The sequence below is a fragment of the Chironomus tepperi genome, unplaced genomic scaffold (assembly GCF_022539635.2).
Source record: "Chironomus tepperi strain 1889 unplaced genomic scaffold, CSIRO-AGI_Ctep_v1 contig_335, whole genome shotgun sequence".
NCBI classification, from domain to species: domain Eukaryota; kingdom Metazoa; phylum Arthropoda; class Insecta; order Diptera; family Chironomidae; genus Chironomus; species Chironomus tepperi.
This window is the reverse complement of record NW_027226457.1, coordinates 2,925,022-3,157,236: the sequence shown is the minus strand read 5'-3', so window position 1 is coordinate 3,157,236 and position 232,215 is coordinate 2,925,022. Positions and strand designations below refer to the sequence as shown.

At 31.7% G+C, this 232,215-nt stretch overlaps 23 protein-coding genes and 4 long non-coding RNA genes across 33 annotated transcripts; 11 read left to right on the top strand and 16 right to left on the bottom strand.

Annotated features, from left to right (window-relative positions):
* Nucleotides 1-595: 595 nt before the first annotated feature.
* On the bottom strand, nt 596-24,722 carry LOC139093507 (uncharacterized). Of its 4 annotated transcripts, XM_070644246.1 has the most exons (10): nt 24,521-24,722; nt 11,834-12,337; nt 11,329-11,632; nt 6,655-6,880; nt 6,297-6,441; nt 3,498-3,688; nt 2,724-2,888; nt 2,569-2,644; nt 2,098-2,307; nt 596-2,033 (listed from the first exon to the last, which is right to left on the bottom strand). In XM_070644246.1, the coding sequence occupies exons 1-10, from the start codon at nt 24,537-24,539 to the stop codon at nt 1,678-1,680; spliced, it is 2,196 nt and encodes a 731-aa protein (XP_070500347.1). In that variant the 5' UTR covers nt 24,540-24,722; the 3' UTR covers nt 596-1,677. The 4 variants fall into 4 exon arrangements, with proteins under 4 accessions (XP_070500347.1, XP_070500345.1, XP_070500346.1 ...); XM_070644244.1 differs by lacking the exon at nt 24,521-24,722 and having other exon boundaries at nt 11,834-13,695; XM_070644245.1 differs by lacking the exon at nt 24,521-24,722 and having other exon boundaries at nt 3,507-3,688; nt 11,834-13,694.
* LOC139093509 (uncharacterized) lies at nt 24,282-28,041 on the top strand. The gene is made up of 2 exons (XR_011544702.1): nt 24,282-24,861; nt 27,059-28,041. It is a non-coding gene; the product is annotated as an uncharacterized lncRNA (long non-coding RNA).
* LOC139093508 (zinc finger protein OZF-like) lies at nt 27,273-29,275 on the bottom strand. The gene is made up of 6 exons (XM_070644249.1): nt 29,079-29,275; nt 28,535-29,010; nt 28,386-28,475; nt 28,069-28,320; nt 27,907-27,984; nt 27,273-27,680 (listed from the first exon to the last, which is right to left on the bottom strand). Exons 1-6 carry the CDS (start codon nt 29,206-29,208, stop codon nt 27,420-27,422), a joined length of 1,287 nt encoding a protein of 428 aa, XP_070500350.1. The 5' UTR covers nt 29,209-29,275; the 3' UTR covers nt 27,273-27,419.
* A 464-nt stretch (nt 29,276-29,739) lies between these two features.
* On the top strand, nt 29,740-31,510 carry LOC139093277 (zinc finger protein OZF-like). The gene is made up of 4 exons (XM_070643957.1): nt 29,740-29,922; nt 29,984-30,750; nt 30,817-30,907; nt 31,184-31,510. The coding sequence occupies exons 1-4, from the start codon at nt 29,805-29,807 to the stop codon at nt 31,438-31,440; spliced, it is 1,233 nt and encodes a 410-aa protein (XP_070500058.1). The 5' UTR covers nt 29,740-29,804; the 3' UTR covers nt 31,441-31,510.
* A 6-nt stretch (nt 31,511-31,516) lies between these two features.
* LOC139093278 (zinc finger protein 12-like) lies at nt 31,517-33,109 on the top strand. Its single transcript, XM_070643958.1, has 2 exons — nt 31,517-31,814; nt 31,870-33,109. The coding sequence occupies exons 1-2, from the start codon at nt 31,691-31,693 to the stop codon at nt 32,673-32,675; spliced, it is 930 nt and encodes a 309-aa protein (XP_070500059.1). The 5' UTR covers nt 31,517-31,690; the 3' UTR covers nt 32,676-33,109.
* Nucleotides 33,110-33,421: 312 nt separating this feature from the next.
* Rcc1 (Regulator of chromosome condensation 1) lies at nt 33,422-35,663 on the bottom strand. Of its 2 annotated transcripts, none has more exons than XM_070643901.1 (2): nt 35,531-35,663; nt 33,422-35,449 (listed from the first exon to the last, which is right to left on the bottom strand). In XM_070643901.1, exon 2 carries the CDS (start codon nt 35,430-35,432, stop codon nt 33,873-33,875), a length of 1,560 nt encoding a protein of 519 aa, XP_070500002.1. In that variant the 5' UTR covers nt 35,433-35,449; nt 35,531-35,663; the 3' UTR covers nt 33,422-33,872. The 2 variants fall into 2 exon arrangements, with proteins under 2 accessions (XP_070500002.1, XP_070500003.1); XM_070643902.1 differs by having other exon boundaries at nt 35,527-35,655.
* Nucleotides 35,664-35,874: 211 nt separating this feature from the next.
* RNF220 (ring finger protein 220) lies at nt 35,875-37,423 on the top strand. Its single transcript, XM_070643965.1, has 2 exons — nt 35,875-36,252; nt 36,325-37,423. The coding sequence occupies exons 1-2, from the start codon at nt 35,935-35,937 to the stop codon at nt 37,108-37,110; spliced, it is 1,104 nt and encodes a 367-aa protein (XP_070500066.1). The 5' UTR covers nt 35,875-35,934; the 3' UTR covers nt 37,111-37,423.
* fs(1)Ya (female sterile (1) Young arrest) lies at nt 37,345-39,287 on the bottom strand. The gene is made up of 2 exons (XM_070643964.1): nt 39,206-39,287; nt 37,345-39,142 (listed from the first exon to the last, which is right to left on the bottom strand). The coding sequence occupies exons 1-2, from the start codon at nt 39,224-39,226 to the stop codon at nt 37,472-37,474; spliced, it is 1,692 nt and encodes a 563-aa protein (XP_070500065.1). The 5' UTR covers nt 39,227-39,287; the 3' UTR covers nt 37,345-37,471.
* A 95-nt stretch (nt 39,288-39,382) lies between these two features.
* Nucleotides 39,383-44,925, bottom strand: mute (muscle wasted). The gene is made up of 4 exons (XM_070643784.1): nt 44,218-44,925; nt 42,128-44,155; nt 40,861-41,808; nt 39,383-40,795 (listed from the first exon to the last, which is right to left on the bottom strand). The coding sequence occupies exons 1-4, from the start codon at nt 44,842-44,844 to the stop codon at nt 39,476-39,478; spliced, it is 4,923 nt and encodes a 1,640-aa protein (XP_070499885.1). The 5' UTR covers nt 44,845-44,925; the 3' UTR covers nt 39,383-39,475.
* An 81-nt stretch (nt 44,926-45,006) lies between these two features.
* LOC139093176 (esterase B1-like) lies at nt 45,007-47,329 on the bottom strand. The gene is made up of 9 exons (XM_070643785.1): nt 47,158-47,329; nt 46,895-47,096; nt 46,720-46,744; nt 46,633-46,661; nt 46,113-46,573; nt 46,013-46,058; nt 45,646-45,941; nt 45,324-45,587; nt 45,007-45,267 (listed from the first exon to the last, which is right to left on the bottom strand). Exons 1-9 carry the CDS (start codon nt 47,314-47,316, stop codon nt 45,019-45,021), a joined length of 1,731 nt encoding a protein of 576 aa, XP_070499886.1. The 5' UTR covers nt 47,317-47,329; the 3' UTR covers nt 45,007-45,018.
* Nucleotides 47,330-53,442: 6,113 nt separating this feature from the next.
* Gbeta13F (guanine nucleotide-binding protein subunit beta-1) lies at nt 53,443-60,037 on the bottom strand. Its single transcript, XM_070644206.1, has 7 exons — nt 59,778-60,037; nt 57,555-57,617; nt 57,156-57,365; nt 56,259-56,459; nt 55,951-56,181; nt 55,671-55,887; nt 53,443-55,609 (listed from the first exon to the last, which is right to left on the bottom strand). Exons 1-7 carry the CDS (start codon nt 59,802-59,804, stop codon nt 55,503-55,505), a joined length of 1,056 nt encoding a protein of 351 aa, XP_070500307.1. The 5' UTR covers nt 59,805-60,037; the 3' UTR covers nt 53,443-55,502.
* Nucleotides 60,038-64,098: 4,061 nt separating this feature from the next.
* On the bottom strand, nt 64,099-65,730 carry Dolk (Dolichol kinase). The gene is made up of 2 exons (XM_070643872.1): nt 65,600-65,730; nt 64,099-65,533 (listed from the first exon to the last, which is right to left on the bottom strand). The coding sequence occupies exons 1-2, from the start codon at nt 65,668-65,670 to the stop codon at nt 64,177-64,179; spliced, it is 1,428 nt and encodes a 475-aa protein (XP_070499973.1). The 5' UTR covers nt 65,671-65,730; the 3' UTR covers nt 64,099-64,176.
* Nucleotides 64,113-67,269, top strand: LOC139093225 (uncharacterized). Its single transcript, XR_011544671.1, has 2 exons — nt 64,113-66,121; nt 66,181-67,269. It is a non-coding gene; the product is annotated as an uncharacterized lncRNA (long non-coding RNA).
* Atg8a (Autophagy-related 8a) lies at nt 66,802-69,642 on the bottom strand. The gene is made up of 2 exons (XM_070643874.1): nt 69,422-69,642; nt 66,802-67,807 (listed from the first exon to the last, which is right to left on the bottom strand). Exons 1-2 carry the CDS (start codon nt 69,509-69,511, stop codon nt 67,544-67,546), a joined length of 354 nt encoding a protein of 117 aa, XP_070499975.1. The 5' UTR covers nt 69,512-69,642; the 3' UTR covers nt 66,802-67,543.
* A 12,806-nt stretch (nt 69,643-82,448) lies between these two features.
* Nucleotides 82,449-92,330, top strand: dimm (basic helix-loop-helix family member dimmed). Of its 2 annotated transcripts, none has more exons than XM_070644152.1 (4): nt 82,449-82,853; nt 88,724-88,961; nt 89,375-89,599; nt 91,661-92,330. In XM_070644152.1, exons 2-4 carry the CDS (start codon nt 88,761-88,763, stop codon nt 92,066-92,068), a joined length of 834 nt encoding a protein of 277 aa, XP_070500253.1. In that variant the 5' UTR covers nt 82,449-82,853; nt 88,724-88,760; the 3' UTR covers nt 92,069-92,330. The 2 variants fall into 2 exon arrangements, with proteins under 2 accessions (XP_070500253.1, XP_070500252.1); XM_070644151.1 differs by lacking the exon at nt 82,449-82,853 and adding an exon at nt 83,517-84,579.
* A 3,189-nt stretch (nt 92,331-95,519) lies between these two features.
* LOC139093379 (uncharacterized) lies at nt 95,520-98,525 on the bottom strand. Its single transcript, XR_011544680.1, has 10 exons — nt 98,319-98,525; nt 98,051-98,141; nt 97,789-97,849; nt 97,521-97,578; nt 97,282-97,331; nt 96,851-96,901; nt 96,467-96,530; nt 96,198-96,258; nt 95,940-95,994; nt 95,520-95,708 (listed from the first exon to the last, which is right to left on the bottom strand). It is a non-coding gene; the product is annotated as an uncharacterized lncRNA (long non-coding RNA).
* A 148-nt stretch (nt 98,526-98,673) lies between these two features.
* LOC139093449 (E3 SUMO-protein ligase NSE2-like) lies at nt 98,674-99,563 on the bottom strand. The gene is made up of 2 exons (XM_070644174.1): nt 99,447-99,563; nt 98,674-99,381 (listed from the first exon to the last, which is right to left on the bottom strand). Exons 1-2 carry the CDS (start codon nt 99,529-99,531, stop codon nt 98,813-98,815), a joined length of 654 nt encoding a protein of 217 aa, XP_070500275.1. The 5' UTR covers nt 99,532-99,563; the 3' UTR covers nt 98,674-98,812.
* Nucleotides 99,564-99,693: 130 nt separating this feature from the next.
* Nucleotides 99,694-100,078, top strand: Polr3K (RNA polymerase III subunit K). The gene is made up of 2 exons (XM_070644012.1): nt 99,694-99,775; nt 99,834-100,078. Exons 1-2 carry the CDS (start codon nt 99,694-99,696, stop codon nt 100,076-100,078), a joined length of 327 nt encoding a protein of 108 aa, XP_070500113.1.
* Nucleotides 100,076-100,907, top strand: Tcs1 (Threonyl-carbamoyl synthesis 1). Its single transcript, XM_070643870.1, has one exon. The coding sequence runs from the start codon at nt 100,079-100,081 to the stop codon at nt 100,781-100,783; it is 705 nt and encodes a 234-aa protein (XP_070499971.1). The 5' UTR covers nt 100,076-100,078; the 3' UTR covers nt 100,784-100,907.
* LOC139093222 (mitochondrial inner membrane protease subunit 2) lies at nt 100,811-102,143 on the bottom strand. Its single transcript, XM_070643871.1, has 2 exons — nt 102,005-102,143; nt 100,811-101,816 (listed from the first exon to the last, which is right to left on the bottom strand). Exons 1-2 carry the CDS (start codon nt 102,100-102,102, stop codon nt 101,411-101,413), a joined length of 504 nt encoding a protein of 167 aa, XP_070499972.1. The 5' UTR covers nt 102,103-102,143; the 3' UTR covers nt 100,811-101,410.
* Nucleotides 102,144-102,490: 347 nt separating this feature from the next.
* On the top strand, nt 102,491-105,388 carry ERp60 (disulfide-isomerase A3). The gene is made up of 7 exons (XM_070644157.1): nt 102,491-102,817; nt 103,550-103,562; nt 103,629-103,819; nt 103,878-104,106; nt 104,174-104,581; nt 104,758-104,952; nt 105,014-105,388. Exons 1-7 carry the CDS (start codon nt 102,667-102,669, stop codon nt 105,285-105,287), a joined length of 1,461 nt encoding a protein of 486 aa, XP_070500258.1. The 5' UTR covers nt 102,491-102,666; the 3' UTR covers nt 105,288-105,388.
* Nucleotides 105,389-119,307: 13,919 nt separating this feature from the next.
* On the bottom strand, nt 119,308-121,481 carry LOC139093420 (uncharacterized). The gene is made up of 2 exons (XR_011544686.1): nt 120,473-121,481; nt 119,308-120,369 (listed from the first exon to the last, which is right to left on the bottom strand). It is a non-coding gene; the product is annotated as an uncharacterized lncRNA (long non-coding RNA).
* A 2,029-nt stretch (nt 121,482-123,510) lies between these two features.
* On the top strand, nt 123,511-159,756 carry tx (Helix-loop-helix protein delilah taxi). Of its 2 annotated transcripts, XM_070643951.1 has the most exons (3): nt 123,511-123,849; nt 124,044-124,640; nt 157,775-159,756. In XM_070643951.1, the coding sequence occupies exon 3, from the start codon at nt 157,942-157,944 to the stop codon at nt 159,379-159,381; it is 1,440 nt and encodes a 479-aa protein (XP_070500052.1). In that variant the 5' UTR covers nt 123,511-123,849; nt 124,044-124,640; nt 157,775-157,941; the 3' UTR covers nt 159,382-159,756. The 2 variants fall into 2 exon arrangements, with proteins under 2 accessions (XP_070500052.1, XP_070500053.1); XM_070643952.1 differs by lacking the exons at nt 123,511-123,849; nt 124,044-124,640 and adding an exon at nt 138,997-139,127.
* Nucleotides 159,757-189,023: 29,267 nt separating this feature from the next.
* Nucleotides 189,024-190,752, top strand: LOC139093383 (snake venom serine protease KN13-like). Its single transcript, XM_070644088.1, has 3 exons — nt 189,024-189,362; nt 189,460-189,548; nt 190,097-190,752. Exons 1-3 carry the CDS (start codon nt 189,065-189,067, stop codon nt 190,592-190,594), a joined length of 885 nt encoding a protein of 294 aa, XP_070500189.1. The 5' UTR covers nt 189,024-189,064; the 3' UTR covers nt 190,595-190,752.
* An 899-nt stretch (nt 190,753-191,651) lies between these two features.
* On the bottom strand, nt 191,652-194,003 carry LOC139093382 (nose resistant to fluoxetine protein 6-like). The gene is made up of 4 exons (XM_070644087.1): nt 193,648-194,003; nt 193,405-193,593; nt 192,956-193,342; nt 191,652-192,826 (listed from the first exon to the last, which is right to left on the bottom strand). Exons 1-4 carry the CDS (start codon nt 193,989-193,991, stop codon nt 191,788-191,790), a joined length of 1,959 nt encoding a protein of 652 aa, XP_070500188.1. The 5' UTR covers nt 193,992-194,003; the 3' UTR covers nt 191,652-191,787.
* A 586-nt stretch (nt 194,004-194,589) lies between these two features.
* Nucleotides 194,590-196,042, bottom strand: LOC139093329 (O-acyltransferase like protein-like). The gene is made up of 2 exons (XM_070644011.1): nt 195,786-196,042; nt 194,590-195,445 (listed from the first exon to the last, which is right to left on the bottom strand). Exons 1-2 carry the CDS (start codon nt 196,040-196,042, stop codon nt 194,590-194,592), a joined length of 1,113 nt encoding a protein of 370 aa, XP_070500112.1.
* Nucleotides 196,043-211,410: 15,368 nt separating this feature from the next.
* LOC139093171 (sodium-dependent phosphate transporter 2-like) lies at nt 211,411-213,642 on the bottom strand. The gene is made up of 4 exons (XM_070643778.1): nt 213,497-213,642; nt 212,532-213,179; nt 211,941-212,466; nt 211,411-211,877 (listed from the first exon to the last, which is right to left on the bottom strand). Exons 2-4 carry the CDS (start codon nt 213,151-213,153, stop codon nt 211,613-211,615), a joined length of 1,413 nt encoding a protein of 470 aa, XP_070499879.1. The 5' UTR covers nt 213,154-213,179; nt 213,497-213,642; the 3' UTR covers nt 211,411-211,612.
* Nucleotides 213,643-232,215: the final 18,573 nt, after the last annotated feature.

The following is a 232,215-nucleotide window of genomic DNA, read 5'->3' as shown; positions in this document are numbered from 1 at the left end:
AGTTTATGGGATTTAGAGTTGACTCCTTTCTAAATTTACTTCTTAATACTCATTTATTTATGCGATTGGACCTTATATTGTTTATTTGCTTTATGGTACAACAGATCAAAGACCGCAGTGCCTTTTCGTCATCGACGAACCCTAATCTTATTATTAAACTTACTTTCCATAACAAGCAATTAATGTTCACATGGTACCATGATCACATTTTGGTACTACTTTGACATACCCGAGAGATACACCATGACATTTGCATTGTGAAATCATTCATCACTATATCTGGACAAATGTGGTCAAATGAACGTTTTATGAGAGCTTTTGAGAATATAATAGTAATTGGCTAAGAATGAATGCTTTTACAATGTTATAGACTTGATGTGTTGCTCGGGATGCTCTTTCTGTTATTCAGAATTATAGTTTTTCTGTCAGATCACCAGAAGCACTTGAAATGCGGTTTGATAAAAACTTCAAGAATTCCATAAACAGAATCAAAAATTTAATTAAAAATTCAAAAGTTTTAAATTTCAAAAAAATTCATAACTAATTTTATTCATTAACGAGATTACAATTTTTCTTTAAATTTGAGTTACAAAAAGATAATAAAAATATAAAAAAATGCCAATAATATCAATTTTTTTAAACAAGAAACTTCGCGCTACAGCACAAAACAAAAAGTCAATCTTTTTCAAGCCTTATAATTAATTATTTAGGAAAATTTAAATTCCAAATCTACAAAATTTGAGCCTAATTCATTTATACAATTCCGATAATTCATGACTGAGGAAATGTCTGCAATTCTTATGTACAAAAGTTTTCATGCTTAAGATCATTTCCCCATAGCCAATTATTGCAAAAATTAAATTAAAATTAATTTAGAGCCGCTGCGCCAACATCAAAAATTTTCATATTTACAATCTTGTCTCTCACTTTTGAGCGAACTTCCCGAGTTCCAGAAAGTTCCTTTTTTTTGTTCAACTTAATCAACTAATATTCGAATGTTTGGAAGTACTTTGTGATTCTTGCTGTAAGAAATTTTATGTACAATAATTTTTTTTTGGATTTTTTTCTCAAAACAAAATTTACAAACTTGACTAACTTAGTAATCTACACACGAGTATGATAAAGTAAGCTTAATATTGTTAACGTCACTTAATAAGAGAGCACTTAATTACAATTGGATGTGCTGGATTGGGATTGAGATTCTCAAGATTGGTGAGACTTTTTGTGATGAGATTTAAGAGATTTCAGAGCTGGAAGTCGGACTTGAATTTCAAATGAAATTTTCCATACAAAATCCAAGTCGACTGCGATCTCTGAATTTAAGAATTTTGGTTAGGATTCGAACTTTGGTCTTAAAACTTAAATTTAAATTTGTCCAAATTTACTATTTTAACTAAAACTTAAATGCTGGTTCAAATCCTATAACAAGCTATTAGTCTAATCCAAAGGTGGGCAACCTTTTGTTTTTCATGGCACACTTAGATGCAATCAACTTAAACCGCACACAGCATACGGATCATGAAATTATTGGCACCAATCTCGTGTGCCAGGTTACCCACCATTAGTCTAACTCCCCCCTCCACCAACCCCACCTCAATCTCCCCCACATCAATTTAATAGAGATAAAAAAAAATCAATTCCTTAAAACTAAGAACAAAATATCAAAAAAAAAGAAGTTTATCGAGATTCAATGTTCAACAAATTGTTACGATGCTTCAACTCTAAATCCATAGCCTTGGCTGCATTTGATTCCAATTCATTGCTTAATGCATTTGATAAGTTTGTAATTGAACCACTTTCCGTCTTAATTAAATGATTTAAAGTATTAAAATGTGAAAAATTTGATTGATTAATGTCGGAGTTTGGACTCATGAGTGATGGTGAATTGAACAAGTGGCTGCTGATTTGCGAGAGTGGTGTTAACGTTGGATATTGATTATTTTGATGCATTGACATGTTCGTTGGAGATGTAATTACGCTTGATGTTGTGTTTAATTGATTCATTAATGACGTTACTGGACGTAATGTTGGCACTAAAATAAATCAATTCAAAATTAGTTCCAAAAAATCAAGTTTTGAGTATTTTCAACAACTTACTGGTCTGTGGTGGATGTGATGATAGTGGAGATGATAGATTTGGTGAATGATTCGAGTGTGGTGATGAATTTGATGAGGAATTTGTGGATGATGATCCATTTGATGATGAGCTGCTTTGTGTATGTTCAATTGTACTTGGTGTCTTTAATGTCAAACTTCCTTTGCTATTCTTGCCCTTACGGACGAGCATGTTGCAACCGAGTTGATTTTCTGTGGAATAGATAAGGTACAGTTGTGGATTAGAATGCTTGGTTTGTGGCTAGGAATGGATTTTGATGCTAAATTGCTGGAATACAGCTCAATTCCCACTAAATGGTCTTTAATAGGATTTGAACCAGCAACTTTGTGCATTCAACAGCATTCATGTGGCGCGGAGCTAACATAAGATACTGGGATGTCCAACAAGAATGAACAAATTGTCCATTTGTGAATAAATGAATCTAAATAAAGTAAATGTCAAGTCAGACTTACCAGTTGAATTTACAGCTTTTGTTTTCTTTGTTGATCCATCTGAATTCTTCATGCCTTTAGGTTTACGCTTTCTTGTCTAAAATTGAAAAAAGGAAGTAATTTAGCATTTGCCATATGACGCACAGAACTCTTGGTTCCAATTCTCAAATTCTCACCTGAATCTGTTCCTTTTTCATCGTAATCGGTCGATTGACATTATGCAATTTATAGTAAAGTCCACATGCATTACATACAGGCTCGCCTTGAGCATTTCGTCTCCAAAGTGATGTATTGACTGTATTACAGTTTGAGCATTTTAGTCCAGTACGACGTGCAGCAGGCTGAATAGAAAATTGAAAAATTGAAAAGCATTGCACAAAGAAAGCTTCGATTTTAGTCGAGACACAATTTTTTTACACAAATACAAGTAAAGATAGTAAATACACATGAACGTATGTATGCGATCAAGTCTGTGTATTTGTGTATGTGTGTGTGTGGAAGGGGAAATAAGTGCCTCAAAAATATTTTTCTCAAAATAAATCAAAAAGCAATGAAAAAAAAAAACTTGCAACTACTACAAAATATGTAAAAATTTGAATTAAAACCTACCATGCGTCGCGATTTGTTCTCTTCCCTCTGAGTCGCCGGTATTGGCGAATAATGCAATGGCTGTTTATAAAGATCAGGTGTTGCAGCCACTGCAAAAAGGTATTGTTGTTAATTCACAATTGTCACAAAATAAATTAAATTATAAAAAAAATATATGCAAAAATAGTTAAAGAATGAGAAAGCCGCGTGGAAGTCATTTGTCGGTTTAAAAAAGGAAACAAATCGCACGAACGAGTGGTTGAGTTCCAAGTTTTTTTTTTATCGTCGTATTGTTTTTCGATTCTATTTTGAGAAGCTTAAAATTCTAAAAATTTTAAATTAAAAAATTAAGTTTTGTCTACTTTGCTTACTAATCTTCTGGGCTGCTTAACAAGGGGACGATTCATGCCATTCATTTTGTGATAAAGTCCACAAGCATTGCACAAATAGTGACCTGTTCCATCTCGTCGCCATAAAGGTGTACTTATTGCACCACAATTAACGCACTCGCGTCCAATATCACACGAATCATCGTAGATAAATGTCTGCGGTACTAAAGAAAAATTGAGGAATCCAAGAATATAATCACAGAATTTTTTTTGTTGTTTAGCAGAGCCCCTTTAAAAAGATTCTTAATATACTTAAGGCAATTAGCAAAAAAATCACAAAAAAATGTTAAAAATTGACAGGATATTTTACACGGAAGATATCATAAAAGTATGGATATATATTTTAACTTAAAATAATAAAATAACATAAACTGAAACATAAACCACCCGTCTCGTTCTTTCTGTTCTTTCCTCCTTTTTTGTTTTTGTTTCTTCTTCATTTCTTTTCCTTCCTATTTTTTTTATTTTATTTCTCATTCTCTCAGTGAGGAAAACAATAAAATTAAAGCGTTTAAAACAAAAAAAATGCAACTACAATTATAACTACAATTATAACTTCCATTATGGCAACAAGAAAATAAAGCAAGTAAATCATGAGTGGAATGTCTTTGAGTATAATATGATTTATTGTGGATTGAGTGGGATTTTTATTTTCTTTTTGTTTATTTTGACAAGAAGGGCTCGTCTGGTGCGTGAAATTCTGTCTGGAAAGTACTTTCGTACTCAAGAGTTTGGGAAATTGTGAAACACTTCCACTTTAGAGATTTAAAAGTTCATAAAAAGAAAAAATTTTAAAAAACTAAATTTTTGAATTTTCAGCATTGATATTTTGAAAACTGTTGAAAATTTGAATTTTTGAAAACCGTTAAGAATTCGAATTTTTAAAAACCGTTAAGAATTTGAAAATCGTAGAAATTGTCAAGAAATTTGAATTTCTGGAATCTGTTGAAAATTTGAATTTTTGAAATCCGTTAAAAATGCGAATTTTCGAAAATCTTTGATAATTTGAATTTTTGAAAACCGTTAACAATTTGAAAATTGACCAAAAATTTAAATTTTTGACAACCGTTGAAATTTTGAATCTAAGAAATCCGTTAAAAATGTTAATTTTCGAAAATCGTGGACAATTTGAATTGTTTGATAATCATTAAAATTTTGAATGTTTTGAAAACTATTGAAAATTTGAATTTTTGAAAACCGTTAAAATTGTCGAAAAATTCATTTGAATCTTAAAACATCTTAAAAATTCAAATCCTCAAAATCCGTTATAATTGAAATCTTCAAAATTTCCACATTTTCGAATCTTAAGCCCATCACCAGCAGTCATGCTTCCATTAACTTCCATATCTCTCACTCTCCCATACTTTCTCCCTTACAAGGAGCCTTTACTAGAAATTAAATTAATTCCGTTTAACATTATTGTCATACATAAGATATGCTCACATAATATTCATAAGCCGGATGTGGCCTGTAAATATTTGCTGAACTAAAAGAATGAAGAAGAAGAAGGACGGTCTGAATGCATGTAATTCTATTGTACAATATGCGCATATTATAAATATCGTCCATTGTGTTCAGTATGGAATGAAAAATATGCTTTAATTGTCTTTATGATGACAATAATTAGTGTCGAGCAATTAAATGCTGGCAAATTTATGAGCAACTCTTTTTTTGATAATGGAGGTTCGTTGGAAAGTTGAAGGAACTGCTGGATTTTGACGTTGATGCATAAAATGTAACTTATCAAAAAGCTAATTTGAAATATGAAGCCATAAATCACTTTGATTAGGATTAAGTCAGTTTGTTTTTTTAGGAATTGGAAAGTCCAGAGTGATTTGGCACATGCTGATCATTTCCTACTGGATATATTTGATAACATAAGTTACTGGATGGAATTAGCTTTAAAAAATTCCAAAATTATGTTTGGCATTAAAATCACATTTTATGATGTTTTGATAAAGCATGTAGCACTAGCTAATCATCTACATGTGGCATATGATAAATGGGCGGTTAACTAATGTTATAGATGAATTCCTTGCGAACTGCAAGTGTGTTTTGAGATGCTGCATAATTTACCCCATTTGTGTATCTATGGATATACCCGAACATCCAGCCAATGCACTCAATTGCCATAAACCCATCACCAAAATTGCTTCCTTTTTCCGTCAAAAAAAATCAAAAAATTTAAGGAATTCCAACTCATTCTCTGTTGACATCTGTGGATCATATTTTTAATAACTTTATAGCACACTTGTGTCTCACAGACACAGACTTTATTTGTATTATTGGAGATTCCAATTTCAATGAATGAGATTTTCTTGATATGGTGAAATTTCCACAATGTCGAGTGCTGCTCATAGCTTCATATTCTACATAATTATGGAAAAATATATCTCCAAGTTCTCTTATCAACATGACAGCAAGTTATGGTAGAGAAATTTATTGTAACAAGACATACATACACAAGCCGAGTAAGTGAGTGAGATGGAGAGAGAAGTGAGGTCAAGCGAAATTGCTCCATGACTTTCAAGTCTGTTTTTGGAAATAATAAATGAGATAACCACAATCGACATTATTCATCATGATTTGTTGCCTTTTTTTTCTTGTCTTACTCTTTTTCCTTTTTTGGATCACTGATATAAAGCATGTTCTAATAGATGATGATAATACAGAGCATCGAGCATCTTTATCATCATCATCATCACTGCCACCGTCATCGTTAAAATTATTCGGTTCACAAAAATATTAAAAAAGTTTGTTTTTTGTACTTACTGGCTGATAACGATTGTGCCGTGGTCATTTGATGATTACTAGGTCGTCCTCTTGTTGTCGGCGTGACCACTGGAAGTTGAATTGTTTGCTTGGTTTCGTAGCCATTTGGTGTTGAGGGTGATACGGAAAAGTATGATAACTCGTTCTGGAAGGACAGTTGTTGCTGTTAATTTAGGTATTGTAGGATATTTTGGGAATTTTTGGGGATTGTTTGTAAATAGAGGAATTAACCCAGACATAAGTGATCGGGATTAACCAAACACATAAAGTAGACTACCCAGAGTGACAATCTGGTCAATAGCTCCTCAGACCAACGACAATCTACCTCAATCCCCATCCATACCCAAATATCACTCACCTGTGGATAACTATTCGTATTATATTGAGTATTTGTCGGTTGTGGTGAGAAAGTTGCAAACTTTTTGAATCCCGGAAGCTTTCCATTTCGATTAGATCCAAGAAAGTCATCATGTTGTGATCCGCCGGACCACATAATTTGCTGCTCAATCGGTGGACTAATGCAGGTAGAGTATGGCGCCATCGGTGACTGCGTATTGACTGGTGAGAAGTTTCTCGTGTATAAGCTGTGAAATGATTCCAAAAAAAAGTTTTTATTTAGTTAGAGTGTCAAGTTGTAAGACCAAATAAACAGCAATTGAGTGCTGAATATGAGATCCGTAAAATAAACGATATGGATGTGATGCAATGTCCCAAAAATTTATTTTAAATTCAAGAAGTCAACAAAAAAATTGTGTTTTAAAATTCCAAGAAATTCTCTGTTGTCAGTTCCTCTCCCAAAAATTCACAAGAATTAATAAATGATAGTAGAACATGATCGTATTTTATAAATATGATCGCTTGCAGATGCCCACACACAAACATAAGATGAACATTACCTCTTAAACATCGTTGATATCAGAGATTGTGATCCGCTATAGACTAATATCAGACACTGACTGAACTACGCGAGAAATGAATTTTTTTACGTTCCGTTATCGCATCGAGTTGATTACAAATGCTCTCATCACGATGTGAAATCGAATGCGGGTGGATTTAACACAAAATGTATGTACGAGCAGCAGCGATAACAGATAATTAAAAAACTGTCTATATAAAACTTCTTTTTTTCACATTATATGAAAAAAAGAAATTTAATTACATTAACTTGATAGCAATATTTATGTATACATCAACAACAACAAATAAGTCTCTGGCTATTTTATTATCAATCGACGCAATGAGCAGATAAAGAAGAAATTCTTTTTTTTTCCTTTTTTTGAACTTTCACGATCGAGGAAAGTCAAGTAACTGAAACTGAAATATGATTTAATCTAAAACTGATGTGATTTTCAACTTTATTTATTGTTGTGATCTCAACATTTATATTTATGAGCTCAATCAACTTACTAAATTGTTACTTTTTTGAGTACGATGGATTTTTTTGGAGTATTTTGGGGTTTAATGCGCATTTTTTGGGAGGTTAGTTTATTTTGACTTAAGGCAGTAAGTGACCGAATTATTAGAATTCGATAACTATTATTTTAGTTGTGGGTTCGAATCCTACCTTAGTATAATTGTGGTATACTAATGACTCCAAAGTTCAAAATTGAAGTCTCGGACTCGGAATCAGTCCCGGTTTCGGAACCAGTTCCGGTGTTGGAATCAGTTCCGATGTCAAAAACATTCCCGGTGTCGGAATCAGTCTCGGACTCGGAATCAGTCCCGGTGTCGGAATCAGTCCCGCTGTCGGAATCAGTCCCGGTGTCGGAACCAGTTCCGGTGTCGGAATCAGTCCCGGTGTTAGTCTCGGTCATAATATCGTTCTTGATCCCGGTTCCTCGAACCCTGTCTAAATCCCGATGTCAATTTCGATCTTGGTGTCAATGCAGATGTCGGTCACAGTCCCGATCTCGATCCCGGTTATAATTTCAGTCTAGATCTCAGTCTTGATTACGGTCTCGGTCTCAAAAATTCATCAAAACCTAGACTTCATTATGTCCTAAATCATACTGACTTTAATCTCTTTAATCCCACGACATACCCAGCCACCCAGTCAAAATAACCTTACAATACCCATCTGCTCCATAAAATCAGCACCAAAAAATATTCAAGCAACACAAACTGCATCTAAACGTTCCGTGATGTTTACTAAATTGTAGCTCATTTGCGAATTAATATACACAACTTTTTGTATTTTCTAATTTTATGCATTCTTAAGTGTCACATTGAGAAATATTTTAGCGTGTTTTGGAATTCTCTAGTGGCTGAATTATTTACGTCATAATGGATTTTTTTTTGTAAGTGTAGAAAATGAGGAAGTTAATGTAGATTGAATCGATTGAGACATATTGAAATGACATCGATGTGTAGCGTACGGACGATCAATTCATGATAAATTCATGGCACACTCTGATGGTAAACTATGTTATTGGTACGCGACACTAATGTACCGCAGCACACAGGTTGTCCATCACTGACATAAAGTCCTTGAACTTTTTAATGAAAATTGTATGTAAACTTTTATGATCAACAAAAGATGCGGAACGATAAAAATTGCAGTCTCGAATTACACAAACAATTTCTGCATATGCAGCATAATAAATAAAGCATCGAATGACTTCAGAATGTGACTTTCGTATATTACTTTCCAAAATGAGCCTCAATTTTCTATTGTTATGGATGTTGCTCTTAGGAACCAAAATGTATTGTTGGTCATCAATCATCCTCAATATAAAATTAGTTCCTGCCACTTTCCAAAACCAAAACATTTCACTTCCTTCATTTCCATGCATACATCACACCAACTTCTAATGTCATGCAGGTTTGACATAGATATGACAAAATTTTGCATAATTTTTTTTTCCCTAGCCACAACTAGAACAGCATGAATTTTATGCTTGCATCACACACGTATGTATAGCCATATACCGCGAACCATCTGTAACTTTCTTTTTGTTCTCACTTTTTATTTATTTTATTTAAATTGTGCCTTAGAATAAATTGCAATAAACATGTGAGTTCTGTTGAATAAAGGCTGGTGAAGGAATCAACAGATGAGAAGTTTATTTTTATTATGGTTTGAATTTCAGATGTGGAGTTTTAGGTTACTGGAGAGGATGAACGAGACAATTGAGAGTTTTAGGAAATTAGACTGTATGTTGAGGAATTGGTCTTGTTGCTACAGTTTTGAGTATGAAATTTTTGGGTACTGATCATAAGCCCGAGCAGCACAGAGTTTTTGCTATGACACCGCTAAGTGATCCCATCAACGGTAAGATCCAAAGTTGCCATAACGACAAAAAATTCAGTTCCCGCCTTTTGTAGCTTTGGAATCTAACTTCTATGGAGAGCAACTAATTGTTCTGTTATGGACATTACTGAAGCTTATAATTATTCCCAAATTTACAGAGATTTGAAACCCCCAGCATAATATCAAATAGGAAAACCCACAAAAACCACAAGTGTCATTAATATTCAGCAATTATAATTTAAATATGCGTCTTACGTCACATTTGAGTACTATATGATGCATAATTTCACTACATGCGTCAAGTTACAAATGCTGAGCAAGCTTATTATTTCAATTTCAGATGGAATAAGCATGTGATCTGGTTAAAAATGAAAATTAGATGTGATTCATCTAGTCATTTGATTTTTGGATATAATACTTTATGGACAAGAGTAGCAGCATGTCAGCATTTGACAAGGTCACAATTGAAGAATTGCAAAAAATTAAGTATGAAATTTTTAAGTGCAGGAGTCACGGTGGCTAGTCCAGGGGAACTTCCGACTAGCCTAAAAAGCAGTATATCCTATCTAGAAGCACATCCTTTTTCAGGTAATGAACAATTATTTCCTCCTTTAAGTGCTTTTTACGCTCATAATGGAATTAAGGAGCCAACCTGACCTTGAAATTATCTTTTCATGCAAAATTGTAAAGGATATGGAAGTAAATAAATCAATGCAATGTCAATATTAATTGCTCAATTCAGGATGTCTGTGTAAATTTACAATTCCCCAAAAAAATCATTTAAAACTTAAAGAAATACAAAATATAAATATTTAATGTACTTGATAAGGCTTCATATTCATCTATTATTCATCACATCACCTAAAACCTCTCATGACATTGTTTCAAAAATAGATGAAGGAAAAAAAATCAGTTCTCGTCTCGTGTCTCAAAACGAGAGTAACGAAAAAGTAAATAACAAAGTTTAGCTTTCTCAGCTGGAAGCGGAAAAAAATGATTCGGAATAATTCAACTGAGAATCTTAATCAAAACTGACTGATTTGTATAAACAAAATTTTTTGGATGATGATCTTTACTGGATTTTTTTTTACACGTCCTGACGAGCTTATCAGCATTTAAAACATTTTATTTTATTTCAGCTAGTCATCCATCCATTATATGACCTTTCCAAACAGCTTCATTATTTTCTTTCTTCTTAAGCATTTATGTTTTACGTAAAAAACGTTTATATTTTAATGAAGCACGCTTTAATCGAATGTTTAATACGGTAATAAAGTAAGTCAACAAGTGGCGTAGGAAATTTGAGGAATTATTTAAGGTTTGATCACAAAGAATTTATGATTTTTTTCAGTGTTTTGTGAATGTTCAATGAATACTATGATTATTTTATGCATTTTTGTTGTAATTTTTACCGGTTATGTAACATTCAAAATTTACCGGTTTTCTAAGATTTGAATTTTAAAAGATGAAATTTTCTCCACTTCAAAAAGTATTTTTTGAAATTTTTCACTTTAAAGTGACAATTTAAGTGATTTTATGAAACAAACTGCTCAAAAAAGTGGCAAAAGCCAACTACAAACACTTGTTGCTAGATTCTCACAGTTTTAAAACAAAAATTCAAAATTTGGAAACAATTCCATTGAAAATTCACAAAATTTCTATTTTCCACTGATTACTATGATCTCTAACTGAATTTGCACTTCTGTTTATCACTAAACACTCAATATTTTCCATTACATTGCATCACATTAATCACAAAGAATATAAAAACATTTGACTCACCTATTTGGTGTTAAAGTATGCGCCGTTGGATCATAATTTGAAAGCATATTATCGCCAACATTAACGGGTGATGATGCATAAAGTCCATTTGGTCGTGTTGTGAGGCTCGTAAGTTGAGTAAAATTTTGTATGCTATTATCATAGTCATCTGTTGCAGTATAGCCATCGGGACTTCTCGAATCGCCACCGCTTGATGTTGAATGCTGATGTGCATAGCTTCTTGGTATGTCATGAAGATACATATCGAACGATGGTGTATTTGTTGTGGCATTAGTTAGGGTTGTGTAGTGGTTAACATCTTCCGCTATTGAATAATTTTCATCTTTTAATATTTCACAAAAATCATCAAGATAGCTTTGAGCATGAATCGCATATTCGTTAATATTAATGAATGATGATGAATTGTTATTGTCATTTCCATAGTAATATGACGGAGAGTCAGATGATGAAGATGATGATGAGGGTGGCGACAATGCATCATATTGTGTTAATGTCATCAAATTACCTTTCATGGCGGTATTGTAAAATGCACCGTAGTGATGATTGCGGAAATTTGAATTAATTGAATTATAATTTTGTTGATCACTTCTTAATGATGATATTGGATAGTCAAGTGATGTCCTTGATAAATCGTATGCCCAATTATTATCGCCGGTATGATTAAAATCATAAATTTTATTATTTGCACTTAAATTATTTGTTGGTATAACATTCACAAATCCATCTACAATCGGCAAAGTGTTGGAATAAATTGAACTGTCAAATTCTAAACAATTTTTACTATCAGTATTAACATTTATCGATGATATTGGAGATGGTGTTAATATTTCACGTGTTATTTTCGTCTCTTCACTCTCTAAATTATTATTATCTTCACTTGAATGCCGTTCCTTATCACTTGACGTGTTCTGAACAACTGAAGATGTTGTACGATCGATCGTCGTTGAAGAATTTGTGCTGTTGCTGTTGGTGTTATTATTACTATTACCATATGATGATGTTGTCGTCTCTACATATATATACATATAGATCGGAATTTGTGAATGTATTGTTCTATATACTTTCATGTAAAATATGCTATACTTGTATGTGTGCGTGAATATGAGGGAGTCAAAATGTATATATGTGTGTGTAAAAAATGCGAACGAGTGGAATGAAGAAGGAAAGAAGATACATTTGTATTGCCTTATTTACTTTAGTTCCAAAAAAGAGAATAGAGAACAATAGAAAGCAGTGAATCATAAGTAACTGATCATCTTCATTTATGTATTGATTATCTCAATATACTTTTTTTATTTTATTTATTCTTGTTCTGCTTTTGCCTCATCTTTTCAAAAATGGTGGACTGTATATTGCCGCGCGCGCGCAACTTTCTTACGTGTCATGTCATGTTCCATCCATCTCTAGACAAATTGAAAAAATATTAAAGCTGTTGAAAACTCCTCCCAATTATTAATTAAGTGATGTGCTTCAATTGAGAGATTAAGTCACGCCTTTTTAATTCCCATACGTAAAGCTTAATTTAGGACAGCTTTTTTTATATCCGCACGTGATTAAACAATACACAATAGACAAGAGGCAATGACATTTTTTCAACATATATGCGATAATGCACAATCACAAATCGTAATCAGTATGAGGAACACATTAAATAATATTTAAATAAAAAAAAAGGAATTTGTCTCATTATCAAAGCATGCGAGATAGCATTTTTAGCGCCACACTTCACACTTTTGATAAGGTGCCATTCATTCAATATTATTATGTTTTATCAGTTTACAGTAACAAACTAAAATATTATTCATTTTTTTTTTAATTTGATAACGGGGTTCCCAACCGATAGATAGAGAGACTGAGGAATTCCCTTACGTCTTTTTTTTTTTTTTTTTTGTCGAGTGTGATAAGGAAAGTGCGATTTCTCATGCACGACTCTTTTTTACTATGTCGTTTACTTCTAAGTGCTACTATCATATTACAATATATGTATATATGACTTGCGAGATGTAACAAGTTCACGAGATAGGAGATTAGATTTTTTGAGATATTATGTAACATCTATAACAAGTTTGATATTGCTGTATTGAGGATTTTTGTTTATTTTGACGCATTTGAGTAAGTCAAGTTGCAATTTTGGAATTATATTCAGTATAACTCTTGATTTCATACATCTATTAAATTGAACATTCAGCTTTTCTGCAACTTTTGAGTTTTATATTAGAATTTGCCACCTTTTGAGCATGATTAACGTTCCCTAGTGGAACAGGCTGCGCTTAGTCGACCGATGTCTAAGATTTAATTTGACATTTTGTGACAACTTTGACAAATGTCATGAAACAAATGTTCAAGCTGTGAAATAACATCAGTAGCCTAAATGGTAGAGCCTTGGGCTTACGTGCCAAAGGATCTGGATTCAATCCCATGTCATGGCAAATTTTTGAGACTCTTTTACAATTCACCATTTTAGTTACGAAACTCGGTTCATGTATTAAGAGCACCTTTAAGGTCTTTGACACATAATATGTATCACTATTGCTAATTGTACATGGATATAGCATCTGAATAATTTTCCTTGCAAATTCTTGCGTACACGAATTGTAACTAGGTACATACCAGATCACATCAGGTCTAATGAAGCACTCCCGTACTTTCAAGATGCACTGAGCATGAAAGTGATTCATACCCACTATAAACTGTTGGACTATGGTGTATACCGAATCACAACTCATGACTAGCTTTAACTTTTAATTTAGAATTATAGAAAAATGGCTTGAACTTTGCAGCTACGACTAAATTTCATCATAAATTCCAACAAAATCATAGTATCCAAAACAGCAATATTCTAGACATTCCTAACAACATCACCATACATCTTTTTAAATTCCAATGCTAACCACAATCCATTTAAATTCTCAAGAACACACGAAAATCATGTACAGCTCTAAATCAAATCCGTTATCTACAAAAATTACCCCAAAAATTTCTCTATCTGGTTAACCAGATAAACTTTTATTTTTTGGTGACCATAGCTGGAACTTTCTCACGTCATAAAAATCAATCATGTGTGGTGCCTCAGTGAAATTTTTCTTATGGATGGACTCTAAGAAAAATTTTTATTGCACACATTAAATCTGTCATTTCCCGTTGTTATTTAGATACATACTTGGATGATGATGATGATGATGTAAATAGACCTTTTTCAATGTTTGCTTTGCAATCATTTCTCAATATATTCCTTTTAAAAAAATGTTACTTTTGGACTATAAAATCCAAATATTTACCGTGCATGGGATCGAGAGATTTGTTATTCTTTGTTTTTCAACATTCTCAAATTACAAATATTTTGGCACTTGTGAAAAGGTCCCTTTCTTTCTCTTTTTTTTAAGGATCCTTAACAGAACTGAATTTTGCAAAATAGAATGTATTGAGGAAAGCAGTTTGAACGAGACATGTTTGATGGCTGATTGAGTGATCTAGTTCTAATCTTGATTTATTTATTGATTTTATTACTGCTTGTCGACATTGTATTGATGTTTATGATTGGAATATGATGTGAAGTTAGAGACATGCTTACTGTGCAAGCTTATTTAATTGATCTGAGCAGGGTTTCAAGCTGGAAGTAGGCTGTTTTGTGAAAATAAGCTTGACATGAATTGAGCATTAACTAAAGTGGCTCAACAGACACTGGAAGGGCACCGATACATAGCTGTAGAGATGACAACGCATCTTAATGACGTTAAAGTGCCTTCAAATAGTTTAGAATTTATTGTGGTCATTTTTCGTGTGGCACAATGCGACAAACCGCCAAAAGCATTTTTCGGACCAATATCTGACGTCACGAAGCCGTCAGGTGGCAGCTTACCTTTAATATGGCCACTCAATGATGCCTTAATGAACATTGTGTACTGTTCGGATATTTAATACTAGATTTAATGCCATTAAATGTGAGACAGCTCTGTAGGGCTCGGCTTAGGATTGCAAGTCTGAATATCCTGCGTTTTAGATGCCTAGGCCTTGAGTTTTGGGATGTACCTTATAGTTTTTTAATGCTGTAGACCTGCAATTTCGAGCAAACTCTTCAAATCTGAATTCATACCCATATAATCACCAAATGCGCTCTATACCCTCATCTACTCAACAGATTTCCAACAAATTTGCCAAAAATTTCTCACCAAACACTCTCCATGTCCATATTAAGAGCTATTTGAGGCGAAAATTAATTTTTCAACATTAGTCAAAATCTTGTTACATGCTTTTACACATCTTGCTTATCCTTTAGCTACGCAACATCATGTATTCATTTTCTCCGTGTTGACCTCTTCAGAGAAAATGAAAATTTATTGCATCGACCTTTCTCTGATCTCATCGTAAATAGCTCATAATGTAGATTGAATGCATGGAAAGTGATCGAATGGAAAATATGGACGTAATTTTGTACGGTTCATGAGAAGAAAATATATGTATTGCTGTACAGTATATTTAAATCTTGAGTTCTTATGAAAATTCTGTTGTATATTTTGAAATATTCATTCCTACATAAGAGAGAGACCTTTTGGGGTCAATTTTATTATTGGACTTAAAGATTCTTTTTCTTATTTTATAAAATTGTATATTCGTTTAATTATAAAGACACAAATATGAATAAATATATAATTTTTTTTGTTCTACGTAATTAACATCTCATAAAATGTCAAGTGTCAGAAGATGCTTCATACTTATTAACAACTTATTCACGTTTAAATGCTTGAAATAAGGCTTAAATTGTCAGTTTTGAGTCTCATTAATGATTTAATGAATTTTGGCAAATGTCTGTTGAATTGTAGATTAATTTGAGTTGATTAAGGGATGTCTTGGTTGACTAGGTACTTAGTAAGGATCTATCCTCAGAATTCCTAACTCGATTCCTTAACAAACCTCTAAACAACAGCTCAGATTGAAGATAATTGCTCAAAAGAGCAAGATACTCAAATACTCGAAAGAACCCGACATCATAGTCCGAGTGGGACTCGAACCTATGTCCTAATATTTCCAACCACATGCTCCTACCCCTGATCTATCTTGGAATATTTGAAAACGTGACACAAAGCACACTTAAACCTTCTTATTCTACTCACTGATCATTGCATAACTCTTATAGATGTATCGTACCACAGCACAGATCCAACAAAACTGCATCTTTAAAAATGAATTTATCAAAAGTAAAAAATTCAAACAAATTCTAATAACTCGGCTCCATTTGACACTAAAATAACAAAAAACTATCGCCAATGAACAAGTCATAAATGCATTCAATTTCAAAAGCAAATCAATCAACGGGTCAGATTCTCAAATATCAGTATTCATTCTGTTGACATCTGATCACGAGAAGAAATTTGAGGTTTTAAATGACCAGACATGGGTAAGTTTTGCTGGAATGTTGTGAAAATTCGAGGAGAAATTCTAATTTTAGAAATGAGAAATTATTTCAGAAGCGCGAATGTGAATGGATGTTTGAGATGCTTCTGATGGAGTTTAGAGAAGTTGCTATAGATAGCTATGGACTTGTAACATTCAGTTACTTTGTTATTCTTTGGAATTAAGAAGAAATTCAAGTTTTAAATACATTTTATGCTTGATAACTACTGATCTAGTCAATGAACTTAATGTTTCTAAGCACTAGATTGAATTATGATACATACTAAGTACCTGCTGCTTGAATAACTATCCAAAATCTTCAAAAACTTTCCCACTTTTCATGAAACTTTATACAATGGAAAAATTCATAAAAATCTCAATGTTGACTATGATTAGAAAGTATTCAAACATTTAATAGCAAAAACATTGTCAGCATATCATTAAAACACAATTTTTCAAGGCTCAATTCCTTTAAAATTCAATTCCACATCAAAAATTCCATTTAATTAAAATAATAAAATAAACATTGTCGAAGTATTAAACAGCATATTGAGTCTATGTATTCAAACAGCAACAACAACAACAAACAAAAAATCTCCATCTGGGTTAGCAATGAGCCGAGTGTATGTACACGAGGAAATAAAAATAATTGCAGCACCAATAGATTATATTTTATTTAAAAATGTGTATAATAAGTCATAAAAATCTGACAATTTTGTATGCAAAATAAACAAAAAAAAATTGATGATCTTTGAGTTTTTAGACTATAAAATCGCAAGGAATTAGCATTGAACTTCAAAGAGAATCTTGGCACGGCTTATTGGGAGGATTTGGTCGGTTTGGTCAAGAACCGCAGTTCTGCAGTTTGCGGCTCTAACTTTTAGTTCATCAAAAGCAGCAAACCTGCACTTTTGGACCAATGCTACCTATTAGTGATTGTCAAACTATTTAATTCTCAGAAGATCTTCTGATAAGAAACTCAATTTACTTTTTGCAAAGTTCATCAAGCAATTATCTTCATCGTACGTGACTCACAATGAGAATTTTAGGACCACAAGTTGATTATTGTTTATTTTGTTGCTTATTACCTTCTCAAGACTCTTTAAAAATGGAACAAGTTATCTCATGTGATTCATATTCCAAATTTCTTTTGTTATTCCTTTTTACATCATTATTCTATAAGTTCAAAGTTCAGCATGAACAATAAGTAAAGCAATAAAAAGTAAGCCGAACTGATGACTGTTGAATGTCACTTGAGAGGACTTGTTTGCAAAGGATAATAAAAAAAAGATGCAGTTTTAAGCTGAGTCAGAAGACTGCACACTATGAGGAAAGGAATCTCCTGACTGTACGCAACCAAACTTTTGAGGACAATAAAAAATGCAAATTTTTAAGAATCCGGTCATAAAAAATAATTTTTTTATTTTATTCTCCTTTCCTTTCTGCTTTCGTCATGGTAAATGAACTCCTGAACGATCGTAAAAATGTACATGAATATTCAAGCATAGAAAGTATCATGCTGGTCGATGATTTGTAAAATTAGAAATGTTTTTTAAACATAATTTTTATGGGCGTATTAATCACTAAAAAATATGACATGCGTCTGGATATTTTGATCGGATATCTGTTTTACATCTGCATAGAAAATATTTGTCCATGATACAGACGCAAAAAAACGCCCACATATCAATGGAAATTGTGGAAAAGAATTAAGCGCCTCATTTTTTTTGATAAACATTTGGCTACAAAAAGTTTTTTAAAAAAGAATTCTTGCTGTCGAAAAAGAAAGGAAGAAAGAGAAATACAAAAAATATGTAAGAGATTTATACTTTTTGACTTTCTGATAAAGAATTAAAAAATGCGGTTGAAGGGACATGGAGATTTATTTGTATTTACGCTTTTGAGGCAATTGTTTCTGAATTTGTTTGGTATTTACTTTTCAGATTAGACTTTTGGCATAGATTAATATGGTAATTCTTGTTTGCTCCGATCTCAATAGCAATTTTGTGTTTTTTATTAGCAGATTTGTTGATTAGATTAAGAGAAATTCATTGACAAAAGTTCGAGATGAGCAATTCATGAGAAAAATCAATTTGATCCAAAGTCAATCATAAAAAATTTGATAAATTCGCTTATTTTGTCATTAAAATTTGTAAAAAGCTTCTTTTTAGTCAGATTGTTTCTTCATATTCTATCTAAAGTATTGTTAATGGTTTTCTTATGATTAGGCTTAAAGAAAGCTAAGCAAATTCCAATAAACAAACAAATTTTCCTGAGTAGGCTTAGGAAAAGTATCAAAAAATACAGTTTTTTGTCATAGTAGGCTTAGAAAAAATCAAATAAAAATGCAGTTTTATTGATTCATTCTAGTCAAATAAGCTCCTAGTGTCTACGAATTTGTTGCTGATCTGTAGATCAATTGAAGTAAGTAGCTAAGACAACTTCATTGAGTCTCTCAATCATCTAGCAAGAACGTCATTCATTCCATATCATTCCATCAAGACTGTTTCCTCAAAAGCTAACATTTCTCTGATACAAAATACTTATTGTACTCAGAAACTTAATTCTATACATTATTTGAAGTCACAGTGACTATGACTACTGCATACTGTACGAAATGGACATTCGTATATGTATAAAAATACAGTTTTTAAGCCCTGATTCAACAACAATTTCAATTTTTTTTTCTCTGCCTCGAACTCTTATCAGCCTCAATTCTGCTCACTCGTATTTATTTCAAACAACACAAAAAAAAATTGTTATTCCGTCATTCTCTTGGACATAATAAATAAATACATGTGTATGTACATACAGAAAGCAAACTGAATGTCTCACATTATGGAATTATAAAAAAAAAATTATGGAATTTATGTCTATTTTTAAGTTGAAAGAATAAAAGCAAATAAAACAGGATATGAACAATAGTGGCTGTCGTGGACGTCAAGCATGCCTCAAATGAAGTCAACAGGAAATTGCTAAAGGAATTCAATTTCGATAATGAAACAATTGGACATCACATAAGTCACACAAAGTGCTTTCAACTTTCTACAGGCAATTAAATTTATGGTAATTTTTACATCGTAGCTTCATTGTCAGTATATACTTAATTAGACTTATTAAACCGTATTATTCAAGTCTGTACAATCGTGGCAACAATCGAGTTCAAGGAATGACAATGAACACGTACAAAATTCTGAATGAAAGTTGGACAATCCACAGGTATCCAAAAAAGGATACAAAAGGACACAACACACACGTGTTAATGTTTGCTGAATCTCATTGATGACAGTATATCCTTATATGTTGTCACTGTAAACAGTCTCATGAGTTATTCGATACTTTATTCCAAACCTTTTCTTCTTCTTCCTCAAAAACAATAAAACGTTTATTTAAATTGAGAGAGGAGTGATCAAATTCAACACGTGGCTTATTATGTCTTAATTCTTGTTTGGAATATTCATTTTTATGAGGCTATAAAAAATTTTTATAATGAGTTAATGGATTTTTATTTTATTTATTATTGTTTCGGTTTACTGTTTCAGGACTTTAGTTTCAATAATTCGCAAGTGTGATGTAATAGATAACAGACATTTATGGATGTGGTCTGAAGGAATTTTGGAATTTGAATTAGTTTTGAGTCTGAAGGTTACAACTGCGAACAGGATGAAATGTCAAGTAATTAACTAATTCTAATGATTTGCCCGTCAGGACACATTTACGTCTTGCCGTCAATGCGCCGATGTATGTAGGAACGCTTTAGCGACTACATTGATTAATGAAAATTCAAGCTAATTTTAAAAAAGCCTTAAAAACAGATCAAATCCTAAACATCAAGGAATTATTCAAAAATAACGACCAGATTTCAAAGTCGACTGTGATTTTATACGGAATCAAGTCGACATGAGTCAACTTCTCCATACAAAATCAGAGTTGAATTCGATCTTAAATATTAGGGACGGAGAAGGTTTGAAGAGTTTCTATTCTCTTTAATAAGACATCACTTATGAATGACATCACTTATGAACAATCCCAACAAACTACAGAACTTTGATCCTTTGAATTTCGAATGATCTCATCGATTGACGCCACCGGGACGAAACTAATGATTTGTAAACAAATCAATAATTGTTGAATAAATTCCTTTTCTAGTGACCAGATCAGAGTAGCCTTGTATATTTTTGCTGTCATTGGCGACATACTGTCCGAACAATATTTTGAAATAATTCTTTTCCGAATCAAAATATTGAGTATGTAATTTGTTTTTTTTCTTTTCTAGGAATCTAGGAATTGTTTTGTTCAGAACTACATATTTGCTTTAGAGATTCTGCTTAATTCTACTATCTATTTATGAGTTTTTGAAAAATATATCTTAGCCCCTATGCTAGAGGTTTTTTTGATGATAGATATAGAAAGGATTAATAACTTCTTATCTAAAGATAGATAGCAGCCAAATATTCTAATGGTCAACAGATGGAATCTCATGCATTAAATAACAGCTTTCCGTGAACATTCCCGAATAGCTCAACTCGATTATTCGATCAAAAATCCGGCACCAGGCTGGATTTGACTGGCTTTAACGATTCAAATTTTCAATTTGTGCTTTTTGGGATATTAAGAATTGATTCATGTTGAAACATTTGATGATCAACTAATCCAGAACTCTAAGACTACTTGAATTAACGCCTGTTTGCTAAAATCTAATTCAAAATCGGCATAGAATTGTTTTCTGCTTGCTCTTGTGAAGCATAAAATTTCATACAAATTTCAAAAATGACTTCGATCTCTAAGCTTTCCAATTTAATGATTCCAATTCATGGTAGTCGGTTACATAGCATCAAAATCCACTGTCATGCAGATACCAGCCACTTGACTGTCATGAATAATTTAAGTCGATCCAAAACGAGAATCCAATAAAAATCCGTTAAATTTTCCCGATGTGTTTAACTCAACTCTAGTATTTTTCAGCTACATATTTTAAAAGTGATAACTGTGCAAATGGTCCGAAAAAAATTGCGATGCCTCATTTATATTAAAATCTATAGGCACATCATATAATAAAAGTTCAAAGTACTTAATGTTCAATGTCACAATTGAAATGAAAAATTTTTTGATTAAAATCATTTTTTTGGAAACACTTCAAAGCTGTCTAAGCATTTAAATTCTATACTCTAAATTCCTTGAATGAGATTCAGCATAAAAGTTACGCCAATCAACATTTAGACGCAAAAAGTTAAAGCATTATTAAATGGATTATTGCATAAGAAGCTTGATGTAATACAGAATAAAGTAAAAATTCATAAAAACTCAAAAACAGCACTTAAACAAACTCATTGAATGTTTCTATTTACTTCCAACAGAATTATTTATTTTCACGTTTTTTTTAAGGCAGTTGAATCACAATTCGTTTCAGAAATTTTGTAATATGCCAATAAAACAGTTCACATATATGAATTGTGTATTTAAGGCATAAAAAATTAGAAAACCTGAATATGAACTCGAAACTATTGGGAAATCATATTTTAGTGGTTAAGGATTAGACTCTTGATGTGAATTGGAAGGACTTATTAAGAACATCGGAATTCTATTAATGACCTTAAGAGGACAATAGATCGTAGATTGCTATGACTCTTTGTCAATTTTTTGTCTTTGACGGATCCTCAGCTTGGGTTAATTGGGAAGAAGAAGATTGGACAGGTTATGTTATTAAAGTTAAGTTCTTGGAATGAGAAGGTACATAGTCTTTGTGATCCGAGTCTACCAGGTTCGCAATACTAGCTACAATTGCCCAAACAGCACAAGTCAAATAATCAATCCGAAATCCGATCCTAGGCCATCTTAATCTTGGCATGGTACCGGATTTAATCCGAATTCGGCACCAAGTTAGAATCACGCCGACATAGTTTCGGATTTATGATCCAATAACCGATTTTACCTATTCGGCTTAAGTATATAAAGAGGTTCCTATTCCATTGATATACATTGTTTCCGGGCGCTAAAAGCTTTGGCTTGGCCACTGTGTGATGCTTCTGTGTAGATGGGGAATTCAACCTACTACGCTTATTGTTATAATTTAGAGAAGCCTTTACACAGCCTCCCTTTCCTTGAATGTAGAACATTTTGTAAATGAGCACACAATTCATACTAAAAAATTGGGAAATTCCCAGAAAAAAACTCTAACAAACTTATTACATTTTTAACTCATAAGTCACAGCCTTGTCACTTAACCGCACTCATTTAATTGTTTTCTTTATTTCTCCTACAAAGAAGACGAAGAAAAGTCAACATATTCGCATAGCACTTTACTGGCACATATACAGTACAAGCTTTTATTTCATATTTCGAGAGATGATTTTAAGTACCATTTTCAGGTGACTGCTTTATATATGCTCGCTATTTATTACTTTCCGTCACGTCACATAGCACAAAAAAACAAACTTTCTTCTTTTTCTATTGTTACACTTATTGGTATGCCTTAACTCGTCTATGAACTTGGACGAATTTGCATAAGAATTGGCGATCAATTTCAATTCGTGATGGTGCAATATTAGGTCACTTATTAGCATGATTTTAACTCTTATTTTCTATTACGCGATCACACTTTACGGATGTTATGAAAAATATTTTAACCGATTTCAAATCCGTCGCATTTTCAAATTAAATTATTCAAATTTTTCCTTGTTATCCGCTCGATTTTTAAAGTTGAACTAAGTCTTGAAATGAAAATTTACTTAGTGAATTTCCTTATCAAAAAAATTATATTATTTTTTTTTTTATTTCCAAACTTTATCAGGAGTTTGAAAATAGAAAAATGCATGCGAGGAATTCCCGCCGCGGTTTATCGCAATCGTGACTTATCTTATCAACTATATTTATTATTTATTTGTTTATTTACATTTTCTGTAACTATTTTAATTATCCGGAAGGAAGAAAGTAATAGAAATGAGGAAATTTAATTAAGATTTCTGACTGACGGTTGTAAGATCTGCTGGATTTCATTATTTTAAAACTGACAAAGCTGTGAATCATGCGAAAAACATTGCATAAAGCAGTTGATGATAAGATTTTGTTAAAGTAAGAACATTGAAATTTCTAACGGAAAAATCAATTTCAAAATCATAGTAATCAAAGGAGAAAAACTACGTTTTTGAGATTTCAAAACAATCAAATTCAGAGATCGTGAAATTAGCAATAAAAGGATTAATTAAGCGTTTTTAAGTGCTTCTAAGTATTGAAATCAACTAACCATAGCTTCCAATCATATGAGAAATTGAAATAATAGTAAGTATATCAAGAATTCCACATAAAAATTGTATTTTTCTAATTTCAGTTTCAAGCACACTAAATATTTACGTTCACCAAGCTGATCAGAGTGATCATTGAAGATTGTTCAACCTTACAACAAACTTTAAGAACAGATTGACATTCATCTTCTATGCAAAATCACAGCATTGCGATAAAGTAACATCAGTTATCGATAACGTCACAAAAAGTCCATTGTGATAATGACAAATTTCTCTGTGAAACAGCACGACACATACAAGTAGCTCGACGAGTCTAGTAAATCTAAGCACCATAAGTGTAAGTAACATTTGAAATTATCAAGTAATATTATTATAGGTTTTTATCAATGAACTTTTTTTTTTATATTTTATCACTTTTTGTTCACAACCACCGAGAGAGCATGAATGTATATTTTTTGTTTTAATTTTTTTTTTAGCGATAAAGCCATCATACGAGAATTTCAATTTTGTTTTAAAGTTGAATTAGTACTTAGTACCTTACAGTCGTAACAACAACTCACCGTCATTTATTGAAGACATTTTTCTCTCTGCCGTAGATTAGTCGAGGATCTCAAAAGTTAGTGATGAACACAAAAAAAAAATTATAAAATTACACTAAATAGTCATAAGTGGATATATGAAGTTAAAACACAATAATCATTCGCGAACAACGGAAATATAGAACGAGAACTTTCTTAGAGTATAAATTCTGAACTAAATGTTTTATGGAAATTTTCATATAAAAAATATTAAATATAAAAAATGTGAGAATATTTTTTTCTTCTTGCAAACACACCAGAAAGCTTACAGCTGAATATAATAAGTATAATAAAAAAAAATAAAATCCCAGTGAGCGCCTACAGTAAGTTCCAATACAAAATGGCTGACGAAATGAAATAAATATTATAATTTTCATGTGAGTGTGTTGTTGAGTATATTTACTGAATTGCTGTACATATATGCACAGTACAAAAAGTATAACAACTTATTGTTCAATTGGATGTTTAAGCACATTGTATATGCTATGTGATGATGATCTACGCGACTCTACATATTCGACAGTTTGTCTTGCAATGCTTCGCATTCCCTCCAACATACACCCTCAAGTCATAGCAGGCATTGCTTGATGACGACAAGATTTTCATTGTATTCATAATAAATTTTCGGTTGTAAAACTGTAAATGAGTAAGCTTTGATTATCATTGAAAATTAAAACGTGAGGAATAAAATGATGCCGGCGATTGACCAAAACGACATAAATGGTGCTTCAGAGTAGTTCTGTTGTACATAGCGACACAATTGGTGAGGCTAGAGCATAAGTACTTCTGAGTAATTTTGTTCAACAAATCGACATAATTGGTAGTAGATTAACTTTACAACAATTTTGGCATGACTTACGTTGTTGGAATATGGCAATAGTAGCCGATTTCTAGGTCATACCTTGATATACACAAAAGTGCTCGAATTTAAAAAAGATTCGATTTTTACTTTGAGTTCTAATAGACACCCAAACAGCACTATGTAGTCGTTAGGGCACCTTTAAGTCACACTGTTAACGACAAGACGTGATTGTAACTTGACGGCTACGAGAAATCGCGATCGTGTAGAAATCTGATCACCTTAGTCAAAAATAGGGTTTTCAACCCCAAGATAGAAATGTATGTAGTCCCTGATTCAGCCGAGGATTGAAAACCCAAGCCATAGAGACAACCTTGCATCAAAAAAGGAAAATTAAGATCACTAAAGCAATCAAGGATAATGTCATCGTGACTTGACTTTCAAAAATCATTAGCCATAAACAATCAGTCACGAATGCTCAGAATAAGCCACTGATTATATAATAGTATGTTGTGAACAATAGTTCTATTGTTTTTGAAAAATAAGAAAATATTGTGAAAAATTCTAAAAATACTTTGAGTCATGCTGCTCTACATAAAAATTAGGTTTTTGTAATTTAAGTGAATAATAATGCAATTAGATTTGTGTATAGGGGGTACTGTAGACAATGTGGTTTAAGTCACGAAGCTTCTTTTATGATCAACCATGAAAAGTTCAAAGAAATGACATAAAAGTTTACTTTTGAATTTTTGAATGCTTTTTAATGGTTTGGAATGTCCTTAACGAAGTCAACAAATTTTCGAATGTGGCAGGTCAGGTTTCAGACTGAAGCTATATTTCTCCTAGGTTGGCTTAACAATCCTCAACAAGTGTTCAGAGGTGGTAGAAGTCGACTTGAGTTTGTTTTGGAATTGATTGAAATTTGGATGGACTTTTTTTCTGCTGGCACTTGTGAAGTATAACATTTCATATAAATTTCAATTTGATTTTGAACTCTTCGTAATATTATTGTTCATTTCCAATAGAACTTGGATTTTGAAACTATGCAATCCAATTATTCTCCTAAGTAGCCAAACCGTTCTAACTAAATTCATAATGACTTCGGATGGCTTGATGAAAATTAATTTTTTGAACGCCTTAATTTGCTAGGAATTGAACATTTAGCTGAAAATAGTAAATTTGTTAAATGAATGAACCGAGTAGGATTCGAACTCGCAATCTTTATGATTTCCGATCACTAAGCTATTGAAGTCAAGCTTAAAGATTGGTAGAATTTCAATCAAAATTACTTTAAAATCATTCCTGACTATTCAAAGATATCGAGTCTAATGGAACCATTTAGTAAATTAATAACTCACACAGATCATGATGATTTTATGACCATTCTTAGACTGGGTTCAAAAGTACTTGACTCATTTTTGATTCTAAAGGGTTCTAGGGATTCTAAGGGTTCTAACCCTAAAACCCTTTAGAATTAAAAGTGAGTCAATTTGCACTTGAACCTAGTCTAGGAACTGTCATAAAATTCATCATGACCAGTGACAATAATTAATTTCCCAAATGGTGCCTCAAATATATTGAATGTCATAAAGGATTGACCCCCAAACTGATAATGTGCTACATCACTATGTACCAAAAAACAAATCATTCCGAACTATCTCTGATAACTTATGCATATCTATGTGTCATGTCCAATAAAGAAAATTTATTGCATTTTATAGAATTTTGTGTCCCATTTCTCATGATGACATGACATGTTGAGGCACACAGATAATACAAACATGAGAGTGAAATTGGTTGAGAAAAAGTTCCACTGACCTTTCACCAAACCTTTCAGCTATTTGTTGTACAACATTTGTTTCTTCTAAATAAAATAATAAAAAAAAATCTCTTTTTTTTTTTCAATGCCAGACTTTTTCAAACTGACTGACTGATAAGCAGATTAAATAAAATTTTACACTAACTGTGAGCAAATATTTGTGGATGAACATTTTGAATTTCTTTTTCGTCTGCTTATTCTCCTTTTATTCTTTACTTAACAAACAACATATTTTTTTTTGACATAATAAAATTTATTTCAATTTATGATTCTACAAGCTCTTCCATCTCAATATGCTCGCCATCCTCCTCTAAAATTTCACATTCATCAATTATTTCTGTCTCAATCATTTGATGCTCAACTTGAAGGTGCTCGCGTAGTTTCCAAATTTTTTGAAATTTTTTATTACAGAAGCTGCATGTCCTTGATGATTCATCGACTTTTCTCTTCTCCTTCCAATGTACATGTCTAATGTGAGCACTTACATTGTATGAATAAAGGAATCTTTTGTGGCATATTCCGCACTGTGTGGATACAAGAATATTAGTTAGTTATTAATGAGTATGACTAAATTTATGTAGCATAACCGAGTGGACAAAAATAGTTAATAACTAGTTCTAACGACTTTAGTCCACTTCCATATTTCAACGGTTTTTAAAATTTTGAAATTTTCCCGCACTTATCCAACATAAATTTCAAAATATTTTTATCCGTTATTCACAAACATATCCAAAATATACAGTAACAAACCTCATAATCTCGAACACCACTGTGTGATTTCATATGTCTTTGTAGCTTAGCTCGTGTATGGAATGAATAACCGCAAACCTGTGAATCATTTTAATGAGAAAATTGGATAAAATGATTAATTTTAAGCACAAAACATATAAATTTGACAAAAATATCCCGTACCTCACATGAAATTCCTCTAAACTGCTGATGAGTCAAATAATGAGCCTTCAAATGTCCTTTACATCCAAATGAGGCATTGCAAATTTCACAGTGATAATCACGTCTATTAAAATGTACAAAATTGATGTGCTTAATTAGTTCTGGCTTTTGAGTGTACAGCTTGCCACAGTAATCACACTCAATTGTGACTGGATTATGGACTCGTCTGTGCGACCGAAGACATGCTTGTGTTTTGAATGCCTTATTGCAAGTCTATAATAAAGAAATTTAGAAAAATTAATTGATAACCTTTTTATTGGATATACCAATTTACTTACAGGACAGAAGAAGTTCCTTTCAGTCGTATGAATTTGCCGATGTGACTTTAGTTTGGATTTTTCTTTGAATGTTCGCTCACATGTCTCGCACTGGATCATAAGAAATGTTAGCAAATCAATTATGAAATTACTTACAGCATGCAACATACCTGAAATAGCTTAGCATTATTGTCCAACTGCACAACAATAACGGAATCATCTCCTTCACATTTAATAAATTTTGATTTAATAACTTTATGCTTGTCTTCAGGACTTTGAAATTCTCTAGGTAATTTTGTATTGTCAAGAAAGTCAACTTCCACTAGATCTACTTCCACAGGCTGGTCATGATTTGCAGTTTCTATAGCTTCCGCTAAAAGTAATTCAGTCGCTTTGACATCCTCAATATTATCATAAATTATGGCATCCTCGTCAATCAATTCCGATTTGACATCATGATCATTTGATTCGAGTTGCTGATCATCAGGCTCATCAACATTTGAGTCAAATAGGTTGATGATTTCCTCCTTTATTTTCAATGCCAAACTTTGATATTGATCAAATTCGTAAAATTTCTCTAGACATCTATCACATACACCTCCTTCATTGACAATATCCTCGGAAAAATATGTGTTTGTAAATTCCTCTGCAAAAAGTCAAATGTTAGCAATCAGGCACAAAGATCCAGTAACTTTTTGTTATTAACAAACTCACCAATAAGTTGGAAAATCGGCTTTTGAGAGAAACTAGTTGCTATTGTAAGTTCATTTTTAGTGTCATTAGTCATCGTTATACCACAGACCATACAATTATCGACGGAAACTAACTTTTCAAGCTTCTCCATTTCAATTAATTAAATTAATACAATTTTGTATGCAGCAGCAGATTTTGGCTTGTTTACTATAAACTCGTATAAAATATCAGCTGAATTGCTTTTGAATTTCTTTTGACCGTTATTTTTGCATACAATTCTTTTTGAAAGAAATGATGTTTTACTCAATTGACAATATGATCTGTTTAGTTTAAATAAACTATTGCGAATGAAAACGTGAGATTTAGGTAGGTAGATTGAAAAGTTCCTTTTATTTAGATTAATAATTTCCAAAAAAGTTTTTGTTTTGCTGAATTTTAGACGATTTTTTCAACAGACTTTTATACGATTTCAACAGGTAAAAAGATTGTGCCAAAAACGCATGTTGGTCAACGCACATGTTGTTAACAGAAATGCAACTAGTCACTGTAACAACATGTTTACACTTCAAGTATTCATCTTAATAATAGCAACATGTTTAAATTTTCAAAATAGGCGATTTTCGTTATGGACAGACAGACAAAAAAATATTCGACAGCACCCACATTTTCTCTTCCAAAAAATGCGCTAAAACTGTAAACATTGTGGAAATTTTAATTGAAAATCTTAAAATTTAAAGGTTTTTAGCCATGGAAAAGCTAGTTTATTCAGATAATTGCTTTATATGCAATGAACTAATGGGATATTTCAAATCGGAATTAACAGTAGTAACAAGTTACTCAGAAAAACCAATTTATCAGCTAATTGGTATGAAATTTCACGAAAATCTGTAATTCACACCATAATTAATATCGAATTTTCTTTACAGAACAATTTGCGGAAATAGAATTAGGTGAAGAACTCATCTATGGAACTGGAATTTGTCAAAATTGTCTTGTTAAATTTAACGAGTATGATGAATTCATTACAAAGGCTGAAAAGATCCAGTTGGACATAGTTGGACTTATAGAGAACAAAGTTATGCTTTTAGAAATGTCAGATAATGAGGAAAAGCAAATTAAGCAAGAGAGTATCGAGGATGATCCAATTGAATATGAACCGGATGATGAAATTTATTACGAATCAGAGAGTGATGAGCAGCAACTTGTCTCAAGTCATGAAGAGTATGAGGAACAAATCATTGATCCATCGGATATTATACAAGAAGATTATCAACTGGAAGTGGTTGTTGATGATACCAAAGAGAATATAATTGATTCCATTCGATACAGGCCAATTAAGTCAGAATATAGTTATAGTCCACAGACCAAAAGCATCAAAATGGAAGAAGGTGGATATAAAATGATACATCTCGATAACAACACTAGAGCCTTCCAATGCGACATCTGTGACAAAATATTCAAAGACAAGACGAAACTCAAACTCCATCGAGAAATCCACACCGATCAGCGAAATGTCATCTGCCAGCAATGTGGTAAAGGATTCAAGACAATGAACTGCTTAAGGAACCACAAACGTACTCACCTTGCAGAGAGAATCTTGTACGGATGTGATCAGTGTGAGAAGAAATATACACAAAAAGTGCAACTCAAGAAGCATATAGAAATTGTGCATATGAACAGACGAGATTTTAATGTAAGAATCTGCATTTATGCTTGAAATTCAAGGTTTATTGATCTTATTTTGTCTTAATTATTGTAGTGCACAATCTGTGGAGCATCATTTGGTACAAAGAGTGTCCTCAAAATGCACATGTTATCTCATAGCGATGTAAGAAATGAGGAATGTGGAAGTAAGTGAAAACATTCAATTTAACGGATTTTTCAAATTTGAAAATTCTAATGTTCGTTAAAACCTTACAAAAGTTTCTGAAACATTTATATTGTTTTGAATTCAAATTTACGATGTAACGGAAATTTCAAATATTTTTGAGACGTTATTTACATAAAAATTGAAATCAATCATACAGCTTCCAAATGTCAATTAATTCAAGCCTTTGTGTCGTTTTGATACTCAATTAATATTCATTAAGACAATAAATTAATGATTCCTTCCAATTTATTTCCAGTTTGCGGTTTCCGAGTGCACACAAAAGCCAAACTTAGAAGACACATGAAATCGCATACAGGAATCAGAGACTATGAGTGCGGTATATGCGGAAAGAAATTCTTGTACAGCTACAACGTCATTGCACATGTTCGAAATGTCCATGAAAAGAAGCGATCATTCCAACATGAAGAAATTGAGGGACAATTTGATTATAAATATGAAGTTAAGGAAGAGTACGAGAACGATAGTGAGAATGTGAAGGAAATTACAGAATAAATTTTGTTGCGATAATTAATTTTTAGGGATTATAAAAAAGTTATTTTCAATAAATATGTCTAAAAAAATAGTTTAACAATTGCGCAGAATTTAAAAATTTGCACATGAAAGGGGTTGCGAAAATATGTAGGGATAAAGGAAGAAGGAATAAGAAGAAGAAAATAATACAATTCAAGTACATACCTTCCATTTCCAATTATTTCAGTTTTTTTAGTATTTAGTTTCACATTTTTATTCTTTCTCATTCAAAATGAATGAATTTTCTGTGCTTAATTGTGGACGTGAGCAGTGCTTCATCTGCAAGGAACTGATTATATCCACTGGGAATTCAAATTTTACTAGTTTTTCTGGAAAATCTATTTATGAAATAATTAGTAAGAATTTTCAGACACAAATCATGCAGCATAATTACCTTTCAATATATTTCAGGTTCAATATTCAGTCACAGCTTGTTTGATGAAAACTTTTTCATGACAAAAATCTGTGCTGAATGTCAAGAAAGGATTAAAATGTTTGATGAATTGCAGACAAAAGCAAATAGCATTAAAGACGAGCTTATAGGATTACATGAATCTAGTGAGCATTTCAATGAGATTGAGAAAATGGAACTAGAGAATGTCGACTTCTCATTCAAGCCAATTGAATTGGAAATAATTACTGAATGTGCCAATATTGAAGAGTCAAAGACTGATCAAACTGAAGACTTGTCTGATGATTTTAAGAAAATAATTGAGGAAAAAGGAATCAAATATGATTATTCTGTATTTCAGAGGGTTTTTGGTGCTGACGAGGATGGTGACATTGAAGGCCAAAAGCAACGACGGAAATTTTATTGCGACGAGTGTAAAATTGAAATTAAAAATTTTAATAATTTTCTAATCCACAAAGCTGATCATGAGAAGCAAAATTATCAAATAGTCAGTCCAAATGATGAAAATCAGCCTGACGAAAAGTTCAATTGCTTCTGTGGGAAAATATTTTTATACAAACTTTCCTACACGCAGCATCTTAAAATTCACAACAATATCCGAGAATACCATTGCAATTATGAATTGTGTGATTTTAAGGCATTCAATTCGACACATCTGCAACGGCATATTCGTGCAAGACATACGAAAGAAAAGAAACACACGTGTATCTATTGTGGACGAAAATTTGGGGAGAAATATAACATGAATTCACATATCAGAAAACAACATATGACTAACAAATACAATGTTGAGGCTATTTACTGAGGAACAGCTGTTTAAAGTAAATTTATTTATCTATAAGTGTTGGAATTTGGATCTGGCTATTTAAATGGGGACGTTTGAATATTACGTGAAGTTAGGAAATTTTTTCACGAGTGTTCAGTCCTTAGAATTGCAATGTCTGGTCCTTGCTTCAATACAGAGCTTGAAGTCGAGTAGCATGTTGTATAGACAAATTAGGAAGACTTCGAGCTCTGTTTTCATGGTCTGTGTTCAAAGACATTTGCCATAGCTTCAATTGCAGCACTCATATCTTGTAGAAACGAACGAAACTGGTTAACATAGTAGCTAATGATCACTAATCTCTCTTAACGGAAATTAACGGTATTTTTGAAAATTTTGAATTTGTATGGTTTTCAAAGAATTTGTAAGGTTTTGTTGATTTTCACACATCAACCACTGAAATCCATACAAATGTTTTAAAATGTCGTTATTTTCAAATTTTAGAACCATACAAATTCAAATTTCTAACGGAAAATTTTCAAATTTTTAACGGACATTTTCATAATTTTTAAACATTTATTAAATAGAAATTAAGGAAATTTTAGCTCCAAGCATCTCCAAAGAACCAAAAAGAACCCCAATTAAAGCCTTTAGCTGAAATTTTTAAAATGTTAATCATAACAAAAAATTAGAATATTCTAGAGAACAAGTTCGAAAAAGCCAAAAAACAAACATTTTTATTCAAACATAATAGTTTCTTTTCTTCTTGGAAATGTAACAAACCAATTGAACTATCTTCAAAGTAATGAAAAAAGAAAATATAAATCATAATAATAGTGAGTAATTTTTTTTAAATGCAATAACGAAGAACCTAACAAAACCTTATCTTATGTGTCATTCAATTATGGCACTTCCAAACAAATTTAACAAATTCTGATTTACATCCAATTAGCTTTTCTTCGTTATAAACAAAACAAACGTTTAATGAAACTGACGAATTTAGTAATTTTAAGTAAATGTGTATCCTTTGTAAAGGATTTTTTTTAGGCATGACTTTTTTTTATGTAGAAAAATAGCAGAAAATAGAATTATTAAAAAAAATTTATAAAGTATGTATGATGCGTTTTTTTTCGTTTCGTTTCCTTAACTTTTAATGGTTAATGTCTAAAAACTATGAATCGTTTTTGAAAAGTATACTTGAATTAAGCTAAGTAAAAAGAATGATTATTTTCTATTTTTTTAAGCTTTACGTTTACGACCACGTTTTGCTGTCTTCTCATCAGCATTTGAGGCTGTTTCAGTCTTTTCGTCTTTATCCTTTTCGGAATTTCCATTGACATCAGTTGGTGATTTCTCAGCTACAACTTCCATCTCGGACGGTCCATTTGTATCCTTTGGAGTCTCATCTTCCGGTTCCTTTGAGTCTTCCTTCTTATTTTTTGCTGTTTCCTTTTTGTTATTTTTTGTAGCTTTGACTGGTTCTTTCTTGGCTGTTTCTTCTGTTTCTGTTGATGGAACTTCAACGAGGAATAAGGAATGTTGTCCACCACCGCTCATTGTCAAAATATTCTTTTCCTTAACTTGTGCGCTAACGAGTATTTTCGGTGTTACAACATCATCTTCATCTCCTGTACCAAGAGCTGAATTTGTGCCACTTCCCCAAACATATACTTTTCCGTCACTTGAAAGTCCGAAGTTATTTTCAGCTCCACAAGAAATTGAAATAATTTTCTTATCATTTAATGACTCAATTTTTGACAATTCAGTTACATCATCAGCTACTTCACCCAATCCTAATCGACCATATTCTTTACGTCCAATTGAAAAGACTTGATGATCATTTGTGAGAACAATTGTGTGATGTTGTCCGCCAGCAATTTGTTTTACATTTTGGATCTTTGTTAGGACTGGATAGTGCTCAAATTCATTCTTTCCCTTCTTTACACAAATTTGATTGTAATTATTGAGACCGAATCCATAAACATCATTTGTGAATGCATCACGTAAGAATGTACAATATGGCGTTGCCCAAATTTCATTTGCAACGACATTCTTAGCTTTCTTTGTAATAATACCAGGTGTCAATAAAGTTTTTGTTCCACGACGTGATTCGCCTGATAAAGTTCTGATTGATGCTCGTCCTAATTGGCCTTGCTCACCACAACCAATTGTATAGACATGTCCATTTGTGGCAAGAACTACAAAATGATCACTTCCTGATGCAATATTAACACCCTTAATTTCTGGCAATACTTGAATTGGTAACTGCTTCTTTCCTTCAGTCGTTAGACCCATTGAACCGTGAGCATCGCGAAAAGATCCCCAGGCAAATATACTTCCATCTTCCAAGAGACAAGCTGAATGTGAATCTCCACAAGAGATGCGTACAGCTTTCTTTGGTAGGTCAATTTTAGCTGGCTTCATTTCTGAGCCTTCTTCTGATGTATCACGACCTAATGCACCTTCATCATTACATCCGAATGACCAAATTTCACCACTTTTTGTGAGGCATAAACTATGCATTCCACCAGCTTGAACATCAACGATATCCTTAATATCAGCAACGAGAGCAGGGCGAGCTTTTTCGGGAACATCATCAGGATTGAATCCGAGTTGTCCGACATCATTTTGACCGCAACTTAAGATATTGCCGCTCTTTTTTGGCAATTCTGGAATTGGAAGTGAAATAACTTTCGATTGGCGTGCTTTTTTTGCAGGTGGTGCGTCAGAATCAACAGCTACATCCTTCTTTTCAACAGCTATAGCTTCCTTGTTGCTTTTTGGTCTGCCTTTTGCCATTTTATTTATTTTTTTAGCTGTTTGGAAAATTATTTTGGAGGTTAAACGAAAAATTCAATTTTTCTACTATTTCTCGATATAAATTGATACTAACTTACTTATATTACAGTAAAGTGATAATTAATGCTTCAATTTATGTCCACTTGTAAACGATATGATGCGTAAATCTTAATTAAATTGACTTTGTTATTTTTAAGGTTTTTTTCTTTGAAATAACGAATTTTTAATCCGGATTCTAGAAGGTTTACTTTTGAAATGTAACTGTCCGTTAAAAAATTACCTGATTTTATACACAATTTAATCAGGTATTAATTGTTTTTCAGTATTTAGGAAAGTTAATAATAGTTTAAATAATAGTAATCTAGGTAAATAGCAATGCAATCTGAGATTTTATGCAAATTATTTGTGCAATTTTAACGGTCGAAAAGTTTTTGTATTTCAAACAACAAACAATAACAAAAAAAATCTGTCAAAATTAAAATTTAAGTTTTTTAATTAAACTATGGACAATTTTGTGGAGGAAAAGAGATTGAGGAAGAAAACGACATTTGATTCACCAGTTTGTCCTATTTGTGGCATAACAATAAGAGAGAATGAGCTAGAATCACATTACCGAAATGAATTGGAAAAGTTGGGGAAAATTAAGAAAATAATTAACAAAAACACAAGTCCACAAGCTAGTCCATCGACATCCACAAAACAAAAAGAGGCTCCTAAAGAGGAAGAGGTCAGTGGATGTTCCAGTAAAAATGACAACGGCGAGAATTGTTGGGGAACTTTTCAAAAAATCAAGGAAAATCGAGTACGACGAACGTCCAAAGTAAGTTAATTTACTACATATCCACAGCTAAGTCAGTCAACTGGAACTAAATTTTCTACCTTTATCTTACAGTTAAAAAATAGAAAAAGGAAAGTAGAAGATAGAGCATGTCCAATATGCTTCAAAATAATCCTCAACGAAGACTTACAGAATCATGTAGATTCATGTCTACGGAAGCAAGACAATCGATCGAATTCGGATGAATCTGACAGTGATGAAATTGATGTAGGAGAGACATACAATTGGTGTGGACAAACACGAGTTCGTGCCACAACATTAATAGAAGGAAGCTTATCGGCATCTGGTATTGGAACTTGCATAAGTAGATCTAATGAGAATGAGGATGAACTTGTCAATATAGACGAAGATGACCAAACGTACGGACCAAGCCAGTATACTGAAAAGGATATAATATTATTAAATAGAGAGGATGAAAGACTTCGAGACTTAGTGGCATCAGACATTCCATCAACATCCTTTTCAAATGAACAACGAGAGGAAAACAACCAAAATGTAGCAAATAGCGTGTCAACTTCATCATCTCCAATAAGTTTCATTGATAAAATGGATATAGACTTAAAATCACCAAATTGTTTAGAATCTCTGACTGATTCCTCAAATCAGCAAATAATAATTGAAAGTTTAAAAGCCAAAATTCGAGAATATGAAAATGCCATAAGAAATCGACCTAAATGTCTCATTTGTTTAAGTCCTGACTTTGAAATTCCAGTTGTATCTGTTATGTGCTGGCATGTATATTGTGAGAAATGTTGGCTTCATACATTAGGTGCAAAAAAGCTATGTCCACAATGTAATATGATTACAGCAGCGACAGATTTACGGAGAATATATTTGTAAATTTCATGCTATGCATACTGAAACAGGAGCTTAATTAAGTTAAAATTAAGACTACTTGATTTTTTAACGGAAAAATGTTTGAAAACTGTACAAATGTTTCCGAAAACCATACAAATTACAAAACATTTTGAATTTGTAAAAGTCGTTAAAATTTCTTTGAATTTGGGTTTTCAAACATTTTGAACTCAGATGACATTTTACGTTTCTGACAATAAATAACAGACTTACATTAAGTTAAGTTATCCATAAGTAAGTTTTATTAAAATATATTCATTTACACTCCATGAAGTACATATTTAATTATAAGTTGAAAAATGTCTGAGCATTGATTTTTCTATTAGAAATAAAAAACAAAAAATAATTAAAACACTTGGCGCATCCTATCAATTGGCTTACGTCCTTGAATCTTCCGACGCTTGTTGATCGGTGACTTAACGGAAGCTGCATTCTCAATAGCTTCAGTCGGACTTGTAACTAAATTTCGCGGACGTTTGTGTGACTGAACTTCCTCCTCCTCCTCCTCTTCGTCTTCAATTTCTAAGTCACTTTTATCATATGACTCAGTATGCTTAGTAAAATAATTAGCAGCAGCTTTTAGAGGCATTTCAAAGTTAAATCCCCACGTCTTTTTACTGTTTTCAGGACTTGCTGAAGAGGATGGTTCCTTTTTTGTACCAGTTACTAAACTTCCCATAACTGATGTCACAAAACTCCAAATGTTGCTTGAAGGATTTGCTGTCTTGAGAGGTTTAAGGTCATTTGAATCGAGCGATCTAAAGCGACGTATTGGCGTTGACCGCGGAGTGTAAAAGATTTCACTATCATCATGATCGTCATTATTAAAGGATGTTGGAACTAAATATCCAGGAGATTTTTCAACATGTCCAGGATTTTCAAATGAAATTGTCTTCTTCAAAATGTTGTTTGATGAGCCTTTTGGAGTTCCATTATCAGAATAGCATGACTTGAAGCTTGTCAATGACGAAGATTCACTTTCACTTCGTCTCAAAATTACTTGAATTTCCTCATATTCTACATGACTTATTTTTTCAGACTTAATTTCTCGCGTATGTTCATTAATATTTTCTTTATAGCGTCGTATTGCTGGAGATATTCGTAAATCAAGTGGCTGTGCACTAATATCTTGTTCCTCAGATTCACCTTGTAATTTCATCAAACTCATTGTCGGTTCATTGCTGCTTGATGATGAATCAAATGACATTTTTCGTTGCTGTAAATGAACATGCTTATAATGCCCATGAGTAGCCATAGCTCGTTGAATACTTTTAGTCATAACTTGACGCAATGGAGTATTTTGTACCGAGAACTTTGGACGACTCTTGCTTAGCGGCGAATTGCTTTTCTTCTTGCTTTTTGGTGACAAAATGACAATTGATGGAGGTTTTTGTAGGATTAATGGTGGCGACATGTCAGTTTCGCTTGAGGAACTAACGCAATTAATGCTTGAAAATTGCATAGATGAAAGAGAATCAAATGTATGTTGCAATGGAGTTGATGTTTGGCGTTTTATTTGAGTTTGAGGAGTTGGATCTTCATTTTTAATGTGACTGTCATCGCTTTTGTGAAGAAACTCCTTACTCTTGCGTCTCCAACGTAAATTAATCTTGCTTAAAGGCGTCAAAGGCTTTATATCTGAATTCTCAAGTTTATGCTTTTCACCATCAACATATTCGCCCATATTTTCACTTATAGCTTCCAGCAAAGGACTGTCTTCCAAAGACTTTACAGAACAGCACTTTCCAATCAATTGAAAGTCATTGATATTGTCAAAAACACTCGAACACTTGTCGCACTTCAACGGAAAGTGTTCTTCGCTTATATGCTGAATTAATTCCGATGAAAGCATCTCATTCACTTTTATTGGAAATTGTTCACCGCGACAAATAAAGCACATATTCTTCAAGTATTCTTCTCGGATCTTGGCATTTATTTCCGTCTGATGGACATTCTTTTCGTGTTTTACTCGACATTTCAAGCAACAAAATGTTCTGGCACAAAAATTGCATCTTACCTATTGAAAAATGATTAAACTTCATAATAAATTGCTTTATAATGGCTATTTAGTGTTACTTACGTTTAATGGAACGATTATCATGGTTAATTATAGTACAAAATCAATTAATCGAAAATTTTGTAAATTGTCAAACAAGGTTATGTCAAACTGACTGAATTTGAATTTTGAAAAGCCGTTACAAATTTAAATTCTGAAAATCCGTTAGAAATCTGAATTTTAAAAAGCTTTAGAAACGCCTAAATTTCAATAAATCAAAGTTTTATTACCTTTAGAATATAAATAAATTGCTAAATATCATAATGTGTAACAGAATTAATACTTCTTTGCGACTTAACTACTTGTTAAATTAGTTACAAAATTCAATAAAAATTCAAAGCGTTCACGTATCTGAAAATCACTGCGGCTATCCAGCTTCTCACATAAAATTTTAATTAAATCATCAGCATTTGAAAATCCATTCTTAATTTCCTCAAGAATCAGTTTGTCTTCCTCTCTCGTCCATGCCAACATTTCAACATCCGAAGACTTTTTGCTGTCTTCTTCCAGTGACTTTGATGATGTCGGTGTCATAATCTCGTCCTCATCCATTCCATTGGATGAATGAAGCTTCTCGCTGTCACTAGATGAGTCCATAATTTTCACCTTCTTTACATTTTGCTCATCCTCGCTGTCAGTAGTGAATGCCTTAAGTTTTCTACTAATTTGGAGTGTTTTTGACGGCGACGGTGATGAAAAGCTCATTGAGACATCAGATGACGATGATGATGGAGATTTGAGGATCTTTTTAGGAGAATTTCCATTTCTTTTAGCACTTTTGCATAACTGCTTTCTTGGAGATTCATTACTTCCATTTTTACAGCTTGATTCTAATACATTCATTACGTCTGACAATTTTTCGCCATTTTGTGCATGAATTTGATTAAGTCTAATTGCGTGAGCATGTAATATTTGTGTTTCACAGACTTTAAACTTCTTTTTACTAATTTTCTTCTTTTTTGCCTTCTCATCTTGATCATTACAAGGCTTCTTACTATCATTATATTGAATGTGCTTTCTTATCTCGTGTACACAAAATGATGATGATAAGTCATCATAATTGTTCTTTTCATCCATAATCATGTCATTAGCTAGGAATGAAATTTTAGCCGGAAGTAATGCTTTACATCGATACATAATCTTTCCATTAATGTACTTAACGCCACATGATGAAAAAGTACAATTTTCATTTTCTATCAAGTCTTGTGATTGTATTTCCTCATAGCCATCGTCAGTCACTTCACTATCATTAAGTGACTTCTTAAGATGTAATGTCTCATACTCATCTAATCCACTTTCCGTTGGATGATCAAATAGTTCCATGAACCAATCAATCAACACTTGATTTCCTTTTAAAAGTGGCAATATTTTTGATTTTAGGCGCTCCAAAGTGAGATCCTGCTCATTTGACAGCTCATTAATACAGGCATAAACTTTCTTGAGATGTGGTTGCTTTTGAAAGAAAAGATTGAGTTTCTCGACCAAATCTGTCATATTTGTCAGCATGAAATGTTCACAGAATTTTCCAATCTCTGCTGCATGTTCAGGTAGTAGAAATGTTAAAAATAAATCGAGTAAATCTGAGTAGTTGGGCATCAATAAAGTTTCCATTTTCTGAAATAATTAAGAATATGTAATGAGAATTTGACGGTTAAAGGCATGGATATTGTGTGACTTACATAGTATAATTCAGGTACTGATTCCGTTTCAGGATTAAATGCTGTTAACATTTTCATAAATTGACTATATAACTCATCATCGCCGTTCTCAAGCAATGTTTTTCGTACTTTTTGTAAATAATTGTAAGCATATGAGCAATCTTTTTCAACTGTATCATAATCCTTAGCATTTTGCATAATTAACGCACGATTATCTGCCAATTTACGATTAATCTTTTTGGAATATTCTTCACTGCTAATTTGCTTCTTGGTTTTTGAATTATTTTCAGATGAGGTAGTTCCATTTTCAGTTTTGTTATTATTATTCTTTTTTGATAGCATAATGTTACAGCTTACAATTTGCCAATAAATATCAAACGATCTCGTTCGGATGAATAGTTTACGTATTAACGGATGAAATTCATTTTTTTGTGTTGTTTTGGTTACATGTGATGAATATTTCGAGAAGAATTCCTTAATAATGTGATGAAATTTTTTCTTTGCACTAAATGACGCCTTAATTTTATCACTGAATTTTATGGATTTAATTTCATTAGGTTGGTCTTTTGGTAGTAAAAAGTTTACAGACTTCTTTTTAGTTGGACTCTTTTCAATGTTGTTTGTGACTTTCTTTAATATAGACGTTAAGTTTTGTTGCTTCTGTTCGTTCGTTTTTTGCCAGCTTTTTAATGATGGACTCCGCTTTTGAGTGTTTTCCAATAAATTTATTTTTTTCACTTCCTCTTCTAATTTGTTATCCTCTTGCGGTAATATAGTTATATTAATTTTAGGCTCTATATCATCAGTTATTTCCAGTTGGATAGAATCATTTAAAATTACTTTTTGTGGTGTTAATAAATTTTCAGTTACTTCTTGATGTGTTGAATTGATTTTGTCAATATTTTGTACTTCTGATGTATTCACTTCAACATGACTACTTTCTTCATTATTATTAGATGTAAAAACCAACTGTTTGAGGAAAGAAAAATTAAATTTGCAGAATTATTTACGTGAAAAAAAAAAGTTTTCGATTTATACAAAAATAGATGTAAACAAGAACAAAGGGAAAGTGAGTCAGAAATGAAAATACATGTGACAAAGGGTAGGTCATAAAGGAATTTGTGAAACTTTAAGTTGTTGATGTTTTCTTCTTAACGGATTTTAAAGTTTTTGAAATTCATTTGTCTGAAACCGTACAAATGTTTAAAGCATTTGTATGGTTTTCACCAAATTTTTCAAATTATTTATGACCGTTATATTTTTAAAAAATTCAAACATTTAAACTCACCTTATAAACTGAAAATTTATAGTCTTCCCAAATTTTTGGCAATGCTCCACGTCTCAATTCTAACGGCGGACGAATATTCTCGATATCTACATCTTCAATTTTGTGATTAACAGCTGGAGCTCTTTTATGAATGTAATAATATTTAATTGGATTCATCAATTGATGCTGCTTGTATTTTTCAATTATTTTAAGTAGTCCATTTTCAGATCTAAAGCTTCCAAACATTCTTAAAATTGTATTTACAATACTCATGATTTTCGGTTCTCTCAGTCTTCTTGGATTTAAGGAATTTAGTTCCTTATAAATTTTCTCATATGCATGCTCGATGCCTAATGCTATCATAGATAGTTCCGACGGAATTGGAGGAACTTTTGTAAATTTCACAGCACGGAATGGAGTCTTTGGTAATAATGTTGGATAAATTATAGCCTTACTTCTAAGCATAATTTCAAATAGTCGATTATGGATAATTCCTTTAAAATGCTTCTTTTCCTGAAAGCATTTTTCATCCAGTTCAATTTCTTCATGCAGAAATTTCATGTATTTCTTATTTCTCTCATTATTCTCAGCCAGTTCATCCTCCCAGTCTTGACATAACTTCAAACAATTTTCTATATGATTCTCAATACTTTTTGGACACACTTTCTTTAATTCTATGAGATTCCCTTTCAATGGTTCAGCTGAATTCCACCAATTTGGATGTGCATAAACTTGAAGATAATTTTGACTTAATAGTTGTGCATGCATGCGAAATTGCTGCTCAAAAATTATTCTTTGGTCAGTCGTAAATCCTTTTAGGTTTGGATCTATTGAGATTTCCTTTGGTTCCTCTGCTTTCAAGCATTCAAAGACATTTAGTCTACTTTCTCGTTTCATCTTATTTTTCACATCATCAGTCAGATTATCAGCCTCAATGTTGTTTTTAGAATCATCGAAACTAATATTAAATGAGCTATTGAAGCTTGTCGACAGATTTAATCCATTTTGTAATATGTCGATTGTTGGAACTTGCACAACAACTGATTGAAATTGAGGTAAAGTATAGATTCCATTATAATAAAATCCTTGACTTATAATGCTACTTGAATTAAAGCCTCCACTTGAATCTGCTAATGGTCTTACTTCCAATTGATTCTGATTTACTACCAATATTGATGGTAAGGGCTTCATCGGACTACAGTCAATTAAAGCTATCGGTGGCGTTTGCTGAATTGGTACAATTGGCTGCTGGATAGGTGCAATTACAGGTGGTGGAATCACAGGTCCAGTTTGTGGTTGAATCAAAGCAGCAGCTACAGGAGTTGATTGTATTGAACTTTGAGGAGCAAAGCTGTAAGGCAGTTTTGCTGATAATGGTAAAATTGGTGACTGACTTGATGTTGGAGTAACAAAACCAGTCGGTGGAGGTCTTTGGGGTGTCTGCATATTCACATTTGTTGGTGAATAATAGTATTGATTTTTTGAGACTTGAATTGGAGTATTTTGAACATTGTCTATGGATTTACTTTCAACTGGGTCTTCTATATGTGGTGGAGTATTGAGATCATTAATTATTTCTGCTTTAGTGCTTACTTTTGAAGATTGACATCTTTTTAATGGAGTTTTTGACAGTTTTCTACTATTTTTGGATGTTGACGGTTGATCATAAGTTTTCTTTGGCAATAAACTTTCAATTGAGTCCACTGTCGCATTACATGAATCCTCTATCAGTTCCGAAATTAATTGATTTAATTCCTTTTTTGACACACGTCCTAGTTTTTTTTCTTCCTTATCGTCAGGAACAGCCTCAGTCGCAACATATTCAGGATCAGCATCATCATCAACTTCTTCTGACTGTTTTGGAAGTGGCAACATAAATTCATTTAAAAATTCCTTCCATTCGCAATCATCTTCATTTTCGTACATCTCAAAGTCATACATGTCTAAATCAATGTCTGGTGGAACAAAAGTCTGTTCAATTGTTTCAATGGATGTAGTTTGAAGACATAACTTTGATCTGGTTCTCCTTGCAATGTTTTCTTGCTCCTCCTGTTTTTAATGACATTATTGGTAAGTTAAAGGAATTAATTAAACAAATCATCAATACTTACAGCAGATAAAGGCACTTTCGGAACTTTAAATTCGCTGTTTTTCGATGGACTATCATCGTTATTAACTAAAGCACTTCCTGGAGTGCTCGGCTGTGAATCGATGTCCGAGAATGTTGTATTTGTTATTTCCCCGTCAGATTCAGGCCGATATTCATCATCTTCTTCAGATTCGTCAGACTTCAGGTCTTCTTTAATTAATTTAATGACTTCTTCGTTTGGTTCAATCGTATTTAAAGATCCAGGAATCGGAAGTTGTTTATTTAACTCTTTAGCTTTTGATCTAGTTAACTTTGGAGTTAATTCAGGTTCATTTTCTGACTTTTTATCGTCTTCACTGGAACTTTCGTTCGAAAAGTTTTCTTTTTCTCGTTCATTTTCTTCTTCTGCTTTTAGCAACGATAATGCCAACACATGATCATTCTTTACTAGCTTGAAAAGTACTTTTTTAGCTGATTCGCTGGTTAAATTTTTACATTTTGCAATGGTATCTTCAATTGTTTTATCTAATTTATCAAAATCTAAAGACATTTGCTGCCTAGCCTTTCTTTTACGCTTCTTTTTGGGACTCTCGGCAATCCGGAGCTGCATTTCTTCAGACGAGCTGTCATTTGATTCAGATTCTTCCATTATTAATTATATTTTCACGATTTTTATTTTAGAGCAATTTAGCACTGATTTCTTTTGTTTACATTTTTTCGTATAAAACTTTTCGTCTAAAAATTGTTTTCAAAATATTCGTTAATTATACGATTTTCAAAAATTCAAATTTACAAAAACCGTTACGCTTTATTACAAAACTATTTAATTAAAAATTGAAATAACTATTGAAATTAAGATTAAAATTATATTAACTGAAATGATGTAAGAGCTGTTACTGTACATATCCCTCCAAACTTTCATTCTAGACATTTCAGGTAGTACATTGTAAGTTGACAGCAAAAAATTCTCACGAATGTTGTATCCATAAAGGGATGATTGCAGACTAGTCGATGCATTCCAAGCATACTCCTGTGGATTTCCAGTTGATGCAAAACTTGAGAAAATTGATGTCTGGAAATGGTTTTAAAGGATTATCGTATGAAATATAGTGGAGTTGCTATACGAACCATATGATCGATAAGAAGCAGCGAATGATTTCCTAACAAGGAAGTATCCACAAAACTAGGTCTAAACAAGTAACAGAGATCATCCATATGTATCGCCCGAAGATGTCCATGCCATCTAGGATCTACTCTCTGTCTAGCACGGAAGCAGTTATTTGCATCATCCATATCAAAGCGGTAAACAAAGTTTCGTCCATTTCCACCTGAATTGATTCTTTGTTGAACTACTCGATCGATGACATGCCAAAATGCAAAGTCATTGGTAAGCTGTTTCAAATAAATTAATATTAGAATCATAAAATTTAAAAGGCTATATGCTGTTTACAATAATCGTTGGATCGAAATTGGTCGGTGACGGGCCCATCAATCCATAATACACTTCCTTAAGTCTATCGCCATAATTTTGACGTTCATTTATTGACAAATCCAAATGATAAGGAACATAGCTTGTAAAATTTGAGGTAGCTTCGATCATAAATGGCATTTGTAAGAAGAGATTAACAAGCTGACCATTTTCAAAGGAAGTGCCACCAATCATAATGTCAATGTCATTTCCCCAGCTATTTTGAGCCAATATTTCAGGATGACTAAGCATGAAGGCATTTCCATTATCGTACGGTTCTGTTTAAGTGGAATAAATTTATTTAAGTGGTTATGGATTGTGTCACTTGTGACGTCACGAAGCTACATACCAATAACCGGACCAAAAGCATTCAAAAGTAATTCCACGTTTCGTTCCTATAAAAAGGCATTATTTAAAAATCAATACAGTATACTTGACATTGAACTTACATATGGGGTCATAATTTCATTGACAGCATTAAAAATGTCGCTTGGCTCAGCTTCTTCTAAGAATTCAAGAATTTCCTTTTCATTCTCAGAAATTGAGTCATTGATGTGCTTGGCTAGACGATATGCCCAATTTCGTCTTGGAATTGCTGCGTACATAGGATTAAAAGCAGCACCAGACATGATAATTGATCTTTGGAATAGATCCTTTGATGATGGTGACAGGATATGATAGTGAGAACATCCACCGCCGCTACTTTGACCGAAAATTGTAATGTTATTGGAATCGCCACCAAAATTCTCAATATTCTGTTTTATCCATTTCAATGCAAGCACTTGATCCTTAAGGCCTGCATTTCCTGGAATATTAAGTTCCGGATCGTCCAAACTCAAGAATCCAAAGGCATAAAGTCGATAATTGAATGTCACCAAAATCACATTTTTTTCCATAAAATAATCGGGACCTAGTCACAACAAATCAATTGTTATCTTATCGTTAATAGTATTATATCAATTATATCACCATATACATCAGTCAGGCCTGATCCAGTCCTATTAATTGAATGAAATTTATCTTATCAATTTCTTTTCAATTCCATTAAACAATTACCTGAATCCTCCACCGTGGATAAAAACTGCAAAGAGAGATTAGATTTGATTCTAAGTACTAGATTGATACTGTTTAGACTTAGACCTTTTGTGAATGACTTTTGTGTGAAAGGCACATGAGAATAACAATAGCTTCCTCTTATATTCACAACAATTCCAAGGCTATACTCACTTACCCATTACAGGATACTTTTGCGTTGGATTCAAATTATTCGTGTAGACATTAATATGCATTGAGTCTAAGTCACCAGAAAATGGAGCATTTGGAGGCTCAAATGTGAAATCAATTTGAGGGAACCGCGGTCCTTGCTGTGTACAGTCTAAAGGCTCTGTCCAATTGTTAGGGATCTCTGCATCACGAAATCTAAGCTTTCCTACCTGAATTATATTAGTGAATATCCACTTCCAGTGAGTCACTCAAAAGTCTGGATGTACTTACAGGTGGTTTCATGTACGGAATCCTTTGAAAACTAAAGTAAGGTCTACCTAATCCTGACATCAGATGTGCACCTCTAATTGGTCCATATTGAGTATCCACAATCAGCTGTGACTTACAAAGCACAGCCAAACTTAATCCAATCAGTATTTTTAGCAACATTTCTCTTCAAAAGTTCCTCGAAGACTGCAACAAAATAAGTTTTGGCGATAAGATATCTAAGAATATGGAAGCACGTGAAATTGAATTTTAATCTTTGAGTATGATAAGGCTGAATATCATTTATGTGCGTATAGAAACTTAAAAACTTAAGATAAAATTTCAAATCAATTGCTTGGTTCCTTCCTATCCTGAAAATTCAACGACTTGCTTCCGCATGATAAACATATTGAAAATTGAAGCATTTTATAGGCAATACTCCTTAATAAGTGTGTCCTTGCTGGAAAATTGCGAGTTATAAATCACTTTGATAGGCTATTTAGATTAACAAGGAAATCTCAATTTTCTCATGCTTAATGCTTTATTTGCGAAGTTCTTCAAGGTTTTTCAATTTAGATTAATTTATGAATGGTCAAATATTGACTTGGTGGAAAGGATGTGGCAGTGAATAATTGCAACATTGGACGTTTAATTTGATGGTCAATATATAAATAGCATGAGTTAGTTCTTGAACTTGTTTTAATATTAAATGTCTTAATAGCGTTGAAATTAGCATGGTAGGGGGGAAGGACCGAGAAAACCAGGTTCAGACGTCATACAATTGATCTAAAGTGCCAGCGAAATAAGTCAGCATAAATTAACGGAAAGTTTCAGTTTAAATTTCCTTAAAACCTTATAAATGTTTTTCGTTTAAATTAGAAATTGTACGGTTTTAATTGAAAATTTCAAATTAAATTCTCTCAATTTTCTACTTTTTGTGTCCAATCGATGAGATTTCAATGTTTAATGGTGATTCCAGTTGATTCCTTTTCTTGTTGTCTATACTTAGGTAAATGCAGATGAAGATCCCGCCAATAGAAAACTCTTTTAAATTCTCAAAATTTGTGTTATTCTCTGAAGTCTCAAGTTTCTTTCATGTTAAAATTGTTTAATTAGACTTTTTTAGCAGTAAATACTTTGAATTGTCCTGTATGGTCCCTAGACCGACAAATTCCATTTTGTGATAACATTAACAAATCTTGTTCCTGAAATTTCTTTTAATTTTTGTCAAATTTCTAAACACTTGATTGAGTTATCCGTTTAAAATGCTAAATTTGACAATGAAAATCTGTTTAAATTACAACATCAAAATTCAGAAATAAGTAAACATCAACTTAAAGCATCTGAAAATGAAAAGAAATCGAAGTCGATAAGAAGAAAATAATTTTCCTGAAAAATCAATTAAAGAACACGAAAGTCGATAGATTGTGAAAATGAGCTGAAAAGGAGAAAAAAGATCCCGTCGACGATAAATAAAAGACTATTAATCTTTTGTTTTCTTTATTTTTATTCATTTTTCAAATCAAATTTTTAAATCATCATTCATTTGATTTGTATTTATTTTTTTAAATGTCTAGGAATTTCTTGATGTTTCTATAATAATTTTTTTTTTGTGGTAGATTTCTTTGTTTTGAAAAATTAATGATTTAAAAATAAGATTTCATGTGTGATTTTTCTTCATTTCTGTCATATTATTAGTTTTTTTTTTTATAATTATTTTAAACACAGAAAACAATTTACATATTCTTATGTATTAAATTTAATCATTATTTCATCAATATTTTTTTTTATTCACTGATGGATAGCTTACTGGTTTTTTTTTCTTATTACCAAAATGCTAGCAATTTCGATATGAGATTTATAAATTAATTCCAATGAGTCGTCACTTTTATTACACGATGGATGGATGAAGGATCATTCTATTCATGATGGTTTGATATCTATGCGTGGCTTATTGCCCGCGAATTTGAACTTTATCATTTATATACTTTTATTTGATGTTGATAAGATAATAAAATGACAAAGTGACAAGTCATTAAATTAATTTAGAAAAAAATCATATCAAGATAGCTGCATCCATTCGCATAGAAGGTTCTTTAAAGTTTTTCCTTTTTTCTTTTATGATTTTTTTTTTTTTGGTTTTCGTTTTGAATTTATTTTTATAAATATAGTAAAAAAGCATTATTATAAATATATTTTATGTATATTTTGTGTTAATTCTGATTTTTTTCCTTCCGACGACGACGACATAAATGCAATGAATCATTATATACCTCATCATGTACTCCTCTCACTAAAAAGTTTCTACGATTTTTTTTTATTATTTTTATATTATTTTGCCAATGTTTTTAAATTTTTTTTTAAATTCATTACTAGCTCGCATGTGCACACATAACTGGAAAAATATTCCTATTTTTTCAAATTGATATTTATGATGAATTTTTGTGGAAATCAAGCCATCATCATCAATTGTGTATGGATGTTGAGCAATTTCAACCTAAATTGATTATTCATATCAACTGAAATTAGCAATTTCCCCTTTTTTTCATACGCGATGTTTCACAATTTCACCTTGAATGCTTTTGACTACATTGATTTTATTCTCATTTTATATTTCATCAGCATGAAGACATTTGAACTTTTTTAACGGAAATTAATTTTTTGAATTTTCTAAAACCTTACAACAGCAATTTGTGGCAGAAGAATTTATAAAATTCTAAATGAAAAACGTCTAAAACCTCACAAATTCAATCTTTTACAAGTGGAATTGTATGGTTCTAAAATAATTTTCAAAAATTAAAAAACCGTTAAAAATGACTCAATGTTCTTCGAAATTCTATGTAAATGTGTTTGTATGTGTGTGTCAAATGAAATAATTCAACATTTAATTGGATGTCACTTCCATTTCCCATATTCAAATCGTTTACTATATTTATTCTCAATGTCATGTCTGTCTATGGATGTTTAACTACATAATTTTGTGTCTCCCATTTCATAAAAAAAGTGTTCTGGAATTTTAGATTTTTCTGAGAATCATCCAATTCTTATTACAAAATGCAGGGTGAGGAAATTTCACAAAGCAGATTTTTTTCACTGACGAAAGCGTATAATTAATTTATCCAATTACGGCATTTTGGGATTTCTTTATATTTTCATTTTTGTAATGTCAAATTATGTATCCATCATTCATCATTGTGTTTATTATATATAGATTTTTCTTTATTAAGGTATTAATTCATTCATTTTTTTTTTCTTTCATCTTTTCATGTTTATGTAATAATTTTTATGTAATATATACATTTAAATATCCCTTAACTGCTAAACTTCCAAAGAAAAAATGATAAACTTTTCTAGAATTTTCATTTTTTGTTTTGTTTTGCTTTCTTTTTTATTTTTTAAAGTTTTTAAACCATCAGTATTTTTCCTTCATTTTTCATTTTAGATTCCTTATTATTATAAATTTTTATCCTTAAAGACATTTTTCTTATTATTTTTTTTTAACTCAGAATTGCACATCGTTTGCATAATTTTCATTCTTTCATGACCTGCGATTGATAAAATGTTGCAGCACCAGTACATCATGTTGTGCATATTCATGTTGAAATTCTTGTGCATTTTTTGCACAGTTTTTTGATTCAATTTGTTTAATTTTCTAATTTTTTTTAAAGAACATCAAAGACATCACGATTTGTTTTCATATAAAAAACGATGTTTTACGCGTTTTTATAATTTTTTGGAATTACAGCATGAATATAAGTGTAATGCATTGGATGTACTGCAACATCATATCCCACAAACAAACTCATCGTCTTCTTTTCAATATGAATATTAATTTTAATTAAAAATTTGATGTATTTATGACAATTTGAGTGAATTATCGAAAGGAGCTGGATGTAAAAACGATTATGAATTATGAATGGTGTGTAATTCATGATGTTGACGTATGTTTAAAAGCCGAAACCAAAGCACGATCCAATTATTTCTTGAGCCCAATTAATTCGATCGAATAATGATTGACGAATATCTAGCTAATTAAGGTGTTGTTATCTAAATATATTATTATTACTTTTTGGATGTTGTGTTAATTTTTTGTATTTTAACGATGGTCAAAAATGTGGAATCTAAGCACGATCCAGAGTTAAAATGGGATCATGCCTAGAATTCAGTAAAATACAAAGAATATTGAATGATCGAATTAAAGAAATAATTGCGTTAAATGGTTTCATGCGCATTGAACATTTGCACATATCACAAAATATTTTTTTAAAATTCTTCTTAAGCTTAAGCTTTCGATCATTCTTACTTCTCCTTAACTTTTGCATTCTAAAATTCAAATTGAAAAGAAAACTTTTAATTTGCTTTTTTGTTGCTAAAATTTTGAAAAATTAAACTTTTCAAAAATTTTAAACGTCCTTTTTTTGAAATTTTGATTTGTAAAAAATGTAAAAATGCGCAATTCGAAAAGCGGTACGTGTATTTTTTTTTTCTTTTGTGTAGTGATAATTTTTATTTAACTGGCGACGAAAAAAAAGTTTTTCTTTTTCCTTATTTTATCTGATGGAAATGAAAGGAATAGAATTTATTTGTTTTTAATTTAAAGAATGAATAATGTTTTTATGATGTTAAGTCACGGGGATTTAAAGATTTTGAGAGCTTTTAACGGAAATTATTTGAATTTTATTTTAGAACCCTACAAATGTTTTCAAACTTTTGAATGGTTTTTGTTCAAATTTATCCGTTAGAAATTCAAACATTTGTATGGTTTCAGATGAAAATTTTGAAATTTTTCCGTTATAAATTCAAATTATTTCCATTTAAAGTCCACAAAAATCACAGCTAATCCCCGCTCAAGCATAAATGAAAAATAATTCTTTTACAACTAAGAAGTCAATGAGTAGAGGTGTTATTCTCCTTAATAAATTTTGATACAGCTTACATTACTTTTTCATGTTTATGAGAACTTTCTAATTTTCTTATATGAACGACAATTTTTTTTTTCTTGTGAATATAAAAAGCTTTATTCCTCTACCCATTTTCACGCAATTTATTCAATATATTTTTTATATGAACATGGTTTCGTTCCTTTTTAATAAATTCAAATAGGACATTTCCATAATCATATGAAGTAAAAATGAGAAATGTTTCAAGTTTGTAAGCTGTTTGTGGAAATGAATAAAAGTTAAAAATAGTCACAGAGGAACTTAAATACGACACTTTTCTGATAATTAGCTGCATTTCTTAATTTTTTTTTTATTTAACTTGTGCAATGCATTGTTGCTCAATTTTCCTTACCTTAAATGTTTTTTTTTACTTATTTTTTTGAATGCATATAATAATCGCGATTTTTCTCTTATTTATTCATTCGCATAAGTGCAAAAAATTAATTTTTTTTTAATGAAATATGTATGTAATGCTTCATTTATAGACTATAGTGATTCTCTCATATCTAAACATGATGAAAGGTGTGTGAAAATTAAAGCGACAAAAATTATGGCTGTGTATGTGTTTTTTCCACTTTTTTTTTTCCTTACTTTGTATGTGTGTTTATGTTCTTTTCGAGCGACTGGACATGAAATCCTCAACTGCGACCATTATAGAACAACTCACATTTGAGTACAAAGAGTTGCAATTATCTGAGTTGCGAGTCAATTATGACAATTTGTTGACAAAATGTGAGTCAGACAAGCCTGCAATTGAAGAATTGACGTCCCATGCCCCAAATTAGACTTTTTTTTTTTTTCATCATTAAAGTTTTATAATTTTCTAAACTTCATTTTTTTATAACTAAATGCTCAATCTACTAAGATTTTTTTTTTTTTTGCTTCTTCTATGACATCATTTAACATTAATCAGAGATTTTTATGTTCATTTTAAGTAGAAAATTATAAAAAATCATCATATTTGGTCTCGTTTTCTCATTTTTTTTTCATCTTCTAAAAACTTATCAACTTTTTATTCATTTTCATTATAATTCTTCATGTTGTATGTATTTTTTATTTAATTTTTTTTTTCACTTTCACTTAATAAATTTATCCTTTTTCAACTATAAAGTGGGTTGGTTTTTGGATGTAGAAGTTGTGTGTAATTAGAATATTTTTTTTTTCCACATATATTGCATTTTCATTTTCTTCAAGAAAAAACAAAAAGATTTTCCCATTTTAACGTGTATTTTCTGATGGAATATTTACTATTATAGTATATATTTAAACTCAATCTTCGATTGAAAGAATGTTTTAATAAATAAAGGGGGACGTAAAAATAAATGATGATAAAAAGAGAATAAAAACAATAAACAAAAATAAAATCATATTGATTGTGTGTGTACGATTTATTTATCTCAATTTTTTCCAGCATCGGTCAGATGCAATTCTTTTTTTTTTAATGCATAAAATAATTTGCACATTGGTTTTATTATGACAGTTCACTTTAAAATTAGTAAATGTATTTATGCGTGTTTTGTGTGTATATATGATTAAATTTTATGATTTTTTTTTACCTTTTACGTGTAAATGTAAATTGTGTTAGACCTAAAAACAGTTTTTTTTTATTTTTTTCATTTTGAAAGAATCGCTCAGTGCTTCTAATTTTTTTTCTCGTATTTTTAATAGGAAATAAAGAACTATCATGTTTCCTTGTGATTAAATTCCTATACATCGTGACCTGGAAATGATTTAATCTCTTTTAAATTGCATTCATTCATGTCAATTGCTTGAAAACATTTCAAATGCCTTCAGAAACTAATGAGGTGTTCAAAGAATTTGTAGGGTTTTCAAACATTCAATATGAATTTATACGGTTTTGAAAGATCTTTTACAATCCTTGAAACCTTACAAATGTTTCAAAAAGTGAATTTTCAAAACATTTGTATAGATTTTAAAGGAATGTAAATTTATAGTCAATTTCCAGTTCACAACTTACAAAAATTACATTCGTTCTTACATAATAATGACTAAAAATTAATTAAATTAACCAAAAATAGTTTCTATAAACATAAACAAGAAAGAGATTTAAACAAAATACTTTTTTTCACTTTAAAAAATATGTTATGCTCTTCCTTCTTCTCTCAGACATTCACTTTTTTTTTGTGTTTTGAGTTTATTTTTCGATTATTTTTTTTTTTTTGATTGGTCTCCGTAAAAATAAATAAATTTAAATAACATCATTTTGCGCATGGATTGTGCATTATAATCTTTCATTTATAGGGCTAAAAATTTCCATTTTTTTTCTGCTGGTTAGCAATAAGCTTAAATAATTAAATATTCATCAAGTCTAAATTTATTATTAAATGATTTTTAACACATTTATGATTTCATTTAGAAGAAAAAGAGAAGCTATAAATGTATTGACATAATATAGTAGAAAAAATTAGAATTTTTCTCTCTTTTTTGTAGTTTTTTTTCATACTTTTTTTTTGTACGCGACCGATCGCGAGGAAAATGACTTGATCTGATTAAAGCGATATTTTGTATGTAGTTTTCAATAAGTGAGCGGACGTCTAATGGTTTCAGTTATAGTTTGTTTTTCTTCTTCAATGGCATTTTTGTTTTGAATGAAACATAAAGTAATTAGAAAAATAATGTGATGGATAAAACTTATCTCTGTTTGTTGTTGTCCAACTAAGGGAATTTCCCGAATGAAACTTTGTTCTCCCGAAAGATGACTTAATCTCTAATTTCGTCAGAAATAAATAACTGACTAATTTTATAGAATAAACTCTTCGCAATTGCAATGTTTCACTCAAAATCTTCACACAATCTACTAGAAATGTTACTTTTATACACTTTTAAACTGCTTTAAACTTCTACGGAAGTTAATATGGACACTTTTAAAAAACCTCTTTGTCGTCATTGTTTTCGGTTAAAAAACAAATAAACAATTGTTAATTTATTACGATTCATTATGGCATGATGGGTAAGTTATGTAAAGAGCATTACATTTTGTTCTTGTTATTCTTCACTATGTTAAAAACAGTTTTTTTTTCCTATGTTTAAGGTAGAATTTGTAACTTTTTTAAAGAGGAAATAAATCATTAAAAGTTGTGGGTCTTGTAATATGTTCTGTTTTTTTTTTTTTTTGTAGATTCGGATAAGTAAGTAGTAGATTGGCATTGCCTTTTCAGCCATCATTCTCAAAAAATGACAGCATTTCTCGCTCTAATCGCATTTCTTTCATTTAAATAGGATTTTTTTTTTTCCTCATTTTAACATGTTTTTTGATATCTTTGTTACTTATTTTTTGTGTGTGTTTGTGTGATTTTCTTTTAGCATCCTTATCAGATTAATAAGGAAAATAAAAAGGTAGATAATTTTGAGAGTTACGGGCGCGAGATAAAGAAGATGATTTTTTTCATATTTGTTTTTGTAATTAAATTAGTTCCATACACGTAAAAAGGAATCCCACGAGCCTGTCGCTACAGCCATGCCGTTCTCAGTAACGCCTAGACATGATACGCGATTATCGTGACCAGCCAAGATACCTATAATCAAACATTATTTGTATTACATCCATCAACATACAGCAATAATTTAGAATCTTACCAGCCCGTTCGGCTTTCATTGTATCCCATACATTGCAATTGAAATCATCATAGCCTGCTAACAAGAGACGTCCTGATTTTGAAAATGCAACTGATGTGATACCGCAAATGATGTTATCATGTGAATACATAGCCAATTCTTGATCAGCACGGATATCAAAGAGACGGCAAGTGGCGTCATCAGAGCCAGTTGCGAATGCATAGCCATTGGGAAAGAACTGAACAAATATAATAAACAGTTAATAATGCAAAGTAATAAAACAAGAGTTTGAGTGACTTACTGTAACTGCATTAATATCACTTTCATGACCTGGAAAGGTTTGCTTGCATTGACCTTCTCGGATATCCCATAATTTGGCTGAAGCATCGCATGCTCCGGAAACGAATGCTCTACAATGCGGTGACAGTGACAATGCCATTACATCACCAGTATGACCCAAAAATGATGTGCATTGTTGGCCTGTTTCGATATCCCATAAACCGCATGACATATCTCCAGAACTTGTTACTATCTGTTGAATCCAACACAAAAAAATTATGTTTGAGTAAATCAGTTATATATAATTATGAGGAGATAGCAAAATCTTACCTGATTATCATCCAAGAATCGACAACAAGATAAGTAGCCGGTGTGGCCAGGCAGTTCACGTGATACACGCACATTTCCTTCTCTAGTCTTTAAGCTATATATTGAACAGATATTATCCAAACCGCCACATGCAACGAAACTGCCTGATGGAGCGTACGCGCATGTCATGACCCAAGAACTACGTAAAGGTATTGCGTGTACCTACAAAGTTGTATCGAATTCGTGTTTTACATCAGTATTAGAAAGACAGTCTATACACTTTCTTGTTACTCATTTATGTATGTGATAAATTAAGTTGCGGTTAATATACAAATTGTTGTTAAATATGAAGGCAGAGAAAAAATATACGAGATGAGATTTTCATTCTTCTGGTGGAAAACTAGCTTGGAAAACTGGCATTTTCTGGACTTTTTGCTAATTTTGCAGATTTTTGATATTTAAAAATGTAACGAATTTATAGAATTTAAATATTTTTAAACTTGAAAAAAGACATTTAGAAAGAATTTTGGAATTCCATTAAACTCATCGTTCATACATCCAAAATGTAATATCACGAGGAGAAAACATGTCTATATTATTGCCGTCCGCCTTTATTGCTGTAAACAATTAAGTTATTTTAAATCGATGATTTTATATTGGCAATAGCCGAGAATTTCCCTTTCTATATAAGCCGCAAAAAATTAGTCAATTGATTGAGTGAGTGAATAGCAAGCAGTTCAAGGGAAAAGAAGAACACTCATGAACAATGTACAAATGTATATGGGGAAAAAATATGTAGTTGCATTACTTCATTCGATCACGTACAAAATCATTGAGTAACAAGTATGTGACTTCCAATCAATTAACATTACTTAAATTAAATGTAAATCAAAACAAATAAACACGTATGGCACATACCTTGTTTGTTGTGTGTGAATCCCAAACAATCAATTTACCATCTTGAGATGCTGACACTAAATTTCTTGAATCACTGCCCCAGTGCATCGCATAAATTTTGGCTAAGTGACCACGCAATGTGCGTCTTGTACGCATCTGAATGCGGCCGATTGGTTCCAAATTATTCGTTGCCTGCACCAGACTGGTGTCGCACGCTGCTTTTCGTGCATCCTGTTGTCATTATCATTCACATAATTGGAACAGAAAAAAAAAAACGGAATTCGAAAGTCGAAGAAGACATAAACAAAAAAAAAAGGAATGGAAGAGAAAGAAATTATGAATAGTCAATTAATGAATAGGACAGGTGTTGTATTTATTATTTACAAGTGTTGCGATAATAAAATGATAATATTCACTTACACGAATAGCATTTTTTAATGTTTCAGCTTCTTGTCTTAAGGCGTCCAATTCATTCATTTTCACCTATATAACATAGGGGGATGCGATGGATATATGAAATAAAATAGAGGGAAAAACATCAGATTTCATTAGTCATCTTTCAAAATAAATAAATGTATCAGTCATGTATAGATAAATAAAAGATGTATGTAAATGGCTGGGATGTATTCAGAGGGTTCTAGACTGAGAATTTTGAATAATTCAATTCTGTAGAAACCGTTAAGTTTTAAATAATTTAAAAAAAATATTGAGAACTACCACTTGCTGAATACATCCCTGACTCAACGTATGTATATTATTTCTCGTCGTCATTAATAATTAAATGCCGCTCAGTGCTTCTCCCATGAGAAGAAAGGCAATAGAAAAACATGTAAATGACAACACATTGCATGACGTCAATCATTAGATGCTCCCAGTTGATTTTAAGATATTAGACACTCATGTTTGCACATTCAATTCAACATTTTTATTTTCATTCTTTTATTTCGTATTCATTCACATATGAAGACATAGTACTGAATATAATGTACAGCAGGAAGCGTTTAATATAGCTCATAGTGTAATAAAATCGCACAAAAATAATATTCATTAAAAACATTGGAGGAAAATAAAAAAAAAAGTTCGAAGCGATGAAAGCACATAAAAAACATTTCGCATTAATATTACTTTCTTGTTATCTACATTAACAATTTATTGATGGGGTCATCGTGTATAGATTTCGTTATTAGAAGCGCTTTCACCAGACAAAATTCAAATTTTTTGTTCCTTTTTCGCAAAGCTTTTTTTGTTTTTTGATGGGATTTAGTCTACGGAATCAGATCGCATACAGTCATACAGACGAAAAAGATCAAAAGTTCAGCATACATTTTATGTGTGTTATTAAATTGTGCTTGCGTTTGAACTGATCAACCTAATAATTTGCAATTCATATTCTATTTTGGAGCAGTAAAATATTTTATCGATTATCTGTTGAGTTACTGATCAATATTACTGTGAATTTTAGACACGAGTTTATATTTTTAGGGAAATAGTTCAGTGTTGATATTTAGTATTGACCTCCTTTGCACATCTGCTGACTTATTGAGATCTAATTTGTCTCAAATCTTTATCGTATCTATTCAGGTCTAGCGATCTTTAAGGACATGTTAATCAATGCAGTAGTTTACTATGTCTAAATATATTTTGATATTTTCGGAAGTTTAGGATTTAGATTTGATGTCATTTGACATTGAATTTTGCTTTAATTACGAGCTAATTCTGTATTCATACGGGTTCCGCGAATCGAATAGAAGATTAAGATTTTATGGAAAATTGTCTAGTAATTAAAGCATTGTGAATGTCATATTGAACTACAATGTACGCATGTTTTAATGATTCCAGTGTAAGTCTATACTTAGGTATCTATAACTCCTCTGAACAGTACAACTTGTTAGCTAAAACATTCCTAAGTCGCCAAAATATCGCAACGAACGCTAAAAAACTTTGACGGCGCTTATCAAGTGATTTTGACCGATTTAATTTGTGACAAAAATTGTCTCACTGCAGTTTCAGGAAGACAACAATGTCTTTTACAACCAATAAATTCCAACCAGCAGAATCAAAATTCAAATATTTGTAGAATTTCAGACAAGGTCATTTCCTCCACAAGTGACCAATTAATCCACATTTTCATTATTTTGTGTCACACAAAATCAAAAGGAATTCCATGAAGGATAAATTACTAAAACTTTTCATTATTTTACCATCACGATCGATAAAAAATTTCCATAAATTTTCCTTCAACGCGAGTAGTTTTCCCTTGAATTTTCACATTATTTTTAAAAGAATCAACTGTGCTTTGATTCAATGAAAATGTGCAGAAATGAAAAATCCTCTCCCTTTTGTGTGATTAATAATTAATTCACAAATCATTTTGATTCCAGTACCGTATTTTATGTACGTACGGACGAACGTATGTGTGTGTGTGTGTGAGTTTTCGGCGCCGAAAATAATTTTAATAAGTTCATGCACTTGTACACGCTTATATGATATTAGCATTCAGGAGAAATTTTTTGCCTATATGGGACATAAAAATAAGAATTTCATATATCGAATAATATTTTTTTACTACTGTGCGTGACGTCACCAAAATAAGGCATGAATATATATTGTCGCATGATAACTGCAATTATTTCCGATAAAAACCTGATTTTTTTGCCGATTATTCCACATTTTGTCAATACATAAAGTAAGTGAGTAAATAAATCGGCTGAGCAATCACTTTGAGCGCAATTTTCACTTAAATTATAAGCACTGGTGATTAATTGTCAACAACTATTTAGTCTGAATCAGATTTACATCCACTTTTTTGAGTCATATTGACGTCAAGCTTTAAACATTTGTCAATTTTAAGTGATATTATTGAAATTTTCATGAATGACAACTTTATTAAGTCAAAAATCTCATTGTTCCCGTAAATAAATCACAATTCTGGCAGTAAATCAAAACACTTCTTATAACATCACTTTTACGACTTGAATACAACCGATATCTGATAAATATGCTAATTATTTAAGGCAAAAATCAAGCAAACAAGGCAGGTCTCATCATAATACTGTGTTAATTGAATGCGAAATTCTACAGAATTGCTTAATCGTGTTTTTGGTGAATTTATAGACACAAGAAAAATTTATGTCTGGTTATTTATATCTGAAGTATTTACATGTTTTTATAGTAATTTTAAAGTATGTAAGTCATGCTGGTAAGACCTGGATATTGTCTAAATTAAAAATTAGAGTTATTTCTGGTTTGTACCCTCTTAATTTGAGTTCTGGATGAATAATTAAGAATCATATTATAGGAATTGTGTTGTCAAATTCTTCAAGCTGAACTTCACTTTTAAAATAATCCAGGAAACTGCCGGCACATAGTTTTACAGAAAGTATTACAATTTTAGACAGCATTACTAATCCAATAATAATATGACAACCAGAAAATAAATTGAAAGCTTCAAATTAGTGCTGTATTCATGCCCTGAGAATCTTATTATTCAGCAGTAAACAACACCACATCATAGAAATAAGAAGAAAAATCTTGCACACTTCTCACAAATATAAAAAAGCTTAAAAATGATAATATTTTGGACATTTGTAGTATCTCATGACAGAATACAATCAAAACAAGTGAGCTTGTAGAGGAAGAAGGCAATTTCTTAATCAAAGCTTGCAAACTTATTAGCCTAATCTACACTCTAGATCTAGTGAGAATTTGTAGCAGCATAGAAAACTTTCTAATTGCATTGTATCCAGTATTCACAAACTAATTAAATATAAACAATAGTCATGTTTTGTTATTTTTTTGTACACTTGTTAATGGAAGTGAATTTTTCCAGACATAAGAGTCTCAATTATTAAACGAACTTGGATATCGGATAGGACAGAATTATAATACAAACATTAATATGTATATTTTTTTTCGCAAAAAACCGTTCAAAAGTCTAATAATAGAAATCCCATTGAATATTCTTATTTAAGGCAGAAACTTGAAATTTTATCAAATATTAGGTATCAGAGGAAAGAATCTGATACTTGAGCATGAATGATGAATGACTATTTACTTAAAAATTTGTGTGTGCCTTAATGCAAGCAAGTAAAACAATATCTATACATATTTATTTCATTTTTTTCCTGTGAAAATCGAATCTCATCCATGCTCCTTCATATACATCATATGTTTACATGTGATGGCCTTTAAAGTGATGGCAAATATACAGAAATAAAAGCATCACGTAGTGAAAAATCTCGTTATTCACATTAGTGCGTTCGTTCGGATTGTATGGAGCTAAGTAGTAATGAAATATGGAGAAAAAAAACTCCAATTGTATGGATCATGCGCATTAATGCTTCACTTTTTTCCGAAACTATATATTCGCTTCGTACTCATACAATTTTTTTTTCTTCTCCTCACACACACACACACAATTTATTTTATCTCATCTGAAGAATTTTTTTTTGTATGACGACGCCCTATCTAATGAAAATTTTCTTCTTTCTCACGGAAAATTTTTTTTTCCATGCATTGAAAATTAATTTTCACAAAAATTTGTCGATTCGTGACACTATGGACAATTGTTCACAAGCATTTTAAGGCACTTAATTAAGCCGCTAATCAGCATCCATAGACATGAGATGATTAATTTGATATAAAATATAATAATGAATGATGAAATTTTATACTAACCGAAAATTTTTAATAGTTTTTTGTGTGTGAATTTAATATTTATAATATTCCTTGAGATGCAAGATTGATTGATTGTAATTCTTAATTAACGTATGAGTTTATTCAGGTTTATATACTTTTTTTTTTTGATGGACAATGGCCTAATCAATTTAGAATTTAAATTTTTTTTCTATGTCTATATTGTGATTTTGGTAAGTGATCCTTTAGTAATTCTGTCTCTATATAGTTAATACCGATTTCTCTGCTTTTTTTGCAAAAAAAATGAGAAGTTTTTTTAATCTGTAGTAAAAAATCTTTCAATTGCCGTGTTTCTTTTGCTGGAGAAATCAATATTTTTCAACAAAAAGTTTTTGCACTTGTTTTATATTTCACATAAAATTTCCTAGTGATTTTAATCCTTTGCGGTAACATGAAAAAAGTCCTTTTTTTTTGTTCTCTTAACTTGGGTTTGGCTGAGCTTTGATTGATTAAAAATGTAACTAACTTTATACGACAATCACTTGATTTGTAAGTTGAGGATTCCTCTTTAATTAATTTTAAACTTTTTTATGTTTTCTTGGTTTTAAATTTTTTAATTTAATATTGAACACAATTTTTTCTCTTTTTTCCCGTTTTTCTTTTAATCTATTTCGGATCTTTTCACTAAAATTTTTCTTTTCGTCTTTCGAATCATGAACTTGACTTTTCACACATCAATTTTTTGGCTACATTGAGTCTCTTAGCGTTTAAATTTAATTTAAACTTAATTATGGCTATCTTAATTACAACTTTATCAAACTTTGAATGAGGCTAATGCAAATTATTTCACAATATTTCACACTTTTCTTATGATGTTAACATTGTCCATCTACACCAGCCATTTTGAATTTTTTTTCACTTGACGATGAGCCTCTGCGACGTTGCCATGTTAATGATGTTTTATGCTTTATATCTTTCGTCTTATGCTTCTCATCTATTTTACCCTTTTAATACCATTTTTAATCATAATTCTTATTTTAATAATGGTAAACCGCTTAATTTATGGCCTAAAACTTGAGCTAGACTAGAAATTTAGTTCAAGTAATGTTAAAAGCTCGTCGATTGATTCAAGTTTAGTACTTTTTTTTATGGATCAGATCTGGAAAAAGGCAAACTTTTTGGAGCATAACGAGCTTTTTTCTTTTAAATTGATGAAAATTATTTTTCACATTTTCCTCATTTCACCATTTTCATATGAAAAATCATGTACATGGCAGATTATTTAGTTAAACTACTACACTTTTATATTTCTGATTTATGACTTTTTGATTGTAAATTCTGATCACAGAGTAACTCAATTTTAAATGTTTTGAAAGGAAACACTTGTTCCTTGAACTAAGTATGACTGTATATATAGTTAATTATAGTAGATAAATTGACGAATAAATAGAAATGTTGAATCGACTGAAGCTAACGTATATCGCATACTAGTAATTAACATGATTATCATTTAGCGTGATAATGAATATTTTTCTACTATTTGCTAGTGCAAAATTAAACATTATATAGAACCTCCTTCTTCTTATTCTTATTTCACTTATTAAGTGCCATTTAAAAAATTTTTTTTTACATACATTTTTCTACAAATTTCGTGCACTGTTTCACGATTTTCAATATAACTCACCTGTCCAAAATGAATTGGTAATCCTAATTTGATAACTTCTAATGGTTAAATCCTTTAAAAAGTGCTTAAAATAATCAAGCTGGATTTTTGAAAATTTTTTCGGCTTTTTTTCTTCACACTCCCAAATTTTTCTTCAATTGAATTTTTCGGCAATATTTGATCAATTTTCTCACTTTTACGATTATTTTAGCACTTTACACACCTTTTTGTCGCTTTTCTTTATAGTTTTATCATATCTGAGTTAGTTTAATTAATTTTTTTAACTTTTCTATTTGTTAAACGCTGATTTTTTCGCGATTCTCTCAGTTCTTGCCCTTTAAAACTATTCAAATATTTTCCAACCGTTACACTCCTCTGTTCTAAAATTACTGTTCTAAAGGCAATCTGCAATTCCTCACTTATTTGCAATATTTAAAGTTAATAAAATAATGATAATGAATCGACAGGTACAATAAGTTCATCAATATGCTGGAAAAGATGGAAAATGTTTGAGAACCTTTCAATTCCTTGAAACTGTTGTATAGCTTTCAAAAGCTGTTGAAGAGATTTGAATTCAAAATAACCGTTGGATGAAAGCTCATCGAAGCAATCTCGTTCAAGATAACGATAAATAGAAAGCAAAGGTGTCTTTGAGAAAAACAAGTGTTATCAAGGTTCAACAAGTATTTTTTTTATTATCACGTATTTAAAAAAATAACAACGATTCTCTTTATCATATTTAAATTACTTATACATCAAAATAATATACGTCAGTATGGGAAGTATTAAATTATCTACTTGATTAATGAACGTTTCAATAAGTGCATTTGAGATCACAGCAATGCCGCACAATGCAGCTAGTTTTAAATCTAATTGTAAAAATTCGATCGTGTAAAGGCCGTATATGAAAATTCCTTGAGCAACGATGCTTGCGATAGTTCCTTCAATCGATTTTATTGACTTGTTACTCCATTTATGTCTACCGATTTTACTTCCGATAACACTAGCAAACGTATCTCCAATGCCAACTGATAGAATACCCGAAATCAATGGAAGAAACTCGAATGATGTTGATCCAATCAAGTCACATGGTGAATTATGTATCCAAAGTGGCAATGAACAACCAATTAGTAAGTACAACGGAGTTAATGCAATATTTCCCGCATCTTGTTCATCAATAAATGATTGAACGCTAATTTCTAGTGCTTCATAAACTGGCCATAATTTAATGACTCGAGCGATCTCTAGAACAATGAGTACAGCCAAAATGACAACAGAAGCAATGTATAGAAAATGACATTGATATACAAGTCCAGGAATATATACTAGAACAATGAGTATGTGAAAAATTTTGCGCACTGCCGTTGTACTCTTTCGGTTCTTTTTAATTTGCCATGATACTGCAACACCGGCCGTAATCAAAAGCAACACATAGACTCCGACGATAATAATTCTTTCGATATCGTTAAATACGAAATTCCATAGAATTGTTATTGCATATTTTCCATCCAATGTCGTTATACATAATGTAAATGCGACGAAAAGTAAAAGCGGATAGAATAAATACCATGAACGAAATATTGGTATAAAGTGAGTCATGAATATTAGAAAAAGTACTCCAATTAAGCCTAATTGCAGAATCATGTTAAGTTGATCGTTCATTGTTTTGGCATCATCGATAAATGGCAGGATTAAGAAGCAGTTGTAGATGAAAATTACGAGTCCTTGGACGACAATTGTTGCTTCCCCAAATGTAAAGCATCTGGGCATTGCTTTTAATATGTACATAAGAGTCAAATAGTACACAATCATTATTACAGCTCCAGTGATGAAACTAAATATTAGATTTTGTCCCAATATTTGATTAATTAATATTGACGTTGTACATACTGGAACTACCTTTAATAGCAGTTTAGTCCAAAATGGTATTTGTTCGATGAATGAAAAGCTTATGAAAATCTCTATAGATTGCAACATCAGTCCGAATAATAAAGCCGTTGATAGCTCATAGTTAAATTGTATAGTCTTTGGATTTCTTATTATTGTCTGAAGATAAGCCAGGAACAACAGTGAACTCAACCATATTCCATGCGATGAATTTCTATGTGAATTAAGAATATTCGCAATTAAATTGTGAAATCATGGATGATTTTCATGTCCTTCATACCTCAGAATTATGTTTCGGTTTCTGCAGTTCAAATCCACTTTCTTCCACACTGACTGCACCTCCTCAGCCATATTTTTCCTTAATTAAATTGAATTAAATTCTTGTCAACATTAAGTTTTGTACTAAAATCAACATCACTGACTTTGAATTTATTAACTTTATCATTTTGTCTTAATTTGCAGCTATTTGCAACAATTAGTATATCATATTATTAGCAAATCATTCTTATGACAGGTATGAACTAGAAACATGAGTTCATTGAGACGATAAAATGAGAAAATTTGCTTTCAATTTTCATTCTTGTTCTAATTTTCCCACGGAAACATCCAGTAAACAACAAAAATTGGGCGCCGTTATGAACTTCAATCTTCCAGATTATGTGAACTTTTACAAATTTCTATTGATTGAGGAGATAGTTTTGGCTGACAATCCAGCAACAGTTCACTATGGGAGATGCAATGTCATTGGATATTTAGCTAGTCCGAACTGTATTCAATCAATTACGATTCCGAATATTGACAGGTAACAAATGAAATTCATGCATAAAAAAAAATTAAATCATTAAATAAAGTCTTTTGTAGAGAATATCAATTACCTGATGGAGCAATTAGTCTTAAAATACATGCAGAATTTCATCCCAAAGAGTATTTACATTCAACAGTCCAGCTTTATGGCGAAGTCAGACTTATTGAAAAGAACAGAGAAATGGCAGTTGAGAATTTTGAGTCATCGTATATTCTAATCCACAGACTACGCGAGCTACAAAGAAGTCTCGAGCTTGAAGAAGGAAAGGATAGAGAACCGAGTGGGACAAATGACAAAAGTATGAGTCTTCCTGTGCGAGTACGATTAGAGAAAGAACTTAATGCATTTGAAGATAGATATGAGCCTGTAATTTATGTTGATAGCATAAGACGTCTACCTACGGCACGAGAAGTTATGTTAGAGAATCTTAACTATAGATTGATAAGAGAAAAGGTCGATTCCGTTTTAAAAATGCGAAGTTGACATTTACTCTTATCAGCCTGGCTAATTCCTTCGAGACAGATGTGATTGACTCATAGGATATAAAGGCATAGCTTAATATTAATATTTATTGTTACCTAAGTCGTAAATAAATTGTGATGAGTACGTGTAAGTTAGACAATGCAAAAAGAAGGCTGATAAAGGCTGAAACAAAGTATTAGAATGCAACACAAAAGTAGTTTATTGGCTCATAATGAACCTCCTTTATTCGTAAATATACTACATTCATCATTAAAACAAATATAATAATAATAATTTTTCATTTGACATTATACTCATACTTAACTACCACAAAATGTGCAGTTATTCAAAAGAGAAGAAATTCCACTCACCAAAAAGTATTTATCTTGCAATTCATTCTTATTCAGGTTCATTAATTAATTTTTTTTTTATTTATTTTTAAGATTTTAAAATTTGTTAATTTTTTTTACTTTTTTTGTTGAAACGATTAAGAGCTTTTACTATTGAGAAAAATCAGAACTTGGAAAAAAGCATTCGAAATTGTCGTTAAAATGCATTCATATTATCTCATCAATCGTTTCCAATCACATTTTTTTTAATTAACATAATTAATTCTAAGGATTTTTTTTCACAAAAAAATTAAAATTGAAATAAAAAGTTGTGTGGGAAAAAAGCTAATCTTATTTACACTAAAGAAGAGTCTTGAACGTGGACATGTTCTATTAACTTTAATTTTTCTTTAGCATTAATAGATTAATTTAAGACAGACGTAGAATAATATAGAGAAATGATAATAATGATTATGGTATCATCGTTTGTTTTTTTTAATTACTAGTAATGATTCTTCACACATATAAGTTAATTATATTAAATATATATCTTTTTAATCATGTGGTTTACAGACTCCATTGAATCATCTCACAAAATATTTACTTGTTTTTGTGTGTCAAAGTCAAGTTAGTTACCATAAACATTTTCATCGGAGTAGGCAATGTACAAGAAGAAATCTTCTTCATGGTGCTCTTGATATAGACTTCCCATAGTTGCACTAGTTGGAGGAATCACATTATTAACGAAAAAGAATAATGCATCTTCTGGACGTAGATGAATGCGCTTGCGGATGAGGAAGTAGAATTGGCCGACAGTCAAGTCAGATGGAACTAAGTATTTTTTCTTGTCAAGATCTCCAATACGTGCTTTTGGTGCCTTTTCGACAATCACCTAAAAATAGACGAAAAGAAAAAAACAATATAAATTTTTTTGGTGAAAACAAGAACATCTTCGTAATTATATGCATTGCAGGCATGTATGTACATCAAGAAAACCAGAAATTTTTATTTGTCATTCACCAATGACATCAATCGAAATTTTTTCGCCTTTTATGTGTGGCTTAAAGCTTTAAACCTTTTTTTACTCTGACTATTGGACGTCATAAGTGAACAACCCCATAAATAAACACAGAAGATAGTCAGTTTTTGGGTAAGACAGTTCATAGACGCATATTACTTCATTCGAATGACATTGTTCTCTATGAACCTTATTATTCACCTTGAGACGCTATAATTACTGCGAATATAAAAGCTTTGACAATGAATTTAGTATCTTTAATTCCGTAAAGCTTCAAGTAAGTTCTAGGTGATTTTTATCAACAAATAATTGTGATAAATACGTTAAATGCGAATTAAAATTTAACGTATTTTTAACTTTTGAATATCAAAACTAGTCTAAAATTGAAAACCTTACAATTTCCAAGAACAATTGTACAGGTTTCAGAATAATTCAAAATTAAAAAGTTCGTTATGAATCAATTTGAACTAAATCCACTCAATCAAGCGATCAAAGTAGTCAACAATGCAAATTGAAATTTGAAACGACATGACAGTTGTCAACAACAATTAATAATGATGATCGTGAAAAAGTGAGAACAAGTTTAGCAAGAAAAATAGTTTAGAAAGATTTTTTTGGCATCAAATATGTTCGTCACTTATTAATTTTGCTATCTGCTCACGTTACGAGCACTTTTACGAAATAATAAATTTTTATTCATGCTCACTCGCTCGTGCTTATATCGTGTTGTTTATTTTTATTTATTGAAGAATCAGCAGGCAGAGAAACTTGTTTTCAAACAACACAAAGAGAAAAGTGTATTTGTAAAAATCATATGATTGCTACTTGAAGTAACTTTTTTTTTTGTATTGAACGGCAATTTTTTTACTTTTATGGAACGGCTGTATGACTCAATTTTTAAGGCATCATTGATAACTCCTGTACTGATAATTCAGCTGTGAATATATCGGTCAAAGAATTCCTTTTTGTAGATTATTATTTTTCCTATAAATTGCGTCGTCGTCTCTGATAATGAAATGACTATTTGTGTATTTGTTTACTACTTCTGTGTACGTCTTAATTTAACCCGAATAGAAATCAGGAATGAGAAGCTTAATTCCTTGGAAATGCAAAAGTTATGAACCATTTCGAATTAGATACATATGAAGAGGTATTGTACATGTATAGCTTATTATTATTATATTTGTACAGGCAGTTGTCTATGTATGATTTTTCTTTGATGCCAAACAACAAAGTTTTTGTTTTAATTAAACAAAGAGACTAAAGTTCTTTTTTGACCTTGATAGAGTTAGAGAATACTTGAAAATCAAGTTAATTATGCTAAATTTTGATCTAATTACGTCGTTTAATAATATTGTAATCGTTCCTTGAATGACTCATATGCGAATTTCGTAATAATAGTTAAGATTGATTTTTTCTTTTTTTGTCGACATTTTTCTTTTTTTGCAAAAAATTTCTGGTTATTGATTCCAATTTTATAACACTTACAGGCACTCTATCTGGATACTTCTTTCTAATTTTATCTCCTTCTGCTCTACGTTTTTCGAATGGATGTTCTTCTTTATATTGGAACTTCATTTTGCACTATTAATTTGTTTAAAATCTTTTTATACACTGAATATTTCAGAAAATTGCGTCTTTGTTTTCTATTATTCGTGACGGTCCACAAAATATGGGAATATCCACTTGCTAGCACTTTGTTATTATTGTCTTAATATAATGTGCCTACTGCGATTTTGTCATGGATTGATTTAGTTTACTTAAATTTTATGTCTTCTTCTTGACGATCAATTCTAGACTAATGGATGAGTTAGTTAAAGTTACAAAGAATATTTATAAAAAGGCCTTTGTTTATTGTTCTGAAACTTAAATTGGAAGTTCCTTTATTTTCTACAAACTTTTAAAATTTAAGTTGGCAGGTAAAAGTAGAAATAATTCAAAATGTCATTAAAATCTAATTTAATCGAGAAAGTGGGTCGTTCTAACTATTTCTGAAACTTTAAAGCAATTAAAGTCCTGCAACTTACCATCCAGGTACTCAAATATTGAGTTTTTCAATAAAAATTTCCATAATCATGTAAAAGCTCTTAACTGTCAAATTAAATTTGAATTTTTTAAACCGATTCGATGAAAAAAACTCCAACCACGTGAAATTTGAATTTAACGGTTTTTGGAAAATCATTCAAATTCTTAATATTAAGTTGAAGTCATTGAATTTACTGATCCAATTGATACATTCTAAGAACCTGAACTTCATTCTTAATAAAAATTCAATTTTTCACTTCGAATTACTAAAGAACTTTAAATATAGAACAAGAAGGAGTATTAAATGTTGAAATATGAGAATGAAATTGAATTGGCATTGACGGCATCAAATATTTTATGTAAAACTTATCATTAAATAGCCATAGAACATTGTTCAATTGCATTTATCCGATTATTGCCTCTTCTGCATTCCATTCAAATTCTCATCATTTTATTTTAATAAAGATCCATTGTTCCTATATATATTTAAAGGTTGGGAAATAAAGCCTTACGATGCTGAAAAATCAACAAAAAAAAGAATCTGTCACAAAATCCCAAACAATTCCATTTTCTGTATTTTCTCTTAAATCTCATTTACAATAATCGACAAGGAAAAATACATCACGTACGCTTCACACAGGCAAGCAAGGTGAGAGTGAATGAAAGATTAAAATGTTGACAAGTAAAAATGGTTCACCGGAGGCTTGATAATGAAAATAATAACAAGTAAATAAAATAAAAATATGCGATTGAAATTGGTAATTCTGTGGAAAAAGATTATCTCTTTACAGATACCTCTGTTGAATGTTCAAGTATGTATTCCGTGATTAATATTTATAGATCATGATCCTTTGTGATTTTACATGTCATTTCAACGGAATTTTAGAATTTGAATTTTTTGGGATGATCCAAGGTCAGTTGAACTTGAAATTTCAAATTTATTTTTATAAATTTTGCCCTAATTAAGCATTGTTCTCTAAGTTTTATAAAACTAAAAAATGAATTATAAAATTCTAAACATGAAAATCTATTCAGATCCTCCAGATCAAAGCTAATTAGCTTAAAAACCAATTTTCTAAAATCTCATGTCTGCGAAAAAACGACAAAAAATTCAAAATTTGAAAATACGTTAAAATGTAATGATTAATGAAAGCTCAATGAAGCTTTGTGGATCCAAAAATAGCAACATTGAAATCATGTTTATTTGCTAGACAACATGAAAAATGATTCAAAAAATGTCATCAGGCGATTTACCTGTAAGCATGACGTTAATTGAATTTCCGAAGAGTGGGAAATGAGAGAGAGTAATAAAATAGCATCATTTTCCACTGAGTCGTGGAGATTTCTTTTTTATTCCAATGTTGTAAATTGAGATATATAAGAATGCTTTATTTTAAATAATTCCATGTACGAGAAATCTAAATGGATATAAATAAACAAGATGAAAATGTTTTCACAGTCTTAAATTGTATAAATAATGGATCAACACGTGGTTGTTGCAAACTTTTTCCTTTCCCTTTTACTTCTTATTCCCCCCGCTTGCTTTGCTTTGCCTTGCTTTGCCTCCATCTGAATGTAGAATATTTGGCAATGACTCAAAAGAATCTTCTAATTCAGACTTGACTGACTTGACTAATGAATTTTATTCTATTTTTAATGTCATTCATTAAAATTGTTTTCCTCTCTTTCTATTTGTATATCTGACTGTTGCTCCTTCATATTAAGTGATTGTAAAAAAAAACTTTTGTTTTCGTAAAATTTATTTTTATTCAATCTTTGACTTTGCAACTTGTCGTAGAAGTTATTCCTTAAATAGAACCTTTTTACGTACATATATTGTCTATTACAGAAGTGTCGATTAATATATTTAGAATTCTATTTACTTTATTAATAATTCATGGCAAATAGCAATTATTTTTATGGGATTTATAGCCATAATTAAGAGATTTCTTCTGTTTCTTAAGAACTTTTCTTGAAGTTCGGCGACTTTTTGCGTAGTTTTGTTGCTCATTTAGTTTTATGCTTCTCTCAAATGTTTTCTACTCTTTAAATTCTAAGCTCTTACTATTTAATGTTGACTATTTTTTGAGATAAACATGATGAATGTGTGACATGATTTGCTTTTTTGTCTGTTTTTGTTAGGATTTATGGGATTTTTTCAGGATTTTCTATGATTTTTCAGTTTGCCGGTACTCAATTCAAGCTACATACTCTGATTTTATGTTTATATGGTCATCAGCATTGATTTTAGTGCAATGCAAAGCAAAATATCAAAATGAAATTTTTAACGAATTTTTTAAATTTCAAATCAAAATTCGTATAAAACCTTACAAATTCCAAATCATTTGTAAAGTTTTAACTCTCATTCAAATTCAAAATAGTCGTTATGAGTCAATTTTTCTTAGAATTTCGTGGAAATTTGGCAAATAATTCAATTAATCACCTTGAATAATAGAATTGACAATGAGGTGAAAGGGAAGTTAATTAATCTATTTTTGGTGCTTATCGAAAAGCGCTTAATCATTTACATAAAACAATATTCGTCAACTGCCAAACTTTTTAATACAATATGTGAGAAAATTGAGAGTAATAATTTCTTTTCTTTTCTTCTTCTATAATTAAAAAAGGGTTTAAAAATAGTACTTAGCAAATTTTTCTTTATTTTATTTTGACATTTCGCTTTAAAATGCATATATAAAAAGTCCAATTGTCTCAGTCTCACTCCAACAAGTAACGAGTAAACAGCTCAACTGAAAAGGAAATTAATTTGAGAATAAATTAACTTAATCAATAAATCAATAATTGTAAGTTGTAATAACAAGTGAGAAAAATCAACAACAAGTTAGTGAGAATCTCAACCACGATGAGGTTCACAAGATGTGACATGTTGTAAAATTTATTTAAAGTCTGAAATATTTATGAGACTTCTTTCTCGCATACATAAGAAAAATACTAGATGCGAAGAGATTTACACCTCAAAAATAGAGAATTTATTTGGGGGTCCTCGGTTTGAAAAATATCAAGTTTTGATTATTCACTGAAAACTGTTGAATGGTTTTGAATTTAAAATTGCAAAATTCATCCAAAAATAGAATTATTCAAACAGAAGACCCCCTAAAATAACTGACAAAACTCAATTTTCTTCTAGCAAGATGCCTTCAACAATGTTCCGTGACTACCTTGAAATGGTTGTTGGATTCAACGAACCAATTGAGAAGAAAGCCAAGTTCCTCAACTCATACTTGGGCGGATTATCAGGAAAGATTGACATCAGAGCCCAAGAGAAGACACCAGGAAATTACACACTTGCATGCCGAGGACCAGTTGCTGAACGCATTAGAGACTCAAACTACCATTACACTCCACTCTCAAAGAACATTTATGGTCTCACACCAAGAAGAATTACTGCTAAGATGCAAAGAGAACAAGAATAAATGAAATTATAATTTGAAATCAAAACATCTCAATCATGATTATCATGGCATGATTTAAAGATAAATTATAACTTTATTATTTATTTATTCTTTATTCTCGACAATTCTTATTGTTTTTTTAGTGTCTAACAAGTCTTCGATTTTTGGATCTATTCACATAAAGCACATGTCTTAACCCAAAAATTAATTGCATTCATCTGAAGCATTAAAGCCTCAAAAAAAGACAACATCTTCATCTTATGAATCTCATTTAAGATTCTTTCAACAAAATTTTTAATTTTACATTTCCTACATGTCAACTTGTATATGTTGTTATGCAAGCAGCTACATCTATTCTTATCAGATAATATCTTTTCTATATCGATTAATAGCTAAACAGCGCATTGAATGAACCACCAACATCATGACATTATCATCGCAATCGTGGAACTAGAAGCAAAATACATCTCTCATATATATATAAAGGAATAAACATTCAATCTCAGGCTTCTGTCAAAATCACGAAATATCAAACTCAAAGTTACATAAAAAATCACAGCCATATCACACAACATATTTTCGTCATGAAAAAAACGTGAACACGTGAAATCATGAATATCTACATCACGAATATGTTAAATTTTATTTTATTTTTTAATTAGAAATCTTCTTCCTTATTTTCCATCCACCAAGACCTTTAACTTTAAGGATGAAGAACTAAGATAAACATGAGGAGTCTAATTTATTTTAAGGATTTTAAAATTTGTTGAATAGAAAATTATATTTCATTCATAAGATAAGGAAATAAATAAATCTTTAATGTTACTATACAAACGAATTATTTTTGGGATCATTTAATTATATTAAATTATTATAGCCTGAATACAATTTTTCAGGAACACATCGAGTTCGAGGAAATGGAAAAGTCATGAAATTTGACTGATTTATCAGCAAAAGCCATGAAAAAAGCTTAAAATTATCATTTAATTTAAAGAAAATCAAGTTTTGAATTTTTAAATTTATAACGGTCAAAAAAAATTCAAAATTTGTCGTCTTCGAAATTTTTCGAACATTCTTAAACAAATTTGAAATTATTTTGACCGTTATTGCTGTCAGATTCAAAATTTTGAAAATTCAAAGCAATAATTCAAATCTTACAAAACCGTTAAATTTCAAATAATTGCTAGCCGTTAAAATTGAATTTTTTCTATTTTTCAATCCTTCAGAATTTTCAATCCTGAACTCAAAGTTGACTCAAATTGTATATTCTATATGAAGTCAAGCCAACTTGCCGAGTTGAGTCGAAATCATGAATCACTTAAATCAAACACGATCAAAATTGACAGCAATATTCATCCTAGTTACACAATAATCGATTTAAACCTGAATCATTTTAAATACAAAGTTGCAAAAAGAGAGAAAATTTTCAAAATATTTGATTCAAACTAGTCGTTTCAATGACAATCAACTCAAAAAATGTAAAAAGTGAATCAAATTTACAATCATTTAATTTATTTTCCAATTTGTAGTCATTGAATCGTTAAGCATGAGCACCTGATGCTGTTTCGAGAATTTAAATTCAAACTCATTTGATAACGAAAGAATTAACGTCACAGCATCTGCTGCTTGCTTGCTTTGCTTCTCAATGATATTCTCTATCACTATGTAACGCCCATTTTTTTTCGTATGGCGACAAAATTCTGCTAGACCTCTTATTATTCTTATCACTTCATTGCCACCCAACAGTAATAAATTAATATACATTGTAGTAATTAACTGTCGCAAGTTTAACTTTTTTTATCCGAAAAAAATGTAAAATTAGAAGACGAGAAAAGTATATGAGTGATGTAATATGAAATTTTATAATAATTGTGTCGCCAAAATGTCAATAAAAGGCATGAGTAAATCATGGGTGATGTACCAATTCAATGATTGTAATGATTGCCGTTTCTAGGGGTTCTGGATGGAGATTCTTGGACCGAATCAATTGTTTCATGCCTTATTGGTATGAATGTTTTCAATTTCATGCTCTTATGCAGCTCCTATGCATAATTTAAATAAATTGACTTCAATTTTGTAAAAACCGTTAAAAATTTGAATCTTGAAACATTTGTATGGTTTTAGAACTCAATTTATGACAATTGTATTGTTTTCAAAATTGAAATTTCAACCGAGAATTAAGAACATTCACAGAATTGTTTACAAACAGTAGCCAGCACATAAAGGATGCAGACAAGAACCCTTAAAATCTGTACTTTACAGTGTAAAAATTCCTAGATAATTATATTCTATGTACATAAAGAAATTAATGTAATGTAGTGGAAATAAGTCGGACGAGTGTCGGATAGTCAGTAGTGCTTAAAATAATTAAATTAAAACAGTATGCATTTAAAAATTAATGTTTCATCTCATGGAAATGGTTAAGGCGAAAATGGATTTACACGACATCTCATTCTCTCTCTCTTTCTTTATTTTCATTTCGTATCCCATTTAAAGTTGTAATTCTTAAGTAAGTCGGTAACTAAATAATAATAATCATCTACAATGTGCTCTTAGCATCAAAACAATACACATATTAGGATAAAAATAAATTGAGTTATATCCCGTTGCGATTCTAAGGAATGAAGTAATATAAAAAACAAGTTAAAGCAGTACACGACCACGCCATGACAACAACAGCAGGAAGAAGAAAAAGCTGCTTTTTACGTAGAAAATGTACAAAAATTTCATTTCACTCAACTAGCACTGAAGTTCATATGGATGTAATTATTTAAGCATGACATTCACTTAGAATCTAATTTATGTCACAGTTTATTTTCTTCTAGCACTATACAATGTGCTATTTTGAGTCAGGGATGTAATATAGCAATCTACTGTCAATGTTTTCAATTGTGATGGAATGAATGCAATTAGATGTTTTTAATCCAATCTTTATGGACCAACAGTATTAATATAAGTTGAATAGTGTTATTTGATGACAATCATCAGAATCTCATGTCCTGCAGATGTCTTAATCTTATGTTTTAATCTATTTCTAAATTAGTAACTAAAAAACCGTTAGAAATTTGAATTTCAAAACATTTGTATAGTTTTAGACCAAAATACTGACAATTATACGGTTTTAAAATTCAAATTTTAACCGTTAAATCCAAAATTGAGTTTGTAGCAAATTTCTGTACGATATCAAACTCCTGCAACTTGGCATATCCTTAACAATGTCTAAAACGATCAAAAAGAAATGCCACATAAGAAGAACAACATTTTAAAGTGGAAAAAGACTCTTTAAAGGAGCTTAGTTTGTTGCATACTTAAATTAAAAATTTGATATTTTGTTCCTTATTTAAATTGAGTTTTCTTTTTTCCTCCGTCGAAGGCACCGAAAAAAAAATCTTCAAATTAAATTTGTGTTTAGAAAAAAGGGAAAATGAAAGAAGCAAGCAGCACAACAAGGAGTGAAGGCAAAATTTTTTCTAAATAATAAAATCATATAAATTTATTCACAAAAAAAAATGAAGAAGGTTGTGAGTAATGCAATTGTGAAGGGAACATTTCCCGAAGACTGAAATATCTAAAGCACGCTGAGGGCGTTTCTTGTACCCAACAATAGATATAACGTACAGTCAGAAGTCAGTAAAAATATTTTGCTAACTTGTTAAGAAGCAAGTCAGGAAGTCTTTGTGTGTTTGTGGATGAAGAGCTTACTGTGTCTTGATGGTCAGTTTGAATGGTTTATGGCTTCATTCCTTAATATGAAGCCTTTGTTTACAAACATTTCAAATTGAGAATTTCGATTTTTCTGAAATTTTCTCATCAAATGAGCTCTAGGCTTGACATATTTGTGATCTTTCTATGCTATAACTGTTGAAGTTTCAGAATCGATAGATCCAAGGCTGTTTAAATGGATATTAAACATTAAATTTCAATATTTTATGATTTTTGAAATATTTCTGTACTAAAATAATTTGTACTAAATTCAAAATTTTAAAAACCGTTAAATTTTGATTAAATTTCAATACTATGAAAATCTATTATCATGCAATGTCCATCAAATGTGACAAAATGAACAGAACGACAGATTTACTCAATATTATGCCAAAATATTATGAAATTACAATATGATCGACATTTACTCAATTTATTCTTAAATCTGCATGTTCATAACTTTTTTTTTATTATGTTCCAGTTTGTGTCAAATCACTCTTCGAGGAACCGAAAAAATTTATTCCAAATGTAATTATTTTTTGGCGAGAATATAAATGAGAAAAACTCGTTGTCTATTTTGTGTTTGAAATCTCTTGTCAAATCGCATTTATATTATTTATCATGGATCTACTTGCTTCTGCTTCTTGATAGAAAAGTTTGTGGGCATGCAAATTTCTCTCTTTTTCTATGGCTGAATACATTTTCTTGTAACATTCTTACTCCTCAATTTCCTTCTAGCGCGCATGCATTGACATATTATATATCTTACGCATTTCAAATTGCTTTTGACTTAAAGGAGTAATGTGAAATTGAGTTTGTGGAACTGTTTTAATATCCTTTTAAAGAAACTTTAAAGTAAGTAAAGTTCAATTAAAGTTTTACATGTGCATTTTTATCCACGGTGCATTTTTTATTCATATTTGATGATGTATCTCCATTTGATAGGAAAAATAAACTTTAATTAGATTTCTTTTATTTATTCATAAATTTTCTTTAGCTTATAATTTCAGGAGTGTGTGGAACTTTACCTTTGGTACAGGTTTCTTTACCTTAACAACACTCACCAAGTCGGTTAAGATTCTAAATTGAAATTTCAGTTGATTTTAATCCTTAAAATTGACTGTTGTGCGGTTTTGAACTTGTAAAATTTCGACTGTTGAATGGTTTCCAAGATATATCAATTTTTCCTATTAAAATTGACATCTTAACGGATTCAGAATATTTGAAATTAAAACTGTTGTAGGGTTTCAATTATATTTTACAATTTTCGCAGAATTAGCAATTGCCTGAAGATTCCATTATAGCTTAAATGTCATATACACAATGTCACATGAATAATGCTTAAACTCATTCAACAGATTCACAATCAATTAAAATTATAAATCAGTAAGTGTTTCACAACCATACAAATGTTTACTATAAATCCAAACTGTTGTATGGTTTCAATTTTAAACAAAACTGATTGCAATTATTCAAATCAATGAACTTCAATCTTTATTCCTAGAATCACAAATCTTGTTAGATTCTTAATTAACAACATAACCATTAAATTCACAGAATATTTATTCAAATCTCACGCAAGACCCCCTCCTCATAATGCGTCTTAATTAATTCACAGAATCCCTTTTCTTAATTACTTGTGCCTCTCTCTCTTGAATCTTCAAAGAAATAAAAAGAAGTGGATGGGAAATTTTTTAAAGGCGTAAAAAGCTTATTAAAAAAGAATATAATAAGTATGCATAAAGGATAATATTAATAATTCATCGTATGTCATCGACGTCTCATATTTTCATGTTTCTTTTGAGATCTCATTAAAATGAAACCTCTCTTAACTTCTATTAACTTTCTCTATCGGGGATATAGAAGCAAAAAAAAAAAAATTAAATTGACTCCTATTATGAGCGGACGGCAAGAAAAAGTCAGCTCTATATATATATTGGCAACGAAAAATAATCATTGTCACATGGGAGTTGACACAAGCTAGCTAACGAAACAAAAATTGATTTCTGCATCGCAATTTTGATTCAATATCCGAGGTCCGTAGTTAATAATGTTTAATATTACAACGCAATGAGGGTGGTGGTGGATGGGAGTGGAAAATCTGGTCAAGTCACTTGGTAAATAACAACCATAAATAATAAATTTAATAATTTTTTTTTCCTTTACACTGATTCTTACTCGTATTTCATACGAGCCACTTTCCATCGTCAACATTAGCTCGATGCTCTATGCATGAAAAAAGAGCAGAAAGAATCAAATCAAGTGGGAAAGAAAAATATTTTTTTACAACATAAAAATTGCTATAAAATTCTTGAGTTTTCAGCATATTTTCAGTCATCTATTGTTTTCGTTCTGCTGACAGTTTGGATACTGTCATATTAAATGAATTACTCTGGATTTTAAATTGACTGGATGTTTTGAAATTGAAAAATTGACAAGAATCATGAAAAACTCCTCTAAAGTCAATAAAAACTCAGCTGGAAGTTGATAAGAGTGTAAATATTTACTTTATGTATGTTTTAAAGTACATCCAGTTGGAAAATTCTTTAAATTGATGATAAATTTGACAAAAATTACTTTTCCGAAGAATTGTTCTAAAAATTTGCTATAAAATTCAAAATTAATTAAACCGTTACAAAATTTTTCATCAAATCGAATTCCAATGAAGCAGAAAAATGCTTGTTTGTCACCAACATCCTAAAAATCATTTCACACATGCGTTCACTATTGATTACTTCTTGCCATCGTCGCGTGTGTTCAAGCTAGCTTCTTAAAAAGAAGAATTTTTCGCACTCCAATTGTTCCCAAAGATGTCGATGATCATCATCTTTATGTCTGTAGCACATAAGCAAAAAGTCTATATTATATGGTATTTCTGGAAATAAAAAGATAAGGTTATTATGTAGACGACTTTTCGCCACCCTTCTGTTTTCCTTCAAAACGAGTCAAAATTTATTGAGGAAAATTTTTCACAATTTTTCCTTCCTTTTGTGCCACAAAATATTATTAATAATAATTTTAAAGGATGCATTCTAATAAAATTAAGTGTGTTCTTATGCTGTGTTTATAAAGGGATTTTATAAAGAGAAATTTTCATTCTTGTAGAAAATAAGCATGTAGCAATTCCATGATAAAATATATTTAGATGAATGAATGGGTGAGGAAAATCGAGAAAAATTGTCAAAATGACGCCTGTTGAATGGCGTCAGAAGTTGTTCATTTAGTCTCATTTTGTACTAAATTATATAACATTAACATCAAGCTATGATGCTTGCTGTTCATTATTGTAACTTTAACATCTCCTAAAGTAATCAAATGCCAACATAGAAAGTGGTGGTGATGATGATGATGACGGAGAGCGAACGATGATTTTGAGTAAGCATACACAACATATATATTTGATCCGTTGATTTCTAGACGAATAAATGTCCAATACATGTGAGAAATGAAAATATATATAACTTTTGCCAGTAATGTGTTGTTTACAGAGTCCTTATTACAACTTTATTTTTACAATTTTTTCACTTTATATGGTTTCAAGTGTATTATAAAAATATATGCAGGGGTTGATGTTTATTGAGATAATTTAGCATAAACACATCGATTTCATTGCCCTGCTCTCATTTTCCTTTTCGCATCACGCGGTTATTGACTTTGAATTTTGTTACCACTTTTAAAGTTGAATTTTTTGTTTTATGGAAGGCTTAAAGTCATTTAAAGAATTCAACTTGAATTCAACAGTCAATTTAAATTCGAATTTTAAAACCATACAATTGTTTTGATCTCACCAAACATTTATAAGGCTCTAGAGTTGTTCAAAAATTGATCCACGTTGTAAGAATTTCAACTGTTATTTCAAATTTAAATTCAAGAACCTTACAATTTCCCTAATTCTCACCAAACATTTGTATGGTTTTAATCAGCTTTAAGTGAATAATTCAATTTTAGACCAAAATCATGTGCCTAATTTAAAACAATTTAATTGGATAATGAATCGCAATCAATATCAAGCCCTGAGGTAATAACATGAAGGGACATAAAAATGTGTGGCATGTCACATTATTGGTTATTGAGTAAAAAAAAGTGTATATATGTGTAAAACACACATATAAATCAATTGGCATCAATAATCATATCATCGCAACATAACCCGAATGTAATAGAGCTCAATTAGAGCTACGATTTCGATAATTAAAGATTAATTATTGCCTTTCAATTAAATTTAAGCGTTCTGTGAATCTCGCAATAAACTGTATGTACGCATTCTGACAAGGGTTTGTGCTTTTTAGAATTGAATGCTAATTTTCATTCAACTTACTTCCAATTTAAGTCATCAACATTGAATAGTATTTATTCATTTCGCAATTTAATTGAAAAGAAATTAAATATTTACATACGATGTGAGGATGAGATTGGAATGTAGAAGGAGGGAGGTTCTGTTATTTTCATCAGATTGATTTGAGGAAATTTGTTCTTGTGGAGTCGTTTTTAAGTGGTGTCTAGTCAGGAAAATTGGAGTTTTTGGATCTAATCTTTAACAAAATTCTTCGGTATAGATTGCCACTATAGCTTGTTCTACTTAACTGAACTAGTTAGGGATGTTCGTCAGCGTGCTGTCAGCTTACTCTACTTCTTCAGACCGTGCTCTTTGCCTTCAAAGGAAAGTTCCAGATCCGAATAGTTTGACGTCATTAACAACCAACAAAACTGCCAATAGACTTTAAAACAAACTTTTTGACGCACTTTAAAGGAGAAATCAACTAGAAAACTTTCCTTCCGCTGCTTCCCGTCTTTGAATAAAAGAGAAATTCAGTGAAAGGTGAAAAAAAAAAGTTTTGATTAAATTAGCCTTATTTGCATTTATTTCAATTTTTTACACCAAAAAAATATCAGGGAGCTATAAAAATGTATTGAAATCCGATTTTATTCTTCACAAAACATTCATTACATTAAACGAAAGATCTCAATGGTATAAATAGGAGGAAAATTGATTTTTACCTTTATGCAATTTATTTGAAATGTTTTTTCGTAGTTTTCTCCTCGTATATTTTCCTGTTGTTTGTTTAACATGTTCAATAGTTTGGGATGCACGCGTGAATGGAATAAGAAGAACAACATAAATTTTTACTATGCTCTTCACAAGTTTCTTTGCACTTACATATTAAAATTCAATTTATTTTCGCCCCCGAACTTTGTTTTTAACTTTTTCCACCTCCGTACTCTTTACTTTTAGTTTAAAATTTGTTCTATTTACACTAATTAAAGTTCAATGTTTTGAGGTCATGTAACGGTTTTTGAAACATTTGAAATTTCAACGGTTTCTGAGATTTTGAAATTTATGTTGAAAAATTTTTGTCGTGAAAAATTCTTTAAAAATGGAAAATTATCGAAAACTTAGTTAATTACAGTGCAAATCAGTTCAAATTAGTGTTAAATATGTAGTGAAGCAGCCAATGCATAATAATAGAATGAAGTGCAGGAGAAAGAATTACAATAAATCTAGAAAAAAGTGAAATTAACATAAAATGTGAAAAATGACCAAAAAAAGTAAACAAGAGATTCAGCATAAAATTTGACACTTCTAGATGATTAGCTTTCATGATTATTGGAAAGTTCATTAAATTTCTCGCATAATTACAATTTTATGCTGAATTATCAAAAAGAAAAAAAGGAAAAACTTTATAAAAAGGGAGCATAAACTTGGCATTGACATGAAAAATATTATTAATGTTAATATTAATAAATTGAACCACGAAAGAGGGGACAAAAACAGTAGGTAGGTATGTAAGCACGCAAACTTTTATGAATGAATGAATTTCAATTGAAAGTTATTTTTCTATTTTTTTTTCTTCATGCGAAGGAGGGAAGTAGAAGATAGTCAATGAAAAGTGAAAATGTCATTTCATCGATGATCCTAAAAGAAAGGAAAAAAAAAAATAATGCGCGCATACTAGCATAAACGAAATATACACAAAACAATCTGTTGCTCTCCATCATTGACTTTATATCATATAGATATGTGTATAAGAAGTATTTGAGGAAAAAAAGGAAGAAAAAAAAGGCAGCAACAGATTCTTGTTTTCACAGCCGAACAAAAACGAATAATGGCATGGTAATGTTATTATATCTCGTTACGGCGATAACCGTATTACTTTTCAACAGACTCTTCCTTTGATAGAATAAAAGAAAAGAGAAAAAGAGAGGAAAATTGTTAATATAAACCCAAGCGAACGTTTGCTTGCTTCCTTCGACATTAATCTCTCGGCTTTTCCATCTGCTTTTAGTGAATTTTCCGCTCAGAGTGACGTAGATATTTTCTATCATTGTATGTGTGTTCGGTCGTTTTTCTGAGTCGAGTACACGATACACATGATATTACTAAGCATATTTTTTTTTATCAGAAAAACAACAGGTTCTCATTCAAAGTCGAGGCTCTACAGGAATAAGACGACTTTTTTTTTAGATAATACTATTAGACTCTCATAAAAAATAGATTTTGACTCGTGCTACATAATATTTTTAAGAAATATTGAGTCCAAGTATATATATATTTAGACAGTGTGAACAATATACGTAAATCAGCATAAAGTGCATTTTAATGACATTTAGTTTTAAGTTCCCTTTTTATCCAACAATCTCTCTCACTCGCTGTCTCGATTCAAACCCCGATAACGTGAATAACCCGTCGTATAAATAAAAATATGATAAATTTTGCTTTAACACTTCTATTTGCATAACTAAAAAACAAAATTTCCAATAAAAGAGATAACGTGTCACACAACTAATGACTGATATGTTTACCACATACAATAAGGGAGGCAGGCAATGTGGAAAATTAAACTAAAAGTGATAACAATTTCCATTAATGACGCATTCTCATTAACCGTGTTCGAAACAAGAAACAAAAAACTTTTATGTTGATATCAATATTAGTGAATATTATGGTTTATAGATAAGTGTAATTACGTAAAAAAAATAAAAGAGATATCTATAAACATTCTATACATCAGCCGGTATAAAAGAAGTGAATAAGAGGATATAAATACCATGGACAGATTAAATCTCAAACGTTTAAATTAAATATGAGAAATAAAAGTTTTTTTTTATGTGTGCAGGAACGTGTTTATCATGAGGAAGTTTAAAAACACTTGTTGAATCTATACAGTCACTGTTGCACTAATATAAACTAGTTTTTGTGGGGAAGGAGGAAGGAAGAAAAATAACATAGAAAGGATTTGACCTCATTTCTTCCATTCCCAAAGTGGTTTTGTTATATTTAAAAGAAAAACACAGCACAAAAGACGAACTTTCTTATTATTGTCTTAAGACGAATGCAGTGGAAACCTATCAAGTTATTGTCTCTGTCTCAAAAATAGATAAAACAAAAAAGATAGTTAAATCAGTCATCAAGTATCAGTCATCTAACCCTCGTTATCACATCACACACATATATACAGCAATTCAATAATAACAGAATTAAAAGGAATTCATCAATCAACATAAAAGGTACAGTGACATATTGTGATTGATATAAGGCTATGGATGTGTGAAATTAAAAAAAAATGTTAAACTATTAGACATGAGCGAGAGTCTGCATACAAGTTCATGTAATTTCCTTTACACAATCCCCCTTGCACATTATTATGACAAAAATATGAAAATTAACGAAGAAAAACTTTTTTTTATGGAAGTAAAACTTTGTATTTTTGTGAGACTTGTTTGCAACTCCAAGGATAAGCACTTTGTGTGTCCGTCTGTTTGATTCATACCTATTCTAATCTGATGAGGGTATGAAACAAAAAAAAAAAGTTAGAATAACTGCGGTGCTTCTTGTGTAGAATTTATACTTCTAGACCGTTCAAGATATTTTGAATATAAGCCATAATGCATTATATTGTTTGAAGTTTGAGTATTAAAATGATTTATTTGAAAGGCAAGTTGTTCTTGAAAAGAGTTATGGCAATGCTATGGAAGAGAAGTGAAAGTTTAGAGGATAGAATTTCTGGAAGTTGGTTTTAAATTGAGGTTTTATTGGGTTTGGTGGGTCATTTCTTAGAGTAAACTAGCTTAATTTTTTAATAACAACATATTTAAATCATAGTTAGCCAAAAGAATCAATTACATGATTTAATATGACGGGATTTCCAACAAAATCCTAATTGTTCTTAAACTCAACGAGAATAGGACAAATCATTTAAATTACATCTTCTAATTCTATTCTGCTGTCTAATGAAGTGCCGTTTCAGCTTCCTAAGTGGACAAAATTACGTATAATTAAGTTTAGTCAGTTTAATGACTAGTTCTTTTGAATTTTTGCTTATTTGAACTTAGTACGACTAACTTTTCCATTTAAATTGAAATAATCGAGAATTCTTGCTAAAACCTTATTTTGCTATGCAGGAAGCATTATATTAAATATAATAGTTTAATAATTTGCACCAGAGTTCGACAAAGAACTGCAGATCTGTATTTTAGATGCGCTGGTCTGCAGTTTTCAACTGTATATTATAATTCGACCAAGACCCCAGGTCTATACTTATTAAATTTAAACTGTATGCAACTATCAATCACTTAAAATCATAGATTCATCATCGATTCTAATTGAAATTTGCTTAAAATTTGACACAATATCAACTTAAATTATTAATTAATTCCGAAAGAATCAAAATTTCAAAACTATTCATGATCCAGTTCCATCTAACATAAAGTGTAACTCATATTTGATTATCTGAACTGATCAGTTCTTACATAACACAAACAAAGTATTCTTCATTCACAACAACCAACGTAATTTCCCTCATTTCCATTTAATAATTAAGAATGCGCGTTCAAATCACCCAACAACCCACACAAAGTTCTCAACTTTCTTACAATATTCCTTCCACAACTTCTATTGTTGTCATCAAGAATTTTACTCTATTTGTTTTCTAAAAAATGAAATGAAATGAAGGGAAAAAAGTGTGAAAAACAACAAAAAGAAGTGAAATAAATTTAAATTTACAGTAGTACATTTTAAATGGAGTTAAAAATACAATAACACTGACGTTAAGTTTGCCCTTTATGCTGCGAAAGCTCTTTTTGCTTCCTTCATTCAGTGAAGAAAATAAAAAAGGTTCCCCGCACTCGGATTAGATGTGTTCTTGTGTTACAAATAAGATGAATGTTTTTGGGGTTCCTGAGTTCTGTTTTACATATAAATCATTAAAATAGGTCTACTTATAACCATATTGCATTACATTTGTTATAATATGATTATTCTATCTTCTTCATTTCACACTCGCTGTTGTCACTAAAAATCAGGTTTTACGTTTATATCTCTCCTTCATGCTCCAATGACTCGACGGAATGTTGATGAAAAGGCATGCAATTCTTTTGACTTTAAATAATCATTCTCATTTCAATATTTTATTCCTATTTAATATATCAATTTTGACATTTGATGAAAATCATTTGAAATTTTCTCATTTTCTAGCTTTTATTTATTTATTTATTGAGTGATTAATTACATTTTCTACGTTACTCACACTGCTTTTATTGATCTTCACAGTTTTAAAGTTAAATATACACATATATTTATTTAAAATGAAATAGGGGAGAAGTTAAATGAGTTTTTCGGGATGTTCTATTGTTTGAGAAACGCACTTTTATAGTTTTATGGTACTTTCGTGTGCTGTATTTAAAGTATTTTGGGATTTTGAATTTTATTATGCTTTAAAATAGTTTAATTTGAGGTTAGAATTGTACAATTGTCAATTTTATAGTATTAAAACCTCTCAACAGTTTGAAGAATTGTCGAAAACCATATAAATTCTAAATTTTTCACTCGAACTGCTTTGAAAAAGTCAAATTCTTGGATAAATGCTTGAAAACCTTTCAAATGTTTAAAGCCATTCAACAGCAATTCTTTAACTTTTTTGACTTGACTAGAAATTGACCAGAATTTCACATACTTTAAGTACCCAAATCTACAAACTCATTCAAATCATAAATTGCAACTGGATACATCCTATTCAGTCGACGTCCAGAAAGTTCAAATTAAAGCAGTTTTTACCCCAAAAATCTGCGAATTTTTTACGAGTTTTCAGAACAAACTTTTGATTTCTAAGAACTTTATCAGGACTCTTAAATCCCGAACATAAAAGTTTACGGAAATACAGGGAATTTTCCCATAAAATAAAATTTTAATATCGTGCAAGCATCTTTAATGTTCCTTTTTCAGTTTCTTCCAAGAACTTACTATAAAAATTTTTCGTTGAACTTTAAATTCATTTTTAGCTTTAAATTCTCAAAAAACTTGTCGAAATGTGAAATAATGCGTGACATTCAATGCTCAATTTATGCTAAGATGAAAAGAAGTTGAATAAAAAAAATTTCATTAATGATTTAAAATTAGCACCAAGACGCTCATTGAGGATTGATGTTGAACATCATCGTAAATTATTAGGAAGCAATCAGAAAAAGGAATTTATCAATTCATTAAATAATTAATTAATTGGTGCTATTAATTTGATTAATATGATTTACACTTTGTAACCTTTATCACCTGAATAAGTGCTACTCGTGTTTTAGCTCGTCTTTAATGTCATTTGGTGATTTTATGGGGAGTGGTTTGGATGTTGTGTAGCTCATATTTTGACATGATGGTCATTTACAACTAGAAAAGTTAATTTACTTGTTAAAAAAACTGATCTAAAAATAACGGTCAAAAAATATTTGAAAAATAACGGTCATTCAAAATTCAAATTGAATAATTTTGAAAATTTCAAAAAAAATAACGGTCAAAAGTATAAGTATACATGATTCTCATTCTTAAAAGCATGCTATAATACATAACTGTCCCCTTCATGACATTTTCCCCCATTCTTAGGCATGGAAAAGACGCTAATTAATAAAAATTTGATTTGATAATTTGAAGAAAAAGTGGAAGTGAGAAAATGTTTTTTGATTCTGAGGCTCATTCATTAAGCTTCTTGATTTTTGAATCCATAACGCTTTATTTAACATAATTCCCCATAAACCTAGTCGCATTACAGGCAGCAATAGATTACACCTTATAGTCTCATATAAATTATATTCCTTCTTGTTGTGTAAATTTTACAAGATTTCATGCTCGCGGAATCTATGGAAGGAAGGACTTTTACGGCTTTCTCCATGCTGCTTGATTAATGCTCTGCATTTTTGGTTATAATCATCGGTTACATTTTCATAAATAATTATGCCAACATAAATTAGATAATTTCATGTTTTATGCCTCGCGTCTTACAAAAGTTGTGCATTAATGGAAAACACGAAAAAAAATGTTTGAAGCGCCAATATTTATTAATAATGGAAATAGATTTATGGAATAAAATAAGGAAGATAAAAAGGTCATATAGGTGTGATAATAAAAGGTCAGAAACAATAGATGCAGCATGAAAAGCGAGGCTAATTTTCCCAACTAATATGAAAATCTTTATAAATGTTTACGGGATTAAACGGAAATTTTTCCTTATTCAGAAAAAATGAAGGCGTGTAAGAAGTGCGGTTGATGTTTTTGACTGTGAAGGAATCGTGATTTGTATTCAGCATCATTAACTTTCAACACAGATTTTCGACGCCTATATTTTTATTTACGTGCAATAATTATTATATTTATGCTCTATATTTACAGTTGGTGGAACAAGCATCAAGTCAATTCTGTCAAGAACATGAAGTCAAATGCAAATGATGATAAAAATGAATTACAAAATATCAATGAATTTGGTGAATCGTCAGAGGACACAACAAGTGGCTTCTTTGAATCATCTAGCACTTTAAATAATGAAGCATCTTATAAAAGCAGTACACCTGAGCAATTTGTAGCAGAAAATACCAACGGTAGACTGAGATCAAGGAAAATGCAGCAACAAGTAAGCTTTTATCCGAGCTGTGCACTTTTAGATGCTTGACTATCATTTTGCTGCTGTTTGTGGATGGGATTTTGAGAATATTTTCATTCCTTAGTTCCTTTGTAGTTTTGAATGCTCTTTCATGTCACTAAGAACATTCTAGACTAGAATCTGCTGTACAGCATAGAATACAATAGTTTAGAGAACTGAACAGCACAACTCGGTGTGAAAATGAAAGAAAGGAACAATAAGAATGAGAAATATGCTCAAAAGCACAAAATAAATTTTACTTTTCCTCTACATTTACTTTTGAAATAAATTTTATAAGAATTTTTCATTTTGTGCTTATTTCCTTTTTATCAAAATTAAAAAATTTCACTGTGCATTGTATTTACTTTACTTTATTGTATTTCTTTAAACTATCTTACCCATAGCAAACGTCACAAACAAATATTGATCCTTCTGATATGACAGATTCAAGTTCACAAAGTGACGATTATGGAAATTGTCGGGGACGTCGGAAAGCAACATATTTGACATTAACGTCAAACGCAAGAAGGAAAAAAGGAACGTTAAATGCTAAAGAAAGAAACCTTCGACGACTAGAATCTAATGAGAGAGAGCGCATGAGGATGCATAGTTTAAATGATGCTTTTCAAGTGAGTAACATGTTGACTTTATTAATGGATGTCATGTGCATTTTAAAGAGATGAACAGATGATTTAGATTTTTATTGGAATTTATAGCAATTATTGTGTTAATTATTGGATCTAAAATGCTTTTGAGAACTATAAATTCCAGAAATAAATCATTTTTAAAACCCTACAAATGATTTTGAAAATAAAAACAATTCAAATGTTTCTGAAATCGTCAAATCTTCGAATTCGTCGAATATTCTTGAACCATACAATTCCAACTTCGTGCTTTTTCATTGAAAACCATTCAAATGTTTCTGAATTCGCTTTAAACTTTGAATTCACCGAATGTTGTAGAACCATACAATTCCAAATTCACGATTTTCAAATAAACCAAATACCGTTTAGAATGTCAATGAAATTCCAGCTTAAAAATATGATTAATCGCAGTGTAATACAGAGAACCTTTTGAATAAATACTGTCACATTAGAGAAAGCATGTTGAATTTATTGACATAAATAATATGATAAAAATTCATCAGTGAAAATATTTTTCACGTATATATGCATGCAGCCACCCTCCCCTACCCGTAAAAAAATGAGAATTTGGAAGAAAAATGTATGAAAATTTTTCACATCAGTATTGATAAAGTGTCACAGATTAACATTTTAACCATATAGAATACAAAATACATTCATAATATAATGAATAGCATGGTTTTATTTTTATTTCTTGTTTTATAAAAAATATATATATCTGCTCATTAACATTTTTCATTTAAATTCTAATCGCGTCAACAATTTATGTACAAACGACGGTGCCCGTACCACAACATGAAAAAAAAATAAATAAATAAAATACTAAATATTTCTTTTCTGTATATCGAATATGCAAAAACAACACATTTTTCTTGGCGCTCTAATAAAATGTCCATCATTTTTTCATTCCCTCTTTTTTTTTTTGAACATAATTTTCCACAACATGAGGTACACTAGTCACATTTTTAGTTCCTTTCAATTTGATGATGCTTAATTTTGCAACTCACTATCGACTGTCTTAACAGTTTGTATCATTGACATCGTATTTAATGATTTGTATCCATCTAAAGATTCTTATTGAACTATGACAGTGCAATAGTGATGTCATCATATAATTATGGATGTTAAATGTCTTGTATGACGTCATATCATTTTATATGACGTAATTATCATCAATTTAGCTAATAATCTGTAATATTGATGTTGCTGAATGACTTGTCATTTCTTAAAATTCTCAAAATTGGATGTTTCATTCAAATTACATTACAATGACGTAATTTGAGCTTTTTAAAACATTTGTATGGTTTTGAGCTTTTCAAAACATTTGTATGGTTTTGAAAGTTTCATGACATTTGTATGATTCTGAAATTTGAATTTCAAAAAACCGTTAAACAAAAATCACAACAATCTGAAACAGTTCTCAAAGTTAGAGATCCTTAATAGCCATAAATCAGCATGACATTTATGAAACAAAAGCGCTAAAGTTAATTCCAGTGTACACAAAAGTTTCCAACTTATTCAAATGCGGAGGCGATTTTTTTCCTCGTCTCTTTATTTTATATTTTTCCTTTTATATTCCTAGAGCTCATTGGGCTCCTCTTAATGGTTTACGTAAAGGACAAAATAAAAGGAGGAGATGAATATGCTTATGAACATGTACACACAATCTATATTATCTCCTGTTAAATCTTTCTTGAACATTTTTTTTTTGTTAAGAGTCGGGGATGGATGCTAATTAAAACTTTGTCAAATGATGTGATTATCCTGAGAAATATTTCAATCACTTTTATTCTACACATTGTGCTTGACAATCACGTAATAATTTAATACTCTTCACGTATCAGTCATAGATATATATTATTATCAGGCTCATAAGTCTTAAGCTCGTATGAACTTTTAATTATTGACACGAATCAATAATAATGTATTGTTCTTGTTCTTTATAATCCATCCATCCATCCATCGAATATATCTTAACAATAATCATAATAATGATACATACATAATACGTGTGTTGCTGATAATTTCATTAAAATTTATTTACAGTCACTGAGAGAAGTCATACCCCATGTAAAGAAGGAACGTAGATTATCAAAGATTGAGACGTTAACACTTGCAAAGAATTATATAACAGCATTGACAGAAGTTGTTGTCACAAATAGCAATGGAGGGCTTCAACAGCAACCAAATAACTGCAGTAATGAAATTGCTAATCTAATTTCAATAAACAATGCAGTCATTATCAATCCTAATCAAAATCAAGATGTCAATAATAATACAAATAATAATAATAATGTTATTAATAATAGCAGGAGTAATAATCATGAGCATTCAATAAGAGCGACACATCGAAATAACAATGGAAGTGCTAATGATCGTGGTGATGTTGATTTGGGTGGTATTGAGCCGACTTTCTTTGGTAATGACGATGAGGATCCATTTAGTATTATTTAAATCAATTAATTCGATTTGATATGAAGGAAGCATTAAAATTATTCGTAAAAAAGAGTCATGAATTGAGTAAGCAGTTGTATGTCGTCGTCGTAATTTTGCAATTTTGGGTGGCTTATAAATATGGGAAATTTTAAAGAAAAAAATATGTTATTTTTATTAGTAGATAATGAATTATGAAATTTAAGGACATGATGCATATACATAAAAAAATATACTAAGAACTTAGCATAAATAGACATTACATTAAAGTAAACAAGTCAAATTCGTCCAAAATATGAGAAAAAAATTGAATTAAATTAAATTAAATTAATTTTATGCATTTAAATAACTTAAGTCTTCAATCTATATCATAAGTCATTAGCATAATGGAAAAAACTAGTTTTAAAAAGGACATACTGTAAATGAATTACTTTTAAAGAATAATATATCAATTTTATGCTTCGACACTAATCTAGTCAGTTCTTTATGGTGAAAAAAATTCTAAAAATGCAGCATAAATTCCTAATCTTCTTATGTTCTGTACGTTTATTTAGAAGGAATATAAATAGCAATTATATCTCGATTATAGAGGTTCCAAATAAGCAATATGATTTATGTTCTGTCTCTTTTGTGTCTTAGGGATGAGCTTGAAGTCAAGCTGTATTTGGAGCTACTTCAAGTGTTCTAACTAAGATAATAGCCTGACTAATACGAAAAACCCTAGCAATTTGACCTTCAAACCTTCCCTGAAGACATCCTGCTACCTATAAAGCCAGCTAGACAGCATATTAAATGCTACACATCTTAAATATTTGCTCTTGAGAATCGCAATAAACTGAGAATATTCCTAGAACTCGCAATATGCACAAAATGAGACAATTTACTAATTTCAAATGGCTATTCATTGTTAGACATGATTGATGCCTTCGAGTAACTAAGCCTTTGATTAAAACTTAACTCTTCTCTGTGGATTCAATAGAATTTCCAAAAAATTTGATGCTTTTGACTGAAATACATTCTCAGAATAGAAAGATTGCGGAAAGCTTATTAAGCATCTAATTAATCATCTATACCAAAATACATTCCGTACTTAAATTCAAGACGAAAATTAAATTTCTGACAAAATCTTTGTTGCTGTAAATTCTCAATCACGCAAAATACACAGAAAAGACATCAAAATTCTCAAAATCTACACATGCACAAAGAGCTATGGTTACGCACTGATGTCATGTTGCGTTTCAAAGGAATCACAATTGAATTAATGTGTAAAAAAAGAGACTCAAATTCCATGTCCAGTTGCCTAATTTTTTACGATTCTAACTGCGATAGATCTTTGGAACCTCTATAGAGACTTTTTTTTTTACTGATATGATTTTCATTATGTAGGTTAAAGCAACAGGAGAATAATTTCATTTTTTCATTCATTCCTTGCTTTATTTGAACAATCTAACGATTTTGCTCGTTTCGTCACCTTAGAATGTATCTATGAATTAATTCCCCTGTACATCAAATGTTCTCTCTCGTCGTCGTCTTCTTTCCATCTCATTGTTCATTATATCCAACAATAAATGCAATTTTTATGTTTTCATCTCCATTCCCTACTTTGCGTTTGACGAAAAAAATGAATTCTTTTTGACTACCATGAACATATTTTTTTTGGAAGAAGTTCTGTATGTGAGGATGTGGGGGGACATACAGAACACGAAATTCTTATCACTCACATAGAGAGATAAATCCTACATAAGTGTATGTTTCATGTGCTTTATTCATGAAAAAAAAGAAGAAAAAATTTTAGCTCAATTTAACTTAGTTAATTAAAAGTCTCACATAGAACATACATATAATGTGAATAGCTATTCTTGTTCATCAAAAGAGCATTATTATTAGTAGAATTATGTGCAGAATAAAGTAAAAAATTGTCGTAAAATTGTAAGGTACATTTCATAAAATGAATTACGTCTTGTTCTATAATATAGACTTAACAAAAACAAAAAATTTTTAGCTATATCTAAAAGTATATAATTGAATATCTATTCTACAAATTTTATCTCTATATTTAGGATATCATCAAACTACTTCTATGCTGCATTTAACTGTAAATGTATTTATAAGCTTCCTCTATTTGCTAGAATTGGAATTCTCTTGTGAATTGTTTTTACTCGAAATTTATTTAATAATTCATGAATTACAATTGATAAGCGTGCATCAAGCACGTGCACGTGGATGTAATATCGTTTAACATGATGACCGTTAAGTAACGGTTTTCTTAGATTTGAATTTTTGAAAATGTCTGAACCGATAAAAATTGGTAGATTTGTAACGGTTTTCTCAGATTTAAATTATTGAAATCGTCTAAAAAGTAGTCGTTTTTCAACGACTTTTTAGATTTGAATACAAAATTTCTGAAAATTTAAAATTGAGAAATCCGTTAAAACATTGAAATTATGTAAAATAACAACAGAGTAAATGAGTCACAAGAGATTCCACTTCTAACTACCTGGTATTATCTCTGACATAAATTTTGAAAAAATGCTTTTGACAAAAACCAAAAATATTGTGAAAATGATAATAATGTTAATAAGGTTAATGAGTAAAGCATCAAAAAAAAGAAAGAAAAATGTTGTTGCATATGCTAAAAACAAGAGAGAATGTACAATATCAAGTAGATTATTTGAGATATTCTATATATTTATGAGAAATAAAAGCTATAAAAGCAGTGTAACTACATGAGATTTGCATTGTTTTGTTCTTACTATCTATGTCTTATCGTATATATTCATAACTCCTTTTTTTGCCAGTGACATTCCTTTACAGATGTACATATTTGCATTCTCAACAACCCATTAAAATGTCTGTCCTGAAATATTCATGAGATGTCTATATATAAAACAGTAAACGACTTTATCCACCATCAAGGAGTAGCAACAAAATGCTTATCATATTTTTTTTAGGGAATATTAAATTTACGAACGGATGAAAAATCACACGAAAATGTTGTGAATGGTGTGGTACCGCATTGTTATCATTTAAGACTCATCGTTCATGCTTTTTTTGATTATCATAATTTGCAAGTGTGAAAATGTGAATAATGGCTGCAACCTGTTGATTCCCTCAGTCTTCATTGAGTGAATTAGTTGTGCTTGTTTGTGGTGTGGTATTTCCGCTTATTATTTTGATTGCAGTATCAATTTAAAATTCAGGATGTGACAATCTGCTCTATTTGAAAACATTTGTACGGTTTTCAAACACGAAAGCTGTTTAAAACCATACAATCACCGAAAATACAAACATTTAAGATATTTTTGAATTAAAATTTCAGAACCCCTCAAATGTTTTGAATGTTAATTTGTACAGTTCTAAAATTTAAATTTCCGTTAAAAATCATATGAAGCTTAATTGTCCTGAAATAAACATTTTCAAATTTTAAGTTATAGCTGTAAATTTCAAAAGTAGTAAAGAACACAAAAGGGAATACTTTTTTTTTTGTCAAGAATTATGTTTTTATTATCATAAATGCTTTTAAGCTTATGAATATTAATTTATTAGCATCAATTTATTCATGAAGACTGAGTACAAGCCACACACAGTACAAGAAAACGTAGACTTCAAAGATTGTTTCCTTTAACCCTTTCTTGTTCTCTCTCATCTGCTGTATTGTGCTCTGTGAAAAAAATAAAACATTTCGAATTAAAATTTGCTAATTAAATTAGAATTTCATTATGAAATGGTGAGAATTTAATCAGTGAGGGCAAGTAAAGCAACATCATTAACAATTCTTTTGTTAATTTCAATTAAACGAATAATTGTTGCGGTATTCGGTTCAATTTCTCATCATCCAATATTTGTGACTCAATAACATGAAAAAAATGTTCAATCACATTATAATAATTACCTTTTCACCAGTCCCTCATTCGTGAATAATTTTTCATTATTGATTTAATGGATTTCTGTTTAAATAAAATTAATAAAAATAAACATTTTAAATGATTAAATTATTGCATTTAGTTTACTATGTATGGCAATTTATTTATATCAGTTATTGCATTTTTTTTCATATTCCTTTTTGGAATCAATGTATGTTAAAATATATTCCCATCATAGCTTTAATTTATAATACATATCTAAGTTATATATAGATAGTTTAACTCACCTTAAACTTGACGAAGTTCCTCAATAAATTGTTAAGTGTTTCATTTATGTTGGAATTGAGGCTGTAAAGAGAAACGGAAGAAATATTTAATAGACTTTTACTCCTTCATTCCATGCAAAATTCTTAAAATTGGATTTTATAATAAAAATTTAATCAGAAAATATTGATGATTGAGTCATATTCTCTCTTTTCGAGTGAATCTTAGCGTATGTTAAATATAAAACATCATGAATCAAGTTAAGTTGATCAAAAATCATGTTAAAATTTACCATTATCTATGATTGTGTTTGATGTTCTCCATCCTTCCTTTATAGATCCCCGAGTAAATTCATTCTGTAAAGAGACAAAATTTAATAAGATTAGTTCCTTTTGTCTATGCTTGGGATATATGTTGACATATATATTAAGGCATGATAGTCAGATTAGATAGTCCACATGGTTTTATAATTAACCACAATTGTTCAGACAGGGATAACTGATAATAGTCAAAATTGGTTCATCACGGTAATTCTTTCTAGCTTTTAAAGATTATAACCTGATGAAAACCATCCAAATGTATCAACATTTGAGACGTTCTCTTAATCAACAGATTATAATCGTTAAAAACTAGAATTATGCTTTAATAAAATAATTTAAAAATAACTCATTCTCACCTTATTAACAGGAACTGGTATGATTTGAAACTTAATCGATGGACTGGATGTCTGTGAAATAGAAAGAAACGATTCGTTAGGAAATCCAATACTCAAATTCATTCATGTTAAATATTAGTACAAAATATAGAATTGTCAGTAAGAACCAGTCTTCATAGAATTTATCTCAGACTGGGGCGGTAGAACTCATCATGATAAATAATAAAATTTTTGGGTTATGTTGGCTACACTTATTTCAAATCTTTAAAAATTGCAATTTCTATGAAACCATGTTCATAAAATCGCATGGTTTCAGGATTCAAATTTTAAATATCCGTTAAAATCAATCCACTTTTTGTGATTTTCTCTACTTTACGTTATGAACTTAATCGTTAAAATGTGTAGTTTGTATAAATATAGTTTGAAGCAAATTTTGTATAATATATTCTTACCTTTTTAATAGGAATTGACATGATTAGAAACATGATCGAAAGATTGATATCTGTGAGATAGAAAGAAACAACTTGTTAGGAAATCTAATACTCAAAGACTTTCATATCGAATATTAATATAATGTAGAATTGTCAGTAAGAACCAGTCTTCATAGATTTTTATCTCAGACTGGGGCGGTAGAGCTCATCATTATAATAATATTGAATGATCAAATTTCTTATTTTATTTTTATTCTTACCTTCTTCTTTTGTTTCCATTCAGTTGAATCATTCTAGTTGCTTCCTATCCAGATTGATCTATGAATGAACAATTTAAAAATAGTATTATTAAGGGGGTCCACATACATAAAAGCATTTTAATGCTATTTTTAGGTTTGAATTATTTTTGTTAAAGCAATTATCAGAAGCAGAACTGAACATCAGTTTAAATCAGATGAGATGAACCATTTTGTAGTTAATTATCATCATTCTAATTGCTTTAACTTAATTAATTTCAGTTTTTATTACCTTTTTCTATTTCCATGCTGTTTTGTCATTTCAGCATTCTTAAGCTTTGATCCAGATTGATCTATGAATAAAAAAATATAAAATTGACATTACTAAAAGCTCAAAATTTGATTTAAAATATTTTGTATATTTTAATTAAAGCAATTATCAGAAGCAGAACTGAACATCAGTTTATATCAGATGAGATGAACCATTTGTATATAATTATCATCCTTTGAATTGCTTTAATCTAGTAAATATAACATAATTAAAAAATGTTTACCTTTGAAGCATGCTCAAAAGTGTGGTTAAGATGCAGCATGCCGGCTTTTTATACATGCTCGAAACATCCAGAAGATCCAGTAAACTCGTTTCTGCAAAGATAAATTTTTGGGTTATTAAATAAATTAGCTTAAAAATGCTAGAAATTAACTTGATTTTATAATCAGGAAGACCAATCATAGATTCTTCAACGGAATTCTGATTATAAAAGCGATTAATCATCATAAAGACATTTAATTATACTGTTAAAATTTAAGAAAAATGCTTACCCAACGTGCTTGTTGAAAATCTCAAGTTTTCCAATTATATTCCATAATTTTTCCAGAATTTAGCTTCACAGCTTGTAGATATTGTTAACTTGTATCCATTTTGGTAGGTTAAAAATACTAACACGTTTTAACTTAATTATTTTAAGAGTTTTTAAGGAGTTGTGTACTCCTCGAAGTATTGAATTGAAAAGACCGATTTTGGAAAAGGCCTGCTAGATCAGGGCATTAAAATAAGAAAATTGTGAAAATTTCAAAAATATTTTGGCCGTTAATTTCTCTAAGTCTGTCTCAATTAAAAAGTCTAAAATTTCCTTAAAAAATCATTTATTGTTCATTGTTTTTTATTCTCTAGTACTTAATTAATGTCATGATCGATTTGGCTTGCATAAACTGGTATAATTATTTAAATGGAATGAAAAGATTCAACAAGAAAATTCGAGCGCAAAAAATGAGCTCAAAAAGGGGAAATCAAGTATTTTAAAAGTTTTTGACCGTTAATCATCATCATCTTCATCCATTTCATTTTGTCTTTGGGTGATTAACTTAGCTAATTTGGCTTTCAATTGATAATCTTCAACGAGATGTTCTGCAGCTACATGTTGTCTATTACTACATCCCATATATGCACAACGCATTCGTTTGTTCATCTTGATAGCCTCTAAAATAGTCTTTTTCTCATAAATATGTCCACAAATGGTATTTTTGACTGGATCTTGAATCTTTTGCTTGCTAATTGGATCTATATAAAGTTGTGTCTCTTCAACCATCATGTCAGCATCAATCATCGTTACATTTGAAGCAACTTGATCTTCAGGGGCATCTACAACCACAATTTTATCGATGTCCTCAACAAATTTCTTGTATTTAGCAAGTTCTTCTGGATTTATTGCCTTCTTTTTTAGTTCCGAAAGTTCCTTTTTGAATTCATTATCAAAATTATCAACTGAATTGCACTGGAAGTTTCTTATCATGGCAATTTCTTCATTAGCAGACTGTTCAATCTCACATAGCTTAAGGAACTGAGCCTTAAACTCGTCCTTCTTTGCTGGATCATTGAATGTTTCTGGATGTTTGAATGAAAATGTCAATTTTTTGTGAAATTCCAATAAAATTGTATAAGACATTTACCTATATTTCCATCACTAGCACCTAATTTGAATGCATTCAGGTATGACTTCTCAAGTTTCTGGATTGCATGAATAAATGAATACATTTTGTAAAGTTTGCTTTGATCAACAGAAAATATTCAAATTGTAAACAAAATTTCGTAGTTTTTTGTCCCTTTTTTTAACCTCACAAACTATTTCGTTTATTTACATCAGAAAGTATGAAAAATTAATTCAGTTTGTTAATTGAAGCAAAACAAGACAAAGGTATGCTTTTGTTCTGTCCTATGTGCTCTAATTTACTATTAGTTGAATATTCATCAACTTGCTTACGTTTGTCATGCTCTACGTGTAAGTAAAATTACAATTTCATAATTTACATAAATCATAAACTTTAATTCATGTTTAGGTCCATACATTTCGAGGATTAAGAAGAGAATTTCAGAAAGAGTATATCCAAAATTAAAGGAAGTTGATCATGTTATGGGCGGTGCTGAAGCCTGGAAGAACGTAGATTCAACTGATGCTGTTTGTCCTGCCTGTAATCATAATCGAGCATATTTCATGCAAATGCAAATTAGAAGTGCTGATGAACCTATGACAACTTTCTATAAGTGCTGTAATCAAACTTGTGGACATAACTGGAGAGACTAAATGCGACTTACAAGAAGTTTATTAAATTTAACAAGAATGAAGACTAAAAAGATTAAGAATGTATACGATGCTGCACTTCCAGCAAGTGTAGTGACAGCATCAAAGTTATTAACAGATGGCAAAGTAATTGGAATCCCAACAGATACAATTTACGGTCTTGCCTGTTCAGCAAATAATCGAGAAGCTATTAAGAAATTATATGACATAAAAGGAAGGAACGAGGAAAAGCCAGTGGCAATATGTGTCAGTGACTTTTCAGAATTAAAACGCTATGGAAATGCAAATCACTTATGTGATGAATTATTAGAAAAATTATTACCTGGACCAGTAACGATTGTGCTTAACAAAAGTGAGCACTTGACTAATCCATACTTAAATCCAGGCACAGTAAAAATAGGAATTCGAATACCAGACTTTAACTTCATTAGGGATGTGTGTAGAGAGTTTTCTCAACCAATTGCCTTAACTTCAGCCAATAAGAGCAGTGAAAGGAGTTCCTTAAATATTGAGGAATTTAATCATCTATGGAATAGTTTAGGAGGAGTTTTTAATGGCGGAAGTTTAAGCAATTCTGAAGAGAATAGAAAAGGTTCAACAGTAATTGATCTATCGGTACCAAATGAGTATCGAGTCATACGACAGGGAATCGGATATGAGGATACAATAAAGTCAATTGAGGAATATGGATTTAGAGAAGTTTTATAACATAAATTTTCTTTTATTCATTTCTCATATATCACTAGACCTATATTTTTAAGGAGAATTTTCATAATTTTAATAATATTGTTAATTTTATTTAATGAATTAAATATTGTTCGTGGACAGAATATCCAATAATGCTTGAGTTGTTTTCATTTTACTTCACTTTTTTTTCAGTCTACACAATTAACATGTCGATTCTCAATTTATTAAAACTATTAATTAAACTATCTACCACCTAGGAAGAACCGAAATTTTGATCCTAAAAACGTCAATCATTTTAACGGACATTTCGAATTTGAATTCTAACGAACATTTTAAATTTGAATTTTTAGAACAAATTTCACACAATTCAAATAATGAATGACCGTTAAATAACCGACATACTGTTAGTAATTTACTCAGCTTACTTAAGTACCCAAATTAAATAAATTATAAACGTGATTAAAATTTTAAGCGAGTCAATGACCTTTAAAAATTGTAAATAAACAAGTTTTGTGAAGAAGAATGAAACGTATTTTGTTACATTACTGGATGGACTTTGTCATTCTGTCGACATTTTTTTAAGAAAATAAACTTTTTAGCCTTCTCATAATCAATCCATAAGAAGAATCAGGTAGCAAAAAAATTTGTTCAACTACTAAGGGACTCATTTTTGCCAAATTTAATGGGCTGTCTTACAGGCTCGGAACTTAACATTCTCCATCTTGATGGTGGCCATACTATGCATGTAGCTTTGCTTGTTAATAATCCTAAAGGAACCGGTCCAAACGTATTACTATCTAATGAATTGTCGACATGATCACCCTCAATCCAGAAATGCCCTTTTGGAACTTTGACATACTTTTCCTTATAGCCTATTGTGTGAATTGTATCTCCTTCACGACCAATCACTCGTTTGATAATCCTTTGTTGTGCATCTTTTGGTGATATGAGACATACAATTTCTCCTCTTGATACTGTATAATCTTTTGCACTTAGCTTATTTAAGAACACATAATCCATCTCCTCCGGCAAGGGATTTAAGGTCGGCTGCATACTAAAAAATTGATAAGTTAATTAATTTAAACTGAATTTAATATTTTTAAGGTCACTGGATGTTGTCTATACTCCTACATCCTAAAAAGTATGTCTTCTTCTTAGGCTGGATATATTTTTGGGATTTAATTTTAATATTGAATAAATTGAGCTTATTTTAAAACTATTTTATTGTATTCTATAACTTACCTTTGACCTTCCACTCGTGCTATATATCCTACATAATCAATAAATGTGATACCAACAGCTCCACTATAAAAAATTGTCTTTAATAGATTTCTAAACATTTTTTTTATTTAAAGATTCATATAACTTTTGTTTTCAAAGGGGAAATACGATCAAGTGAAACATTTTCGGTCTTTACACGTGCAAGTAGTGTTTAACGGATTTTGATGAATTTGAAATTTACTTGATCAAATTACTTGCAAGTTGACAATATTGATCAAGTTGGAAACTAAATTCGATAAATGTTGAAGGAACAGATTCTGTGAAATAGAAATAAAGCAACAATTTAGATCATAGTAAACTCATTCAAAATTTCACATTAATTAAAGCAACCATTGCAATTAAATTCGACCAAAAATAAAATTCAATTATATTAACGGAACTTTTCACATTCAAACGATTCATAGACACCGAGAGCACCCTCTGTCGATTTGATTGCACAATTACAGACGGACCAATCAGCACGAACCAACACAATCTTCTGTAATTTCGATCCGGCGAAACAAGTATTTTTTTGTTTAATTTATTTTATAAGTGATATAAGTACTAAAGGGACAGATCAATTACTTTTGTTTGTCAGTTTTAAATTAGATTTCAAGTATAGACTATATAGGATAGCTGCAAAGATGAAATTTTACATATTATTAGCATTTTTATTTATTGCTGAGTTGGCCATTGCAGCCGAAAGTGATGTACTCGATTTGACTGATGCTGATTTTGATGCAACTATTAAACAATATCCAACTGTGTTGGCTATGTTCTATGCCCCATGGTGCGGTAAGTGATTTATTGATTTTTAATTGATGTTTTATGTCTGATTTTTATCATTCTTATCTAACCTTCAAAAAGGTGAATGATTCTTATGGGAATTCTTGCTATTATTATGTTTACGGGAAATATGACGTCGATTTAAGACGTGGAATTCCTAATTTTGGGGTAATTTCATTCATAGTTTGGCACTTTTTATGATACCACGTCAAATTCCAAGAATTTGCGTTTTCCTTCTCGAATACTCCAATTTTGGCTACATATACAGCTAATTTGATGTTCCTTTGTGTTCTTCTGTATATTAAAAGAGTCATTTCTGTGCCTTAAAGTGATTTTAAAAAATTGTCTGGATCTTGGTTATAAAAACTTCCAGAAACATTTTTTTATCTCATTTCCATAACTTGTAGCGTTAAAACATCTATGAAATATCGTAGAACTACTACCTTATACTGCCTAAAATTGTAATAAGCATTCATACGTTATGAAATTGATAGAAATGTTCGAGAAAAGAAAAGATCCAAATGATCAAAAATCCAACAAAAAATTCACACTTAATTCCCACAACACTTCTATTAACATGTCGTATACATCAATAGAAACTCATTTGTCTAATTACAGTCATTACTTGTAATACAAAAAGTGATTAAACTTTGCCTTATTTATATCGAGTCACCCTTTAAACCATTTCTTCTTCTTTTCTTTCATTCCATGATATTCTTATCTTGTTGTACAACCACACAGGTCACTGTAAAAAGTAAGTATACACTGATTTTAACATGTATGCATTCTTATTAAATTCATAATTTTTTTATTAAATCAGATTGAAGCCAGAATATGCTAAAGCCGCTGAATTGATGCGCACTGATGATCCACCAGTTGTTTTCGCAAAGGTCGATTGTACAGAAGGTGGAAAGGAAACATGTAGCAAATTCTCAGTTTCTGGATATCCAACACTCAAAATCTTCCGTGATGGTGAAGCTTCTCAGGAATATCAAGGTCCACGTGAAGCAGGTAATGTTTTATACTCATTAAAATCTTGAATCGTACTTAACATTCATGTTTTATACAGTTGGTATTGCTAAATACATGAGAGCTCAAGTTGGACCATCATCAAAGGATATCTTAACTGTTGAGGCTTTCGATGCATTCCTTAAAGTTCAAGAACCAGCAATTTTCGGTTTCTTCGAAAAGGAGTCAGAATTGAAGACAGTTTTCTTGAAATATGCTGACAAGCAACGCGAGAAGTTACGTTTTGGACACTCAAGCGATCCAGCAGTTTTGAAGAAAGTCGGCGAAACGTAAGTTTGCATGCACACGTAATTTATTGATCTATATCATTAATTCATTTACATTTGCTATTCACAGAGATTCCATCTACCTTTATCGTGCACCACAATTGGCCAACAAAATCGAAGCAGCTTCACTCGAATTCTCAGGAAAGGATGCTGGAGAACTTACTGAATTTGTCAAGAAGAATCTTCATGGTTTGGTCGGTCTTCGTAACAAAGACACAATTGGTGACTTCAAGAATCCATTAGTTGTTGCTTACTATGCTGTTGATTATGTTAAGAATCCAAAGGGTACAAACTACTGGCGTAATCGTATTCTTAAGGTTGCTAAGGAATGGGAAGGCAAAGTTAATTTCGCTATCTCAGCCAAGGATGAATTCCAACATGAATTGAACGAATATGGATATGACTATGTTGGTGATAAGCCATTAGTATTGGCACGCGACGCACGTAATCAGAAATTCATCATGAAAGACGATTTCTCGTAAGTTTTATCTTGATTTATTTTTTATCGGGTGTCATTTGGATGTTGCGTGACATTTTTAACGCATTTTTGATTTTCAAATTTCTTAACCAAATCTTTTCTAACCGTTAATTTTTGAATATTTTTTGACCGTTATTTTACTAATAAAAATTCTTGTTTCTTCCATAAATTTACAGAGTTGAGAACCTCCAAGCATTCGTTAATGATCTCGATGAAGGAAACTTGGAACCATATGTCAAGTCAGAACCAATTCCAGAAAGTAATGACGGTGGCGTTAAAGTCGCTGTTGCCAAGAACTTTGATGATGTTGTCCAAAAAGATAAGGATGTCTTGATTGAATTCTATGCTCCATGGTGTGGACATTGCAAGAAGTAAGTCATTAATTGTATTATTTTAGACTTAATTTATTAAATTATATTTTCTTCTGATTAGATTGACTCCAGTCTTCGAAGAATTAGGTGAAAAGATGAAGGATGAAGATGTCTTAATTGTCAAGATGGACGCAACAGCAAATGACGTTAATCCATCATTCGACGTCCGTGGCTTCCCAACACTCTTCTGGTTGCCAAAGAACAAACACGACTCTCCAGTTAGATACGACGGTGGACGCGAGGTCGATGACTTCGTTAAATATATTAGCAAGCATGCAACATCAGAATTGAAGGGATGGGATCGTTCAGGCAAAGAGAAGAAGACAGAATTGTAATCTCATAATTTTCTATTTTTCCATCATACATAGTAGAAAGTTCTCCATCGATTTTTAAGCATTAGAATTTTCAATTAAACTATTAAATTAAGTAAAACTAAGTAATGAAGTTTTTTTTAAAAAAAATTTGTCTAATTCAGAACGTAAATAAGTATGTCATGAAATTTGTGATTTAAAATACATTTCCTCCATTGAGAAATTCTTTCATTTGATTGTGTCACAGAACTGTTATTTAAATAATTTCATGTTTTTTATCAGTTTTTTTTTATTCCCAAAAGTACACTTAATTCCACAAAAAAATAAGTAAAATAAAAACTGATACAACTAATATTTTTAATGTCGTGTATTTAATAATGTTGAGCTACTTGTGTGCAGTTGATAAGCATGTACGGTGTGAAATTTGATGGCAAGTTGGGAAGGCTTTGAAGCATTGAGAGAAACGACTGATTTGTCCGAATCGGATCCGCATTTTACGCCATCGTCAAAATCAGCCGTCACGGTGCCATTAGTGAACACGTTCGAGGTTTATATTAAATTCGATCACTAGAACAAGCTACTACGTCTACAAATTTGATAATTTCAAAATTAAAATTCAATTTAACCTAAAACAAACAAGTTCAACGTACATTGAATTTCCAGTGTAATTTCCTGCACGATTATGACCATTGTGTATTACACAACATGTAGAATATAATCAGCATTAAAATTTGACATTGAATAGCTTAATGATTGAAAGTGTGGACAGTTTTACAACTTATTTCACACTAATAATGAGTCAGATGATCAGAATGACTAAAACAGATGCATATTTACAGATTAATATTAGCTTGCTGGGTTTTAAAAACATTTGAGTCAATAAGCTACAACTTTTCATTGACAAATTATATCCAAGTAAACATTCTGTTTTAAATTGACATATAAGGACACATATATCCACTCCAGATCTATTTGTGTATCTCACGTGACTTAATGCACGAGAACTGTTATTTAAAAATTATCAGTCAAGTCTTTTATCAGCTATTGTCATGCCACCATTCATAATTCATTTCCTGTAATACATCAAGGGAAATGGATGTGTCGGTAATGCAGGAATAGAAATTGATATTGTTGGTATTTGAGATCCCCTTAAGTTATGCAACCTCAAATCCATACAAATATATCAGAAAGCAGCACTTTAACTGATCATGTTTGAAGGAAATTTCATATATTCATTTGTGAGGTCGTCAGGCCTACGCTGATTTAATTTGATTTGAAAATTGACATTATGTTAAACATTATTATCCAGCTTGCTAAACTCAGTATGAGACAAAAGCATCTAAAACACAAGAAGTGATATAAAATTGTTAACATAAAACAACATGCTGTATCTTGTGGTGATTGAATGCTACTATGACCATTGATAATTTTGATGTTATTAGGTGAGTTTTGTTTTTATTTTATGGAGACAGCTAGAGGAAGTGCTCAACAAATCATAAGAATTCAATGAATCCTGCGATGAATCTAAACTTCTGAAAATTACCAGGAGATAATGAGATTCGGACCCGGAGGCCCAAATTCAGGATCAATTTTGCAATTATGGTAAATGTAGTTTAATTAAAACGACTTCCTTACGGAGTTATAATTTGACAATGTTTATTCTTTGGAGTTCAAATACAGACTAAATATTTGTATGAAAAGGGGGTTTCAACTATGTTATTAATTAATACAATTCAAATCTCAAACGACCGTTAGAACAATCAATTATCGTGATCGGACTTGCTTTCTGATCAATTTAAGTTTGAAATGCAATTGGCAATTGAAATCAACATATCAGGTAGGATTGATCTCATAACATACAATCTCAACATCCATGACTATCTGCTAACTATTTTGTAAAGCAAAATGCATTAATTAAGAATGAAAAATAAGATCCAGTAAATCACTCAAGAAATCACATCCCAAAGCAAATTTCTGAACAAAATTCACAACAAGAACTCCATAATAACGCAAAAAGGCATGACAATTGTAATTTCCATATAACTTATTACTTTTTATTTCCATACCAGTAAGAGAAGTACAAAATTCTAGTCAAACCTGATGGGTCACACTTTTCCAATAAATTTCAACTCAAATTCATTTCCATTTTTATATTATATCTCATGTCGCATGCCTCATAGATTTATAACGCTTTTTCATGTTAACACAAATTACGAGAACGAAAAGTTTTTCTTAATTTACATAAAAAGCAACTTGTGATTTATTGCTACAATTTTAATATTAACTTTTTTTTCTTTATTTTATTTTCTTTTCATAACAATGAGACAACGATTTTGAATATTGTGCCTAAAAGGAAGGCGGTAAATATGAATTTCATATGAATTGAGTATGAGTGAATGTAGGGCTTAATATAGATTCAAATTTCACCAAGTTATTACAAATCTCATTTCTGGAATAAGAGAAACAATTGTAAATTGTAATTTGAATCTATATTTCTGATTAGATGAGCTTAAGAATGATCGGTTTGGTTACTTCTGAGCTATAAAGTTATAACGGTCCAAAATTATTTGAATTCTTAGCAATCAAAAGTTATTTGAATTTTTAACGGTTATTTTTGATTTGAAAACGCAAAAATGTCTAAATTTTAGACGAGTTCAGGGGAAAATCAGCTATTTTTGACGAATCAAATTCAAATTTTTGAAAACCGTTAAATTTTGAATTAAACTTTTTGTAACTTAAATGAAACTTTCAGTCAATTTAGATCACAATCTTTAATAAATTGCGCCTAAATTCACAAAATTTCATCAAAATTCCCCTACTTTACCATTGTTGTGTCAGTCACAATTGTTTGCAACATTTTAAAAAACCTTATGCCTTCCTTTGCTCCCTTTACACAATGTAAAGTTGAGATCATAATTTCAAAAATATATAATTCACTCACTCATTCATTCATTTAAATTTCTACGTTTTTTCATCATTCATTCATTCATTCATAAAAAAAAGCGTAGCATAAATAGTAAACAGTATTGAAAATTGTGTATTTGTTTCATTATTCATTCCATCAAGAAATTCACATCAGCCACACGCCTACGCCAATAAATCACGTAATGTTCAACATCAACAACAGCATTATTTGATATTTTTCTTCATTGTTGTTGTTTCTTAAAACACTAACACTTGTATGCTGACTATTTCATTCATAAAACTCACTTATTTCTTTATATTTTTTGAATAATCATTCATACGTCGCCGTCATAGATACCTTCATTCATCGATTTCATTCATTCATTCATTCATACTCTCAAGATTGTTGCTTTTTTTCATTAATGAAATTAATGCGATATAGTAGTAGCGTAGGCAGTCGTTCAAAAATACTAAAAAAACTTGAAATTGAGATAAAAAATCTATCAACATTTGAATTTTTTTGATTATTCACTCAATTTTCGCGGTAATCGATTAGTCTGATGGACTAACTGATGGTTCCTTTAAATGTGGGTAAGGTACATCATTATCCATAAGTTAATTAACACGCAGATTAGATACAAATTAACTCTTTAAATGGATTTAAAATGTTTGAGTGATAATCATTCATAATTAACCATTTTTCATGGAATTTGGGAGTAATTTCTGGTAATCGGATGTATTGGGAAGTGGGAGGTGTTGAGTAAGTTTATGATTAATCAATCATTTACTATTATTCAATCGTGACTGGATCTTATTTTTGAACCACGGAAGATAATAAACATTTTGAATTAATTCAAGATCAATCGGAAGCTTTAAGTAGATTAAGATGCTAATGGACTTTAAGATTGTATTAAGCTGGATCTTTTGTTGAATAAGAACTTGATATTGATATGTAGATAGGGATGATTCACATGATCATTTTCGAAAATATCCTCTCAGAAATCAAGTGATTTAGCTTCGAAAAAGCAAGTTTTCTTAGAAATTGCGCCTTACTCAACGTCTTAATAGTCCAAGCCTACTCGATTCGACTGATCGATATGAAAAATCTATAAAATTTATTGTCACAAATCCACTAACAGTTTTGAGAAATTGGTTCAATTTTATAGTTTATTAATGTGAAAAATTCATATCCAGCTGCACCTGTATCGGAAATACAAGCAATAAATTAAAATATATGCCAGCAATATTCTGTTCCTTTGTTCAACACAACACCAGCTATTTTCGCCTTTACACAAATAAATGTTGATATTGCAACCAATAAATCACATGGACTCCCGGTAGCAAACATGCTTAAACATTTCTTTGTCAACATAAGCTTTGACGTTGACTTTTATTTATGGAAATTTTTCTCGCAAAAAACTTATCATCAGGTGCTGGTGGTTATGTAGTTTTACAGAATTTAAAAGTAAAGTGGAATGTTGAGTTAAAGAGCTTGGAGATCCTGCTTGGTTTTGAAAATGTAAAGTAGAATATTTCAACGGTTATAATATTTTTAAATATTTTCTGAAAACTAGTTGCAACCCCTTTTGTTGTTGATTTTATTTTAATTTTCGAAATCATTTAGTAATCTTTGAAAATACCTTAATTTAATTATTAGAACTTGATTGCTACTTCTTCTATCAGGTAAGAAACTCAATTTTGTCCATAAACTCACAAATTCCATGTTTCTTTGACTGGAAGTTGGAATATTCAAGTCAATCAGTCAAAACAGCATTTATTCACTCATTTAATAGCCCAAAAAAGCTCAGACAGCATGTTAAACATGTTAAATCTTGCTTCTGCCCATAGTCAAGCACAATAACCTTGAAATAATTCTTAATTTACCACGTAATTACATTTTGTGAGACAATAATTGATCTTGATCTGATTATGATTTGTTTCTCTCGAGTCAAGTATTAAATTATCTACTATCCCACACACATAGCATGCCATTCCTATCCTTTTTATAATTATATCGAATCAAGTCACTATTATCACCTACATTTCAATTCATCTAATTGGTGCTTAAATCGTTTCTCAAATTGAATGTTGATTGAAAAGATGCCGAACGACTTAAAAGGCTAGACGTCAAGATGATATTTTAGTTACCAGAAGTTTCATAACAAGATGAACGTGTGATTGCAATTAATTAGCATTTTTTCCATCTACTCATTTGGTATCATATTATCGTCATCATCATCATCGTCCCATTAATCGTAATCATTGTGGAGTAAAACATCACCTGAAGACATTAACTTTGTGATTTAATAATTGTGTGATGTGCTTCTCAGTTTTTTATAGTTGTTACATCGAGGATCTTCATATCATATAAATTTATTAATTTATATTCATTACTGTAAATGTCTATTAAACATGACACATCCCAGAAATGAGATATTACAGCTACAGCTACTGATATTTTAGTTCAAATTAAAACTTGTATATGAACTAATTAATTAACATGTAATCCACACATATACATACACATGCTTAAACATAGTCAAATGCAATTTAGATATACCTTGTAATTCGTTTAATGATGAAACTGAATTGAACGCTGCCAGGTACTTTATGTCACATAATTTTATCTGCATTATTTTGCATATCCAGCTTACTTATTTTTATTCCGTTCGCATGTGTAGTAAAAAAATGATAGCGAGACGCAATTAGTAATTACCTGTTATATTGCGCCTATTCCAAAACTCCTGCAAGGCATTTTTTATGAATGAAATTTAATGAATTGAAATGACTTGAGAAAAAAAAATGTTAATTAAATGCACACAACGTAATTGAGTGCGGGTTGATTAAGAAGGTTGTTTAGAAAAATGATGCTTTAAAAAGCACTCCAGGCTGTCGTCTGTAACGCATTTATGGTTAACGGTGAGATGAAGACGATTTTTAATGAGAATATTTAACGGTTGATTTGAATTTGAATATTTTTATGAGTAGTTGAACACCCCTTTTGTTTTCTTTTTAGATTTTTGGATAAGATTACTTTAATTTAATTATTAGACTAGCTATTAAGCTGTTAATCAAGTTCAGATTTGAGAATTTGGATCATTTTTGTGTTTAGGCATGATTCAAATCAAAGATCAAAGATCCAGCACCATTTTAAACAGCAAAAATCAATATTAAATTGAATCAGCAGGAATCAGCCACCAAAAATGATCAACAATTCCTTCAAACTCAACTAAACTAAGCTAATAACCACTTCAAGCACTAATAAATAAAGAAAAACTTTATTTTTCATTGTCATTTGGAATTTTACTCATTTATATTAACTATCTCAAACGTATTTGGGAGGAATTGCATATAGACAAAAGAAGAAAACCGCCTGAATCAATCAATCAATTATTTATTGCACAATTGTCTTTGCTAAAATATTTAAAATTGTGGGATTGGAATTTCCTCAATGTCTTAACAGGGAAATTAATTAAAATTCATTTATGCTGATTTTTCATCCAAATATACATCCATGCTGAGTATCAAAATAATGTTATTCCATTCTGTTAATAGACTATTTAATGTTTACTATTAACGTCTTAAGTACCCATATATTTATCCATGATAATTATTATGTTTAAATTGAACACCACATATAGTCTGACTCTATAATCATTCATCGTTGTAATGTGTGCCTAACTTATAAACTTGCTATTAGAAATCTTTAAATTTGAAATTGAACTTTATGTGAAATGTTATAAAAAAAGTAAATGGGATTTAGATCCTTAAATGGAATCGAATTATGAGATGAAGTTGTAACTATATTTTGTAATACTGACTGGATTAAGAGCGTAGCTAAAGGTGGTTGGCAAATTAAAGCATAACAAATGATCTTTAGTCTGAAATTGCTTAAAAGTATTTAATCAAAAATTGGTAAGGCTTCAAAGGCTTTTTGTTAAGGGTAACCGATGCCAAGATAGAAACCGAGACTACCTGGGGTAGACTTCCTGGGGTAGACTTCCTGGGGTAGACTCCTCGGAGTAGACTTCCTGGGGTAGACTACTCGGAGTAGAGTTCCCAGGGTAGAATTCCTGGGGTAGACTTCCCGGGGTAGACCTCCGAGGGTAGACTTCCTAGGGTAGACCTCCCGGGGTAGACTTCCCGGGGTAAACTACCCGCCGTAGACTTCCTGGGATAGGTCTCAGTCTCTGGAATTCGTCAACTTCCCAAGTAGTTTCAGTCTCGATCTCGGTCTAGAGAATTGGTCCGAGACTGAGACTTCAGGAATCCTTACTTCATGTTACTGTAAAGCAGCATGAGAAGAGTTTATCGACTCTGTACCTGATTATATCTCAAAAAAATGACATCAGAAAAGAAAGAGAAAATGTTGTAAAGTCATCTAAGCTTGTTTTCTAGAACAAATTTAAATAATCTACGTGAGAAATAAATAACAAGCACATTCATCAGCTAAAAATGATCACAATGTCACATAGATCGAAATTCCCGATTCCCAGCCCATATATATTCTTACGTCATGTTAGCCTTGTGTCACCACAAAAAAAAAACATCTTATGTCATGTATTTTTCTTGGTAAGAATTAATGATCCGTAAAAAATTATCATGTACTTCCTGGCTTATCAACATACTGATTTTCACTTCTTCCCATACGTTCATTGATAATTTTATGTAATTAAAAATACTTTTTAATTTACGCACGGTGCGTGTGGAACTAATGCATGGCATAAATTAACTAATCGAGTAGTAGCCAAACCTGTTTCATTCATAAAAGTAAACTAGCTGAATGAGTTAATCAAATAACAAATTTATGAATGAAGCTGGCCTCTACAAACGTAACACAAAGTCTTGCTACATGCTTACCTTTAGGTCTATCTATCTCAAAATTGAATTAATAATATTCATTCATAAAATGAGTTGCAATATGTGAATAAAAAGCTGTATGTGGGCGGCAGATCAAGCAAATTATAGTGAAATATTAATTTGTTGTTGTGGCTTGATCCATTCACTCAATGAATGCATGAACCTGTATACAGGTTCGCACATGCACTCACAAAAATTATTATTTAATCGGAAATTCATCATTATGAAGGGGTACGGTCATATATTATTATGTCTGTGTGTTTGTGTCACATTGTGTACCTCTTTAATCCCTTCCTTTTCAATTCGCAATTTAATTTCAATCGGCGCTAAATGAGAGAGCGCATTGGATATAAAAATCAATTGAACACCACAAAATTACGGTAATTGAACATAATAATGATTTTTTCATTGGAAGGGGCCGGTCGTAATTGATGTCCAGCTGTGAATATTTGAGTCAAGCTTATCTGTTGTGAGAGAACTCGTGGTAGACCGAAGAACTCCTGGAAGGTAGCTGTCGATAGAGACAGCATTGCATTTGGTATTGGCAATTGGCAGGTGGAAGCCGGCGATAGAACCAGTTATAGGCGACATCTGAGGGAGGCCATGGATCACAGTTGATCTGTACGGCCAGTGAAGTAAGTAAGTAAGTTATCTGTTGTGTTTACGGAAACGGGTGGAATCTGAGGTATTGAGTCATATCAATGTTAATCTTTCAATGTGAGAGGGAAGGGTACCTAGTCGTTTTGTTAGAGAACTGATCGAAAATGTGACAATCTTATCTGTTGAAACTCAAGTTCGATTCCTCCCAGATGCCGGTCTCTCTCAATCATTATAGCATAGATCAGTGGTGGACCAACTGTGTCCCTCGTCATCTAGTGTGTCATGAATGATATTCCGTAAGTGATTTCGATCAAGCCTTGACACTCAGGTTGCTCACCACTGACATAGATTTCTGTCAATGTGACAAAGCAAGACTTTGGCCACTTTCGCCCCCATCCATAAATTATTGGACATCACTCACAATCAACCCTATCCGCGATTCTGAACAAACTCAAGAGGAGAGTTAAGAAAAAATTTTAATTTTCAAGTGTCTCTACGTAAATGCAATCGAGTAGGCGGAAAAGTCTATTAAAAAACACTTTGTGGTCATGTATTCTGTATCATTTCATTATGCATTACTTGAATTTGCAATGAAAAATTTCTGTTATGTGAAGTGTGAGCATTTCATACGAAAAAGAAGTGTTTAATGTGGTTCAGCAATAAATAAACATATCGAGACTGACTGTGAGAACTTTATTGTGGGACTTCATATTCTCATAAATTGCAAAGATTCATGTTGATGGACAGTCTTAATATTTTGTAGGAGTTCTGAATTTACGATTGTCGTAAACTTTTATTAAATGGTCAACAGCAGATAGATTTGATGATGGAATTGGATTTGGCGCTATTTAATGCATAAATGAATTTTTTTTTGAAAATTTTGTAGCTTAAAAGGAAGTTTTTGATACTTTTAATAAGCTGCAGTAAGTGGAGGAGTTAAAGCTACTTGATGTGAATTATTAATGCAGGAAGTGAGATCAGAGTCACACTGACGCTGTTGTTATTATTGCTTAAATTATGACTGAATGAGAACTGGGACACAGTAAGTAGAGAATTGAGATCTGGGTTGTATTTTGAAGTATTGTTCCATGTTATTGGAATTAGGAGTAGGATTAGAACTCATATCCACTACTTGGATTAATGTATTTGTTATTTGATGATACGCCTCGATTCTCAAAGATCCAATGCAACAATAAGAGCTGTGGAATGAGGACTGAATAGAGATAAAGAAGGTTTAAGTGTGCTTTATGCCACGCTTTCTAATAACCCTTTGGTAGCTCATTGGTAGAAGTACAGGGTACAAAATCGTAGGACATGGGTTCGAGTCCCAGTCGGGCTTTGTTGTGGAGAAGTGTAATTTCTTCTCTAGAACCTTAGAAGTAGTAAGATTTCGAACACTATTAATCTTCCTTAAAAGTGAATCTAAGTCTGTAACTTAGGTGACGAAGACTAATTCGTAAGAATCTATTCCGAACAGCTCATGGTGATAACAGGTGACATCAGGGCAACTTGGTGTCGTACCGTTAATACATCAACTTATCAGTGCTTTAGCGAGCATGCTATGCTGTTCGGATATCGTTTCAAATTCCTCCTGAACATAAATTAAACATAAAACATCAAAAAACAGCATAAAGAAGCAGCTACTTATCTTAAATTTGAATACCAAACATGAATCAGGTGTTCAGAGCTCCTGCTGTTTAAAAAATGATGCATGAGATCTCCCAGTCCTCCTCATGCATGCAAACGACAAGCATTCTTAAAATTCCAATAAAACAACATTCAAGTTTCCATCACCACCTATATGGCGTTCTTATTTTCATTAATTTTACTTTCAATATATCTCTCAAAATATTATTATTTTATTACGTATACATACCCGACGACGACATCGACATGCTTAAGAAACTCGTGAAAATTGAAAGTAAAATTCGTGGGCTTTTTTTTATTATGGATACGAAATAGAAATTCAGAAATGTGCAAAAAAATATCGATTCGGTGCCATTTGAGTTCGCAATAATTTATATCTCAAGTGTGTCTTTCTAACTCTGCCTATCCACTTAAGAGACCGAGCAACTACCTACTTGTTGTTCTGCTAACACACAAACTGTAACACCTCTCAATAATAAATAATTTGAATAAATTTCAATATAAAAACTGAGGAAAATACGAGAATATATAAATTTTTATTGAGACACAGCACATAGGAATGATCGCGATGTAAGAATAAAATGATTAAATAATAATTCTATAAAAAATTAGGTGGGCTCAAAGTCATCTTGACATCTCGCCATATAGAATATTCTTCACTATTCAACACATCTTGTCACATACAATAAAAATATTCTGTATATCCACGACCATGCGCAGGTAAATGAGATGCCATGGAGAGTGAAAGACAAGGTCATCTCGTTTCAAATGGCTCGCTGGCACCAGATGACTATCGTTAAGTGGCTTCAAGAAGTCAAGAACCCAACCTCCGCCCAACTATAAAAATGACTTTCAATGTTCTCTTTCACTCGTGCCTGTTTATTCCGATTGTTATTCCCATTTTAATATTAAATTTTACTTCAATTAATCGAAAGAATTTTTATTAAAGTTCAATGAAATCTGTTCATCTTATTCATTAATGAAATTTCTTTGGATATGGGATGAGATTTTTCTTCTGTCGCTAAGAATTATCTCTTCGAGACTCTAAGTTTCGTGTGTGAGTGTTGGTTTTTTTGATACTTTTTATTTCAACTTATTTTTTGTTTTTGGTAGACGAGAAATTTTTACTTTTTGGATGTAAGATACTGGGAAATAATGAGATATCCAATGTTTTTCACTTTGGGTTGACCATGTCTTATTCAGATTCTCATCTCTGTTTTCATCCTTCTTATGTTGAGCAAAATTCTGTAAGTTTGAAATCACAACAGATCATGTTGGATATTTGCGGAATCTATCTTTATGTGGGATAATCTACATAATCTAATTGATAACACTATATGGTTGGTAGGTTAGCTTTTTAAACCATTTAATTGTAGGGACGTGGGTTCGATTCTCAACAGAGATTACTTGCGCATTAAAAAAGGACATGTCGCTATAATTTGCTAAGGTAACACCTCGAATAGCTCACAAATCGGTTAGTTGATCAAAAATCCGAATCCAGGACGATGTGACTCTGACTTGATGATGTCAGTTTCGGTTTGAATCCGACACCATGCTAAAGTCGCGCAGGAATCGATTATCCGACTTGTGCTATTCGAGTAATTTATATTAGAGCAATATGTAATAATGAAAGTATCCTTTCAATGATGTTCATTAGCTTTAACCTTTTCACACTTTCTTCTCATGGTGGATAATGTCCTAACATTCTGAATGTTATACAGGTCTGGACTTCGACTGACTGTTTGGAAGTGGTCCAGAGATAGGGTCAGTTTCAGGTGGCATCTGAGGGAGACCATGGCTCACAATTGACTTGTACGACTAACAACGTAAGTAAGTAAGTATGTTTAGTTCGAAGGACGACTTATGTCTACATTATATGATTTATCGTTCTGACAAGCAATGCTCGAAGTAGACTCGAGTTTTGTATCACTAAGTCAACTAAACTCAGGCTCTGCTTAGAACTATTAGTCAAATAAACACCTTATCACTTTGGATAGTAACCTCCAAGTGCCTTTAAAGTTCCTTTGTTTCCTTGAAACTCCCTTATTATAATTAACAAAATGCGTTTCCATCATCCACGTGCCTGAAACTTAAACCAATTTTTTTTGCTGTTAAAAATAAACGAAATAAATAATAAAGTAAGAGATGTGATGCCCACATAAAGTTTTGATTCATTTAATACATTTTTTTTTGTTTCTGTCTTTTCACACATATAAAGTTAAAAAAGTAAAGAGCAAAATCTGAGGCATCCCACGTGTAATCATGACGTCATAATTATATTTTATTTACAGGAAAAAAAAAATCATTCTTTTGCGTCTATCCAAACGTGTTTTCTGACATTCAATCTTAGTAAATATAATACTTTTTAAGTGGAACATTTTCATGTGAACACAATGTGCTTGCGACTCTCTTCCTCTGATGCATTATTTATCGCATGTATATGATTTCTTATAAAGATGTTTATAATTTGACTTGATGGAGAGAATAATATATGAATTGGAAATTGAAATTTGAGATTTTACTCACAACTGGATGTCTTTATTCTTAAAATGATGAGTAAATGAATTCAATTTGTTAATGGATCTTGATATGGTCAGCGGGCATGCAACAATTTGTGTAAAATGTATGGATTGATGTTATTGATAAGCATTTATTGATTGACTTGATGGCAATTGCTTGAAGACTTTATAAATTTTGCTAAAAAAGGGGTATGCAAGTACGAATAAAATCTTCATAACAGCAGGCCATGATATTTGAGTAATGAAAATACGTTAAAAACCACTAAAAGGGTGTGAAAATACGAAAATAAATTTCATAATAGCAGGCCGTGATGTGAAATATTAAAATTATGTTAAAAATCACTTTAACATAACTTTAACAGTTTAAAATCCAATAAGTCCACAAAACTTCACCAGAACTACCCATAAATCATGTTCAACTGTAATCAGGAAGTTCTTGTTAATTAATTTCTTAACAAAAAGTCATTTCATGCACAACAAATCACTGATATGAGTAAAATTTACATAAGTTTTTCAATTACTCCACAAGCTAACATGCAAATCTACATTCAACCAGCACTAGACACCACGCAAATTCTTTACAAAACACAACATAATTCCATGAACTAATTATTTCTTTCATTAACATTTAAAAATCTATTAAATGTGAGTATTTTTTTCATTAAAGAAAATAAATTTACATCAACAATTATCTGAATGTATCTAGGTGTCTATCTAATGTCTGTCTAAAGTGTAGGCACACATGTGCATGACACTTTTCACAAAAAAAAAAAGACACACAAAAGAGATAAACAGTAAAGCCCTTTTTTATTTGAAACATTAAAAGAGGGAGTCGTTCTGAAATGATGTCCTAAATTTTTATGTTTCTTGGGTATGGTAGGCTGAATAGCTTTATGGATCTTCCAGTAAGGTTAGAGTAGTGGGCAAACTTTCATGTGTCATGAGAGGTTTGCTCAATAGGTTACCTACCAGGATGCTCATCACCAGGTTGCTTACCAGGTTGCGCATTAGATTACGCACTAGGTTGCGCATCAGGTTGCGTACCAGGTTGCTCATTAGGTTGCTCATCAGGTTTCGCACCAGGTAGCTCATTAGGTTGCTCATCAGGTTTCGCACCAGGTCGCGCACCAGATCGCGCACCAGTTTGCGCACTAGTTTGCCTTTCAGGTTGTCATACAGTTTGCTCACCACTGCTCTAGATTGTCTAGATTTTGACAGCTTCTCCATATCAATGCAATTTCGTAATATCTCGATCCGATCTCGTCAATACTTAGTTCTACATCATTGACGAACACTCCCCAAAAGAAGTCATTCACTATGTTGAAAAAGTGCAATTAGAAAACATTCATTCATTTCATTTCATTCATTTATTCTCTGCCTTTATTTTTCTTCTTCTTACATTCAACATGGATCGCATGCTATTATGATTTGATTACACTGTATAGTGGGTTAAAGTGTATATGAAAGGTACATGATATGAAATAACAATAGCAATATGGCATGGTGCGAGTTAATTGTGATATTTGTTGACATTTTTACAACTTTATGTGATATTTTTCATTTATTTCATTTATGACTTAAATACTATAATTAATGAATGACTCGTGGCAGCCTATAAATAATAAAATTTACTCTCTCTATAAAGCACAACAGCTGGACATCACTTTATGTTAAATGTTCGTTTTTGTCTACATATCCATTCATTGAAATCTCTCTTCTTTCTTCACTTTTATTTCCAATTGTCGCTATTCTGATTTGTCAATTGTGCATGCATGAATATGTTCTCTTATGCCTCAAGCCTGCGCACTTCATTTTTCTGTCATTTTTGTCTTCCACCTTCAATATTATTTATGCTCATTAATGTAGAATTTATACATATGTACAATATACGACATAATCCTAACTGATGATGATGAGAAGATGAATTTTATAATTATTTCCACATTTTACAACTTTGAGTGCTCTAGAAATGGAGGGGTGATAACTTATAGGAAGGTTTGTTGGCTATAGCATTGATATTGTACTTACTAAGCGTACTAAAGACTAGATTAGCATGGAATTGATTGTTAGGGAACATATAAATGCCAAATCATTAAGGAAACCATCCCAATACTATTCGTGGCTTGTCCAAATGCATTGTTTACATTTTGAATTTTGAGGTTAGAATTCATTTTTTCGTCATAAATCGTCAGGTTTTGAAGCTTATTTGCTGAAATTTGGACAGTTTGTTCTCTGAAGGACTCAATGCAAATTGAACATTTCTTAGCTTAGTCCAGTGGTGCGCAACCTTTCATTTTTCATGGCGGTAAGCTTAGACCGAAACCGCACATGACATGTAGTTCACGACATTTCGATACATTTTTGGTGGCACACTTCTGTGTCGCGGAACACAGATTGCCCAGCACTGCCCTATGGCGACATTTGAAGTCTCCATCCCTTGGATTTACTCATGCAAATGCCAATTGTAACAAGCCATTTATTCTTAACTTCTTCTTTCACAAAATGATGTGATGATGAGTTCATTCTCATTTATACTTCTTTCTCTCTTAGTCATGCCATCTTACTTATTATTATTACTATGGATGGTACGTTAATAGTAGAAAAAAAGTGAAAAAAATTAAAAAATTGCATTTAAATGTGAAAAAAATATGAAAATATATAAAAAAATATTTCGTATACTTCTTTGGCATCAACATCATCATCATCATCATCCCACATGTCTAGTTGTGAGACTGTTTTCGCTCGCTCGCTGTTAGACTACGACAACGATTGGCACCATCCATTGGCAACAATTTAGTTCTTTTTTTATTTTTGTGTTCATCTCACATGCTAAATTAAATTAATTCTTTTGTATTGAAAATGAGCAGTGTGAAATGAGGTGGTGATCTTTTACAAAATTTATTTCAATTCTCCAGAGGCAAGTTTCGTTGTACCTCGTTGAGAAAATGTGATGATTATACACGCGAATAAGGAATTAATGGGAAAATTTAATTGATGATTGGAGTTAGATCAATAAATTTGATATTTTTCGTAATTGTTTCTGTTAAATGGGTTTTCAACACCTTAGGGGACATCCTTGGATCCAATGTTATGGAGATTTTGATGTGGTTTTGGATTTTAGATACAAAAATCTACTGAATCTCTTAACTCAGTGTTGGACAACCTTATTATCGCGACACACTAGTCGAAATATTTTGGAAATACCATGAACCGCATGCCGTGGGCAGTTTCTATCCTGAATTACCACAAAGGTATGCCATGGTACAAACATTTGTCTGTATTTAGTCGAATTTTTAGAAAGTAAAGCCGCAGAGGTCATTTTAATAGAAGAATTGAAAAACCTCTCAGTAGCCGACTGGCTAAAGGCACTAAACATTAAGTTTGGCGCTGATTATCGATCATGGTTCGAATCTCATCGAAAATTAACTCATTCATAATTCAAGACTGTCCTGCGTACCCCGAATCAGCTCTTTGGATTCCGTATCTGCTTTCTGAACCCCGCATCTGCCCCAAGGACCCTGAATTTGTACTCTAGAATCCAGGTCTGCTCTTTAAACCGAGAATCTACCCCTTGGACACCAAATCTACCCTCCGTATCTGCTTTACCAATCCCGCATCTACCCCACGGACCCTAAATCTGCCCCTCGTACTCCGAATCTTATCTTAGGACTCCCTATCTGCTTCCTGAATCTCGAATCCACTCCTTAGATCCCTTATCTGCCCCATAGACCCCAAATCAGTTTCCTTGACTCCCTAACTACCCCAGTCAATGACAAAAAAGCTAAATAAGATAGGAAACAGTAGCAACTCAACTTATTCCATATGTAGGTGTAGTCAATGAAAAAATCAGTAGAACTTGTTGCAACGAAATCGATTCATTTAATTCTCAGCTACTTGACTAACTCCTTAATTCTTAAAATTTCCAATTTATACTCTAATAACATCCAAATACTACGGAATGTGATTTTATATTCGACACAATGTTAAGCCACAAAAAAACTAACGTAATTGAAAAAGATTCCTCGAAATTTATAAATAAACAATTCACCGGCACTGCTGATTCATCATAATATTAATCCATACTATTTTTAACAAAAACATCTCCTTGAGCACTTCAAACGAAACTTTCATAATAACAATTTTTAATAAGATATTAAAATCCGCGACTTAATAAATTTCCCATAAATAAATTTTTGTGGTATTTTCGTACTTAATCACCATTTTCGTGCTGTTTGTCTTTTGACACATTTTAATTCCAATATTTTTTCACATGTTGTTCACAACTAAATCAAATCAATAAATGGTCAATGCAACTTATAAGATCCTCATTGAGAGCAAAATCTGCAACAGAATTAAAATAAATAAAAAGCACTGCCAGTTTCACCTTTACTGTCGCCGCCATCAATTGTCGTTTCATCTTCAGTCTAATCCGCTACCAATGATTATGACAATCTCTCAATTCCTCATAATTTTATTTAAATAAATAAAGATGTGAATGTGTATTATTATTATTATTTTAATATATTTGTGCTTACTTCCGTCTACAATAAATCTTGTGGATTTACGAAGACAAAATTGTATAGAAATGTAGTAATGAATGAATTGAAATGAATGAATGAATTGAGTGGTCGGATGCAAATGTGCAGTGAATATTGAAGCATTTCATTAGCGTAAAAATAGAAGAAAAAAAAGTTTCTTAAAAAACTTCAATAACAGTAAATTTCAACTTCTTGAAAATAAATTGAAGGCAAAAAGAGCCGAGAAGTGAGAAAAGAAGAAGAAAGACTTAATGTGGTTAATAAGATTCGGGAAAGTACAGCTTGAAAGCGCATATTCAAATTTAAAAAATTGTTAAAATTTTAAACAAAATTTCAAAATTCAAAATTTTTTAAATCTCAAATTTCAAATTTTACAAAATCTAAAAATTCAAAATTTTCAAAAATCTCAAAAATTCAATTTTACAAAATCTTAAAATTTCAAAAAAAATTCAAAATTTAAAAATTCTCAAAATTCAAATTTTTTAAAATTTAAAAATTCAAATTTTACAAAGTCGTTAAAAATTCAAATTTTACAAAATCAAATCTTAAAAATTCAAATTTTACAAAATCTAAAATTCAAATTTTACAAAATCTTAAAATTCAAATTTTCAAAATCTAAAAATTCAAACTTTACAAAAATCTTAAAAATTCAAATTTTATGAAAATCTAAAAATTCTAATTTTACAAAATCTCAAAATTCAAATTTTAAAAAATCTAAAAATTCAAATTTTACAAAATCAAAAAATTCAAAATTTACGAAATCTAAAAATTCAAATTGTACGAAATCTTACAAATTTAAATTTAATAAAATCAAAAAATTCAAAATTTACGAAATCTAAAAAATTCAAATTTTGCAAAATCTAAAAATTCAAACTTTACAAAATAAAAATTCAAATTCTACATAAATTGAACAAAATTTCAAATTCTACAAATCCGTAAAAATTTTAAAATTGATCAATTTTAAGAAACTTCAGCTAGACAAACTTAAAAAAATCGAAACTCACTACGATCTTTCCATTCCAAAACTCAATCTGCAAAAAAAAGTAAAAAAAATAAATTAAAGTCAAAGAAGGAAAAGAATACGAAGAAGATCTTCTCATGCGCCCACTAAAAATTTCCTTAAATAAAAAAGTAAAAAATGAATTAAAATGTGAGCGTGTCTTTAAATGAAACTGTGATTCCATTGAAATGTGAGTCGATTTCATCTTCAATTCTCATTTAGTCATCCACTGTGGCGTTTAGATTTCAACTTTATTTATTACTAAAGAGTTAAAGAAGATTTAATGAGATCGGTCGCTGTGTGCTCGCGTGCTTACTCTCTGGAAATATCAAATATTGAGAGAAGTTTGATGCTTGGTTCCCCACTCCAAAATCATCACCCTTCCACATCTCATTCCACTTCCACATTTTCTCTCTCTCTGCTGTTCCCCACCTTGATCTCTTCTCGCTCGGCGTCGGCTTAGCATGATATTAAACGGAAAGCGATCGGAAGAGAAGAAATGCTTTGTCGATACTACGGTAAAACTGCACACACAGAGCAAAGCAGCACAAGAGTTGAATCTTGAACAAAAAAAATCTGAGCGGAGAAACAACAAAAATATCCAAAAAGTTACAAGTTTTTCTGTCCCGTTTCGTGTTCAATTTCGTTTCGATCGTCGACCACGCAGATTTTTTTTCTTAAGTTGTTTAACTCGCTATATTTGTGTCTTTAGTCTAAGCGCGTTGGTCGAGTTGCTAAGACGTATTTGGAAATAAAAGAAGAATTTTTTTTTTCTGAATGGAAAGAACACAAAAAAAATAAAAATATTGAGCAATAAAAAGGTTCTTAGCGCAAAAAAGGAAAGAATTCTCATTTGACCATTTTTGTGCATCATGTGCTTTATTTATCCAAAAAAATATAAAATAAATATATAGAAACAAAACAAAAAATAAACGTCAAACTAAGAATTTAATTTTTGTGAAAAAAAAAAGAGTTAAAGTGAATTAAAAATTTCGGACGAAAGGAACTGACAAAAAAATAAATAAGATAAAAACATTTAAGTTAAAGAGATTTCGTGTTGTGAATCAATTTTTGGGATAATTTCAAAAAGTTTCAAGTGTCTTATGGAATATTGAAGAGACGTCTCGTGATCGCAGCAACCAAGAAAAAAAAATATAAAAAAAATTAAATTTTCATTGTGCAACAATTTAAAGGGATTAAAAGATTATTTTAAAGGAATAACGAAAAAGTGAGAACAGTTTTTTTTATGGACAGACACAACAAGTCAAGTTCCTGACTTTGCAGTATATTTTACACATTTGGACAAGTGGTTAGTGCATTTATTTTTATTTTATTCTTTTTTACTTTTTTTAATCTCATTCTTAATATTTCGATTATCTGTTTTATGTTTTTTGTGTGTTTATTATGTGCATGCTTAAATTGCTGCTTGATATTTGCCAATTTTTAATACTGTTGGCTTAGTTATTGTGTCAAAAAAAAAGTTGATCAGGTTTTATGAGATTAAATTTTAATTTGAATTGCAATAAAATTTTGTAACTTTTTTTGGAATTTGAATTTGATTTTTGAGGCAAATTTTGTGATGTTTTGCAATGAATGAAGCTTGTCTTGTCACTAAGCATTGCTAGAGTTCACTTTCATTTGATAAAACTATTTCGAATTTGAATTTGAAATTTCAAATTTGAATTGAAATTTTAAAAAGATTTTCAAAAGTTTTAGAAGATTTTCAAAAGTTTTAAAAGATTCTGAATCTAAATTTGAATTTATGTCGCAAATTAAGACTTATTACTGATCAATATTGTGACAAATTTGTTTCGAATTAATTCAAAACAATTCACAAAAAACTCAAATTGCAGCATTTCCATACAATTTCATTACTGCTACCCGCCTAAAAAATCAAACTTCAATTTTTAAAAAAATGACTCCAATCCCAAATTTATTCTATTAAGATTGACTCAATCTTAGACAAAATTTATGAAGTTGAATTAAAAAAATGAATAATTTATGAAAATTAGCTGAAAAAAAAATCATCAGCGATTGTTTTCGATTATCATAACATTTTAGTATGATCAGTGATTGATTTATTTGTAAATCGTGTCATGAATTTAAATATTTTAATTCATATATTGAGATATTTATTTTCATAACAAAGTAATTAAGATGAATTTATTATTTTGAATAATTTTTCATTAAGCTTTGTAATTAGTTTTTTGTAGAAATTGAAAGTGTTTTAATTGAATTGATTTAGTTGAGAAGATCATGAGTTTAGTTGGGTGGAGATTTTAAATTGATTTTACAATATTAATTGAATTTTAAACGTGAATTATTTTAATATTTTAAGATTTTAAATCAGTTTTTAACTTAATTCAAAGATTTCTAAAATTTATAATTTTGTTTTTCAAAATTTGAAATCTTATTTGAGTTTCAATTAATTTTTAAAACAAGATTTTTAAAAATTTTTAAATTTTGAAGATTTTTAAGTTGTAAAAAATGCAATTTTTTAAGACAATTTTTGACTTTCAAAGTTGAATTTGAGCAAAGTTTACTTTGATTACTTACTTTTTAAATTTGAAAAAATTCAAATTCAAATCTTAAAATTCTTTAAAATCCTTAAAAATTCAAAGTTAAACTTTTTTAAATTCCCCCAAAAAAATGCCTACTCAGGTCAATCTTCATGCCATTCGATTCCCGTCCATCTCAATTACATTTCACTTCACTTTTTAAAGTTCATTTATTTTTGTTTTCTAAAAAAAACTTTAAATTCAATTCTGTCTGCATCCCATTTCAATTTCATTCCTTCTTCTTGCCTGATTCTTCCTACATTTTTTTATTTTTGTTGTTAAAAAAATCACCAAAGATGCAAAAAAATTATTTAGCTACGGAGGATTAAAGACAAGAAATGAGAAGATTAAGAAGAAATTAAGCAAAGAAATTCAGGCGAGACCAATAAATATTTAAATTTCTGAACGAAATATGGACAAACAAATCAAATTGCGAATTATTAAGATTAATCGTTTTGTTTTTGCATGCGCTACAGCTATTTGCCTACATAAATATTTCTTTAGTGCCTTTTTGGTGGCGATTAAGTGAAAGATTTTTTTTATATTTTTATTTTCTATCGCACTCGCATCTCGAATGATATTGTCAATTTATAAGAGAAAAGTTATGTCTTGGTATGGCAAAAAAAAAGAGGAATAACTTCTTGTTCTTCACTTGGTCGCCTTCGATAATTTTTTTTATTTCAAACGGTTTTCGTGTATGAAAATTAATAAATCATATGAGAAATAAATGTATGCAGTAAAATCATATGAAAAGTAAGGCGATAGATATTAAGATCACGGCGGAGGGTATTAATAGGATTTTTATAGCCTTTAATTTCTGTTAATCCGAATGAATCCAAAGAAGCACCAATAACAAAGATTGAATTTATTATTATTTTTTATTTTTGGGATATAATTTGCGATTAGTGTCTGACTGATTTTTTTTTTTTTGTGGTATTGTGAATTATTTTTGGTTAAGCTTTTTTTTTAGGATTTGAAAATTGAAAAAAAAAATCATTTTAAATTTCATAATATTCAAAATTTAATCTGAAAGACTTAAAGTTGAATTAAAAAGAGTAAAAAGATTTCAAATTTGAGTTAAAAAATTTCAAAACTTGGAATGAAAAAAAGCTCAAAATTTAAATTTTAAAATCTTTAAATTTAAATTGAAAAATTAAATTTAAATAAAAAATCTAAACTCCTATTTAAAAAATAAAAAGTTTTAAAGTTTGAATTTAAATTTTTAAAGATTCGTTCTTAGATTTTTGATAAGAAAGTTTGAAATTTAGGAAATTAAAAAAAGGAAACTAAATTTTAATTCAATGTTAATTTGAAATCTTATGTTAATTTAAATTAATTATTTTCTTAAAATTTTTTAAAGTTATAATTTTTTTAAAAATCAAGCTTTTCTTAAATTCATTAAAAAAGGTTTAAATGTCATCGACAGATATCAATACATCATGAATAATTGAGATTAGAGTTAAGTTTCATTTTAACGTATTTTCGAAATTCAAATTTTAACGGTTTTCTGAAATTTAAATTAGATTTGAACTTAGTTTCTTATTTGTGTGTGTGTGAAAAGTCGTGAAAATAATTTAATTTATTTATTTAGTGAATTTAAGCCTTTTTAATTAGTGACAACTAGATTAAATGTATGGTATAGAAACAGAAATTCAAAATGAGCCGAAAAATTAATGAGAAAATTATTATTTTAGTGAGAAAGTTGAGAAATTGATAGATTTAAAATTGAATATTGAGTTTGTTGACAAAAGTTTGGCGCAAAGTGAAGATAATAATTTATACCTGGTACGAATTCCTTTTAAACTGTTAAAGTGAGATTGTAATTTGATTAATTCATATTATGTATTTTAATTATAGTTTTCGTGATCAATTTGTAATTAGAGATTAGTTTATGTCACTGTAGTCCTTGACGGCTAAACTGTTCGTAAGTGACAATTTGTTTATAATTAAGACAAAATTTATATTTTATATCCTCCATAGGAAATTTTATTCCCTTCAACATTATTGTCAATAAATGTACTGTCGTTGTTAAGTCTGAATCGCAGTTTTTATTGGGGAATCAAAATACAGCTCAAGCCGCCGTGACATAAGATAAAATTTCGAACAATTTTAACAACTAGAAGTGAGGAAATTGCTGTAATTGGAATTTAAGATCTAGTGACACATTCAGACAAGAAAATGAGCACCAGCAGGAAGAATAAAGTGTGTTCTCAATGTCAAAGCATCGATGTTAGCATAGTTTGTGCAATAGCTGAGTGTAAAAGAGAATTTTGTCATGATTGTGCTGGAATCGACACGAAGGGGTCAAAATTAGACAGCTGGATATGCCAACGTTGTTCAGGATTTTTGAAATCTGAGAGGACGTTAAGAAGTGCTGCCAAGAATAGACCAGAACAAGCACTTGCGCCGCGTCAATTGAAATTTGACAATCCAAAGGTATCGAAGAAGGAACACACACGACTTCAACACCGTGAAGATGATGAAAATAAGAAATTGAAAGAGGAAATTGAAGAGATCAAAAGACAACTGGAACTGATGCAACAACAACTCAAGGTTTTAAAGCATGATGTGCAGTTCCATGATATTGATGAAAGAATTCCGGAAACACCAAAACGATCGACAGCACAGTTAAATGCCAATTCTAGACAGTTTGTTATGGAACAAACTGAAGATGTAACATTTATCGAGCCAACGGAGAATGATCCAGCGGCAAATATTGTCAAGCATCTGGCTAATGCAATTCGAATGTTGCAACCGAATGTACCTGTTAGTATGGTGCATAATGGATATGATCCTGACGAGCAGTTAAAGTTAACAATGATACGTGCTTCGCTGCCCGACTTACCGACGTTCAGTGGTGTATTTGAAGAATGGCCATTATTTGAGCGAGTTTATAAAACCACAACCGAGATTGGAAAGTATACAGAAGAACTGAATCAATTGAGACTGTTTAAATGTTTGGATGGTGAAGCGAAAGTCGAATGTCGACTACTATTGAATGGAATGGCAGGTGGAACTGCTATTATGAATCACCTTAAGTCTGTGTACGGCGATCCGGAGAGGATATTGTCCCGCCAAGTCAAAAGGTTGTTGAAGATGAGAGCACCGAAGGATTTAGAGAAATATCAACTGAAGGAGTTTGTGAGTGAACTGGAATCATTTGTCATCAACGCTGAAAGTTTGGAAAGAGTTGATTTTTTATGTCAACCGACGATAATAGATCAATTAGTTTTCAAACTGCGTGATAGACATCGTGATGCTTGGGGTGCAATGAAACTCGCCAGTCAGAACGTAAATCTAAAAGATTTGTGGAAATATTTGGCGGAGAGATTGAAGGATGCTTCAGCACAGCCACCGACTGAATCTTATGAATATCGAGCAGGAGATTCAAGAAGAATGCACACACATCGTGAAGAACGATTTGAATGTTTGAAATGCAAGAGTTCATCGCACGACTTGCAACATTGTGGTGATTTCAAGAATCTGATGTTGGCTGACAAGAAGAATTTTTGCGTTCGAGAGGATTATGCAATTGTTGTTTGAAGCAAGGGCATCGTTGGAAGGATTGTAAGACAAAGAGGATGTGCAATATCGATGATTGTAGAGAATTTCATCATCGAGTATTGCATTTGAAATCACAATCCAGTGATGTTAATTGTGAAGCTGAGAGAGAATTCAAGCATTCAGAGCCGGTAATTCGAGCTGGATCTTCATCACAGTCAAATCCAGCAGAATCAGAGAGATCGAATTATCACAAGTCGAGTTCAGTGATGTATAAGATCTTGCCTGTAGTATTGCACGGCAACAATGGAGAGCTAATTGAGACATATGCCTTCTTAGACGATGGATCTTCAGTCACGTTGCTTGATAAAGAGCTTTATGATAAATTAAACGTGAACGGCATTAATAGACCATTGAATTTAAGATGGACAAGCGGCATATGCAGAGAAGAGAGCGACTCATTCACTTTTGATTGTCAGGTATCCAGAGGAAAACGAGGAAAGAAATTTCCATTGCATGGAGTGAGAACAGTTGATCAACTAGACTTAGCATCGCAAACTGTAGTGGCAAGTGAGTTACAAGAACGATTTAAGCACTTGAGAGGAGTTCCATTGCCAAGTTTTGAGAATGCACAACCAAAGTTGCTGATTGGATTGAAGAATGTTTCATTTTTAACAAGTATGTCATGCATTAATGGTGCTGATGATGAACCTGTTGCGATCAAGACGAAATTAGGCTGGACTGTATTTGGCACTACAAACGACGCATTAGACAATTGCGCTGGTCGTAAATTATTTGATGATGAACGATTGATGTCAATTAGATGGGATGAGACTTATGTTGAAACAACAAAGCACGAACCAATGCCTGTTTATGATTTAAAGGTAATGCAAGTGATTCAGAATGAATCAGAGAAATTTGACAAGCTGAAGGCTAAAGGCAATGGGAGAAATATGAAGGAACGAATTTTTGGATTGACTCAAAACCAATTGAACAAGATGACATATTGGTAGCTTGCGGATGAAATGATTGAGACACAAGCTGATCATTATTTAGATGTATTGGACTTTAAGAACTAGAAGGTTTTCTTCAGCAGAGCAGAACAAAACGGAAGGGAGCATGTCATCGACAGATATCAATACATCATGAATAATTGAGATTAGAGTTAAGTTTCATTTTAACGTATTTTCGAAATTCAAATTTTAACGGTTTTCTGAAATTTAAATTAGATTTGAACTTAGTTTCTTATTTGTGTGTGTGTGAAAAGTCGTGAAAATAATTTAATTTATTTATTTAGTGAATTTAAGCCTTTTTAATTAGTGACAACTAGATTAAATGTATGGTATAGAAACAGAAATTCAAAATGAGCCGAAAAATTAATGAGAAAATTATTATTTTAGTGAGAAAGTTGAGAAATTGATAGATTTAAAATTGAATATTGAGTTTGTTGACAAAAGTTTGGCGCAAAGTGAAGATAATAATTTATACCTGGTACGAATTCCTTTTAAACTGTTAAAGTGAGATTGTAATTTGATTAATTCATATTATGTATTTTAATTATAGTTTTCGTGATCAATTTGTAATTAGAGATTAGTTTATGTCACTGTAGTCCTTGACGGCTAAACTGTTCGTAAGTGACAATTTGTTTATAATTAAGACAAAATTTATATTTTATATCCTCCATAGGAAATTTTATTCCCTTCAACATTATTGTCAATAAATGTACTGTCGTTGTTAAGTCTGAATCGCAGTTTTTATTGGCGAATAATAATAAATTTTAAACTTTTGTAAATTTTTTCAGCAATTTATTTTAAAAAACTGTAAAAATTTGAAAATTAAAGTTCAAAAAATTTAAAAATTTTAAAGATTCAATTTTTTGAAAAATTATAAAATTTAATTTTGAATTCTTAAAAAAATTATTACTCTTAATTTTAAATAAATTTAAACCAAAATTTTCAATTCTAATTTAAATTTCATGTTAAAATCGAATTAAAAACCTTTAAAAAAATCAATTTTAATTCTCTAAAATCCATTCACTGCCAATCTCAACGAGCCAGATCTCCAATAAGTATTTTCTCATATTCTTGCTAAAAAAAAAGAATCATAATCGCACATTTTATTTCTATAACATTTTAACAAAAGAATAAAAATATTTCGGCAATAAATTCAAAATATGTATATCTATATGTGTATATACAGCTGAGAAAAAAAGAAGTCTCAGTGAATAAAAACAAAAAAAAACAAGAGATATGAGAGGCATGTCATTGTGTTCTTTTGTAAATTTACTTTCGTTTATTCATTTAAATAATATTCGTCCATATGTAGCGCCTTAATTTTAATATTCAATCTCTCATGGCGCGACGTTCATCAAACAACAAAAAATTACCACTTTTCAAACGATTGCAGTCCATTAAAGTCTCACTCGTTCTTTGTTGCTGACTGCTCTCTTGACTCTGAATGACGAGCCATTGTCAATCATTAGTGCAGCAGTAGATGATGATGAAGAAGACATGGATGTATTAAGAACATCAAGGGAGATTCTCGTGAAATTTTAAATGACCCAAAACCGAGTCATCATCGATGCACTCGCGAGCTCTTAAATTTTAATTAAAATGCAAAGGCAACAACGAGAAGAAGCAGGCAGTAATTTAAAATTGACGTCGGGGTTTGAAATGATGAGGGCAAAAATAAAAAAAAAAAATACATCTCATCAAGTTCTGTAAATTCATTAATTCTCACTCATTCGAAATAGTAAGAAGAAGAAGCAAAAATGCTATAATTTCTCGGGAAGTTAGAAGCTGTGCCAAATGGTCGAACATTTATTTACTGTTTTTATTCTTTCGCTTTGCATACTCAAAATATGTCTGTACGAAAAAAAATTATTATTATGTGTATAAATGGAATGGGGGTCGTTTGGAATTAATGGCTGCATATGGCTACATATGTGGAATAGAGTGCTGCTTTGGGTGCTGTTGGGGCTGAATTAAGAGAGCTATGCTTGTGGCCCTTGTGCTGGTATTGCAAACTGTAGCTTTTGTTGTCCGTTTGGTTACTTACAATTCAGTCATGATGTATGCATGAGGGGTAGGGGGTAGTCAGGGGGGGGGGGGATTCCAACCTTATTCTTTCCTTGTATGAAATTCTTCAATTTTCTAGAGTTTTTCGAGACAAAAATTCCACAAAACCTCTGAAAATAATTTTAAACTTGACCTCCTTCCTCTCCGTTAGAAGAATTTGGGTCAGTAGTCAGTCTATGCCTGATAAGCCACTATTTGACCCTCTGACACATCCAAAATTGAAGACAACTCTTTGTTCCCAAGATCTCTATAACAATCTCCAGATGAAGCACCCATAAGTTACCATGAGTGTCCAAAAGACCTCAAAACAGTCCAATTCCCATCACTTCCCCACAAACCCCATCAAAAGTGAAGAAATGTGGAGTGAGAAAAGTCATAAAAAATTATCGTAAAAAAAATTATTTCCAGCCAGAAAAAGAATCGCTGCAGTTTTTTTGTAATTTATTGCATGTCGTATTGTTGGAATTAAAAATTTCTTTTATTGTGAATTTAAATGTCGAAAGGAATTTACAGTCATGATCCGTTAGATTCACTTTGATACTCGAAAATTTATTAATTATTAATTTGCAAACTCCTGTTGACACTTGCTGGATCTATAAAAATTTTAGATCAAATCGTAAAAAAAGATTTTCGATTAAAACAAGAGCGAGAAATATTTATGGATATATTTTATATGCTGTAGATTTTCAATATTCAGCATGCGGCTGTGAATTTGCAATAAAATTTTGTAAATTATTTGTTGATAGCCATGGGAGAATGTCTAGTTTTTGTTTATATTTGAAAAAAAATTTCTCTTGTGTCAGCTCTTAAAGTCATATCCAAGCTCATTTCCAGAGGCTGTTATGATTGTGGATATACTTAAGAGACTTCATTTAGATTACGAGGATACTAAAAATCGTTAAGATTATGACGAGATGGAGCTACCATCAAAAAAGTCATTCATTTTTTTATTTCAATCAATAGACCCGAGTAGCTGATGCTCATTGGTCATTTCATAGGTTGTGGGTGATATTGAGGATCTTAGTATTAAGGCCATGCTCATAAAAAGTCCCCCTTTTCATCAATATACTTCAAATTTATTTGGGTCAGTCCATAAGTTTGAAAATAATCTAGTATAATCCTAGTGGACATAAACTGGTAACAACCAATTTTAGACACCCCAAGGGGATCACTGCTAATCAGGATGTTCCACTAAAAATTAGGATTCGAACCACTACAATGACTCATTCTGCCCTTAAACTAACAATAATTTGTGACTGTCTCTATTCATTCCTAAGAACTTTGACTCAAAATGGAGAATTGTAAATTTCTATGAGATTCGAACCTAAGATAGGAATTGAAAAGTATAGGAATTTTCAATTATCGAAGTTCTAAGCCTTCATGCTACCAAGCCAGTTCACCTTAATTTGATTATTTAGCTTAGGTACTACTATGTAGTTACTTAGTTCCTAGGCGAAGGTACACGAGGGCCCTGTATATACTTGCTAATTTATTATGCCAAATTTGAATTTTTCTGTACTTTACTTAATTACTTCGCTGGTCATACATAGATAAATTGTAGCCCATGACTTCCCTCAGATGACGTCTAAAGCTGACTTTATAGTTGGCTTCCATTTGCTAACTTCCAACACAAAGTAATGGATTACTAGATGTGCTGGATTGCTACAAGATACTGCCTCTATCTTTTTTTTCCACAAACCGAGTTGGTGTGACTAGAACAGCAAAAAAGCATCCGAATCCAACTAGACTTTCCCTGGGATTGAACCCGGGTCGTTAGAACGGTAGTCCGACGCTCCAACCACTTGACCATTGCCGCTTTTTCGGTGCTATACTGCCTCTATCGACAGCTTCCTTAAAAGTGTTCTTAAGGTCGCCCACAAGCCATCTTTAGTGTACCACTCGGGATATTAAGAAGATTCCAACAAACATTCATAAAGAAGCATAAAAAAATATTTTTTTTTTTTACAAGCCAGCATTTCCAGTATGAATTGAGTAAAAATCATTCTCGATCTCATTAACATTTTTCATTTAATAAAAGCAACAAGAAGTATAAAAAGTGCTTCACAACATGCAAGATAAAAGAAACATTTAAATAAATAATAAAAACAGAGAAAAGAGAGTTCCGACAGCGAAGCATTTTACTCGATGCAACTATCTTCATTCATTACTTAATATGCCTAAGAAAAAATATTATTTAAATATGAAGGCACAGGTCTGAATGAAATGAATGATAATTATCGACGATATCGGTTCTTTCCATTTTCATTAATTCTCACTTTATGCGAGCATCATCAACAATTTTTTTTTTTAGTTAGTTCTGAAGAGGAATTAAATCATCGTTCACTTATCGCGGCACCTTTTAATCTTGTACACAACATTTACTTGAAAATTGAGTCTCAACAATGATGATCTTAGCAAGTTCCTTGTTGTTGTTGCTGTTCATGAAACATAAGACATAACAACATCGATTATCACAATTAAAAATGACGCCTTTTAGTGAAGACTTTAAAGTACCTTTATATTTTTGTGCCTCGTTTAATTTCGTGTGTACGCTGATATCTTGAGTAGTAACATTAAGTAGTAACATTTATTAAATGAAAAGATTGAGAGATAATTAATGCAATTCACCTGCGAAAAGCTTGTTGAGGATGTCCATGATGGTGTGGGATGACGACGCATTTGTCCTTATATGTTCAAGTTGAAAAAATTTAACGGTCAAAAAAGATTTGAAAAATAACGGTCATAAATTATTTGAAAAATGTTTGAATTTTTGAAAAAACCGTTACAGAAATGGCAACTTCAACCATAATAGACAGTCAAAGCATGAGTCAACTTAACCTTAGTTCCAATAAAAGTGAATTCCTTCTGACACACATATTCAGCTACAAAGAAGACGTAACAACTTTTCGCGATAAATTTAAACAAGTGAGAAAAATTTGTTTGGCACAAAATATGCCGAGCACCTTGCTGTGTGTGAAATTTTTCGCATCTCACTTGTGTGTGCTCCTTATTTTTACTTTTTGTGTCTTATAATCTCTCACTTCAATTGTTCAATCTTATTGCCTTGTTTGCTCCGATAAAAAATGAACGATCAAAGGCAATTGCTATCGACTGTGAGGGTTAATGTGAAGAAAAAAAATCAGCTTCGATCATTAATTTATCGACTTGTTTCGTTTCACATATTTTTTTTTATATCTACACAGCATTTTAAGTACGTATAGAAATGAAATGTTGAATGTTACATATAAATAAAAAGTACTTTTTAGTGATTATTTATTGATCTGATTTCTCCTTCTTATTTTTTTGCACTTTACACGGCTTTTTCCTTCATCATCAAGTCTCTCTCTCTTCTTACATTAAAGCTCTTCTGGGCATTTTGGTCTTTAATCTTTTGATTGCAAAGATTCATTGCTGAAATATTTCATTTGGGAAAATTAAGTTGGAAGATCTTTAAATTTCATCGGTTGAATTGGTCGGGGATGTATTTAGGAGGGTCAAGCATCCAACTGCTTACTTAAAATGCAATCAAATTGCTTACTAGTCTATCTAGTCATTTTAATCAATCTGAGAAAAATATTCAAAAAATAACGGTCAAATTAAATTTGAAAAATAACGATCAAAAAATATTTGAAAAATGTATGAAAAACTCAAAGTTTTGAAAAAATGCTACAATTTGTCTGTCTGTCCTTCAATACTTATCAATTTACATCAAAACAACCTTACTTCAACTCTGGATCCAGTGACTTAAATACATTAACTAAGATTACATTAGACACAGCTACAAAATATTATTCACTTCACCTCATTAATGCTTAAAAAGAAAAATTAATTACGAATGAAAAGAAGACCTGAATATTATTACGCATTAACATAGATGCTCATTACACTATTTACTTTTTTTTTGACTTATTATATATTTGTTTCTGTCAATCTCATGCTTATAATCATCATCAGTCATAAACTGAGATCTCCTTCATCCTATCATCTATTGTGAAATGTCTAAATACTAAAATGCGATAAGCATCATGAGATGAGGCTTTAAGACTGAATAGTGGATATTATAGAAATTTTGTTTGTTTTTTAATAAGTTTGACTGCCTTTGGGGTTAGTTGAGCGCATTTTTGACTCAGCACTTGGAAGTTATTTGGGTCATGCATCCTTTTGATCAATCAAGGTTTGGGAATTCTTTGAATTCGAAGCGGATCTGCTAATTTACACTATATTGGCATTTTAGTATCGACTGCATGTGATCTACCTCCCATAAAAATCATCATTTTATTCCTGATCAGCTTGATAGCTTCACTACGGGATTCTGATGAGTTTTTTGTGTAATTTTGGATATCCAGGGACTTTGATTACTGTTAACTGAATCTTCAGCTTCCTCTTATGCCAAATAGTAAAGATCCAGGCACAGTCTTTCCAGCAAATCCAGCTAAATGTTGGAAATCGCTTAAATTGAAATGGCAAATGGTCAGTGCTTTCTTTTATCTCTATTTTGATTCCTCTTAATGCCACTAAGAGTGATGATCATCTCATTTGGCGCAGACTAGTACTTGGAATCTTCAATATAGAGAATGAACAAATGATAAATGTGATATTAATCCATGCGATTAACAACACAATAGTGTAAAATAATATTTGAAATGAGATATGTGCCTAATCGATGATTGTTTACTCATTTTCAACTTGTCTGTCTTATTGTTTGCCATGAATCTTGACTACTTTGATTGAAATTTATTTTAAAAATTATCGCCATAAAGTTTTAGCACCTTTGTGATTGACATTCTCGATAATTTTTCATTTTACTGTGTCTCTAAAACTGCAAAAAAACTTTTGTTGACCAATTTAAAATAATACATGCATTGCGTATGTCAGAAGTTGAATTCCTTTCTGTTTGTTCATTATTATAGTCTGGCTAAAGGCTTTATACGTATAAATAATGAGAATTCATGCGAAAAACTTTTATTTTCTCATGCCTATTAGCTTCAACTTGTGGATGATAATTTGTGAAATTTTTTAGTCAAGTCATCATCTATTCAAATTAATGATTTTTTTTCTACTGCTGGCCAGCTCTAATGCTAATAACATTTCAATTAATTGATTCATTAATTTATAACAATATTATACGATTTGATTGTCAAAACATCTTCTCGTCTTAGCTGTAAATTAGGAGATGCTGTTGTTTTGATTTTGTCTGTCTGTCTGACACATAAATGCTTCAATTGAAATTTTATTTGACCGTTACTTTTTAAAAAAATTTTCTACTAATTTTTAGCTCAAAATATGAAAACATTATTGTTCTAATTTTGTCTGTCTGTCTGACACATAATTCAAATATTATTTGACCGTTAATTTTCAAATATTTTCTGACCGTTAAAAATTATTTCAATTACTCAAACAAAAAATGCGTCGACGTCGATCATTCCTGATAACTGTCATACCAACATCTTTTGTGAATGTATACACGAACATCACTTTTGAGGATTTTTTTGCTTCATAACATCTAAATCGATTACCGCGTGCCATAATAAACTTTCAATTTCATTTACTAAATATATACATTAAATCAAATTGAAGAGTAGAAGAATGAAGGAATGAGAAAGATTTACCCTAAATTTATTGACTTTTTTTGTGTGTACACGTCTTCTGTGTACACAAAAAAAAAAGTCATCGCAGGTGCCACATACAGCATATCTTTTTTTTCCATATGATTAAGCGTAATCACGAACAGTTTAAAGTAAAAGGCCATGCTTGATTAATTCAGGTCCCTGTTTCAGTCTTTATATTTCTTTTCATTTTTTCAACGGCCTTCACGTCTGCACAGACGTTTGATATTTTTTTACTCTATAGTCAGTGCCAGTGGTACAAATCACAATGCATAACCCATCATCAAGTGAAAGAAAGATGTTCAACAAACAAAAGATTCACATTAAGCGACACCATGAAAGAAAAAAAAAGCACAAAAAAGATACGAATTGCGATAAAAACAAAATGCTGACTGTCCATCCATCTATTTTGATAATGGTTTTTATGAACAGCACTGTTTTCTTCTTGTATGCTGAAATTATGGGATGAAGAAATGAAAAGAAAAGAGGCACTTAATCGACAGTAACACAAGAGGAGTGAAGAAAGAAAACAAAAGCGAAAATGCGATCAAAATCGATGATTTTTTGTGGATTTATTGGTCTAGTGTGCAGTTTTGTGTGATTTCTTTTCAATAATTTGGTCTAGGATCTTTTAAAATTGAAGATTTAGTTGAAATTTGAGCAATTTAAAGTCAAAATCTAAAATTTCAATGAATTTCGCAATAACGGTCATTTAAAATTCAAATTTTATCACAATTCAACATAGTTGCAAACCCTTCCATACAAAATTTTCAGTCTTCCATTAAATTTCAAAGAGTAAACATCGCATTTTTGTTTTGATTAATTAATCATTGAAAACACAGTTATGTTCAATATTTCTGTGATCTACAGACAATCTGGACACTCATTAAACATACAAAAAGCAAAAACATTCAAAAAGATCAAGCAAAACAAGAAAAGAAACCAAAAAATTATCAAAGAACTCAAAGCAACCTGCAAAAACTCAAATTTAAATATTTTTACTATCAATAGCTGATCATTTTCGCAATAATCCGTCCGATTAATCTATTGAAATGTAAATAGAAAAAAATGAATATGTTTTCGAAATAACATAATTAAAAATTCATATTTAAAGCAAGTGGTGACAAACGAGTCGAGCCTTTACATTTAATTTGGCTAATAAAATATCAGAAATCATTTTAACATGAAAAATTGTTCAACGAAATTCACAGAATCTTTCAATTTTCATCTTCTTCTTTCAACTCAGTCTCAACTCGATTTATTTATTTCATTTCATATATGAACAAGAATTTCTTATGAAAAGCGAAAGCGAGATGAAAAATTTATTGGGAATTTTATTTTAATTCTTATTTACAAACTGACTGGAGAAGCAAAAGAGAAAAGAAGGAGAATTCCAATCGATTTTTGATTCATTTGATAAACATTATAAATCTCAAATTATCAAAAAAAGGCTTGTATGCTTGTATACAATAGCGAGAAATTGGGAGCACAAGAGAGATTTCTTAGAAAAATTTGCAATACCGAAGTCTGAAATTTCACGAGTATGTTTGTGAAGTAGAAGTTGAGGATTATTTGCAATAACATGAAGTGGACATGCTTGAAAGTGCAGTATAAGATGGAAACCAATAATTCAACCTTTTGATTAAAGGGTATTCAACTATTTCTGATTGTCAATTCAAAAATATTTTTAACGGATAAAATTAAAATTCAAAAATTTGAATGTAAAATGACCGTTATTTGACAAAATTTGAATAATTTGCGAAAATTGCTACAAAACTTCAAATTCCCATAGTAGTCTATGAAAAAATCGTACTTAAGACATCATTAAGCATCTGCCAACTCACCTACTTCCCATCAATCCACAGTTGATGAGCATAAAATCCTCCTCAATACGCGATTCATTAGTTCCCAACCCCCCATTCGACAAAACACTTTAAATTGTTACTTGCTATTCATCGTTTTACTCTTAAATGACGATGAAAAATAAAATATAATAAAAAAGCCATACACAACAATCATTCACTTCACTTTATTTAATTTATTATTTGCTCAAATTTCAATACTTCTTTTTTTCTTATTCCTTACTTACTCATTTCTTACCCATTCATGTAGCAATTTTCTTTTCGTTAAATGTATCCATAAATTTTTTCTCACTCGTAGACTATGTCTCGCGAAAGTGCTACAAAATGAGTAATTAAAGGCAACAGCAACAGGAATTATGCTAAGTGGAAGCTAATAAAGTAAAACTGTAAAATTATTAATTTCTTAAGAAAAATATTTCATTTTGACATTTTTTTGTATATTGCTGCTGTGAAGGACGTCCAAAAATACTCTTTTTAGCAAGTGAATGGCTCATCCGCTGATCTCAATAAAAATGCCGCATGTAGTTACAGAAAATAATTTTATTGACGTTTCCTATCGCCAAAAAAAATCATTATTGTGTAAATTTAAGATAGTCATGCAAGTCATGGGGGTGGTCCATCAGTGACGTCCATCAAAATTTGCAATTTTGACACATTTTTGATGGATTTTTGTGATTTTTTGGAATTTTTCATTGATTATTGGACATCACTGGTTGATGCTCCCCTAAGGCTTTCAGCACATAGTAATGTAATGGATATTTATTTGATATAAACACAGCGAGATGAAAGAATTGATCAAAAAAGAAGTGTAGAAATTGAAATAAAGTATTGTGTTACAATAAGAGGCTTTCAACAGGAAATCTATGATGAAATTTCCACATGGCATACAGTACGGCATTAATTTTATGTTGATTTTTTTGTGATATCTTATGAAATTAGGTAGAAAAGTATGTTATTGAGTAACTTAAGCTTATTTGTGCAAATAACTTGAACTCAATTATTGGGAATTTTTACTGAGATTTATATTGATAAGGTCCACGTATGAGGCATATTATGGTTATGAATGTTTCCCTTAATAAATATCAACATTTATGAATGCTTTTATAAGACATATATTGTTTCACTAAATATTGTTTTTCTTAATGGGCAGTGTAGTGACTTTTTTGGGTCAGATCGGCCTTAAAAGAGATTTCAATTGCTATGCATAAAATTGTAGTATTGAGTTTTTTGGTGGATTTATCAGATATTTGTAGGTAAATTGGATGATTTTACTGAATTATTAATTTTCGAAATTCTTTTATTTTCGAATATTTGTATTTCGAATTTCGAAATTCGAAAATTTTAGAATGTTTTAAATTTTTGAATTTTGAAATATTTTGATTTTCAAATTTCGAAAATATTTTGAATTTTCGAAATTTCAAAATATTTTGAATTTAGATTTTCGAAAATTTGAATTTTGATTTTCGAAACATTTTAATTTTCGAATTTCGGATAATTTGAAATAAATATTTAAATTTCACCCTAGTTAGATACATTAGAACCTTCCAATATATTTTAATAGAAAGTTTATAGCTGTTTACAGCAGTAGCAAGCATTTAATTTGTACAAATAATGTTATTTAGGATTAAAACAAAGAAATTAGTCATTTGTTTACAAATTTTAGGTTGATCATCCCCTAATATCTCAGGGTAACATTAGAATATTCAATTAATCACTCTATCATTGATAAATTTAGCATTTAAGCACCTGTTAATTCAATATTCCTTATTTAACATCCATATAAAGCTCAAGTAGCAATACCATCGACAATCCATACCTATATACTCTCTTCGATTCCCATTAGCAATTCATGCAACTCCCCAATCATCCACAAGAGAGTTCCCCCTTCAATTAATTCAATCTAATTATTCAGTCCTTTAATTTTATTAAAAAAAAGAAACATTAGAGACCAAAGCTAGTCGCCAGAGATAAATCGAGCACATACGTATGTAGCAGACTATGGCGATTAAAAAGCAATATTTGATTTATTAATACAGTGCTCGAACCACTTATTTAAATGCATTAAAAGTAGCTGTTATATGATCATGCCCAACGGCGAAAGTTGCTACTAAGCAAAAAAGACTCTTTTCGTACGTGTGTTCATTTGATTTTGCCTATCTATCTATCTCAGTTACTACACTTCTTTTTCTGCCTTCACATTTTTTTTTCTTCCTTCTTCTATTATGTTATTAGTAAATTGAATGTTCCAGCAAAACCTGCGAAATGAAAATTCCATTATTCAATTAATTGTCCCATTTGACATTTTGTGTATGCCTTCATTGATACATTTGCTCGTCATTCAACATGTTGAATCCATTCCAGCTACTCGTGTTTGTCTGACTTTTTAATACATTTCTATTTACTGTAAACTACCAACTCGTTATAATCTATTTTCTTTCAATCATTTCATTTTGTAGACATAGTGAAAGAAATTTAGACATGCCACAGACAAAAGGCTTAATGCAAGAAGCAAAAAAAAATATTCAAATTAAAAAATGATTACTAGGATGTGGTTGGTTTTGAGTGTTTAGAGCGCATTTTTAGAAATTACTTGAAAAACTAACGGCCAAAAAATATTTGAAAATAACGGTGATTTAAAATTTGAAAAATAACGAACTTTAAAAATTTGAAAAATAACGGTCAGAAAAAATTTGAAAATTAAACGGTTAAAAAAATAATTGAAAAATCGCAAAGCACACTTTGATCAAATTGAACAAAGCTCAGCATTCAGATTGAATGACAGACAGACAAAGCATACTCAATTCCCTAAAACTTCTCATTAGGATAATTCCACTAAAAAAAATATATGTGTCAGGCAAATATCTTGAAGATTAATAATAATCATGTGGAGCAGCAGGTTGAAAGTAGCATTATGAAGATCATTTTTGACTGTGCCAAAATAACCAGCAGCAAAATGAGATTGCCTTCTATTGCCAAAAAAAACTAAATCATCATACTTGTTTGTTGTGGTCCTTCTTTCAAGTCACGGATTTGTCTAATATTTCTTCATTAAGATAACAAACAAAAAATTAAAAAAAATACTCAGCTGAGCTTTTATGTCCACCGTGTAAAATAGAGATTAAAATTGGAGCAAAAATGACGAGACGTTGTGTGTGTCCTACATTTAGATTCTGGAACTTAAAATGGGATTAAAATAATTTTTTTGTCATTAATTTATGCAAAGACTCCTTTGGACGCATTCATTCATTCATGGATTTATAAACTGTTTAAGTTATCATTATAAGACACAGAAGCTCATCAATTTTTGGAAATTATTAAGGATTAAGAGACAAGGGGGGACGGTCACTTAGTGGGTAATGCTCTTATGGGTTGAGATGTTGGAGGGCACCTACCCATCATAACCTCTAAACCATGAAAACGAAGGAGGGGGGGGTCACCTTAAAAATGACTTTTGCTACCCCAAGGCAGGGGGTCCAAGAAGAGATTCCTCCCACGATACCTAACAAATGAACAGACCCCAACCTTAGGATTATTGAAAAAAAGTCGTGAAAATGTGATTTGATACCGAAACAAAAAAATGTCAAGTAATTACGAGATGATCAAAATCCCATTAAAAATCGAGAATCAAGACAGAAAGAGAAACACACAAAAAAAAGACTTAAGCCTCAAATCTCGATTTTTATGTGCGTTTCTGATGATGTTATTCATAATTAATAAAGTCGAGTCACAATTTTTCGTATGTCCATATCATATTTCTACAGCTCATTTCATTTATTATTTATATTGACCATAGAATGTGATCTCGTTTCGATTGTGTCTATGGCTCCGTGTCAGCATCTAAATAAGTCATTAATATTTTGAAGAGAGAAAAAATCATAAAATTATAAAACAAAAATCGTAAAAAAAAGAAGAAAAATTTTTTAATTACTTTTTAACGATTCGTCTCTTTTGCATTTTAATAGTTTTTCATTTAGATATGGACACACATTTCCGAATTTTTTTTTTTATCTTTAAATATTGGCCGGGGAGCTTGATGATATGGAGTAGGGGTTTGGAACACTTGTGGGATGATGATATTGTAATTAAGATGAAAATTGGATGTGTTGAGAGGTTTGAATCTCAAATTCTGGAAATTTAAATTGAATTAATTAACTAATTAAATAGGAAACTTAAGATTTGGACTAGGATTCGAACCCAGGATAGTCAATTAGAATCTCAAAATCGACTATTCTGTCCAAAATCTGAATTGACTAGAATTGACTTAGAAATCTCGAATTTTCCTGAAAAAGCACAAATTTGGAAATGATAGTGTGGTAGAGGATTTTAACTGACGATCTATGAATTATTCATACTTATTTTGAACCATGTACCCTACCGATTACTGTACAGAGCCACTTAACTGCTTCAGTATTTTGATGACAAGTGACTATAGTTACTATAACTTTAGCTTAAATTAGGGTTTAGCTAAGAACACCAGATCTGAATTTCCTACACTTTAGATCCAGTGTTAGATACAGGCTTGCAGTTTTGGGGTTTATCTTATAGTTAGGCTTAGGCTGCAATTTTGGACGAGCCAAAAGTCCAAAAGTCATAAAGCGCAGAGCAAGAATTGCGTAAAGCTCGGTTTTTGAGATCGAATTCCACAGTAGAGCCACGCTGATCTGTTGATGCTATTTTCGTCATCTTCACATCGTGTGGCTTTCGGATAGGATCTATCTAAGCTAGAATGGTCGATCACTTATTACATTCGCTCTTTAGCGGAAGGAGGGGATTCTTTATGGTCATTTTGTAACAATGGAGATGGGGGCGGCTTAATAAGCCTGTAATTCATGAACAGCCTCTTAAGCAATTCAGTATAATGAAGATTAAGACATCCTTCTAGTAGTTCAATCACAGTCTAAAATCACAATATGCACATCCACAGTTCCAACCCCTCTAATGAAACTCATATTTTTTTTTTAATATCAAAGAAAATAATTTTAATGCTCTCAATTAAAAAGTGATGGTAGATAAATAAAGTTATGCAAATATTTTCTGTTGGTGTTTGTCGTCGCACACATGAGAGATAAAAAGTCATGCTTTTATTTTTTAAGAAATTAATTTTGACACTTTTATGACTCATCACCATCATGTCATAAAAGATAATATCAGATAGTTTAAGTGTAAATCATAAAAAGTCGCATTCCAAAAATATTTTGTTGATGCTGCTTATGTGATTTATTCCATCAATCTCAAATATTGCGAAGCTGGATCTTTAATTCTTTCATTATTGATTTTAAGCTTACATGCGTGAATGAAATAAAGGTTTTAATGAGATTAATTGTGGAGATTGAAGAGTGAATTACATCGAGCTTACTTGAGATGGCTTGCCTGCCTGCCTTGCTACTTCATGTGGAAAAATGGAAATATTATAATCAATAAATTTAAAATTAAAATCACTTTGTGTAAAGCTTACTGAATGATTCAATGATATTTCTCAATTTGCACGGGAGAATAAGCAGCAACAAAAAAAAAATGTGAAAGTAAAGTTGATCACTTGATTATCTTAAGCCGGTTTAGCAATAACTTCTGGGATTATTTAAATGAATTAAAAAAAGGTTGAGATTTTCAGCAAGTAATGAAGCTTCTAGAAATTCTATTAAAAAGGCTTAATAAATCTTAGGATCAAGTTATTCCTGATTTTAATATTCAATCTCAACCAAAAAATTTTGACTTTCACAAACTGCTTTTGTTCATACACACGTAGCCAGCCTCATTAATCATGCAAAATAATTACCTTCAATTTCACTGTTAAAATCAGTATAAACAACAAGGCAGCATAATTATGTAAAATATTTTTGCATATAATAAGCTAATAGATCATATTTTTCAGCTTCAATGTCCTTCAGGTTTCATCATCTTTTGTCCTATTAAGTGCTTTACTTAGTTTTGTGTGCTGAATTTTCGAACAATGGATTAAAATTTGTAACGGTTTTCAAGATTTTGAAAATTGAACGAATTTTTAGGATTCAAAAATTTTGTCATAGATTTCTAAGATTCAAAAATTTATCTGATGCAAAAAAATTGCAACGGATTTCGAGAATTCAAAATTATAACGGTTTTCAAAAATTGAAAATTTGACCGGTTTTCAAAAATTCAAATTTTTAACGAACTTCAAAAATTCAAACTTGCAACGGTTTTCAAAAATTCAAATTTGTAACGTATTTCAAAAATTCAACGGTTTTCAAAAATTTAAAATTTTGATGAATTTCAACACACTCAACAAATCGGTTCCAAAACATCTCAATAATCATTCCAGCATCATTCACAATAGTTTCTTTCTCCAATTCATACTTTAAAAATCAAAACATTTCGCGAACGTGCTTTATAAATGAATGATTTTTTTCGTTCAATTTCCTTCTTCTTCACTGCTGTGTAACGCGCTGACTAACGCGAAAAACGAGCAATAATTTGAATGAAGGAAATAATGTAGTTGAGTTAATAGGTCTTTCAATTTGTTAAAAGCCTATTGACTGTGTGTGAGATGCTGGTTGAGGTGATTGATTTAAAGGACGGTCCATTACTCTCTGACTTATATAGTTCTCATGATCGTGCTTTCAACACAATTGGCGCCTTAAAAAAATGAAATTATCTACTATGTAAAGTAAATGTAGATGTCATGGACCTCAGTGAGGGAGCTAAGCACGATATGCATTGAAATTCAATATTTTAATCGTCGTGCTGTTAATTTTTATGTTTTTTTGTTGCTTTTCATTTCATCCACTCGTTCCTTCAAATCTCTCATTTTACATTGGAATTAAAAAGATAAGTATGGTAATTCACCCAGCAGTTTAAGTGTAAATATCTTTATGTAGGGATCACAAAAAATGTCTATGAGCTGATCCGATTCTTTATTCCACTTATTTCATGCTTATCTTCTTAAAAATGTTTTTAATTCTCCTAAAAAAAATATTAATAATCAATTGGAAATCCATTTAGAGTTTGAGTTTTATTGCCTGTGGTATTTAAAAAGAAATTTAAAGCGAATAAAAAATTTATCTTCCATCCATAAAGAAGATGAATTTGTTGTGTGAGATAATGGTGGGATTAAGGCATATTGTCAATTTTTTAATGACTTTTTGAAGCCATAAAATTAATTAATTTTTTGGTCAGTCGATACCGACTGAAAGGTGACGTTGACTATTTGCAGTTAGATATTAATTTAATTTGCAGTGTCAGACCACAATCGAAGGAGCATAAAACATTTGAATTGCAAATAGAGGAAAGAGATATGCATAAATGTGATTTTCTAAGAGAATTTGAGGTTATCAGTCATCGGGTTTGTGAACTTTCTGGGATATACTGACTCATATGGTTAGATTGCTTGGTTTTTATGTTATATTTTGCAATTTTTGTTTTATTTTCTAATTTTCGAAAATTTGAATTTCGAAAATTCTCACCTCAGCATTTTAGACATCGATTCTGACTTAAATTGACATTTATTTTGCAATTTAATGCTGTAGAAGTGTTTAAAAAGAGTGAGCAAAGCAGTTTTTACTAAAATTGTCAAGTAACAAGCTTCAAATCACTCAAAATTTGCAAATTTTCAAATTCGACAATCAAAATTAATTGCAAAACAAAAGTGCGGGAAAATTCAAACCTCAAAAATAACGATTATTTTATAAATCACGAAAAATTACTTAAATTCCAAGTAAAACCATAATAAACTTGTTCGCAAAAAGCATTAATTCACCTTCATAAAGCATATATGCTTTCAGAAAAGAAATAATTCCACTTGAACCCCAAACAATAAATTCATAAGTCACTCCACGCATTAATAACTTCCACATAAATTCATTATTTGTAGCTTAAATAATAATTATTATGACTTTCTTAACTTAATTAATGTCTCGTGTGTGGTGTGGCAAGACCACAAGAAATAATGTATAAAAATAGCAAATTTATCTTCGTGACTTTATCTGCGTTGACAAAGAGAGAATTTGAGTACAGCCGCGTGCAAGCATTACCATTGCGCGTATCTTGTCAACCTTTGACTACCCTTTTTCGGATAAATCATTTTACTTTTGCAAGCAGCAGTTTGAAACTATATAAAGAGTCTGAGATATTCGATACCTCGATACTTGAAAGTAAAGTAATTTCTATAGTAAGAAAGCTATGTGATATATGGAACGTGAGATACTGGCAAGATAAAGATAAACTGAGTAGTGGAATACAGTAAGTAAAAACTATAAGATTTGAGGGAAATAAAGAGACGCCGTGTGACGCCTCCGCCATAGATAAAATGTTGACTGCTCTGTGTGTCTCTAAACGTGCAGCATTCAATAAGACATGATTGTGCGTTTTTTTTGCATGGAAACAAATTGCAACAGACTGACTATTCGCATAACTCGAGGCAGCAAAATTATTTGGCACATTAATCACTAATTAGTATTAGAAATCTAGTCTAATGCCATACTATACTAATGTCTATAATCTTACTTTTCGGAATCTAACGATGAAATTGAAAGTAAGCAAGAGATGTGGAAAGAAAAGAAGCACTAAATGAGCATGAACTTCATGATCGATCATCAATTTATGTGCAAATTATTAATTTTCATAGTCTTACCTACCCACTTACTCGCTTATTTACTTATTATTAATTTGGAATCTTGATTTGATTCCGAAAATGTATTGAGTAATTTATTGCCGATTTTTATTTTGCAATCCAACGAGTAATGAAGAATGATTGAGGAGTATTAAAATGCTAGCTTGATATTTGTTCGCTTCTTTCATTTCTAATTTTTTCTATTTAACATGAAATTGAAAGGAATTTTGGTACTTTTTTTTCTGCAAGGTAATAAGCAAAGTGATTTATGGTGTTTAAAATTTTTGCGTACAAGTACTGTATTTAATCTAGATTATGAGGCACAATATTGAATGTATAGATGCCATAAGTTCGATGAACATAAGGTGAAAGATTATTGGTGAAAATAACACAGATTTGAATGGAATAATTGCGACTTTAAAACTTGTTGTTTGGCAGGCAGATCAATTTTGTGATTATTTTTTGAAATATTCGTACATAACCTATTAAGAAGCTTGATTGATCTTAACTTTAAGATTTTTGAAAATTTCGAAATTGATTTTCGAAAAATTCGAAATTGATTTACGAAAAATTTTAAAATTCTAAACTGTAGAGAAATTTGAAGTAGACTTTAGAACATTACAAATCGATTTCCGAATAAGTCAAAATGATTTTCGAAAATTCGAAATTGATTTTCGAAAAATTCGAAATTGATTTTCGAAAAAGTTCGAAATTGATTTTTGAACACTTCAATTTGTTCCCAAAAAAATTAATTTCTCTTGCATAACTTCCAATTTCAAAATAATCTTAAATAGACATCTTCTACCATCCAAAAGTGAAATTAATCTCTAGCAACAGAAATTTATCCAGTAGCATTCGTAGTAAGAAGTGTTTACAAAATTTATCACACAACAAAATCTCTTTGTGCTGTACAAATTGCGTATGTGTATGCTCATATGTCATGTCGCCATTATAAAGCATGCGCAAAGTGTCATTTTAAATTAAAAATAATTCATAAATGTATGTAATTGTGATGGCATTAAGTATCCAAGATTTATTGTTAAAAATTTTAATTAATAACCCTTAAAGTATCCAGACACCATGAAAATATACTGAAAGTATAGAAAGTCTGTAATAAATATTCTCATGTGACAAATGACAAATATTGAAAGACTGTCCATGATCTTTCTCTTACATGATAATTTCCCTCCGCTATTAACGAAGACAAAAAAAAGTTTTAATGCTCATCGTCATTGTCACAATTTTTGTTTTTTGACTTTCTGCATTTCACTCAATTATACGCAGAACAAGACAAGAAATTTTAAATTTATGGTGCAATTTAGTAAAAGAAATAAATTTATTTCCAATTAATTGATGTGTTGTGCAATTTAATTTAATACTTTTTAACTTTTTGTGCTCGTCCGTTTAGTATTAAATTGACATGGCCAGGGATGTAGTCAGGAAGACTAAATTCCTGTAGGCTTATTATCATTTTGACCATCGACTATTATTTTCAATTTTGAATTTCTTCATATTTTCGAAAATTCGAAATCGAAATTAATTCCGAAAAATTCGAATTCGAAATTAATTCCGAAAAATTCGAATTCGAAATTAATTCCGAAAAATTCGAACTCGAAATTAATTATGAAAAATTCGAATTCGAAGTTAATTTCGAAAAATTCGAACATAAATGTCGATGATCCACAGCAAAATCTGCATTTTCTGACAAAATTCCATTTAAAATTCCCAAAATACCCCTAAATACCCCCATGTCCACACTCATCATCGTCATTTTATTGTTAAATTGGCCACTTCGAATAGCTTTATGCTTATATAAAAACAAAATTAATTTGATTGTAAATGGATGTATAAAATTTGATAGGGGAGAGGAGAATTGATGACAAACTTAATCGCCTACGTACGAAAAAAACTGTTTCTTCAACTTGCCTGACTTGTTGATTGCGGAGCAGCCTATATACATATTAGCACATGTTATAGTTTGTATGTTGAAACAATAGCCAACGCAATACCTTGATAATCATCATACAATGACGATGATGATGACAGGTTCAATCGATTAAAATACGAGAAGTCATTTTTTTCTGTAGTTCCGATTCTGTTGATGATTATTCTGTGATCTGATAAGAATCTGGTTAAATTATATCTATTAACATTTGTCGGTGAATAGATAGAACACTCCTATGGGGGAGATTGGAAGTGATGTCCATGAAAATTACGATTTTTGGACTTTATGTGTCTATAGTAGTCATTATGGACTCTAATAAGCAAAGAGCATGGCTTAGTACAGGACTCTTTTGGGAATAGCCAGATAGTCAGGCATACTGGAACATTAGACATCATACACGACAGACCCGCTCACAGCTCTACTCATCTCTCTAATGAATTGTCTTTTTGTTTTACAAACAGAGATATTCTAAATACACAGTCTGTTATATGCAAATATCACAGTACTATCTATAATGAAATGTATTTTTTATTTAATAGAAAGAGGAATCGTCTTCAATACAATTTTTATTGCTTCATTCCACGGTCGAATGTGTATTTTTCTGTTTGCCTTATCTTAATAAGAAATCTATTAAATTATCTCATTGATCAATTTCTACTTTGCGTCATTTTATGAACGGTTATACCCAGATAGTGCATTGACGCTCTTTGTTGTTGTCAGGCATAGTTCAATCCTCGCGACGCAAGACGAGTGTTGAAATTCGCTTGCAACTTTCCGACGTAGTCCTCAATAGAGGGTATTTTTGCTTCAGTTAGATCTGATATCCTTTCATATCTTGTTTTGTTGAGAACAATTCTCAAGAATTTGTTTTGTAGTACATCATGCTGGACAGCCGTATGTGAAGATGGGTCTCACAGTGCAGTGTGAGCTCTGTTGGTCACATATTCTACATGCTGACTTTAACCGCTCACAGCTCTACTCATCTCTCTAATGAATTGTCTCTTTGTTTTACAAACAGAGATATTCTAAATACACAGTCTGTTATATGCAAATATCACAGATAAGACATCTATCTATAATGAAATGTATTTTTTATTTAATAGAAAGAGGAATCGTCTTCAATACAATTTTTATTGCTTCATTCCACGGTCGAATGTGTATTTCTGTTTTGTCTTATCTTAATAAGAAATCTATTAAATTATCATCATTGTCATCAATTTAAAAACTATATTTTTGCGTCGATGAACGGTTAACATGCATTGTGTGTCCGAGTAGTGCATTGACGCTCTTTGTTGTTGGATTTGTGGACATTTAGCAATTCATAATTCCGTCAATAGTACAACAAAGCAGCTAATGACCCTTCTAATCCATTTACCTAACCGTATCTATATCTCAACCACACAATGCAACAATTCTCAAAACAAATTGCTACAATGCCTACTTCTTTTGTATCTCAAGTGAAACTTTCATCTCAAGAACTTTTAAGACACGTCATTTTAGTTCATTTTTTTGAAATTTGGGTCAAGGACGCCCATCTAAATATGAAATATCTCATTTTGTGTAAAGCTTTAAAGACTCTTTAAGCTTTTACACTTCATTAAATTTTATGAGTTGCACAAAATGATGTTGACTTTGCGTATGCATACAATGAACAAATCTACTGAATCAGAGGATTTCTCATTCGAGTGTTTTAAATTTTAAATTTTATTTTCATTATTGTAATTGTTTGTCGCTTTTTTGTAATGCATGATTTTTTAGCCATGATATGGGGAGGGAAGTCAGGTTTACGTCACATAAAGTGTTAGATTATACGCAATTAGTGTCATAATACTGTAAATGCTCAGTGAATAGAAAGCATCTATGAGAAAATAATTAGTTAAAGACATCAAAATATTTTTTGCTTGTAATTTGATGAAGCTGTTGCTGGATGAGACAGTGTTGGTTAATTTGCAATGTCATTTTGTACTTTATTTTGATTTTTCTAGAAATTTAAGTTTAATTAACAAAAAATTTTGATTTTCGAAATTTCGAAAATTCAATATTTGGCATTTTTGGCTAAATTATAGCAATCTGAATATGGAAAATGATCAAAATAGCTTTGCTCACAATTTTTTAATGTTATTCAATCATTTTATTCGCCAGAAAATGTTTAGTTTAGCCAAAATTTAGATCCAAAATCGTCAGGTGGAAATGTAAACAAACAAATTTCGAAATTTCGAAAATGAAATTTTTTAGTGTTTTTCAATTAAAATGAGTAAGCTTTGCTTTTTGAATCAGAATATCCAATGAAAAGCCATAATTAAGGTCAAATCCAACAAATCACCAACCCTGCCCAGCAAATTCCAATCAAATCATCCAAAGGTACCCAACTTTTTATAGCTCAATAAATTCAAATGAAAGCTTCAATGCAAATAAAAATAAAATCATTTAAATTATTGTTATTAATCACATAAATCGTCATACAAACATACGACACGTATTAAAGTTAAAGATAGAGACACAACGCAACACAAAAAAGAGACATGCTTGATTGAATAAATATCATCATTTAATAATGAACTAAGCAATTTTCAGTCTTTAACAACAAGTCGAACAAGGAATATAAATTTGTAGAGAGTCCACAAATTTCAGACCAATTAGTCAAAAAGTCAAGCAAAACTAGATGCTTGAACGCGCTCTTTTATTTGCCGTCAAATTTATGATAATTGTTTGTTTTACAAGATACAAGAGCTGAGAGAAAATGAGAAAAAAGAAACAAAACAAATATTATAAGATCCACAGAAACCCAACCCAAGCTACTTACGATGATTTTTTTTTTTCCTCTTCATCTTCATATTCTCTGCTGCTGCTATATATATTTATGTTTCATTCATTAATTTATTCGCTTGATCGCTTACAGCTTGCTGCTGTGCTTGCCGTTTTTTTCATGAAATTAGCTAAGTCGTGTAGAATTTCCATCAACAATATACGCTATGCATTTAAACAAAAAAAACAGTAGAAATAACAATGATGTATACAAGATGGACAGAATTAGCTTGCTTACACTGCTGATTGATTTGTGACATTTTTTTCAATTAAATTTTTAAGTTTTTTTGTCACAAAAAGGCGACCCCGCATCAACATTGAAATAAAATATTAACGATTAAGGCAGAAGAGAACAAGAACAATTGAAATGAGAATAATTGGGTCAACTTCCCTGCCCATATTTATATATTTTTGTTCCTCATACGCTTCATTCTTTTTCATGTCAAACATTATTTAATATTAAGTGCAGGCAATTCTTAATGGGGGTTGTTCGGAAGTGACGTCTAACGGATCTGTCCGATGAGGAGGTTAAGTCTAATGACGTGTAGTAAGGGAGATGGCGCCTGGGGTAAAATGGAGCCTGAGGTAAAATCGCGCCTTGGATAAAATAGCGCCAGAGGTAAAAAGACGCCTGGGGTAAAATGGCGGCTGGGGTAAAATATAGCCTGGGGTAAAATAGTGCCTGGGGTAAAATGACGCCTGGGGTAAAATAACGCCTGGAATAAAATGACGCCTGGGGTAATATAGTGCTAAAATGGCACCTGGTAAAAATAGATGGGCCTGGAAGTAAAATGACGCCTGGGGTAAATGGCGCCTTGGGGTTAAATCCTGATTTCGACATACAATGTTTAAGATTCAAAAGCACAGTCTATAAGCAGTGATCTTTGTGTTCAACTCCACCAGTAATGCATCCCCTTCCTCCTCTTCCGGGCTCCTGAAACCCCCTTCCTTACTTGACGTTATTCACGAAAATTCATAATTTTTTTCATAATTTTATTCGAACATGAAAAGAAGGAAATGAACGATTTCATTGTTGGATGAATGATGCTTCAAATAATGAACTGCTTAATAATATTTCGTGAAAGACACGAGAATCGTTAATGTCATCGCAATTGAATATTTTGATTTATTTTGGTTATTTCGTTCATAAAGAACAATTAAAATGACAGAACTGGCAAAAATTTAAGGCTGTGGCAAAAAATATTAAGAATCTCTAATTTACTGCTTGTGTTCAATACAAATTTGAATGCGACTGTCTATACGTCCAATTTATTTATTTTGTTATGCCTTGAGTTTTAGCATTATCAGGCAGTCGCACCTTACGAAGCTGATTATCAACTAATTTTATTTGAACAAATTATCTTGGTCTCATAACTTACTAATAAGTTGCATACTCGAGCAGATGCTGAAGATATCAAAAATGCATTTTACTTGTCATTTGCTTAAATTAATTCAAAAAACATTCGACTTCCTGTGTGATATCTGCATCCAATTTAAGTAAATTAATTTAAGCTCGTCATTTAATAAGAGATTTTTGAGGAAATTTTGGATCCCATCCAATTTACAGTCAATTCAGAGAATTTCGGGATAAAATGACTTTTTAAACGATCTACTTTTTGCAAGGTTGACATTATCAGCATCATTTGATCTCTTAATTTGACTCGGTGGCTCGATAAAGAAAAAGATTCTCATTCTCATTTTTAGGATTGCTTCTTATTTATTAAAAATAATTTCACGGTATCTGCGATGGCACACATGATGAGTTAGTGGAAGCAGTAATGAAGGATGTGGCTTTAATGCGCACTTTTCTTACTTAGATAGTCCGAAAATCGGCCAGTTAGTCCGAAAATCGGCCAGTTAGTCCGAAAATCAGCCAGTTAGGCCAAATATCGGCCAGTTAGTTCAAAATATAGAAAGTTAGTCCAAAAGTCGGAAATTTAGTCCGAAAATCGGAAGTTAGTCCGAAAATCGGCCAATTAGTCCGAAAATCGGCCAGTTAGTCCGAAAATCGACCAATTAGTCCGAAAATCGACCAGTTGGTCCGAAAATCGGCCAGTTAGTCCGATAGTCGGCCAGTTAGTCCGAAAATCGGTCAGTTAGTCCGAAAGTCGGAGAGTATGTCCGAAAATCAGACAATTAGACCGAAAGTCGCACAAGTAATCCGAAAGTCGGATAGATAGACGAGCAGTTAGTCAGACAGTCGGACAAACTGACGAACCATGATTCAAAAATAGAAGCTCCAAAAATGGCACACACAAAAAAATGTGTCGAGACATGGCAGAGAGTTGCATCTCATTAAGGAAATAAATAAATATATATTCTTTATCAATTTAATGGTTGCCTCCATGTCTGCATTTTTAGGTATTTTTATGTCTATCTAATTAAATAAATTAAATGTGAGGATGATTTCTTCTCGCCAGAATTGTCGTCGACTAATTTAATTATGTGCCAAAAACTGCAGAAACGAAGGAGGCGCAAAAATTTATTTAAATTTTGAATGTCATGAGATATTTTTTTTTGTGCTGTTCGCTTCTTAAGTGCATTCCAACACGGATTCGACAGATAATATTTTTATTCTCCTCTTCTTTCCTTAATGCTTAATATTAATGGCATTACCAGCGCGATAATTGAAGCTTACTCGTCTCACTCATTTATATATTATTTATGATCACACATTACATTGAGCATTTATACGCTCTGACGTATATTTCGACCCCATGAAATACATTATGCATTGATTTGAAAGCGATTTATGTTAATGCGCATCACGATGTGCTATCATATATTTTGCGCCTATTATTGCCTTCTCTTGCAATTTGATGCATGTTCAAATCTCTTCTTTGTGCATTTTTACGGTGGCTATTGAATGTCATAATGTGTAAAATCGAAAGTTTGTCTCACTCACACTGCATGATATTTATGCATACCACATCGTGATTCTGTGGAGCATAATTTTTGAAGCCTTTTTTGATAGGAAAGGGTTAGTTCTGTCTACAATTTGATTGACTGTCCAAAAATCGTTCTAGTTGATTTTCAAATAAAATTTGACCGTTAATATTCAAATAATTTTTGACCGTTATTTTTCAAATATTTTTTGACCGTTATTTTTCAAATAATTTTTCGACAATTATTTTTCAAATAATTTTTGACCGTTATTTTTCAAATATTTTATGATCGTTATTTTCTGTTTTCAAAAAATGCGCTAAGCTCAGTAACGTACAGTCATATCCATACCAGCACATTTTCATGCTTTAATCTTTCTTTCTTGCCTTTTAATAATTTTTCATCTTCATGTTTCACTTTCTGTCTTTCAATTTTCAATCTTCTGTACATGTACGTACATATCTGTCTATATCTTTGACTCATGTCACTTTCAATTTAACTTTTATTTGCATAATATTGTGATTTATCATTATGAAGTATTGACTTTTGTATTGAAATAGATGGATGAATGCAGGTAGAAATATGTATTGCAAATATATCCAACAAAGAGAAATTGAAAACTGATGTTAATTGATTGTGAACAAAAAAGCATTAAATTTCATAAATATTGTCATTAATCAAATATTTTTGCACTCAATATTATATTTTCGGTGTCCTACAAAGCGCGTATCGCTCGTTTGACACTTAACGGTTGATGTGATTGAGTAAATGTTGAGTAAGTTTGGATAGGTCAGGCTGTGTTTGATATTTGGGTATGCTGTGAGGGTGATGAACTTGAAAAGTGTTTGAATTAGAGATTTATGATTGGATTTTAAATTGTTTTTTTATTAAGATTTTCGAAAATTTTCGAAATTTAAACATTTTCTAACATTTTCGAAATTTCAAAGCGCGTATTTTCGAAATTGATGTGATTGAGTAAATGTTTGTTAACATTTTCGAAATTTGACTTGAATGTGTTTGAATTAGAGATTTATGATTGAATTTTAAATTTGTTTTTAAAGATTTTCGAAAATTTTCGAAATTTAACGATTTTCAAAAATTTTCGAAATTTAAAAATTTAAAATTTGAAATTTTGAGATCCAAATCAAAGACAGAAAGTAATTTTCGAAAAAATTCGATGTTCGAAAATTTTTTCGAAAATTTTCGAAAATTGAATTTTCGAACATATAAAAAAACTGTCTTAAGCATAAAACATGATTCGAATTTCGAAAATAATTCGATGTTCGAAAAATTTTCAATTTCGAATATTTTCGAAAATCGAATTTTCGAACATCTCAAAAAAGCAACCTTAACCATAAAACAAAGAAGTAAATTGAATTTTAAATTCAAGACCACTGCAGATAATCGAGTAAAAGTAACACAAGAAAGAGATTAAAAAACATATAAATCTATAACTCATGAATGAATCCCCCCGAAGACATCTTTTTTAATTGATAACGTCTTACAATTGAATTAATCTCTTGTAAGAATGACAATGATAAAAAATTGCATCATTCATAAGCTATTTTCTGCCTTTATACATTGAGAATTAAAAATCGATTTTTATTATTCTTATTTCACAGTTAATAACGGCAGCAATAAGCAATATCAATATACATATTCAATATCAAGTACAGAAGCTGTAGCAGACGATATAAAGAAGAGAAATTGCATCCGAGTGAAGTCAGATAAATTGCAGTAAAATATATAAGAAAATCCTACAGTCAAGTAAAGCGCATTAAGGAACGAGATGCACCATAAAAATAATAATAACGATATAATGCAGTCAATAATAACGATTGATCAATCACCCGATGTAACAACAATGGAATCAGATCAAAATAATAACAACGAGAATAGCAGCAATAATAATCTGTCGATAAAGAAAAATGAAAAATATTCATTACGACAACGTGGCCAGCGTAAATCGATTACCAATAAGCACTTAAAGACAGCATCGTACATAAATGATCAAAATATAAATAATAATAGCACCAGACGTAGTAAAAATAGTAGAAATAAAATAAGTAATAATAAGAATAGCTCATGTGATGAGGTTGATGCATCAACATTATCAGCCACGACAAGTACGACAGTGTCGACAAAAATTCCAAAAGAGAAACCAAAACAGAAGGCAGCACCGCTATCAAAATATCGTCGAAAAACAGCAAATGCACGTGAACGTACACGAATGCGTGAAATAAATCATGCATTTGAGAACTTGAGGCAATCAGTGCCTGTCGTCGTAGCTGGATCACCATCACAAAGTACCAATGAGAAACTTACCAAAATTACAACATTACGGATGGCAATGAAGTACATAACGATCCTTAGCGACATTCTCGACAATAAAGCGGAATTGAGTGACAATTTACTGGCATCGCTGATGGATGTTGATAGTAAGAATTTGACAACAGACATGGATGCGCCAACAATTCCAATCGTGATTCCAACAAACATCCATCAAACAAGTAAAAATTGTAAAGAGAAAATCCAGCCACAAATATCCAATGTGTTGGCACAAAATCATCATGATTACTGTAAAGAATTTATCCGTGAAACGATTGTGAAGCCTGTAAAGTCATCAAAAGTTGTTGCCGCGGCGAGTAGTAGAAAAGCTGTGAAAGCCAATGCCGCAAAAACGAAAAAGCCACCATCAAAATCACATTCAAAGTCTCAAAAGATTAACTTGAAGAGTCAAGCGATGTTGACTGCAGCTGCAATTGCATCTAATCCATCCGTTCTGACAATACGAAATCAATCGATTGGAATACATAGCAATAATCACAGTAGCAATATGACTAGTGAGAGTAAATTTATTAATCACTTACTTGGTGGCAATTTCAATCATAGCAGCAGTACGACAATGATTAATGGAAGTGGAATTAATAACAATAGCTTGAATTGTCTTAGTAAATATGACTTAAGTCCATGTCTCACCCCACCTAATGATGATTGTCCATCGGAACTTGGTCTTATTCTTGAATCAGATGGCGAGTCATTGCAACTATCTGAGCCATGCTTTAGTCCACTTGAATTTGGCCTGCTTTTAGAATCTGATGGTGAATCATTACATTTATCCGAGCCATGTCTCAGTCCGCTTAGTAACCTTGATGCCTTCAACTCTATAAACGATCTACTACATGGCAGCTTCAGTGAACACAATTCACTTGAAATGTATTTATCATGACATAATCAAATAAGTCTCAAAATGTTGAGAGGATTTTAAGCATTTCCATTAAAAATTCCTTCAACAACTCTTTTTTTACATCAATTTTTACTTAATATATAAATTGTAAATTTCATTACGTTAAGTTACTTTATAAGATTCTCTCTTTTTACACGTTTCTGTATAAAAAATGATAAGTATCCCACTATATATCCCCCATCATACATCCATCCAGTCAATTGTTATTTTTAAGTGCCCAAGTTTGATTTAAGTTAAAATCCTTTTGTATTATAAATTGAAAAATGGATATTTATTCTGAATGTGTCATATTAGTTAGGAGAAAAATGAAAATGAAAGGAGTTATGTGAGGTTATTTAAGGTGCAAGGGATGGTCACTTTTGAGGACCTTTTGAAAATTTAAAAATTTGAAATTTCAAAAATTTGAAGATTTTTAAAAAATTCGAAATTTTGAAAATTTAGAATGATCTGAAATTTAAAATTGAATTTGAAATTGAAAGTTTTAAAAGAATTTGAAATTGAAAATTTTGAAAGAATTTGAAATTGAAAAATTTAAAAGAATTTGAAATTGAAAATTTTGAAAGAATTTGAAATTGAAAGTTTTGAAAGAATTTGAAATTGAAAATTTTAAAAGAATTTGAAATTGAAAGTTTCAAAAGAATTTGGAATTGAAAGTTTTTAAAGAATTTGAATTTGAAAGTTTCAAAAGAATTTGAAATTGAAAATTTTGAAAGAATTTGAAATTGAAAGTTTTAAAAGAATTTGAAATTAAAATTTTTAAAAGAACTTGAAATTGAAAATTTGGAAATTCAAAGTTTAAAAGAATTTGAAATTGAAAATTTAAAAAGAATTTGAAATTGAAAATTTCAAAAGCATTTGAAATTGAAAATTTCAAAAGCATTTGAAATTGAAAGTTCTAAAAGAATTTGAAATTGAAAATTTTAAAATAAATTGAAATTGAAAGATTTAAAAGAATTTGAAATTGAAAGAATTTGGAATTAAAAAATTAAATTTTAATAGAATTTGAAACTTTCGAAAGATTTTGAAATTGAAAAAAATTTTCCTTTTTCCAAAAACTTTAAAACTCTTTAGAAACTTGAAATTTTTTTTTAAAAAAGCAAAAATTTGAATTTTTTTTATAAAAAAACTAAATTATAAAATTTGAAAATTTTCAAAATCTTAAAAAATTCAAAAAAGTGACCACCCCTTGCCTCAAAAATCACTCACATTCCACCTTACATATTAAAACTTGATAATTTCACAATCACAATCACACTTGAACAATAATTTTTTTTTGCAAGATTATGATATGATGAAGAAATATATAAAAAGTGTACATAAAGCTGTAGATTAAGTTTTTATATCACCAATATAATTTTTTTTACTCTTTTGAGAAATATTTTAATTTTTTATACATAAAATACTTTAGTGTCAGTCAGACAAGAGAGCTCACTCGTGACATTTCAATGTTTTTTTTTTTAAATAATAATTTTTCATTTCTTTAAATTGTGATTTTTTTGTTGTGTCATAAAATGAGATAAGAAAAGAAGTTTAAATATGAAATGTAGGTAAATCTCGAATGCCATAATAATTGTATTAATAAGCAGTAATACACAAACATATCATTTTATCACTTGTGAATAAAGTTATGACATATTTTTATAGTTTTTAATCAATACATGACCAATTGAAGTATTTTTATGACATAAAGTGTGTGTGGGAAGTTCATGGGAAGTGATTTTTGAACGTCTATAGTTGCTAATTTCTCGAAATCAAGGTTATTTTACTGTCCAAAAGTCTAATTAAGACAAAAGTTTAAATAATTAAAAAATATAATTTTTTTTCAAAAAATTTAACGGTCAAAAAAAAATTGAAATTTTTAATGGACCTTTGAATTAAACTGAGATTCAAAAATTCAAAAGACGTTAGAAAATTTGAAAATTTTAACGAATTTTTTAAATTTCAAAATTAAATTAAGATTCAAAAATTCAAAAACCGTTAAAAATTCAAAATTTTTTACGAATTTTTTAAAGTTGATATTCAAAAATCTAAAAGCCGTTAATCAATTCCACACAAAACTAACTTCCAGAACAAAGAAATTCTATCTTAATTAACCAATCTTTATTCAATAAAATTTAAATCAAATTAAAAGAAAATTTATTATGTCCCATAAATTCCATGCACATCACACATTCATTCCAAATGTGATCATCACAAATAATTTAGATTAAATGTGTCATAAGAACCTTAATACATTTCATTATAAGCGAATGAAAAAAGATAAAATTTCAATTAAATATGAAAATGAAATGGACAAAAAGCACATAAGAATATAATAAAAAAAATATGCATATACGTTCCTTTAATTGCTTTGTTAAAGGATGAGAAAAAAAAATTCTTATCAATTTATTTTTTTTATTGTGGTGCCTTAACATCTCAAAGAGATATTCCCTTTTATTATCCAATGAGAAATTTATGATCGTTTTTATGTAATTTATTGAATATTTATTGATGCCTTAGTCGCGTCTGTTCTTTTTTTTAATAGCGCGAATTTAATTTACTCTTTTAAGTCGGATGTGCCTTTTTCACCTTTAAATCACTTTTCATGTTTCCATCATGGTTTTATCACCTTCTTTTTGCCTTTTCTTCACCTTTCAATTATTTATTTATTTCTTGTTCTTTTTTTTCTTTTTGCTGCTTCATATATTTAATTATCATAAATGCGACTGAATTGTTATTTCCAGGAATTCATTCTTTATCGGTATGGAGAGGATCTACATCAATGGAATTGATTGTTGGTATTTTTTATGGTTTCATATTGGATTCAGAGGTGGTTTTGAGAATGTTTGTGATTTAGAGAATGCTAAGAGGTTAGAGGTCGAAGTCAGCTCCAATTTTGTATGGAATTGATTCAACTCAAGCCAATTTTTTTCATACAAAAGCGAGTGTTGAGCTTGAAGCCGACTCGAATTTTGAATGGAGTCGAGTCGACTTAAACTGACTTTTTCATTTTCCATTCAAAATCCGAGAAGACTTTGGAGCTCTGGTGCTAAAAGTTAAGCGACTGGGCCAACTTAATGAGCAATCTAGATCAATTTTTAGAAGAACCTTGGAGGAAAATGGGAAGAATTTACTAAAATGACCCCAAAATGACCCTGGGGTGGAAGGGCTGAGAGAAAAGGGGTCAGAGCTAAGTTATGGGCAGCTAAAGTGACCTCAAAACTACCCTAGGGTTCTAAAGATAATTATGTCAATTTCTTCTTATTTTTTGGAACTTTAGAAGCTTTTTGATAGGAATCGAACTCACATTTGTTCAATTATATACACTGTATTGCCTTTGGTAGGAATCGAACTCACATTTGATATTCACAATCCAAATTGTTGTCATTAGTAGGATTCGAACTTAGATTTTAGCATTTTTAGGAATCAAACTTGAGTTCTTGTCAAGATTTTTTGATTCCTCGACTTAATCCACTCGACCATTGAGACCTTTACCTCAATCTAAAGTTCATTAGCAAAATACCTTTCATAAAGCACAATACCCTGAAGTTTCACTTCACCTTGACATTCCAGCTCTGATTTCGAACTAAAAAGAAATATTTTGAATATCCCCTATTATCCCCAATAAATCATGCTCTTATTAGTACCTCCACGAGATCACACGAGAATAAAATATTCCATACATTAATCTCCTCTTACCAATTTGGAAATAACAATTCTGTTAACAAATCAACACAAAAATATATTAAAATAAGTACATGTGAATATAAGCTTAAGTCGCCTTATAGATCTAATTAAATTCATTTAAAGATCTTATTATATTGTAAAGAATTAATAATTTTTAAAGAACATACTTTTTTTGCATATTAGCACTTAATTAGAATATTTCAACAAGAAAAAAAACAGCATTAGTGTAATGATGATGATAAATAGACATTAATAATATAGCTTAGTTAGCCTTAAAAAGTTTCTTTTTTTTGATTGAAAGATATCAAGAGAGAAAAATCAATTTTTTATTAGATCAAAAAAAATATTTCAATAAAATAAAAAAATGACGCAATGTTCATGCTATAAATAAATAAAAAATTGTTTGTATTTTTTTAAAGATTTTAAATTGAAATTTCAGAGTGACGCAAAAATAAATGAAATTTAATCATTTCAGTGTTTCAGGATTGGATGCTCTACATTTGGGTTTTTATTAAGTACAGCCTAGAGCAATGGTAAGCAACCTATGTGTCATGGTTTACTAGTGTCGTGTTAAATGTCATGTACCGCATGACATGTGGCGCATACGTAGCTTATTACCAAGGAGTGTTTTAGGATTGGATACTCTATATATAGTGCGGGTTTGACATACAGCAATAGTGAGCAACTTGTGTGTCGTAACACACTAGAGTGAAGTGAAATGTCATGAACCACATGTCACGTGTCATACACGTAGTTTATCACCAAGGAGTGCCGTGGTACACCTAAGGTTGCCAACCACTGACTTAGAGCAGTGCTGTCTTTTTTACTAAGGTACACCTTGGTGGCAGTCCACAAACGAAACCACAAATGACATGCGATTCATGACATTTTTAAAAAATGTTGGTGACACTTTAGTGTGACATGACACATAGTTTGGACAACACTACCTTTTAGTGTCATTTAGAGTGGTGCAATTCAAACTAGTCTTAGTAACTAATGTGACACGGTCCCCAACAGAACAGCGAGTTCACCAGGAAACCATTATGTCGGCGAATTAACGGCAATACGCGAAGTTGCTCTAACGTCACAGTGACGTCTTACGTCTTACGTCACATTGAAGTTTTACGTCTTACGTCACATTGACGTCTTACGTCTTACGTCACAGTGACAGTGTAATATTTGCTGCAAAAAATGCGGTTCATCTCATTATGCTGCTCGGGAGTGCAACTTCAAACTTCTTGAAAACAACCAAATAACCTCAAAAATTTCCACTCAACCTCCAGCCAGCAAGTCCCACCAAGTTTCCCATCCCATGTCTCTAACTTGACACATAATATCTCTAATTTATAAATATTCAGCCTGCTTCATTTTCGCCTTCTTAATGCTCTCGATTTTCTCTCATTTCATTTGATTGACAGTTGAATTTGCATGTTTGGAATGGATCTGAGCGCAGCAAACTACATGCGCTATATAATTGAGCAATTGACACCTGATTCGATCGGATGAGAAAAGTGAGAAAGATTGATGTCGTCGCTTACATGCTGTATATTTTAAAATATTTAAATTCTATGGAATTTTAATCCATCCAGTTTCATGTAATTCACAAGTAAGCAAGTTGTTGCTGTTTGTGAGTGTCGAAAACTAAGTATAGTCACATCACATTACACTGTTAACAGCTTCTGTGATACAAAATTATCTACAACTAACTATTTAATCGTTCACATGACAATCCCGACGGCAAGTGGCAGCAAGTATATAAATTTTACTCGTTATTTAGCGATTAAAACGATCGTGAACCATTAATTCATAATAATATTATACTTTTTTATCGTTGGATGTAGTCAGGAAGGGGGTCGGCTGGATGTGATGTCTAGTGTCTATGTGTCCTGAAGAGGAGCTGAGGTGCTATGGAGCTGTGGGACGTTCTGAACCAGTGGTGGGCAATCTTTTAGTATTGACAGCACTTCTTGGTGGTAAGCCTGGACCGGAACCGAACAAGGCATAAGGTTTATGGGATTTCCAATAATTTTTGGTTTGCCGCGGCATACAAGTTGCCCACCACTGCTCAAAATGGTAATATGAGGCGGAAAGTGGCCCGTTCCAAAAAATCCCAAATTCTCCCCCAAACATCACTGATGGATGTCCCCCATCAAGAGTGAAAAACACATTAAAATTACATTGTCTTTCAGCTAAATTGACAATAAAAATATTATTAACCTTTCATAACTTTAGTGCAGTCGCATGATTGTATACATACATGTATACTTAATATTTAGATGTTATTCATTCGTTACACTACTGACTGCCGCTGTTTTGTTGCTTACCCGGTTGTTAACTTGTTATTGAAATCTTAATTTATTAAAAAAGCATTTTGCATTGTGTAGTCGGATCGATAAAGAAAACATTAGGGAACTAATAAAAAAGAGTTTAAGTAATTAAATAAAAGTAATTTTTTTTTGTGAGTAACAAGACACGAGTTAGCTTGTTGATGTAGGTCAGTGGTGGTCAACTTATGTGTCGCGACACGCTAATGATCTGCCTAAATTATTTGGAAATTCCATGAACCATATGTCGTGTACTAGACTTACAATCAAGGAGTGTCGTGGACCAAATGTTGTCCACCACTGGATGTAGATTGACCGCTTGTGGAAAGATTTTGAATTAAGATAAAATCACATTATTTTTTAAGCAATTATCATAAAATGACATAACTAATTAATTTCGATTTTTTATGGTCAACCTAAGGTGCCTCCTTTATTGATTTGATGTTGGGGATTGTTGATTGGAAATCTATTGCTGGAGGTGGGTGTTAAGGCAGAACGGATTTCGATTTAATGGTTGAATCTTTGACCTGTCTGTTGTCGGAATTTACGATCGTTTGAGCATTTGACTTAGTTGCTTGAATGATGCATGAGGAATCAGAGTGAAGTCATGGACGTCTTCTTATTTTGGAAGGCATTTGAGTTTAAATGCCGACTTAAATTCCATAAGAGTTAGTCGACTAGACTTCAAGATTTGACTAGGCATATTCAGGAGAGGGGTTTGGAGGTCAAACTGGGTTAAAGATTCGCAAACCCATATCCTATATCCAAAACCCCCTTTAAAAAGGTCTAGCTATGCTTAAAACTAAGGACAGTGAAAAATCACTAACGCCTTCCGGGAATCGAACCCGTGTCATTCATGTAAGTGTCCGACACTCTACCCACTACACCACATCCACTTCCTAATCTCCAATCTCATTTTCTGCAATTTCATCAACATTTCATTAACACATCACTGTCCATATACAACTGTTTACATTCATATCCTCATATTCCTTATTTATTGATTCAACAACAAAAGCTTAATCCTACTTAAACTTTTTTCAAATGTCTTACGAAAGTTGTGTGTTATTTAATTCAACGCAAATACTCTTTTTTTACTGTAAATTCATTAATTGACTTCATTGAAAAAATATTATTAATGCAAGCGAAGGTTAATTTTAATTTTAATTAAATTAATAATCACTAATCAACATGTCGTCGAATAATGTAGTTTAATGCTACTGTTGTTTTTCGCTTCAACATTTACTTTTTGCATGCTTAATTCAAATGGCAAATGTCGGCAAGCTTTGTTGATTTTTCAACTTTTTTAATGTTTTTTATTTTGAATATCAATTGAAAAAGACTCAGGAATTTAGGGGAACATTCCAACAAGGCACTAAATCGTTACAACAATATTTTCGACTTAATGTGAATCAATGAATAAAAGGTATTATACTACCTATTGGATATAAAAAGCACTTTGAATTATTTTCTAATTATAAAATCGTGATCCTAATTGAATTATGTGTTTACTTACATTTTAGGCCTTTTTTCATTGACATTTATGAAGTTGTTGAATGAATGAATTTGAGAGTTATGAAGTTTGATATTAATGTGATTATGAATTTTGATTTGTTGATGCTTTAAACAGGTAAATATGTAAATATCCTTGATTACTATGATTTATATTAGGATTTTGCAGAAAGCAGTTAATGAGTAGAAGGGGGCTAGTGGCGTAACGGCTACTTGCTTTGGTATTACGATGTGGACACATCAGTTGTGGGTTCGAATCCTATCAGTGTAAGGTACTTCTTCATACAGTCGCAGCAGTCTTGGCTCAAATCTTTCAAAAATTAAGATTTTTCATACAATCATAGCAGTCATGGGTTCGGATCCTTAAAAGAGCAAGATTTCTCATACAGACAGCATCCATGAGTTTCGAATCCTATTAGAGGATGACTTTAGCTTGTAGGTTTCTCCAAGACTGCTGTTTTTGGACAATAAAGACACGAGCAATCAGCTGCGCATTGTTGCTCGAGTTTTGTTCTATCCATGCACATACAAACGTCCTCAAGTTTATCCCTGAACTACACCCTGTGGTATGTATCGTCAGTTCATCATCATATGGCTTGAAAATAGTCGTCATGATGCCATCCGAACAGCCTAGATCCCAAGTGGACGAAGATTTGTTATAACCAGTTAAAGGTAAGTTAATGTCTAGTTATAATGACCAGTTCTAACGGATTCTTGGGAGGTCTTTGGCTCTTATGATGATGACGTATATATGCATTAGTAGCTGTATTGTGCCGCTATAGGGAACCTGCATATGAATGATAATCTAAAGCTGAAACCACCAATAAAGGACTATAGAGCACAACTATAGTAACTATACAGAACAACATTAGAACGTCATTAGTGAATGACACAAAATACTATTCAAAATTATGCTGCATAATTCTCTATAATCCACAAAAGTCATAGTCAACTTAATTTCTTAATAATTCAGGAACTACAAAATTTTAATTCCGTATATAACTTAATGAAGCACATTGATATCATTAATAAAATTTTAGGTGTGCAGGATTTGCATCCAATTCTTTTGTTAGCATTTTTCAATAGCGTGTCCATAACGCTAAAGCCATTAATTCAATTCCAGTCAATTTGACATTAAAGTTAAATTCCAGATTATATTTCACGTTTAACATATAAAAATTTCCCTTAATTATTGTAATTTTTCATCGCTTTAATTTGCTTATGTTCACATATATTATAATTTATTAAATGCATGCTTCTATCTATCTATCTATATATTCATACTTAATCCTAATGTACTTAATGTTAATGTTGCTACATATTGCAAATCTTGTCGTTCACTAAGTAATATGTGTTATTGTAATGCAATTAAATCTATTTGAATTCCGTTGAGGTCGCTATTTGCCTCTTTATGCATGCATACTGTATTCATCCACAATGCCGCACAACAACACAAAAAAAAGAGAATTTTTTTTTATTTATTATGAGACAAGGAAAAATAATCACAAAGAGCCGTGGAGTAATAAAAGAAAATCAGGTACAATGTTGTTTGTCGGATTAATTGATCGTCAGTGTACTTACTGCTTTGAATTAGTCGTAAAAAATATTTATTTATTGTGGATATTTTTCATATCGCGTAATATTTTTAACACGATTAGCATACCACAACAATATGACGAATTCCTATCGCTCTATTGTGTGGCTACTTTTTGTGAATTGAATGCTGTTTTGAGGCTTTAGTTGACTTTGTGACTGAATGTTGTTGAATTATCGAAAGTAAAAGCTTCAACGGTCATTTCAAATTTGAATTTTTGAGTTCTAAAAAGCTGTTAAAATTAAAATTTGAAAAAGTCGTTTGAATTCCAATTTGAATAAACCGATAAATTAAAATTTAAAAAGCCGTTAAAATTCAAATTTGAAAAAGTCGTTAAATTACAAAAGACAATAATCAATCAGAAATGCACTTCATCCGTCCACAAAAATCACATTAAGTCAACAAAGTTTAATCCACAATGCACATCTAAGCAAAATAGAATATTTCATCGCATCACTCTATTAATTCACTTCGCTGTACCCGCAACAAAACAATAAAATGCTATTAAATTTATTACAGAACTGATAGATTTATGACTTAAGTGATGATTATATTTGTTATTGTGTGAATCGAGATGAAGATAAATGAAAAATTATTGTAATGGAATTCTATTTAAAAGTGGAATTCTATAGCATAAAAACCTTGCAATTGCTCATTTTCTTGCGGTATTAAAATCTGTCATTAAACATCCGGAAAATCTCATTATTGGTGACATGACAAAAGCATTAAAGCTTACCGTCATCTTTATCCCATTGTGTCCAATGCTACCTTTACTTTTTTTCCTGATAAAAAAAAAGACTTTCAATTCATTCATTTTGAATCTCCTTTTGGTGTGCGCTTGACCATTTAAGGAATTTCATTCACCTGACTGCATACTATTGTGTATTAACTTTACTTGCTTTATGTTGGAGATGAATATTATTGGAGACAACAGTTCAACAATTATTCGTAATGCCAATCAAAATGTTGAGACAATTAGTCACCCTTTTACATTTTTGCCTTACTTTGGCTTTCTTATTACTACATTTTTTCGTGATTATTGTTATGAATATTGTTTAGGTGAGGTAATGTGGTGAGTTGGGATTGGATAATCTATGTTTGGAGGCTGAATAAAGTGTAGATATTGGAAAAATATTGCATTTTATGATTTTTCATACAAAAATACGTTAGAAATTATTTTAGAACAAAATTTGAATTTAGTAAACATTGCTTTAGTACAGAAAATTTGTGAAAATTAATAAAATTGTGAATTTTGTCAAATTTGTGGTTTATAGCAGTCTTGGATCATCAAAATAGTAATCTTCTGCCACTAAAGGACCTAAAGATCTACATGGAAATAAAGGAAAGTTGAAAAAGCACGTTTTTGGATGATTTTTGAAGAAAATTCAAATTAAATGAATTTTAGTTAGTTTTTCAATTGAAATACTTGCTTAATACTCGACATACTTGCAATTAATTGAATCAAATGTCATTCCAGTCATCAAAATGTAGATCAAATTTAACATGAGCTTATTTCTCCTCAATCATTTCCATATTCAATTTATCTGATCAAATCGTCTAATAATAAACAACAATAAAGAATTCTCAGTCTCGAGTGACAAAAGCCAGTCACTTATTAGTCAGGTAAATTAATCATTTAAACATCCTTAATATGGATAAAAGTGATCATAAATTCACGCACATAGTTTCCATAAAAGTCTTAATGTGAAGGAAATTTCAATCAAATCGCATGCAATTTGCTAATTCTATACAAATAATAGGCAATATTAAAAGCAAATAAATTCAATTATAATAAAATATTAAGGAAAATCGCCTTAAAAATTTTATTGTTTTTATTAGTGAAATGTGAGAAATTTGCATTAAAAAATATGAAAGGCTTTAGTTGACTATTTTTCTGATCGTAAATGACTGAATACATTATCACGTACAAATTGGCACACATTTTCCATCGTTATAGACAAATGTGACCTTTATTTTTATAATTACGCGAATTTTTACAGTCAGACAGCAGACAACAGACTACTAAGAGTCAGATAGTTCAGATGCAATGAAACAGATAGACGGAATTGGAAGAAAAAAGGACTATTAACATTAATTGGATAAGATATTGTGTGTGATTGAGGTGGAAAGATATGCAAGTCAAATGGCTTAATTAATGATATCAAAAATGGCTGTTCATTTCTTAATATTTGATTTATGTGCATACGTTTAATGTTATGATCATAAATTAAATAAATTAAACTGCATTTCATTAAGTTCATTTTTATATCCAATTCAAGTAAGCACTTTCAATTCTAATATTTAAATTTGATGTGGTGTTATGATAGCTTTTGCAGCATGTTTTGTAACTTGTTCGGATAATTTGTGAATTTCTTAGGTGGGTGGATTTTCTGTTCACACTAGGCAAATTAATTTCATTTTGTAGGATTGGAACAAGATTATAAAATGTCGATGAAGTAAATGAAACTAATTTATAGAGGGGATTACAAGTATAATTAACCATTAACTGCTAAAGATTATTGCCTTTTTTTTTAAATGAAAGAAGTCCGATTTTGTAGCACCGGTGTGATCAAGTTAGGAGATGCTGCATAAATACTATAATTAACAATTTTCATATACAACAACAACAAAAACAACAACACGTTTTTTCATTGAAAATAATTAAAATATGATGCAATTTATCGAACTAGATTGGATTGTGGATCGAATTGGAGCATCTTATTGCATAATTTACTCCTACTCTAGAGGATCCAGCTCGACCTACAAAAACTAGTCAAAGCTCATCAATCGAGTATCTACATGGACTGTAAACAAGAAATTATCTTCTAAATTCCTACAAAATGAACAATTCGTAATGCGCTTGAAGAGTAGGGGCTATTTTGGAGTAGGATTCGATCCCGTATCGAACATGGATTGGTTGCTTCTTCAGTAGCTGCAATACTAGATGCATATACTCAATGGATATCGTTGCAACATAGCGATAGTGTAAGTAGTCAAGGACACCACAAGTATGACATTGTCTAGGACATCAATCAAGAAATCATCCAATTCCCAATGCCAATATATCCAGTTCCATTCCTAATCCAACTTTAAATTCAAATTTCCCACCATAATCACCAACCAAAGAACAACAACAACAACAACAAAAAAGCTCATCAATCAAATCAATCCATCTGTTCCAAACACCATACTCAATAAGGCATGCATCCCCTATGGAATTTCAGCATCTCATACCATTCCATCCGAGAGAATCTTAGAATATTTTTGATGAAAAAAAAAAGATCTCTTATATATCAGATATTTATCGGCCTTCACGAATCGTTTTATCTGTGTTGTGTCTGTTTAGCTGGAAATGGTCAACATTTCAACAATCTACCTGCTACTGACTTTTTTTTTCTGATTATTAAACGTTTCCATTTTTGTGAAATCGCTTAAGCGCGCGATGTCAAAATGGCTTTAATATATATAAAAAAAAAGTCAGCAACATAAAGTCTGCCTTCATGCGTACATTCTGATTGCATAAAGTCAGCAAAAACATTTGTTTGTCCCTCTCGCCATTGAATGTTTGGACAGTCAATTGGCAAGTTATTGTAAGTCAAAGACAGACAGAGAGGGACATAGAGTCTTGGCAAATGCTTATATGCTGAATATAAAAAGAAGTGGAGGGAGAATGACTTTTTTTTTTTTTTTAATTATTTTTGTGCACTCGCTTGCTTCAAGATCTTTTTTGAGATGACGACTGACACAAACAACTTGTCCTCTCCATATCAATACCAAAAGTAGTCAACAGCAAGTAGCAGTTAGCCATCCAGTCAAAGCAATTGCGGAGACACAGAATGCTCTCTTACAACATATCTTTCCCAAAGCCCCCCCAATACAAGACCCAAAAATGGTAAAATGGAATTGATAAAAATATTTTTATCGAATCGATATTATTTTTCATACATTTTTTATCTCTCTCACTCTCCCATCAGTTCCATGTTACGTGTACATACAAATCTTACGAATGTAAAAATATATATTAAATATCAAGAAGAAATATCGAGGAAAGGAAAGAAAGAAGTTAAAGAATTCTACTGAAATGAAATGTCATTTAAACATTTTGTGCTCAATTTCTCATTAAAATTTTCTTGCGTCGTTATCAGAGGTTCTGAGGCATAACATTTGTACGGACATGCAAGACTACACATGAATTTAGATTGGAACTTCTGAATATTGGCAGCATCACGACATCAAGTCTAGTCCTCAAAATGTGATAAAAAAGTTATTTTTTTTGTACTTCTCTTAACGAGCAATGCAATTTCATATGCAATATGCACAGTCTGGACTGTTGAGACCGAGAGTCTTCATAAAAAAAATTAAGAATAATTGCAATAAGTCATTGTGGTGATGATTGAGGAACTTAATAGTGTTTTATATTATATTGATAGATTTTAATATTTAACGGTCATTTGAAATTCAAATTTCTAACGACTTTTTCAAATTTGTATTTTTAACGGTTTTTTAAAGTTTGAATTCTTAACGACTTTTTGAAATTCAAATTTTTAACGACTTTTTGAAGTTTAAATTCTTATCGACTTTTTGAAATTCAAATTTTTGATTGAAAATATTGATAGCAAGTCATGTAGCCAGTTGCTTTCCTAGTCAGCCACCCAAATCTCCTCAAACAAACTGCACTGTTACTCTACACATCACATTCAAAACTGTACCAAAAAAAATTAAATTTTTGAAAGGAGACCATCGCAGACTTTCTTCTTTTTTGCTTTCGTCGATATGCAATATATGGAAAGAATCATCAGAAACGGAATAAACAGAGGCACTTGACAAGAGAAGCAAAAAAAAAAAGAAAGGAAAGGAATTTTCTTGTCGGTCCTTGTCGCAAAGGTGAATGTTCACCCAAAATAATAATGAAAAAAAAAAAAGTTACAAAATTGTCCACAGACGGAGAAACGTGTTCCTAACAACAGTTTGTCTGCGATATATATATTTTCATAATAAGGTTGAACGAATTCAGCAAATAAAAATAAAAAAAAAAGATTTTCAGTTCAGTTACGGAATTTGTGACTATATTGAGCATTGTCGCAAGTTCTTTTTCTTTCTCACATGCTGCTACTACTGCTGCGGAATGGAATGGTGTACGCACATTTTCGAATGTGGTATATTGCTATGGATATCAGTGATGAAAATTACGATCATGAGATGAGATAGTAAGAATTTATGTTTTATTGAAATAATTACACGACATTGAGACATTCCTGTAGAGGTTGGACATATATTCCTTCTCCTCATCTCATATGTTGGAGATGACAGAGAAAAATGAAAATTGCTGTGAAAGGAGAAGGAATTGATATAGGATTTTGGTATCATCATCAATATCAATTGCTATCTGTACACGTATCAAGAAGTTGGATGCTGTTTATAAATGGTATGATAACATTTTCATATAAGGAAGCATGCAGCGAACTTGAAAGTCGCGAGAGAATTTTTGTGCTGACTTGAAAAAACTTTCCATCAAAAGGTCAAGAACAAGTTTGTGTGATCAGAATTGTTTGATTGAGTTGCTATGCTGGATATAGATTCAAATGCTAAGGGCTTGACTGTAAAACTGAAAGTTCTTATTGATGAGACTTGAACCCAGGATCGATGAGTCAAACTTTGCTCATTTTAATTACAAAACCATCAATCAATTACTTCATCAAGACATCTACATCTCATAATGACTTGATGACATAATGTAAGCATCTAGGTCACTCCAAACCCATCAACAGTCACAACAAGTGTGAATTAAATTAAATAGAAATTCCTATGCGAATATTCACACCAAATCAATACAACTAAAAATCCAGTAAAGCACATAAACAGTAATGAATTCAAACAAGCATCACAAAATATTCCCATTTCCTTAAACAGGTACGGAATAATCATCTAATCATGCCTATTTAAAAGATGCTCATTTATGGACTAACATTATGATTATGATGTTTAATAATGCATATCTGATATTCCTTTTATATAAAAAACAGACAAGAAGAAAAAAAGTCATATCTACCATTGACATATTTGAAATTATCAAGTGACATAAATTACCACAACAAAACGTATGCAATTAAGTAAATGAAAAAGAAAATATCGCGTGTATAATAAAAAAGTTTAGCATTTGAAAATGTCTATAAGGAAGAAGATGCGAAATACTTGCATAAATGAATAAATGTATGAATCTATTAAGGCAGAAATCATCATCATCATTTGAAGGTGTCACTGTCAAGTCATAGATGTACAGATATATATAAAGGAAGGTGCAAGAGAGAGAGAGAAATCAATATTCTGTCAATTCCACTGAAATGTGTGAACTTAATTTTCTCATATTTCTTATAAGCGACAAGTCCAATATTAGTCTCGCCAGACAGTTGACACTTTTTTTTTATATCTTTGCCCATTCGCAATTTTTACAATAGACAAGAGACGAGTGTGTGGACTGACTGATGTAAAGAATGAGCTAACAAACATAAATCAACTAAAGTAGTGCGTGGAATCCTTTGCTGTGTAAACGAATTAATTGCAGTTTTGTAAACAATAATTGAGCAGCGACAGTTTGTTGCGAATTTTCATTGCATTCAGTGGAGAAATGAGGAAGTAAGGGTTGGGAATGGTGGAGTGATCGCGCATTTTTTGTAGTAAATTGGATTATGGATGGGATATGGCTCGTGTTGACTGGGATCAACAGGCAAAATTTGGACTTAATTGATCTAATGCTAATCTTCGGAGAATCGGACTACTTCAATTACTTTCTACGAAGAATAATCCCGAATTTATCATTGATTGTGAATATTTTCCGCACTTTTTTCTATTTTTTACAAACAAAATTTAATGACGAAACCAAGAATCTCTTAATTTTGGATTATTTAGAGCAATTTGCTGTAGCAAATGTATGTTTTTGGATTTGCTCACTCCTTTATAACACTTTCCAATCAATAAAGTTCTGTTTAAGCAAGTAATCAGCTCAAAATTGAAGGTCAAACTCTCCAAGTGAGAATGAAAACAAATCATCAAATCTTGCAAAATTCAAAAACAAAAAAGTCGTTATTTGGGATTGTCTAGATTAAAAATACGTGGCCTACTTGTTCCTAAATTTACATAAATATGAATATGTAAAGACATGAGATTGATAGCTTACCATTTTGAATCTCCTAGTATCCTGGACAATATGCCACAATCATCTCTAAAGCACAGCGATTAAAATTGTAAATTGCAATTGATATTTGTTGGAACAAGAAATTCCAATGAAGCGACAATGCAATCGACAAGTCTTGCTTTACAATAATATATTGTAGACAACGATTGACTGCTATGTGATATATTGCCATTATTATTTGTGTACATGTCACTAAAAATCTTCTTGACTATAGTATATATGCTTGTGAACTTGAGATTTCCCAGGGATTTTAATATAGCAAGGAACGAATTTATACTTTTTTGTCATTTCATAAAATATTCCATCGATCATCATAATAATTTCATACATAACAGTAAAATTTGATGCAGAGCAGTAGATACAAAAATTTATGAACCAATTGATTCGCGCACGAAAAAAATGCACATATAGCGGTGATTTAATGAGCCTTGTGAAATTTTTGCTTTCTTTGAAAGCTTCAATCATTTCACAATAATAACACACAATAAGTAAACGAAAGCATTCAATTTTCAATTTTTCTTCTGCCTGTGCCTTATCAAAAATTCAGCTCACAAAAAGATTCGTCATTCACATATCATCAGATTGAATCGTATAAAATGTATATACAAGACAATTGTTCTTTCTCTCTGCCATAGCCTTTTTCAATTCGTTAACGTTTCAACTTGGCTCATTTGTTGGAGGAGACGCAAAAGGTTGATAAAAACCAGAAAACTGCCACCAGACCGTGAGAATTTTATTTTTTTCTTTTACTACCTTATTGCTGATATTGTTCTTATTGTTATCGATATGTTGACGGAAGGTTGATGAAAATTATTATGATAACAATTATAGTGAGGATCATAAAGTATATGAAATAGGAAATATGCTACTCACTATGTGTATTTCTTGAATGTTGAGATTATGAGGGAATTGGAGGAATCTCGCTGGATCCAAGGGGTGACTGCAAGAAGATCCTAAATGACTTGACATTGACACTTCTAGAAATCTTGGGGATTAATCAGGATTTGGGATTTACGTCCCAAAACTTTACGAAATTAAAGAATTTTGTCCAAATTAAAGATTTTTACCCCAAAATTGTCTACCCTGGGTATGATCTGCTATATGACATGAACTAGGTGAGTCATTGGTTCTTCTACATTATCAGTAAATCACATCTGCTGGCTTACTGGTTAGGGTGTCGTCTTATCAAATAAGTAACCCAGGTTCAATTATTCGTATTGCTTATTCAGAATCGAATGACTTATTTACTGCTCTAGCCGTTAAATCTCTGCTAATACCCTCACGACCACACTCATTTATCGTCAAGTTAACTGGGATTGATATGGTTTGGGTCATGCAATTGTACAAAGTTGTGGATCAATCGTCAAATGAGGAAAATATCTGAATCTATTTGAGGATTTGATGGTAAGAAAAAACAATAAGCAAGGAATCTTCATTTCGAGATTCGAACCTATGACCGATCTGCAAATTTGCAATAATTAAGCACTCAAATCTACTTACCCCTAGCTCCACTTCAAGCTCATAGAATATATTGCAGAATACCTTACAAGTCCCTCAAGAACAGACCATTGATCCATACAATTCATTCATTAATACTTTACAAAAATTAAGGAAATTCCCATCCCTAGGATCTTTTTTTTATAAAAAATTAAAAGTCCAAAAGATGATAATGTTCATCATTCCTCTTCTGTCTCGTACAACACTGTAGATTTCACCGAAAAATTTCCGCGACACTGAAAGGAACGTTACTCTTGAACATGTCAAACTCGTTTCGAATTCATTAGTATTCGATACATTGTTATGCATGTCCCTTTTACACAGCATATTAAATATAATATGTGCGTCTCTCACAATATTAATGTTAATAATTAAAATATAAACACCGACAACGCATTAATTATGCATCAAAAAACATAAATTGCAACATAATGTTTTAATTGCACATGACGATACGACACATACAGTATATTTGATGTGTGAGAAAAAAGAAGCTTCTTATTATTTATTTTTTAGCAAAAACAGAACTAGATACACTGTGATAAGAAGTGATGAAGATATATAGAATATAAAAATTGGAATTATGCATGTGAGGTAAGCATAAACAATTTTTTCACATTAACTGAGAACGTACGTGAATGCATCAGCTTATTGATGTGAATGCACACTAGTTGTGGAGACATGAGAAGCAACAGAAATGATCGTTTACCAATAATTCCCTGCAGAATACTAAAAAGCTGAATTAAATAATCTTACAGTATCGAAAAAAAAAAATGAAACATTCCATTTATTAAAAACAATTTCAGTCTCAATGCAATGAGGAGATTGATAAGGGAGAATTCAGAGAGTCTTCATGTTGCTGATCGAGGGTGTTCAGCGCATTTTTGTAGGAAACAATGTTATTTTGTGAATTTAATTTTTAACGGTTTTTGATAATTCAAATTTTTAACGATCATTTTGAATTCAAATTTTGAACGTTTTTGAGGATTCATAATTTTAACGGCTAATTGAGATTCAAATTTTTTACTCTCTTTTAAATTTCAAATTTTTAACGGTTTTTCAAAATTCAAACTTTTTTATTCAAAATATCAAATTTTGAAAATTTTTCAAAATTCAAATTTTCAACGGCACTTTAAAAATTGTTTGCTTTCAGTCATTCATCTTACCACCCAGCCTAGCCACCTTCATAAAGTGCATAGTTTAACACCCCTTTTCATCAAAAATCAGCTAAAAATTCATGAAACATTCCAGAGTACTGCATTTTCCCATCATTATAATAGATTGCAATCGATGAAAAGAATCTCATCGTATTGCTGCAGTTACGTATTGTTGTTAATTTATGCACACATTCCGCATATCGTTTAGATCTTCTTGACAAAAAAAAAAGTCATCTTCTTCTTGACTTTTCGTTGACTCTTCTTTTCCACGAGCGGAATGTGAGGCATGAAATTCTCAAAAAATAAACAAGAAGCCCGAAAAAATCATTTGATGTCACATATATTAATCAATTTTTTCTCGATTCCGACACTCATTATCATATCTACGATCTTGTTTAGTCTTATATCTCGACACATCAATTCCTTTATCACTGGAGTGAGGCGATGACAGAGGTTTTTGGACTTTCGAAAAATAATTTCATGACATTTTTCATCTCCATTCTCTTGCTTCTGTAATTCGTGCTTGATTGGTAAATTAAATCAATAACATTGAGATGGACTGGAAAGAAAAAAACATCGAGAGCAATCAAGACACGATCAAGATGATGTTTAATCTGTTGATATTTACATTCAGACTTATGTTGTTCAACAGGAAGATATTTGTCATGAGATTTATGCATTGACTTTTAATTCATGATTGTGACTAAGTGAGAAATTATTTTATGCAAATGTTAATGTTTTGTTGGATCTGAAGATCTTTATGTCTTTGGTTGTAGAGTAGAAGAGGCGCTTTTGGTTGTTTTATTAGAAGCGTCTTCATATTTCGAATTGGTACAGATCCTTAATCTCATCGGGATTAGGGGTAATTTCTTGTTCCTGAAGATGGGATGATTTGTAGCATTTGGTATTGGTAATTGGCAAAGGGCAGACAGCGTTAGAGTCAGCTTCAAATGCCAGCTAAGAGAGCCATGGATCACAGAGGCCGTTGGCGCCACCGACGTAAGTGACTAAGAAGATGTAAACCTGAATATTAAATGCTGTAAACTTTTTGAAACAGGAAGATGATCATGTTGGATAGGATTTGAACCTCCGCAAATTGACATATTAAAGAAACCAAGAGAATCAACAAGGAATTGAACTCTTACTTGGATAGATTAACCTCATTTCTTCAAATGTCAACATCTTTAGCTCATTAATGCATCTCGACATTTCTGCCTTAATTAAGGCTCAATAAAAATGCTAGACTTATTAAATTAACCAAATTATGCAGCATATCTCCTTAAGATTGACATCAATAAAGCCTTACTTTTAATTCTCAAGAATTTTGATTGCATCAAATCAGGTCCAATTTCCTTCCAAACTGTTTTATTCCCATCGTACAAATAAAAATAATTATATTCGTTCCTCGCCTTCAACCTCATCGAATTGCCTGCCAAATGACCGAATCGAACGAGACAATCTTATTATTTAATTGTGCAATTTTGTCAAGCTTCATTAAATTTCCTCCGTGAACTTCTAAAGAATCTAATTTATTATTGTTGAAAAAATAAAGTCACTGGAATTTTGTCTACAAAAATTCCCAGTGGAATTAACCATTGACAGTCGACAAGAGAATAAATCACCGAATAAATTTTCAATTTTTTTAAGCATCGAACATTGATGAGAAATTTTAATTGTTTTCTTGTTTAGCCTTAACACACAACATATTCACATGTGCTTCTTTGTATGTTTGTTTATGCCTTTTAATGATCTCTTTATGTTAATCATCAACATCATCTCATTTCTCTCATTTTCTTTTACAAAAATGAGATTTTTTTTGTTATGTCTTTTTGTATTCTGCTGATTATTTTCTCGTGAATCGTTAAATTGATCAAGATTGGGATGAAGAAGAAGAACAAGTTGGATAAAATTGATGAAACGGGATGATTGAGGAGCATTTTACTAGTTTATAGTCACTAGATTCCCTCAAACTCAACTTTCGGCCACTTTTTCTACTTTAGCCTAATTTTCGGCCACTTTTCCTCCTCTGGTTTAATTTTCGGCCACTTGACTATCATTGGCTTAATTTGTGGAATTTCTGATTCGATTTTCGGCCTGTTCATGCTTTTCGTTAAATTCAGTTTTCGGCCAGTTAATGTCTTTTGACTTAAGTTTCGGCCAGTCATATACTTGGATCCAATTTTCGGCTACTTAACCAGTTCTTGTTCAACTTTCGGCCACTTGCCCACCCCTTGCTGAAATTTTGGCAACTCGAAACATTTAGATTCAATTTTCGGCCAGTTTACTTAAATTGAATCAATTTCGGCCAGTTGATGTCTTTGACTTAAGTTTCGGCCAGTTGAAAATCTGGATACTATTTTCGGCTACATGACTCTGCTACTCAATTTTCGGCCACTTGAATTCTTTAAATTCAATTTTCGGCCAGTTTGCCTCATTTGAATCAATTTTCGGCCAGTTGATCCCTATTGACTTAAGTTTTGACCAGCTTTATTTTCGGCCACTAGAATCCTTCAAATTCAGTTGTCGGCCAGTTGTTGCCTTTTGATTTAGTTTTCGGCCAGTTCAGTCTTTCTACCTTAACTTTTGGCTAATTGGATCAGTGAACTTTGTCTACATGCTGTCTAAGTTGAAACGAGAAAGCGTAGATCACCTGACATTCAGACATCAGACAATACGCAGACACAAGCATCTCTCCTCCTTGAAAAAAGTGCGTACAAAAAATTTAAATGAAATGTCGCTTTTGTCGTGCATTTTTCGTATGTTTCTTTAATGATCATCAATCGATTTTATTTTTTTATATGTTTAATAAAAATAAATGATATCGGCGATGGTGGTGAATGATCGGAGATTTTATCATAAAGCACATACTGACGGAATTTCTTCGTCAAGTCCAAAATTAGATTGAAATTCCTCCTTTTTTTTCTTATCAAATCATGAAAATTTTCCATCCGTAAATGGCCGCACATTACTACAAAAACATAATAAAAAATTATTTTAATGATTGCAGTCTACTTACTGTATGTATTTTGAAACGTGCTGCCACAAAGCAATGGAATGTAAAAAATATTTTATCAGTTAAATTCTCGTTCCTCGGACGATAATATTTTCTCTCTTGGCTAACTATTTTTATTTATTTATTTATTTGCTGGCTACTTGACATCTCATCACATTGCATTGAATCTTCTTCATACCCCCTTTCTGCTGTCTATTGTCTTTGGAGTCTCTCGTCATTGCTTTTTACATTTCTTTTTCAAAGTGGATACTTAAGAATTAAATTATTCCTCTTCAGTTAAGTTGACATTACATTCAATATATATGTATGTGCGGGACTTATGCAATGTCTACTTATTCAAGACCCTACGGATTGTTGAGGAAAATTGATAAATGACTATGTTGATTTTTCTATGATTGTGGCTAGGCTATGGCTTGATATGTTGATGAACGTAATACTGTATGGAATAAGCAAGGCTATGATAAAGGCCTGATGAATGGAACAGCTGATGTATTCAAAAGATTGGACTTGCTTGCGATTGATGAGGATAAGGTGGATGATCTGCAGTGTACTATACAGTGGATACCATGAGAAGATACACTTGACATTTGGTCAGCTTCGGAGTCAGATTTTGGCATTTCCAATACCCCACTGCCACTCCCCAATCTCCCACTCCAACTCCCCAATCCCCCATCTCTATTCAACAATCACTCACTTCTACTCTCCAATCTCAACTCGTACTTCCCAATCTCCACTCGTACTCCCAAATCCCCCACTCGTACTCTCTAATCCCCAACTTCTACTCCCCAATCCCCAACTTCTACTCCCCAATCCCCAACTTCTACTCCCCAATCCCCAACTTCTACTCTCCAATCCCCCATTCATACTTCCAAATCTCACACTTCTACTGCTTTCCACTCGCTTGACTATGAACAAATGAGATTGACAGCAACATCTTAATTATCAACTCAAGGACTATCAATACTCTGAACTTTTACAAAACTTCAGATCAGCCTCAAGATAATCCACAAGGCTTAAGAATCAATTTGTAGTATCCAATTAACCAATTCATCTGAAAACTATCAATATTAACAAATCAACTCAATTTAGACATTCATTCTGTCTCGATCATATCTTGTCATTTGTGTAAAACTTGGAATCGATACACGATAAGCTATAAAAAGATCCTTACACACTAAATTAAATTATTAAGTTCATTAAAATTAACAACAAGTGTGAAACTAAATACTTTAATGTTAACATTTATAATGAGGTTGAGTGGGGAATGGATGTAATTGTTAATGATGTCTGGTATTGGATGGGGGTTAATAGGCAGGGGTGTAGCTAGGGGGGCTAGGGTGTGCATTGACCCAAAATCACCCGATTTTAGACAATTTCTTCAATTTTTTAGGGCTTTACGAGTTAAAAATCCTAAAAAATGCATACTGCCATTGACAGATATCATTACATCATAAATGATTAAAATTACAAATAAATTTCATTTTAATGTATTTTTGAAATTCAAATTTTTAACGGTTTTCTTAAATTTAAATAAAATTTCGAACTGAACACGTCCCTTTAGTTGTATTATTAAACATCAACTTAAATTTGATGAAAATCATCAATATCATTAAACAATTCAACTTCCCCTGCTTCCTTAGGGGTTAGTCCTGCATGACGATCATCTCCCGACCCCAAAAGTCTTAATATAGTCATCAAGACACCGATGAGTAGGCATTTTGATGTGAAAGATAACGAAATTTGCTGCTACATGAGAATTGCCACACACTGGTACTTCAACGCGATCCTCAACACGAGCCTTAAATTCCAAAATTGTGTAACCATGTAAACATCACAACTGAACTACCCCCGACAAGAAATAACATCTTATTCTTCATTATCGTGTGAAATATCAATCCTAATTTATGAAGTTTTTATACTTACTATCAAAATCACTACATCATCATCTTCTCATGGAAGCTCCAACCAAAACTCATCAAAATGAAGTTGAATACAACAAAAAAAATCTCAGTCATCATCCTTATCTTGAATCTTTCAATATGAGAAAAGATCACGAACAGTATAAAGAGCGGCAAATGATAAAAGAAAGAGCAAAAAAATCATAAAAATTGACAGGCGACAAAAAGTGGTAAAATATGACCATATTGATCATTCACAGCTCTAAACAGATTAGAAGAGCAGCTATAGATATGCGAAAGATGAAAGAAAAATCTTTTTAATCTAAAATTTGCGCTAAATAGATTGTTTTGCCGACTTTTTTGCTGTCGTGTTAATTACTCCCCACACACACCCATAAAACGATATATTTTGTGGCATAAATTATGAATATAAATTAGTGCTGCCGATTAAAAGAAGATGCTGACTCTTTTTTTTTGTGATGATGGCGATCGCGACAATGATAAGTTTAAAATTAATGTTGGTATAATATCTATAAAAGAGTCACATGGAGATGCGACTGTTGTGATAACGTGATTGCCTGCTGATGCGGTTCAATAGGAATGAATACTTTGAAGATCTCATTTTTTTTTGTTTTATCTTATCCATAATGTTCCACATCTAATATGTACGGCAATTTATTAAGGAAATTTTTTTGTTTCTCTGCTGTCTCTTTCTTATGGATCGAATGACTGATAAATTTATTTGATAATTTTTGCTGCCATTTGTTTGAAATTTGATGAGAAATTAGAAATATGAAAACGGGCAGATATGATGAAAGGAATTGATGTCCGAGATAGAGATAAGCGAGAGATATACACGATCTGGACTGGATCATAGCGACATTCATACAATTGGAAGCATATAGCAGACAATATGACTATGAGAGTTTGGTGTCGACGTAATTTGGAACCTGGATTATCAAGTCATATGTAGGTGAATCTGTTAGAGCGAAACTAAGGTCTCTGTGGCTGAATAGTACGACAGCAGACCGTGAGTCTGTAAATTCACTTTATTGTGGCAACGCAGGTTCGATTCTCAACAGAGGCCGATCTCTCAACCATTATATGGAATGCTGACGATATGATAAGTCAGTGCTTTCCAAACTTATCCATCCCAAGGCAAATTTGGTAGTAAGCCACGATTGAATCCCGAACATAGAATATTGTTAATGGAATTTCCGGTTCATGGCAAAATGGTACAGTGATGGGTAACTTGTGTGTCACGACACTTGCTTGGATGCCCACTACAGTACTGATGTGACGCGGAACATAGATTGAACAACACTGTGACAAAGATTCGCAAAGTTCTACAAGTCTGCAAAGCCCTTGGATAGAATCCATAAGGGAAAAGGCGACTAGGAGCTCCAAAAGCTACTTGGCGCAGAACAGTAATGAAAGAATGTCAGCTCAACGTGCGGACAGATAATTTGTACAAACTAGGTGACAGAGTCAGCAACAGAGTCAGATGGAAAGCCTTCTGTTTTAACCTAAGCTCCACATAGGAACATGGCTGCAGTAAGTAAGTAAGTGAGTTCTACAAATCTGATTCTGCCTTGCTACAATGCTGTCTATTTCGGCAATTCATAGACTGCTCGGAACACACACAAAACAAATCTCAACAGACTCTCCACGTCTTGCCTTATCTACATCTTAAAATGAAAATATTTGAACTAAATATAAAAACGGAAATGACTCACGAGGTTGGTCAAGAATGTCCATGGCGAGAAATTCTAAAGAAGTATGTATCTTAAGAGCAAACAAATCGACTCAATTAAGTGAACTGAAGTTTCACTCTGGAATTCCTCAATTCAGCATTTCTCTTGGCAAAAAATGTGAAAAATCGATCTAATGAACATCAATTGAACGGATTTTGATGTGTCATGAAAGCATTCACTTTATATCAAGTGCCAATTGGATGGACACTTAAGTATCGCAATCTACCTTCTCATTGTTGATCCCATTTACGCTACAAAAAATAATTATTTACAGACTTGGAAATGAAATTTTATGCTTAATAATGCCATGTGACTAATTAATAGATATTGATTTCAATTGAGACCGAATTAAGTCTTTGAAACGGGGCATGGCGTATCGAATGTCACAACACACGTTGATTGCTAAAATGGTCATAATTAGCACCATTTCGCATCACTTCATTTAGTTCCTTTATGCTTATCACAACTAAAAAAATCAATAATTGTAATATTAAGAAAAGTTGGATATTGCTGTTTTGTTAGTGATGGAGGAACTGAAGCGCATATCTGTAACATCAGATGAGTCAGTTCTTGTGCATTTTGTCAATCAAATACTTTTGAGGATCAAATCTTAACGGTTTTTGAAAATTCAAATTCTAACGGATTTTTGAAATTCAATTTTTAACGGCTTTTTGAGATTCAAATTTCAACGGTTTTTTAAAATTGAAATATTAGCTGTTTTGAAATTCATGAATTTATGCTATTAGCCACTCAATCAAACAAAGTGCATGCTTAATCTGTCATGTGCTCAAAAAGCTGTTGCTCCCAAAATATGCGCTGAGTTTCCATATCAAGCATAAACTGCGTGTATATTGACCACCCTCGAGACATTTTTGCGGTGAAATTGTTTTAATAATTAAGATTTTGTGTCTTTCTCTCTTCGCCTGCTTTCTCATGCTTGTTTGTTTTGGCATGTTAATAGCTTCACTAAACAACATCCAATATTCCATTCATGGTGTCGGTAAGTAACTAAAAGGATTCATATACACAAAATTGCACAATAAATTTGATCAAAACTGCCCACGGATCGGACGCAATTGTCGTCAGGCTGAAGAAAAATCAATTAATTTTCATTTTGCCGGCCAGAAGAAGGAAGACAAGCAACAAAGCGCAGTTTAAATGTTAATCACCATTAAATCTGTATAAATAATTAAGTCAATATTTGAAAATGTCCGCGGCAATGTCAAAATAAAAATTGCGAATATCACAGTGTGTGCTGTTTGTTTGATATCGAGTAATATCGCACCGCAGTAGGAATCTTTTAATTTCATTTTAAACAGGAACATTCATAACACAATTTGAATATTTATATGATCTCTCTACGTCTCTTTTGGCTATCATTATCGTTGTCATCATCATCAACAACAGACATTATCATATTGTAACGATGTCGTTTTCTTGTTATAGAAAAATTAACTCAAACAAACAAAAATATATTTATGTTTGAAGCACCTTAAATGATGAGAAGAATTGGTATTTTGACAACGGAATCGATGATTAAGAAGAAAGAGGTTTGATGAGGGGTTAGCAGCTCATAAAGATGATGATTTTGAGGTTAGTTATCTTTGGTTAAGTTTATAGCTTCAAAAAGGCTCGCATGAAACCAGTTCCTGAGCCAAAACGTGATCGTAGCTCTAGGTGACGATCCCTGCGATCCCTGTAACCCTTGAACGTTCCCTATACCGTTGTCTAGCTCTATTGTTATTCCATTTGACTAATTGATGCTGCTACAATTAAACATTAGGCTGACAGAAGCACAGCAATGCATCTCCCATCGCACTGATGAAAATATATATCAGTGGCTGTCTCAAAAACGACCGTTAATTTTTTTCAAAAAAAAAAAATTTGTCGTTAAATTTCAAAATTTTTTTGACCGTTAAAATAAGTTGAGTTCGAAATGTTCGAATTTTCGACAATCTAATGTCGAAAAACTCGAATTTGAAACGGCCACAATCTGATATATAAATACTAAATTCGCCCCGGGGTAATGCTTCATTATCCCACCTTTGCTACATCCCTGGCTAGCAAGTGCGTAGCTAGATATTTTTTGAAGAGGAGGAGGAGGTAGGGAGGTTATAAATTTTTGTATGGATCGCAAGGGGAAAGTGGGATTCGAACCCTCCTACTCCGCCTCTAAATAAGAACAGCTGCCTAGTGACCATATTTTCTGAGGAATTTTGTATAAATCAAAAGCAACTCTATTTTAAGGATATGATCTAAAGTTGTGTATTTAAATACTGTAGTGCAGGGAGTTAGGGGTCAACTACCCCTACTGACCTCCCTCCAATTCCCTCTATTTAGAACAAAATACTTAAAATTTTTGAAAAATCATTTCTAATCTAGTTACCTTTCCCCTGTTAACATAGAATAAATATTCAGATTCCTCTTCTGACTTTTCGAAAGTTTTTGCTGATATTATGTCGATTATTGTATCAATTAATCAGGTTAAGATCCACTTGTTTGTTTATTCATTAAGGAGAAAAACTTGATTCACAGATTTAAGACACAAAAATAAATATTTAAATATAAAATCCCTATTTTTATATGACAGCAATATTTGTCATCATAAAGATCAATCGAAACGATGTCAGGCATAAGAATAATTGAGTTACAAGAGGAATGAAGGGTTTGAGTCCGTATGGCAAATGAGAAATTTCATTTAAATAAATTAACGATTAATCGGGGAAAAGAAGATTAAAAAAAGTATTGGAATATTTACGCATGTTATTGCTATGCTTGTTAATTACACTTAACTAGAAGACCTTCTCCACGTCTCTTCTTTTCCCATGACTTCGTTGCGGCGCTTTATATTAAAATAAAATAAAATTAAATTGGTAATTTTCACTGTATGTTTTCTTAAAAAAATATAAAATTAAATGATGACGATATTGCCGTCTGTTTTTTTTGTTGTATTTGATGAAATACGATGATGAGCTTCGATCGACGCCAATCACCTTATTTAATGTTATGCGACTTCTTCTCTTTAATTTTTTTTTTTCATATTTTGTGATGAGATAAAAATTTCTGTTTAACATGTTTCTTTGCACAGAATAACTGTGTGTAATCATGATTCAGGAAGGAATTTTGTGCTTAAATGATTTTTAAAATGCAATTTTCGAGTGCTAAATGATATTTACATTAGTCATTGAATTAATGCGACTTGGATTGGTTTTTATTTCAATGATAACGTTGATTGAAAATTGCGTATTGAATTTTATTATCAAAATTGAAGACGTAACGGTCAAAAAATATTGAAAATTTAACGAGCAAGAAATATTTGAAAGTCTGACGGTCAAAATATATTTGAAAATCTAACGGTCAAAAAATATTTGAAAATTCAACACTCAAAGCAATTTGAAGATTTAACGAACAAAAAAAAAAAAAAATTTTAAAAATTAACGGACAAGAACTATTTGAAATCCTAACGGTAAAAATTTATTTAAAAAGTTAACGGTCAGAAAATATTTGAAAATTTAACGGTCAAAATAAGAATTTTTGATAAATTAACGGTTAAAATAAGAATTTTTGATAAATTAACGGTCAAAATATATTTAAAAAATTAACGGACGTAAAGCATTTAAAAATTTAACGGTCAAAATTTATTTGAATATTCTATTCCTATTACTATCCTGATTGCGGAGTTACCACCCTTCAGGCAGAGCTTGGATATGCTTTTAATCTATCCTTTCAAGTACTTATCCCGGCATAGAACTCCGTCGCCATCGATGCACCTTTCCCAATCTCCAATTGCTCCAATTAAAGCTATTCTCCACTATACAAAGTCCACGTAGCCCTTTCTGTGCTCATCCTCTAATCATATCTACTAATAGCTTCCAGGAATTCCACAAAAATAAACAAACTTGAAATCGAATTTCACAATATTATTATCGCAATACTAAGGCAAAAATCTTAATCAGGTTGTAAACCAATCATTTCCTTTATATTGATAAGCATGCTGATAAGTCCGCAAAAAATAGGCAACTGTCAGTCTTAAAAATTACTTTCAACTATTAAAAACAATGAAAAGTTTAACGGTTTTAATATTAACGATATCCGTCTATATGACAGATCAATCGTTCCTATATTCACCGAAAAATCTACCGAAAGTCAACACATCCAACACCAACCGTTTTATAGTTAATATAGTGGAATATTCATTTGTTAATGGAACAAAAACAGCAGGCAAATTTCGTTGTCTCGGCACTTTAATTCTTAAAGATTTTGTGCTTACAACAGCTAGTTGTGTAGCGAGACCTGATGATGTCCAAATTGGCATTCAATTTGAAACAATCAAGGAAAATGATAATGAAGTTGGATGTAAATTTATTAAGCACCACATTTTTAAAATTTTTAATTATACTTTAATTAATAAAATTTTTATTTTTAAATTCCTTGCTTATTTCCCACAAAACAGATTCGATCACGTTTGATGAGACGACAGTGTGGATGCACGATCGTTACCATATTAGCAATAATGAGACTAATAATGTAGCATTGATTAAGGTAAATGAATAATCAGTTGGGTAATTATGGATACAATCAAATTTTATTTTGAGGCAGTGTGGCACAACCTTTTTTGAGCCACGGCACTTTTTGATTGTAAGTCTCGACCAAAAGGTTGCCCACCACTGAGCAAGTGTGTTGCGGCACACAGGTTGTACAACACAGCACTAGTTTACCCCGACACATATGTTGCCCACCACTGCAGTACTGTGCCGTAGCACACATGTTGCCCACCTATGCATTAATGTTCCAAAGCACACAGGTTTCCCACCACTGGACTAGTGTGTCGCGGAACATAGTTTGACTACCACTGGAGTAGTGTGCCGTAGCACATAGGATGCTCACCACTGCACTCAAGTGTCGTGACACACAAGTTGCTCACCACTGCACTATTGTTCCGTGGCACACAGGTTGTTCACCACTGCACTAGTGTGCCATGGCACACTGGTTGCTCACCACTGCACTCATGTGCCGCGACACACATGTTGCCCACAATTGCTTCGAATAATTGAAATTATCTTAATTACATTAATAATTATATCTTGCAGTTCGATCCGCTATCTATCACGACATCTCCACCTTTATTCTCAATATTTAAGCCAAAAGCTCTTGGTAGCATTCCGAAAATTGCTGATGATTGCTACATCGTGGGAAGAAATGTTCACCTTGCAAGTCCATCGTTGGATCATGTATTTGTTATTGGACCAAGTTCATGTTATGGAAGTCCTGGAAATCAAGCTTATTGTACAATTTTTAATAATACTGATGCTGATGCATGCAAAGTTCTTCAAGGTGCACCATTAATTTGTGGGGATGATAAGATCGCTGGAATTGTATTGGGTGGAAAGGATATGTGTGTTAAGACTGGAACTAAAGCTCAATTGAGGTATCATTCAGTTGGTGATTTTTCAAAGTTCTTGAATTACTATTCAGTTGGACCAGCAACAACGACAACTCAGGAACCAACACCAAGTGCTGCTTCTATGTATAAAGTATCGATATCTGCATTTATAATGGTTTTAGTGTACTTTATGATTGAGTTGTAAAGTCTAGTAACTATGAAGCAGTACTTAATAGGTTTAATTACTTCTGTGACAAGCTATAAGGTTGTGCTATATTAATCAGAATTTTATATTCTTTATAAACTAATATGTTTACTTAAGTTGTGGAATCAAGCTATAAAAGTTTATCTATTGTACGCACTAAAATTATCAATTTGTGTTTTTAAGTACACATACATCCTGGTTATACTAATGACGTTTGATTTTTTAAAGTGACATTTTAGTGGAAGGAATTGGACTCAAAGACTAACTTCGCTGGACGGATTGATCAATTGTGATTCATGACCTCCAAAAGATGCGTCTTGAAGTTAACTCTTTCACTGACTACTGCTTTTCAATTCACATTACCCATAGTAATATCATGTCCACCGATACCTTCCTTGATTCTATGCCATCTGTGAGATTTATTGTCATCTATATAGCATAGGGAAAATCTACTAATTTATGAGATTCAGTCATCAGCCATAAGTGCTCAACAGTCACTGTCTGAGCTGAGTGACTTCTAAAGCATTTTGACTACCTTAACAAGTGTAGGTGAATTGCTGATAGAGTTTCCATGGTTGAATGATAGAGTATTACACCGAACGATTAAGAACTAGAGTTCGACTCCCACCAGAAGCTATCAATCCTCTGTCAGCTGATCAATCGTTACACTGGAAACGTATAATGATCGAACATCTGGTCCGAGTCTAGACATGACTCTGGTCTAAAGCGGAATTTCTTCGAATCAAGCTGTCCTAGGGTAGGATTTTCAGTCATTTCTGGACACTGTACTTTCTGTCTGTATGGAAATCTTTGCTATGCCTTGTATTGAATCCCTGCATTCCTAAATGCAATACAATACTCCTTTACCTCTACTAATAATGACAAAGTACCCTAATTCCACCAAAACATTTCAAAACAGAACAATATGTTATCTCTTATTGTGTTTGGCTATTTAGGATGATTATCTATATGATTCACTAGGTTGCCTCACACGAATAAAACCTTAATAATTACGTTTCAATTATTTTTGAAGTAGATTTCTTATCAAATAGCCTATGGCTGTCTTTATTTTTTGCACATTTATAATTCAACCTTATCGTATACATACATACATAAAACTGTATATGTAAGGCTATTTCAAGTAAATACATCTTGTGTTTATATTTAATATTACAGAGTTGGATACTTAAAAGTTATGATTGAGATACTGGCTTAGGAACAACCCAGCTCTGCTTAGCAGCATTACGACTATCTATAAATACTTTCATTAATCTTAGCGTTGGATATTCAAACATTAAGGCAAACACAAAAGCTACTGCAAATATTATACCAAAATCGCCAAAAAATTTGTGCACACCTCGGACGTCAGTAAAGTGCTGTGGCTGACGTAAGGAACTAAGAAGAACAAGTTGAATTGGTAGATGAAGTAAATATATGCAGTAAGACAGTTTGCTGACTGGAAGCCATAATGATAAGGACAAGAACTTCTTAATAAATCCAGCACAGTTCTGATGACAAGCTATGACGATCCATGAGATTGATAAGCACCAACAGACTCTACGGAAGGCACTGTAAATTGCATCAGCATGGATGGAATTGTCCATGTAATTTTCTTGCTGAAGTGGATATTGTCCAATGGCAACACCAAGTATGCCAACAGCACATAATGTCCAACACAGCGCCAATGTGTGCCTTGAAAATTTCACAACCTTTCCATCAAGTGCATATAGAATATATCCAGTAAATATTCCCATCATCCATGAATCAAGCCTTGCTGGAGTTGCATAGTAAGTGTATGCATCTTTTTCAGTTCCTCGTTTATCCACCAGTGCTACTCGAAATTCCTTCAGATACATAGCCAAATAGACATAAATCATGGCCAAGCTTGTTATAAAAAATATCATCGGAATCATAACTTTAAAATGCTTCCTAAATCTCCAAAGTGGATACAAAATGATTGGTGACAAAAAGTACAGCTGCATATCAACCAGCAAGTACCAACTATGTCCGAAGCAAAGTTGTTTGGGATTTACAAAATTCCCGACATAAAGTAACGTCGACCACCACCATTTTTGACAATAATCTGTTGCAAGCTTCTTAATCAGCATGTTCCATAATGGTCCATCAGACAAGTGGAAGTAGAAGGTTGTGACAAAGAATATCATAGCTGCTAGGGGGACAGTGATGCGGATGTAGCGTTTGAGATATAACATGATGAGATTGAGGCGTTTCCTGAAAGGGAATGGATTATCAATGTTGGTTCCTTAGGTGTAATCACAGCAGAGAGCAACCAGAGAATGGAGCAACCATAGCAGGAAGCAACCATAGCTGAGGCAACCTTAAGGCTAATCATCAACTTACGTCCTATCCAACTCCCTAAACACACTCATAGTCAGCAGCAAAGATGACATGAAGAAGAACGTATCAACACCCATAGTTCCAGTCAGTATAATTGTGGCTTGGATAGTCTTAATATATTCGAAAAAGACCAATGAATTAATAGTTGGAAGATTGTAGTAAGTAAGATGTGTATGACCAAAAACAATCCAAATGATCGTGATTGCTCGAATTCCATGCAGGAACACCATATCCTTGTCTGACAATGGCTTCATAGTCATTATGATCTTTGAGTTTGAGTAGACTGAGAATGAAGCGAATAGATGATTTACAGGATGACCAAGAATATTGCGTGAGACTTCATATGAACTACTTAAAATTATCAAAATTATGAGTACGCAGCAAATGGTACTAAAAAGGAACAATATTAGCTTGAGATAGAGCTAATGATCTGATATTTACTATTTACTTACACTGCGCTTATCTGTAGGGCATTGAACTTGAAATTGTCGCGTTTAACACTACAAAATAAGTCCGGTTGATATGAGGATGGTAGTTGTATATCCAACAATCGCAACAAAGTCGAGTTCCCAACTTCCAATATCTCATCGTGACTGCATGCTTGAGGGAAACAATATCCGATTCCGATATTCGCTTCCGATCTGAAAAATTTGTTAATTTAGGAATGGATCATAGTAATCTGTGACATAACTTACGAGTGTGGATCTGGTGCAAAGTAAGGCTGTACAGCCACGTCATTTTGGATTCTATGCTGATACGAGAACATCAGCAGGCAGTATTGTCCTTTAATATCACTAACAGCATTTGAATTGTGCTTAAAATTGATGCACTGATCGAAATGTCCAAAATCAAAATAATTTCCAGAATAAATTCCAGCAGGAAGCTTTCCCCATGAGTCTCTAAATTCTCGTGCCCACAAGAGTCCTTGATTGTAGCTATCCTCAATATGTTGATTCTGGATGCTGCACTGTGACTCACATTTTATGGAAGTTATGAGAAAAACTACAAAAATTAGAATTTTTCCAAAATATGCTTCCATTTTGGTGCTGTGTTAAACCTTGACTGAATTAAAAAATCAAGGTACTTCATTTTATACCTATCACATATCAAGGCCATTAAAGCACAATTTGGATGATAAGATGTAATAAAGTTCATTGCCTAAAACCATTGTTTTTGGACAATAATGCTTGATAAGTTTGAAATCAAAGAGGTGCGTATAGCCGTGACCAGAGATCGAAGTTGGCTCTGCATGATGTGTTTGGAAGGATGGCTATTAGCATAGGGAAGAAGGATATTGTGGGTAATGAAAAAATTAGGACATATTGGGTGTGGAGAGGTGCTTGACCCCCCAAAATCCTCACTGAACAATTCTTCAAAGCCAACTATGATCAGCTTATCTTGGCTGTTTGGACAATAATACATTTAAATGTGAAGCATTTTATAGCCACTCAATTAAACTGCAAACAAAGAATTTAAAAACTGCAACGAAATTTTATTACACTTTGTGTGTTGCTTTACATCAGTAATCTAGGTCAATTGCTTTCTTTTCGATAAAAACCGCGGGAAATTTTGATTGTTAAATTCAAATTTTTTTCGTAACGGTTTTTTTATAAAAATTTCAAAAAATTTAATTAATTTCACTTCCTTTCCAAAAATATCTTCATCAGCCTTATCGATGGATATTCAAACATCAAAGCCCATCCAAAAGCTACAATCAATGCCAATCCAAAATCACCTAAGGAATTATGTAATACTCGTAAATCAGTAAAATACTGAGGCACACGATGAGAACTGAGAAAAACAAGCTGAATAGGTAGATGAATCAAGTATATACAGTAAGACAGTTTGCTGATTGGAAGCCAAATTGAGAGTGACAAGAATTTCTTCGCAATTCCACCGTGATTCTGATGACATGCGATGATGATCCATGAGACAGACAAGCACCATGATATTCTACGGAAGGCACTGTAACTTGCGTCAGCATGAATTGAGTTCTTGGTGTAGTTCTCTTGGTGGAGTGGATATTGTCCAATAATGACTCCTAAAATTCCAATAAGGCACAGGATCCAGGCAACTGTCAAGAATGACCTTGAAAATTTGACAATTTTTCCTTCTAGGGTATACAAGATATATCCAGTAAGTATCCCCATCATCCATGAGTCAATTCTAGCTTGTGTTGCATAATAAGTCAGCTGATCTCTCATAAGTCCTTGCTCATCAAATAAAGTCACTCGAAATCCATTCCAGTAAAATATCAAGTACATGTAAATGACTGATGAACTTGCTACCAATAATATCAATGGAACCATCACTTTCAAGTACTTTCTAAATCTCCACAAAGGATACAAAATTATCGGCGATAAGAAGTAAAGCTGCATGTCCACTTGTAAGTACCAGCTATGCCCAAAACAAAGCTGTCCTGGATTGACATGATTTCCAATGTAAAGTAACGTTGTCCACCAATATTCCTGACAGAAATTCAGTGTTGAAGATCTTATGGACAAAGACCACAAAGGTCCGTCAGAAAGGTAGTAGAAGAAAGTGAGGATGAAGAGTATCGCGGCTGCTAATGGAATGGTGATGCGAATGAATCGTTTGATGTAAAGGAGTGGTATGTTGATGCGGTTCCTGCAGTTGATTAGAATTGGCATTATTCATACCATACTCGATATCGTATACTGTATACCCTAAATAGTATACTCAATATCGTATACTGTACACCCAAAAACGCATACTGTGTACTATAACCTGTACATTGTATCCTTTTTAAAGCATACGTTTAAGAGTATACTTTTTAGCGTATACTTCGAATTGTATACTTAATAGAACTTACGTCTTATCCAACTCCCTAAACACACTCAATGTAAGCAGCATCGATGACATCAGAAAGAAAGTATCTACACCCATAGCACCCGATAAGATGAACATAGCCGATATACTTTTGATCCATTCAAAGTAATACTGTGCATTAAAAACAGGAACTTGCCAAAAAGTCGTATATGAATGACAGACAACAATCCAAATGATGGCTAGTGACCGTATTCCATGTAGGAACATCATTTCTTTAGATGATGATGTCTTCATTGTCATGATGATTTTTGAGTTGGAATAAACAGAGAAGGAAGTAAGCAATGGTGATTTTGGACGATTCAGCATGTTGCACGCAACTTCATATCCAGTACTTAATATTATCAAGACAAGAAGAACTGAAAAAATCACACTGGAAAATATCAATAGTTAGCTACTCAATCTACTCATTTCTACTGAGAGTCTTATCTATAGCTACTCACATGGCGCTTATCTGTAGAGGACTTAGCATGAAATTGTCACGTTTTACACTACAAAATAAATCAGGTTGATAAGAAGTAGGTAATGATATGTTTGTCAAGGTCATCAATGTTGAATTGGCAATTCCGTGAATCTCATCATGCTGACATGTGCGGGGTATGCAAATTCCTAGTCCGATGTTGATATTGGGGCTGAAATTAGAAGTTTGAAGTATTAGATTACAGTTCTTAGGTGAAGGAAGATGCTGACAGTACTATCTGGTTCTAAACTCAAAATCTAGAGCTTCCTAACCTCAAAATCTACTTACGAATAAGGCTGTGGTGCGAAACTTGGAGCAATGCCATCTTCGCTGTCCTCAATATCATACGGAAACATCAGCAAGCAATACTGTCCTTGAATGTCACTGACAACATCAGAAAAGTACCAAAAATCAATGCACTGATCGAAGTGACCAAAGTCAAAGTAATTTCCAGAAAATATCCCGGACGGAAACCTCCCCCATGAGTCTTTAAACTTCTTTGCCCATAAACTTCCTTTATTATAGCTATCCTCAATATAATCATTTTGGATTGAACATGCTGTGTCACAATTAGATCGACTAATCCACAAAATGTTCAATAGTAGAATCTGACCTAGAAATGCCTTCATAACTTTATTGAGAATGAATGATAACTGAGTTCAATAAATCCAAACACTTCTCATTTTATACTTATATCATATCAATAGAAGTATAGCTGAATTTCCTTCTTATCTATTTCTATCAAAAACAAATTGCATGTGCTACGGTTATCGACCTGAACAGCCAAGATTGTTTTTTTGTTCATTCATTGCTTTATCTTGAAGGTCTTATGCAACGTAAGCAGTAAGAAAATAGTATCAAGGTTAGATTTTGCTGTTTATCACAGTCAATGAACTTCAAATCAAAATTAAATGTAGGAATGTAGGTTGCTTCTTATCGGTCATTGATAAAGAATTTTTATTCAATGAAACTTACCGGGAAGTGCATGATGATTTTGAGGACTTTTTATGGTCAGCCAGGGATGCAACTATAAAGTTTGAAGAGAGGACTGGCATCAACGACAAATTGACGCTGAGCAACAAACTGAAGCTGAGCATTAGACTGAAGCTGAGTATCAGAGTGAAGCTGAGCGTTAGACTGAAGCTGAGCGTTAGACTGAAACTGAGCACCAAAGTGAAGCTGAACTCCTAAGTGAAGCTGAACGCCAAAGTGAAGCTGAATGTTAGATTGAAGATGAGCTTTGAATGAAGCTGAACATCAAACTGAAGCTGTGCGTCATAATGAAGCTGAGCATCAAACTGAAGCTGAGTGCCACAACTGGACTGAAGCTGAACGTCAGGGTAACCTGAGCAGTTGATTGAAGATAAGCATGAGAGCAAAGCTGAGAATCGGAATTATACCAAGCGTAAGACTGAACGCTAGAACTTCACTAAGGAAACTGGTTTCCTGCGATACTAATCCCCGTTCATCCAACACCACTGACAAATCATTGACTCGATTTAAGTAAGCATTGAAAAAACACAATAAATTTATCAACTTCAAATTTTTATTAATTGAATCATTTATAAAGTCTCACATAAACTTTTTTTACAATAAAGTATCATCAAGTAAGGAAGATTACTATCTCGGGCAGAGTGGAATAAACAACAAAAAAAGAGTAAATATGCAGCATCGTTTTTTTTTGTTCTCACAATCGCCATAAAAAAAAAATAAAGTAGAAGAATCTCGACAGCATGAGAAATGCACATTAAATAAATAAATTCACAGTTTTTTCCTCTCCATTCCTATGTCTTTCTTACTTCCATTGCATAAAAAATTAAGTTGCCGTTGAAGTCAGGTTGCATTATATGCACAGAAGCATAAAAGATTGAGATATTTCATCTTCTATTATGCAAAGTTAATGTCTCTCGGATCCTTCTTACTTATAGTAAGTCTAATCGATGCAAATCTTGCAATTTAAAGATCCTCTTCAGTGTTGGTAGGCTGGAATTTGTATGAATTGTCAGTTTAGTGCTCAGCATCGACAGAATGATGTAGGCAGTAAATATTGGCATCTAGTTGCCTCTGATTTGACAGCATCTTGACTAAATCAAGCTTAGAACTGTATTCATAGATGATTACGATCTGCATCCAGCATAATCATCCAGCATACCAACACTGACTCTCTCGTTGTCTTTACGTGTCTCGACCTCCACTGAAGATAGATAAATGGTAATGCCTGATGGAAATTTGAGATTATTATAGGCATAAGCGAGTTACAGCACACAGCCTCATAGTTTATGTGAATTTAATAAATGAAGTTTGATTACTAAAAATAATTGCGCATTCACTAGTGACTGTAAGATAATAAAATTAATCTATTGATAATTTGTAGCAAAAATCCCTAGGAGAGAGAAATTCTCAGCACAACATTGTATTCAATTCAATTTCCAATTCATTCTCATTGACAGCATGCACTGCTGTACACAATGTTATATATTGACTTCTATTTGTTAGAGATTATTACGCGATTTGTCTACATCAGGTTAGCAGACAAGTACTGGAGTGAATGGCAAAAAAGTAACTAACTAAGCAGGTTCAATAGATTTTTATCAGCAAAAATATAAAAAAAAGTTTTTTCCAATTACATTACGTCCATTTCATATTTCTTTCTATTTCTCCTAGCACATGTTAAGATTTTTACGATTGTATTGTGAAAGATAAGGAAGCTTTATTTGCAATAAATAACAATGGCAAATAATCTTAACACAAATAGATCATTAATTTTGACATGTTTCGAATTGGAATATATGTTACTGCTGCTGTTGCTGTTACATTCACTTGACTTTGTAATTATCTTTGTTAACAACTTATTTGTTGCCTTCCTTGCCATTTGACTTTTGTTGGCAGAGTTGATTCGGAGTGGGAAAGATGCTGTTAAGCATCGACTTGAGTTCTACTGGCTATAACGTTTTTATGTCAAACTTAGACTGCTGCTGATTGTGAAATTTTTGGTAAGAATGTATTTTGGTTTTATCCAAACAAAATTTATACTAATTTACAACTGAAATAGCCTACTTTGCTAAGATAAATCCAATTGATTCATGATTGAAGATTTTGGAAGTTTAAGTTCGAATCTTATAATAATTGAAATCGTTTGATTTCATCAGATTGCCTTCACTGAAGATAATTTTTTTTTGGTGATTTTTTGCCTTTTTTACAATTTTCCTAAGTGCTGTTGTAAGGTTCTCATTTCAAATCTAAAATTGTAGGGTTCTCAACATTTTTCAAATATTTAAAATTCGTTATTTTCACCTGAAATTACCTCTTCAAAATATCATCTCAGCATCCACAACTCTGCGTCCCATATGCACTTGTGCCATTAATGATGTAGCAGCAAACAGCAAGTCGCGAATTGAAACGAGAGGGAGAAACTGTGCTGTAAAAATTATTAAACAGCAAAAAAAGCAGATCAACGAAAATAATGATTGTAAATAAATGTCAACATTATGCAAATAGCTATCAATTGATGCTATTTTAGTGCTCATGGTAATATAATTTTTTAATGGTAAATTGAAAAAAAATATAATATTTTTTATTGCACTATGTGGATTTTTTTTTTGTGCCATTCATTATGTATATATTCAAGGAATAGTCATTTCTATCCATTTGATCATTTTAGACAATTCAATAATAACGTAATTGTTTTATGACTTATGAATTGTCTCTTTCTTGGTGTTTATTAGATACATATTTTCGAATAATAAAAATAAATGCAACTTCATGAGAAATAAATGGCTCTTGATTGGCTAATAATTTTTTTATGTCCAGACAATTAATAAAAATATGCGAAAAAGTCATTGAATGTGAGTGGTTTTCATGCAATGAGAGTAATTAATGAGGGATGTGATTGTGAAAGTCTTTTAGAGGATTTTTGGATCATTGTTCCTTAATAAGTGACTGAAAGTGATGCAATCAGGAGCTGCTACTTTTTAATTGATTGCATCTGCAATTCCTTAATCTTATTGTCTATTAGATTGTCTAAAATATATTAATTAACAGTTTATAGTCATTAGTAGGGTTTGTTTAAAATTCTTGGCCTGTAGCTCTAGACAAACTATAAGGTACAGCCAATAACTTCAAGCCTGTGCATCTAATATGCATAAAATGCAGGCTTGGAATTCCTGGCGACTCTTAGACTTTAGTACTATTGCCAGTCAAAATGAAATTACTCAATAGACAAATGACAAGAATACTTGTTGAAAAATTTATAATATTTGTAGTTCGAATCCTACAATATTAATGTAAATCAATATTATCTCAGTAAAATTATACGATATTTTTTGCGAAATTTTCTTTTTTAGCATAAATTTGTTGATTTCGTCACTAGGTTCTATGTATCCATCATTTGCCGGCTGTTATTTCTTATATCACTTGGGATTAGCTTTGCTTAGCAGCAAGTTGATTTAGAAAATCCGTCTCAAATCCTTAATAACACAATATATCTCCTAAAATTAGAATCTTATTATACATCACACAAATCAGCATATGGGAAAAGTGAACGAATTAACCAGAACTAAATTAAATTCAGCGTAAATAATTAATAAATTTTTCCATCTATTCTAAGTCCATAATTGTACAATCTATAAAGTGAATTAAAGTCAATTTAGATTTTTATTGACGTACCGTAAGTAGATGTGTATATACACATTTATTGCAAATAAAGCGACGACAATCAATTTAGAAAAAAAATTCACCTGTAATTTGCCTGATAATTGTTTATGATTTTTCTTCCCTACTCGTTCTGAGCGGCTGTCTATACTGTATGTGCATAGAGATTTAAAAACTATATATATTAGAAGTGAAACTTTACATGTCAATGCCCATGAGATTTCAATAAATTATTTTTGCTATATTGTCAATTAGTGTGAGAAGTACAGTCATTGAAGCTTATCTTATCTTCCTTTGTTTTGATGTCGGAAACTTTTTAGTAGCGAGCTTACTTAACGGACTTGGAAATTTTAAAATTTTATCAAATTTTTTCGATATTTAATTGACTTTTTTGTGGGTGCTTTGATGGGGGTCGTTCATAAATGACGTCAAATATCCTTAAACTCATTATTAGACCTCATTCGGAGACGACCGCAGATCATTAAATTCACCCATTTCTTACCTTCTTAAAAATTACTTATGCACATACATTGGCTCTAATGGCGCCTTAAAATTTTGATTTATTTATATGTAATTCAATATTATAACTGCTAATGTGCATGGAACTGCAGTCAATGTAGCAAAAAAATAATATATGAATTCTATAATTCATGATTTATAACTCAATTAAATGATTATCATCAATTATTCCTATGCGCATTTCACTTAACATGTTCACTAATCAGAGTTTAAATCTATTAATGAAATACTGTGTATAAAGGCTATTATTATCATACCTAAATGCTGTAAGCATACATATAGGTACATGAAACACATTTGTGCTTAAATGAAGAACAAATTCATGGAGAAGTGAAAGTAAATTAATTGATTTTTATAGATTTAATGGGATGGATTAGTGATGTAGATTTGATTGGAAGTATTTGGATGTTTGAAGCTGTTTTGTCGTTGCTGATGAGCTGGATTTGAAGAAAATATCAGTAAATTAGTTCCTGGATCTTTATAAATAGTTAAAATATCAAAATTTAGTCTGATTTCTAATAAAATGATACGAAAACACGTGATTATGCAATTTTTGGGCAAAAATTAATCAAAAAATTGATGAATACTCACTAAGACATCCTGTTCTGTCGATTAATGTCCATAAAAATGACTTTCCAAATTGCTAAATTGCAGAAAAACTAAGAATTTGACAGATGCAGGATAAACAACTACGAATTTGTTTAGATTCAAATTTAAAATTCAAATGACCGTTGATAAACCGTTACAAATCCATCAATCTATTGCATTTCCATAATTGGAACTAAGAGAACTAACAATGTTAGCCCTGACTAACAATCCTTATTCAAGTCACAAATGCTAATTCGTCAACAAGGTGAAAGCAACTAAATAATAATAGTTCTTGTGATAAGAGATTTAGTTCCATAATCCCAAACGACATAAATTGATAAATATTCATCCATTAAAGATTGCAACAATTTAATTCAGTCAGAGATTATTAATATTAATGTATTGTACATTTATGTAAAACTATTTGTAAATGCAAATCTATGCATTAAGTTTAAAGACATAAATCCAAAGACATAATTCGATTAAACTTTCTTTCTATACGATTTGCAAGCCCATAAATTTTAAAATACTTTATTCGCATAGATATGAATACTAATAAATGATTCGCGTTTTCATTGAATATATGTGCATATACACATGTAATTGCAGCAATGGACTGTAATTGATTTTAATCGTTTTTCGATTAGTTTTGCTCCAACATCAATGATTGCTTATCAGACATTACACAACTCATGCATTCGATAGATGAAGTAAAAAATATGTTTTGCAAATCGGAAGGCAAATAACAACTAAAATCAATTAAATATCTCTATGATGCTGGTAGCATTACTAAATGATTAAGTACATAGAGGATATGTTTGAGCTATTCCATTACAAATAAATCAATTTTGGTCTGGAATTTTTTCGATATAATTGTTATTATATCTTGTTGAGCTATTTACATGAATGTGGATATAAAAATGCATGTAGAATGAATGAACACCTTTTATGTGATAACTTCCAAATTGAGAACTTGACCAACAACAAACCACCTGCATACCATAATGCATATTATGCATCTACCGTTTTCTATTTCTACAATTTCAAGAACTTAAATCTTGTTGAAAATGTTACTAGCAATTGAAAGTATGAACGAGGAATGAATGGACTGGAATAAGAGAGAGAAAAAAGTAGCTAAATCCTTTTTGAGAGGAGATGAATGTCCAGGGTTGGTAAGATGTTATGACTTCTGTGAAGTATGTTTTCTTAGTTGCATGCCCCTTGAGTCCTATAAATTTAGATTGCTGATTCCGCCCTGCATAACTCTTCCCACTGCCTTGGGGTAACTCTTCTCACTGTTCTGGAGTAACTCCTCCTTCCGCCCTGGGAATCTCTTCTCACTGCTCCGGAGTAACTTCTCCTACATCCCTGGTGTAACTTATCTCACTGTCTGAGGTAACTCTTTTCGCTGCCCTGGAGTTACTCCTTCCACCGCCCCAGGGTAACCTCTTTTGTTTCCTTTGAGAACAAGTAGATAATAACTTCTATGAATCTCTTCAACTCCAACTCTGAAACCGGCAATAACAGCGGCAATTTTCATATTCCTATGTACTTTCTTGCATTGTTTTTCTGTGTTTTTCATTACGTATGGCCGCATGTAAGTAAGCATAAAGAAATTCATTATTATTTCATAATTATATTGTTCGCGAATGATTCATAATTCATACAACTATTAAAGCTATTTAATGTGGCGCTGTTGTTGCCGCGTATCTTTATGTTCTCTCTGTACTTCAAAAGGATATTGCAAGTCGATCGATTAACAATCAGTAATTGCCATGCACCTGAAAACTCGCCTCATATATATGTGGAATGGATATAAAGGAAAGCAGGAGAAATAAGAAAGAACGATAGTCACACATAAAATTTATTATTGGGATTTGTTTTGTGTGTAAATGCAGCGCTAAAAGATCTTACTTCTGCGATATTATCAAAATAGCCAACAAGTAATGTAAGCAAGCAAAAGGTTGAACAAACAACCGCAGCTATCTCTCATCATTTGATTCCCAGCAAGTTCTTTCTTTCCTGTATTTTGCACTGCATAATATGTGCACATTCGCTTATTCTATTATGATATACCTGCTCCTGCTCTTGGCTGCCGTTTCAATGAAATTTTTTTATTATTTGTTTATCATCCAACAGTAATCTTCTTCTCTTTTAATTTTATGCTTACCATATTTTTTTATTTTTAATATTGCGGTTTTATTTTATTTTCTTTGGCTGCAAGCACTGATATGAATGTGTTTATAGCTATGCATATATTTGCTGTAATAATGTCTAAATAATTTTTCCTAACACAAACAATCTTAAATCATGTGGAAGAAATGGAAGTGAAATTTTCGATGTTTTATTGTGTTGTTGATATTGTCTTGAATTGAATTTTAATGGCTGTGGATTAAAAATGTGAAATATAATTAATGAGTTACTTCCTTGAATAGCACAAATCGATCCAAAATCTGGCACTGAGCCGCTATATCTCTGCCATGGTGTAGAATATCACATTCACAGCAGACTAGCCGGAGATTTTGATAAATTTACAGACTTGTGCTTTTCGGACTAAGAATGTGGAAGGCACAGAGTAAAGAATTGAAAAATCCGACTTCACTCCAACTTGTCTCAGGCTGCATGCTAGATTTGACGGCCTCAGACCAGAGTCAAGTTAGCCTGAGGTCGGATATTCGATCATTTCTACGCCATGTGCTTTTCGGAGATGCAAATTGAAGATAAGAGGGGTGGGTAGGGATGTTGGTTGGAATTCTCTAAACATGTGGTGTTGCAGAATTTTTGGATTAGAGATGTCCAGCTATAGGAGCAATATTTTTCAAGATCAAAGAAGCATCGTTTAGGCAACAGTCGTCGTTTTTTGTGAAGACGTGTGCACTACTTATTCCTAAGAGGATCCTATCTTCCTATTATAATCTGCCGATTTGACATCGATTTAATGGTAGGAAAACCAATCGGCAAGCGATATCCAACAATGAAGCCAGCTTCCAACAACATCTAAGTAGCATCATAGACCACTGATCAATATGAACAGCGAAGTAAACTAGCATACCAAAATTTACTACCTGAATTCAAGTTGTCAAATCCGATCATCCATTAAATTGAATAATCCTCCATAATAATCCAAAACTTAACACATTATAATCATAAACATGCCTCTGAACTCGAATGTGTAACAAAATATTCAATAATTTATAAAAATGAAAAAAATTCATACAGAAATCTATAAATTCAGTTGTCATGCCTACATTCATCCCATCTTATCTGCCTACAGTCTAGCCAGCGTTATATTAAACATTATCTTCCTTAATTAAAGTTTTCATCATAAGCTGTATGTTAATGAATAAAAAAGCATTAAAAATTTATGAGGAATGCTCTACGAGGTGGAAAAAAAAAGATATTTAATTAAAATCCGTGCATCAATTAGTAATGAGCTGAACAAAAATCCAGTTTCATATTACACTATATCATTTGACTAGCGAGTCGCAAGCTACATTATTCAATTTATTAATTTCCCATAAATAATATTATTCACTCGAATAATATAAAAAGCAGTCAAAATATTTTTTATTAAATAAATTAAGCTTTTAACACACCATTATTTTACATTATGCCTGTATGCTGATAATTTTCGATAGAAATCTGAACAGAAATCTTATAATTGCTTTGACTGGCGATCGAAATGGAAAATTTACGACACAAAATGTTTTCCACACATAATTCTGGTGCTGCTTGTATGTTAATCGATATACCGTGAACTTGAAAATACAAAATTATTGCTCATTTGGATCTTTTGCACTTGTCCAAAGTAAATATTATGTATCAACAATATTAATTTATTGTGTATTGGGTGACAAAATGACACATGAACGCAGCATAAAGTTGAGAAAGCTGAGAACGCAAATACATAAAATAAATAAAAGAAAGAAAAAAAGATGAAAGACCAACGATCGGCAAATAATTTATGTCTGTTGAGTGGAAGAAGTTCGATGACAAATTTATGAGCTTTTAATTTATTCTACAAATTGAATCGTGAGTAAATATCCAGTGCTCTATATGCTTTATAAGAGACGAGTAAATCAGTGTTACTGTTGAAAAAGAAAGGAAGCGGTGTATTGAAAAGATGTATGTGAAGGCTTTCACATAGATCAGGTAAGAGTTTAAGCCTTTTGTAATGGAATTTATGTGGATTAAATAATAATGAAAAGTATAAAGCTTAAGGATCAGGTTGCTATTGAAAAGTGATGATTGTCTTGTTTGGAGCTTATAAATGATGATGTGGATTGTCCTTACATGCTAATCTAGTAAGTAATATAACTAGTAATCCGTAAAATGCTTTTTGATTCTTCAACAATGCTTGCTTGTTTTGATTTTGTGAAATTTGGATGATTTTTAGCTTAAAATCTATAATGAAGAACTAGAAACACTTGGTTAATCAAATATTCAGTTCCAACTTGAAGAATACTTACTGAAAACTTGAAAAATTAAAGGAAGTTCCTCGATTTTCCTAATTTTAGCTGAAATTTGATCCTAAAGGGCTTTAAACTATGAATTTGCTTTCTGCAGGGAAATTACTATGAAATTTGAATTTTTTATTCAAATAAAAAACCGTTAAAAATTCGTTACTTCAAATTTTTAGCACTATTTCAACAATTTATGCAAAACAAGAAGCTATTATATCCAAAAACTTAGCAAATAGTCTATAACTTCTATCCAAAGCACTTACTGAGCCTCATAAAAATTCCAGCATATTTTTAGTACACAATAAATCTTATCCCTTCGCAATCTCTATATAAATTCCAACGATTTGTAAGACTTAACATCCAAGTATTACTTAACATTTGACTATCTCATGCCATGCCCTTTCATCACACAATCCATTTTCATTGTCACCTGAAAAATATAAAAAAAAATTAAGCAAGAGAGAAAAGAATTTTTTTTCGTGGTCAATAAATCACCATTGTTGTGAATCACGAAGTTATTGCTTGCTGAGTAGTGAATTCTTTACATTTTACTGCCAATATATTGACTTTACGAAAAAATAAGAGAGGTCTTGAAAGTAAGAAGTTGTTGCATATTGTTTATATTATAATAATTCATTTTTCACTATACTGCACTATTGACCTTATCAGGTTAAAGACTCGACTCTTTGGTGTGGAATAATTTCCCTCATCGTCGATGAAAGGAATTCTCTTTTTTGAAGAAAAAAAAAAAATTGCGGCATTGCTCTTTACACATGCACATATTTATTTATCTTTTGGACATTCATGCAATGTATTGCACCATTTTTTATTATCACGAGAAGAAAGGAACGAGAAGAAAGACTTTTCATTTTATGGAGTCAATTGTAGGTGATGTCTGGATGATGTCCATTGAAGGTTAGATGCTGTTCCTATGGATTCTCGAGACGGAGAACTTTAAAAGCAAAGAGCAGCTTTCATGATAAAGAAATACCAATACGGTACCTAAAAGTAGCATATTTGCCTGTTAGGTAGACTTAGACTTCCCGGTCTCAGATTTTGGGGAATTCCCTTGAAGTCTCGGTTCCAGTCTCGGTCCCGCCATGAGTCTCGGTATCGATAGTTTGTCGAAACCGACACTTCGGGAAACCCTACTCACTTTGTGATTCTGAGGATGTACTTTGTTGAAAGAAGAGACAAGGCAATAGCTGCGACTCGGATAACCGATGGCCAGGATGGTCTGACCTGGATTTCGGATGGTTTGAACAGGATTACTGATGGTCTGACCCAGATTATGGATGGGATTACTCCGAAAGCCTTAAATACAACTGACCGTACAAATCAAGTTTTTCCATGACCATTGACTTGATTATGTGTCTCACAGCTTTAGAGTCAAGTGACTTTAAGGATGCCTAGACCGACAATTCCAATAATCTTCAATAGTCTATAACAGTGGCGTGCAGTTTTGATCGAGGTGATCCGCGAAAAATAAAAGGCTGCCTACCGCTGATCTATAATCCTTAAGATAAATTAGCTTAAATCTTGGACACAATCGTTAGATGACCCCATATGTTGTCGCGACGATTACGAGAAATTTTCATTAAAAAAACCTTTTTTTTTTGTCTACATTGGAAGGTATTTGAAAAATTTCCGAGAGAACTCTGCACGATACACATTTTCTCTTGGCGTTTATGCAGTTTGTTACAAGGCGTTTAATGAGAAAAATTACTCTTTGTGTGTATCTTATTGCCGTTCATACAATAATCCCATATATAAATTTTATAGACTCTTTTTCCTGCAAATCTAATGCCATAGGTAAGTAAGATAGGTTGACATAAATGCATGTGTACTTAATGAATGTTCATTTACTTTATAATGGTCGTTTCAATTTGCTTACAATTAACAACTTGAATGCACTTTTACCTTTCTATTTTAGATGTAGTTCTCATGTAAATTGTAGATATAAATGAGGCATGGATTATGAAGAGCGCTATATGGTAATTGTGTGTTATTTTTCATTTGTTTTGTTGGATACTGTAAAAAATTGGAAGATGATTTTGTGTTTTGCATTCTCACAGTCATTTGCGTGCTTGGTAGTGGGATTAGGTTAGTATAGAGTGGTATATAGCTTCAGGGTTATGTAAATTGGAGGTTGGGGGTATAAATATTCAAATGCTAGAGAAGGTAATGTCTGGGAGGTTTTAATGCAGTGCGTGATGCTGTTCTGTGAAATTCATGTAGAGAATGAGTAGATTGTGTTGGATTTCCAGCAATGGATAGAGAAACATGGTTTAAGTGTGCCTTGTATCATGTTTCCAGTAGCCCTGGATAGCTCAGTGGTAGAAACATGCGACTGTTAATCGTATGTCGCGGGTTCAAGTCCCATTCAGGCCAAGTTGGATGGAAGTGTAATTTTGACTGATTGGACTTAAACATAACCTCAAAATCAAGATAAAGTCATGATTTATGGACAAATTCTGAAAAGATGATCAGCATTTGCTGTTCCTGATGACCTTTTAATAGTTTTTGATTAGAATTTCAATAAAATTCCAAATTCCAGCGTAAATTCTTCCATTAATTTAGTTCCCTTATCTATCTTGTACTATCACCATACCCAACAAAGTCAACCGAACCTCAATTAATTTCATATTTCCATCCACACATCATTCACAGCCAACAAAACTTAAACATAAAAATGAATTTCTCAATACACATCCTGAATCATGAATAACAATTGACCACCCTAAAAACAGCCAGCAGCAGCCATAAAACATAAAAACCTCAACGCAGCCATTCAAAAACCATGAATTAACATCTGCCTGTAAAATTTATTTGTACTCACGGTGCCAAATTTGGAATTAACTCATTAAAGTTAAAGAAAATTTATTTTATAATCATTTCAATTAAATTTCATTAATTAACTTATGTGGCCCTTTTGCTCGTTATTCAATTAAAAAAAGTTAAGAAATATTTTTTTATGTTTAATCATAAATTAAATTATTGAATAAAAAAAAGTTAAAATCAACATCAGAAAGCTTTTAATTTAATATCACATAGTTATTCGGATGACTTTTATGAGGATAAATAATGAATTGCTTATGGGATGTTTATGATGGTAAATGGCTATAATTGTGAATGTAATGAAAAATGATGAAAAGTAGAAAAAAATCACCATTTAACGAAATATTGAAATCTTACTTAATCGATAAGGATTCGAACCTAAGACCTCATCATCGTTTATTAGATACTAGCTTCTATTCTAATTAAGCTTTTAAACTATTGAATCATTCAGTTCAAGAATGGATATTAGCGCAATATAAGTTTCAAATTGGAATAATCATCAAGACACATAAGGATCGCGTATACTTATTACATAACGCTTTCAGGAGGAGAGTAAGGAGGGGGAGGTTCAAAAAGTTCATTTATCGTGATGCGTAATAAGGCTCCAAAGTTGATGTTTGACCTTAAGTTCCCTCATTTTAAACTAAATTGAGGATTTTAGCAGACAATATGGATTGGAAGGGTGAGGAATTGAAGAGAGGAGAACTGTAAGGAAGGAGGGATTGAATTGGTTGTGGGGTTTGAATGGATCGCAAAAATTTAAAGGTGACTTTAGGATTTCTTCGCCAAAAACCTTAGTAAATTAAAGAACTTTTTCAAAAACGAGAATGTGGAGTTGACCCCTTTACCCTGCTTGACCCCTTCTCCTGCTTGACCTCCTTCCCTTGCTTGACCCCCTCTCCCTAATTGATCTCCTTCCCTTGCTTGACCCCCTCCCCCTAATTGACCTCTTTCCCTTGCTTGACCTCCTCCCCCTAATTGATCTCCTTCCCTTGCTTGACCCCCTCCCCCTAATTGACCTCCTTACCTTGTTTGACCCCTCCCCCTGATTGATCTCCTTCCCTTGCTTGACCCTCTCCCCCTAATTGACCTGCTTACCTTGTTTGACCCCTCCCCCTGATTGACCTTCTTCCTTCTAAATACATTTTTAAATCCTGTCTACTAAGACATATTCCATTGATAAATAATGACTCACACTCATTTACCGTTTTTGATATTTTGACCGAATTCGACACTATCACTCCCAACTCAAATACGGTTAAACATGTGATACAGATAGAGTAAAACAGCATGAAGCCCCTTATGTCAATAAAAAACCCATTATTGTGATTCATCGATTTTCTACAACTTTTGAAGTGAAAATTGTCATATCATTGTGGCTGTTCTCAAAGAAAAATTTCCGAATTTTTTTTTATCTCACATGAAGGAAAAGAACATCCTCGAAGTGACAGTTTTGATGGATGTACATTGAAAAAGTGATGATAAAAATTAATTTGATTTCTCAAACATTAAAGTGATTCAGCTGAAATTGTCATAGACCTCACATGTGGTGGAATTATCATGCATTGTAAAACGATGACCTTTAATGATGTTAAGCACTTGAACTGGATGAATTAAGGCAGAGTTGGGCAACCTTCTATTTTTCGCGGCACACTTTGGTCAAAAGCCTTGATCGAAACTGCAAACGGCTCATGGCATTTTTTGACTTCACACTAGTGTGCCGCGGCACACAGGTTGCGCATCACTGGTCTAAGGCAGTGGTGTATCAAGGGGGTCCAACACTCTCTGCTTGGACACTTGATTTTCTTCTGATCTAAGGTTGCATAGCAATTCATGATGAATTCATGAGCCAAAAATGCCATTTTCCAGTGGACGTAACTAGCAGATGACCCCCATCCAGCATAAAATGTTTTGTAAAAAAGTAAACATTAAAGCAGCAAACAATGAGCAATTAACAAATGTTTTACTACGAAATACACTTAAAGATAACATCGATTAAACCTTTTTTGTCGCACTCATTGACATTCTGTGTTGTTTTTTGAGAACTTTGGAGTATGCTGAAATGTTAAGCAACTTGTTGACAACACGAGATATATATTTTTTGTTTGTAACACTTGTGACTCATTCATTAAATAATTTATTTCATCATTTTTTTGTGATAATTCGGTTATTCTTTCGTTCTTTATCATTAAAACGTACTTAATATCTATGGCTTCATATTTACAACAACTTAACAATCTATGGCTATATTCCTAACCAACAATGAGAGCATCACAGCAGCTATTTTTGATTTATTTACACCAAAAATTCAAAGCACCACATACAGAATGCAGCAATTGCACCTGCAGCAGGCAATGTTATCACCCAAGCACCCAAGATGCTACCAAAGAGTTTCCAATTGACATGCTCGCCTTTCTCTGATGGTTGATTACTTGTTTTGCCATAGACCCATCCGACAAATGCAACAGCACCAACTTTGCAATGCGTTGTTGAGATTGGAACTCCAATTTTAGATGCCATAAGTACTGTTCCTGCTGATCCGATCTCAATTGTGACACCACTAAAGGACATAATTCAATTATTAGACATAAATCAATAAGATTAATCATATCAAGTAACTTACGTTGCAGGAGTAAGCTTTGTCAAGTTAAATCCAACAGTTTCAATGACACGACGTCCAAGAAGCCATAAACCAACCACAATACCAAGTCCACCATATGCTAACAAGTAAAGTGGTGTCTCAGCCTTTGTTGAAGCCTCTCCGTGTGTATAGACAAGCCAAATTGTAATTAGAGGTCCAATAGCATTAGCGACATCATTACCACCATGAGCGAAAGAACTGAAGATGGCAGCAAGAATTTGAATGAAATGGAACAACAAATTGACGCGTTTCTCTTCCTCTTGTGCCTCAATAATTGGTGTGACTGAATTTGCAGATACAGTCATTGAATTGACAGTGATTGTGCTCTTTCCATTTTCCAATGTTGAAATTGTTGTAGGCTTGATGTCAGTATTGTAAGGTTCTTCAGCAAGGATCTTACGTTTTTGCCATGGAACCATGAAGAAGTGGACACAAACCATTGCGATGAGACCAACACCGATGGAAATCAACATTGAATGCCACCATTCAAGATTGTGTAAGTACAGCACTGGAAATTAGGAATAAAGACTTAAATTAGAACAGATTCAATGAAGTAAAAGCTGCGTAACTTACATTTTGAGCCATCAAGTGTAATACTGAGTACATTAATGAATAACACGACACCCCAAATGATTGGCAATGCGACCAATCCAGCATTGAAAGGACTCTTTGCCTTAAGAATGAATTTGTAAAACAGCAGATATATCGCCACAGATATAAATCCAGCCATAATAGGTGATATCACCCATGAAAGTGCAATTGTTCCGATTTGTCCCCATTTGATTCCATCAGGTCCTCTAGCGACTAATCCAAATCCAACAGTTGCACCAATAATTGAGTGAGTTGTTGATACTGGAAGTTTGAAGTATGTAGCAACAAGCAACCATACAGCACATCCAATTAAAGCAGCCAACATTCCCAACATCAATTCCTTCTCATGACCATCGTATGCTGTAATGTCCAAGATTCCTTTCCGCACAGTATCACTCACTTTATAACCGAGTAGCATAGCACCAAGAATTTCAAAAACAGACCCAAGATAGCAAGCTTGTTTCAATGTCAAAACACCAGCTCCAATACTTGTTGCAAATGAATTTGCAACATCATTGGCACCAATACCAAAAGCAAGGATGAATGATGTAATAAATCCAACAATAACGATCCAAAGAACGTCTGGGTCATATGTATCGATCATTTTGACTTTCTTGTGTGGTTTTGGAACTGTAAAATTAAATTAAGAAGAAAGAATTTTGATAAGTTTTATGTCGTGAGGCTTGGCACGTGCGATAAAATTTTTAGTGACATTTCTTTAATTTTGATAATTAATTAGCGTAGTTCTTGTGGCAATTCACATTTTCTGGGTGTGGAAAATTCAACAAAAATTAAATTCTTATCAGATTATGTACTTTGCAGGCATAAATCTGACACTGTAAGTGACTGACATGTCAGTCATTGTGAAATTGTCCCCCAGAAAGCGGGGACATACAGAACAGAATTAGAAAAATAATTAAATTAAAAAATTGTAAACAAAAACTCACCTTGATTAAAAATTCAAAAATAACACTCAGCAAGCTTTGATTAATTTTTTGTTTATAAAGAAAAATTCAAGTTTCTTTGAATTTTTCTTTGTACAAGTGTCTTTGAGAATATCTCGAAGTGAACTGCCGTAACAATAGAATTGCCTGTTCCTTAAATATTGCTTATCATATCACTAAAAATTTTCAGTTTTATCACAACGATGACATATTACTATTGATTGATTGACTGACGCGATTATTGTCGAAATATAAAATAAAAATTGGCTTATTGAATCGCCTTAATAATCGTTATCGCTACAAATTCACATGTGTAGAAACATGCTGTACACGTGAACATAAGGAATCCCGCCCCTTAACTTCTTTCCTTTAAAGTTTACGACGCTTTTTTTTTCGTGCTGATAATCTAATCTAGTCACGGTAATTAATTTATTGCTAGTCTTTACCATTTTACTTTAATCTTTTGACAAATTTTAATTGCAATTAGCTGCTATATAAGGTCTGTGATTGTTCATAGACAAGCCATGAACAGATAAGCAATTGGATGTACCTTCAAAAATTGTCCTAAACGTGACTTCAGTCATATCTTCATACTTTGACTTCCTGTCATCTTGGATGTTCATATCCTCATCTTATCGAACTGGATCATCTGAAATGCAGTCACTCCATATCACGTGAACAACAATGAAGCTTATAGATCCAATACAATGTATCCGAAAAATCTATTTTTATTTACAACTTACAGACAAAAAAAAAAGGCACAAAGAATTATCACAGGCTCGTGATAACAGTTTCCAATAAATCAAATAACTGCTTTAATGATTGGCCCATGGAACAGCTACTTATCAACATAACGCTATTAATCACGTGAAAATGTGTTTCCATGTGAAACGTTTTTCTACACGCTAATCGCTTACGTTAATCAAACAGATTAAATAGCAAGGAATTTTAGCTTTTCATCACGTAGATACATTGGACTTCATGCAGCTGATGACTTATCATAATTTGGCATCATTTAATAATTTTATTCTTACAACATTTTTTCTTGACTTTTTTAATATTTTTTTGGGAATTTCTCAAGTCAGTTGTTTAGTGTATGTTGTGGCATTAAGACCGGTTGAAGGAAAAATTTGAAGGGAATTTTGTTGACATTCTGACGTATTGATGTTAAAGCAGTATAAACCAAACAAACCAAGTGATTTCATATAAATAAGAAATAGAGATTAGAGTTGTTGATTGGACTTAGTTTGGAATTGCATGATCGTCTAATTCTATTCACATGATTTGTTGGTGGACAGTCATGATGGACACAAGTGACATAGGCCAATTACTATTGAAATACCTGTGTTTACCCAAAAAGCATTAGGTGTAGAAATGACCAAAAATCCTGCCAAAAGGCTGAGGCCAGTCGATAACCTGAGGTCAGATTTCATCGAATGCGGCCTGGGGCTAGAGTCATGTTGGTCAAGGACTGGATTTGCCTCCTGCGCCAAATATTTATTACCTTCTAATTTGAAGCTTTATACTACCGATCGATAGACGTCTACCGATCTATATCTACCCATTCCTTCAAAAGTGCTTTAACCCTAATAGACAATGAGATCCTCACCTATATGAGCGTTTTCTTGAGTATAAGCAGTAAATTCAATTGACTATGCTCCAGTGCTTATCAGTGTGCTTATCGAAATCCAAATTAAGAGACTTCATTTAAGAACCAAAATGTCAGAAATTCCTAGATTCGGCCATGAACCGCAGACATTTCCTGAATGTTAGATGCACTGGCCTACATTTTTCTTTTGTACCTTTACTTCGTCCAAGTCTGAAGGCCTGCAATTTTTGACGAACCCTAAAAGTTTCAAATTATTTCATACATTACTGAAAATGCAATGGAATGCACTTCAAAATAAATAAGCAGCTATAATTAAACCTTGAGTGTTTATTTACCAAAATTGACCCCCTTCAAGATAACAAAGCTATAAAGCTGACTTTGATATGCGAAAATTCCAATTACGGCGTAAATCAAATTCATTAAGTTTAGGTTCCATAAAAATTAATTAATTTAGTTCCTTAAAAATTCATCTCCACAGTAATTAATGAGCGTAACCTTAATCAAAATTCGAATCATAATTTTCCCCTCATTTCGCGACGTAATCCGAGTAATATCCGTGTACGAAAATTAAATTAATTTTGTACACATCGCAGCGCATCTTTACGACACTTCTTCATTTCTTTCACTTAACGGAACCGGCTAAATCGAAGAGAAAGAAAGACTGAGTCTGTTGCTGCTGCAAAAAAAATCAATTAAACCCATAAATTATAATTCATACTGCTGTCGAATGGTCAAAAAAATTCGAGGAACTGTGTAACATTCAGTGACTCAGTAACAAGTGCAAATGTGTCATGGATTAATTTTTGCCTCCTCTTTTTATCAATTTACACTTATTGTGCAGCCACAAATGTGGCAATAAAAATTGGTTCGGTACAAATAATCTTTAATTAATTGGCACATTTTTGTGCCTTCTTTTCCAATTGCAATTAACAGTCAATAGCCATGACATGTTATTAAAATTCAAAGAGAATCTGTAACGCAATAATGTGATAATAAATTTGTATTTATTTATTTCATATTGTGTAAATTTAATCAATTTGTTGTGCAGTCAGCAAAGTAATGCTTCTTCTTTATCTACAAACACCTTTTTTCCTGCAATTAATCGGTTATTTCAGCAATTTTTTTTGAGGAATTTTTATTGACTTCAACAAAGTGAAATAAATTTCTCATTAAAATCTTCATGCAAAATATAAATAAACAAGGTTGAGTGAGGAGTAGTAAGGATGGTAATAGCGCAGTATTTTATAAGAATTGCAATTGAAGTGAAAAAGCTGTTAAATTCACAAATTCTTAATCGTTGAAAATAACGGTAAAATTATTTTTGAAAATTAACGGTCAATGAATATTTAAAAAGTGACAAAAAGATTCAAATTTGAATAATAACGGTCAAAATATTTTTAACTTCAGAAATAAATTTTCTCGGCTTTAATTTGGGACAGAAATACTTGAACAGCACAACAAGTTATCGCTTTGTCGCCGTATTAACGATAAGACGCGAAGTTGCCCCGACGGCACTGTGAAACTATGACGTATTATGCTGCTTGAATAATTTTATCAAAATATGATCTGGGAGCCTTGAATTCTCAAGATTCAATGTTTACTCAGGATCATACAAGATTTCATCCCGAACAGACAAGGAACAGTATGCTCATTTAGATAAGTGAGAATGCTTATTGTCTGTCAGGTCATTTTAAGCAGGGCATCATAATCATATCACATTTGTGTCACTCAGAACAATACTGCTTATGAACCTGCTCTTAATTCCAAGTAAATTCCAAGTTTGAAGGAACTAAATCCTAATCAAACCAAAGTGACAAACAGCCAAACCACAGCCAAAAGTCTCACCAAACCAAAACATCCACAAGCTAAAAAAGAAATTTTAGTCCAACAATGAGCAGCAAAAAAGAGAGGAAAAAAAAAAATTTGCGTAAACACTTCACAATGGATTTATTTAATATCTTCGTCTTATTCGTCTTTTGTGAATGATCATGTCTGTTTGTTGAATGCGAAATTTAATTAACATAAAACATGGAACAGCATTTTGTGTTGAGTTGAAATCGCTTCAATTAATCCTTCATCGACGTATGTCGTCTCACTCTCCCGCTTTATTTATTCAATTTGTTGCGTATTCTTCTGCACAGCAAAGAAAGAAAGAAGACAGACTTTTCATCATGATATCATCAATGTGATTGCTTCGTAAATGACGAATTATTTGCTGTGTTCGTGCCTTATGATGAAATATTGTAAGTAAGTTGAATGGAAAAATATAATCATGTGAAAAGTGAAAATGAACATTTTTGTGTGTGCCTGCACAGACATCATCATTTGTTTGGCTGTTATGTTAGGTCAAACAATATAAGAACTGACATGTACGATGACAAATTGTATACAATTGCAATTGAATGTGAAATCATTACACGCAATAGAAAATAATATTTATGTATTCCATTCATATCTACTTACCTTCTTCTATATATTCAAATTTCATGCTTAAAGACTTTATTTGTTATTCTCTCTCGAGGAGGGTGATCGGTGATGTGAACTCAATCAACTTATTTTACTTACTTTTCGCGCATCATTTAATGTTCAAAATTGTCTTTGTCATATGACAAGTAAGAAAATTGTATGTGGAATCAATTCATTGAGCATAAGCAAACGGATTTGTGACTTAGTGACTTAGTTCGATGTTTTGGAAGTGATCTTTGGTGGATTTAGTTAAATTATACACTTTGAATAAAGGGTTCTTATTGTTTTTGATGGATTGATGGATGTGCAGTCAAAATGAGTGATGTTGTGGATCTTATTCCATTTAATTCCTTCCTAAAGCTAAGGATGAAAGGGATGAGAAACTTTATCCTGCTGTTAGCGGTTTCTTTTGACTAGAATTCGGTTAATTGGTCCAAAATCCAGTACAATAACTTCTTGATGCTGGGTATAAAGCAAATCTACATTTCATCAAATCATAGTCAATCCGGCCTGGGATCGGTTAACCGACTTGTGCTATTTGGGTAGAGTAGCTAAGCAATTATTCAATGCTCTACAGATAGACTTGTTGATTCTTGTGCCAAAATATTTACGGATTTGCGAGAATTTATAAATTTATCACGATGGTTTCAATTTGTGCCAATCATTTACATCCCTTCCTTCTCTTTGTGCCTTGTGGCAACTGTCTATAACAACAAGTTAGATTCTAGATCTTCCTTCCCTCTTAAAACTCTAAAAATATCCAGTAAAGCTTTTAAAACCACATTTTCTTTGACTCTATATCAAAATTTACTATCTACTTCCTAACAGCCATAACCTTCCCTTTATTTACCCACAAAATAATGTGCTAAAAATATCAATGAAATCAACTCAAATTCCATGCTCAATTGTTCATTGTAAAAATATAAAGATTCGCTGTAATGAACGTCGTAAAAAAGAATAATTTTTGAAAAAAGTATAAAAAGAGAATCATAAATTCAATGAGGTGTGGTTGACTTGTGCTCTTCTTTTTTCACAATATTCACTTACTTTTAGATGCTTCTTGGGGTTTTCAGTATTCATTCATTGTTAAATTGGTTTGCAAATTGTCGTTGAGATTTTCTATTAAATATTGTAGTTTGAGAGGGGGTTATTTGGAAGTGATGTCCTGCATTAGAAGCCTCAGACGACATTTGAGTGAGGCCATGGAACACAATTGATCTGTATGGCCAGATTACATACAGATTAGATTCGAATCCTTGTCAAATCTACAGCATTTTTTGAGATGGCCAATAGATAAGAATCGATGGGAATCGAACCCACCTCATTATAAAGGACAGACTTTCAGATTTACGGTCTGTTGCCTATCCAATCAGAAGCTATATTCTCTCACTTGATAGATTCTGGCAGATTTGTCTACATGAACACCATAAAATCCAAGATTCCACCACAAAACTAGATTTCCAATTACACAGCATCTATAAACAATCCAAACAACTCGTAAACGTTTAATCCCGCTTATCCTAGGGATATTCCTCATCTTGATCAATAAAAACAGTAAGCAGAAGAAATTGCTCATGTCGCACGACTATAAAAAAATTTGTGATGTGTCAATACGCATGGCAACTAGTAATAAAATAACATTTATTATTGCTGACAATCTCCTCGTACACTTACTTGTGCATGCTTTGTTTATGGCGTTATAAAATATCATGCGTGTCCGATCCAGTATTACAATAATTGGCTATTAAAAAATATTAATAAACAAGAAGCCTATCATACCTGGATGAGACTTAAAGTGTTGCATCCTTTACATTCTATTACATTTTAATTTCTTGTATTCAAAAGTCTTGTTGGAAGTAAATGGAAGTAAAACTTTTTCAATCACAATTATATTGATTTTAATGGATCTTTAAGATGATGCTACTTAAAATGGGAGTGCCAGATTGGATTACTGGGGAAGATGTTGTGTTCTTTATTGGGTCATATTCAATTAAATTAAATTGAATTTGTATTCATGATGGGAGGATACAAGCTATGAGATTGTCTTGATTTACGGCTAGGAAGTCTTAAAGAGCTTTAATATGTCAAATTATTTCAAGATTTTCTGTCGATAAAATGACTTTTTAGAAATTGAAAATTATCAATAATTGAAGGATTAAGCTATCATGAGTATTGTTCATTAGTTTGAAGGTATTGTGATTTGTACCGAATGCACTCTCGTGATTGCTTGTAATGATTGATATTGTTTTAGTAATCCACTATTATTAACTAGCCAAAGATAAACAAATAACGAAGTCATTAAGGTAGACTTGCGTGTTCTGTGCATGTAAAGGATAAACCACAAGGTTGGACACATGAGATTAATCCCGAATAATTGCTTAATGATTTCCAAGAAATTTCGAGATACCTTGCTGGAAGGCATTCAATTTAACATTCCGAAGATGATTGAATTGCTGCAGATGCATGCAGAAAAGTGTCATATCTGAGGTCGTTTAGTATTTATCCCGGAGAGCACATGACGTAAAAATGGCAGGAAATGAGACCCCAAGTCAACTTGACTCTGGCTTGAGACTTGATTCATCGAATCTGGCTTGTAGTCAGAGTCACTTTGGTCTGGGGACGGATCTTCGATCATTTCTACACTGTGTACTTTCCGGGATATATTAGTGACCGCTGCCTGAATTTTGATTGTCCGTAGAATATTTGTAGGTCAAATCAGACTAATCTCGGACATTTGTAGAGGTTGACAGTCTTATTTTCTTTTACATGATATGTTTGTCAACAGAACTCCAGTGAACTGTAACACGTGTCAAAAAATAATCAATTTTAAAATCTACAATGTGATAATTTTTACGGGTGAACAACAATGACATTTGTCGGCTGGATATCTATGAACTTATCAATTAATTAATTGACGAATGCACGTTTAATGTGTCATTGGGTGAAGAGATAGTGAAATTGAGGAATAAATTGAAAGTGATAATAGAGTCAAAGGCAAGAAAAGGCGTGGGTGTGGTTTGTAGATTGACCATTTCTTAATTATTTTGACTGAAAATTCCAATTTCCCTATTGAATTATGAACATTTCTGAATTCACTTTAAGGGAGAGGCCTGAAGGTAGTGGAATATGGGGTATCGAGCCATATATAGACGAATTTGCCAGTGCAAAAGTTAGACCTCTGTGGCTGAGTGGTTAGGAGCATGACTGGAAATCTATATCACTCTTTTGCGATATCGTCGGCTTAATTCTCACCAAATACCGACTCTTAGTCTTCAGAGTTAGTCAATGCACGACATTACACTTAGCCAGGAACTCGAATCCCAATTTAATACGATTCCTTATAATCAAATCAGTATGTCATTGAATCATTATCAGAAAAGTCACTTAATCACCAAAATCCTTGTATATTTAACCACCGCCCATACCTCATTAACCACTTTCAATACGATAAATCTAATAGAAATTCGAGGTACTTATGATATTCTATTGAAAGTCACTGACTAATCTTATCGACCTAATAATAAATGAATCTTAATAGCACATGAAGAATAAGAAGCTCCAAAACCTGGAATTTCAAATCAATTTCGACGAAAAAAAAATTACACATTCTTAAAAGCTTCACAATTGACAATGTGACTTTTTTCCAGCACAAGAAAACCCATTCATGTATCACATAAATCTATGATTTGTTTTGTCTGGCTTTATGGAAATTAACTGTTCAATTGTTCAGATCTTCTTCTTATTTCCTACTTTGTTCATTATATTGCTCTCTCTTCATCTTTATTTTGTTATTGATTGTGTCTTTCTGTGCTGATCGTGTACAAACAAATTAGTAGGAATTGCAAATCTTCAATTTTTATTTCTATTTAATTCTCCTCCTCCTCAATATTTATTCAATTCTGTATTTTGCTCCTTCTTATTATTGCTACATCTCAATCGTGTGCTTAAATAGAGAAAATCGCAAAAAAAAACAAGCAGAAAGAAGCAAGCCAGATCGTATGAATGGAATATTTACTGCGAATGTGACAATAGTTTTGTGGAATTTGACACTGACCGTTTTTGCCATTTAATTCATTTGAAAAATAAAGTTAAAGAGACGCAATCGATGGGGAGGAATGGAGATGGAGAGATATAAAACTAGTATGACTTGGTTATATAGTCATCTTGATCGATGTAAGCGCAGTTTTTTTGTTGAATTTTAAATGACTTGACATTCAATACAATTTCGTAGTATTAACCACATCCTTCAAGCTCATGTTCTGGGTACACATCAATCGAATACGGGTCATGTCATACATGACGTGTGTGAAGTTTTGGAATTAAGCTTGAATTTAAACGATCATGATCCAATTTGAAGCTTCAATCCATGCTTTTATACATGTAGTTTAAGCATTAACCTTCGGGCAGTTGCACTAGATCCTTCTTTTAAGCTATGACATCGGCCAAGATGATCTATAGTCATTATAGCTTCTAGCATAATATTGAAACTTTACTGCTTCTAAAATTCTAGAGAAAAAGGACACGTCTACACAATATAGTCACAAGTGAGACTCGAACCCACGTCCTGCGATTACCAGTCGCTACTTCCCTGTCGCTCCTACCACTGAGCTACCGGAGATTGTTAGAGACAGTGGCACAAACCAAACTTAAACTGTCTTTTTCTATCCAAGGCTCAATACACAGCTCTTATCGCTGTATTAGACCACATCGCAAATCCAACTCAAAGTGCTAGCAGCATTGCCATTTCCCTAAATAAGCTTGCTAACAAATGTACCATGGAAATTGAATAACCAAGCAATATCTCTTGGAATTTACTTCCATTCAATATCGATAAAAGATTCGCAAAATTCTAGAATTTTTATATTTTTTCAGCAACAATTGGAGACATAAAGACAGCATAATTTTCAACTTTTTTTTTTCTTCCTTCCACAATACATTTCATCGTTATCAGACCATCTTCAAAATGATTGATCGAAATGATTTATCGGCTTGTCGGAATTTTTATCAAAATTTATAAATTTTTCCCTTCTGCTCCTTTCCATCATCATCTTTCAATTGTTAATAATATCAACATGAGAACAATGTGCCGTGCGCTTAAATGCCAATTTCTTTTTTTTTTTTCTGAATACTTTACTTTTGCAATCAATGCGAAACACAGTATTTAGCTAGTTGATGAGCTTTATTAACGTTCGAAAATATCATTTTAAATGGCCATTGTATTCAGATGAAATTTATGAGTTGATTTCATAATATACATTTAATATGTTATTTTTCTTATATATGCAATGCATTTTGTTGGCGCACTGACTGCTGACTGGCTGCATACATCAACTTCGGTTTTTCCTTTTGCTCAACTCTTTTAGACAAGGATGTGAGGCTTGTGTGGATTTTTTGAAGAATTTGCAGTAACTTTCATGAATTTGGATGGAAGTTAAGCATTTTTTATGGAAGAATCAAGCATACCAGCATGTTAGTCAGATATTATCAAGTTCATGGAGGTTCTCATGCTGTTCTGATAGGTACAAATGCAAATGTTTCCACCACTGCTTCGAAATGGCAACCGACTGACAAAAATGAATGAATTCGTCAACTGGATTCTCTTTAGGGTTTACTGCTAGGTATGAATAGGACTTCTGGATACAAGAATTAATGCTGTTTAGTTCTCTAATGATGCAATTGAAAGATCTACCTCGAAAACTAATTTTTTAACATCTGACAGTCAATCCTGAATTACCTGAATTGCCTTGCTCCTAAAACTGCATAAATCATGAAGCTGTCCAATTCCTACTCAAGCCATAAATCTCTCAAGCACACTCAATCCTGTCCTCATACACCATTAACACCACAGAAAGTGTCCCAACCTCACAACAATGTTGTTTTTCCATTTCAACCATAACCAATGTCTTCTTTTTTGGATAATTGTATCGCAGTACCTGCTATATAGTTCATTCCACGCTACATTCTTCTTAGTTCTCGTCTCTTCATCATTTCATTTCAGATATTTTTATATTTTTTTTTAAATAAAAATAAAAGCAAACGAAAAATATTCTTCATTCTTTATTGTCGTGTACAGGCAAACGAGTCAAGGAAAGAATTCCTTATTGCATCTTAGCATCATACTTATTAGCATCATTGACGACGGCTTGCGTCCTCCAATGACATATCTCATGTGCCATTTGAAAATTGTGACATTTTATGTATTTTGCCTTTATGCTTTATATAAATTGACTTTCTCATTATGCTTACGTTATTATTGCTTGATGATGGTACATGGCTGGTTGGGAAGCTTGCTGGATGCTCTTCATACACAATTTTCATATACAAGAAGTGAAACCTTTAGAATAGAATGAATGTGGCATGGATGTGTATACATATAATAATATTAATGAAAAAGCATGAAGGGAATAAGAATAAGAAATAAGAAGTAAGAGTTGAAAAATGAAGAGAAAGAAAAAACGGTAACGAGGAGAGCTGAAATAAAATCAGCAAAATAGCGCAAACAATGACACGCAGAAATGGATGTTATTTCTTTTGCTACGTCGCTTACTCGACTGTCTTTTGTGTTCGCAAATTAAATAAAGAGAGAGAATAAAAGAACTGAAAAAAAAGTTTGTTGCTGTTTTCAATTCATTCCTTCCTTAATATGTCTTTTTCGTGCGACAATGGATTCTTTTCTTAAATATAAAAATAAAATTTTTTTTATGGAATGAATTTTTAATTTTTTTTATATATACAGCGCGACATCAAGAAACCTGCTGATTATAGCAATGCTCTAAAAATAACAAAAACTTCTTTTAATTCCATCACATACTTCAGTTAACGTATCTTTAATTGCTTCATAAAATTTTTTTCACTTTGATATTATTGGCTTGCCTTTTGTATATGTAGCTATTATAATTTACAGTTCCTACACAATAATTATAAATACACAGAAATATTGAGGACGATGATTTGATAAGATTAAAGAAATGTTTTAATATTAAAACGTGTGTAGCTTCAAGAAATCACGTGCACATTTTCATTACTCAACAAAAAATTGCCTTTTGGTGCGACAAAGTCGTGAGCTATATGGTGATAACATGGTAGGAAGGTGTTAAATATGGTAAAAACTAGTTAAATCTCAAGATGCACAGAATAATGTGGAAATTCCTGTTGAATGGAGTTGGACATTGAACGAAGGAATTGATAACACAGGTAAATTGGAAGCATGTCAATATATCTTTCATTTTATGATGTATTGTTGAGGATTTGTTGATGTTGAGGGACATTCGGATGTTATGGGACATGTTGAGAGATTTGGAAGCTGTACTCAATGAAAATTGAAGGCGAGATGGCAAAATTCTAGAAAATTCTCAACTTCTTAGGTTCCATTTATTTAATTGCTCATTTCGTAGGCTGTACAGATCAATTGTGATGCATAGACTCCCTTAGACGGCATTTGAAGTGCTCTTGATCACTAGTTGGATTTGCTGCTTTTCATCAAGAGTTTTCCTGTCTCTCTTCATCAAAAATTTGGAGCTGCGATCCATTTGGGTACCATTAGGTCATACGTACTCGCGTATATTCTCTAGGATGGCAAGTAGGGGATGTCATCCGATGGCTTTATTAGTATCAAGTACCGGATAACACCCGACGATGAACAGGCTGAAAATTCGATCCTAGGGACAGCATGACTCAGGCTCCAGAACACTTTCGATGAAATCCAGCCTCAGCCCTAAATGTAGTGGTCCTGAATTTCCTTTTCCACGCCGTGCGCCTTCTATTTAACTGAGAAACCAGCAAGGAATCCACCACCCTATACCCTACACTGAGATGATCTTCTTATACTTCGAATCATATGATGTACTGCCCTGTGTGCTACTCAAAAATGTTTGAAAGATTCTGGATGTTCAAAATCACTTTCCACCACATTACACAAATGTATTACCCTTCCGCCAATCACGTGCCATCGTTCCCGAGAAAGAATTAAAAGAATTTGGGTTTCAATCATAAAACCTAACGGACATAAATACGTGAATTTTTAAAATCAATCAATCATATACGTCACGTAAATAAAAATACAATATTAAAGACAATTTATTTCAGCATGTAAATTGTCCTCGATCCTTCATCAAATAAAAATATCCGACGCCATCGTCAATTATATATCCTCTTAAAATGAATTTTAATTAACTCTACTTACTACACACTCTTCTTATCTTATTTCTTTTACTTCTTCTGTCTTCTGTTTGCGGTGATGTTTAATCAAGAGTTAATTAATCAGCATCTACTTTCACTCACTTAAAAATTTTTTGGTCTGTCTTACTCATTTTACCTTTAATTCCCTTACTCACTATGTACTTACTTACTTAGCATGCGTATCGATTGTATCAGCCGGCGCTTATTTTATTTATCGATGTCATATTAAGGGATTTATGAAGCAAGTCACTTATTTTAATTAATTTGATTAACATGTAGGTTAATTTGATCCCTTCCAAAAATGAATGAAAATTTGAAATTCGATTTACCTTTTTTTCATAGTTGTGACTACATTTGGGCTACAATTTTGCTGTGTGTATATAAATTGATACAATCAATTAATTTATTCGATGAATTATTTTTGAAATTGATCTACTTGGGGATTTAATTTAATTATATGCTCAATGGGTATGTAATGAAAATAAATTATCGATCACAATCAATAATTGCACCTTGGGGGAATTAAAAACTCTTTTTTTTATATTTTATTTGAACTGATTAAATTAATTTTTTGAGCACATTTAAGTTTCGAGGAATCATTGAGTGATATCTTGAATTTAGATAAGGAGTTTCATGAGGTAATTGGTGGATTATTTTAAAGTGGTTTTGCAGCTTGATTCTGATTTTAAGTGGCTGTAGAGTAAATTGATGCAAGGTTGGGGGACATTACTGTTGGGGACTTTTTCTTGGGACATGAATGTAGGCATGATGGATTAGTTGAAATCGAACCATCGTCATGAATTTGAGTGGTGTTTTAGAGCTTTTGGATTCAAGATCTTTTTATTAAGGCCGGTGGGGTGTCAATGTATTTTGGTTATATGTCATGCAGTTGGATGGTGTATTAAAGGTTGAAATGGAGGAGGGGACAGAAGAGGGAGGACTGACTTAGTCCAGTGTTTTCTCATTATTAGTTTCAGTTCTCCAAATTTTCGAGACCATGCTTAGATTGGAACTTCCCGAAATTTTCTAGATCTTGATTAGATAGGGACTTTTCGGAATTTTCTTGATCTGGTTCCCATATTCACATATTAAAGGTTTCGAATGTCTCAATTTTTCAAGAAAATCTTGGAACAACCCGCCAGGGTGATACCAGGGTGATACCATCAAGGTGCTTCTAAGACAAATTATTCTTAAATCTAAATTTATACCTAACTCTATATTCAAGTCCTCCTCTCAAACAGCACAGCGTGTCCGCTTGGGCATCGCTACACCGCTTTGTTAATGGCAACAAGCGAAGTTGCTCGTACGTTTTAGATGGCAAGAGATTGCGCGGTAGGCCAAAGAACTCATGGAAAAAAGCTGTCGATAGAGATAGTGTCACACTTGGAATTGGTAATGTGCAAGCGGTACCCAGCGATAGAGCCAGCTTCAGGAGTTGACTGTGGGAGGCCATGGATCACACTTGATCTGTACGGCCAACGAAGTAAGTAAGTTTACGGATTATGTCTAAACAAGATTGTGTCTTTCCCCATATCCATATTCACAAAACTCATTAACATTAATTTTTTAAAAGCATATTTAATTACCCTAGTTAGGTAATAGTCTTATGATATGATAAATATGACATAAAATGAAGTTATGTTCCTGACTCCTGTTTTCAAACCACTTATCGTTTAGCAATTCATTAGAAAAAGCATAAATTAATTAAAACTGCATAGCTTCTATGATTGTTATTGAGAGTCATAATTATAAGCAATTATCCTCAATCATTTTCACAGTGAATTTTAAATTATTCAAACTAATCACTAAGAATATGAAAATATATATCTAATTGACCGGCAATAATATAATTTTATGTATTCTTTTTATGATCTCTTAAATACACAGTTTTGCAAATAAATTGCATAAGAAGTTCTGCAATGCTCTAAAATTCCAGCAGGCAATAAAATAAAAACTTATTTTCATTCTCATCCAATTCCAATTGTATATAATTGCCACAGCACAATAATTATGATTTTATGATACAGATATCGACTTGAATTCCTTTCAATTAAACATCATAATATCATTTAACAGTAAATAACACTGACTCCATGGAGTCAAAGAGAATGAGGAAAAATTTTTCAAGAATCACTAAATCAATATTTCTTTTAACAGCCAGGAGCTAACTTACATGCACATTAATTGCTACTTTACTTACTAACAAAAAATATATAAACTGGCCATTTAAAGCATAAAAGGAATTAAAAATGTGTTTTTCAGTAAGTAAGGAAGTGCTTACTGCAGTTAAGGAGTTAAGTGCCTTTGTGGAATAGTTAGCCAGAGTAATGACCCTACATAAGGATGGTAACTCGAAGTAGTCTATGTTCGAATCCTACGATTCCAAATTTGTTCTTTTTCAGGAGTCTAGATACTTAAAATGCTTAAAAGTGAGTGATTAAGTCGAAATTGAAGCTTTTGGAAATATTGCTCGAGTGACAAAAATGAAGAAGGCTTCGGCACGGAGTTTAAAAGGCATATAGATGTCACATGAAAACGGCTTCCATTTGGTGTTAACAAAAGAGGTTTAACGGAGCCCTTCTTCATTTGTGTAGCTAGGGTTGAATTGGGGAGCAGGTTAGTAACTGGAACTGTACCAACATAAATAGTAATTAGAGTTACAAGGTTGGCTTGTCAGTTGAATATTGATAGAACTAACTTGAAAATTACTATATCATGTCTATAGAAGATCAAATCAGTCTAATATCAACAGATTCTTCCCAGAACTTCCATATTTATGAATGTTAGGTATGATCGGCATAGTCATGTCTCAAGAATCTAGTTGAACACCTGAAAAAGCTTCTCAAAATTCTTCTAAAACAATAAATTTCCACAGTACCTATACAAACCGCCCAAAACATGCCATGAAGCCTCAGACAAACAGATTCATTATACCTTCATTCCTAAAACAATAGCAAAGAGCTAATAAAATGTAAAGTGGCGGCTTAAGAATATAAATGTTATAAAAAAACAACATTTATGTTAAAATCGAGTAGCAATCAATAAATGGTTGGTAGTGGTCAATAAACGCCTAATGCATGCATGTACGTAAAAAAATAAAATGAAATTAAATTGTGAGTGAGTGAGAGATAGAGGCATGGAAATAATATAAGTTATGAGAACATGTTCGTGAACATTCATTTTATTCAATTAACGATTTTTTGCATGGATTTTTTTTTCAATTGAACCTGTACAATGTAGAAAGGAATAAAGGAATGAGAAAGATATTGCTGCTGTTACTGGTTTAAAGCCTCAAATTTATTTATTGAAAATTTCCAAGGAAGTTAAATTTATTAGCACCAACAGCACTGAACTGTGTGTGTATTTCGTTTCGAATCATCATCACGGGGATTATACGATCAAGTGTGGCTTTGTTTGTTACTGATCGCGTATATATTGCCATATTGTGACACCTACACATTTTTAAACTTTATGCAATTTATGATACGATGTGTGATTTATCAAATTATAATTGGATCTTCTGGGGTATAATAATAAAGATGAGATTTCACATGAACAAATAAACATTTTTTTTCTTGTTCGATGGACGCTTGCAGCGGATTTGTTTATTTTCTGAGCATGTAAATACGGTGTCTTATTGGAATTGATTTGTCTGACTGTTTTTTGTTGATTTTTTCATTTTAACGATGATTACTTGATGAAGTTTTATAGTTGAATTGTTTGTGCCATCTAATAGATCAAATTGACAAAATATCTTTCTGATTGGTTGCTTATTATGCTGAAAAAAGTCAAAAAACTTTTTGAAGTGGCTTACGTAAATTTAGTTTGCGTAAAAATACGTACGTATTTTAGAATTACGTAAAAATACGTAACTTAAACCATTTTTTATAGACTTTTTTGAACGTTAATTTCCATTTTAATAGCTGTTACTTGCACAGTGAAAAATGCGCTTCCATCGATCACATGCAGCCATACAATATTCGAATTCAGCTTTCTTTTCCTCTAATTGTAATTTGTCACGATGCTCGAAATAAAATTACACAATAAAAAGATTATTTTTTTTCGTGATTTTTTTGTTTGACAAAATGCGGTCATTGAAATCACCAGCACCTTGATTTGGTGCCTTTATGAGGTGCTTTTTATGGTATATATTGCTTCAATTTACATACGCAAATAAGGCATTAAAGACGATCTTGCGATACAACATCGAAACTATTTGTCCAGCATAAATATTGCGATTACGATGTGATCGATTTCATTTATGCTAATCAGCGCTGTATGCGCGATTATTCCCTTTTTATTTCCATCTCTATATCTCATTCAGATAAAAAAGTGGTACTTTGTTGTTCGATGCTCTTGTGTGTTATATATTTTGTTGTATCATGATGCTAAATTTGTACAGCTCAACCCGTATTTGGGATTGAAAATGTTTGGAACGGAAAAAAAAGTTGAAATCGGAAAGGAATTCCATAAAAAGCATATATTCAGCATAAGAAATAACATAAGAAAAAATGTTGCAGCATCACATCTACTCTCATTTATACATTATTTCCACTTTTTTTTATATTCATTATCTGTTTAGTTAGATAGTTAACTTTATGGCTAGTGGTGAGACGAGACTAATAGCTGGCTACATAATTCCAATGAAAAAATTTTCAATGCTATTTCCTTTAGCTTTCATAGAACGAATTTCAATGCTGATAAAATATGTGAAACTAACATGAATGAATGGATGAATGAATGAAATAAAGTAATTAACAATTCACGTTTGATTTATTGTAAGATTCATGATTTCAACAATTGCAGGCATGGCTGCTGAATACGTGTGCTTTAATTTATTGCAAGGACTGGGTGGATGGTGGGCTTTGTGGAGTGCCTGAACAAGATAGTGCTTTTAATTATAAATGAATTAAAAAATTTTAATGACTATTTTGCTGTATTTCTGCTTTTTTGAAGGAGTAACTGGGTAGAACTATTGACTGCTGTAGAGAAAAATTGCTCTGAAAACTAGAGGAATTGGAAGTGAACTCATTCGATACTTTGTATTTTTCAATTATTAGTCTTAAATGATTGAATATTTCCATACTTCCCTATTTCAATCCTTAACAATGAAGAAGCATCAAATCTTTTCAGTTCTAAGGTTGTGTCACACCGGTTCCTAACGGGATTATTCATTTTTGTACCCAGGGACGCAGCCAAAAAGAATTTTTATCAAAAGAGGAGAGGGCGAGCAGTGTAAGTTTGGGGAATCAAGCCTCCTCCTGAATGTGCCCCTAGTTGGACATTTCTGGTAAAGGATCGGGACAATTAATGAGAGATTAAGGATCTTTTTCATGACAAATTGAAGTATTTTTTCCAAAAAGAAGGATAGAGGGGGAAGGAAATGTTGATCACCTCCAACCCCCTTCCCAGAATACGTAAAATAGGCTCAACTTGACTCAAACGATGTCAATTTCGATTCATGTTGACTTTTACCATTGAGTTGATTTGGCAATATCCTTTTGATGGAAATTCCATTGAAAAACTTGTCAACTTCCAGCTTTGATTATAATTTTCATCAACTGTTCTCTAAAACAACCCAATCTACCTTATAGTTCATAAGAAAATCTTCAATCCCATCACCTTCAATCTACATACTACAAGTACCTCCTTCAACAAAGTACTCTATTGAAAATCAACTACAATAAATTGTATGAACTTGTTCTGATTTCTCAGTATAAAGCTAAAGAATTTTTAAATGACATCGAATCTAGCATATGAGACAGAATGACGACGTCGTTTGAGTCAACAAAAAAATAAGAAATAAGAGCAAATCTCATGAGAAAAAAGAAATACCTTACAATAATGGAATACAATAAATGAACGACATTAAATTGCCTTACTAATGAATTATTGAATGAATTTCATTTTCTCGCTATGTGTGCGGTTTGAAATTTTCTTTCCCCTCTAGTATGCACCATATATGTATCATTTTGTGGGTAATTCTTCTGTGGTTACTTACTCTCTTTCTTATGTCTGATACTCACGACAATCTTCACTGATATTCTCACGTGAAACATAAAAATCTTTTGGGAAACGCAGTACGTGATGTCGTTTGCTATTGATGATGGTCATGGAACTAGAAAATGTTCCCATACCGTCTACTTGGTGCGTTGATATTGTTCATGATTACACATTGAATTCAATTATTAGTTGTGGGACAATTTTTTTGCTTTTCATCCAAACAGCATAGACTGAATTCCTGGTTTTTAAAAAATGAATTTATTATGAAATATTCATTTAGCTCCGAACCAAAAACGGTATAAAAATGCACTTGACTGGATCTTTTTTCTTCTTTACTTTTCACCTGAAGACGACGACGATGAGAGAAAAAAGTAAGGAATAACAATATAAGAAGTTCTTCACTATTGGAATCAGCGGAATTCCCGTTGAGATCGAATGGAATTTCATCATTTTTATCATTTTCAAG

What these genes read in the sequence shown, in the direction of transcription:
- Dolk (XM_070643872.1), bottom strand. Translation starts at nt 65,670, where the DNA reads ATGGCTGAGGAGGTGCAGTCAGTGTGGAAGAAAGTGGATTTGAACTGC. An exon ending in AACCGAAACATAATTCTGAG is followed by an intron (nt 65,534 to 65,599) that starts GTATGAAGGACA and finishes TAATTCACATAG; the next exon opens with AAATTCATCGCATGGAATAT.
- tx (XM_070643951.1), top strand. Translation starts at nt 157,942, where the DNA reads ATGCACCATAAAAATAATAATAACGATATAATGCAGTCAATAATAACG.
- LOC139093277 (XM_070643957.1), top strand. Translation starts at nt 29,805, where the DNA reads ATGGAAAAGCTAGTTTATTCAGATAATTGCTTTATATGCAATGAACTA. An exon ending in ACCAATTTATCAGCTAATTG is followed by an intron (nt 29,923 to 29,983) that starts GTATGAAATTTC and finishes TTTTCTTTACAG; the next exon opens with AACAATTTGCGGAAATAGAA. An exon ending in TGAACAGACGAGATTTTAAT is followed by an intron (nt 30,751 to 30,816) that starts GTAAGAATCTGC and finishes TAATTATTGTAG; the next exon opens with TGCACAATCTGTGGAGCATC.
- LOC139093507 (XM_070644244.1), bottom strand. Translation starts at nt 12,395, where the DNA reads ATGAAAGTATATAGAACAATACATTCACAAATTCCGATCTATATGTAT. An exon ending in CATACTTTAACACCAAATAG is followed by an intron (nt 6,881 to 11,328) that starts GTGAGTCAAATG and finishes ATCATTTCACAG; the next exon opens with CTTATACACGAGAAACTTCT. An exon ending in CCAGAAGATTAGTAAGCAAA is followed by an intron (nt 2,889 to 3,497) that starts GTAGACAAAACT and finishes TTTTCTATTCAG; the next exon opens with CCTGCTGCACGTCGTACTGG.
- RNF220 (XM_070643965.1), top strand. Translation starts at nt 35,935, where the DNA reads ATGGACAATTTTGTGGAGGAAAAGAGATTGAGGAAGAAAACGACATTT. An exon ending in GAGTACGACGAACGTCCAAA is followed by an intron (nt 36,253 to 36,324) that starts GTAAGTTAATTT and finishes TTTATCTTACAG; the next exon opens with TTAAAAAATAGAAAAAGGAA.
- dimm (XM_070644152.1), top strand. Translation starts at nt 88,761, where the DNA reads ATGAAGTCAAATGCAAATGATGATAAAAATGAATTACAAAATATCAAT. An exon ending in CAAGGAAAATGCAGCAACAA is followed by an intron (nt 88,962 to 89,374) that starts GTAAGCTTTTAT and finishes TCTTACCCATAG; the next exon opens with CAAACGTCACAAACAAATAT. An exon ending in GTTTAAATGATGCTTTTCAA is followed by an intron (nt 89,600 to 91,660) that starts GTGAGTAACATG and finishes ATTTATTTACAG; the next exon opens with TCACTGAGAGAAGTCATACC.
- LOC139093383 (XM_070644088.1), top strand. Translation starts at nt 189,065, where the DNA reads ATGAAAAGTTTAACGGTTTTAATATTAACGATATCCGTCTATATGACA. An exon ending in AAATGATAATGAAGTTGGAT is followed by an intron (nt 189,363 to 189,459) that starts GTAAATTTATTA and finishes CCCACAAAACAG; the next exon opens with ATTCGATCACGTTTGATGAG. An exon ending in ATAATGTAGCATTGATTAAG is followed by an intron (nt 189,549 to 190,096) that starts GTAAATGAATAA and finishes TATATCTTGCAG; the next exon opens with TTCGATCCGCTATCTATCAC.
- LOC139093382 (XM_070644087.1), bottom strand. Translation starts at nt 193,991, where the DNA reads ATGGAAGCATATTTTGGAAAAATTCTAATTTTTGTAGTTTTTCTCATA. An exon ending in GCCCTACAGATAAGCGCAGT is followed by an intron (nt 193,343 to 193,404) that starts GTAAGTAAATAG and finishes GTTCCTTTTTAG; the next exon opens with TACCATTTGCTGCGTACTCA. An exon ending in TTTAGGGAGTTGGATAGGAC is followed by an intron (nt 192,827 to 192,955) that starts GTAAGTTGATGA and finishes ATTCCCTTTCAG; the next exon opens with GAAACGCCTCAATCTCATCA.
- LOC139093176 (XM_070643785.1), bottom strand. Translation starts at nt 47,316, where the DNA reads ATGTTGCTAAAAATACTGATTGGATTAAGTTTGGCTGTGCTTTGTAAG. An exon ending in GCAAAAGTATCCTGTAATGG is followed by an intron (nt 46,745 to 46,894) that starts GTAAGTGAGTAT and finishes CTCTCTTTGCAG; the next exon opens with TTTTTATCCACGGTGGAGGA. An exon ending in TGCTTTTGGTCCGGTTATTG is followed by an intron (nt 45,942 to 46,012) that starts GTATGTAGCTTC and finishes CCACTTAAACAG; the next exon opens with AACCGTACGATAATGGAAAT.
- ERp60 (XM_070644157.1), top strand. Translation starts at nt 102,667, where the DNA reads ATGAAATTTTACATATTATTAGCATTTTTATTTATTGCTGAGTTGGCC. An exon ending in TCAAGGTCCACGTGAAGCAG is followed by an intron (nt 103,820 to 103,877) that starts GTAATGTTTTAT and finishes TGTTTTATACAG; the next exon opens with TTGGTATTGCTAAATACATG. An exon ending in TTGAAGAAAGTCGGCGAAAC is followed by an intron (nt 104,107 to 104,173) that starts GTAAGTTTGCAT and finishes TGCTATTCACAG; the next exon opens with AGATTCCATCTACCTTTATC.
- LOC139093508 (XM_070644249.1), bottom strand. Translation starts at nt 29,208, where the DNA reads ATGGAGAAGCTTGAAAAGTTAGTTTCCGTCGATAATTGTATGGTCTGT. An exon ending in ATAATGCTAAGCTATTTCAG is followed by an intron (nt 28,476 to 28,534) that starts GTATGTTGCATG and finishes CTTATGATCCAG; the next exon opens with TGCGAGACATGTGAGCGAAC. An exon ending in GTGGTGTTCGAGATTATGAG is followed by an intron (nt 27,681 to 27,906) that starts GTTTGTTACTGT and finishes GTATCCACACAG; the next exon opens with TGCGGAATATGCCACAAAAG.
- LOC139093278 (XM_070643958.1), top strand. Translation starts at nt 31,691, where the DNA reads ATGAATGAATTTTCTGTGCTTAATTGTGGACGTGAGCAGTGCTTCATC. An exon ending in ATCTATTTATGAAATAATTA is followed by an intron (nt 31,815 to 31,869) that starts GTAAGAATTTTC and finishes AATATATTTCAG; the next exon opens with GTTCAATATTCAGTCACAGC.
- Tcs1 (XM_070643870.1), top strand. Translation starts at nt 100,079, where the DNA reads ATGCGACTTACAAGAAGTTTATTAAATTTAACAAGAATGAAGACTAAA.
- Polr3K (XM_070644012.1), top strand. Translation starts at nt 99,694, where the DNA reads ATGCTTTTGTTCTGTCCTATGTGCTCTAATTTACTATTAGTTGAATAT. An exon ending in ACGTTTGTCATGCTCTACGT is followed by an intron (nt 99,776 to 99,833) that starts GTAAGTAAAATT and finishes ATTCATGTTTAG; the next exon opens with GTCCATACATTTCGAGGATT.
- mute (XM_070643784.1), bottom strand. Translation starts at nt 44,844, where the DNA reads ATGGAAGAATCTGAATCAAATGACAGCTCGTCTGAAGAAATGCAGCTC. An exon ending in ATAAATTTTCAGTTTATAAG is followed by an intron (nt 41,809 to 42,127) that starts GTGAGTTTAAAT and finishes TTCCTCAAACAG; the next exon opens with TTGGTTTTTACATCTAATAA. An exon ending in CAGTACCTGAATTATACTAT is followed by an intron (nt 40,796 to 40,860) that starts GTAAGTCACACA and finishes TAATTATTTCAG; the next exon opens with AAAATGGAAACTTTATTGAT.
- LOC139093449 (XM_070644174.1), bottom strand. Translation starts at nt 99,531, where the DNA reads ATGTATTCATTTATTCATGCAATCCAGAAACTTGAGAAGTCATACCTG. An exon ending in TGCTAGTGATGGAAATATAG is followed by an intron (nt 99,382 to 99,446) that starts GTAAATGTCTTA and finishes TCAAACATCCAG; the next exon opens with AAACATTCAATGATCCAGCA.
- LOC139093329 (XM_070644011.1), bottom strand. Translation starts at nt 196,042, where the DNA reads ATGACAATGAAGACATCATCATCTAAAGAAATGATGTTCCTACATGGA. An exon ending in TTTAGGGAGTTGGATAAGAC is followed by an intron (nt 195,446 to 195,785) that starts GTAAGTTCTATT and finishes TTTGTCCATAAG; the next exon opens with ATCTTCAACACTGAATTTCT.
- LOC139093222 (XM_070643871.1), bottom strand. Translation starts at nt 102,102, where the DNA reads ATGTTTAGAAATCTATTAAAGACAATTTTTTATAGTGGAGCTGTTGGT. An exon ending in GCACGAGTGGAAGGTCAAAG is followed by an intron (nt 101,817 to 102,004) that starts GTAAGTTATAGA and finishes TCAATTTTTTAG; the next exon opens with TATGCAGCCGACCTTAAATC.
- Rcc1 (XM_070643901.1), bottom strand. Translation starts at nt 35,432, where the DNA reads ATGGCAAAAGGCAGACCAAAAAGCAACAAGGAAGCTATAGCTGTTGAA.
- Atg8a (XM_070643874.1), bottom strand. Translation starts at nt 69,511, where the DNA reads ATGAAGTTCCAATATAAAGAAGAACATCCATTCGAAAAACGTAGAGCA. An exon ending in AGTATCCAGATAGAGTGCCT is followed by an intron (nt 67,808 to 69,421) that starts GTAAGTGTTATA and finishes GTCTATTTTTAG; the next exon opens with GTGATTGTCGAAAAGGCACC.
- LOC139093171 (XM_070643778.1), bottom strand. Translation starts at nt 213,153, where the DNA reads ATGATCGATACATATGACCCAGACGTTCTTTGGATCGTTATTGTTGGA. An exon ending in TACACTTGATGGCTCAAAAT is followed by an intron (nt 212,467 to 212,531) that starts GTAAGTTACGCA and finishes CCTAATTTCCAG; the next exon opens with TGCTGTACTTACACAATCTT. An exon ending in ACAAAGCTTACTCCTGCAAC is followed by an intron (nt 211,878 to 211,940) that starts GTAAGTTACTTG and finishes TATGTCCTTTAG; the next exon opens with TGGTGTCACAATTGAGATCG.
- Gbeta13F (XM_070644206.1), bottom strand. Translation starts at nt 59,804, where the DNA reads ATGTGGAATAATCGGCAAAAAAATCAG. An exon ending in GATTCTTGGATGATAATCAG is followed by an intron (nt 56,182 to 56,258) that starts GTAAGATTTTGC and finishes TGGATTCAACAG; the next exon opens with ATAGTAACAAGTTCTGGAGA. An exon ending in AATGAAAGCCGAACGGGCTG is followed by an intron (nt 55,610 to 55,670) that starts GTAAGATTCTAA and finishes GTTTGATTATAG; the next exon opens with GTATCTTGGCTGGTCACGAT.